This window comes from Felis catus, chromosome D4 (genome assembly GCF_018350175.1).
Source record: "Felis catus isolate Fca126 chromosome D4, F.catus_Fca126_mat1.0, whole genome shotgun sequence".
Taxonomy (NCBI): Eukaryota; Metazoa; Chordata; class Mammalia; order Carnivora; family Felidae; genus Felis; species Felis catus.
Window position 1 is genome coordinate 14,492,800 of NC_058380.1, and position 288,358 is coordinate 14,781,157.

Below are 288,358 nucleotides of genomic sequence, written 5' to 3' on the forward strand. Positions count from 1 at the left end.
CCAAAATTGGTCTGTAATGATATAGAAGTGACTAGGTTTAAGTGGCCATCCTTATGATCTATGAACACTTACACTAATGTTTTAGAATATCCCTAAAAAAACCCATTAAATATAAAAATTGTCTTTGAAAACTCAGACATCTGAGAAGACATATACCAACCTGAAAGACATCTGAGAAGACCTACACAATCCTGAAGGTCCCTAAGTCCTAATTTTAGGATCCATCACCCTGAATGAAACGTCCATCCTAGTCAGGCGGGAGTGCTCCCCGACGCCTGTTCATTCGCCATAACTGTTCCTGGCCTCGAGCTTTTGTTCATGCAGTTTACTGCCTAGAATGCTCTACTCCTTTCTTTTCAGAAACTGATCTAACTTGTACTAACCACATGGCTCATGGCCTCACACCTCTATTAAGGTTCCCCAGGCTTCCTGTTCTCCAGAATCTCTGATTTTTCAGTAATCTTATCTTAAATAGAACTAAAAATTTATTCATACCGTTATTTACTTTATGAATATATGACTTTTCTTATCAAATGGTTTCTCAGTCAGAATCTAGAGGAATTTTCACTCCACAAAGAAATGAGAAAGATAAAGATAGAATACTGTTTTTTTTTAAGGTTTAGTTAATTTAACTTCCAAAATTTTTCCCTAAGATCACATCTTTTCTATTTTTTTATATTAAAATGACTTTTGCTTTTATAAAATAATGGTTTGAGATGTACAGAACAACTCTTTCTCCCTCTCTCCCCACCCTTCTCTCTCTCCCCCTCTGTCTCTCTCTCTGTCCCAATGAAGAAACTGAACTCAAAGAGGCGAATTAACAATCTTAAAGTTTACATTGTAAATTCAAACCAAAGTATGTCAGTTAGGATATTGTGGGCAAAAAGACCCAGGAAACTCAAATGAAATGTCTTAACCAATAAAGACAACTATGAGGAAGTCATGAAGAAGGGCTCCCATGCAGGGTTGATATTTTTCAGTGACTCAGTGATGTCATCGAGGATTCAGATCCTTTCTGTATTTCCTGCTTAGCCATTCTCATCTGGGTAGCTTTGGTTTCAGGGTGGCAGCCATGGTCATAAGCAGACATGACAGTGTTTGACAATATGAGATGGTCTCTCTGTGTTTATCTTTTGTAAAAGCAAGGAAATCTTTCTCAGAGGTTACTAGCAGATTTCTCCTTCAGCTCATTGGCTGAAAGTGTATCATGTGCTGAGACCCAAGCCAGTCACCGCAGCAAAAGGAATGGAATAATCATGGTTGGTTAGGATGTACCATTGAGCGGGGTTAAGGGTTATCTTCACTTAGGAGTGGAAAACAGAACAAAATTGGGTTCTGCAAACACAAAAGAAGGGGGGCAGTGGTAGTTGTCAATAAACAATCATTAAGGTCCACTATGTCAGACTGCTCTTAGGGGTCTTTCTGCTGAACAAAATGCTGGTTCCATAAATAGAAGTAAAAATATACATGTAGGAGAAAGATATTAAGAATGTAAATTCAGGCATAGAGAGGGAAATTGGTTCCTAATTCCTTTCTTTAGAACCATCAAATACCTTTATAATTTATGATAATGTGCATTTATATGTGCAATATAAAAATTCCTCCTTCTGGGGCACCTGGGTGGCTCAGTTGGTTAAGCATCTGACTTTGGCTCAGGTCATGATCTCGCAGTTTGTGAGTTCCAGCCCTGCATCGGGCTCTGTGCTGACAGCTCAGAGCCTGGTGCTGCTTCGGATTCTGGGTCTCTCTCTCTCTCTCTCTGCCTCTCTTCCTCTCACATTCTGTCTCTCTCTCTCAAAAATAAATAAACATTAAAAAATGTTTAAAAATTCCTTCTGCATTCTTCCTTATGGTGTTATAAAGATAAATAAGCTCTATAAAGTCATATGCCATAAGTATAAGTTTTTATCACAATATTGATTTCAACTCTATTTCTAAAGAGCTGTAGAAATTTTATAAAAAGGAAAAATGAGACTTTAGGAGCAGCAAAGAAAAGCCATACAATTGCACAGATTTTTAAAGTAGGATTTTCCACAAAATAAGTCAGAGCAGTATAAATATATTAAAAAATATTCAGCTTCACTAGTAATCAAAGAAATGTAAATTAGCATGAGAAACGTTGTCATTCATCAAAATGACTTTTTTTTCCCTTAGGCTTAGTATTAAAAGTCTGTGTATATAAGGAAATAGGATTGTAACTTGCTGCATTTTTTCTAGTTGTCATTTTAGCAATATGTTACAAATGATGGTTTATTTTCTGTCTTCGCTAGACTTTAGGGTCATTGGGCATAGAAACTGTATTTGCTCTGCTGAGTATTCCTGTTGTCTACACTTCTACCTAATAATTCAGTAAATATGTATCTAATCTATTGATGGTCACTAAACATCTTTCGAAGTAATAAACAGGTGTTTTAAAAAGTAGGCGTAGCTTTTTTACCTGACTTTGAAGTCTCTAGGAATATATATGAAAGAAATAACAGTTATATACCAAGAATTATCTATAAAGATGTTTATTCTATTGTAGTTTATAGCATCAACAACAACAAAAAATGTCAGTGGAGAAATAATGTTTAGCGATAAGAGACTAGTATTCTAAATGTTAGCACATTCAGATGACAATCGCTAATAAAAAAAACACTGCTGAAGATTATTTAATAACATTGCATACATTCATAAATGTATATTATTAAACCAAGAAAATTTTCAAAATAGCATGATATCTTTTGTTAACCCCATGGATACATGCAAATGCTTAGAAAAATGCTGAAAATACATACAAGAAAATGTGAACAGTGATTACTTCATTATGATGGTTCTATAGCTGGTTCTTTTTAAATTTTTTTTATACTTGACATGTATTATTTTTGTAATAAGGAAGAGAAGAATAAATGTTCTTTTAAGTGAGTGATTCAAAAAAAAATCCATTTGATTACTCCCAATCACATGTCATTATTTTATTTTCATAATGGTGGCTTGATAAATATATACTCTTTATCAACCAAACTAAAGCATAAAGAACCCATTACCTGGTATTTTTGTGACAGACTGTAGGATATTTTCCCATTGTGATTCCTCCAGCAAAGATACATGTTTTTAAATGATATTTTAAAGATTACCAAAAAGAGTCACAAATTTCTGTGTAAATTGTAGAATCACATCCTCTAGTTCTGACCCTCAAAATTTACTCTATTATATTTGAAGTTAAGCTTCAACCTCATATGCTTCTTATGCAAGAACAGCAACTTAACGTTTTAAAAAGCTGCTTGCCTGCTTCTCTCTCTTTGCCAGTGCCATATAAAGAGCAGTGCAAGCATACTTATCAATAGGATGTGTGAGTCATGTCAATAATTATGAGCAACAGCAATACTTTTCTCAAAGATGTGTGGTGTTTTTTTTTAAAAAAAAAAACTAAGCAAAATGGCATCTTTATGCAACTGAATGAGATTAGAGGCTGTTTAGAAGCAGTGGTGTCTTGTCTTGTTTTCCATCAGTCCCTATCATTGTTGGTGAGAAAGCAAATGATTCAGAAAACACAAAGCGTGGCATTTTTAATGTGACACATTTGATACACATAGTCTCGGGCGTAAACGCATTGTCCCTAAGACGTGATTCAAATTCCGAAACAGGGTTTTATAAGGTCCACCATGTTTATCAGCAACCTCGAAGTAGCTCCCTGGGTTCTCCAGGGTGGATATTTAAAGTTTTTTTTCTCCTTTTATCAAACCTATGCTTCTAGCACCTGTCCCTTGATGGGATGATGACCTCAACACTTGCATTATTCAGAAAAATAGGAACCACAGACAGAAAATGACTCTACTTGGCACCACTTAGCCTGCAAACTTACCTACCCTACCACCTGCGAATCCACTCTCCTTTCTGTGGTCAGTCTGTGCTTTGGATTTCATCTTCCCTCGGCATTCCCATAAACGGTACTCCATACATTAGACCCCTTTCCTGTGTCTTCAGCTTCTGACTTCAGCCGTGGGCATTCAATATCCTCTTGGACGGTACGTGAAGAGCATCAATAAAATGGCGATTCCCATCTACTAAGCATTTAGTCTGTACGGGAGTGGAGGCAGAGGCTGTTAAATCTATGAACTTACTTCTTTCCACCTCTCTTCAAGTTCAGTGCTGTTTTCCATATTATGCAGATGAAGGGACTGAAGCTTAGGAAGGTTGAGCAGCAGCTAAGATCATACGACAAGGATGTGGCAGATAAGGGAGTCAAACTGAATTCTGTCTGATTACAGGATTGTATCTTGACCACTTTGTTACTCTGTGCTTGTTCATCTCTGAAAACCCTTCTTTGGGACCTAATTTCTATTTCATCATAGACAAACTTCCTGAAAGACTTGTATTCACTCTCCATCTCCACTTCTCACTCCTCAACCCACTGCAGCTCATCGTGTGCCTAACAACACTGACACCATTCCAGCCAACGTTGTCCATTAACTTCTTGTTTCTAGAGCCCAGGAATCTTCTGAGTCACCTCCAGAACTTGCAGCAGCTTTTGACTCCATTGGCAGCTGTCTCCTTGCAACATTCTCTTCTATGGACTTTCATAAAACATCCATTTGGTGAGTTTTTCTCCCATTTAATCCATCTTTGGGGTTGTGAGTTTCTTCTTTTTTCTCTGTCCCTTATGTGTTGAAATTCCTCCAGTCTGTCTTCTTTTTATTACAAATACAAATACTTTCATCACGAATACTATCTTGGGGATTTCGTCCACTCCCATGGCTTTATGTCTAAGTGCTGATAAAGCTCACATTTCTATCTGGAGCCCAGGTCTCTATCCTGACCTTCAGACCTGAATATCTGCTGTCTATTCACATCTGACTTAACATGTCCCACAGGTCCAGAAGGAGGGTAGTGATATATTGAGAGCATCCTATCTAGACTCAGATCCCTAGACTTGAATCCTGGTACCACCGCCTAGAACCATGTACCTCTGGGTTTTCATCTCTCTGGGCCTCCATTTCCTTACCTGTACTTACTGACCACACACAAAAACACACACATGCATAGTTTTTCTCTTTTTAAGTGAAATTACACAAATAAAGATATATAGAATTAAGGATACTATTATACTATTGCATGTTATTTTTCATAAGTATTATGCAAGCCACCTGTCACCTCATCAAATGAGAAAATGATGTTATGTTCTTTATTTTAATATTCCAATATTGTATTTGTTATGGAGCAAAAACTATAAAGGGGAGAGAGAGAGAAAGAGAGAGAGGGAGAGAGAGAGAGAGGGAGAGAAATAAAACAGAGGAAGGGAGAGAGGAAAAATGATTGAAACTTGAAAAACAGAAAAGAAAACTTGAATTTTCACAAAATTTTATACATACTACTATTTATTTTTTTATTTTTTTCCTTTTCTTTTCTTTTCTTTTCTTTCTTTCTTTCTTTCTTTCTTTCTTTCTTTCTTTCTTTCTTTCTTTCAATATATGAAGTTTATTGTCAAATTGGTTTCCATACAACACCCAGTGCTCATCCCAAAAGGTGCCCTCCTCAATACCCATCACCCACCCTCCCCTCCCTCCCACCCCCCATCAACCCTCAGTTTGTTCTCAGTTTTTCAGAGTCTCTTATGCTTTTACTATTTATTAATGGTATCACTCAGAGTAATTAGTATAAATTATTCACTAAGAAGGACTAGTTGCTTTAGGAAGATTAGTACTCAGTAAACAATAATTGAGTAGTGTTTCTCAAATCTGATGATCATCAGAATCACTGCAGAAAATTTAAAATGTATGTATGTGGATTTCTCCCCAGACTTACTGAAACAGAATCTCTGAGGATGGAAGCCAGGAATATGTATATGTTAAAGTGGTCAACTGATTCTGGTAATGAGCCTTTTTTGGAAACCACTGACGAGCAGGGTTTTAGTCATTTGATATACCAATGTACTAAAACCAATATAATAAAATAGTCATGACCTTTTTTAGAACAAATGAAAACTATTTTCAGTGCTATCTGATATTTTATGTTTCAATCCTGGATAATTTGAGACAGAGGACTCAAAGCACTCATCATTAATGATTACATCTATCAATCTCCTTTGCAGGGAGGTGTGACCATGTGACTAAGTTCTGCCACTTGGGTGAGAATGGAAATGAGGTGTGCAGATTAGGGACTTGCCTTTTGAGCAGTGTTGTTTTTTTTTTTTTTTTATGTTTGTTTATTTTTGAGAGAGAGAGAAAGACAGAGTGTGAGTAGGGGAGGGGCAGAGAGAGAGGGAGACACAGAATCTGAAGGAGGCTCCAGGATCTGAGCTGTCAGTATAGAGCCCTACTCGGGTGCTGGAACCCACCAGATCATGACCTGAGCCAAAGTTTGATGCTCAGTGGACTGAGCCACCCAGGCGCCCCTCAAGCAGTGGTTTCTAATGGTTTTTGTTCCGTACATTCTTGGTGGCCTACTAGAAGTCTAAGGACTCTTTCTTAAAATAATATTTTTATATGTATAGGATAACATATTTAGAGTTGCAAAGGAGACCAATTATATGGCATACTGTTATCAGAATAGTAAAAGAAAATCAGTGATACAGTGATATAGATGTTTATCAACACATTCAACAACATGATTCAGCAGCAGGTTATGGCAGAATTATGAACGTTAGAGTTGCTCAGGGTGAAGGTGGGAGAGATATTTCAAGGTAGGGTAATGTCTTGGATTCAGAGCACATAGGTTTATCTGGCTTCTAAGAATGAATGGACTCTATTCTCATGTTTCCTAGACCCTAGAAACTTCTAATTATGTCCCTGTCCTACTTCAACAGTTACATAAAGGAAAATTCTATATATAAGTTTATAATTTAATATAAATATTTAACTTATTTTTCAACCTTGGTACCTAGTTTGTTTATCCATTAATCAGTCCGTCCATCCATCCATCCATCTATCCATCCATCCATCCATCCATCCATCCATCCATCTATTCATCTATCCATCCTTCCATCCATCTGCCAAACAAACATTTTTGAGCATCTGCTATACTCTGGTCACTATGCTGGGGTGTCTAATAAATGTTGGTGACTCACAAACTTGCCAGATGTTGAGTAATGGTTATGCCCGTAGTGACAGGCAAATGTCATCTCACCTTCGAAGCTGACCACATCTGCTTGCCCAGTTAGAACAAGACAAGAATTGGGTGTACAAGGAACTGAAAAGAGATATTGCAGAACTGGTTAGTTTTTCTATCCCTATTTCAAGTTTATCCTAACTATCTGAGCTTTTCTGAGAGTATTTGTCTCTCTTTGAGCAAACTGTCAGTCTGCAATACTCAGATCCGTTCAAGGAGAGCATACAAAGTCAATCCTAGGAAATTGACAAGAAGAAAATTCCCTGTGACCCTAATGATTCAAACTGGCCATCTGCATGGTTCAAAATGAGGAAATCCGTAGCATTCCGAATGTCCATTCTTTATAGTTGACTTAGCCTGGTCTTTTTAAAACTGCATGACACTTGTTATAGTTAATGGCACTGCTTCACTTAGAGTGGAATATAATTATATCCTTAAACAAAAAACAGCATTTGAACCAAATTGAATCAAAACTAATTTTTAAGTTTAAATTAATTGATGGGAAAAGAAATCTCTTCTAAAATGAAAAACAGAAAACAGATATGAAAGAAAGTCTTTCCTGGGAGAACCTACCAGAGACCTGTAGATTGACTTATTCTTTTCTTCCAGGCTAGGGCTTGGAAATTTGGACATTCTCTCAGGTTATCTGCCTACATTTTCATTGTGGAGATCGAGTGAAATGACGTATGAGACTGTGCCTTGTACGCTGTACTGTTCTATGCCAAAATAAGAAACTCATCATGACCTACAAAGTCATTTCCTCCAAAAGAGGTTAGATGGTTTTCCCCATTCAATTGTTATGTACCTGTTTATCTTCTGCTTTTGGCTTGTTTGCTCTTTTTCTTATCTTTGTGTGACTATAAGCCATTTATTAGAGAGGACTTTGAATTCTAGCTCAATTCCATCAACTATTTTGTTTGGTGTTTCATTTGAGCCATATACTTCCAGATTTTCCTGTTTAGTGGTTTACTGGATTTTTTTAAAGTTTATTTATTTTTGAGAGAGAGAAAGAGAGAGAGTGCAACTGGGTGAGGGGCAGAGAGAGGGAAAAAGAGGGTTCAAAAGAGGCTCTGTGCTGACAGCAGTGAGCCTGATGTGAGGCTCGAACCCACAAACCGTGAGATCATGACCTGAGCTGAATTTGGCTGCTCAACCAACTGAGCCACCCAGGCACCCCATGGTTTACTGGATTTTTGTCATTAGTTATCCAGATCCCCACAGAAAAGGGACTTATGATAAATGGAAAATCAATTCATATCAGGAGATGAATGTAATTGGCATGGAAAGGGAAAGGTACAATAAACAAGGGTTTATGACTACTTCTCTACCTGCCTGTTACCACCGTATTATTTTTGAAGTATTTACAAAGCTATCTCTATAACTAAGTGAATGTCAAATGTCAAATATATTCATTCACCATTTTATGTTCTCTTAAATAAGGGCTTCAAACACTGGAGTGGTGGTGTGGTAGGGTGGAAGTGTGTTTAGATGACTTTCTTACCATTCTTCTGGAAAAATCTGCTTTCCATGGGCAATCTCTTTTCTGACTGTAGTCGTAATAGTGCAAATAATATAAAAACTATTACTGTCATTTTTGAGTACTTGCCATGTACTAGGCATTTTATATCCATTTTCTCATAACAGTGGAAGATTGATACACACACACACACACACACACACACACACACACGACGTTGATGTGATTACAGTGGATTGGTTATTTGCGTTAGCATTTTGACAACCTTCCGTAGGAGTTCTTTACCAGCTCAAAACCCTCATAGGATTCCTGTGAGACAGTCTGGCAGCCAGCATCTTTATTTAGGCAGGGCTTGAGCCTGATTCAGTTTTTTGCCTAGCACCTAACTTATTTTTAGAATGCAATACATGGTAAAAATAAATAAATAAATAAAATAGTGAACAACAATACAACCAAAGCAATACAGTTTCACTCCTCAGATTGGGTGAGATCTCATTGGAGTTTCTTTTAGGGTGTCTGATGTATGTCCTTGCCTGGCGGTGAGAGATGAAATAAAATTACACCAATTTAGCTTTGTTTTGATTAAGAAATTAGTCAAGCTTTTGAAAGAATAGGCCAGCAGCCTCTCTCCCTGAGAAAGCCAGAGAATAAGCCAGGCAGGGTCGGAGTCTCCACTGGCTGCTTCGTTCCTGGCATTTTGGCCACGGCGTACTGAGTGTATTTTCCTCACTTGACCTCCAGACCTTTGGGTATTCTCCAGCTGTGTCCACGGTCCTCAGACAGTGTTGACCAACACCCCCTTGTTTTTAGACCAAGTTAGGACTTAGTAGCACATAGGATGAGGTTAGGGAATCACTGAGGAAAATGTACTGGTGGAACACACTCAGGGCTCATGGCATCCACTGTAGTATATTTTTCACATCTCATATTCTGGACTTCAATCTTACAGCTCCAATCACTGCTAGAGTCCCAGAACTTTCCAGATACAGGGAGACAGATTAATGCTCACTTAGCTCACAACAGACTCCATGTAAAACCTAAAATGCTAGAGTTACACAGTGACAATGAGAAATGTTAACTGCTGAAAAGAATCCCTGCTCAGTGGAATCTATATGAGAGGCTAAGTGTTCATCAGAGGGTTACTTGGTTACATGAAGGCAGGGCAGGAGAGCTAGCAGAATGAGCTGACCATTAAAAAGTCCCCCCCCCCCCCCCGCCAAAAAAAAAGTCCCAGGTTATATCTGCCTGGGAGGACTTTTGCTACCAAGATGGGAAAAGGCAAATTCCTGAGCCAGAGCATTTCCTCCCTCTGGAAATTTCCTGCCTTGGAGATCACTTGTGCCTGGTGGAAAACATTGGATGACACTAGAAATATTTCCCCTGGTCTCTGACACCTTCCCCAGTGCACTTCACTGAACAGGCACTAAGAGAAAGATAGTTAAACACCAATCCCTACAGCACATACACGTAGAATACTCTACATTCACATTAGGAACCCATCATTTTTCTGAAATAAAATGTCAAGTAATTTTCTTTTATTCATCTAGTGAGAGAATAAAGGTGACATGTTAAAGTAAGCCAAAATAAATGGAGGAAGTGGGTGGGTTCAGTGCCATTTAATGGCTTTTTATATAGGTAAGAGCTGTTTTAAAAAACAGATACTCCCAGGAGGTTTAAATCTACCTAATATTCATAGCTTGGTGCACTTGAATGAGTAATTTTTTGGTGAGGTCTAACGCTTGATTTATAGAAAATGATGATTAAGAACTTTACATAGGAAGAAGCTGAGGCCTACAGCTCTGAACACAAGTAATTGGGTAGAGGCCAAGGGCAAAGTGCACACTTGCTTTCTCAACCCTTGTCCAAGGCTTTTTAAACAATTAAGTACAGCTTATTTTTCTCCCATTACCCAAATAAGGGTAAGCGAATTCTGGCTTGAGAGAGAGGCAGAATGGAAAGGAGTGCTTGTTTGAGAATGAGCCATGAGTGGACTTAAGAGGAATCCCAATGGAGGGTCGTAAGGTGCAGGGAGGACCATGATGAACATCTCCATTTCTGCAATTCTTCTATAATTGGTTGGCAGCTCTCATGCCAGGCTTTAAAAAAATTTTTTTTTAATATTTATTTATTTTTGAGAGAGAGAGAGAGCGCGCATGCACGAGTGGGGGAGGGGCAGAGAGAGAGAGACACACACACACACACAGAATCCAAAGCAGGCTCCAGCCTCTGAGCTGTCAGCACAGAGCCCAACAAGGGACTCAAACTCATGAACCATGATATCATGACCTGAGCTGAAGTAGGATGCTTAACCAACTGAGCCACCCAGGTGTTCCTCTCATGCCAGGCTTTTTTGTAGATTTTGCTCTACTACTTAAATGACATCAGCTTTTTGCTTATTTGCTATTTCTTAAATTAATTAATTAATTAAGTTGTTTTTTTTTTTTTTAAAGCACAATACCTCCACATCAAGTACATGAGGGGAAAAACAGAGCTAAGAGAAGATAATGATACTAAGACCTGGAGATTTTGGTTAATGGATAACTTATAAGAATGAGACAATCTCATTTTGTTTCGTTCTACATTTATTGAGCACCTGTGCTGAGATAAGCATGGGGCCCAACCCAGAGGACACAACATGAAAAGCACATGGTCTCTGCCTTCAAGAAGCCACAGTCCAATAGAGGAGACCTTCTCTGAAGCAATTATAGTGTTGTACATTCTACCCATTGATCCAAAGAAATAGAATATACTTCTGTTGAGAGTGGTCAAGGGAGGCTGAAAATGGCCTCCACACATTGAGTCTGAACTCCTTATTATGGCATTCTTGAGCTTCCATTTATTCCCTAATTCATCACCTTTATCGAGCATCTCTATTATGTGCTAGTTGCTAGAGATAAAAGACAAGTTAGAGGAGGTATTTGCTCTGGAGGAACTCACAGTATACAGTGCAGTTATTCTCAATCCTGGCTGCAGTTTAGAATCATGGGAGAGCTTTTAAAACTCTCTCCCACTGTCTCTGCCCCTCCCCCTGCTCACATGCATACACGCACTCTGTCTCTCAAAAATAAATAAACTTAAAAAAATATATATACACATATTTTTTTTGGGGGGGGGGAGTGTGTGTGTGTGTGTGTGTGTGTGTGTGTATCTCCAAGCTCTAATTCCAAATGTACAGCTGGCCTAGAAAGTCACTGGTGTAATGAGACAGACATATGTGAGCAGATGATTTCGTATGGTTTTATATGATGGAAGGTCCTAAAGGGTTATAGGAATAACAAAGCAGGCATTCAATTCAGCCTCAGGTCCTTGAAGGCTTTACTGTGGAAATGATTCTTGCTTGAGTTGAGTTGTGAAGGGTCAGTAGAATTTAATTAGTCAAAGGACGTGGGGCAATGTTCCAGGCAGTTTAAAAAGCACCTTAGTGTTAAAAAGAAACCATGGGCCCAAAATGGAACCACTTATGTTAAGCACTACCAAGACTTAATACCTAACCTAAGTGCAGTCAACCTCTTCCATGAGTGGACTTTTAAGCCATTCAGCTGGAGTTTTCCTGATCAGTTTTAGAGAGGTAACCTGCCTGATAAGACTCTCTAGGAAGTGACCTTGCCTGAAACAATCTTTTCCTTTACCAGTAACTTCCTTGTCCCACCTAGTTTCTGCCTTTAAAATTCTTCCCTTTGTACAACTCCTTTTTGTGCAAATCCTTTAACCCTTTTTTGTTAGAAGGTGTGCTGCCCGATTCATAAATTGTTGAGTAAAGTCAATTAGATGTTTAAATTTACTCGGTTGAATTTTTGTTCTTTAATATGGGTAAACACCCCGAGGTTCTCCAGTGTTTTCATCTGCCATCCTCGCCTCTCATCCCCACTCATAACCAGGGTCCTAATGTTGTAACCCCGTCCCACCACACCCCTGCCTCACGAGCTCTGTGCTGTGGTTTTGCTACCTACTTACCATTCCTAACCACGCACTGCAATTTCCCTTCGCTGCAGTGTGCTTTGTCTATTACTCTAAAACAACCTTACTCGCTCTTCAAGGCCTCGCTCTAGTGGTACCCGCTAAACCAGGGGTCAGAACGCTATGGTCTGTGAGCCAAATCCAGCCCCCCCCCACCCCGTTTTTGTGGATAAAGTTTTATTGGAACATAGCCACATCCATTTGTTCAAATATCACCTGTGGCTGCTTTTGTGTTACGATAGCAGAATCAAGTAGTTTTTCAAAGATAGTATGGCCTGCAAAACTTTGTCTTTGAGATAATAGCTATTTAACCTTTCTGTGCTTCAGTTTCCTTATGAGTAACATGGCAGTAATTATAAAAGCTGCGGCATGTTTTTATAGTGATTAGATCAGGCGCTGTGTATTTGGTGTATTCTGTGATGTGCCACCCTGATCCCTCTTCAGAATGAGGATTGATTCTCCCGGTGGTCAAAAGATAGCACTTAGCTGGTAGCCTCCTACTGTGTTGAAAGAAAACTGCGCCTCATGTCATGACTTTTCTGGGACAAACTTCATCTAATGACTTACTATTCCAGGAGGTATAAAGATCTGGTCCTTTAACCTCTGACTTGAACCTGAGGAGCCATCTCAACGCAAGAACTTCATGGGAAGTCAGCCTATTCCTATGCCTAAGCCTGCTTTCTTCCACAGGTGTTGATCCCAAGAGCATTCATCAAGCTCCTTCTCAGGATCTGCATCCAGGGATCCCAACCCGTGACAGTAGGTACAAAGACTGGTCCACAAGCACAGCACTGAGATGGGATTTTGGAGCTGACCACCATCTCCTGGCTGCCAGTGAGGATGCTGTCCCTGGTAGGTGGACATAAGAGGGAAACAGTAATCATAAGGACAGTGAATTACCTGGCTGTTAAGCTTTACAGACGCCCTGGCGAAGGGTAGCAAAAAGCTGAGATAAATCAGCAGTTAAATGCTGAGTGAGAAGGCCAGAGGGCCTCCCTAGAAACACACCATGAGGCTCTCATCTCTTAAAATGGGAAGGGCTCAAAAAGAGGACCAAGGACAGGATTTAATTGTAAGAGTAGTTGAGGCAGGTCTGCTATGCTAAGATTGGGCAGTTGGGCCCCTGACACAAGGGATAGGTACATCTGTGTCGACGTCCCTCTAAGGATTTTATATCTCCAGATTACCCTGAGTCCTCTGCACAAATGGTCCACTCCTCTGCTCTGTTAAGGGCTAGACACACACACACACACACACACACACACTGTGCGCATGCACACACACACACACACACACACACACACACACACACACTGAATTTAGTACAGAGACCTCTTCTCTGCAAGATGCTATGCACTTTATTCAGGACATCTCTTGTATACCCTCCTGACCACCAAATCAGTTACGGGGGTTAAGTCACAGAATAGCTCTGCCAAGGACCTGCTGGGACTACTGAGGGAGGAGATGAACTATCTTCCTTGAGTCCAATTTCAACACGAGCCACTGGGACAGTATGCCTGGGACTGGATTCTGAGGGTGCCTGACAAAGGTGAGTGGAAGATAAATTTGGATACAACAGAATTTACCAACATGAGAGCATTCTCCCATGATACAGGTTGTAATAATACCTTCCAAGGATCTGAGAGAGGGTGTGAGCATGTTGCAGGATGGCTCCTACAAGCAGGGAAGAAGCAATGACCCATATTAAGTGAGGTAGGAATGATGGAATTGCCATGACAGTGTTACACAATGAAGAAAGGAAAGAAGGCATTTGGCACCCCTTCTTCCTTGCGATTTGATAGTAAATGACATGTGCAGCAATCTCAGTCTATTTTTATTATTGCTACATCGCTCTGGAGGTCTCCAAATCAATCAAGACAATGCAAATTAGTGCCAGGAATAATACTCCAAGAATGTCCAACAGGGACCCAGCAGTGCAGACACACCAAGAGACTTTCGGGCCATTGATGGTTCTGCTGGACCCAAGTAGTTAGAGCTCCTGGAGTGCCCTCCCCTCCCACCACCTCATCCCCAACCAGAACAATATCCCTGTACTTGACCTCATGGTCCAGATTTGTGGCTCTGACTTATGAGAGCCCATTATGCAGGGCAGTCCCTGGATATTTGCATCTGTGAGATGGGACCTTTATAATTTCCAAGGACAAAGTGGAGCAAGAGGAACAAAAGGAGACAGCTCTCTGTACCTTGTGTGATAATTTCAGGAGAACTATTCTCTGATAACAAGAAGTAATTTTTGCTTAGGAAGCAATCTCTGAGCTTTCATTTTTCTGGCCTCAATCTATATTACCTATTGATTTGCAGGCTCCAGCATATCAGCTATTTTACGTGAATTCTGTTCTATTTTAAAAATCAGCAATATAGTTTGGATACTGGTTGGGCATCACTTGTGTATATGAGCATTGTATCTGGGAATGCAGAGCTGAGAATGCTTGCTTTTAGATTAGCCAAGTGACCTCAACCCACATAGAAATTATTCCCTGGTCATTTATTCTTAAACTCTATGGCCTTCTATCATTCTGATTTCCCATAGGTATGATAGACATTGATTTTGGTTACAATTTAAGGAGAATTAGGAAAGCTCCCTCATTTCTTCTTATACTTGCTGACTTCCTAGAAATATTCTTCCAAACAATGCTATAAATACCACTCCAATCAATCTATCAATCAATCACTGCCATAGTTGTTGAATGGAGCCCAAAATAGTCCCTCTATATTAATGCAGTGCCACCTTAGTGCAAGGTCCAAGATGTAAGGCTAGGGAGCCTGCTGTGAGGACTGAAACCAATCTCCAATACCATCGTACAGGAATCTGAACTATCACAGGAGTGTGTTACCAGGTTTTGTTGGCCATTTAACAATCTGGTCCTTCGGGTCACACACCGAACTCTTCTCTATGTTTCTCATTTATTACATAGGAACCTATCAGATTCTCTCTTTACTCCTTGTCAAGAGTGGATACCATTGCTATAACAGGGAGCAGGAAGACCATGAAAAAGAAAACAAGTGGAGAGGAAAGGGAATGGCCTCCACAAATAGGGATTCACACCAGTTGTGGGCTGAAACAGTTTGCTAAAATAAAAGACCAATAGGGTGATAGAAAGAGCCTTGAACTAATTGCCAAACTCTGAGGAACTTAGAGAACCAGTGTTGTGATTTTGGACATGGCATTTAATGTTTGTTTATCTCCATGCATCCAAAAACTGCAAAGTAGTGTGAAACTGAATTAAGGAAGCCTCATCTAAAATGGAGTTGGGAGGTGGGCAGAGAGAGCTCTCGCACCCTACCATGCCTGGAAGCCCTTTGCCAACCCCACCAGGAAAAGACACACCTTGTACGTTCTCAACAGGAAGAAGTCTACACTTGGCAACCCCAGCTGGAGGAACAAAGATTTCTCCTCCCCCTGCAGCAGCCCAGCCAACGAGAGACTGTCACAACTCAGCCAATAAAAAGTCACTATTATTCCAGGTCCCAGTTTACTCCAATGGACCTTTTGTTTGTAACAGCCCCATCCCACTTTCCTCCATAAAAAAGCTTTCCTCTCCTTTGTCCTCCAGACTCACCCATGGTTTTGTCGCACCCTGCATGCCTGAGTTGTTATTCTCTGTTATTCCAGAAAAAACTCATTAAAGTAACTGACAGTTTTATTTTTGAGGTTAACAGCACTATGCTTGCCCTGCCTACCTCCCTTACTGATTGTGAGACCCCCATTTATGTTCTTGAAGACTCTCAATGAGAAGATGATACTCCAGGAAGGCATTTGACCTTTGTCATGGATTTATAAGCGTGCATAAATTGTGCCTCCAAACCTATTGGGAAAGAAGTTGGGTACAAAAAAGTACATAGAACTGAATTAATATTTGTGAGACGTATCAAGTAGAGGAACTTCTGCTCGACAATTCTGCCCGATAGCAATCCTGACACTGCTCTAACAGAAATGAGGATATCCTAGTCGGCTTACTTACTGGCAAAAGAAGGTGGTCGGTCCAGATGACATCAGTCTATGATTTGCAACAGTTTGGGTTTCTTGCTGGTTACTTCCCTGTTGAGCAACACTTCTCTGGAAACACAAGATTCTACAATTCAGGCAAGACAAGGTCAGCTGAATTCAGAGCTCCTACTCGATGCCTTTTGTTTTCTTCCACATCAACATCCACAATTAACTGTTCATTAGCAAGATTGGCACATTTTTACATCGTCTTTTGAATAAATATATATTTACCCAAGAAAGAATTAAGGTATACTCCTGGACATTATGACTAACGCTTTTTACTATGTGTTTTCAATTTTAATCAACGCAAGTAATCGCATGATCAAATAATAAAAAAAAAATAGCGGTAATATTTGAGCACCTTCTTTATTCCAACTACTATGCTAAGAATTATATGTATACTATTTCACTAAATTTTAATAGTGAAACTGAGAATGTTTGCATCTCTACCTTAAGAAAGTGAAATTTAAGATGAAACCACGTGCACAAGATTGCATCACCATAGTGGCACATCCAGGATTCTGATCCATCTTTGATTCCAAATTCAGGAACTTGATACCTTTGCTCTCCTATCTGCACCTAAGGGCACCTACAGTGAGGAAGGTGTGCTGTGTACTGGGGATGGCAAGATGAATGGAGTAGTATCTGTCCTCATCAAGCCCCATATAATGTTTGGATGAATATTATAAAAGCTATTACTGAGAGGCCCACATGACTGAAATGAATGATTACCATAATAGTTTTTCATAGAAATAAAACGTTTTTATAAATTGAGGGGGAAATATTCCCTTTAGTTTTTTACATTGGGAAATCTAAATCATTCCTTTTTGATGTTTTTAATTTTAATTCCAGTAGAGCTAGCATGTAGTGTTATATTAATTTCAGGTGTACAATATGGTGATTCAGCAATTCGATCCATTACGCAGTGCCCATCGTGATAAGTGTGCTCTTAATTACCTTTACCTATTTTACCCATCCCCCACCCAAACCATCAGTTTGTTCTCTAGGGTTAAGAGTCTGTTTCTGGGTTTGTCTCTCTCTCCCCCCCCCCCCCCTTTGCTCATTTGATTTATTTCTTAAATTCCACATATGACTGAAATCACATGGCATTTGTCTTTTTCTCTGAGTGACTTATTCCACTTAGTATTACATCCATTTTTAAGCAATAAAAGTGATAACAGAATATGTGGTATATCTCAGCTTCAGTAAGGTATCAAGCAATGTTTCATAAAATCTTTGAAGGAGAGTTGTAGAAATATAATGTAAACGGCAGTATAGTATGGAGAATTCAGAATGGATTGTGCCCCCATATTAAAATGTATTGAACTAATGGTCAAGGTCAAGGTGGAGTGGGGTTGTAGGGATAAGCTGCCGGGCTCTGTCATTGCCCTGACCTATTCATCTCTCTTAACAATGCCTTGGATCATTGATTTGTTTAGCACATAACAAATCTGTGAATGGCATAAGATATTGACAAATTACTGATGCATTGTATTAAAACTAAACAAGGTGATCGTCATTAAAGATAATGTAAAGCCTTGGATTTAGGTTCAGGAAGTCAATTACAATTCATACTAATCACAGCCCAGAAAAGATTTTAAAAAATCTTTATTTATTTTTGAGAGAGATAGAGAGACAGAATGTGAGCAAGGGAGGGGCAGAGACAGGGAGACACAGAATCTGAAGCAAGCTCCAGGCTCTGAGCTGTCAGCACAGAGCCCGAAGCGGGGCTCGAACTCACAAACTGTGAGGTCATGACCTGAGCGGAAGTTGGACACTTAACTGACTGAGCCACCCAGGCGCCCCCAGCACAGAAAGGATTTAAATGTATGGTCTACCCCAATAAAAGAATATGGCTCCTAGTAGTGCAGATGTAACCTTAGATTGTATTAATAGAAGTGTTCTGTTCAGATCAAGGAAGATAAGTTTCAGGGTATTCAGCATCAGTTGTACTTTAAAAAAATATTACAACAGTTCCAGCGGTTTTCTTTTAAATGAGGTATTGACCAGGCTGTAAGAGGCAACAGAGACAACATTTGTTGAGGACCTAGTATGTACCAGATTGTCATAGACTCTAAGTCTAAAGTTCTCTTTTGGCCAGCAAAAAGAGCAGATGCAGGATTAAAGCCAGAGATGGCTGATGTCTGGGAAAAGACAAGAGCCCCAAATAAGGGTCCTTGCCCTGTATTTATTCAGATCAGAAGGCTTACAAACATGATGGGCATGTACAAGGAGACAAAGAAACTGCTAACAGTAACTTGGGGACGTGAGTGAAAAAGGGGGTTTTGAAGATATACAGTGTTTGGGGTTTGGGTCAATATAAAACAAAATCCTGGCGCCGGGCAGATGGGCAGATGGTGGTTAATGGCAGACGTGAGGCAGCACCTTTGTCTATCTTAGCTAGCCTAGGGGATGAGACAGGTAGGGGAGTAACCTCAGGGTTGACAAGTCACCTTTTCTTTTGTTAACCATCTCCCCTCTGGGCTGCTTTCCCTGCAGCCCAGTGGTCCATAGTCCAATTCACCAATTTACCTAACCTGGCCCTATCCTCCTGTGAAAGCAGCTTTTCTGCTAAACTGTACGAAATTGGGGGTGCTTCCACCCTGAATATCTAATCTTGTTTATTTCATACACCTGTGTATTGGGCACCTTTGCACCATTCCTACTTTAGGCCTTGGCCTCTCTCTATTCTGGGGGGCTCTGCACCCCCTCTCTGTTTTGGGGTGCCTTTGCACCTCCCTATTCCTGGCACCTTCTCACCTCCCTATTCTTGAGGTGCCTTTGGACACCCTATTCTTGGAGTGCCAATCTGGTTTACCCAAACTCGGGTGTGAGCATTTTATGACTTTGTGTTTCTTTATGCGTTGTTAACCCATTGGTGCAAGCCCAGGGGATTCCTAAGCTTATTCTCCCTGGCTCCCCTTTTTCGTTTTCTTGGTTCTTTTAGCTTCATGTTCGAGGACCGCCATGACGAGCTCCTGGTCCTTCTTTTGCTTTTGGATGGCTTGGAGGGTGATTCTACAAAGACATAAAAAGAGGCACAGTAGGAGGATTCTGCTCCCCAGAGTTATCCAGAATTTGAGATGGGTGCTAGCCGTAAGTGAGAAAGGATTTAGGTCGTGCCACATTTCCCAGGAATCAGCTCATTCGTTTTTAAGCTGATCCTCTGCATATTGTAGCTGTTGGCACGATGTCATATCAAAATCTTCTATATTGTCAGAGAGGTGGGAAGAAAAGACGCTGCGAAGGTGTGTCTGGACACCATCCCAAACTTGGGAGTGGTTATAAGGAATGCTAGTCATGCAGATATGCTGGTAGTTAGGGTCCCAGGGCAGTTTAGAGTGGAGGAACAAGGCCTCTTGTCTCTTTCCAGTAAATTCCACTGCAGCCTCAAGAGCTTCAAGGTGGGCCAAACCTTGTCTACCAATGGAAGTTTGGTTTACAAATTCTTTGGTTGTGTTGGCCATAAATTTATTAAGGACATGGGCTGTCTGGATAGTATGATGCAGGCTGATTCCAGCTACAGTGGCAGAGGCGATAACGCCTACTGCTGCTAGGATGCCCTTGATTAACAGGCCAACAAATCTTTTCCACCTTGCAGCAGAGTGCCAGTGTCAAACAAGCTTGGAAAGTGCACCTAGTCCTGATCGATGCATATAGGGTTCAGAGCTATTAACAGGAACCCAGGTTAAGACGCGCTAAGTACTAATAAAGAGGAGATGTTTAATTGGGTAATGTTATTATTACTTACACAGGACATAAACCAGCCCTGAGAGATAGAGATATGATGATTATTTCCTAGTTGTTGGATCTGTAAGGTGGAGGTAGCAAAGAGAACGTAGGGAGAATGGGTGCAAATAGTGGTCCGTGTAAATTGTCTATTGTGCAGGGAGGCCCCAATTAGGAGGTTAATATGTCGTTTTACGGAAATTTCACCGTGGCTAATAATACGAATGAAGAAGGGAAGACCCAGCTTCCAAATATTAACAAGCCAAGGTCCTTTTACTTTCCCTTTATGTGCAGAAATTATAGGGCCAGATAAGCCTACTAGGCTGGCCAAAGGGTATGGTCTTATTAGAGTATTTGTTTCACCATGTCCTCTAGGACCGCTGTCAATAATAGTCCAATTACCCCAGTGAAGATTATGCTCCGTCTCTCCATAACAGGTTGTCCAGGGAATGATGTTCCAGGGGTGGTCTGAATATTTGAGACTGGAGCAAGCCACAACATTACGAGTGTGAGATATACGTGTTTTTTGAGGTATATCAAAGCTTGTAGCTGAGAAAAAGGTAAGATTGTCTGGCCTTGGAGAGGTTTTGGGCTGTATATGTAAAAGCCAGTTGATTTTTATTTTAAGGCAAGCATATAAGTTGTTGAGTTTAGTAACACACACAGGAGGTGCTGGAGGAAGCCACCATTGAGGTCTTGGCACATAAAGCCAATGCTCTGGTTCCATTTGGAAGGGTGGGTTAAGATTGGCTCCTTCCATGAACTCTGTCATTATTGCTAATAGGAATATCCCAGGCTTGAGTGTGAAGCTATCAAATAGAGGTGGGTTAAGGAGATGAGCCCAATATGAATACTGAGCTTGGCCTGGACAAATGAGGGCAAGGAGTAGAATTAGGCTTACACATATTGAATTTTTGTTAATGGCAGAAACTATAGCCATCCGATGTGAATTAGGGGTATACGCAATATCATTGTGTTGTAAGAGGATGCTGACCTGGTTAGACGGGCATTTAAGGCTTCCCCATATTCTATCAGGGACAAAGACTTGTGTTTGTAGAGTGGCTTCAGGATGAGGAGTCCATGAAGAGGCTTCTTCCATGTTGAAGAGAGGGGCCAGTAGCCGCTCACTCAGAGTCATGGTTCATGGTCTGGCAGTCTTGGTTCACTGTAAGATATTCTGGGGGTCTCCATGTTGCCATGGTAAGGCTTTACCAAAAGTGAGGGAATCCACAGAAATCCGGAATCTGAAAGAACACAAGCATATCCTCGACCCCAGGTGAGAAGTTGAGTGGGTGCAGTCAGTGTGGGCCCCCCTTCACAGGTTTTGCATAGCACCATGGGGTGAGAGGGTTTATCTGACTTGGAAGAATGTAACTTAGCTGCAGTTAGTCCTTGAGTGTTGGGATTTAAAAAGTTAAGAGTAATCCTAGCACCATCAAGAAGGAGCTGAGGTTGCAATGCAGACAACCAGGGGTATCTCCCCCTTTTTGTTTTTTCACATGTTTTTAAGAGTAATATATGCTCATTATACAATTGTTTGGCCTTGTGGATTATAAAGAATGGGTAATTCCAACCAAGGCTTACGTAAAACAATTTAAAAGGGCATGTTGTCCTGTTGTTTTACCTGTTTTGTTAAAATTCCATTTATTTATTTATTTATTTATTACCATTAACAAAAATGTATTTTTTCTGTGGTTGTTGTAGGATGCATTCATTTTATTTTTGCTCATCAGTAACATACATATTGATCATTGGCCGTTGAGGGAGGGAGCTAAAGGGCCAAACTCAAGGTCTATCTATTCCCCCTTTTCAGTAATGTTCGTATAAATATGTTTTAGCCAGGTGGATATCCATTTGAGACATACAATGGGCTAAGTTTAGTAAAATGGCTTCCATGTACCTTAGTAAAAGCCCTTTATATATTATCCATCCCTCATATGGCAGAGGCATCCATTCTTTTGCCAAACAGAACAACACAAACGTGGAGGATTTGGAGGCTGGCACCAAGAGTATTGCCATCATTTTCCCAGCCTCTGGACCAAAGGAGGGAGAATTTTAATCTTAACCCTGTGTACTTTTAAAATCCATTTATTTTAAACTTGGTCCATTTTGACCACACATAAAATTCCTTTTTAAAGATTTTCCTTCACGAACCTTCTACAACTTTTCTTTGCATTTAGATTTTGTCCCAAGCCATTTTTCTCCAAATAAGCAGTCTCGTTTAGGACAAAATTACTTTCTTTTACCTTCAACAAAAATATCTTACCATTTCTTATATTTTTCTTTTATATCTCCTACTTTCCTACATACAGAGTTTCTTTTGTTATTTTATGTTTTAACTACATGTAGTGTTATGCCCAGAATTCGTGATCCCCAAAGACCACTAGGGAGCCGAGTCCAATGCAAAAGCAAAAGAGCTTTTATTCGAGCTAGCTCGAGCTCAATCCCCTACCTGCACCGACACAGCGGTGAGATACCGGGGAGAGAGAGCCAGTTTCAAAAAGGACAAAGGTTTTATTGGGGCCTAGGGGCAGTTGGTGAGGTAATGGCTATGGCCTCAGCCGATTGGCTGGGGAAGGGTCCTCCTGTTAGGCAGGTGGGGGGGGGGGGAGTTACCCAAGGGGAGGAGGTGTGGTCAAGGTGAAGGACACAGAACAAGATGGAGTCGGCTGGCATAGGCCCGCCCTTTCAGTAGCAGAACTTTAACTCTTAGAAATCTTAGTCTCCAGTGAAAAAAGTAGGTAGTAACCAATTGTGAATTGTCTGTTATATTAGAAAAAATTTTTAGGTGGTACACTTATGAATCTATTAAGCATAAAGTATGGATTTAACAGTTCCAAAAATCCTTAGTTGTTTTTGTTTTTGTTTTGAAGCAAGTCAAAAGCACAGACCCATATCTAGTAATTAGTGTTTTAGCTTTTCACCGTGTTAGATATCCAACGAATTTATTTCAATTTATCATGCAAGCAAAACTTTAACATCTTAGGTTACCAAAGACCCTGAAAGCTATCTTAACAATTACTCGAGAAAACTATGAGGCAAACAAAGTTAACCTTTACTTTAAGGCAACCTTTTGTTAACAGATTGGAACAGAGATAACATGAACTTATTTGACCGTTAGTAAACCTTAGTAGAATAAAGTTTTATATTTAATGCTGATAACTTTAAATTTTTTTTTCAACTTTTTTTTTTTTTTTTTTTTTGGGACAGAGAGAGACAGAGCATGAATGGGGGAGGGGCAGAGAGAGAGGGAGACACAGAGTCGGAAACAGGCTCCAGGCTCTGAGCCATCAGCCCAGAGCCTGACGCGGGGCTCGAACTCACGGACCGGGAGATCGTGACCTGGCTGAAGTCGGACGCTTAACCGACTGCGCCACCCAGGCGCCCCAATGCTGATAACTTTAAAGACAGACCCAACAAACTTAAATTAGTTAACGCCAAATATGTTTCATTTATCATTTAAATCCTGGGAAGTTTGTTAAAACCTTAGGAAGTTATTATAAAGCACATCCTAAATGGGATTACAAATCATTACAAATCTTAAAAATTTGTTTAACTAACATGGCAATAAAAGATCCTAAAGGCAAATGTATAGCGTTATATAGTTGTTAGTGAAACTTAGCACCTTTAACATTGAGAAGTTTTAACTAAGCAATTAAAGACCTGATAAAGATGAAACCTAAAACTTTGGCTTTTCGGCAGACAAGAGAGACAAAACCCTTTGTTTACATTGTCTGATCAAAAGCAGAACAGTCCAAGAAAACTTTGCTTTTTGAACAGAGAGAAATGCTTTTAAAAGCAGAATTTTAACCTTATACCAGTGTACATTTAGAATTTTATTCATCTCAACTTTAGTAGAATAAAGTTTTATAATTTAAAAGACATGCCTATCTTAGTAATGTTCTACCTGTGTCCCCTTAAAAATCTACCACTGTTAATTTTTCCCGTGGCACCAGTGAGGAAATTTAAAGTTTAAGGAGTTTCAGTTTGTTGTTGTTGTTTGTTTGTTTGTTTGTTTGTTTTTTGCCTTTTGACTGGGTGGGGAGGAGGAGTGCTGTCTGAGGCTTTGAAGAGTCAGATGTGCAGGCCGCACCCCAGGTGCAGAAGTGGGAGGAGGGGGAGAGAAGGCAGCAGAGGTGAGGTGTCTCCACACCCTAGAGGCCTGGAGGCAGACAGAGGCCCAGAGAGCAGAGAAAAGAGTTCACATTGCCCTAAAGTCTGTCAGCTCAGGTAGATGAGCAGATCCCGATTTTTGTTTTGTTTTGTATTATTTGTTTTGTTTTGTTTTGTTTTGTTTTGGTTTTCCACTAGTGAATTAGGTGGTCCATGTCGAGCCTGAGAAGACAGGGAAGTTCCCCCAAACAATAGGAGTTTCGGCAGCTGCTTGGGAATATTCCTTAAAATCTCTATCCCGAGGTAGACTCTAAGCATCATAGTACTTAATCCAGGGAATGAATGAGGGAGAAGCTCTCACGTATAGTTAGAGTAACCAGAGTGTATAGGAAGAAACAGTGAGAGAGAGAGAGAGTTAGAGTCCCCAATATTAGGGATGCCCTCTGCAAAATCCACCGCACTATTTTATGGTGTTGCTTTGCTGACAATGATTGGAACCTGGGCTCACTGCCTTGGTTGGGAATCCTGCCCTGTGTCAGACAGTTGTTTAAAAGACACCGGAATAGTAGAGGCAAAGTTCTGCATAGCACTAGTCACGCAAACATCATGAAACTCTTGGGCACAGACAGCATACTGGGCTGGGCTCCGAATGATGTTCATAAGAGAGCCCCAGTCCCAGGCACACATAGAATGAGTGCCATGAATATTTTCTAAAATACCGATTGTAAAAGGGCTATGAAGGCCTTATAGCTGAGCTGCTTTTTGTAATTCCTTTACCATTTGGAAGGGCAGGCCTTCATGGACATATTGTCCATTTTGCTTGACAACAGGAAACAGCTGTAATTTACTGGCCTTATGGGCTTTTTATTTTATTCCATTATTTTTTTTTAATATGAAATTTATTGTCAAATTGGTTTCCATACAACACCCAGTGCTCAAGCCAACAGGTGCCCTCCTCAATGCCCATCACCCACTTTCCCCTCCCTCCCACCCCCCATCAACCCTCAGTTTATTCTCTGTTTTTAAGTCTCTTATGGTTTGGCACCCTCCCTCTTTTTTTTTTTCCCCCTTCCCCTCCCCCATGGTCTTCTGTTAAGTTTCTCAGGATCCACATAAGAGTGAAAACATATGGTATCTGTCTTTCTCTGTGTGACTTATTTCACTTAGCATAACACTCTCTAGTTCCATCCACGTTGCTACTAAAGGCCATATTTCATTGTTTCTCATTGCTTATGGGCTTTTTATTTTTTATTTTTTTTTTCAACGTTTATTTTATTTTTTTTTTTATTTTTGGGACAGAGAGAGACAGAGCATGAACGGGTGAGGGGCAGAGAGAGAGGGAGACACACAATCGGAAACAGGCTCCAGGCTCCGAGCCATCAGCCCAGAGCCTGACGCGGGGCTCGAACTCCCGGACCGCGAGATCGTGACCTGGCTGAAGTCGGACGCTTAACCGACTGCGCCACCCAGGCGCCTCAAACCTGCGCGGGGATACCCGCTTATGGGCTTTTTAAACGCACTTTTGTATCGGGGTAAGGACCTTATCAGAGCCTGTTGAGGTTTTCAGAGGCTCGATATCAATATCGTCCCACCCTTTTGGGAGAGGGGGAGTATCTTCTCGTTGTAAAGGAGCCAGAGGCACAATCTGAGTATAGGGGAGTGAGGTTTTTCCTCCTTTTTAGATAACTCTGCATCTTTGTATGCACTGTCCAAGCTCGAGAGGGGAAGGGCAGTGCAGACAATGGACCAGGTGAGGATTACTTTAGGGGGGACATTAGCCCCTTTAGAATACCTGGCCTTCATTATTTTTTCTACTCGTTCTCACACTTCAAGATCATAAGTTCCTTGTTCTGGGAACCAAGGGCAATTTTGTTGGACAGCCAATAATCTAAGGAGAGCCTTATAATTTAGAATAGCCCCTGCTGTCTTTCCTAGGGACTGAAGAATTAGAATATAGCACTTGTGTAGGGAGTCAGGGGCTGGGGAGGGAGCCAGGGAGTTTCCCATGGGAGATCTCTCAAAAAGTTCCGCGGTAGCGAATCCTAATATAATTTCCCTTTATCCCTTACCTCGTCAGGTAGAGACTGTACCCAATGCGTTTTTCTTTCTTTTTTTTTTTCTTGGAGCTCCTTTACTGTTCCGCGGTGTCCTGCAGTCGAGTTGTCGCACCTCCTAGCAACATCGGCTCTCTGCCCACATTGGCCTATAGTCCCCTTCCCTTCAGTCACGTTGGGATCACCATCTGTTGTAGACCCTAAGTCTAAAGTTCTCTTTGGCCAGCAAAAGAGCAGACGCAGGATTAAAGCAAGAGATGACTGGTGTCCAGGAAAAGACAAGAGCCCCAAATAAGGTCCTTGCCCCATATTTATTCAGATCAGAAGGCTTACAAACATGATGGGCATGTACAAGGAGACAAAGAAACTGCTAACAGTAACTTGGGGACGTGAGTGAAAAAGGGGGTTTTGAAGATATACAGTGTTTGGGGTTTGGGTCAACATAAAACAAAATCCTGGCGCTGGGCAGATGGGCAGATGGTGGTTAATGGCAGACGTGAGGCAGCACCTCTGTCTATCTTAGCTAGCCTAGGGGATGAGACAGGTAGGGGAGTAATCTCAGGGTTGACAAGTCACCTTTTCTTTTGTTAACCATCTCCCCTCTGGGCTGCTTTCCCTGCAGCCCAGTGGTCCATAGTCCAATTCACCAATTTACCTAACCTGGCCCTATCCTCCTGTGAAAGCAGCTTTTCTGCTAAACTGTACGAAATTGGGGGTGCTTCCACCCTGAATATCTAATCTTGTTTATTTCATACACCTGTGTATTGGGCACCTTTGCGCCATTCCTATTTTAGGCCTTGGCCTCTCTCTATTCTGGGGAGCTCTGCACCCCCTCTCTGTTTTGGGGTGCCTTTGCACCTCCCTATTCCTGGCACCTTCTCACCTCCCTATTCTTGAGGTGCCTTTGGACACCCCTATTCTTGGAGTGCCAATCTGGTTTACCCAAACTCGGGTGTGAGCATTTTATGACTTTGTATTTTTTTATGCCTTGTTAACCCATTGGTGCAAGCCTGGGGGATTCCTAAGCTTATCCCCCACACCAGATAAGGTGCTAGGTGTCATCCAAACCCACAATATCTCAGTGAAGCCCTTTTAAAGAAAACGGCAGCAAATGAACGTCAGAGAGTTTCATAAGTTGTTTGCAGTAAAGCTGAGATTTGATCTCAGATTGATGTAATTCCAAAGCTCATATCCACACTACTACATCAGGCTCTTAGAGGGCACTACTTACAGAAGGGAACAATGTGTGGGTGGGAATGAGCTGATATGGGTAAGAGTAGAGAAATAAATTAACATTTATTAGGCATCTACTATTATCTAGACATTTTACATCCATTGCCTCAATTAATACAATAACTCAATGAACTAGGGATTATCACATCTCCATTTCAATGTGAGAAAACTGAGGTTCAGAGGGCTAAATATCTCACTCAAGAGCATCTAATGCAGAAGTAGTAGAGTCAAGATCAGGCTACTCATTTGTTTGATTCGAGGACTGTAGTTTGCCATAATTTCCCCAACTTTAGATACTACACATGGCGTCTATATTGATTTTGCCCAATTTGTGTATCTGTTTTGTAATTTACTTAAATTTTCAGGAAGTCTCACTTTTTAAAACTTTAACTAGAGAACTGTGTACAAAACCATAAGTGAGAAACCAGCCAAATCTATAAAAGAAAAACCAGCACCCCTTGCCATAAACAAGAAGAAACCATAAACATAAATACATTATAAACAAAATAATGTTGGATTCTACCTAGATACTGTTGCCTTTAGAAGGTTCTAACTCTGCAGTCTCTCTCTTTGTTAAAAAGGGGAAACCTGGGGGGTTACTAAGCCTTTTAGTACCATCCTGAGAAGGTCTTCTTGACTTAGGAAGGATTGAAAAATTCAAATAGAAGTAATTTTCTCACTATAATTATATATAATCCAATGCTGTTTTTGCAGTGTCTGTGAGATAGCTAAAATCATCTCATGACCCATCATCTAAACACATCTTATGTTCCACCCATTGCTAATATCCTGTATTTTTTAATATACTCTTTATTTACAATTCTTAATTGCCTTGAGGAATAGTGGAATGATGAACATGGTAGGGAAAAAAGGCTAGGACAATCACCACCATTTTCAAATCCTGGAGGGCTGACATGTGGGATAGAAGTGATTTCTTCTTTCTTAATCAAGAAAGTCAAACTACGACAAATTATGTGACATTTTGAAATGCAGCCTCCAGCTCGAAGTTTACTTTGAAATGTAACTTCCAGTAGCTTAAAGATCACTAGACATTTAAGATCCTATGGCTGAAGATTTTATTCTAGACAAAGATTTCCAACCTCAGACCTAGTGACACTTTGGATGGATAACTCTTTGTGGTGGGGGCTGTCCTGTGCATTGTAGGGTGTTTAGCAGCCTCCCAGGTCTCTACCCACTAGATGTTTGCAGAACCTCTCACTGTGACAGCCAAAAATGTCATGAGACACTGCCAAATGCCCCCTAGGGAGCAGACTACTCTTGGTTGAGGATCACTGCGCCAGACCCACTTCTCTCCACGTATGTCTACTCTTCTGAGACAGGAATCAATAAGAAGTTTTGAAAATATATCTCATGTGTATTTTTACCAGTGTACTGGATGCATCTAACAAACATCTATTGAGTATCTACAATATGCCAGATGCTGTGTTAAGCCCTGCGGCCACAGTGGTAAAGGAGACAGACCCAGTCCTCAGAGCTCTGTGGTGGGTGGATGGGTTGCAGGGGTTGAGGGGAGAAGAGGCAGCCCTATGTATGGTTTAGCAGTGCTAACACGTCTGCCCATTTACACCACTATCTTGTGAACTTCTTAAGAGTGAGAACCATGTCTTTTTACTCTTTTGATTCCCAGGGCTTAACTGAAGGCCTAGAATATAGTAGAGGCTCAACAAATGTTTGCTGACTAAATGAATGAGAGCATAGGGCATTGGCTAAGGGTGGGAAGTGACAACTTACCCAGCTCATTGAACAACAACAACAGCAAAATCAACCATATTTAATTACTGAGGAAGGAGGATAATTTATAGAGTTAAGTCTTTGTTAGGTCTTATGAAACACTGATATCACGGCACCTTTCCATGAGTTTCATCATATGTTGTTTTTATGAGCATAGCCCCCTATCCTAATACCCCGAGATATATGAAAAAAAAAAAAATGCAAACCACGCATAGCCTGCCATTCCTCTTCCTAGCACTCTATCTTAAGATTAATAAGTAAAGGATTGCCTGGGAGGCTCAATCGGATAAGCATCTGACTCATGATTTCAGCTCAGATTGTGATCTCACAGTTTGTGGGACTGAGCCCTGCATCAGAGCCTGCTTGGGATCCTCTCCCTCCCTCTCCCTCTGTTCCTCCCCAGCTAGCACATGTGTGCACGCCCTGTCTCTCAAAGTAAATAAGTAAATAAATAAAGCATTAAAAAATTTTTTTTAATTAGAAAAAGATTAAGAAGTAAAAATTTGACCCTCAGAAATGATCAAAGCAGGGCTTCTTGTGGTGGCTCATTTGAACCAAAATTTTGCAGGTTTACTAAATTTTATTACCAACTTCAGGTTGGCGTGAAGGATAGGTAAAGACAGTGAAGATTAATGATCAGATTGACATTGTCATGCTATGTATTTTAGGCCACTGAAATAACTATATCAATTTATTCCATATCTAGAAATGACTATAATTTCCATAATGTAAAGTACATGGCAAATGGAGAAATTCCTATTGGTATCACAAATCATAAATGGCTTTTTTTCTAAGTCATGGGAGCTGAACTGTGACTCAGATCTGTGTCTTCATGTCCTTCTAAGGTAAGGGCAGTCCGTAAATAAAAATGAAGAGTAGTTCTACTATGTACTTTAATTTAATTTAAAATTTTTTTTGAGATTTTATTTTTATGTAATCTCCACACCCAGCATGGGGCTTGAACTTACAACTCCAAGATCAAGAGTTGTGTGCTTTTCCAACGGAGTCAGCCAGGTGCCTGCCTATGCACTTTATTTTTAAAAGGTCCCTTACACTTGTCGTTCTTAGTGTGAGGACAGGGACCATACCATACTTATTTTTATATCCTGTACAACACATGGCACATTATCTTCCCTGTGGTAAGCACAAAGTTTGTTCAGGGAAGATAAAACATGTTATAATTATTTCAAGTGCATCATGTATTCCATTATACTTTTGCAATATTTATGCCTCTTATATTTCTTTTTTTCTTTTTTTAGTGTTTTTATTTATTTTTGAGAGAGAGAGAGAAGGGAGGGGGCAGAGAGAGGGAGACACAGAATCTGAAGCAGGCTCCAGGCTCTGAGCTGTCGGCACAGAGCCTGATGCAAGACTTGAAATCATGAACCCTGAGATCATGACTTGAGTTGAAGTCGGATGCTTAACCAACTGAGCCACCCAGATGCACCATATGCCTGTTATATTGCTAATTATGTCCACACTTATCATTTCACTGAGTTAAATTAATAACTTTGAGTAGAGAAACTAGTACTCATCACACCTTAATAAAATCTGCTGTTTTTGCCACCCAGAATGCATTCGCCTTCTTTAGGACACTTTATCTCAATTTGTCTAAATAACTACCCCCTTCCCCACATTCAGCTCCTGTGCTTGATGGAGCTTGTGACTCAGGTCATGACATCGCATTTTATGTTGGTCTGTTCCACTGATGGTTTGAGGAAAAGACATTGGCTTAATTGGGGTAAATAAGGAAAAAAATGAGTTTTTGTGTTGGGTTTTTCTGGAATTTGGGAAACATGTTGCTTGGTTTTGCCCTTACTTGAATTTGAGAGAGTATAAAGTCTACAGTGGTTGCTGCCATCTTGAAGCCACGAGGAGAAAGATGCCAGCGAATGGAAGGAGGGAGAACGAGCGAAAGAGAGATGGAGACACATACAGAGAGAGAGAGAGAGACAGGAGGGGTGACTGGGTGCTTTGGCATTGATTAACCTGCAACCAAGCTGTGCCACAAGGTAGTGTGACCATGGATTTTTTTGATTGTGTGAGGCTGTATATTCTCTCTTGGCTTAATCCATTTGACTTCATCTTCTACCACTTTCAGCCCATAGTCTCATACATTTTTTCATTTTCTTCATTTCATGGAATATTCTAGTATTATGTACACTACAGCAATTTTAATGCTCCAGAGGGAAAACTGAATGGGTCTGCATGGGGGGGGGCGGTTAATATATATAATGTAACATTAATTCCTTTAATATTTACTGAGTCATTATGTTCCATTGCACAAAGGATTCTGAAAACACAAACCAAACTTATAAAAGCAACAGCAAAAATTGCTTCTCCCCCTCCCATGAGGGCTAGATTTTTGTCACAAATATAATTAGTGGCTTTTGCATGTCATATGGAAGAATATTCCATAAATGACAAATTCTTTCATTTATGCGTGATATTAAAAATCATCCCTTTAGAAATAAGCATAGAGAAAGGAATTTTTGGCTGTTATAGTTTCTGAAATATGTTTAATTTTACGTATTTAAATAACACCATAAGAATTCCTCAGGGGTGCCTGGGTGGCTCAGTCAGTTGAGCGTCCAGCTTCGGCTAGGTCATGACCTCACGGTTCGTGAGTTTGAGCCCCGCGTCGGGCTCTGTGCTGACAGCTCGGAGCCTGGAGCCTGCTTCGGATTCTGTGTGTGTGTGTGTCTCTCTCTCTGCCCCTCCCCTGCTCTCTCTCTCTCTCTCTCTCTCTCTCTCTCTCTCTCTCAAAAATACATAAACATTAAAAATTTTTTAAATAAAATAAAAAAAAAGAATACCTCAGAACTTATTTTTTTCTTTAAAAACACCATTTCTTTGTCATTTAAGTTGGGTTTCAGTTAGTCTTTCATTTCCAGATGAGATTGAGGGCACTAATTGTGTAGCTTCTCTAAGGATGATAATATTTGGCTTTCTGCTAGAATAGAGCTCACATTTGGCATGGCTCCCATGGCCTCCCCATGCATTCAACAGTGCTCAGTACATCCACTATCATGTTACTAGTGGCAGCCAGTGTCTTCCCAACTCTGGAACCCATGCCAGCTTGGACCACTTGAGCTGCTCATCAATATCTTTGAGGAGAACCAACCCTCCTCTTTGGTCTCAAGAATTAACACCTAAATAGGATTCATTTCATCCTCTGGGTCTTAGCTGTTCGTGCGGCACATTAGATGTGTGTAAACTCCTCTAGTTTAAGGCAGAAAAATGGAAGACTAGTTCCCAAAATACATGTGAAATCATGTCAATGAGTCTCTGCCATACTTGGGTTTTTATCAACCTGCAGGACCAGGATACTCAGGTGGATTATTCTACAAATTCAAAACTGTGTTCCTTAAGCTATTGTTAACAATTCACAAAGCCTAACAGAATTCGTCCAACTTGAGATAGGTTGCATGGGCTAAATACCATGTTACATCTGCATTGGGTTTAAATTAATTAACAACGTGATGATACTAGACAGTTCATATTGATGACAAGTTCTGATTGGTAATCAATTTGGTCTTTAATTCATGAAAAATGGGGAAATAATTCATTCAATAGTTACTTGTATCAAGTGTCTATCTCGTCTTGATGAAAGTTTTAAAACTTAAGGTTTGAGTAGGAGAAATAAAAAAAAAAATGAGTCCTTGAGAATAAAGAAATATGGAACCAGTGGTATGATGTGACCTTCTATCTATATTGCACAAGAAGAAACCAAGGCCAGAAGAGGTGGAATGACTTTCCAAGACATCATTGGCTAGTGGCTGTGCTGGATAGGAACCTAGAGATAGTGATTCTATCTAGCACTTATCCCTTGATATTAAATGTTGGATAATATAATCCATGTTGGGGCAGAAATGTAGACAGAGTAACAGCAGGTCATTAGTATTTGCTTTGAGCTTGCTGTCATGGAGGGAAAGTGCATAAACTAAACTCTGCTAAGGTACTACCTGATTTTGAGGATCAATCAACAGTATGAGTAGGTGATGGAGATAACCACTTACATGATACTGAAAGCCTTCTATCCAGGAAAAAAAAATCTTCCTGCATGAGCCTGGCCTAAAACCTTATTCAAGAAAGAATTGTGTAAGTTGCATATAGGCAGGACAAATCTGTTTCACATATTGTCCTATCAACGGTGCTTAGCATAGCATCTGTCCTAATACAGATTTCCAAAAAATGCTGAATGGACAAACGGGACAAATATATGGGGACTACCGCAATATTCTCCTAAAAATCAGTGAAATGAGGACTGAACCACCTCTCTGTTGCCAGGAAATGCAGAAGTGAGACAGTCACAGACATAACTACTGCTACACAGATAAAATAGTTGGGGGGCCAAGGATGCTCCTTTGATGGGAATGCAAACCTGCCTTCTGACTTAAGAACTGGAAAATCGAGATCATTATGATTTGCTATCTTTCAAGTCTTCCTACTCAGAAGAACACAATTTTAAAAGGACTGCATTTATCCCATCTCGGATTTTTGGTGTGTTTTTTTTTTTTCTTCTCTGAAGCATAACAAGCTTGTCAGAGTTTCCATGGTGAACATGGGGCACCATGGAAACTGATAGATTTAGCTACAAAAGAAGAATAAATAAAATAGGCAGGCATCTATTTCACTGTGCAGTGACAACTTCTCTCCTGCCTGGAAGAGGAAAGTGACTTCTCATTTAACCCGCCTGTCCTTCACTGTGCCTCATGAAAACATGAGTTATTCGCACTGCATCGTTTTTACTGACCTGTGATGATTGGACTGTTCTTCTCAAGGTCCATTGGCTTCACTTCAGGGTAGATCTGTGTGCCACTGGCAACTGTTGGGAAATCATGTACAATGTGACAGTTGTAAATGACAACCCACAATGCAGTGACGTCGTCACGACAAAATTGAATGGAAAATTCTTTGCAGTTTACTGTATGGAGGCAATGTATGAGAACAACTGGTGTGGAGACCCACGTCCATCCCATACTAACTAGACAGGCACACCAACCTCGGTTTCTCCATACCTAAATGCTTAGACTTCCTACTCTATAGATTTGTTGTGAGGCTCAGAATAAGGAAGTAGAAGAGAAAGCCTTTTTCAGCGGTCAAGTTCTATCTAGCAGGAGAGATTGAGTAGCTGCGGGTATGATGGTACTAATAAAGTGACCAAAATGTAAAACTGATCGTGCTATGGTCCCATCCTTTGCCTCAGGCAGTTAGAGGTTTAGAATATACTGGTCCCTCTCAGTGATTGTGGAGTTTTGAGACCACTTGGCTCCATCTGAGATAGAAGAAGTGTGATCTTAAGAAAGGAAGCTGTTCAACTTTTCTGTGTGTTTGAAAATTTTCATATGAAATGTTGGAAAACTAAAGAAGTAAAATAAAGCTCTTTCTTAACCTTTACTCCCAATGAACTGATTGCCATTAGCACACGCCCTCTATAGATTTTTTAATCACAAAAATGTAAGCAATAGAGCCATCACTTGAAATTCAACATTTATATAAGGCTATTGAGTACTTCCTACTGGCCACACACTGTGTTAAGGGGATACAGAGAAAGAAAGGAAGAAGATACAGTCCTTAAGGAGAACACAATCTTCTACTGAAGATAGACTGATAAAAGAATAACGATAACACCCTGCGAACTCAGAGAAGGGGCACTTAGTACTTGAGACAGAGAGGTGTAAAGGCTTTCTAGAGGGAGTTGGGAAGGGACGATTAAGCTGAAGGATTTAGCCAGGGGAGAGTGGGCAGTGGAATAAGGCAAGTGTGGTGTAATGTGGCATTAAGGGCACTTCAGGCAGAGATAGTGAGCAAAGTAGACGCAGAGTATGTGGGATACGGAAGGAGAAGAGCCCAAAGAAGCAGCGAGGGCTTCAGGAAGCCTCCATACCAAGGAGCATCTCCTTTCTTTGGAAAGAAATGATATGTGAGGGTAGGACTCTGAAAGTGCACACCATTGTTGGATTTCTTTTTGAGGAACTGAATAGTGATACTAGAAAATAGCAGTGAAATGTACATGAATAATAACTTCCGTTCTAATACTGCATGAATATGAATGTGGGCTATCGAAAGAACTGAAGAAAAAACCTGCTATTTCCTTGAGACTTTGGAAGCACAATAAATACCATCAGTCACATGCTTTGCCTGGCCAGGCAATAGTCATATTAACCAGAAGCTGTCTTGTGATGGGCTTAGTCTACGTTTCAAAGGTGAATATGAAAGTTCTGTGTTCCTTTCTTCCTTCAAACTTCAGTGGCCTTGAGAACATTTTCATGGGGACGCCGAGATGAGAGTCAAAACTGCAGGGGGACCAGCAGCGTAAAAGATGAGGATGGAGAACAGATGAGATTAGTTGGGAAGCCAAAACTTCCCGAACCTGGCTGAGCTGAGGGTACTGGATCCCAAGCACAGGGCCTACAGCTTGGCTGGGAATTGGAGCAGAAGTCAGTACTGCTTGGAAGACCTAATCCCTGAGGAGTGCTGGTCCACTCCTTCTATTTAAAAAAATGTTCTTAAATGTGTATTTATTTTTTAGAGAGAGACAGAGAGACAGAGTGCGAGCAGGGGAGGGGCAGAGAGAGAGGGAGACAAAGAATTCGAAGCAGGATCCAGGCTCAGCTGTGAGCACAGAGCTCGACGCGGGGCTCGAACTCATAAACCATGAGATCATGACTTAGCCAAAGTCAGCAGTTTAACTCACTGAGCCACCCAGGTGCCCCCCACCCCATTCCTTCTATTTAAGATTAACTGTAATTTAAAGCTACACGATCATTACTCATTCCAGAAGCCACACATAACAATGTCAACAAACATCAAAACAAAATTCCCTAGCAATTCCATTACCTCCACAGAATGATATCCATTGTTTTGGTATACCTTTTAAATTCTAGCATATACGCCTATAGGCTTTTCATGACTGTAACCATAGCATGAATGACGTTTTTATTTTATTTTATTTTGAGAGAGAGGAGAGATCAAGTGGGGGAAGAGCTGAAGGAAAGGGAGAGAAAGAATCTTAAGTAGGCTTCATGCCCAGCACCGAGCTACTCTCGGGGCTCCATCTCATGACCCTGACAATCATGACTTGAGCTGAAGTCAAGAGTCAGACGCTCAAATGACAGAGCCACCCAGGCACCCCATAAATGATATTTTAAAAAAACTTACCATCTTCTATGTAATTGCCATGTGGCTGTTTTAAATATTTCCCTGCTTTTTAATAACTGCATAATATTCCACTAAACTTGTCTCTACTGTTGGTCACTCAGGTTGCTTTCATTACAAATAACATATTAGCCGTATCTGCTTTAGGGATCCAGTACCTCTTCTGGAAACATTGAATGGACTCCTTTTTTACACGAAAATCCAGACATTTTCTTCACTTTTCCTTCTGAGGTTCATATGTATCCAAGCCTGAGTCAAGAGGATGTTTTCACTGTGCTGGCTGTTGGACCTACGGGGAAGGTGTGCGAGTCTGCAGAATCAGGACAAAATGACAGGGACAAAGGGCTAACGTGGCAACCTTAAGAGGCAAGCGCGATGCTCTCAGCTTCAGGGCTTCCTAATTCTGAGTCCCTGGTAGGGTGACCAGCCACCTCAGTGTTCCCGTGACCGCAGTTTTCTCAGGGTGAAGGACCTGAGAGGGGAACGAATCATTTATGTAAACTGGCCCCGCATCATAATAGCAGCAACTCAGAGAAAGCCTGCTCGTACGCTGAAATGAGAAACCCTTATCCTTTAGGTAAGAGCCACAATAGATATTTATCTCAGGTTATTGCTCTGCTCCCCAAAAAACCATGCATATATTTATTCAGTAAACATGTAAGAAACCCCAGGCACCGTTCTAGGCATAAGAGTCTCTGGTTGGCCTGGGTGGCTCAGTCGGTTAGGTGTGGGACCCTTGATTTCAGCTCAGGTCATGATCTCACGGGTTGGTGGGAATGAGCTCTGTGATGAGCTGTGCACTGGCAGTGTGGAGCCTGCTTAGGATTCTCTCTCTCTCTGCTCCTCCCCACCCCCCAAATAAATAAATAAACATTTAAAAAAAGAGAGAGAGAGAGAGAGAGCCTTGGTCCTGTGGTGCTTCCATTACTCTGTGTGTGTTTTCCAGGGAGAGGAGCAGAAATCAGTGAAAAACAGGCAATAAATGAGGATGGATATGATCAATGCAATGGCAGAAATTAGGTGAATGGAATAGAAACTTTGGGGGTGGGGCGCTGCTGCTCGTTCGCCGGCTGGGAAGATTATTACGCTGGAGCTACATGTGAGGCAAACCAGTGATGAGAAGGGCCGGTCACGGTGAAGATCCGCAGGCGGCCTTAAGGGCAGAAGGAGCAGAGTGTGCGTGGCCCTGAGTGGAAACCAGTTGGTCTCCCTGGAGGAACTGAGGAAATGATTTTGTGAACGCATTGCAAGGAAGGAATGCTGACCCGGAGGCGGTCTTAGCGAGCACCCCTTCCGAGTGCAGTTTTCACAAATGAAGATAGAGAGGTCGAGGCTCACGGCCTTGACCATCGTCTCTTGATTCCTAGTCCAGTGCTCTTTCCGTCAAGCTGTGCCACGGTGCCATTCCTAGCCACTTGGCCTGAGAACTTAATCCCAAGCCCCGCCCCCCACCGGACAACTGGAATTAAATCAAAGAAATGGCGTTTGTTTTAGGTGTGAGAAAGACTGGAACTGGAATCGTTTGTGGATGGTCACAAGCGCCAGAACACTGGACTCAAGGAAAAAGAGAGGGATTTGGGGATACAGATCAACCTTTGTTGGCGGGGCCCCCAGCAATTCTGTTGAGGGATGCTTCCGGAGCACCAGGTTAGGACAAATACTGCATCCCCAGAAACCGAAAACAAAACTGAGCCGTAAGGCAGGCAGTTCTAGCGGATCTTTCCACCTGTTCCTGAACTTGGGACTGTTCAGACTTTGAAAGTGCTACAGGTTGAAGAGGTACAGGGTTGGATCACAAGCAGCCCGAAGTTTAAAGGGCAGAGAGAGCAGGCGGGCGCAACGCGAAGTGTGCCAAAAAAGACAGGTGGAGGAGGCTGGGGGACGCGGAGCAGTGGCGAATTTAGCGACCGACGGAGGTGCAAGGCTGGAAACGTCCGCTCCTTCTGCCCCTTCCTTTCTTTCCCTCCCCACCTGGGTTGGTGACTCAGCCACCCCAGGTTGAAAGAACTGCGTTGTAGGCTGTGAATTTTGAAACTCAAAGAGTTAACAGATCAAAAACTAACACAGGGGAGGAGAGAAAGACCACACCCCAAGGGAGCGCGGAGCCAAGTCACAGGAGGAAAATCCTATTGGCATCGAGGAGGCACGGAGCCCGCCCCTGGGCGCGGCCTGCAGGGGGCAGGCGATCGCCCAGGAAAGCGGGGGCAGGAGGAGGCCCAAGCAGGTGCACTCGGCAGCCACCCGCAGTTGCAGGGACCCCTCCTGGCACCTCCGCCCGGTGCGCCCTCCTCGGCTCGCGAACCCCGCGCTGCGCTCTGCCGCTGACATGTGCGCCGCCCCGATGCCGCCCCTGGCGCACATCTTCCGAGGGACATTCATCCACTCCACCTGGACTAACCCCATGGAGGTGCTACGGGACCACCTCCTCGGCGTGAGCGACAGCGGCAAAGTAAGCGGGCGCGGGGTCTGGCGAACCCCGACGGGCGCGCGCGCGGACAGGTGGAAAGAGTCTGGCGCCTTGCGCTGCGGAGCGAGAGCCTCGGCTCCAGAGTTGAACTTGACTGTTTGACTCTTGGGGAACGCCACAAGAGCCCTGGGGCTAGGTTCGTGGGCTGGCCTGGGAGTAACACGTTCCCAGAAGCTGGGAGCTGTGGAGTACTCACACCCACGATTGGTTAGACAGCCGTCCAGGCTGCGGTGGAAGGGGGAGCGAGGCTGTGCCCTCGCAAGTATTAAGAAATCACTAATAAACCTGAACCTTGCTTCATTCATCTTTGTGTCTTTGGCGCCTGGCATAGTGCCTCGCACAGGCTAGGCGCTCCGTACATTTCATTGAATTTATTGTGAAAGAAATAACAGACGAGGGAGTCACTTGGTTAGTGTTGTTTAGCCCTTTCAGTGCATAGAATAAGCAAACAACTGATTTCATTCACTTGATTGCTCAACAGACAATATACCAACGATGCCAGCGAGATGACTTATAATGCTAGAAAGGTAGTCAGAGCGAAATTAACCACGTCCTCCCTACCCTGCCCCCCACCCCATAGCCATTTGCATCAAAGCAAGCAGTTGCGTTTTAAGGCTCAAAATGTCCTCTATGAGTGTGTCTTCTGTACTTCTTTTCCCCAAATCGGGATTTCTACAAACGACCTAGGTAACTTGATGTCTGATATTTACTGTTCATACGCACCGGGCTGGAAGCACCGGGCTGGGGGTGGTGACTGCATCAGCAGTGGCTTAGCTAGTTTGGTAAGTGGAAGCCATTCCATTTTTGGCAGAAAAAAATAAATAAATAAAGACGAGGGTGGGCTTTTCCTCAACTACCAGTCTGGTTAGCAAAAGTACACCTATTTGTGACTTGTCAGCTTGAAGATACCATTCCTGGACTCGAGACGCTTCCGAGTCAGTGACAGTTTTGAATCGTGACTCTTACGTTTGGGGATAACTGAACCCTGTTTTCTTATGATGCTTAAAAAATATTCTCTCTGTGTGTATTCAGGGAGACTGCTGTTGTGTTTCCAAGGTGATGGAACTCGCAGAGCTCCCCCAAATGGGGAGGCTTTAATAATGTTCCCCCCCCCCCCCCACCATGAGAGTGATACATTATTGCCTGGTGCATTTGACCCTTAAGTTTCAGGGAACCCTTAGACTTGGGGCTAGTCCCAAGAAGTAAAGCAACAGTGACCACTACTCTGGGGAGAGATCAGAGGTGTTTCCCTAATCACCAGGAGCTGTTCATCTCTTGGGTTTCTATTTAAAAATCAACTTCCCATGTCTAGAATTTTACTTGGGAAGATAGCAGACAAGAGGGTGGGTTTGAAGACTGCCTTCACCGGGTAGCGCGTAGTAAGAAAAGGAAGTAATTCACCTAAAAAAAAAAATTACCTTTTCTGGGGGTTGTCGAGAAGAAGAAGGAAAGAGTGTCCTGAACATGCAATTAGCAGTTCAGTCAGGAAGTCGATTCCTCAGTGAGAGCATACTGAAGTTATAAATTTAGAAAAATGCCATTCCTCCACAAAATAAAATAGCTAGGAATTGAATACAAAGGTGAGTTAATCGAGTGCCTTATGAAATGTCCGAACTGGTAACTGTTGATTGCTCTTCTAGCTGTAAGGCAGTTGACTGCAGACTGCGTGTAAGGGAAGAATGTGCCATATATATTCCAAGATTTGACTTCCTCCATTTTGAAAATGGGGCTACTTTGCCTTTGTAGCTGCTGGGATAATGTTCATTTAAAAAATGTCAAGGTTCTTCCACAAGATTATCTCCCCATAAAATAAAGATGTGGTGTCATGGTGATGTTTGCATTTTTACTGAGCTCCTAAAGCTGTTCACAAACCTTGGGATGATCGGAAACATGTAGGGGTGTTTAAGTGCTGGTTCCTGGGGGTCATTCTCACTCCAGAGAGGGTGAATCTGGAGGGGCCCCCAGGAACTGGCATTCCAGCAAAGGTCCCAGGGCATTCGGATGCAGGTTGTGGGTGGATTTGGGGTAAACAAGGGTATAGGGTGTGTGATGGGACCAGTTGTATAGGGTCTTGGGACCTAGTTCTCCATTTCAAGCCCAGGTCTGGGATAGCTTGTCAGAGAGAGGGGACATGACTTCCTCTCCTTCTCTCTCTCCCTTCTAGACCTCATCTCTCATTTCCTGTAACTTCATTTAGGACTTAGAGCATGGTAATGACTAACTACTTTTAATTCATTAAGTAAAGCTCATTGAAAATTACATTAATTTAAAAAAATCTCTTGTCAACATCTTAGTATTGGGCATTTTGAATTCAGAGTTAACTCAAGTGACATGTAGCTTTTTAAAAGAAAGACTCCTGCATGTATAATTTATTTGCAGATATTCAGTTAATCTTGAGATGCTGTGTGCTCCAGTTGTACCAAATTATCTGATTCTTCCCACATAGAACAGGGGTGGGTTGACTTTAAACGTAGCGAAAAGATGCCCAGGGCCTTTTTAATGCACACTTACCTGGAAGCAAGAGCGAGGAAGAGAATCATTTTGGAGGTACTACCCTGGGAGCAAGTCCTATGGAGAAACCAGACTTGGGTTCAAGTTTGGTCTCCACCACCTGCTTGCTCTGAGACCATGAAGGAGACACTTAATCTGTCTGAGCCTCAATTTCCTCACTTATAGACTCAGGTATTCTTTTACTGAGTATTAAATGAGATAGTATATGAAAATGCCTGGTGCTTAGTGGATACTTAACACACGCCATGTTCATTCTGTTACCTTCTTTCCCTGTGCTCCTAGCAAACCCTTAACCTCTGGTTCACTGTAGCATTTTTGCATATTTCCACTTGATGGCATCGTGCAGACCAGCAGGTGGAGAAGAAAGCCATGGCCTGTGATGCACTATGTGGGACGTGGGGAGGTCACCACATTTCCACTGTGCAGCATCCCAGCTCATGTCCTTGGCCCACTGGGACACAAAGATGCACCTGGGAAGAAAGATCTACATGGCATTTGTCGCCAGGTGTGCTAGCACATTGTATTTAGTATCTCACTGTGTCATTATTCCCATTACAGATGGGGAAGTTGAGACTTGAGAAATCATGCTTTCAGAGATGGTGGCGTAGCTGGATTTTGAATTAGCAGGGCCAAAGCCATATTCTCTTCACTAGAGCAAGCTGCCTCTGTGAGGCATAGTCCTTAGCCTCAAAGGACTTGCACTTTTAAGCAAGAAAGCTTAGACATGTACCTGTAATAAAAGTGGACTGACTCCTAAACCAAAGACTGGACTCGTTGCTGACGACACGTTGATGAGAGAAACATGCAAACCTTGTCCTGCCCTTGTGAAATTGATAACATAGTGATACATTAACAGACTGCTATGACCTATCAGAACTTGAACTAATCAGGGAGTGGAGAGAAGGCTTTCCTTAGTGTCAAGTGACATTTAAATTGTGATCTAAAGGATGAGTAGAAATTAAATAGGTAGGGCAGGAGGCATTGGAGATAGGGAGGAAGCAGCCTGTGCAAAGACCCTGGGGTAGAAAAGAATGAATGCATCGATGTGGTTAGAGTCCAAAGTTCTAGGAGAAGGATAACTCAAGATAAGGCAGGAGAGATAGGCAGGGCAAGGTCTCAGAGTGCATAGGGAGTTGGAGGGCAGGGACACAGATTTACCATCATCAAATTGTACACTTTTTATTTTTTTTTCTTCTTAACATTTATTTTTTATTCAGAGACAGAGAGAGACAGAGCATGAGCATGGGAGGGGCAGAGAGAGGAGGCGACACAGAATCTGAAGCAGGCTCCAGGCTCTGAGCTGTCAGCACAGAGCCCGACATGGGGCTCAAACTCACAAACTGAGAGATCATGACCTGAGCCGAAGTCAGACGCTCAACTGACTGAGCCACCAGGCACCCCAAACTGTGCACTTTTTAAAGGTCATTTTAGCTTCAAGTTAAAGCATGCATTAGAGAGGGGCACCTGGGTGGCTCAGTCGGTTAAGTGTCTGACTCTTGATTTCAACGCAGGTCGTGATCTCACGGTTTGTGGGTTTGAGCCCCATGTCGGGCTCTGTGCTGACAGAGCAAAGCCTGCTTGGGGTTCTCTCTCTCTCTCTGACCCTCCCCAGCTCACTCTCTTTCACTTTTTTCAAAATAAATAAATATAAAAAAAAGAGAATGCATTGGAGAGGAGTCAAGTGCAGGCAAGGGGATCAGATAGGAGCCTGTTGAAGTAGTTTAGGTGAAATGGATGTGGTTCAGAAGAGAGAGGCAGTGCATTGTGTCAATTAAGATATGAACGCCTGGAGCCTGCTTCAGATTCTGTGTCTTCCTCTCTCTCTCTCTCTGCCCCTCCCATGCTCATGCTCTGCCAATCTCTCTCTCAAAAAAATAAACATTAAAAAAATTAAAAAAAAAAGATATGAGTATAGTTGATACACAATGTTACATTAGGTTCTGGTAAGAGATGAAATGTTAAGAGTACCTAACTATGTGCATCTGATGAAGTTGCTGAACATTTCTACTTTCCAGTTTCCTCATGTATAAAATAACTCGCGTAACCCCCCCTCATACGGTTGTTGGAGGGCTTACGTGAATTACTAATTGTCAAGTGCATAGAATACCGCCTTGGACGTAGCACATGCCCAGTAAACACCAGGGGTTATCAGCAGTGGAGGTGGAGAGAGGTGGACAGGATTGGTGTCAACTTAGGTCAGGTCAAATGGATTTGATGATACGGTTAGAGAGATATGTGTGACTCTATTAAAAGGTATGGTGTGATACTTACTTTTCCAGTTTCCTGGTGTTGAAGGGTGGCCAGTGTTGACATTCTGACATGCAAGAAATTGGCTAAGAGGCTTCTGGGAAGCCTTTTTCTCCCTCGTAAATGTGGGAAGAGTTCTTCCTTTTTTGGATGTTCTCATGTGAAGAGTGGACCTGCTGCCCTTGTTTGAGATGATGAGGAAGAGCTTTAGAGGATTTCAGAGACACTTACCTGGTCTGTCTTTGAACATCATCGAATACATACATGAATAACATCATTGGATAGTTAACTGTCCTGGGAACTGCCCTCTACCTACTGCCCTCAGACTTCTGCGGGATAATGAAATGGCTTGTTTTTGGTCTACACATCTGTTAATTGCAGCCCAGGGCACCTCTAACTACGGCACTGTTTTGTTTTTTTTTTTTCCAAAAAATCATATTATTTCAAAGGACTGCTCACTGCCTTTTCCTTTTCCCCATTTCTGTCTTCTCCTTGTTGGCCCAAAATGTCATTGTCTTTCCAGGCACCCAGATCGTTAGTCCAGACCACCTTGTTTTCCTCTGGGGAATCTTTGTATGCACCCCTGTCCAATATCATTGACCTTGTCCAGCCTTTCACTTTCTCTTGCGAAACTAATACAGGAGCCTCCTAGCTGTTTGCTCTTCTGCATTCCGATGTCTATTTAATGCCGACTCCTCCTTTAGATCACAATTTAAATGTCACTTGACGCTAAGGGAAGCCTTCTCTCCACCCCCTGATTAGTTCAAGTTCTGATGGGTCATGTCAGTGTACCCACCAGGTTATTAATTTCACAAGGGCAGGGCAAGGTTTGCCCGTTTCTCTCATCAATGCTCTCCACATCCCCGAAGGCTACTTCTTAGAGCATGGCTAGCATCACGTATCGCCTCTCATACCACTACCGTCGGCTCTGTGTTGTCTCTGAGATCCAAACGTTCCTGATCGACATTCTAGGGATGACATTGTTTGACCCCACCCTGCTTTTCTAACAAATACTTCCTCCTGCTCCGTGTTTCTCTCTGGCAAATGGGAGGGGGATTTGCATGACTCGTTTACACCACGAGGTATCCATGAGCTCAGGGATGTCTATCCCTGCCAACTTCTCACTGTTCCCCAGCACATCGTGTTCTTTTATGCCTCCTTTGTGGGTGCCAATCTCACAGCCCGGAATAGTCCTCCTTTTTATATCCCCCTTTTCACTCCACCTCTGTCAAAATAAAATCTTGCTCTTCCTTCAAGGCCCAGTTCTGATGTCGTCTTCTTCTTCTTCTTCTTCTTCTTCTTCTTCTTCTTCTTCTTCTCCAAAGTTGCCTTGGCCATCCTCCTTCAGTTGCAATAAATTACCCTTTGTTCTCCCACAAAAGTTGGCATATATACTGACACCAGTGTTTTTCTGGTGGTGAGGAGCATGGCTTCTGGAGTCAGACTGTGTGGATTCAGACCCCAACTCTGCCTCTTACCTGGATGAATTTTCTAACATATCTAAGCCTTGGCACCTCATGTATAAATTGTGGACAATAATAGCACCCTGAAGGAGTGGCGAGGCAGATAAGACAGAGTGTGTAAAGCACTTGGCACATAGCAATTGCACAATAAATATTGGCCACTGTTCTTATCTTTTCTTTCGGTAAAGTAATTAGTTCATTTTTGCCTTTCATTATGCTTAGCTTTATAGAGCGTCCTCACTCACTGGGCTAGTGTGAACTTCTTTTACAAATGGGAGGTGAACTGGAGAGAAGGTAACATTTACTAAGTCATACTCTTTGTCAGACTCTGGCAGATTCTTTTTACGTTAGCAATTCTGAGATGAGACCGCATCATCATCGTCCGTTTTTTGCTTCACCATCCCTGCTTCACAAATGAAGAAGGGAGGCTCAGAGAGTTGTCTGTCTCAGCTGTGGCCACAGCAAGTTAGTGGCAAAGCCAAGATTCACACCCATGACTGATTCCAAGGTCTGTGCTCTTTCAAGGAGTCCCTCCTGCCTCCTGTCATGAGAAGGGCTGAAACCCTGTTGTCCTTAGGGCCCCTCAACATTGACTTATCGTTTGAATGCAAATTAGGTCTGTTGAATGTGCTGTGTAGTGTGTGTGTAAAATGTGTTGAATGTGGTGTGTAATACAAAGACAGTCATGCGTGATGAGTGAAAAAGGCATTTATAGTTCCAGAGAGATTGTTTTTTCAAATTAAAGGATAGTTGATACTCAGTGTTACATTAATTTCAGATGTACAGCATAGTGATTCTGTGACCCTATACTTTGTGTTATGCTCACCAACACTCACCATACAATGCTATTATAATACCATTGACTCTGTTCCCTATACTGTACCTTCTATCTCCATGACTTACTCATTCCATAACTAGAAGCCTGCATCTCCCACCCCCCTTCACCCATTTTGTGCATTCCCCTACCTCCTGCCCTCTGGCGACCATCAATTTGTTCTCTGTATTTATGTGTCCATTTCTGCTTTTTTTTTTTTATTCATTCATTTTGGTTTTTTTAGGTTCCATGTACAAGTGAAATCATATGGCATTTGTCTTTTTCTGACTCATTTCACTTAACATAATACCCTCTAGGTCCATCCATGTTGTCACAAACAGCAAGATCTCATTCTCTTTTTATGGCTGAGTAATATTCTTTTGTGTGTGTGTTTATCCATTCATCTATCGATGGATACGCGGGTTGCTTCCCTATCTTGGCTATTGTGAATAATGCTGCAGTAAACATAGGGGTGCAGATATCTTTTTCAAATGAGTGTTTTTCTTTTCTTTAGGTAAATACCCAGTGGTAGAATTACTGGGTCATATGGTAGTTCTATTTTTTAATTTTTTGAAGAACCTCCATACTGTCTTTCACAGTGGCTGCATCAGTTTACATTCCTACCAGCAGTGCATGAGCTTCCTTTTTCTCCATATCCTTGCCAACACTTATTATTTCTTGTCTTTTTGCCTCCAGCCATTCTAACAACTGTAAGACTATATCCCAGAGAGATTTTTTTTTAATGTTTATTTATTTTTGAGAGAGAGAGAGACAGAGTGTGAGCAGGGGAGGGGCAGAGAGAGAGGGAGACACAGAATCCAAAGTAGGCTCCAGTCTCTGAGCTGTCAGCACAGAGCCCAACACGGAGCTCAAACTCACAAGCCGTGAGATCATGACCTGACCTGAGCCGAAGTCGGATGCTTGACCGATGTGGCCCTGGAGAGATTTTTTAAAAGCACAATTGGACTTCTTCTTTGAGGCTTTGAAGCAACGCTGCTGGGTGTGACTGGAGTTCGCCACTCTCTGGTTCTGTAGTGTTTTCTGTTCATGGAATTTCTCTGCAATCATTTTCCAAGGTTGATCATCTCTTACCTCATGCATGATTCTGACTGACATTGTTTCTACTGTCTAAAAAGCCATACTCTTTTCCTTTGTGAAGACTTTTTTTTTAGTTGACTTTATTATACTACTTTATTAATTCTAAAAGATAAGCTACATTAACTTCAAATTTAACTTCTAATTGAGATCCAGTTTTCAAAATCTTTTGACCGTTGTGTTCAGTGCTTCTGCTTGTGAAATGCAGAGTTTTTTCCTCCCAGGAATAAGTTATTCATGCACTGTTACCTGAGACCATTTCACAACAAATACCCTTTACATCTTTTCTTTCCCTATTGTCCCCGCTCAGGTTGGCACCCGCAGAACACCGGTTCCTACAGCCACAGACCTCTTGCTCTTCCCAGCCTATTACTGGGTTTTGAAGAATTGTTTTGACTGAATGAACCTTTCTCAGTTAAAACCCCACTTGAAAACTCAATTGCGCGGATCTCAGTTTATCGACAAGCTATTGGTTCACGAGTTAAAAAAAATCTTTGAAGGCTAAAGCAATGATACTGTAGTTCTAATTACAAGTAAGTTCTTCTAGGCTTTCTAGGAATTTTAAAGGCCTGCTGTTCCCCAAAGGCTTACGTGGGCAGAAAAAGTGTATCCCGTGATCGTACAACCTCTCCATGCACCTATACCCTTATAAACACACTTATAAAACACATTTCTGGAAGGCAATATTAAAATTAAGAACCAAAATGGGGCACCTGGGTGGCTCCATCTGTTAAGTGACCGACTCTTTTTTTTTTTTTTTAATGTTTATTTATTTTCAAATGAAAGAGAGAAAAAGAGAGAGGCAGACGCAGGATCTGAAGCAGGCCCCAGGCCTCGAGTTGTCAGCTCAGAGCCCGATGTGGGGCTCAAACTCACAAACTGTGAGATCAAGACCTGAGCCGAAGTTGGACGCTTAACTGACTGAGCCACCCAGGCGCCCCAAGTGAAAGACCCCCGAACTAGGTCTTCCTCGGCGATGAGACCCCGTGCCCACGGAACACCGAGACCACGAGTCAGATGCAAACAGCAAGAGGTTTATTCGTACACGGGTACCCGGGGCGGTCAAGTCTCAGCAAAGACTTGCGCCCCTCTTGTTGGGCTGGGGAGACTTTTATAGGGTTGGAGTGGCAGAAGCGCGGTTACAGAAGCGAGAAGCATAGTTACGGGGTCTTATTGGTCCAGTTAAAAGAGGCTGGTTTTTTTTTTTTTTTTCTTTTCTTTTCTGAGGGCGATTTCCCAGAATGAGGGGGAAAAACATGGGTGGCTGACTAGGCTCATCTCTAGGGTTTATCGGGTGGAGTCAGTACTTTCCATTCCCATCTTAGGGCCAGGTGGCTATCTTAGGGCCAGGTGGCTGACCACAGATATCCTGTTTGGCAGCTAAACGGTGGACTTAGGATAAGACCCCTGAACTTCTTGGTGCTGTCTTGCAAATGGCGTTACTATTGCTAAGCATATTATGACAGGGGGTCAAAACAAGGGGAAGGGGTCTTTCATTTCCCCCTTTTCTTAGGAGCCTAAATGGAATCATACATTTAGCTGGGGTGATACGGTTGGTCTGAGTCGCATTGCCCCAGGCGTTGGTGTTGCTGGGTTAGCACTAAAGTCTGCACGACGGATATTCTATCTTTGACAAACTGCACCAACCGGTTAAGGATGCAAGGTCCGAAGAGTAAAATTAGGAGGAGGATCATTAAGGGGCCCATGATGGAGGATATTAAGGTAGTGAACCAGGGGGACTTGTTGAACCACCCTTCAAACCATCCCTGCTGGGAGTCAAATAGTTGTTGTCGCTGTTTTAGTCTTTCTCTTAATTTAGCCATATTATCTCGGACTAATCCGGTGTGATCTGCATAAAAACAACATTCTTCTTTTAACGCTGCACATAGCCCTCCCTCCTGTAGGAACAGAATATCTAGGCCTCCCCTGTTTTGTAAGACTACTTCAGAAAGGGAAGTCAAGGATTTTTCTAAGGCACTAATTGACTCCTCTAAGGCTTGAATGTCCGTGTGCATGGCCATTTGCAGTTGTCTAAATTGGGCTGTCTCGAGAAGGGCCGCAGTCCCTGTTCCTATTCCGGCGGCCATGCCCCCTACAGTGATTCCTCCCAGCATGAGGGCAACTGTCAAGGAGATTGGATCTCTCTTGAACCGGGGCTTATTTTCGAAGTGGGAATAGATATACTCAGGCTCATGGTAAGTTACTCTGGGCCATAACTCAATCAGGACACAAAAATCAGAGGTCCAGTTGAGCACTGCCATGGAGATGCATGGGGTTAGCCCGGTGTTGCATGCCCAGTAGGTACCGTTAGGGGCTGCTAGATAGTGAGTCCCTTTATGTCCTTTTTGTGTCTTGTTGCACAAAGCTTGGTGGGTCTTAGGAACAGTCCCTATGCACAAACCTTGCCCGGACACTTCTGATATAGTTAGTTTATGTTGTGGGTCGGATAGGCAGGATGGGGGGGGGGGGTTGGTTTGGTTGCTGTAATTGCCCAATACCGCAATTCCTTCATAGTAGGGCGGTCGGGAGACTAGACAGAGTCAACAGTCTTTAGTTTTGTTGGGGTTAGTGACATTTAAAGCTAGATATGTCCCCTGCACTAAATTTATTAACCTATTTCCTGTCCCTATACGTTTGGGACTTGCGGGGGTGACAGGGGTACTTAGAGGGGCAATGGAGGCATTAACAAGAGTTATACCTGGGGTGCCTCCGTTGCCTTGGGAATGGTGAGGTGTTACTCGGGACTCTATTTGAGATTGCCTGGATGGGGGTTTTTGATCAGGCAGGACTAGATTTGGTCCCATGGCCTGAGGCGGCGTAATGGTCATTACTTGCCGGGATACCGAGAACAGGGCTATAGGGTCATATCCTGAACGGTATAGTCGTAGCCCCCATGACTTAGGTCCATCCCAAGATGTTTGTCTTCCCTTTTGGGTAAATTGCAAGATCAAGGGGTTGCACCGGCCCCCTTCACTAGCTCCCGTTATCGAGGAGTGAACAGCTTTATCGTAACAGGGCCCACACCAACCACCTCCACTACATTGATATATTCCCTGAGTAACCCCTTTTTTTACTGTGATGTAGTCCCATGAGGAGGTGGGTTTCCAATAGGTTTCCCCGGTGGTCTCGCAACCCCATACGGCGCAGAACCCATCCTGTGGCCCCCCACATTGCTTCCGGTTGGCATGTCCTGGACAGACATAAAAGGGTGTGTTTCTCTGCTGCCACCTCCTCATAGGCTGATCACATCCGTACCTTGGGAATGGTTCCTGATCTGAAGGGTTCCATGTATTTCCTATTATATCACATAAGTCAAAATATATGGTAGGGAAGGCGTCTGTCAGGGTTCCCAACATGGAGGTGGCATTAGCCTTTGCTCCAGTTACAAGGTTGGTTATTGTCCAAGTTACATTATACACTTGGTGCGGACTAGGATTGGCCATTCCCACGTCTAGTCTTAGTAAGACCCCCACCACCCCCACCAGAATTATTAGGTCCCACGAGAAAGTCTTATCTTTAGAGGGTTTTGGGTGCGTTGGACCTTCCATCTTGATAGATCGTCTGAGCTGGGGTCGTCTGAGGGGTCCTGATTGGTGGTTGGCCCTGCAGCCTTTACATGAGAGGCGTGGATCCAAGCAGCAACTCCGTCTACTTTTAAGGCTGTGGGGGTGGTCAGGAGGACGATATGTGGTCCCTTCCACCGTGGCTCGAGGTTCTTGGTTTGATGTCTCCGAACCCAGACGGAGTCTCCTGGTTTGAAGGGGTGAGGCACAACCGGGGTTTCGAGCTTTTCTCAGTAGGCTGCCGCTAGAGGTCTCTGGATTTCTTCTTGGACCAGCTGCAGGGCGCGTAAATGTGCCTGCATGGTGGGGGATGTAGCGAAACCAGAGATGTCAGAATCAAAGAAGTGAGCCATAGGTGGAGGTGCCCCGTACAGGATTTCAAAAGGAGTTAACCCGTGGGGACCTGGCGTGTTACGTACCCGGTATAAAACCAGGGGCAGGAGGAGCACCCAATCCTTAGAGCCAGTTTCTAGCGTTAATTTAGTTAAAGTCTCCTTAATTGATCTATTCATTCTTTCTACCTGACCTGAACTTTGGGGTCGGTATGCACAATGTAATTTCCAATTAATCCCCAGTAGGGTGGCCACAGACTGACTTACCTGGGAGATAAAGGCGGGTCCATTATCTGAACCCAATACCTGAGGGATCCCGTAACGAGGAAAAATCTCTTCTAAGAGTTTCTTGGCAACAACTTTTGCTGTTTCATGTTTGGCGGGGTAAGCTTCGGCCCAGCCAGAGAAGGTGTCTATGAACACCAAGAGGTATTTATATCCATACATTCCTGGCTTGATTTCAGTGAAGTCTACTTCCCAATGTATTTCGGGCCGGTGGCCTTGGGCCCTTACATCAGGTCCAAACTTTATTTTCCCTGCGTTGATTTGAGCACATGCCCGGCAGCTCTCTGTTACTTGCCGGAGGTGTAAGTCTCTGTTAGGGAGGTAAAACCCAGTTTCTTCTCTTTCTAGTAAAGTTTTCATTTTTCTAGCACTGAGGTGTGTTAACTTATGCAGATGGCTAATCAACTCTTTTGCGTATTTTTCAGGCATTATAGTTTTCCCTTGGTACTCCCAGGTACCTCTTTTCGGCTCATAATGAGCTTCAAGTTTCTGCACAAGGTCTAAATCACTGTCATCATATTCCCATGGAGGCCTTTTGGGACCCTCTATAAGTTCAGTGGGTAAGATGGTTAGTGATGATTGAGTCTCTGTGGCAGCTTTCTTTGCTGTATCATCGGCTAATCTGTTTCCTTTCGCCTGGGGACTATCACCTTTTTGGTGTCCCGGGCAATGGATGATACTCAGTCTTTTGGGTAAGAATAACGCCTCTAATAGGGCGAGGATTTCATTTTTATTTTTAATTTCTTTTCCTTCTGAAGTTAGCAGGCCCCGCCGCCTGTAGATTTCCCCGTGTACATGAGCTGTAGCAAAGGCATATCGGCTGTCCGTATAGACAGTTAGCTTCTTACCTTTTGCCATCTTCAGTGCCTGGGTCAGGGCAATCAGTTCGGCTCGCTGGGCTGACGTTCCGGGTGGGAGGGAAGCAGCCCAGATTACCTCAGATTCGGTTGTTACTGCGGCTCCGGCCTTTCTCTCTCCGTTACGGATGAAGCTGCTACCATCCGTGTACCAGGTCAGGTCTGCATCCGGCAACGGCTGGTCAGTTAAGTCGGGTCTGGTGCCATGGGTCTCGGCTAAAATCTGGAGGCAGTCGTGGTGGTTTCCCTCGTTGGGGAGGGGAAGCAAGGTGGCAGAGTTAAGGGAGACCGTTGGCCCGAAATGGACTCGCTCTGCATCGAGGAGCATAGCTTGGTAATGAGTCATTCTAGCATTAGAGAGCCATTTATTTGGAGGCTGTCGGACAAGTGCCTCAACTGGGTGGGAGGTCAGGACAGTTAGCGGCTGTCCTAGAGTTAGCTTCCCTGCATCCTTGACTAGGATGGCGATGGCTGCAACCATGCATAAACAAGGGGGCCATCCAGATGCCACTGTATCCAGTTTTTTTGATAGGTAGGCAACTGGTCTTTTCCAGGGTCCCAGTTTTTGGACTAACACCCCCTTCGCAAACCCTGAGCTCTCATCAATAAATAATTCAAAGGGCTTGGTGATATCTGGCAACCCCAGGGCAGGGGAGCTCAAGAGGGCTTTTTTAATGTTTTCGAAGGCCAATTGTTGTTCTGTTCCCCACTGAAACAGAGTTCCTGGTCGAGTGAGAGGATATAGCGGGGCAGCGAGCTCGGCAAAACCGGGAATCCACAGCCGGCAGTAGCCTGCAGTTCCAAGGAACTCTCTCACTTGCCGTGGGTTTTTAGGCACAGGGATGGAGAGAATGGCTTCTTTCCGAGCTTTGGTAAGCCATCTTTGACCATCCTCTAAAGAGTACCCTAGGTATGTGACTTTTTGCAGGCAAATTTGGGCCTTCTTTGCAGAGGCTCGGTAACCCTTATTGCCCAAAGTCTCAAGGAGTGCTTTAGTCCCTTCTAGGCATTCGGTCTTGGTTGCCGCAGCCAGTAAGAGGTCATCTACATATTGTAGGAGGACTAAAGCTGGATACCTCACCCTGAAATCTGCCAGGTCTGAGTGTAGGGCCTCGTCAAATAGGGTGGGGCTATTCTTGAACCCTTGTGGAAGGCGAGTCCAGGTCAGTTGCCCTGACAGCCCTATCTCTGGATCTTTCCATTCAAATGCAAAGAGTAATTGGCTCTCAGGGTGTAGTCGCAAGCAGAAAAAAGCATCTTTTAGATCTAGGACGGTGTACCAAGGGTGAGAAGGTGGGAGGGTGCTAAGGAGGTTGTATGGGTTTGGCACAGTGGGATGGATGTCTTCTACCCTTTTGTTTACTTCTCTTAAGTCCTGCACTGGTCTGTAATCCCCGGTTCCTGGCTTTTTGACAGGTAATAGGGGTGTATTCCATGGGGACCGGCAGGGCTTGAGGATGCCTTGGTCCAGCATTCTCCTTATATGGGGTTTAATTCCTTGGTAAGCTTCATGGGGCATGGGGTACTGCCGGATGGAGATTGGGGTGGCAGTAGCTTTAAGTTGAATGAGGATGGGGGCTTGGCAATGAGCCATTCCTATACCTCCTGTTTCTGCCCATGCCCGGGGAAAGTTTTTAAGCCAACTGTCCATACCTTGTTTTAGTTCACTTTCCGGCTCAAATAGCCGATACCCTTCTTCTAGTTGCAAGGTGAGGACTTGTAGGGGTGAGCCCATGGGTCCAACAACATTAGCTCCTTCTCCGGTGAAATGGATCTGGGCCTTGAGTTTGGTTAATAGGTCTCTCCCTAATAACGGGTAGGGACATTCAGGTACATATAAAAAAGAATGAGTCACCTTACCGGTTGCCAGTTGCACCCTCCTGTCGGTGGTCCATCGGTAGTTTTTGCTTCCTGTGGCTCCTTGCACCAGGGCTGAGCGGTCACTGAGAGGTCCGTCTGGTCGAGTCAGTACCGAGTGCTGGGCTCCCGTATCCACCAGAAAGGTCACTGGTTGCCCCCCTACTTTTAGGGTTATCCTGGGCTCAGGGGGGGGGGGGTCCTGGCCCTGACTCTCCTAATCTTCTAGGTTGAGGAGAGTGGAGTCTGCGGGTTTCTTCCGGGGTCGTTTCGGGCAATCGCGAACCCAATGTCCCTTTTCCTTGCAATAGGCACACTGGTCTTTCCCCAGAGGTATTTTCCTTTGATCTCCCAGTTTACTTTCCTCTCTATTCTTATCTCTATTCTGAGCAACTACTGTGGCCAGAACTTTAGTCATCTCCTTATGGCGCTTTTTATCTCTTTCTTCCTGCCGCTGCCATAATCTTTCTTCCCTTTCCTCTGGGGTTTCCCTTTTGTTGTATATCTTTTCTGCCTCTTTTAGCAAATCAGACAGTGTGAACCCTTGTAGGCCTTCTAGCCTTTGTAACTTATTTCTTATGTCCGGGCTAGACTGGTAGATAAAGGACAGGATAACACTAGCAGCCTGCCCTGGGTCCTCAGGGTCATAAGGAGTATACATTCTGTAAGCCTCTTTTAATCTTTCTAAGAATGAGGCTGGCGTTTCCTCTTTCCCTTGTACAACTTGCTTTACCTGTGCCAAATTAGTGGGGCGTCTTGCAGCCCCGCGGAGACCCGCTAACAGCAACTGGCGATAAAGGCGTAGGTGCTCCCTACCTGCCGGCGTAGCAAAATCCCAGTTGGGACGGGTCAAGGGGAAAGCCTCGTCAACGACATTGGGCAGCTGGGTTGGCCGTCCGTCCTCGCCTGGAACTTGCTTTCGGGCTTCAAGGAGGACCCTTTGTCTCTCCTCAGCCGTCAGGAGAGCCTGTAAGAGCTGTTGGCAGTCGTCCCAGGTTGGCTGATGTGTCACTAAAATGGACTCAATTAGGTTAGTTAGGGCCACTGGGTCCTGGGAGAAAGGGGGGTTATGCAGTTTCCAATTGTACAGGTCAGAGGCCGAGAATGGCCAGTACTGGGGTCTGTTGTTTGGGCCTTCCCTTAAGGGGAGGGCTTGAGATTCCTCAGCTGGATTTTCTCGTCGTTCTCGCAGCCGGCTGGCAATCGGGGAGGCAGTTGGGGTTCTAGGGCCTGATGGCGGTGTTGGCCCGTGACCCCCAGGATAGGGGGGTGGCTCTTCTGTTAAGAGATCAATTAAAGGGGAAGAAGGATCGGGTGGTAATACAGGCGCCTTGGGGGGGTCTGGTTTGGGGAGAACGGGGTAGAGGGAGGAGATGGGGGGGCTGAGGGTTGCGGCGAAAGAGGCTGCGGCGAAAGAGGGTGCGGCGAAAGAGGCGCGGGAGGATCTGTCCTGGGATGCTTAGGAGGGGGCAGGAACGGGCGAACCCATGGAGGGGGGTCTGTGGCTAGGGATCTCCACGTGGTAATATAAGGGATTTGATCTGGGTGTCCATATGGCCCCGGGGCGAAGATTCTCTCCTCGACCTGTGAAATATTGTCAATGGTGAAAGTTCCTTCTCGGGGCCAACCTACATTCATCATTACCCATTCAGCTTCACACAGTGTAATCCATTTCTTTTTCCGGACTTCGACACCCTGATTACGGGCCCGTACCTGAACCTCGGACCAGTGGTTGAGAGTGAGGCTCAAGGGGGTAGTTACAGTTTGGCCCATGACGGCTTCTGCAATTAAAAAGGTTAGACAGCGGACAAGGAAAGACGCAACAAGACAAAGAATGACAAGACGTGCCGCGCGGCTTCGATACCAAACCGAAAATGAAACCTCAGAAGGAGACCTTGAGGGTCCGGCTCCCTCGTCTCCGATCAACACCCTGTATTCACCTAATACGGATGAGATCCCAAACAATCTAGCCCCAGTGGCTGTCCCACTAGAGGCTCCAGACATCAGACACCCGTGGAACGTCTTCCAGGGTTGCGGGGGCGAAGTTCGAGCTCGTCAGCTCCTTCGGCTCCACCGCCAAAATCAGATCAAATGACAGAGACACTCATACAAGGACAACAGATATGGTTGCCGGCCAGCTTACCTCCTGATGGTGGGTCGGTGGTCCCGGGGGTTGGGGGTCTCTATCCCGGACGAGCCCCCAAATGAAAGACCCCCGAACTAGGTCTTCCTCGGCGATGAGACCCCGTGCCCACGGAACACCGAGACCACGAGTCAGATGCAAACAGCAAGAGGTTTATTCGTACACGGGTACCCGGGGCGGTCAAGTCTCAGCAAAGACTTGCGCCCCTCTTGTTGGGCTGGGGAGACTTTTATAGGGTTGGAGTGGCAGAAGCGCGGTTACAGAAGCGAGAAGCATAGTTACGGGGTCTTATTGGTCCAGTTAAATGAGGCTGGTTTTTTTTTTTTTCTTTTCTTTTCTGAGGGCGATTTCCCAGAATGAGGGGGAAAAACATGGGTGGCTGACTAGGCTCATCTCTAGGGTTTATCGGGTGGAGTCAGTACTTTCCATTCCCATCTTAGGGCCAGGTGGCTATCTTAGGGCCAGGTGGCTGACCACAGATATCCTGTTTGGCAGCTAAACGGTGGACTTAGGATAAGACCCCTGAACTTCTTGGTGCTGTCTTGCAAATGGCGTTACTATTGCTAAGCATATTATGACAGGGGGTCAAAACAAGGGGAAGGGGTCTTTCACAAGTATCCAACTCTTGATTTCAGCTCAGATCGCAATCTCACAGTTTGCAGGATTGAGCCCCGCATTGGGGACGCGGAGCCCGCTTGGAGTTTCCTGTCTCCTTTTCTCTCTTCCCCTCATCCACAAGCACACACGCACTCTCTCTCTCTTAAAAATAAATAAATAAACGTTAAAAATATATAAAATTGAGAACCAAAAATAATATTTACTTTTGTAGAGTAGGAGCGGAGAGTTAGGGACGTGGAGAATTTTTATGTTGCACATTCTAGCTTTTCACAGTGTTAGTTTTTCGTTTTCTTTTTACTTTTATAGTTTAATATAATATTTACCATTTTAACGTGTGCACTTCAGTGTCCTTTATTACAGTCACAGTACAACCATTACCATTACCTAGTTCCAGAATATGTTTGGAGCATGAACCGTGTAGCAGCCACCCCCTATTCTTCCCCTCCCCGCCTCAGCAACCACTAATTTGCTTTCTCTCTCTAGATTTGCATATCCCGGACGCTTCAAATAAATGCGCACATACAGTATGTGACCTTTTGTGCCTGACTTTTTTCACTTAGCTTAATGTTTCCAAAGTTTACCCATTTTCTTGGTTATCACTCTAGTCCTCCTGTTCTCAGGAATAGCTAAGCCCATTTTGTCCCCCTTTTTGTTTGGCACCTCCTTACATCTCTTACTTTTTTTCTTGAATCTCCCCTATAACCTCACCTTGAAGGCAGGGACTATGACTTTCTTTCTTTCTTCCTCCTTTCCTTCCCTTCCCTTCCCTTCCCTTCCCTTCCCTTCCCTTCCCTTCCCTTTCTTTTCCTTCCCTTCCCTTCCCTTCCCTTCCCTCCCCTTCCCTTCCCTTCCCATCCCTTCCCTTCCCTTCCCTTCCCTTCCCTTCCCTTCCCTTCCCATTTCTCTTTCTTCTTTCTTTCTTTCTTTCTTTCTTTCTTTCTTTCTTTCTTTCTTTCTTTCTTCTTTTTCACTTTTGTATCCACAGCTGTTAGCATATGGGAAGCACTCAGATGACTATTTGTTGGATAAATAAATGGTGTTTGGATTTTTTCACCACATGATAACCAGGATGGAAAAGTTCACTTGAGGAGTCAGCAAAATGTACAGCTAGCTAAAAATATCTTCCAAACAACCAATTGTTTGAACAAGAACTCTGGGATTTTCTAAGCTAGATGCTTGATACAACATATTTGGCCACTGGGGGTTGTAATTAGTTTCATGTCCTAGTGAATAATTAAGAACCTGGAAAAGTAGAGTTTAATTGGAACTCTGAGACCTCATAAAATTCTCAAATGCCTTTAGCTCGAACCGTGTGAAGGATTCGGAATAATGTAGATTATATAGGACTGCTTATTCCCTTTGGTTTTATATTACGGTTTGTTAAGTGTTCACGTCTTCATAAAATGGTAATTTACTGGAAATATTGCTTTTAAATTGCCACTTACAATTTACAGTCCTGGAACATGCTAGGCCCTCCATGAATAATAACTTATTATCCATCTCCTGCCCTCATAGTACTTACTGCTTTAGCACAAAATCGCCACTCAGTAAATGCTTCTGAGTGAAAGGACAGAATGGTCTGCTATGCTCTCTGTGCTATTTGGGGGGGATGCATAGATGGGGCAAAGTTTTTCATCCATACTATTTATTTATTTCTTTTAATGTTTTGTTTTGTTTTGTTTTGTTTTGTTTTGAGAGGGGGTGAGGGGCAGAGAGAGAGAGGGACACACAGAATCTGAAGCAGGCTTCAGGCTCCAAGCTTTTAGCACAGAGCCCATCACGGGGCTTGAACCCATAAACTGTGAGATCACGACCTGAGCCGAAGTAGGATACTTAACCAACTGAGGCACGCAGGCGCCCCTCCTCCATACTATTTAACCTAGAGGTTGTTTTTCCCCTGCCATGTGTAGAAGGGTCTCATGTATGCCTAACCTGTTGTTTTTGTTTGTTTGTTTTTGTTTTTGTTTTAAGTATAAAACACAGAGAGAAGCCACTCTAGGTCCTCGGGTCAGTGTGAGCACATGAATCTCCTCAAGATCCAGGCTGGTGTGGACTCACAGTCCTGTGTAGCCAGGATGCTTGGAGCTCATAAGAATTGGTAGCTGAAGAAGAAAGAACAAAGGCTTCAAGGGGTTAGGGACAAAACAATGAGCAAAACAGATGCAGGTTCTGCCTTATTTGCGTTCAGAGTCAATAACCACATGAGCATGGAAAAGTATATAATTTCTTAGAAAGAAAAATGCAGAGCACTAAGGAGGTGTGAAACCAGAGGACTTGGCTTATTGTGAAGAGAGGCTTCAAGAATGCAACTCTAAGGAAGCAACATTTGAGTTGAGTTTGAAGGTTGCATGGGAGGTAATTCGTCAGAGAAAGAGGAAAGGCCTATGCAAAGACCCAGTAGGGGGAAGCAACTAGAAACTGATGTCATGGAGGGTGGAGGTGGGGGGGAGGGGTTGGTGGAAATAGATGAAGGGAGATACGTGTCAGGCAATAATAGGCTTTTTTGTTTATCCCAAAGGCAGTACAATGGGAAACCAGTGAAGAATGTTACAGAGAGGAAGGCAGATCAGATTTGCATTTAAAAAAATATATAAACAATAATTGCAGAGTAATAATTATAGGAAAACAGACTGGACTGTGGAACAGGGCAAGAATAGTTAGTCGCTAGAGGAGATGAGTTGGAAGATAATGGCAGTGGACCTGGAAACAGACACGTCGGTGGTGATAGAGTTGGAGAGAAATGGGCAGATGTGTGAGACAATAGGGAGTCAGAAATCAATGAGATTTGGTGACCGTTTGGCTAAAGAGGGCTAGGGACAATCTTCCCCTGTATTTCAGGCTTCTACAACTGAATGGATGTGTTGGCCATCACTGGTTGAGGGAACAGAAGAAGAGATCCACCTGGGGAGGGCAGATTCAGAGGTCTTTTCTGGTCATGCTGAGTTGAGGCCCCCTTGTGACACCCATGTGGAGATGCCAAGTAGGGGGTGGCTGGCAGGTCTGAATATCAGAGGAGAGATCTGAGTGGGAGATATAAAATGTGGAATAAAGTTTGAGAAAAGAACAGGAACTATATTAACCCCGGTGGTTGAGTTTGGAGTAAAAGAGACTGAGTGAGATGAGAAGGGCAACCCAAAGGTCAGAGGATAACCCCGGGAATGTGGTGTAATAGGAAACAAAGGATGGGGGACAACTTCAAGAAGGAGGGGGGTGCCTGGCTGGCTCAGTTGGTTAAGCGTTGGACTTGGGCTCAGGTCACGATCTCATGGTTCATGGGTTCGAGTCCCATGTCAGGCTCTGTGCTGACAGCTCTGAGTCTGGAGCCTGCTTCGGATTCTGTGACTCCCTCTCTCTCTGCCCCTCCCCTGCCTATGGTCTGTCTGTCTGTCTGTCTCTCTCTCAAAAACAAATAAACATTAAAAAAAAAAGAAGGAGGGAATAGAACAGATGGTACATGTCGTTGAATGGTAGGAGGAAGAGGAATAATACTGGGAACATGTCCAATGGATTTAGCAACCTGAGGTTATTGGCGACCTTAAGAAGACTTATTTGGGGAGGGGGGCGCCTGGGTGACTCGGTCAGTCAAGCATCTGACTCTTGGTTTCAGCTCAGGTCATGATCTTGCGGTTTCATGAGTTCAAGCCCCGCATCTGGCTCTGTGCTGGCAGCTCAGAGCCTGCTTGGGATTCTCTCTCTCTCTGCTCCTCCCCGACTTGGGCGGTCTCTGTGTCTCTCAAAATAAATAAATAAACAAAAAAGAAAAAAGAAAGAAAGAAAACTTATTTGGCTATAGAGAAGATGACAATCAGCTTCATTTGGGTTTTGGAATGGGTGGAAGATAAGAAAATGAAGACAGTGGTCATAGACCACTCTTTTGAGATGATAAACGTGCAATACTTTTGTTTATCCTCTGAGAAAAATAAGGTAGTGCCTTTAATAGTAATAAAATACAAATAAATTATATATGTTTTATTCTCCCAATTCTTAGGTTACCTGAGGACTTTTTATACAAATGCGCCACTTGTAACATTATATAAGCATGTTGGTATCTCCCGCTTGCCAGTGTTTGAGTGGATATCAAGACATTTGCAAACATGTATGTGCCAGCGCTTAGACGTGGTTGCAGCCTTCTTAATGATCATTTTACACTCTTATCTCAGAAATGTAACTCAGCGTCTCGGCGTCACCAGAATTCCTAGTATTCGGTCAGTATTTTTTGTTTTATAGTTACAGGATGCCAGCAGCGAAACTGTTTTCATTTTATTAAGATCTAACAGGAAAGGCATAATTTTTCCTTGAGTTTGAGATTTTTTTTTTGAAATTAAAACAAAAATAAATAAATAAAACTAGAAGAGACCATAAAGCCAGATGTTTCCTTTATTTAAAAATGCAGTCACTTTGCAGGAAAGCATTTTTGGACTTTCTCTAAGGGAACCGAGAAAAACCTCTCCCCTTCCATCCCTCCTGGTGGATGACTTTGAAAAGGAGATTTAATCCAGCTGAGAAAAACAACTCCTGAATGACTCATATTAAGGAGAATTGCAATCCATACATGTTTGAACACAGGCTTGTATAATCATTCTGTTTTTTTTTTTTTCTTTCTCTGTCCAGATAATCAAGTAGGAAGCAGGAGAAAAACAAGAAGGCTTATGCTAGATTTATGTCAATTGAAATTAGAATAAGGAGAATTACACATGTAACCTAGAAAGGATTGGACGCTTCCAAAATGCCAAACCATTGGGCAGGTAGAGTAAGAAGACAGTAAGATGAAAGGATATGGAGCTAAAATGAAGTGACAAATAGTAATATAAACCCACATCAGTTTACATTTAGTCATGCCTTTGAGCTTCACCATCGTTTTGTCCACACCCCAAATACCCTTACCTCTCATTCTCCCATATGTATGTATACCTTATCCATCACCTCCTCCAAAAAGCAAACTCATTTCTCTAGTCCTCACTGATTTCTCCCTTCTCTTGAGTTTTCTCAGCTCAGTCTGTAATGCCAGTTTGGACTTTACAAATATGCCACCGTGCATGGTTTTCAGTTTCCTATATGCACTTAAATTTTATTTCCCCAGCTAGAATATAAACTTTTTTTTTTCGTTCTTTTGATGTTAACTTACTTTTTGAGAGAGAGAGAGCATGAGCAGGGGAGGGGCAGAGAGAGAGAGAGAGAGAGAGAGAGAGAGAGAGAGAGAGAGAGACAGAATCCAAAGCAGGCTTCAGGCTCTGAGCTGTCAGCACAGAGCTGGATGTGGGGCTCAAACTCACAAGCCGTGAGTTCATGACCTGACCTGAAACCAAGAGTGGGACACTTAACCAACTAGGTACCCCTAGAATATGAACTCTTGAAAGGTGAGGATTATTTCTTCTACGTATATCTGATATGTATATATCTGATGTATATATCCTTAGCAGTTTGATGGGCATATGAGGTACATTTCAACAGTATGTGCTGCCTTGAATTGTTATCAGTTGAAATGCATTACCGAACACGACAAAAGGTAGGCCAAGAAAAATATTTTAAGCAGCTTCCCCCAACCTCTGTGTTCCATGATTTGATTGGCATGTACCCCATCACAAGCTCTTGACGTGCACAGGTGTGACTTTCACAGATGGCTGCTTCTCATTTTGTTGGGGTTTAGGACCGAATCCCAGAAGCTGATGTCAGCATGTTGGTCAGTATCACTTGGTAAGCCCACAAGCCCAACCGGTTCGCCCGCACCGGTGCCTCAGCGCGATTTCTCATCCTTGTTATATATGCCGTAACTCTCAAGAAGTAGTTGAAAAACAACCCAAACTTGGCATTTTTAATAAAATGGTATAATGTTCTTGAGAATGTGGATGGGCAAATGAAGATGTGCTATCAAAGTAGTTCTCGGCAAATATTTGAGGAATGAATAAATAAGAAAGTGATTATTTCTAATACAGGCAAAAGATTGCGTAGCACTTTTTTTGTTTTTTAAGTAGACCAGCAGGGAGCCCAATGCAGGGCTTGAACTCAAGACCCTGAGATCAAGACCTGAGCTGAGATCAAGAGTCGGACACTTAACCGACTAAGCCACCCAGGAGCCCCTGTATAGCACATCTTATGTTTCAGCCACTGGTCTAAGTCTTTTATGTATACTAACTCAATCATTGCAACAACACTGTGAATTAAGTACCATTGTGTCTCCATTTTGCAGATGAGGAAACTTGAGTCATCAACAATTTAAGTGCTTTGTTCAAGGTCACATAGCTGGTAACTAACTAGTGGAGTCAGGATTTAAAGCCACATGGTCTAGTTCTAAAGTCTATACCTTTAGCAGCTCTGGCATGGGAGAAGTTAAACGCTTTATTGTTACTCAGATATTTGGGGGTATATGGAAAGCCTTAGGATATAGTCGTCAGTTACTGTTATAAAATTTTTGTTTGCTTTTGTCTTTTTGTCTTGCAACACAAAACTCCTAAGGCATTCTGACAATTTGTCAGTAAACCTGAAGCAATTATGTGTCCTTTCCAAGATCAACAATTTGCTAATTCTTAATCAGGTTTTCAATAACACTATTATGTTGTTACATGTTAGAGCTTTAGGACCTCCTAGGTTGGCTTTGGCAGTGGTGAAAAGTAACCTAGTAACAGTTCATGGCTGGCATACATCTTCACACAGGAGAGGAATTTGTAAAACCAATAGCTGGGCCTGTTCTGAGTTTCTTTTATCAGTTTCAGGAGTTAAGTTTGTGGAGTTAAGCAGGCAGTTCCCATGTTGGTTGTGTGAAATCTAATGTCAAGTGCATTTAGAGATACTATGAAGAGAACACAGACAAGCAGGGAGGGAGAGAATATTAAGTCACATGAAATGCTTCTTGTCAGACTCAGATTTTATCTTTTTAAATCTACTCTTTTGGAAATAGAGCCCTGATTTGACTTTAAGTTAGCAGCTGTGAATGCATGCTGCCTGGATGGCCACCATGATTTTGTTACACATTTATATAGACTTTGTAAGTGGGCTTTATAAATCAAACCTTGGAATAGCTGTAGGAAGTCTTGGCAGAAACAACCAACCAAAATTTTGCCTTTCTGTTCTCATCCAAGTTTCAATATGCAGTCAATCTGATTAACAAACCAACAGTAAACAACAACAACCAAAGAGGCTAGAAATTGAAAAACATTTGGTTTTCCAGGGGAAGTGGGAAAGGCTTTGTAATTAACGTGACAAATGGAAAACCGACAAAAATACGTTATCAATTTTGCCATTTTGGGTAGAAAAAAAGAGTCGTTTAAAAAAATGTATCCTCCCGCTCTGAGAGCAGGTAATGGTGCCCTACATCTGAGCCTCCAGGAGGGGGCGCTCTCTGGTATTTCTTACACCTGTGTCCCATCCAGTGACCAAACGGGATGAGAAGAGAATTGTAAATCAAGCATAAAGGCTTTGCGCCTTTAAACTTAGGGAATATGGCATCAAATACCATTCTATGGCTGCCATAAAAATACAACAGGAAACTTGGATTAGACCCACAGGTTTGACTAATGATGCGGTGTTCGTGAAAACACACAATTTTCCCTGAGCTCTTGGAGCGAACTGGTTGCAGGAGCTCAGGAGTGGGGGAGGGGATTTGCACATAATAATTGTAAAGACAGAATTCTAGTTGGCAAAAAGTGACTCTCCTAGAACTACATACCGTATGCAGCAAGCGGCGAGGAATATACATATATAAACTGAGAGAAAAATAAAGTTCATCATTGCCTTCATCCAGTGCAGATCTTTTCCAGACCTTAATAACTGTATCATTGTGGAGCTGTGTGTAAAAGGGATTTTATAAAGTAAATCTTCTGGGAAAATGTATTAGTCTGGAAGTTGGCATACCTGAACTAGAGAAGGGCTTCTGTTATTCAAAGGATCGTGTGATCATGGGCTAGTCAGCACTCATTGTGGGTCTTTCTTCCTTTTCTGTGAAATGGTTCCAGGATGTGGTCTTCCAGAAAGGATTTTTATTTTCTTCTTTTGCGAGCTAGGGACTACAGGGACTACCATGCATTTCGTCTGAGCTCAATGCTCACTGCTCACTGCTCCTCTTTCTGCCTAGAGCCTCCTTTTGAAAAGCGTCGATGCTTTCCCTGTGTCCTGAAAGTTCTACCTAAGAAGTCTTGTGCAGCATATCATTATTTTGTAACTGAAGTCTCTTTACAGTATCTTGCCCGCCATATTTATGGAAACAGGTATTGTAGATGTTACTGAATGCTAACTTTATGCCAGGCATTCTTTAAAAAAAATTTTTTTAATGTTTATTTTATTTTTGAGAGAGAGAGAGAGAGACAGAGCGTGAGCAAGGGAGGGGCAGAAAGAGAGGGAGACAGCATCCAAAGCAGGCTCCAGACTCGAGCTGTTCACACCGAGCTTGACATGGGGCTCGAACCTACGAACTGTGAGATCATGACCTGAGCTGAAGTCGGGCGCTGAACTGACTCAGCCACCCAGGCGCCCTCAGGCATTCTTTCGAGCATTTGCACATGTGCTATCTCAGCTAATGCCTACAGCCACTTTATGAGGAAGGTAGTCGTTTTATTCTCATTTTATGAGTGAGGAAACAGAGGTCTAGTGGGATTAAGTAATGAGTTGCCAATGTCGCACAACTGATGAATGTTGGAACTGGGATTAAAAAAATATCTACCTAAAATAAATCCATGCACATGATACGAAGTTCTCAGTGCACAAAAGGAGATGTAGTTGCTGGTAAGTTCCCTTCCTTGTTCCTGTAGCCTAGACATGGTATCACCCCTTCCAACAGGCAACCAATGTCTGTTACCAATGTCTTACATACTTTTCTGGAGATAGTGTAGAACACATACAAACGAATGTACATAGCTTACACTTGAAAATATTTACATGTAGTCGTTTTTCCCTGGCAAATGGTAGTAACTAAATGTACTGTTTAACGCTTTGCCTTGGACGTCCTTTCCTATTAGCACATAAACTAGCACATCTTAGTCGTCCATAATTTTGCATTGTAGAGATGGGCCAGGATGTTCTTAAGCATTCTATGTAGATGAGCATGTAAACGATTTTATCTGTTTTGCTGGGGTGTGAACTCAGGGCGTGTGACTCCCGATTGCCTACTTCTTGCCAACCTCTTTTGCTTTCTGCTGAGGTGTTTCTCTGTTCTGGAAACGAGGAAGGAAATGGAAACTTACTTACTTACTTATTTATTCACTTACTAGATAACTGGTTTATTATAAGAGGATACAACTCAGGAACAGCCAGAAGGAAGAGATATATAGGACAAGGCATGGGAAATGTCATGGAGCTTTCCCCACGTGTCCACCTGTTCCCCAGTCTTACAGTTTTCTCAACCTCATCCTTGTGAGGTTTTGTGGAGGCTCCATTATGTAGGCAGGGTTAATTAAATCATCAGCCACCGGTGTTTTTTTTGTTTTTTGTTTTTTTTTTTTCACCTCCAGCCCCTCTCCCCTCCTGGGGTCAGGGGATGTGGGCAACGTGATCTCCTACATCTTCCACCTGTCCAACCCTAGCCATCTGCTGCAGCCACCAGCATGGCCTCACCTCGAATCCTTGAGCTCTTCATTGAGCCTACCACAGTGCCGTCAGCAGACGCATGCAACCAGTGCCAAAGGAATGCCCTGTTTAACCTGAGGGCATAGGTCACCGAGTCAGTGGTTGGCCCTTCAGCTGAATTCTTCAAGAGTCATTACTCCCCAGTTCTGTCTCCCTGGCTTTACCTCTTACAATTGTTTTCCTGGCTCCTCTCACCCTTCTGGACTGATCAAATCAGCTGCAAACCCTAGGCTTCCTCCATCAGCCTTTTCATCCAGATATGGCTCTTTCCTAGATATGTCATCCTCTTGTGTGGAGTTCACACTCACCTCCGCACAGATGACTCTGGTCCCTGTCTCCAGACCTGGCCACCTCCAGAACTTCAGTCCTGTGTCCACACCTGCTGTTGGACAGCTCTGTCTACAAGTCCTGCCCCCCCACCTCATCTCTCCTTTCCACTCACAAACTCTTATCTCCTCATGGCCTTCCATAGTTCTATCCTTCTTTCCTCATTCTCTCATTCAGAGATGTGTGTGTATGTGTATACATATATGTATGTGTATACATACACACACACACATACACGCACACACACACACACACACACACACACACATATATGTATACATATCCTCAACCATTCCTTCCACATCCAGTATACTACCAAGTTGTGAGGGTCCTTCCTTAACATTCTGCCCACATTCTGCTACTCTCTGCACTGGCCATTGCCTTCACCAAAATGAACCATTCAAATGGGTGACGAAAGCTTCTTCCTGTTACTAAACTGTCCTCCCAACTTACCTTACAATCATTGTTCCATTAATTTTCACCTGACTCTTGTTAAAAAAAAAAAAACTTCCAGAGAATAAAGTCTAAACTCTTTAATATGACATTTTAAGGTTCTCCAGAGTCTAGGGCATGTATTTATTCATCCAGTGTCCATTAAACACCTTTGATGTACTAAGACTGTGGCCAGAAATGGAAGTATGACAGTGAGTAAAAATGAACATCTCCACCCTTGTGAGATTGCCATTTAATGATAAAGACAGATATACATAAAACATTAGTTATGAATACATGTGAGATTGTGAAATTGCAACTGTAATCAAATAGTAGCTCAGACTTATATAATGTCTGTGATGTGTCAGCCACCATACTGACCATTTATGTATATTGTCTTATTTAGTTGTCACAAAGTGTTTACAACTATTATCCCCACTTTATTTTTTTAATTTTTTTTTACATTTATTTATTTTTGATAGAGAGAGACAGAGCACAAGTAGGGGATGGGCAGAGAGAGAAGGAGACACAGAATCCGAAGCATGCTCCAGGCTCCAAGCTGTCAGCACAGAGCCTGATGCGGGGCTCGAACTCACAAACTGCGAGATCATGACCTGAACTGAAGGCGGACACTTAACTGACTGAGCCACCCAAGTGCCCCCCCCACTTTATTTTTTTAATGTTTATTTATTTATTTTATGAAAGAGAGAGAGAGAGCGTGCACACACCAGCATGGATAGAGGTAGAGAGAGAGGGGGAGAGAGAGAATCCCAAGCAGGCCCCACACCGTCAGTGCAGAGCCCAACACAAGGCTCCATCTCATAAACCTCGAAATCCCGACCTGAGCTAAAATTGAGAGTTGGACACCCAACTGACTGAGCCACCCAGGTGCCCCTATTATCCTCACTTTATAGATGAGAAAAGAGGCACAGAGAGTTTAACTAAATTGTTGAAATTACACGACAGCAAAGGATCTAGGTCAGGCAGCCTGGTTCTAGATTTTGTACATTTAACCACAATATTTTTCCACAAAGAGAAGGTGCCTGGTGCTTTGAGAATCATTCATTGGGGATGGGGATGAGGAATTTGAGGTAGTCTGGAAAGGCATCCTAAGGAAAGACAGCTAAACTTAAATAGGAAATATGAGTAGGGTTAATTGGGCAAAAATAGAGTAAGGTGTTTATGCAGAAGGAAGATCATGTGTAAAGGCCCCATGGTGGCGAGAGTAGGGTGCCTACAGGATCTAAATGGGATCAATATGGTGGAGCAGAGAGGGCAAGGGAAGTGAGGAGCAAGACATGGGATTAAGCTGAAATTGGATTAGGCTAGGAAGGCACATAGGTGCAAACCACTCAGGGCCCTGTAGATCACGTTATAAATTTTTCTCAATCTTAAATGCAGTGGGAAGCCATTGAGGTTTTAAGCAAAGGATAAGAGAGAGATGTGGCAAAACTTTCTACAATGTACCGTGAATTGATGAGGTCTTGTTCTCCAGAACAGGAATCCTGGAAAGGGACTAACGAAGTTTGGGAATAAGATTATGGATTCCAGTTTGAACATGTTGACTTTGAAGTGCTTTGTGAGAAATACTCATGAGATATCAAGGGAAATGTCAAATACATGGGTCTGGAGTTTGTAGAAGTCTGGGTTGGACCTTTAAGTTTGGTTGAGCAGATGGTGCCATATTAAAACAGATGGTCCCTTTATATATGAAAAGTTGAAAGGCTCAGGACTTGTTTCACTGACCATTTGCAACCGAGAGATGAACTTGTTGAAGGACTTCATGCCTATTAAAGAGAACTTTAAGGCCTATTGGTGAGGTCTGCATTAGTCTTTTGCAGCAGATTTGAATGTAGGGTAATAATCAGGGAGAGTGGGAGGAATTCATTTTAGAATCTTTCTCTGCTGTGTACTTTTACAACAGATTACCATTGTATAATCACTTATCTTTCAATGATAGGAGCTAATTTTTGGAAATTGTGGTTTGGATCTATTAAAAGAAAAGTGGCATTAAAAAAAAAAGGCTGTGTGAGTAGGCTTCTCAAGACTGCATTGTACCCTTAGTGTTCAGATCAAAATGGATTGTATTGGGTGACTATTGCTGTGTAACAAATTACCTCAAATGTAGAGGCTTAAAACAACTTACTATCCTCGCAGTTCCTTTGCCTCAGGGGTTCAGGAGAAGTTTAGCTGAGAGGCTCAGGCTAAGCATCTCTCATGGAGCTTCAGTGAAGATGTTGGCCATGACCGCAGGCTTGACTGGGGCTGAAGGATCCACTTCCAAGTTTCAAGTTTATTTGCATTACTATAAGCTGGTGCTTACAGTGGTTGGCAGCAACCTGTGGTATTTCCCCACAAGTGCTTTTCCCAGGACTGCTTGAGTATCCTCAAGGCATGATGGGAGGCTTCCCCAGAGTAATAATGCAAGAGTGAGAGAGCCAGGTGGAAGCTATTCTTTTCTGAGCTAGCGTTAGAAGTCACATAGCATCATGAGTGCTTCATTCCAAGCACATCACTAAGTTTGGTCCACTACAAGATTGGGGAAGGGAACTAGACTCCACCTTTTGACAGAGAGGAGCACTGAAGAATCTGTGGACATGTTTTAGAGCCACCACATGGATGTTCGGAATCTGAGTTGTGGAGGGAGCTCCCCCTCTCACCCTGTGTAGAAATTAATTTCTGTTACAACAAACCTAACAGATGGTCAGTCAGCCTCTGCTTAGCACTTCCAGCTATGAGAAGTTCACTACGTTATGAGTCAGTGAATTCCATTTATACCCACTTTCAATCGTTAGAAGTTTATTCTATTCATGAAATTGACAACTCTTCTGCTGAACATTCCAATATTGAAACTACTTCTGCTGCTCTAGAGTGGCACATTTATGTGATGGTGTGTCCATTATCTGCAACCAGGGTAATCTTGATTTCTTTCTTCTTCAGAGAAAATACTGTCAGCTCCACTCAGAATTTCCCCTCACGCTTTGATTTCAGGGTTTTTTCACCTTCTGGTCACCTTCCTGAAAACATCTCAATTCAGTTCATCCCTCCACAACTGCAAACCAACAACTAGTTCTGTACCCTAAGCTAAATTTAGAAGGACAGGACAAGGCAGTCCTCACTTGGCACAATAGGGAAAGACTGAAAAAAACCACTGTGAAAACTGAAATCATGCAAAGTAATCTTAAGAATCAATGAGAGGGGTGCCTGGGTAGCTCAGTTGGTTTAAGCATCCAACTCTTGATGGGCCTAAGTCATAATCTCCTGGTTCAAGATTTCAAGCCCCGAGTTGGGCTCTACACTGACAGTGCAGAGCCTGTTTGGGATTCCCTCTCTCCCTCTCTCTCTTCCCCTCCCCCACCCAGAATAAATAAATAAACCTAAGAAAAAATAATCAATGAGAAAATTATGATTATTGAGATCATTAAACACTTTTGTTAAAATATTAAAAATTTTCCTTCTGATCTGAATGCATGGGAAGATGAAAAGAAACCGTAAAAATAGTGTTCATTTAGGATACCTTAAAACATTAGAAACAGAGAATCACAGTGTTTTGTTTCTTTATTAAAAAACACAGCAAGAGTAGTTTGGACAGTGCTTGCCTTTCTCTTCTCATTATATAATAATTATACAGAGCAGACATCTTTTGTTCGCCTTGGCAAATTGCCTTCTGGATCAACTTCTAAGATTTTACGTCTTGAACTCTCGATGTAGTGAAATCTCTCTTGAGATACTTCTCTGAGAGTTCCTTCAATGGGAAGCTACTGCTGGTGCCATGCCTTCTGAGACATCTTTAATCACTATCCTCATTTATGTTGATAAGTCTACCTCCGCTAAGTTCCTCTGGCTGTAGATCTAGAATTTCTCCAATGGTGGCAATGTCAACGTTCCCATGGTCAGCTATTTCTTGTATAACTCCCTTTATGTTAGATTCTTGTTCTATGCTAAGCACTTCTTGTGCTATGGCTTTTCACTTCTCTGCTGTACTTTCATCGTTGTTAAGCAATTCATTCTATGATCTATTTTTGTAATATGCCACGTGAGTTTATTTCTGGGAGACAAGGAGGTAACACAACTACATGCTTTGCTGTCGGTGTGTGAACTCAGTAACAGATAGTACACCATGGTAACTGGTAGACATGGTAACCTTGAACCATGCCATTGGGGCGCTGTTGTTGTTCAACTAAACCGTGGTATCTGAAATTGATAAGTATCAGAACCATGCAAAACAGGTGTTGCCTGTGTTTCTACACATTTGACCTTAGTTAGATCTGTTTTTATGGGCAATTATTCCACACGGCTTGTTTGAGCTCATGGTCCTTGTGGTTATTAAGTCTCACACATCTTTACCTTGTGCATTTGATTTTTCTTAAATAGAAAATGTCAGGTTTTACTTACATTCTGGTTAAGCTTTCTCTGGTAGTCTTAGCCCATGGATGTCTTTTTAAAACTTGATGTTGCTATCTAGGGAATAAACTATCCCTTCCAAATTGTTACCTTTTTCATATCTAAAAGCTGTTAATAAGAAGAGGCTGGGGTGGAGCTTACTGATCTTTCTCTCCATCTCCAGACATGTGTCCCTCATTGTATTCATCAACCCTTTGAGTAGGAATATATAAACTAATATGAATTCTCCAACTCTTTTGTCACCCAGCTTGCCTTTCTCGAGCTTATCCAGCAAAGTTAACTCTCTGGGGCCACCCGATGCCATTCCGAAATCAAAGCACACTGCAACGGCAGTCGTCTCCTACCATATCAAATATTAACACTACTGATAATACCTATGTTTACAGAGAGCTTTTACACTTCATGGACTGTTTTTACATATCTCCATTTGAAAATAGTTTGCCTTTATAAGATTGAAAAGTGTGGCACATATTATCAGCACGTTTTTAAGAACCGTAAGTCAGAAAAAGTACAGGATTAGCCTGTGTTCACAGAACTGCTAAATAGCAGAATTTTGTTCTTCAGTGAGTTTAGTGTTTTGGTTTTCTGTAACCACTTCAAGCTTCTCAGACGAGGTGCCTACAGAAAACAAAGGAAGAGAGTTTCTGCAGTGTTTTTCCTTTGCTTATTTGCTAGAATAGTCTTCCAATCTTTCCTCCTACAGAGACTTCTATTAGTTTTCTAGGAGTACTAGAACGAAGTACCACAAGCCAGGTGGTTTGAACAACAGAAATTTATTGTCTCTCAGTTCTGGAGGCCACAAGTCTGAGATCAAAGTATCAGCAGAGTTGGTTCTTTCTGAGGGCTGTGAGGGAAGCATCTGTTCTAGGCCTTTTCCTATGGCTTGTGGATGGCATCTTCTCCCTGTGTTTTGTCAAATCAACTTCCCACATTTCCCCTTTTCATGAGAACAGCAGTCCTATTGGATTAGGGCCCATCCTATTGACCTCACTTTAATCTGATCATGTCTGTAAAGACCATATTTTCAAATACAGTTGCATTCTGAGGTGCTGGGGGTTTAGGACTTCAGTGTATGGATTTGAGGGATCCTCACTTCAACCTATAACAGGTCTCTAAGGCAGAGTTCATGTTTAAAAAAACCCAAAGGAATAGACTTGTGTAGCCAGTACTTTTGTGTATACCTGCATTTTCTTATCAGTAGCTATGTATCTGCCACAGTCTGTTGAGATAAACTTTGGGGAGAGTTGACATCACCTTTCGGTTCTCAAAAGAAGAATGAGTGTTTTTCCTAAATTCATACTCAGTTGTCCACTTGCTGAGTTTAGTTTCTGAAGATGTCTTTTGTGAGACAGCAGCTGAAAGTGTTAGCTTGTTTAATGATTTCATGATTCAAATGTGTCATTTAACCTTGGTTTTGAGATTTGGAGTGAAGTTGATTCAATGTTTTGTGATAATTGTAACCATTTTAGCAGTTTCCCTATTTCACAAATGGGTTAAGGCATCAGGGGATTTTGAATTTAAGAAATAAAAAACATTAGGGCATAATAATTTGTATCCCAAAGCCTTTTGCAAACTCTGGTGCATGTAGAGGTCGTTGGGCACATTACCAAAAGAAGGAACATATATGACCTCACTTTAGATTGCTGGTGTTGGGTGCTGTCAACGTTAGATCCGTGTCATTCTGTTTTCCCGCTGCTTACGCCCCACTCTTAGTTTTTCTTGTTGGTCATTTGGGTGTTCCACAGATTATCAGTGTAAGCATTTTATATAATATGATTTTGAAGTTGAAAACTAACATTTATTATGAGCATATAATTTGTTTTTGTTCATATATTTGCTCACATAAAAAAGAACAGCTATAATGCCTGTGTGGTTGTAATAGATGAAGACATGATGAACCGTTGTTTTTAATCAAAGCCTCCCAGATGCCCCTTCCATCCCCTTTCCTTCCCTTCCTCCTCTGAGGGAGCCATTATCCTGAATTTTATGTTTATCATGCCCTTACTTGTCCTTATACTTTCATTTGAATATTTGTATTTCTTATTTTATTTTATTTTATTTTATTTTATTTTATTTTATTTTATTTGGTTTAATTTAGTTTAGAGAGAGAGCATGAGAGCTGGGGAGAAGGGCAGAGGGAAAGACTCCCAAGCAGGCTCCATGTTCAGTGCAGGGCCCAATGTGGGGCTTGACTCCATGACCCTGGCATCATGACCTGACCTGAAATCAAGAGTTGGAAGCTCAACTGACTAAGCCACCTAGGCGCCCTTAAATATATGTAATTCTAAGAAATACACTGTTTGTTTGGTAGTTAAGATTTTTTAAATATTTAAGTTACTGCAAATTGTTTTAAAAAGTTACAAGAACACTATGAACAACTCTCATATAGCCTTCACCCAGGTCCCCCACTGTTAACATTATAATGTTAACCATATTTGCTTCATGGTTCTTTCCCACTTTCTCTAGATATATGTAGGTATACATATGCAAACACACACACACACACACACACACACACACACACATTTTTAACTAATTGAGAGTAAGTTACAGACATGCTGTTCTAGTCTAAATACTTCATCATGTATTTCCTAAAAAGAAAAAAACAAGGATGTTATCTTACATAATCATGTACAATCATCTAGATCAGAAAATTAACATAGATCTAATTCTGCCATGTTATCCACAGATCCATTCAAACCTTGTCCATTGACCCAGCAATGTCCTTGATAGCTTTCTCTCTCTTCTGGGTCAGGATCCCCACTAGAATCACAGGTTGCACGTTCTTGTCATGATTTTTTAGTTGTCTTCCACTTGAAACAGGTCTTCAAGTCTTTCTGGTCCTGGATAAGTTTCAAGAATACAGGACAATTTGTTTGTTTTATTTTAGAATGTCTTCCTGTTTAGGTTTACCTGATGTTTCCTTATAATTAGAGTAAGATTATGCACTTTTTGGCAGGAATACCACAGAAATGGAGCTGTGTTCTTCTTGGTGCATCATAGCAGGAGGCACACAATGTTGATTTATCCCATTGATAACATTGATAACATCCCTTGATGTTAACTTTGTTCACTTAGTTAAAGTAGTATTTACCAAGCTTTTCTACCATATAGTTACTATTTTTCTCTGTAAAATAAGTTTTGTGGGGAGATATTTTGGATTTATATAAATATCTTGTTCTGCAACAAAATTTTCACCCACTAGTTTTAACATTCATTGATGATTTTTGCATGAGTCATTTATTACAATGATGGCTGCCAAATGCTCGTTTTCTAATTCTATTATTCTTTCCACATGGGTTTTTTCTGTAAGAAAAAACTCCCCTTCCTCCCTCCCTCCTTCCCTCCCTCCCTCCCTTCCTTCCTTCATTTGTGTGGACTCAGGGATTCCTGTTTTATTCATTGGGATTTAATTTATTATTACTATTATTATTACTATTATTAGATGCTAAAACGGGCCCATATTTGGCTAGCTGGAGCTTCTTCAAAGTGGCTCCTGTGGACTTTTTAACACTCTTCAACTATATTTTTAGTGCTTCCTTTTTGGTACAAAATTACATTCCAGATTTGTCATGTACTTTCTCTGCTGCAGCCATTGCCGCAGTCAATCTGATTCTTTCTAATGGAGAATGGTATATAGAAACCAAGATCTGAGCATTATGGGTGCTGATTGCTACAGAGTAGCATTGTTCCTAAGCCCTCTCAGCACACAGACTTAGGAAGGACTTATGTCTGTATGTGTATGTATGTATGTATGTATGTATGTATGTATGTATCCATTTATTTATTATTGATCTATCTAAATGAAAAACCATGGTTGACACCAGTACCTCCAATTCAAATCCAGTACCACCATATGCTAGCCTTCCCTTTCTATATTTGTAACTCCCTTCTGAGAATACTATCATTAACCACAGTATGTTTACCTACTTGCTGGTTACCTGTGTGTAATCAATCTCTTGATCCGGGTAGCTGTCTCCTCAGCCATCCCTGCCCTATTAACCTGCCTTATTGTCTCTATACTTCTTCATCCCCAGCTCTTCTGGCCCTGTTAGCCTTCTTAGCCTTGATGACACCTTTAGCCCTGACTGCCTTTGTGTTCCTGGTCCCACCAGACCCACAGTCTGGGATGTATTAAGGGAAGGGAAGGAAATGGAAAACCACAAAGAAATATTTTGTAAAAAACAAAACAAAACAACAAAACAAAAAGAGAGAGAGAGAAATTAAAGGGGAGGGCTTTTAACAAAATTTTGTGTGAAAGACAATTTTAAAAATGTATAGCATGGTGCTTAATAGCCCTCAGCCTGGACAGGGACTATAGTTCAAATTTTAGATACCTACCAGCTGTGTAATCTTGGGTAAAATAGTTAACATATCTATGCCTGACTTTTCTTGTCTCATAGGGTTCTTGTGAACTTAAAATGAGTTAACACAGGTAAAGTGTGTAGGACAGTGTCGTACACGGTAAGCACATTTAATAAGAATATTTTTATTATCAGATGTCCCATAATTTTAGAATGTTTTATTTTTGTACTAAAAAGTTACTAAGTGCCAACAAATCATTTACAATGCCATTAGATCACAAGAATTACTGAAGTTACTTTTTTAATCTATTGAAAAATATCTGTATTTCTATAGCAAAATCAGGTTTTATAAGGTAAGCAGAATGTATACTTTTCCAAGACTATTTTATCAAACGCTGAAGTTAAAGGAATAATTGGTAAAAGTTATTGCCAATTGAAAAACCAATCATAGGGGCGCCTGGGTGGCGCAGTCGGTTAAGCGTCCGACTTCAGCCAGGTCACGATCTCGCCGTCCGTGAGTTCGAGCCCCGCGTCAGGCTCTGGGCTGATGGCTCGGAGCCTGGAGCCTGTTTCCAATTCTGTGTCTCCCTCTCTCTCTGCCCCTCCCCCATTCATGCTCTGTCTCTCTCTGTCCCCAAAAAAATAAATAAACGTTGAAAAAAAATTAAAAAAAAAAAAAGAAAAACCAATCATAAATTGAGATAAAGTTTTTTTTGAAAATGTTAGTGTAAGCCACTGAGATGGTTTTCAAATTATGTGATTATAACATCCATGAGTCTTTTTAGGAGTCTGCAGCAAAGCTTGGCAAACTGCGACCCACAGATCAAATACAGCCCACTGACTGATTTTATATGGCCAGTGAGCTAATATAATTTTTACATTTTAAATGATTGGAAAAGAAGAAATTTTCATGCCAAGTAAAAATTATATAAACTGCAATTTTTTTTCTATCCATAAGGTTTCATTGCAAAATAGCCAGGCCTATCTATTATCCAGGACTGCTTTAGTGCTACATGACAGAGCTGCGTACTTACCACAAAGACAATGTGGTCCATATTTACTATATGGCCCTTCATAGAACGTTTGCTGACCCTTAGTTAATACTATTGCAGAAGCAATCATAAAAGGTCTGGGAGAATCCATAAGACGGGTCGAGTCAAGCAGATACTCCTGGCTTGCGTCGTGACCTTCAACAAGTTATATAGCCTGGTCCGTTTCCTCACCTGTGACGTAAGAATATCAGATCTGAATGTGTAAGTTCCCCACGCCGCCGTTTAGTGCCTTTGTAACATGAGTTTGTTCAGTTCTACCTCTATAAGCTGACAAGTTTTTGTTTGTTTTGCCTTTTTAAGGCAATCACACTTTGTCTTTCTTTTCCATTAATCTGTTTGTGGTGAATTGAGCTAATATGGTGATTTTCATCTCCGTCCAAAAGATTCAGAAATCTTTGAAACCTCATGTTTTTGATCTGATCTTATTTCCCATTACAGGGCCTAAGGGTGGATTTTATGTAATGGGTTGCAATATATGTTACCTTATTTAGTTGGATGGGCAAGCTATTTCACAATGGCCTGAAGAGCAGTTTACTCTGTTCATAGCAACAAACATCTTGCCCAAATTTACCATCTGGTGTTTGAAGCCTCTATCTTGCAAAGATTTTTTTCACTAGCTAACAGCCATTACTCATCTACTTTTGGCTTTAGCTTGTTATTGCCCATCCTAAATAGTCACATTCAAATAAGAGAGTATTTGGAATTGTTTGCTTAACAGAAGGGACTCGATTTCCTCATCTGGAAAACAAGGAGGTCAGAGGAGAAGGTTCCAGTGAGCTGGCACCATCTATGATTTTATGAAACTTGGTTTTTATTGATTTCTGTATGTGCCAGACAGCCCACCTAATCCGTGGCTTGTGGAGGAAGTGCGTGGGTTATAACAGGCGCTCATTAAATGCTGAAAGATTGAAGACGTGGTTGAATGGCCACATAAGCCCAGAAAAACTCAGGATGAAAGAGCATTGTCCCATAAAGAGAATCTCAGTGATATTTTATAACTTTGCCACATTCATTTTCCAGAATACTTTTAGATGCTTCTTAAAAATAAATCTCAAGGCTGTACCATGATCTACAAAGCCCCGGCTACCATCTCTACTCTTCTGGTCCTTGTGGTGTATCCCCACTGGTATCCCTGATGTTTCAAAACTTGCCAAGCATCCAATTTAAATTAAATTTGAATAACATATCAGAGCCTTTGTGCTGATTTGTTCCCTCTGCCTGGAATGCTCCTCCCAGAATATCAAGTGTTTTACTCCCTCCCTTCATGTAAATCTGTGCCCAAACATCATTTCTCAGAGACATCCATCACACCCCACTTTTTATCTCACCCATTTACCTTGATTTATTTTTTCATCACAGCACTCACTAATCTATGCAATATATCTGATATTCACCTATCAATTTATTTACATGCAGGCAATAATTGTTGAGTGAATACATGAATAAGAACAAGAAAGCAATCTATTAATTAAGTACTTGATTTGTGAATTAAAGCTGTCTCCAACCCAGGTTTCCAATGGTATTTAAATGTCCTATTTTTAATTTATTTTTTTATTTAGAGAGTACAAGCAGGGAGAGGCAGAGAGAGAGAGAGAGGGACAGAGGATCTGAAGAGGGCTCTGCATTGAGAGCAGTGAGCCTGATTCAGGCTTGAAACTCACAAACCATAAGATCATGACCTGAGCTGAAGTAGGACACTCAACCAACTGAGTCACCCAGGCACCCCTCCAATGGTATTTAAAGAACAGGGGCATCTGAGTGGCTCAGTCGTTTGAGCCTCTGACTCTTGATTTTGGCTCAGGTCGTGACCCCAGGGTCGTGGGCTCCAGCCCTGTGTTGGTCTCCACGCTCGGTGTGGAGCCTACTTAAGATTCTCTCTCTCTCTCCTTCTGCCCCTCCCCCACTCCTGCACATGTGTGCATGTGCTTGCTCCCTTTCTCTCAAAAATAACTTAAATACATAAAAAGCCCATAATTTTTTGCAGATTGTAAACATATATGTGTTAAAATTGAACTGTGACATTACTTTTAAAATGTATCTAACAGAATAAAAATACAGTGATTTGATATCTATCTTAATCTACTTTTTAAAAAAAATCATGAGCTCTCTTCTTCTTAATGATCTGAAATGCTGTATAGTTCCCTTTTCTTCTTGAATTACTAACTCTATTCTACTTTCCTTACAGAGTCTATGCTAATGCAATATAATTTTACATTTGAAAGTCTTTTATTGATCAACCACTGCAGTTAGGTTTTTGTGCATAAAAGTATTTAAAATTCCCTGGGGCTATAAGATAATTTGTTAGATGTAAAATAAAAAAGCTTTTTTTTCCCCTCCAACTAGATAATATATCTCTGGATGAGTGTTAACTTGTCGGTCGAATGAAATAGGAGTAGCATCAATTTTTTTAATTTTCCTTTTTAAAAAATATTTATTTATTTTGAGAGAGAGAAAGTGAGAGAGAGAGAGAGAGAGAGAGAGAGCGCACACGGGCTGAAGAGGGGCAGAGAGAGGGGGAGAAAGCGAGAATCCCAAGCAGGGTCGAGCCATCAGTGGAGAACCTGATCCTGCAAATCATGAGATCATGACCTGAGCTGAAATCAAGAGTCAGATGCTTAATCAACTGAGCCACCCAGGCGGCCCCTTATTTTCCATTTTTATGTATATAAGTGCTGAGAAATATTTTCACATGAATCAAATGTGGGTGGGATTGGGAGGAAATATTTTCACATGAATCAAATGTGGGTGGGATTGGGAGGGGCTTTGTTATAGCAGTATCTCTCAATTTTTTCAATTCCTTCTGAGTTATTTGATAAAAATTACTATTAATATATCACTGAAAAAGCACTTTTAATGATCTGTTGGTGGATATGCAATTACGTTTTCTGTAAGTTTTACTAAAAGTAAAGACCACGGTGCTAGAGAAATGTCTTAGGGTGCCAGGAGTTGATAGGAGTTGGTAGGAACACTTTGGACCTTGAAGATTATGGATATTCCATCAACCATGTCATGTGCTGCGGCCCAGAGAAGGGGAGAGTTGGATTCAGCTAAGGCTAAACTTCTACCTGGTATGTATTGACTAAGACGTAAGAAATATGAAATAATAGGTGGTAGAATCTAAGCTAGACAAGGACAGTGTGGAAGAAGAGCACTGATGGACTGGGGAAAAGTAGAGAGGAGAAGATAAAGGGAAATTCAGGTGGAAGACTGGTTGGAGGAGTCGAAATGGCAAACAGGAAAGAGAGGTAATTTTTGTCAGATGTATGACTCAGGAGTTTTGGAGGTGGAACAGTTATGGGTCATGAACATGTCCAAGGTGTGACCACGATGTGAAGTTCATGAGCTTCATTTGTTCACTCGTTTATGAACAAATCACTGAAGATGGGTTCGTGGAAATAGGTGGTCATGGTGTCGAAAGGATCCATGATGATTTTTTAAGGAATGAAGGCAGGGCTTGGAGTGGAGAGAAAGAATGTGAGGCAGGCATTGACAAATGTAGACAATGAGAGAAAGGTTGGTAAAGGAGAACAACAAAGAGAGGAAAGGTGCTCTTGAAAGCTGGAAGGGGTGAGTCTTAAAGGAATTTAGTTTACAAGGAGCTGAAGGAAAAATGGTTTAGAGATGGCCATGGTTGGTATGGAAGAAACCAAACTCATTGCCTGACCGGGATGCATGAGAAACACAGAGACAATCGTGTCCTCAGGGTAGAGCCCCAGTTATTAGGAGGGAGAAACTTGTGTTCGTGACAGGTATCATGGTTCTGAACCGCGAGCTTCCCTAATGGGTTAGAAAAACTTCCTCAGTTTCTTCTAGAGTTACTAGTTCCTTCAGTTTCCCAGAATAAATTTTGATTGTTCATATTTTCAAAAACGATTTCTTTCAGGGGTGCCTGGGTGAGTCAGTCGGTTAAGCTTTCAACTCTTCATTTCAGCTCAGGTCATGATCTCACGGGTTCGGGAGATTGAGCCCTGCGTCTGGTTCTCCACTGAAAGCACGGAGCCTTCTTGGGATTCCTTCTCTCCCTCTCTCTCTGCCCCTTCCCCATGCGCTCTCTCTCCCTCTCAAAATAAATAAATGTTAAAAAAACACACGTTTATTTGAAATATATATTCAAATGTGTGAATATAGTGCTTTGTATAGTTTTTGTATGTATGTGTATGTATCTATGTCTTTAATGGTGAGTCAGCTCTGAGTTTTATAGATAAATACTGTTTTTGTGTTTTTTTAAGTTAATTATGGATCTGTTTTGATCTACTTATGAATTCAAATGTGTTTTTTAGACTCATCAAATTACTTTTTCTTATTTGTAGGAATTACATTTTTATTTTCCTCTTCTGATAAAAATCCCAATTTTTAAAAAAGCATATCATCAATGAATAGAGAAGTCAACATATATTTTACTTTACTTTCAGTTCCACAAACTATTTTTCCCACACTATATTGCCTTGCTTCTAATTAATTAGATACATTTTATCTACCAGTGTTTTTTCAGTATTTTATGTTCCACGAAACATGTATTCTCACAATATCACATTTATAAATGAAATGCAGGATACTTCCTGTATATATATATTCCATTGTTCCTTGTTTTTTCTTGCTTTGCAATCCATTTTTATAGAGAAGACAATAACACTGTATTAAAAAAAATCAGCAATAGATATAATGTGTCTAGCATTTAATATGTTCTAGAGATGTGCTAATTTCTTTTTCAGAATTATGATATTTACTTTCTACAGTAGCCCTGTGAAGTATGCTCTGATGTTACCCCCAGTTTGCGATGGGGAAACCAGACAAAGAGAGAGGAAGAGGCGCATCCTAGCTTCCCCAGCAGTTGCCTAGGGCTCCCAAGCCTGCGTGAGAGATCACTCTATTAGCATCTCATCCACAGTACTAGAAAAATATAGCAGACCTCCCTTTTTATGGTCGATGTCCAGCACCAGAGCATCAACATAAGTCATGCTAAGATTTGATTACTGGGCAATTATTATGTGCAATCATATTGTGTCAATAACCTTCCGCATGATACACTACTACCCTACTCTAGATGCGGGTTTCCTATAAAAGCCTAACAAAAACTTTTTATTCACCTGCAGCGAGGTACACTTTCTATAAACAATTGTTTCCTTCAATCATTCTGGGGAGGGGGAGAAATAGATATCAATGAACAATTTTTAATACCCTATATCTTCAAATTAGAATTTTGAAGTCTTACTTATGCTTACAGAAAGGCAGAAAAGGAAAAACTTCCTTACTTCCTTGGACAAGCGGAGGCAAAACCCTGTCTTTTTGTCTCTGAATGCTATCCCATTTGGTATGGAACACCTTTAAAAATCAATTCAGCTACAGTTTAGTCTCTTTTTAAAAGATTTAGACATTTAACAACAACAAATGCCAATGGCTTATTAATTTGTGATTCTTTTCTTTCTTTCTTTTAAAGATAGTGTTTTTAGAAGAAGCATCTCAACAGGAAAAGCTGGCCAAAGAGTGGTGCTTCCGGCCGTGCGAAGTAAGAGAACTGAGCAACCAGTAAGTCATAGCCAACTTCTTCCCTTTGCTGTCAACTAGTGATGTCAACTAGTCTCAGACGATTAGACACCTGCCTGGAGACAGAGAGGCTTTGTTTTTTTTTCCCCCCTCTGGGGTGAGTTGAGAGGGGACTAGAGAACAGGGAGCTGTAGGGTGGAAACTTTGAGAACAGGAGTCTGCCATCATTCATTCATTCCTTTAGCAACCCTTTGTTGAGCTAACTGTGTGCAAGAACTAGGATCTGGAGCAGAAAATGGTCTATGAAGTCTTTGCCCTTGAGGGGTTTACAGCCCACGGGGATCTCAGAGATGAAGTGGGTGCGCAGACACAGAAGCACACCAGCGATAGGTTGTGATACCTTTTGTGAAGGAAATAAAGAGGAAGCGAGATAAACCACCAGGAGGAAGGGGATGGAGGTTTGGGGATCAGTAACTGACAGCACAGTTAGGGAAGACCTAATTCCAGCCACTTCTGTGTTATTGCCTGTTTCCTCTTTCTAGATTTTCTTGAGAATGTATGTTGAGGAATGTTGAGGACATTAAGATTCCTGCCTGTGTGCCTTTGGGATATGGGGTCAGAAACTGTGGGAGTGCACAAGAGGGAGAGAGGGAAGTCGGGAGGCCATAAGCAAGTGGTTCAGCAGTGGGAGGGTGGGGGGAAGGGCAAATACTTCTGTGGCCTTTTATATTCTTTTGTTCCTCTTTATGAGGCTGCTTTTGGAGGTAAGTCCATCAAACAAATGTAGATTCTGGTGGACCTGTAAGCACCACACACAGAGAAGTGGTAAGGTAAGACAAAATGTAAACTTTGGTGGAAGACTGAAGTCTTTGAAGAAAAAGAATATTTATTTATTTATTTATTTATTTATTTATTTATTTATTTTTAAATGTTTATTTTTGAGAGAGAGCATGAGGAAGGGCATGAGAAGGGGAAGGGCAGAGAGAGAGAGAGGGGAGCAGAGGATCCAAAGCAGGCTATTTGCTGACAGCAGTGAGCCTGATGTGGGCTTGATCTCACAAACTGTGCCATCATGACCTGAGCCAAAGTCTGGCACTCAACTGACTGAGCCACCCAGGCACCCCAGAAAAATAATATTTAAAATGCAAGGTAATCCTATTTTTAAAGTGTTTATTTATTTTGAGAGAGAGAGAGAGAGAGAGAGAGAGAGAGAGAGAGAGAGAGAAAGAGAGCGAGCTAGCAGGGGAGGGGCAGAGGGAGAGGGAGGGCGAGAATCCTAAGCAGGCTCCTTGCTCTCAGCGCAGAGCCCAAGGCAGGGCTTAATTCCACCAACTGTGAAATCACCACCTGAGCTGAAACCAAGAGTCAGATGCTTAACTGACTGAGCCACCCAGGTGCTCCAAAATACAAAGTAATTCTTATATCAAACACACGAGATACGTGCAGTTGAATTTCTTTAAGTAGCAATTTAAATGCCACAGAAGATGATGTCTCTGACAGTGTGTTTATCAGACTTCCTGTGCCTACAGGTCTACCTCAGCACGATGTGGATTTTTTAAATGCAAATACTCTTTGGGCAAGGAATTTAAGGGTGGTGGGGAGGGCAAAAAAAAAAGTCAGTAATCAGGATAAGTAATAGTTTGGTGCAGTATTTTGAAAAATCAAAATTAATGCAAAGAATCCATGATGAACAAAATACCAAAATTTTAAATGAAGACAGGATGTTGTTGATAGTTTTGTTGTAAATGAAGATAGGATGTTGTTGATAGTTGATATGCCTGTGTTGTTGTGCAAGAAACAGTCATTTTCAAATGGCCTGGGCTCCCCAGGCCCATGGGACCATCACACCCCCTGCAGGGCAGGTTAATGAAGGTTGACAATGATGTACAAACAGACTGGGCAACTCAGACCCTTCTAGACAGTCATGTGTTTTGACTGTGGAGCTTTTATTAACGTTTTCCACTTGGTTAGAACATGGGTGGATGTTCTGGCAAGTGTATATTGGGGCAAACTTTGTTTTTTGTCCTCAGAGTCTAATACAGGCTGGCCAGCACCACAGGTTTGGAAGATGAAGTCGATTGGTTTTTATCTGGGGAGGGGGGAGACACCGAGCTTTTCTAAGGGAATTAAGATAGTAAGTAAAATTGGAAAGAGGAAAGCTGAAAAGCAGAAGGAAGGAGAGCTGTTTCACCTTTTTCTGTTTCCACCTGCAGGCCTCATCTCTGCTGTGTCTGCAGCTTGACTTTCATTAGTTATGATTTAGCTGCAAGTGAGGTCTTCCGTGGAGAACCGAGTTCTAATCCCGACCAGGCCACCACTAACAAGATGCATGTCTGAAAACAAGCGTGTTGTGCCCAAGTTTCCTTTTCCTCTCTCTGTAAAATGATTAGTTGGGCTCAGTGACCTCTGATCTGATGAGCAGCTCTCACAGTCCATACTCACACATGCACCAATACCTGTGATACAAGCACGATACATATATAAGCAATATGTGAATATTGCTCATGTCAATATTTCTACTAATAAGCATTAGTAGAAAGTGCCTCCTGTTTCCCCAAAAGAATCGTTAGCTCTTCTGGATGAAAGTCACATGTAGGATGCAGTAAATCCCTGCTCTTCTGTCGCCTCTGAATTTGTTGTACCCTAAATTATCTCTTTTGCTTCTTTTGTCTCTGCTTTCTTAAAAACATGCTCAACAAAACGTGACTTTCCCTCTCCTCCTACACTACCGTTCTTTCACTACCAAATATTTTTAAAGAGAGCTCTCCCTCCGCCCAGTACTTTCTCTAACATTCGTCTTCCATGTTCCTGTGTGTCTTTTCAGCACCTAGGACAGTAACTAAACCATTCTAGATATAACGAGGGACTGAAGCCATGTGAAGTTGGGTGTCTCCCCCAACCACTGCATCGAAATGAGAGCACTCTGTCTTTCCTGAAACCACTCGCCCTTGCAGTTTTAACACCATTCCCTGTCCTGAACTCCTTTCCTTTCATTGGTGCCCTTCATACCTCTTTCTTGGGTCTCCCTTTGTCCTCCTGACAAATCTGCCCAGAGGGAGCATGGCCTTCTCTTCCTCATTCTTACTCCTTAAGTGGATGCTGCTGCTCAAGATTCAGTTTTGTTCTTTTTCCACAGAAGTCTCTGGCACCACCAGCTTCTAGGGTTAGCAGCTCAGGGCAGACTCTCCAATCTGAATCCCATCTGTACATCTTCTGTGACCTCTTAACCCACGTTTCTGATGCTTTGGAGGTTACACTTGGACCCTAGGCTTTGTAACATCGCCCCTCCCTCAATGTGGAGTTTCCTCCTACATTCTCTGCCCTTTGTATCATATGTTCAGCATCGCATGCTCAAAAACTCTCTCTTGAACTCATTCCTCTCCTTCGCTTCCCAGACCTGATAAAATGTCAAGGTTTTTCTTTTGTATTCATCTTTTCCTTTTGTTCCTATCACCATAATCTTTATTTAGAAATGTGATGGCTGGGAGATGGAAGGAATCTCCCAACACATGCCTGGCACCACCCAATTTCTGTCCTAAACCTGTGGTTCAATATGTCACAGTTCTGCAAAAGAGAAGGAAAAAAATGTAACAAATACCATCTCAATCCCCTCTCTCTTGGGTACAGAATAACCAATACAAAATGTTTTTAAGTTTATTTATTCTCAGAGAGAGAGAGTACGTGGGGTAGAGTCAGAGAGAGAGGGGAGAGAGAGAATCCCAAGAAGGCTCTGCACTGTTAGTGCAGAGCCTGATGTGGGGCTCTAACTCACGAACTGTGAGATCATGACCTGAGCTGACATCAAGAGTCAGATGCTTAACCAACTGAGCCACCCAGGCACCCCAGAATAACCAATACCAATTAATTCACTTAATTGACTCTTCAAGACTCTTTTTAAAGACACTTTTTTTTTGACTGTTGTTGTTTTTGAAACATTTTTTATGCAGTAAAGTGCATAGATCTTAGGGATGTGAATTGATAAATTTTGATAAGCATATCTACATATGTAACCAACACACCAAGAAAGATATAAAACATTCCTATCAGCCTTGAAAGTTCCTTTGTGTCCTTTCCAGTCACTCTCCACCCCCTCATCCACTGTTTAATTTTTTTTCTATCACATAGATCACTTCTGCTTGTTTTTGAATGTCGTATGGATGGAATAAACCAAGAAGTCTTGTGTCTGGATTCTTCCATCCATCATAATGTATTGAGATGCATCCATATTATTGTTTATATCAGTAGTTCTTTCTTTTTCATTGCCAAATAGTATTTCATTGTGTCAATATACAGCAGTTTGTTTATTTGTTTTCCTGTGATATTTGGATTGTTTCCAATTTGAGGCTAGTACACATAATGCTGCTATAAATATTTTTGTACCCTGTTTTTGTTTTTGTAAGCATATGTTTTATTTCACTTGGGTAAATCACTAGGAGTGAAATTGCTTACTAAGATCTTTTATATTATGACCAGATTTACTTCTCTTTTTCTCTCTAGCTCTCTCACAACACCCCCCCCCCAACACACCACACATACAGATATCCTCACTCACCCCTAATCTGCTCAACCAGGTTATAATCTTTTTGGAGACAAGATGTCTTATTTCTTTTTGGACTTTCCAGAAGGCTTAGGAGAGTTTTTTTTTAAACGTATCACATACTTGGGAAATATTATTTGATTGAACGATTCAACTACATAAAGAAATCATACCACCATTTCACTGTGTGGTAGTGGAGACAGTAAAGGTCCCAAGGACTGGGCTATCCTGAGAGGTCAGTGACTCAGGCCTGAGAGGAATCCCTAGTTCATCCTCCCTCTCTTCATGCCCCACATTGTAGACATGCTGCCTTCTTGCCATGCTAGCTGGTCACTGCTCTCCATTGCCAGAGTGCATTAAGAGTTCAGTCATACGGAGGGTAGTGACCAAGAGTAGTGAGTCTGCAGACCAAACTTCCTGGACTAGTTGAATGATTGCTTTTTTTCCAAGCTACTCATGTTTCCCGAGCTGCAGTTTTCTCTTGTGTAAATGAAGATAACAACACTACTTCGTAAGTTTGTTGTGAGCATTACATCATCATAACAACTACTGCTTTTTTTCTTTTTGAATGCTTTTTATTATCTAGGTGCCGTTTTAGCACATGCTAACAATCCTCACGTCAACCCTATGGTGCTACTGCTGTCTCCCTTTTACATAAGGGGAAACTGAGTCACAAAACACATCGATTATCCCACTGCTGATTTATGGCGGGGTCTGCATTCAAAATCAAGCAGGTTGAGTCAAGAATGTATATATCATGGGGCGCCTGGGTGGCGCAGTCGGTTAAGCGTCCAACTTCAGCCAGGTCACGATCTCGCGGTCCGTGAGTTCGAGCCCCGCATCAGGCTCTGGGCTGATGGCTCAAAGCCTGGAGCCTGTTTCCGATTCTGTGTCTCCCTCTCTCTCTGCCCCTCCCCCGTTCATGCTCTGTCTCTCTCTGTCTCAAAAATAAATAAAAACGTTGGAAAAAAAAATGTATATATCGAATCCCTATAATCAGCCGCCTCCCACAAGTAGGATGATGCATGTAGGTGCGGTGCCCAGTGCCCAGTACATGCACCTTGTCAAGAAAATTCCCTGCTGCTACCACTGTCAGCAGTAGCACTACCCATTCCTAGTTCCCACTGCTCTAAAAATGAGGCGTTTAAAAATGTTCATTTATTTTTGAAAGAGACAGAGACACAGAGCGCGAGCAGGGAAGGGGCAGAGAGAGAGGGAGACCCAGAATCGGAAGCACGCTCGAGGCTCTGAGCTGTCAGCACAGAACCTGATGTGGGGCTTGAACCCACGAACTGCAAGATCATGACCTGAGCTGAAGTCACATGCTTAACCCACTGAGCCACCCAGGCACCCCTGAAACTAAAGCATTTTATAGACGGCCCTGGTTTTGTCTTCCACCTAGGTGGTATACATTTGAATTGGTAGAATAAGGAATTCTTTGTTATGTCAAGTTTTGAGCTCGAGTTCCTTATGTACATTAAAATGTAATTAGTATTTTCTCAGGGTGGTGGCGCATACTGTCTTCTAACAAATATCTGTTGGGATATGTTTAGACACTTAATAGACACCAGTGAACTGGATTCGTTCTTTAGAAAAGCCGTTAGTTTTGGTTTGTCTCGATTTTGTGGGGAATGCCTCTGAAAACTCTTTAAAAAAACATCTTTCCAGAAGTTTCTAAGAATCAGTAGACATTTGGAAGTCAGTTGGAGGGCCAAGGTAACAGCAGGAGAGATCAGCAGCACCTGGAGAAGGGTTGATAGTCTCGTCTCCTAAGATTGCCTGCCCCTAACCAGCCTCAGTGTGCATTGCTGCTTCTATTTCAGAACTCAGCCCCTACATCACATGGGAAAAGACTAGATTTCTTTCAGTCAGCCAAGGTCAGGTGACCACTGGGTCTAAAATTGTGGCCACTGTGTGTGTGTCATCATCAGTCATCCTTAGTGACTTGGGAGTAATTCCTCAGCAGGGCTCTAGATGTTTTCAAGACCTTCTTTCTCATCTTTGCTCGCCGTCGATACCCTTCCAGTCGTGAGAACAAAGTCGTGCGGTGTCTTGGTCCACGACTGCTTTGCTTCTACTCCGTGCTGTGCTTTTTCCCCTTTGTCATCTTTGGTTAACCTCACACCAGCCGTTTTAACAGAGGAGCCGTGTCTCTCCCAGCAGAGCCTTACTGTTGTTTCTTGATCTCTAGATAACAGGGGAATTTACAGCCCTCTGGTTGCATCAGCTCTAAACCTGTGTGGGGTGAACAATTAAATCATTGTTGACAGAAGATGTGATTTAAAGATATGGAAAATGACTGAAGATGGTGTTAAAGTTCTTTTTCCTCTCGTATTAATTTCCAGTGAGTTTTTCATGCCTGGGCTGGTTGATACGCACATCCATGCCGCTCAGTATTCTTTTGCTGGGAGTAATGTAGACCTGCCACTTTTGGACTGGCTGACCAAGTACACGTTTCCTGTAGAACACAAATTCCAGAACCTCGATTTTGCGGAAGAAATATATACCAGAGTTGTCGTAAGTATCTTGCTTGTGAGTAGTGGTGTGTTATGACTGAATCACCTGTAGAAGGGTCCATTTTGGGGGGCAAATTTTTTTTAATTTGTATTCATTTTTGAGAGACAGAGAGAGAGAGAGAGAGAGAGAGAGAGAGAGAGAGAATGCAAGTGGCGGAGGGGCAGAGAGGGAGACACAGATTTCAAAGTGGGCTCCAGGCTCCGAGCTGTCAGCACAGAGTCCAACGCAGGGCTTGAATTCACAAACCGTGAGATCATGACCTGAGCCAAAGTCGGATGCTCAACTGGCTGAGCCATCCAGGTGCCCCATCTTGGGGGCAAATTTTAATTATAAAATTAGCAGTTAAGGCTAGCATGGACTGTTGAGACTTTTTAAGGTTTTTTACAGCCCAAGGAGTTTGTGACCACCTCATCTACACAAGCTAACCCCTAGCAGAGAGACAACTTGAACTCCAAATTCCCAAATCCCTGATTGGGTGGCCTCTCTTTACTCTGTTACTTCTTGTGTTTTTGCATTACTAAATTTGAGTTTAATGCATATGTGTGTTCCCTTACTCCTGCCAATCCACAGTGTGTTCTGGGGACCATATGGAATAGCTGTGTAACCTTTGGAAAGTTCCGTGACTCATTTTCCCCATCTGTAAAATAGAGATAGTGATAGTAACTATTTCATAGGATTGTTATGGTAAGTTAGTATTCGTGAGGTTCTTAGGATAGTGCCTGACACATGGTAAACACTCTATATGTTTGCTTTAAATACCCAAGGAAGTTTAAAATTAAAATTTCAAGTTACAGTTAGAAGAATATCACATTATTTTAGTAGCTTCCAAATTGGGAGAAGTCGGGTGCCCCCCCTATAGCAGGGCATGTGGGAACGTGATGAGCATTAACACCACTAGAGGGAACTATGGAGCTAGTTCAGTCATTGAGCAGCGCCTATGGTGTATACCCGCCATATATTGGAGGCTCTGAAAATGTCCTTCCTTCCACTCTTTCAAAGAAGTCAGTTCCTTTCTTCTTATTCCAGCCCTATGCCAAATTCACTCAGCAGCCAGAAACAGCTTCTGCAGTTGAGAATACCTTCTCCAGATCCCATCTTATCTGACCACTACCTCTTATCATTCAACACACTTAGCCTGAACATTCCTGCATTTTTGTTGGACCCGTCGATGGTTTTTCCTCTAAAGTGACGACTATGTGATGGCGACAATATTATAAGCGTTATGCGGTTACCCAGCCATTTTGCCATTTTCCTTGGTCTTGCGTCATTCAAGCCTTGAGGAGTAAAAGCAAGTGCTATCCTTTATACACTTGACTTGCTTAATTATAAATTCAGTGTAATTGTGGGTCTTATGTATTCAGCTAGCATCCACATGACACCAGAAAAACTGAGAAGGACTAACACTGTGCATGAAGTTGCCATTGCATTGTGTTAATGAATCATGTTAACCACACCAAACCTTTTTATCCTCAAATTTTATTTATACTTCCCATTGTTCTAGAAAGGGTTTGAGATATCTTAAAATAACATAATGTACAATGGAAGCAAATGAGTCACAAGAGCATGGCAAAGGAAAAAGAGGGAGAAAGAAAAAGCAAAATAAAGCCGAGAGTTAAATGTATGCCATGGCCAGGGGGTAGGGGAGGGGGATCCACGCGTTCTTTAGAATTTATCACAATGAATTTAACTTAAAGCTGAATGAGTTAACTCAGTTCAATGACTTCACTTGAAGCTGAATGCTCTAAGTTTCTAACAGCTGATCCAGAGAGGGAAATCAGTTAGGTAATTTACACAGTGTATAGGATAAAAAATAAAACATTTCTTAAGGTAAAGCATGTCTATTCCTTATACTGATTTCCTTAAAAATTAGTTCCAATAATCTTTAATATAAATACATGCTATGTTGTCAAAATATATATTATTAAGGTGCTATAGTATAAAAAACCAGACACATCTGTGTTTTATGTTTTAGACAGAATATCTAGAACCATATATCCTTCAGACAGTATTCTATAAATATTATTTCTTATATCAGAGAGTTAAGTATTTGATGTCAGTGACTTCAAAATAGATTTTGTTCTTGACAAATATTTGCATTGCATATGTCCTATGTTTCTGATTAGGAGCAAGCAGGCCCACACACTTTAACAGTTGGATGAGCTGATGGTATGATTGAAATCTGTTTAAGTTGAGATGTGTTAAGTAGAACCTGTCCCTAGGCTGAAGACTGCCCATGGCAGTGCAAAGGGATGCTAAGGCAGTACTTACGAATAGAGGGAAGCCATTTTTGTTTGTCTGTGTTATTTTCTCCCTCAGAAAACCTAGATCTATACATCAGCGAATGGGCAATCCACACCCCAGAATTTTGCACCATAGGTGACAGTGGTGCAAATTTCATTTCATTTCATCTGCAAATAATTTAAAAAAAAATTTTTAACGTTTATTTTATTTTTGAGAAAGAGAGAGACAGAGCCCAAGCGGTGGAGGGGCAGAAAGAGGGAGACACAGAATCTGAAGCAGGCTCAACAGAGAGCCCAACGCAGAGCTCGCTCAAACTCACAAACCATGAGATCGTGACCTGAGCTGAAATTGGATGCTCAACTGACTGAGCCACCCAGGCGCTCCAATTTGCAAATGATTTAAAGTATATATTAGCAAGCCTCTCCTGAGATTATACGGAAAAAAAATCTCAGTAAAGCAAGCCTAGATTTTCTACCTTTAACCACTGCAACCTGGGCGAAAGATTACAGTTTTAAATTGGACTGGAATGAACTAAAAAGACTAGAAAGAGTTCAGTAATCTATATATTATACAGCCTGTAGTCAAGGGATTGGAGGTGAGATCCTTGGTAAATGGATGACGATAAACTAGTTGCAAATATTGTGGATAATAGAAAGAATATGCTTACTCTTTGGGTTTGTCCAAGATTCAGCTAATGAATCCAAACAATTCCAAAGTGGTATCAAATCATTAAAGTACAAGGTGAAAAGAAAGGGAACCGGTCATTCTTCCCCCCTATTTCAGCACACTGGAAATGCAAATCATCTAATCTGTTAAGAGGCCATTGCTGCAAGCCTTGAAGTTGGTAGTCATCCTAAGTTTGGAGTCTGTTTTGAGCTCAAAAATCTTAGCCTCAAGAACTGAAGGCTGAGGAAAGACTGAAAACACAGGCCACAGTCTGATGTTATTCTTGATAGAGTCTTGTAAATGGGAAAAATACAAACTCGTCACTAATGGAAGAGCCCCCTTGAAAGCTTATGAGGAACCAGGGCGGAATGGAGTCTGGGATGCCCAAATATAGAACAAATGAAGAAGGAAAGCAGCTGTATTGTAGAGGGCCTCTTCAGTAAGTTTTAAAGCCGAATTCTTATTTCTTTCAATTACATAAGCCACGCCCATGTGGCTCCTTTGTTCAATGGGCTGGACTCCGTGGGAACCGGCAGGAGTAGTAGCGTGGGCGGTCTTTGCATCGTCCTCTTCCCTCCTGCCTTTTCTTATTTTGCTTTCCGGACTCTCCCTGTCCTGTTCCTTAACTATAATTCGGGCAGATTCTTGAACATTCCGGTTTGATCCAGTCCAATTTGAAACTGCAGTTTCTCACCCAGTGAAAGCTTCCCCTCCATCCCCCCCACCCCCACCCCCGAGTCAGAGGAAGGACTTGTCGGCGCCTGTGCGGTGCTTCTTCCATCGTCCTTCTTGCTAATGAGCCAACAATTTTGATTTCATCTTCAAGCCAAATTTTTAGAAAAGGGTGAGAAATTTTGAGAATTTAGAAAATGTTAGATTACACTTCTGTTTTCGTTTTGAGTTTCATTTTATTCTGGTTAGGGTGTGCAACTCATGTGATTATTTTTCTCAGGAATTAGTTCACTTTATTTTATGACCCAACAAAAGGTCAATTTTTTTTTATGATTATTCTGCCCATTTTTTATTTTATTTTATTTTTTAAAGTTTATTTATTCTGAGAGAGAGAGAGAGAGAGGGAGGGAGAGAAAGAGAGAGAGAGTGAAGGAGGGGCAGAGACAGAGAGAAAGAGAATCCCAAGCAGGCTCCATACTGTCAGCAAGGAGCCTGACACAGGGCCTGAACTCACAAACTGTGAGGTCATGACCCAAGTCAAAGACAATTAACTGACTGAGCCATCCAGGCGCCCCCTGCCCATTTTTTAAAAGAGTGTGGGTTCTCTGTCAATATGACATTTTAACGTCTCTGTAAGATTGAGTTGTTAAGAGTGTTAGACAAGTCTTCTATCATTTTTCAATATATTCTTCCATATAAGAAGTCAAGAATATTGTATGTACTGTCCCTTCTTCGTCTCCCCCCTCCCCCCACATCTTATGTTCTTTCATCTGAGGTTTTGATTTCAGTTTTTTTCCACTATCTACACTTAATTTAAAATAAGCTTTAGCTTACAGGGTGGCTGGGTGGCTCAGTCGGCTAAGCATCTGACTTCAGCTCAGGTCATGCTCTCACAGTTCGGGGGTTCGAGCCCTGTGTTGCGCTCTGTGCTGACAGCTCGGAGCCTGAAGCCTGGTTCAGATTCTGTATCTCCCTCTCTCTGCTCCTCTACCGCTCATGATCTGTCTCTCTCTCAAAAATAAATGAACATTAAAGAAATTTTTTAAATAAGCTTCAGCTTTTAAATTTAATATTTTAAAATTTAATTCCACTTTATTTTTCAACATCTGTACTTAATTTAACAGTGTGCTTGCTTTTTCTTGTGCTTCTTGGATCCCTGTATTCCTTTTGTATTCATGTTTCATTTTCTTGAAGAATTAGCTTCTGATAACCATTTCCAGTAAGGTGGGTGATAAGCCTTCCAAATCCTTGAATTACTAAAAATGGTTTTACTTTGTTATGACTCTTGAATGATGCACTTTAGCTGTGGAGAGCTATTTAAAATGATTTTCCCACCAGCATCTAATGGGCTGGTGTCAATCTGACATGTATTCCTTTCTGGCTAATTTGCTGGCCTTCAAGATTTTCTTTTCATTCTTGATGTTCTGAGATCTCACTTATATATCTCTTTTTCAGTTCATTCTCTTTAATATGTAGTTCTTTCAATATGAGAACTCCTGTCTCTCTTCCATTCTGGGAAATTTCTCCCCCCCACCCCCACCTCTCCCCTCTCTTCCCCGCATATATACTTCCCTCCAGTCTACACTTAGCTTGTGATGAGCCCTGTTAGAAAAATAATGAAATATCTTCATATACTTTCATGTCTCTTTTGTGCTATGTTCATAGAGAATGCTGTGGCCCAAGTTTGCAAATGATTAATTCACTCTGACCATTCTAATGGTCCATTTCTCTTTCAAGGGTAAAATATCCTCTCCTATCCATCTAAGGATGCTGATTTTAGTTCACTTTATGTCTCTTGTTGCTTAGTAATTCTGCTACCTCAGGTATTCATTCAACAAACATTTAATGAGCACACACTCAAATTCAGGCGCTTTTCTGGTTGCTAGAGATTGAATTCAATGTCTCTGTCAAGATACTACCCTTTCTCCTGGATTTGTGAATGTGATACAGAGTTTATCCTTATCTGTAGCTGACAGGCTCTAAACATCTCTGGCAGTCAAACACATTTTATTTCAAATGCAAAGTGTCTCAATTTGAAAAGATTGACATAAAAATCCAGATTTCCCAATTCTCTCAACTTTTGGGACTAACTGATGTCACTGGGCTCTCACTTGTTTTTTTTCAACATTTGGCTGAAGCTGAGTAGAGGCTGTTAAAATATGGCATATTCTTCCCTATTATCTTAAGTGCAAAATATTTTTCCCCGTGAGAGATTCTTTTTTAATTTATCCTACAATCCTTTTATTGACTTTCAAATTTCATTTATAAAATCTTTAGTGTTGGAGAGCCCTTGTTCTCTCATTTTCATAGCATTCTGTTCTTGTTTTGTGGATGTAATATATTCTTTTATTTCATTGAGAATGTTAATCATAGATATTTATTTATTTACTTATTTAATTTTAATTTTTTTTTTTTTTGAGAGAGAGAGTGCACGAGTAGGGGAGGGCCAGAGAGAGCGGAAGACAGACTCTGAAGCAGGCTCCTCGATATGAGCTGTCCTCAGAGGGCTTGAACTCATGACCTGAGCCAAGTTGGACGCTTAACTGACTGAGCCACCCAGACGCTCCTTATTTATTTTTTTAAAGTTTATTTATTTATTTTGAGAGAGAGAGGGAGTGCGTAAGTGTAGGGGGTGGGTCAGAGAGAGGGGGAGAGAGAGAATCCCAAGCAGGGTTTATGCTGTCAGCACAGAGCCCAACATGGGGCTCCATATCACCAACCGTGAGATCATGACTTGAGCCAAAATCAAGAGTCAGATGCTCAATGGACTGAGCCATCCAGGCACCCCAGATTTTTTTTTTTAAATCAAACTTTATTCTGACCTTATAAATTGCCTCTTTTCTCTGAGATTTTTTCCCAGATTCTTTGCTCTTTCTTCTCTTTTTTTAGAGTAGCTTTCCTCAAGTATCTATTGAACCCCAAACATACATTCCATATTTAAGTGTGACACTCAAAGATGCTGATTGGGAGTCTGGATGGGAAGTAGCACTTGTTGACTGGTGAACTTTATTCTAGGATGGACAGTGAAGGCAATGAATGGCCCTTCCAACTGTGGGCCCCAAATGCCATTGTGAGGATAACTTCTTTCTAGAACCATTCATCTTCTCTAGGAAAGAGTCATCAGTCCTGCCAGGAGTGATGGGAGTTGCATATGTGACGTTTTGGGGGGTGATGACCAAGGATCCCATGATCCTTGGGTCAGCCAGATTATCCACTTAAAAGTCTTCAGTCGGCCATACTTTGCAGTATTGGATGTCTAGTCTTCAAATACTACACAGTTTCTGCAAGAGTAAATATCTCTTGCAGGATCAGGTTGGGTGGGTGGCTAATTTCAACAAGTGGGGAGAAGGGTCCTGCCAGGGTTTAATCTTTTGTATACAGACTATCGGCCAATTCTCTCTTAGCAGCTCCATGCTTCTTTCTCTCCTTCCAAAGTCACCTCCACGTTCTCATCCTTGTTTTTTTTTTCTTTTTTGTCTAAGAAGATATAGAAATGTTTCCTCTGCTCATGTCTCTTTCTTGTGTGTCAATAAATTTTACTGTTAGTTTAGTGGAAATTTGCTAAGGAAGGGAGATAAATACATGTGACCAATCTGCCAGGTTGAACTAGAAATCTGGCTGCATAATTTTGCCCTCTTATAGATAGAAAAATCTCATTTACACCCCTTGGTGCAATAAAGTTTGGGTATCCTTAAATAATCCTAAAAAACAAGGAATTAATTAGTATTGCATTTTGTGAATTCTGCAACACCAAACTGTGTGAATCTAGGAAATCAAAAGTACCAGCTTCTCCTCCAGTTCACACTTTTGAAATATAAATACTTTTGCCATTTACCTTAACTGTACTTCACATCAAGATGGCATACCTTTAAATAAAAACATTTTAAAATTAAAAACTAGAATTCTATTTCCGTCTTCATCTGCCATGTGACTTTTCTGGGCACACGCGATTCATGGTTTTGTGATTTATTTTTAGAGGAGAACACTAAAGAATGGAACAACCACGGCTTGTTACTTTGGAACAATTCACACTGACTCATCCCTGCTCCTTGCAGAAATTACAGGTGAGGAAATGAAAGCATGATGTATGGGCACATCCATCCAGGACAGTCAGACCGTGTCCGGCAATGAGTTCTACTTGTGAGCAGTCCTGCCTTTTAATTGCTGGAGTTTGAGCACCGCCTTTCTTGCGAGTAATTAGGTATTTGTGTATGGCCCTTGGATGTTTTTTGTTGTTTAAGTAATGTGATTATTTACCTATGGTTTTGGTTTCAGAATGGTGTATACGGGTCTGAGGTTTTTGTATTAATTTAGAGCATTTTGGAACAGGTTTACTAATTGTCACTGTGGCAACGGTTTATTATGATCCGCAGATGTTGTGTTGGCTGCTGGCTACACTTAGGAGACTCTGCGAGGTGCTGGGAATACAATGAAATAGAAAATCGTCTCTGCCCTTGAGGAGCCAGACAGGATTAACTGACTAATAGCTACACACATTAATTAATAACTGTAGTAACAGCTGCTGTGCTCTTGCTAGACGCCCAGCTTTACATGGAGCACTCGGTGTGGATTATTGCCGCTCAGTTGCAAACAGCCTTTGGAAGTAGTCATCAATGTCCTCATGTTACAGATGCATAAACTGATGTTCAGAGGACGGAACATGCCCAAGTCATACAGCTAGTAAGCAGAAAGGAGACTGGATTTAGATGAGCGATTCCAAAATTTGTACCTTGCACAGTGCCCAGAACATGGCAGATGCTCAGTAAATACCTCCGGCTCCTCTGGCTGATGCACTGATGCTTCTGCTTGCTGGCTAAGGTAGTTTATGCCAGAGGCCTGAAGGGTAGCACTGAAAATATATATTGCTATTTTGGGAGGAGACGGAGAAAACTCAGAATTGGATCATCTGCAAAGAATTCACGGAAGGGACTTTTAAACGGGGTTCAAAGGGACGTAAAATGGGGAGAAAGGAAAATGTCTTCCCAACAGGGGAAGTGACATGGACAGAGGCGTGGGAGCAGGAACATCCATAGTAGATCCAGGAAGCGGGGAACAGAGTAGCTAAACTGGAGGACAGGATTCATGCTGGGTGGGGTGGGGGAGGAAGTGGGGGAGATGGGACAGTTCAGACTATGGACAGGTTTGTATGTGCATCAGACACTCAAGATTTTAAGCCAGATGAGGTATCTGATGAAGGTGGGGTTTTAGGGAAGAATAATATAATGGCCAGGTATTAAAACGAATTACAGGGGAAAGAGGCAAAAAGGCTTTTGCAAGACTCTTATGACAGAGGCACAGACATTGTAAAAAAAAAAATTAATATTACCCCACATAGCTTCAACTTTCTAGCTAAAATAAAATTTCTCCAGCACCTCTAATGAGGACTAGGTTCCTTAGGGCTGAGAGCTGCTGGTAGAACTAAGTCAAATTCCCCGCTTATGATACATTCTCACTTACGTTTTCATAATGATTTTAATTGAAAGATTAGGAAAGACACCATTTGGGAGAAAAAGAATGACTTCAGATTCTGTTTGTGTGTGCCTCACAGATAAATTCGGGCAGCGGGCATTTGTGGGCAAAGTCTGCATGGATTTGAATGTTACTGTTCCCGAATACAAGGAGACCACTGAGGTGTCAATCGAGGAGACAGAGAGGTATATTCATCTTGATTTGTCTTGTGGGCGGTCCCTTTGCAGCACTGATGGAGGCAACCTCTGTGAACCAGGTGGATATACACATATGTCACCGTGTGGGTTTGCCTCACTTTATGCGGTTGGTCTGGTCCTAAAGAAAATATTGCATGTCAATACTGTTTGGGAGCCTCTGTGAACTCGTTATAGGAGTCCTAGGGTGAACCCCTTTGTGAAATGAAAGATTCTTTTTAAAAGTTAATGATTTACCACTCCCCTCTCCTTTAGTATAGATGGAGGCTTTTGTAAATTGAACTTGCTTTAAATATATGTGGTGTGCTCATTAGATTACTTTTGGTTGTGGGTCATCCTCTTGCCTGAGATCACGGGTTTTTGTTCTGTTCTTTTAAGATGACCTTGGGATACTCTATGGATCTCCAAAATACTTCTTTAATGGCTTTTCCATAGTCCCTTTAGGATCTGATTTGACAAGGAATTGTGTTGTATGACTCTCAACATGCAAGAGATCCAGAAGAACATTCTTTAGATTCAAATCTCCCCCAAGACCTAACCTATCCTGATGCAAGTTTTAGAAGCACAACTTTTCTCCAGTTCCAAACTTCCTTCACCTTAAATGTGTCCTCTGAAAAGGGTGGCTTAGGAACCGTCACCTGCTCCCAGAAAGAATGAAACACGCCTTTTATCATCGGCCATTTGCTGAATTTTTCTATGGATCTGTGTTTGTGATCGTAGTAAACCTTAATCTGCGTTTTGTTCCAAAACAAAGGTCTACCAGTAGGCAGGAAGCTAGCTAGTAAATATATTTGGCCAGGGCACCAATAGGTATTTCATAGGCCCTACGGATACTACCGTCCCTGCAGATACAATGGGTAAGATTGTCACCCGGTCCCATCTGGTGCCCCCTGCCCCCAATTCACAGCCACCTCTGGCCTATTCCTTCTACCTTACTCCATCGTCTGTGCCCAGGAGCACCTGGCCTTTGGAAATGAATGATGATGTTGTGTGAGAAAGTAGCTTTCGCTCTATAAAGGAAAATTAGGAGGAGAGAGTCCTATGGCTTCTAAACACCTCCAGGTGCATAGGATCCCATGATTCTAATATCCAAGGAGTGTAACACCCTACAATATTCCCCCAAATACAGCTTAAGCCAGCAGAATGGCTTCCGTGCTGTGGGGATACTTACGAACAGCCCAGCTGATGTTAGATGATAAAACTTCAGTTCCCTGTGATTTCACACTTTATCTCCCTGGCCGCACGTGAGAAAGCAGAATAATTACTACTTGTTAATCTTTAACTGCTGGTGGTGAAACATGCACAGCGTTGGAAATGTTTGTCTGGAAGTTAGGACCTGTGAGGATCATGTTTTCACCCTTTTTAAAAACGTATTTTTAAATGCCAAATTTTTCTATTTTCCCATTTGTTGCTGTATTTCAGATTTGTGTCGAGAATGCTCCAAAAGAACGTAAGTAAGCTTGTTCCCAGCTTGTTTTTGGATTGCCTTTGTGCTGTTTGCAGGATGCGTTATTAAGTTGTTTGGTAAAGATTAGTCTGCGTGTGTATGGCTTACTCCATGCATGCAGAAATATTTTCCCAGAGCCTTAAATTGTTCCTACAGTGGACCCATCAACCCAGCTCTGTGAGGTCAGGCTTTTTTTGTCTTCTCTGTGGTTTTCCCTTCCTTTTCTCTAGAACCTTTTCATCTCACAGGACTGGTCCCTGGGGAGGTAGGAGGGGGCTTCACGGATGTGGACAGATTGGTAAAAATTGGAAGTTGGCTACCTCAGCGTTGGCTCTGGCCTCTTGTGCTCCCTGATCTGGTCTGAAGCACAGGTTGTGTCCACCCTGATGCCCCAGCTGTTGGCTGCCTTGGTGCCTAATGTGTGGTATATCACATGGCCTGCAGGCATTCAGACACTCCTCTTTGCAATGCCCTAGTGTCGGTGAGCCTTGGAGGCAGTGCTGTTTCCTTTCCCGACCCCAGCATGCTGGTTCTTAGCTCCACTGTGCAAGCCAGCCCCTTCCTTTACCACCTTTTGAGGTCTGATTGAAAATCTAAGAAATCCATTACTTGCAATCTAATCTCGGGAGACCTACCTGCAGCCTCCTGGGTCCTCATCTTCACTACTGCTCTCCGAGCCCTTCTCTCCTGTTCAGCCTTTACCCTGGGTCACATCAGAGCCAATGCTGCCACTAAACGTCCCGAGGGAGGCCACGGCCAGCACACCTCCCCAAGATGTAGGTGGTGAATAGGCCTCCGGCTCACGTGTAGTCTCCCCAGTGGCCTCCTTCGGATGTTCTTCTGTTTCCCGTTTCTCTTCATGAAGGCCACCCAGTCAAGGCCTTGTCTGAGCCTTCATGTGAATGTGTGACTCGGGGTGTCTGTCATTTAGGCCAGAATCTTCTTCCATTGAACTTGGTGCTGTAGAATCTTGTCTCCATTGTCCTCAGTCATGAGCCATTTCCATGAAACCCAAAACTTCCACCCGCTGTTAGAATGGGAGACTGTCCCCCAAAATGAAAACATAGTTATATGTGTATGATACGCATGTTAGGGTCTGCTACACATTCATGATATCCATGGTTTCCTGACTAATTGCTCTTTATATTATTTCCAGTATTCTAGAGTGAAGCCCATAGTGACACCACGTTTTTCCCTTTCCTGCTCTGAGACTTTGTTGGGTAAACTGGGAAACCTCGCGAAGACCCATAATTTGCACATTCAGGTGGGTGTTTTCCCCCTAGTTCTGCCTCTGTCCAAACCGGCAAGACTTCTCAGTACCCTAAATTCTTGCAGTAAATCTCCAATTCTTCTCCTGAGATCTAGAGAAATAGCATCACAGCACAGGAAGGGCTCTTACAGACGTCACCTAAATCCACTCCTTTCATTTCTCAGGTAAGAAACCTGAAGCTCCTTTTACCCTTGGTCTTCTCTGATCAGGCTTTGGAGAGACGAGGACAAGTAACCAAGCCAGACCGACGACACACCGGTTACCTGTTCTCTGTAGGATAAATTTCAGGCATTTCTTTCCTACTTCTCTCTTTTATTTGATACTTTTTGTCAGTGTTCTAGTCCTTGATTTTTGGAGGAACCACCCATTATTTGAAAAGCAAAAAGAACCTAATTTCTACTTGCAAAAATGCATTTAAAAGCCCTTTTGTTCTGAGTTTCTTAATTTGAAATCAGGAACAAAAAAAGCATATCTTACTTTGTCATTAAATGGTCGCAATTTAGGAATAAAACCCTTCTAAAGCTTCCAGCTAGGTTAAAATTGGGGGTTGCAAGCTCCCCTTCACACATCCTCCGGGCTTCATCACGTACTGCACTCCAATTTTCCCTCTTAAGAGTTGACTATCTTATCACAATGGGCAAGGGAAGAGAGAGACAACACATTGATTCTATATCAGAGTGGAAGGTGTTCTGTTTTGTTTTAATAAGATTTATTTTGTTAGGGCTTCTCAACTCTTCTCATCACCCCCCGTTTTTTGTGGACTGTGACATTTGTATTTTTTATTCAATCCCACATAATTGTAGGGGAGGAAAAAGTTTTCCTTAACCTTCTTAGAGTCAGTCCCTGGCCACATCTGAAAACTAAATTGACAAAGACAGATTAAAAAGGGAAAAGCATACAAAGGTATTTAATCTCAGCTTTACATGATACAGGAGACTTCATAAGGAAATGAAAACCCAAAGAAAGAGCCCAGAGCATTTCTAGGCTAGGTTGGGTGACGAGTGCACAGTCATGGAGGAATATGATCTTTGGTTTGGATTCTTCTAGGCATCCTTTTGTCTTCAGAGATAAGGATGCTTCTTCCCTCCAAGTATAGGGTGGGCACCCCTCACACAAGAGTTTTATTTTATTTCCCTGTTTCAGGGAAGAAGGGTGGAGGAAGGTCAGAGTGACCTTCCCACTTTAGCTATTTTCCTTCGGCTTAAAATAATACAGTATGCCACAGTGCCATAGTTGGGGGTAGTCTGTCCTGAGCTCCATGAAGACACAACCAAATCAAGCGTGTCCTTGCTGGGGATGTATGTTGTGTGCATGTGCATTTAACATCTCCTCAAATTTATTACAATGACATGAATCATCTGGTTGTCCTTTTTTCCCTTCAGATGCCCAGGCATTTCTTCAGTGGTCTAAGTTTCCTCAAGGACAGGATAAAGCTCACCCTCTAGGTGGAATACTCTATTTTTAGAACATGGATCTTTTTTTTCTTCTATTTATTTGACTGACACTCTACTTCATGGAGAAGGGAAATGGTATTGTCATTCTTGAAAATGGCAACTTGCTCATAAGGTTTTTTTTTCCCCCATGATATGTACTCATCACCAGTTGGTCTGGAGTGATTTTTGTTTTAGGCTAGGGAGTGAGGTGGTTACACCCAAGTGTTGTGTCTCAAAAATACTTTCTGCCCTCTTGGGGTTTGTGATGTTCTGCAGGTGTGGGGGCCAGGACTCATTTGTTTTGATTGCGTGTGGATTCTTATGGGCTCTTTTTTGGTGACTTCAAGATTGTCTAGCTCAGTTATTGTCAAACTGTTTTCTGCACAGGAGCTCATTCTGGAAGGTGACAAAGGGGACAGAATGATGACAGGGTTCCAAAATCCCAACCCTGCTTCTTCCTGAAAGGCAACTTGTTGATGCCTTTTACATATTGGATGTCTATGAATTTTTATATGAATTTTTGGAAAATCACTCACTTAGCACAACCCTCATATTTGAGAGCTGAGAATGTGGAGGCCAAAGGAAGTAGCTGACTCACCCTAAGACACACAATTAGGCTCAGAACTTGAGCTAACATTTAGCCCTCCTTGTTCAAATTCTAGTTTTCTTATGAGGGAACCATGCTGTCTGTCCCTTTGTGACCCTTCAACTCTTATCTTAAACGGCTAACCCCAGAAGCAAATTGCCACCGATAGCTAGGCTCTTGACCCTTTTCAACTACTTTTTACTTTCATTTGTTCCTAACATAGTATGGGATTTGAAAAGACTTCATTGGAAGAACATAACATTGGCTTAGGGTTAGAGTTAGAACATTACATGCTCATGTAATGACATAGTCATACTTAATTTTTCATGCAGCTGTTATATATGATATGTATCATTGCTTTCAATAGAACACTTGTACATTCTTTGTGGTCTTACATAGGCAAGTAGAATCCATCCTTATCCTTTTGGGGAAGAAGTATCATTTCTGATGGTATTTGACATTAGAAAATTGAAACTATTATTTCTTTTCTTGTAGAGCCACATAAGTGAGAACTCCAGTGAAGTAGCAGCTGTGAAGAACCTATTTCCCGATTATAAAAACTACACAGATGTGTATGATAGGAACAATCTTCTGACAAATAAGGTACATTGCATATCGTGACATAACCTGTATACAGCAGGGCATATTTATCTACATTTTAAGATCTCAGGGGCACCTACGTGGTTCAGTCAGTTGAGCCTCTGACTCTTGATTTTGGCTCAGGTCATGATCCTGGGGTTGTGGGATCGAGCCCCATGTTGGGCTTTGTGTTGAGCATGGAGCCTGCTTAAGAGTCTCTCTCTCTCTCTCTCTCTCTCTCTCTCTCTCTCTCTCAAATAAAAATAATAATAATAAAATAAAATCTCAATATAATCTCCAACCTACGTGCATTTCCCAAACTAGAGCATGCACAGATGTGGGTAGATAGTTAAAAATGACCTGAAGTTTCATCCCAGTAAAGAAATCGAAAGGCTTCTTAGAAGGAGGGTAGGTCATTTGGCCTAAGGACATTTTGTCAGTATCCATTAGAATATAAATACGCATTTCCTTGAGTTAGCAGATACGTTTTTAAGGATCCATTCTATACGGGATATGAATAGGAATGTTAATTAATGTGAAAGTTAGAAAATATCTATCAGTGGGGGATTGTTTAGATTATAGAACATTCATAATTAAAATTTTATCCAACATTCACAAGAATGATGTATCCAGGCTTACAAGGAAGAATGTTTGTACAGTATTGCTTGATGTTGTGTGGGTTGCATGCTCAGTTAGAAAGAAATTATCTGGAATACAAACATTGAATGTTAAAAGTGATCCTCCTGAGGGAGAAGGCAGAAGGACTTTTTACTCTTTGTTTTCAAACACTCTGCTATTGCTTTAAAAAAATGAGTGGTATTACTTTCATAATTAAATAATTTTACATTAATTTAGATTAATATAGTGAGGAGAGACTTCATTCCACAGTATACCCTTTAGCCTTGGCCTTCAATGAATTGTACAAAGTGCATGGAGAGTTTAACTACTGCAGCAAATCAGTTCTTCTGGACTTATGTGAACAGAGGGCTGAATGTGACTAATCTGAAAGATTAATCCCTTACATAGGTCTTTAAATGCTACACTGTAATTTTCATCCTTCTCTACATCTATTTCCATGTGACTAATAAATTAACCTTCTAGCTGCATGTTAATTTTATTTGCATAGAGCTTGGGAAAATTTTATTTTATTAATTCTGTGGTCACGGAACCGTGCCTCCCAAAAGAGAAAGCTGTTTGAAAACGGGTTTTGTACTGGGGGGAAAAGAATTTTGAATGAGTAAAGCCGTTTTTTTTTTTAATTTTAATTTTTAAAAATTTGAGTATAGTCGACACTCAATGTTACATTAATTTCAGGTATACAATGTAGTGATTCAACTTTGCTCTATGTTGTGTTGTGCTCACCACAAGTGTCGCTACCCCGTCACCACACGATGCTGTTATAGTACCTATATATATTGACTATATGCCCTGTGCTGTGCCTTTTATTTCCATGACTTCTTCCAGAACTGGAAGCCTGTGTCTCCCACTCCCCTTCACCCATTCTCTCCCTCCCCGCCTACCTTCCTCTCCGGCAACCCTCCATTTGTTTCCTGTGTTTGCAGGTCTGCTTCTGCTTCTGTTTGTTTGCTTATTCATTTTTCTTTGTTTTAGATTCCACACATGAGTGAAATCCTCTGGTATTTGTCTTTCTCTGTCTGGCATATTTCACTTTGCATAATACTCTCTAGGTCCATCCATGTTGTCACAGATGGCATGATCTCATCCTTTGTTATAGCTGAGTAATATTCCATTCTATGTGTCTGTATGGATATATGCCATAAGAAAGAGGCAAGTCTCATTCAGGAAAACCCACAAATTATTACCAGGACTGAACAGAAAATTCTCCTGTGTGTGCACACCGCCCACCTTCTTTGATCCATTTTACCTTCCACGTTAACGCTTATAAGACATCACGTTTCCTAATTTTTGTGAAAATGTGAATATGGGTGATAAAACAAAGCTTATTTGGTCGTGTAAACTGTACTTCAATTAAAAAAAAAAAAGACAGAAGGGGCGCCTGGGTGGCGCAGTCGTTAAGCGTCCGACTTCAGCCAGGTCGCGATCTCGCGGTCCCTGAGTTCGAGCCCCGCGTCGGCCTCTGGGCTGATGGCTCAGAGCCTGGAGCCTGTTTCCGATTCTGTGTCTCCCTCTCTCTCTGCCCCTCCCCCGTTCATGCTCTGTCTCTCTCTGTCCCCCAAAAAATAAATAAACGTTGAAAAAAAAATTAAAAAAAAAAAAAGACAAATAGATGAACAAAGATTATATGGTTTTATGTGTCAAGAGCGTCGTGCGTATGTTTTACTAGGAGCAGAAATAAAGAACGACGGTTTGCAGGATTACCCCCACAGCTTCCATGTGCTGGCAAGGGAAAGCTCACTTCTAGAAAGTTCTGATCAGGATGGGAACAAGCACGGCCCCACCAGTTGCTCCCCACGTAGAGTTAGGAAATAAAATAACGTGGCTGTTTTCTTAGGGTGGCGATGAAGCCATCGTAGCATCTTTGGGCGGGGTGGGTATCCTATACTGCCGGTAACCTGGACCCTCGTTATTTTCCAGATGAAAAAGAGAAAACGGTAAGAGCCACAAAACTTGCTGAGCCTCGTGTGATCCCATGTTCATACGGGCCTCTTTTGAGGGGGTACCCGGTACACAGGGATTTTATCCATACGAGTGATCATAAATGTTCTTGTGGGGACGAGGCCAGCCGCAGCAGCTGCGTGTACCTGTAACGTCTCGCTGTGAGTGAAGACTCACCAAACATTGTTAAGTGGTAAACTCCACGTGGGGTACTCTTCTCTCCAGACAGTGATGGCGCACGGCTGCTACCTTTCCGCCGAGGAACTCAAGGTGTTCAGGGAGCGGGGAGCGGCGCTCTCACACTGCCCCAATTCTAACCTATCGTAAGTAGGCGGTAATCGGTCGGTAGCTGGTGAGCATTTGGGGTGTGAGTTAGCAGCCCAAAGACCTCCGTTTCCTCAGTCATGTCTCTAGTGTCCCTCTTCTAGAGGCCTATCTGATTGGGACAGGGACCAGGGAGGCACACAGACATTCCCCCGAGCCTTAGGGGACAGAAAGGGCACTCGAAAGAGGACACTTTGTGCGGAGTATGCACGCGAAGAACACAGCGTCTTTTAAAATTTCTGAGTCTGCGCAATGCATCACGTCTGGAATTCATCCTAGACCCTTCTCTCCTAGTTTCTGCGGTTCTCAGCGGCAGCCTGTGAACTGCCAGGCCCCGACGCATCAGCCTGCACCCCCTTTTCTGGTGGTATCCCCTTTCTCTGGCCTTGCAAGTCCCGACTCATTCAGGGCAACAAATTATTCCAGACGGAGAAGAGAGGCGATGCTTTATAATTTGTGCGTCTTCACATAGAAGGATGAGTTGGTTAAAAACAAACCAAAACAAACAAACAAAAACCACTGAAGACCAATAAGACTTTTGCACTAACTGCAAGGTCGAATTGCTTCATTTATTTCTTCTTACAAATGATTCCCCTGCTTTCCCTTCTGCTTCTTGCTGCTTTGTACCCTCCTGAGATTAACCTCAACCCAAGGATTAAAGGTCCTTTATGATTGTGTGTTCCTCCGGGACTCAGGTGATCTGATGTGGCTAATGAGCTTGTGCCAACATGAGAGCCGATGTGACAGGAACCAAGTGTAGAGAAATCACCATCAGTACTGTTGGCGTCCTTTCTTTGTTGGAAGCATGTGGGTCTCCTTGTCCTGACTCTCTCCTCTCTCTACAGGCTCAGCAGCGGCTTTCTCAATGTCCTTGAAGTCATGAAACACAAAGTGAAAATAGGGCTCGGTACAGGTCAGTAGTTCGCTATTTGGACCTAAGCAAAGTGGTTGAGTAAGTGCGTAACTTTCTGATGTGACTAATTTTCAGGTAACAGTTCTATGTTAAAAAAAAAAAAAAAGTTTTATGGGATGCCTGGGTGGCTCAGTCAATTAAGCGTCTGATTTCTGCTCGGGTCATGATCTCGCAGTTCGTGAGTTTGAGCCCGACGTGGGGTTCTGTGCTGACAGCTCAGAGCCTGGAGCCTGCTTCGGATTCTGTGTCTCCCTCTCTCCCTGCCCCTCCCCTGCTCACGCTCCGTCTTGCTCTCTGTCTCAAAAGTAAATAAAATAAACATTAAAAAAATGTATTAAAAATAGTTTTATTATCTGCTAGTACTGTCTCGAGCTGATAAAATGGTAAGGTTGGAAGCAGTAAGAAGGGGTTTTGATGATACTAACCTCCTGAAGGCCATTATCCTTGCTTCCTGTTCAGAGATTGGGTGATAAAGAGTAAGTCCTTCTAAGGTGTTTTAAAGGTTTTTTGTTGTTGTTTTTTTAAAGCTCCTTGATTTTTCTTCCCCTTTTGTTTTGTCCTTCTGGCTAGGTTTTGATGGTTTGGGTTTGTACGGTTTCAGTTTTTAATAACTATGTCATCGCAAATACTGTCTCAACAGAAAATTATTTGACCTTGCCACATAGTAAGCTCAGATTCTATCGAGGCCAGCATTGCGAACTCGGTGGTATGTTGAGAACTTGTTTTGCTTTTAAGCAGTGTTTCACAAAATGAGATTCCACTTCCCGCAGGTAGTCTGTCGTTGGCTGTGTTGAAGGACAGTCTAGGTGTCAGAGGAATTAGAGATGTGTTCGCAGCACATTTTAATTGTTTTTCCTGAGTATGTGCAGTGCTTCTCACTTTGGAAATATGAGACAGGCCGAATGTCTAGGCATATCTGCCGTGAACCTTTTATTACTGTGTGTGAATAAACTAAAAAAATTTTTAAATGGGTGTGGGGCACAAGGACTTATTTTCCATTCCTTTTTTTTTTTAATGCTTATTTATTTATTTTTGAGAGAGCATGTGAATGAGCGTGAGTGGGGGAGGGGTAGAGAGAGGAGAAACAGAGGGAGAATCCCAAGCAGGCCCTGCACTGTCAGCACAGAGCCTGAGGCAGGGCTCGATCCCACCAACCTTGAGATCATGACCTGAGCTGAAAAAAGAGTCGGACACTTAACCGACTGAGCCAACCAGGCACCGCTGTTTCAGTCAATTTCATACCAGCAATGTTGGTAAGATATACAATAATACAAAATGAATTATTAATATTTTTAAAGATGTGTGCTATGTTAGATTTTCTCCCCCAATTTTACATGAATCAAAAGAATTAAGATTTTTTTTTTATTCTAATTTAAGGCTTCAATCACTGAGACTGTGGCAATACTTGGGTAGAGTCACAGGTGTTAAGGTGGTGATTTTACCTTCACAGAAGAGCTTTAATGAATAAGAAAAACATGGCCAAGAATTTTTGTTACACACTAGTCAATTAATGACAAATTTTGTAGACAGCCAAAAATCAGGTAAGTGTTGCTTTCCAATTTTCTAGGATTTTGGTCTCCATGATTTAAATTCGTCATATGACTTTCAGGGGTGCCTGGGGTGTTCAGTTGGTTAATTGTCCGACTCTTGATCTCCGCTCAGGTCATGATTTCACGGTTCAAGTGTTTGAGCTCCCCCTCGGACTCTGCACTGACAGTGTGGAGCTTGCTTGGGATTCTGTCTCCCTCTCTCTGCCCGTACCCTACTTGTGCGCGCGCGCTCTCTCTCTCGTTCTCAAAATAAATAAATAAAAACTTTAAAAAATTCATCACATGACTTCTAGTTCTTGACTTTGGGTTGTATAGCAATGCATAAAGCCTTTAGGTAAAACTGTCACTTATTAGCTGTAAGACTTTGAGCAAATTACCTTAATTTTCTAAGGCTTCATTTCATAATTACGATAACAGTTATAGCTATGTGTACCTTATAAGCTTGTTTTGAAGCTTAAATTAAAAAAAAAATGCATGTGAAGTGCTTAGCACATTCTTGGCACATTGCACCAGTCAACAAAGACTGGTTTAAAGGAAAAATCAATGTTGGTGTATTGACCAAAGATTTGATTAAATATGATATATTCATTTATGCATTTGGAGAATGCTATTGCATTTTACATAGTTTCTGTTGAAATATCCCCTCTACATTCCACCCTTTTCTGAATATGCCCTTTATATAACAACCTGCCTGTCCCCTGGAGGCTCCAGAACGTCATTTAACCTCATACTGTAGAGAGACAGCAGGTCCAAAAGTACTTTGTTCACCCTGTCTATCATCAGTGGAGACAGATCTGGGCTTGTTCACCTATGAGATAGGAGAAACTCACATGAAGCTTAACAAAAACATTGCAAACCAAGAGAAAGTAGTATTCCAAAGGATGAGAAGATGAGCTTATCTCAGAAAATGACCTACTTCAGGATCCAGAAGAAAGTTTCAGAAAATTGCCGTCATCCTTGGAGTACAAGAAGACATGGTGCTTTGAAAAGACCACAAGTTGTGATGGAAAGGGAACGTGTTTAAATGAAAGAAGAAAACCGGAGGTGGGGGGAGGGCGGGAAGAATGAGACACACTCGACAATCGCCTGCGGCTGGAGGGACAGTAAGTTTTACAACCACTTTGGAAAACTGGCAAACTGGCAGTTGCTTATAAAGTTAAATATGCATCTGCATATGACCTGGTAATTCCATTTTGGGGTATTTACCCTAGAGAAATGAACATGTGTGTTTATGGAAAGAGGAGTACACGGACGTGTATACCAGCTGTGTTTATAACAGCCCCACACTGGAAACAATCCAGACACCTGCCGACAGGAGAATGGATAAGCCAACTGAAGCATATTCCTACAATGGAGTGCTACTCAGCATTCAGGAAAGAACGACCCACCGAGGTATGCAAAACAAGGGTCAATCTAAAAAATATTTTGTTAAATGAAAAAAGCCAGATACAGAAGAGCACACACTGCATGTCCCCATATGCATGAAACCTAGGGACCAATAGAGCTTACCTGGTGTTGATAGAAATCAGAAAGCAGTTGCCAAGGGTTGGGGCCGGAGGCAGAAATTGACTGGAAAGGGCGGCGAGAGAGCTTGCCGGAGCAATGGAAATGTTTAATATCTTGTTTTTCTGAAAGGTACTTCAATGGCCACGTACAGTCGTCAGCATTCATCGAACTGGACACCTGCCTTCTGTGCATTTTATGATATCTTAATTATACTTCAGTTTAAAAATAGCAAATAAACTAACCATGTAGGGAAGCTATGCGAAGTAGAACTATTGTTGCAGAAAATTAAATCAGTGATGTCAAGAACAAAGTTGGCTAAAGATCAAAGGGGGTGTTTGAGGATGATCCACGAGGAACGCAGGACAGCATTGCACCAGCACAGGGGAGTCTCCTGGCCCAGGATCCAGAACAAATATAATAGAAGTTTTGAAGGCTAAATCTTTTCCTTAAGCTTAAGAAAGAACTGTGTATCATATTCAAAGAACTTACCCTGTTCCAGGCCAAATCATAACTGAACACATTGTGGCAAAATATTGGAGTTGCAAAGAAAAAGGAAACAAAAAAGTCTTAAAACAGTGAGGCAGGGAAAAAAAGTAGTTATCACTAAAACAATTAAAAACCAGTTTGGCATGAAAAATACCAAGAGAAAGAAAGAGTTTGGAGCCAAATAGTTGTTACTCAAGAATATTATATTGGACGAGATTCTCCTGTGAAGGCAACAGAATTCTCAGATGTACAAAGTTTTGGAAAATATTCTCCCCATGAACGCTTTGGAAAAACTACTTGAAAATCTACAGCATTAAATGAGTTATGAGGCGAAATAAAGGGCCAAGATCAAGGAAGTGATATTATAATAGGATATCAGCGAAGGCTAAGTCAGTTAAAACAGAAATAAGATTTAAAAAATTGTAAAAGAGTTTAAAAAATGAAAGCAAAAATCAAAAGTGTATCTTAATAGAATGTGCACAGTGTGAAAAGTAATATCTTATAAAAAAGTTATCAGGCTGTGAACCTTAAACTGCTCCAAAAAATAAAGTCAGTAAACAACGGCAACAAATATAAACATTAAAAAAATTAAAATGGCAAATCAGTAAATCAAGAAGGGTCTCCGTCTGGTTGGGAAGAGGTTCCTGGGACCTGAATATTTTACTTTTGATACTGAGTGCCAGGTCCTTGAGGTTTGGTATTATATATCCCTTACGTCATTTGAACATCTTTACTCTTTCATCACAAACTTTGAAAGTGGTACATGCTCTGCAAGAAAAAACTTTCCAAATACTAAAATTTCTTCTATTTTCTGATTTTGTTAACAGAAACCAAGAAATTGCGGTTTCTGTGTAAGGTTAACAGAACGATGTATTTGGCAAGTGGGAACAAAATTCTAAGTATGTAAAATTTCTCATCTCCGAATAAAGGGACATAGTAAAAAAAAAAAAAAAACAGTAATCTGAAGGGAAAAAATATGGAACAAAGTTTACGTCAACAAGACCTACGACTTCATTAAAACAAACAACATACATGGAACCAGGGTCCTACTTACTTTCTTTTTTTTTAAAATGTTTATTTTTGAGAGAGAGAGAGAGTGTGTGGGGGGCGGCAGAGAGAGAGAGAGAGACCCAGAATGTGAAGCAGGCTCCAGGCTCTGAGCTGTCAGCACAGAGCCCGACATGATGCTTGAATTCGTGAACTGCCAGGTCATGACCTGAGCTGAAGTCAGAGACTTAACCGACTGAGCCACCTGGGCGCCCCCAGGGTCCTACCTCCTAATGACAATCTCCTGACTTTCTATCTTACTTGTTCCATTACTCCCGAAGCAATAGTTCTTTGACCAACTTGTAAATGCCAAGCCACTGATTCCGTGCTTTCTCAAATCCATTTTCCACTCCTAATTTACCCAGCTTAGATGCCAGAATACATTGCTACAATCATTTCCTTGGAAACTCTCGTGTCCTTTCCATTTTCTTTGTACTCACTTAGCAAAACGTGAACCTCCTTGGTTCTCCCAACGATTCCCCTTCTCAGCGTCTGCAGCTGAGCATCTGGAAGTTGCTGGGAAAAGAATTCTCCGGTGGGGTTTCATTTTAAATTTTGCTCTCAAATTCCAAATGGCCCTCAGCACTACCCAAACAGACAATCACGTTGCTCTAAATACGCATGCATCCCCGTATTCCAAGACGGCCTTTTCTTATTTGTTTGCCCTAAACTTTCTACTCCAACTCTTACCCTCCTGACTTCTTTACCCTCCTCTCATGTCATTGAGAAAATAGAAACAATCGGAAATCCTTCCCTCCTCTTCCTCACACCAAATGTCCCCACGTACACACTTTCTTGCGTCTGAGTTTTCTCTTCTTCCTCTCGCTGCAGCCAAACAAACACACCCTGAGTGAGGTGTGTTCTGTAATCTACACTGTACTCATCCAACCCACGACTCTAATATCTGCCGAGTCCACCCCCTTTCCCCAAATCAGCCACGGCCACCTGAGGTTGCCATGGTTTCTTGCCTAAACTCCTGCACTAGCCTCCTAATTGGTCTCCCATTCATCCCGGGCCCTTCTAATTCAGTCTTCTCTTTTCAAAAGAATTACAGTGAAAATCAGACCATTTTACCTCCTCCTGCTTACACCCTTCAGCGGGGTTTTGAATAGGGAAACCTCGTGCCAAGGCACACAAAGCTCTGTCTGCAGGGTTTGACACCCGTCCAGCTCCCAGCCTTGTCTCTCACTTCTCCCCGTTCCCTACACTGGCTACGTTTTAAACCACTCTACGAAGTCACACTCCCTTCTACCAAAAGAACCTGTGCATTCTGTTCCTCTGCCTGGAGTGCCCTTTATGTCACTCTTTATATGGCTGAGTTCTCACTCCTGTCCTAGTCTAAATATCATTGCCTTAAAGGGGTCTTTTCTTGACTGTCCTGGCTAAATGGGTTTTCCCTGTCCATTTTCTTGATTACTAGCTGAATGTTATCTATACTTAATATTTGTTTGTTCATGTGTCTCTTTTCCTTCTCCTTCGCCAGGTAGTTGGCTCATGTGGAGCCCATAACTTTTACTTCTGAGTGCTTAAATAGATCAAGCACGTAGAAGGTGCTCAGTAAATGACGGTCAATAAATGAATGAATGAAACAAAATGCACACGCACATATCTAATCATGTGCTTTTACCTTCCCATTGCCCTTTGGCTCAAGTTTTTACTCTTGTATGGTTTCTTCAGTGTCTTCTTGTAAATAATGTCCTTCGTGTTGACTGGCAAATGATATCGTTCTTCCTCATTGTGATGGTAGAGGGACTTGGGGGTTTGGGAATCCATTTTCTGCAAAAATGCATTCTTTTTGCCCCCTCCAGTTCCCCCATGCAGTTTCCATCCTTTAGTCCTTATTTCTTTGCACTTATGCTATTTAATTGGATTTTCTCAGCAACTGTTAAGGTAGGTCATGCTATTTTAATTTTCTGAGAAAACTGAGGTTCAGAAGGTACCGACCAAAGGTCTATAAAACAAGAAAGCCCCAGATCCACAGTTTAAAACCAGGTCAGTAAAATGTAAAGCTCATTCTTTCTCTCTCCACCCCATCACGCTGCCTCTTGTGATATGATAAAATAGGGATTTTACCTTCATTAAATGTGTTGCGGGGAGGTGTTGGGGGGCAGGGGGAAACCATTGAGCTCACTGGGTATCTTAGGGATCAGGAAGTTAGATGCTCTGGACAGAAATTCCCAGAAGAAAAGCTTGACTCTTACACCAATAGTCCAGACTAAATACCAGGGTCCATTCATTCTTTCTTTGGCACGGTATGGTTCCTATTGGTCCTTTACTAACATAACAACTGAAGAACATAGGATCCTCAGCAACATAATAAGACAGCTCTCAAAATTTTCTCCGTGAATTGCATAGCATTGTTTTCTAATCTGCCCTTATTCTTTCTATATTGTGAGTTTTTATTAGATATTGAAGAAAATACTACTTTCTGTCATATTTCATAAAACCTGTTTTTTTTTTAACTGCATTAGTCAAATCTTCCCTGTTAATACCATCCTAATGACGTTGCTTTTGTTTTTGTTCCTTTCAGTCTTTGTCCACATACAGTTGACCCTTAAACAATGTGGGGGTTGGGGATGCTGACCCCATGCATAGTCGAAAATCCGTGTATAGCTTGACTCTCCCAAAACTTAACTGTTAATAGCCTACTGTTGACTGGAAGGCTTACCCAAAACATAAACAGTCAGTTGGCACATATTTTGTATGTTATATGCATTGTATACTGTAGTCTTATACTAAAGTAAGCTAGAGAATAGAAAATGTTACTAAGAAAATCATAAGGAAGAGAAAATGTATTTACGATACTGTACTCTATTTAAAAAATCTACATATCACGTGTTCAAAGGTCAGCTGCATTTTGAAATATATATTCAGTCTTTGCATGTTTCCATACCTTACGGTGATAGCATTTTTATTCTGCATTTACATTTAACGTTTGCTTGGTTCTAGCAATAAAAAGTAAGCAGACAATGTTTTTCAAAGTTAAAAGTATGTTATTTCTGAATCTTATCTGAAATTTTTCTAGTTTGAAGCTATGGTAAAATGAAGATTTAATGGATTGTTACTAAAATGGACAAATAACTTTTCTTAAATTTAAGTTTTTATTTTAATTCCAGTTAGTTAACAGTGTTATATTCGTTTCAGGTGTGCAATAGAATAATTCAACACTCCCATACATCACCCCGTGCTCATCATGACAAGTATACTCCTTAGTCCCCATCACCTATTTAACCCATGCCTTCACCCCTCTCCCCTCTAACAGCCATCTGTTTGTTCTGTATAATTAAGAGTCTGTTTCTTGGTTTGTCTCTCTCTCTTTTTCTTATTTTTTTCACTTTGCTTGTTTTGTTTCTTTAATTCTACATATGAGTGAAATCATATGGTGTTTGTCGTTCTCTGACTGACTTATTTCGCTTAGCATAATACTGTCTAGCTCCATCCATGTTGTTGCAAATGGCAAGATTTCATTATTTTTTATGGCTGAATAATATTCCTGTGTAATATGCCTGTGTCATATATATATATGTGTGTGTGTGTGTGTATATATGCATATATACACACACACATATATATATATGCACACATATATATCATATCTTCTTTATTCATTAAAATGAACTAATAACTTAGGTAGATGTAATAAAACTTGCCAAAGAAGTGGATGATCTTCTGGTAGTATTCATCTGCTAAAAGAAAAAAATTTCTAAAAACAATTCTATACATGTTATCTAAGGACATAGAAGACAGTTGCACATAGAAGTGAACTGCAGACTAGAGATTATTACTTAATAGGCTATTACTTTCCACTTTTGAAGTATATGTAGACACTGAGAATTAAGTTTGTCTACCTGGAAATGCAGAAGGAACCCTTAAAATATAAAAGGTATTTTATTAGTTATAGATGTACTTTTCCTTTAATAAAACATGCTAATTTATTTACTTGGCATTTATTTACACAAATGCATTTAATAACTTCTACATTTGTTCTTGTCAAATGTAGCATTTCAACTTAATTATGGTTAGAGACTTTATTTAAATCACTAAAAATCACATTCCTCATCTGATGATGATGCCAACCAACATATAAAGCTGTTTACATCAGCACTGTTCATTTATTACACTAATTTTCCAGAATGTCTAAGTTCATTTTAAAAGCTATCCCTGAAAAATTATTATAAAGAGGTAGCTTTTTAATGCCCAAAGTTCTCATCTGGATTAGAATAGACTTAGGATGAGATTTTAGGGCATAAGAGCATGAGTTTGTTTTAAATCTCATGTTACCCAAATTACCTTCGTAACTATGCAGACACACTTCTGTGAGGCTTCAGGGAATATTCAGAGATAAGAGTTTCTTCCCTTACCTTTATTAACCATTTGGGCATTGTACTGGGTTGAATTGTGCATTTCTGCCCCCCCTAAAAAAGATGTCTACTGGAACATGTAAGTGTGACCTTGTTTGGAAAAAGGTCTTTGCAGATGTAATTAAGGTAAGGATCCCAAGATGAAGTCATTCTGAGTTAAGGTGGGCTCCAAATTCAATGATGAATGTTCTTATAAGAGAAAATGAGCAACATGTAAAGACAGAGGGAAGTAAGCCATTTGAAGGCAGAGGCACATATTGTAGCTATATTGCCACAAGCCATGGAACGGCAGGAGACACCAGAAACTGAAGCAGCAAAGAGAGATTCTCCCCTAGAACCTTTGTAGGGATCGTGGCCCCGCCGACAGTTTGATTGAAGACTTCTGCCCTCCAAAACTCTGAGAGAATACACGTCTGCTACTTTAAGCCACCACATTTGTGGTAATTTGTTGTGGCAACCCTAAGAAAGGAATACAGGTATCCGTTTGATGCTAATTGCAGGTTTTCAATTATTTTAAATGTTACTGTGTATCTATTCTGTGTTTAGATAAGATCTTTTCTTTGAAGTATATTGCAGACTGAATATCAGTCACTAAAACCAAAAAACCAACCTCACATACCTCGTCCTCCATATGCCTCATATCCCACTTATCTCATGAAGTGACTGCTTTGGCTTTATTTTGTCTACCGTAGATGTGGCCGGTGGTTATTCATCTTCCATGCTTGATGCAATCAGAAGAGCAGTGATGGTTTCCAATATACTTTTAATTAATAAGATAAATGAGAAAAGCCTCAGCCTCAAAGAGGCCTTCAGACTAGCTACTCTTGGAGGCAGTCAAGGTAATGACCATTTTCTTTCTTTCTTGAACAGTATACAACCATGCCGATCTGTGTCCTTGCAAGCAACGTGAAGGCACAGGAGGGTCGCATCAGCAGGCATCCCATACTCATGACTGTCGTATCTCATCTTACATATCCCAAATTTAGCGACGTAAGGTTCAGATATGTGGCGGAGATGTCATTTCTTCAGCAAGCCCCCTGTCTTTGACAGAAGACATGCTCGGCACACAATTATATTAATTTTGCTTTGCTGGATATTTGCAATGGTCACATGTGAGTTCTTTAAAATAATCAGTTTTTTTTCCCAGAGTCAAGTAACATGCTCTCTGTTGGCCTGAGTGATGATAACAATAATAGTAAAAATAATAGCCAAGAGCTACTGAACTCTCACCAGATGACAGGCAGTATGCAGCATGCTTTACGTATGTTGTTCCTCAATCCTTATAACCACTGCGACGAATTCCACCTTACCAGTGAGATACCTGAATGGGGCACACACAACCATCAAGGTACAGAGCGCCATGGTTTGAATCCAGATCGTCTGATGCCAGAGCGCAGGTTCTTACCCTTGCGCTGTGATACCTTCCTCTATAAGTCTTAGAAATGCAGGATGATAGTAGCTGAGAGTATCCTGGGAAGAGAACTTCCTGGCTCTTCTTTGAATGTTTCGGGGCTATGATGAACGCCATAAAGAACATTGAAAAAAACAAAAAACAAGTAGAGGTCATGCTCTTGGCATTTTCCTAATGATTTCGTTTTCTAAAGTTCCAAGTTTTAAATCGCCCATTTTTAAAAACAAGTGTGACACTCCCCACCCCCACCCCCAGTCCGTTTGTGCATCTGAGTTTGAGTAGCTGGCCTACCATCTTATTTTCGGGGTGCGAATGGATTGTACTTAAATGGTGCTTTTTTTATTCTAGACTCTCTGTGAGGTGCTTCATCAGGATCCTGTATGTGATCAAGCTGGTATGGGGTGCTTACCAAATCCTTTTCTGTCTTGGCTGTATAGCGTTTAAATCTATTTTCTGGGCCACTGATCTTCCTGTGATGAAATTTCTTCTCCTTAGCTTGTGCCTCTATGACACTATGAGGGAAATGAGATGAACAGTTCCCTGTTTAAACTGTGGCATCTTCCCAGCTTGCCACAGCCTTTACATTCACTCTCAAGATCAGGATGTGCATAAATCACTCTCACAGAGACGTTTGCTCCAAGGCTGCAGAACTGCATTTCCTGAAACGTATCTGAGTTGCTTACCAGCCCTGCTGGGCCTCTCTGCAATAATCTGAATTCAGACCAATTTACAAATTTACGAAAGCAATTGTGTCTTTTTTTGGTTAGTTCATGCCTGACTTTCCAGCTTCTAATGATTAGCTCAGTTAGCTTATATATACCATTACACTGGCAAATGAAGCCGGTTCTCTGGCCTATTAAACACACAACCATTTTATGTTGAATACGGTCATTAAAAACTCATATTTGTTATACTTCTTTGTCAAAGGCAAAAAGAAGTAGACTGTAATTGGTAAAGGAGGAGAGAATTTCCGCTGATTTTCTATTACATTTGGTCCTTCCCCACATAATTAGAAGTCACCTAACTGCCTTTAACCTTTTCTAATTCTTTTTACACCCCTGTCTTCCTAAAAGAATTCTTTAGCTACACACTCTTTTTCTTTTCTGAGAATAAAGGAATTGCCCTTTAAATAATCTTTTAAGAACAAGTAGGATTTCTAAATCGGTACTTAGACAATTGCCAAAAGGCTACTGGATATCCATATGTAGAAATATAATGTACCAGATATTGTCTGACAGAGATACGTAATCCAGTATTTTCACATTGGACTCTATCCTGCCTGAGACAGAATACAACCAACACATGTAAAAATTCAAATAAATAATGCTCCCTCCAGTTGGCCTTCCTTTTTTGCATGCTTCCATTTGGCACCTCAGTGCACACTTAAATTACAGCCTTTAAGGAGCTTTCGACTTAATACCTTTATTGACTAGGAAAGCCAACCACTCCCATCTTCTGAAACTAAATCATAAGTGACAGATGTTCTTCCTTGACATCCAATATTCATGGAACATGAATTCTAGCTTTGAGATGGATCAAGTCAATAGATGTTATTGACCCATGCCCATTTTAGAAAACCATTCTTCCCTGGCAACCAGAAAGCCCTTGAGGGTACGGAGAAATCAGTCTGCTTTGAAAAGTGTTGGGACTCTTGAGTTATGGGGATCTATTTACTTTCAGAAGCGAATTTTCTCCAGTCACAGGATGTAAACCGAGGAACTTACGATGGATATGCCTGCATTCGCAAATATGTAAAAGGATGCTTATTTTTTTATTGACTCAAGGTTCATGTCACTGCCATGAAAATAGATCCAGTCAGCTGTTTCATGGAACAAAAAGGGCAAGGAAAAGAGCTGGAATGTGAGGGGAGAAGGAGAGGGAAGAAGAAGAAAGATATTATGTCAATTGTCATGTTTGTTTGAGGGATGAATGGAAATCATAGACCAGCTGGACTGTGAAATGCACTGACAGAGCTGAGATAGACCGACGCCATCCGAATCATAGATCGTGGTGATGAGGGGAACTGTCTTGATTCTTAGATTTTGCTTTCTCTGTCCTTATTCTGCTTTCTGTATGTCAAAGTTTTAGGACCGCTTGGAATGAGAGAGCTTTTCTGCTTCACACTAAGATACTAACTTTTTCTAGTGATATGTTGGCAGATTCTGTCCTTGCAAACTGGGACATTTTCACCACCTGATGGCTCCAAAGACTGACTGTTTATTAATTTATTCCAACCTGTAGCCCTGGGGCTGGAAAAAGAGATTGGAAACTTTGAAGTGGGCAAGGAATTTGATGCCCTCCTGATCAACCCCAAAGCGTCTGACTCTCCCATTGACTTGTTTTCTGGGGATTTTTTTGGTGATCTGTCGGAAGTAAGTAAAATAAATTTCATCAGAAGGCATAGATTTCATGAAGTAGTCACAATATCTTCCCTATAGAAAAAAAGATAGAAACTGAAACTTTTCATGGAATGCAGGAGGATCTTAAAAGGGACGCTAGATCCTTTTCAACTGTTTATCATTTGCCAATGCAATGTGAATAATGGTACTGACAGAAATCGGTATCTTGAAGATATTTGTATATTTGAATGTATTTGACTACAAGAAGGCACAATATACCTATTCCTTATTGATCACTTGCTATGTGCTAGGTAGTATGGGATTAAGTACTTCCATGCATCCTTTTTGATTAACCATTAGAATGACTCTTAATGACACGCAAATGCTATTAATATCTCTCGTTGCTCACATGGGCAGTGAGGCCTAATGGAAGTTAAGTGATTTACCTAAGGACTCCTGGCTAGTAATTAGTAGTTAGTAGATACAGTTTGGATTCCAGCCCAGGACTTTCTGACTTCCAGAGTCTGGCCTCTTGACCACAATGCTACCTTGATTTTCTTAACTTTATAAGAAAATGAGTTTTATTACCTTGTTCCTCTTACTTTAAAATATTTTTTCTATGTCTAAACTGGTTCTTCCTAACAACTCTTTATAAAACTGAGTTTTTCTAGAAAGTAATTAACTATTACTGATGTGATGAGGGCTGGGAGCGAATGATCAGGAAAGAATTCTGGTGCAAAAAGATGTTTTTATTTAAGCATGGAGACAGGACCCTTGGGCAGGAAGAGCTGCTCTGGAATTGTGAGGAACAATTGATTATATACTTTTAAGTGGTGGTGGTGGGCAAGGGTGGTAAAGACAAAGGAAGTTTCTAGAAGGTATTTTCGTATGTTAAAGAAGACTCATAGGATCCTGGAAGTCGTGGCTATTGTCAAGGAAGGTTGCATTTTACCTCTAGCAAAGTGTTAACATCAAAGCAGTTTTGAGTTCCTTGAGGAATGTCCTACTCTGCCTGTCTCAAGTATTTGTCAATGGGCTGCAAGTTCTAGGGAAATTTAACTTTGTCTACATTTCTTTTGCATTTGTTCTCCTCATCACTACTACTTATAAATTGATACACTGGTGAGAGTAAACAGGACATTATATATAACTTGTCAAGGTTTTTAGAAGAAAGATGCCAGATTGCTTGAAGGTGGTACCATTTGTTATTTTTATATTACTTATTTATTCTTTTACTCCTTCATTAAAGTAAATTTGTGGGAATAGGGCTGAGTCCCATTCACCCACTTTTCTTATACACCTCTTAAAATATTTGATTTTATTAAATTAATTTCTTTAATTTATGTAACACTTTTCTCTGAAGATTTCAATATCACATGCCAAGAACTTTTACATAATGGATAAACATTTGTTAATAGCCAGGATTATTTTTTAAGCAAAAGACCATTTCTTTTTCACTAATAGAGTAGATTTTGCCATTGAGAAATACATTTCTATGTCTGTGCTTTGCCAACCGCTATTGGCTATGAATTTACTTTCCTAAATGCACAGAATTATTTTTCTTATTATCATTCTATTTTGTATTTTAGGCTGTTATCCAGAAGTTCCTCTATGTAGGTAGGTGGATATATGTCTCTGTGGGAAATAAAATCTTTGCTTGTCTCTTTCTTGGGTATGGCTCCCTATATTTGTGGCACCACAGGCTAAACCCTATGCGTGACCATTTTATTTGGTTTATTATTTTATTTTAACATTTCTCAGCATCAAGCCCATTTAGGGCACACTATTTAAAGGCACTATTTGAAATGCACATGCCTCTCTGTGAGATAAACCCAAAGCTGAGGAATGGCAGGCAGGCCCAGGGGAGGGGCCATCCTGTCTCTTCCTCCTACATTCGCTCTGTCCGCCACCCGCCCCCCCCCCCCCACAGGCTACCCTACCATGTCGTATTTGTGATGTTTGTGGTGGAGTCTCACTGTGTGTGGTTTTTTGTGTTTTGTTTGGTTTTGTTTTGTTTTAATGTACTCACATTCCATTCCGTTCACTGAGAGAGAGAAATAAAGAGTACCGAAGGCTCTACCCTGCCTCCACTTGGTCCACTGAGCTCTGAGTCCTGCATAAACCTGAGATGGGAGAGACGCAGGTGCTATTTCTTGAGCTCACTTCCTGCAGGCCTTCCACCTCACCACCCAGAATATGATTCTGAGGTGTAAAGATAGTATTTCCTTTACAGTTGGTGCTGAAAATGCAAACCACTCCAGCTGAAAGGGAGTGGACCCAACTTTCTGTGATTTCTGCCTTAGGTGCAGAATTCCAACCCTAATCCTCAAATTCGAGGCAACATCTTCCCTTGGCCATGTCCCCTTGTCCAGATAAGAAACAATCTGAGAGAAAAAAGGCACCTTTGTGCGTTTTCTCTCATAGAAGTGGTATTTTTTTCTAAAACCCGCCCGGTGGCAATTAGAATACTCCAGACATAAAAGCCCTTGATGAATGATTCTCTCATTTTTCTTTCAGGAGATGACCGAAATATTGAAGAAGTTTACGTGGGCGGAAAGCAGGTGGTACCCTTTTCAAGCTCAGTGTAAGACCCTTGGCCTCTACCAGCTCTGGGATTACGTGGTTCTGCGTCTCCCTTGTGCCCGGGCGGAGTTAGAAAGTCAAAAAATAGTATCTTGTTCTTGGGATGACTATTTCTTTCTGTGTCTAGTTACAGTATTCACTTGACAAATCATTTGAAGGAAGTTGCGTTAATTCTCAACTCTGTTTGGGAGGATTCAAAATTTCTCCCTTTTGAGCTGTTCGGATTTACTTTAAGCTCAAACATAAGGGAATGTTCTTCCTGATGGTGTTCTTACTATGAGATTTAAATGAAATCACTCCATATTTGGAAATGTGGAGAGAAAAGATACTCCTATAAGGTTAGATACTTTGAGCTAATAAATGTGAAAATCAGAAATGGAGAATGAAACAGTGGATATATTTTTATGAGGGAGAAAAAGTTAGACTATGAGCAAACATTGGAAAATCAATTCAGATTATGTTTGAAAATTAAATGCTGAGCATATTAATTTCAGAAGAGAACTTGTTGAATTTTAAAATGTGTTTCTAGATTGACCTTGTGTTCTAGAAATTTGCACTTAATGGAATTTGCATTTCAGAGATGTTATTGTTGTGCTTTGCCTTCTTTGGGCATGAAATGTCAGAAACTGGATGCCACATGCTTTCTTAATACAGTTCTGTGCTTCAAAGTGTTCGACACAGGTTGGGTATTAAAGATTTAAAGTCTCTTAGGAATATTATTCATATAACTACATGGCATAAATAGTGATATTTTTGTGTACTTCAGAATCACCTTAAAGTATAACTATGTGATGCTATTATTGCTTCCGTGTTATTAGAAGAGAAACACATTCCATACTCCACACTGTTGTGTAGACTGGTCATCCTAAACTGGGGTAAGTGCTGGATGTCAAGGATCCGTCAGTACTAAAAGGAAGGGTTCCATTGCAATGACGTATTCTCTCCAAGAGTAATGCCACAGTTGCTGAAAATTTCATACTCGGATATCAATCTGTTAGAATTTTGAAATGAAGGACAAATTCAACTAAAAATATTGTTACAAATCTTTAAATCCTGCTTATCGAAAGTACTCTGTGTTTCAATTTTATCCTATTGACTTTTTACTTCAAGTAATTTTCAGGACATCAGAATTTTAGGATAATGAAAACTATGTAGATGTCCCACCTAATAGTTATATTAATAGGACTTAATCTGTACTAGACATCTAGGAACATGAAACAAAGCAAAAGGTATTGTTATGCCTCCCAACTCTTACAGTGTGCTTTCCCATACCCTATAATTAAAAACAAATTGACTTTATGATAAACCCTTAAGAAGTATTGATGTGAATGTCACTTAAATACTACATTTTTCTCGTTTAATTCCAAATACTATAAACCAATATGGAAAAGGAATAGCTTTTCTTAATATATCATAACACTCATGCCTAGAGCTTAAGTGTGACTCTTTATTATTTACTTTAGAGAGAGAACTTTATGTAATATCATATAGCTAACTCCATATTTACCGAACTAAGACCAAATTCCTCTTGTACTATACTTTGTTCTCACATAGTTATGCTAAATCAGCAGTAATTTGATTTGCCTACTTTCTGTTTTTTGTTTTTGTTTTCCCGGTGGAAACACTTTTATAATTGATTTTGTATACACAACACCTACTGATCTTATTTTTATTCTTTTTAAGAACTTTTCTTATTTGAGTACCGTTGACTCACAATTTGATCTTATTTTAAAACAACAACAACAACGACAGAGTTTGTGTTGTGGGATATAAAGTAACTCAGTAAATTCAGTTTCCGGTGTCAATCTCTGTATTTCCAGAATTCCTAATTCCCGAGCTATGTCAACAAGGCTCCGCCAGTTTTCTCCCCATTTCTCTGTAGTGTTGACTGAGTGTTTCCTGCTCTGCCTCCTAGTCCCTGCCAAAGGAACATGATTACCTGGTGTCTAACCCACAGGAGCGGGCTTAAGAATTTGGATGAGACACGCAAAATCCACTAATAGGCAGCGGCTATCCCCAGCTTTTGCAAGATCCTACACTTGTACCTTCCTTAAAGATGTACATTTTGACGTTGAACATCAGTTTTCATTTAGACTAAGGATTCATACATGGTGTATATAAGTGAGCACAGCATCAGTGACAAGTAGAATGGATCTATACCACCGATATGTCGAACATTAAATGTAGCCCAGTAGGATGTTAAGACCCTACTATCTTTTCTAGTAAAAATAGACTGTGTTGACATGTTTACATGTAGTTTGATCTCCCTGCATCACTTACAACTTACGTGTTTGGTTTCTCCAAGTGCCGTGTTCCGAACGCCGCATATGCTTTTCGCGGCGCCGCAGGCATTGGCCATACATGTGGCCAAATGCTCTACACTTTGAAACTTTGGCTTTGCCTCATGCGGCTTAACTTTCTGAATTGTGGACGGGCGGTATTTCAATCCAACACGGTCTGTCACTTTATGTTTGAATATTTTGCTCTCTGACAGGAAAGAAAGAATTAATTGAGACTTCTTATCAGCCCCCTCACCTCACCCGGCACCGTTTGCCTCGGATTTTATGGTAGTTTTAGTGGCATACACATTAGCAGGTAAAAACTGATTCAATAGTGGTGACTAGCACACATTTCAAAGGTACTTTTTACAACAGAACACAAAAGCGGGCCGAGCAGCTAAGGTGCACTGAATTTCCAAAAGGGAATGAAACATGGGACTAGGGCCCGAGAGGTTGTCCTCATAATCATAACCTGAGACTGAGACCCTGCTCCCTTCATAAACTCCTTCTCTGATTTAATTGTCAAGGGCTCTAGAATCCAAGAGAGTATCTTGAACTAGCTCCCTTCATGGCAGGAGGAGATCTTTCTGAGTTATTATTGTGAAACTTGAACCCCACTGAATCTCTTTTTCACTTCCGTGAGAATTCTGCATGGTGAAGGGAGGAAAGTAGTTGGAAACACTCCTGTTACGCTCAGCTGATTTTGAACTGTGCCCTTGAAATCCCTGTTGGCAACTAAAGCTGAGATGTCAGAGAGGAAACATAATGGATGTGAGATCCAGCAATGTATTTTGAATCTTCACTCCCTTCCAGACTCTTCCTATTTTTAATCTTTTCACCTCAGAACTAGACATATGGAAGGCTTTCAAGGCAAGCTGGAAGGCACGTTGGATCACATCTACCTTGTGCTATACCTAAAAGATCTCCAGAAGTGGAGGCTTGTGTAGTAAGTAGCCTCCGGGACATCTTTTCATTTTTGTCCATTTTTTTAAAGTTGATGATGCTTCTGGACACATTCACATGTCTGAAAGGAGTGTTCGGGATTTTATAAGTTAGACGAAGAATTGTGTCATGGCAACGTCTTGAAATAATTTTCAGATTACCTGGATTGTTATGAATTTTAGAAGAGATATTTGCAACTTCAGGTCTACCTAGCCCCTTTAGGTATGATTTTGGACCCCAACCCTTTTCAGTGTCTCTAAAGGAAAAGTGTGGAAACAAGTGCAAAGGTGAAGGAAGGGACACTGTTGGCAAGCCCTAGCAGTGGTCCCCATGCATGTTTTCACACCCGTCCTTTCCCTCCCACAGCCCCAAAGGCGAGAGATTGAGAGCTGAGGAGTTAGTTTGTAAATCTGATCCGAATTCACTGAAACGCAAAAGTTGAACAGGCCAGTGATGGACGTCAGTATAAATTCCAAGATGGCTTTCAGAGTCCACGGGGTTCGAGTGACTTGAGTCACAGATATTACATGGCATTGACTTACCTGTCCACTTCCTACTCAAGAGCCTGTCAGAAAGCATTCTCTATCGAAAACCACCTTCCATGGTTGTTAAGCTCCTGATTGCTGCTTTTAAGAATATATATGTGTGTATTCATGGGGACATTTTTACTCAATATTTGTGTGATTTGCTTACTGTTCATGTGCTGAGTGAACTCCTTTGTGCTTCAGACAAAAATAAATGAGATTTTGTGTTTACATTTTTTTGTTGTTGTGAGTTCTATCATTCTGACAGAAGGGAGATTAATCTTACAATGCTTTCCTCCTTTTAACGTGAAGTTTTAAAAACAGAATATTTAGCTGTGGACCAACATGTATCATGACATTTTATGACAGATAATATACATAACTTTAAAAAATTAAGCTATAATGTCAGCCCTTCAGAATCAGATTGCGATCGCTTTTGATTTCTGCACAGTTAAATTTCCTATTTTCCAAAGTCACAACCCAGAGTCAGAAATGCACTTGAGCATCAAGAATTAGTTCATACCTAACATAGGTGCATGTGGGTTTAAAACAAAACTCTCACAAAATAATACTCTCCGTAACTGTGATGCCCCGGGCTATTTTCTGCACTACTACTCTGTTCCATCCTTTTGTGTTCTGTTCTATGATATTTTCTTCTAAGTTTTTTTTATGCTGATAGTGATTTCGCAGGTTGGTTTCTTGGTCCTGGTGGGCTGGCAGCTGCAGTGTGGAAGCGGAATTTCTAGTGTCTTTTGAGCTGTTTAAGTCTCCGTGACCCCATTCTGTGATTGGGGCCTGACCTAAGTACCTGCCTTAGAGTAGTGAGGATTAAATAGAATAATACATGGCCAGCTCCCAGGAGAGCATCTGAGACCAAGTGAGGGCTCACCTTGTGGTAGTTATTATTTTTAAAATGAATAAAGACTGAATAGAAATAAAAATAATTTGAACTGTATTTTTATCAGTTTATTTTTTAGAATCTAAATCAAGTGATGTTAAGGATCTCTCTGCGCATAAAAATATTCTGTAAGGATTAAATCTGATTTCTCCCCCCCTGGCGCTATGATGTTCATTTTTTCTTTATAACACGAAGCATAAGAAAGTGGTAGAAGATTTGTCTTTAAATTCACCCTTGGCGCCTGGGTGGCGCAGTCGGTTAAGCGTCCGACTTCAGCCAGGTCACGATCTCGCGGTCCGTGAGTTCGAGCCCCGCGTCGGGCTCTGGGCTGATGGCTCGGAGCCTGGAGCCACTTTCCGATTCTGTGTCTCCCTCTCTCTCTGCCCCTCCCCTGTTCATGCTCTGTCTCTCTCTGTCCCAAAAATAAAAAAAAGAAAAAAACGTTGAAAAAAAAGAAAAAAAAATAAATTCACCCTCAATTTTCTGAGCAAGCCACGAAGCATCTTTTCTTCCTCCTGAAGAACAACTTAGTGAAAATACCCAGAAGAGAATTCTCAGGCGCATAAGCTAGCGATAACGTGTGCCTAATTTGCAACCGTGGGCACAGAGTTCTGTAATAGTTAATTAACAGACATGTGCAAATTATTGCATGGTACTAAATTAGGGATTTCAATAAAATAAGGTTTAGGTATAAAAATACTTGCTAGTAGCAAAATCGAACCTGTGGTAGGGTGTTTGAAAACTCCACGGGGAGGTCACTCAGTTAAAGGAACAGGACCCGTAAGTATTAACCAACGGGAACAGGTTTTGAGTTTTGGGGTTTTTTAATCTTGTTTTAGAATGGGATAAGAGGAAAAAATTAAAATGAAATGGAAAAAGGGAGTTAGTCTCTGTTCTTTAAAGTGACACAACATTATTTTAAAGTGTAATTATTTTTTTTAAGAATTCAGACTCATCTGCTTTTACCATCCAGCCCGCCTACACCATCATTGTAAAATGACATTAAATTTGCTATACTTCTTGGGGTTTTCGTGCTTCTGTATGAGTTGAGTCTATATTTTGAGGTGGGAAGAGAGAAAGATTGCTAAAAAAAGTATTCTCCATGGGAAAGACTTTAGTGGGAAATCTTTCAGTGGTAACTCAGAAAAAAATAAAACGTTTTTTAAAAAAGATTTTATTTTTGGGGCGCCTGGGTGGCGCAGTCGGTTAAGCGTCCAACTTCAGCCAGGTCACGATCTCACGGTCCGTGAGTTCGAGCCCCGCGTCAGACTCTGGGCTGATGGCTCAGAGCCTGGAGCCTGTTTCCGATTCTGTGTCTCCCTCTCTCTCTGCCCCTCCCCCGTTCATGCTCTGTCTCTCTCTGTCCCAAAAATAAATAAACGTTGAAAAAAAAAATTAAAAATAAATAAATAAATAAATAAATAAAAAAGATTTTATTTTTAAGTGACCTCTACACCCAATGTGGAGCTCGAACTTACAACCCCGAGATCAAGAATCACATGCTCTACTGAGCTGGCCGGGTGCCCCCCAAATAAAACACTCTTTTGCCTATACATAAAAAGTGATCAAAGAAAATATGAACGGATGAAATGGAGTTTCACAGGCCACTTGAGCCCTCCTCAGTCGCCTGGACTGTGCCCACCCCTATAGGGAATTAAGCAAACTTCATTCCTCATCTGTAGAAAGAGAGCTCAAAGTCATAGCCGTAAAATGCAACCTACAAGAAATAAAGCCCCTAGAAATATTATCATTCAGTCTGATAACAGAAGGTTCTCATACTTGCTTGAAAACTTGAAGCTTCAGGAACCTTGAAGCTTCACTGGGAAATTAATTTTTTTACATGTTTGTTGATTTGAGAGAGAGAGAGAGTGCACGTGCAAGCCAGCAGTGGAGGGGCAGAGAGAAAGGGAGAGAGAGAATCCTAAGCAGGCTCCATGCTGTCAGTGAAAAGCCCTATGTGGAGCTCAATCTCACAAACTGTGAGATCATGACTTGAGCTGAAATCGAGAGTCAGTCACTTAACCGACTGAACCACTCAGGTGCCCCACTGTGAAGTTAATTTCTGTCCCAATCTTGGACGGTCTCCAAATCAGACTTTTGTTTTTACTTCTCTCAAACAAAGCCACAAATCTGAATTGAATAATCTTAGGAAGAGTTTTACTCTTGTTTTTCAATTTCTAAATTTGCTTCCTGGAGCACTGGAGAGACTTTAAGCAGCTTTGGTGGGTTTTTTTGTTTGTTTGTTTTTCTTTTGTTTTTTGTCTTCCTGCAAAAGTTGAGTCCACCGTCACCTGAACTTGGCAACCAGTGCAAGGATGGCTTTGCGCTTGGCAAGCACTTTGAAAATCTCCACTGAAGCCTCTAAACCGATGAGGAAATGAGAGGCTTTTGTTATTTCAAAGGAGAAGTTAAGAGCCTCAGGAGAAAGCAGTGTGTACGCTTCTTTTAATCCATGAACATCTTTCTCCTGGCAGAACTATGAAAGATGCATCAGACTTAGCCAATTACATCTTCTGGATTAATTTATGCAAGTGCCACGGACCCCTTCGGCATCATAAACACGTCCTGGCACGATGCAGGGGCAGGCAACGCGTCCAGTAAAACCCCATGGCAATGGCTCCGTCGTGCAGGTGTAAAAGAGAAATTGTGGACTTTAGGGTGTTTGTGGTTGTTGTCGTGTGAAGCTCGGTGACAGATTTTTTTGATGTCAGGACAACTGTGCTATCTCTTGCAAGTGGGCTATTTATTGTAACACATGGGCAGAGAAAACCCAGTCTGTAGAGACTTGTACAAATTCCTCATGTTCCTTATAAAATTACTGCCCAGATAAAATAAGAAAGAAGTCAACATCAATGCATACAAAGTCTTCATTACACATGGTTTGTGACACTGTAGACCATTTAACATGGCGCAATTGCTTCCAAAGGAAATCGCAGTTAATCGATCAAATTGCGCTGAAATGCACATGGCTGTTCTCATGCTTCTCATTGGTAGCAGTGAGTACTTAAGATTAATGAATTGCTTCTCTTAAAAAAGGTAGATAGAAACCCATCCCTGCAGGAAGCATAAGTTACAGCCTAGTAAGTAATGTTTTATTTACTCATTGTGAAAGTTGGTAAGTTTTAAACCATATTCATTCAAGTGATATTTTATTAAATGCACACGAGATACCAGGCATGGCCCAGTTTCAAGGGTTAAAAATAACGTTCAAGGTGCCTGGGTGGCTCAGTTGGTTGAGCGTCCGATTCTTGATTTTGGCTCAGGTCATGATCCAAGGGCTATGGGATTGAGCCCCACCTCAAGCTCCATGCTGAGCATGGAACCTGCGTAGGATTCTCTCTCTCTCTCTCTCTCTCTCTCCCCCCCCCACCTTTATCTTTCCCTCTTCCCCTCTTTTGCTTGTGCACTCTCTCTCTTTCAAGTAACAAAAAATAAAAATAAAAGCGATGTTCATCTCTTTGAGGAACTCGATCTAGGATGGTTGGTGAGAGAACTAGGCAGAGAAGTCAATATATGAAGTTCACGACACATGTATAGAGTGTTTACAGGGGAAGGCTGGGGTGTGTTGGGTACATGGTGGGCAGGGAAAACAGAGGCAAGGGCTAGTGGTGACAGTGTCACAGAAGAAAAGAAGGTGACACAGAAGTGTCACAATTCTTGAGCTGTAAAGAAGAATAGGAATTTCTTTTCCATGTGAGGGTTCTCAAAAGAATCTTCCAAAAGGAGCATTCAGCATGAGCAACAGCGGTCCTCATAAAGAACATGACCTCTGAAAAAAGTAAGCTAAGATTGAGATGGACTAAGCCAGTGACCATAATGGTCACCAGGGGTGTTGATTCAAAATGAGGGTTTCCAGGCCCTTCTTCCTAGAGACTCTGGTTCAGCAGGTCTGGACTGGGGCTTATGAACTGTATTGTGACCTCGGTGAGGTCAGGTCGATGTGTTTCAAAGAGGACCACCCTGGTGAAGACAAGGACCGGGTGTGGTAGGAGGCATGAATAGTGAAGAGAGAAGGTGTGTCATTCACTGAGTGCAGGACTGTGAGCCTCGTGTGCGACCAGGGTCCTTTACCTGTTCATGGGGCAAATGTGTTGTTAGCACACCGTGTGCACGGCTACTGGGGAAAGACAAGCTGCCAGCCACGTATGCCCTGGCCACCACGAGAAACCGGAGAGATGAATCCTGCTCGTAAACACCCAGAGGTCGAATTTTCCTGAGTCTGGAACTGGAGACGCAGGGGCTCCGGCACAGGTGAGGCCCTGATCCAACTGGAGACCCGGGGCCGCTGTGGCTCCCTACTGCCCTGCCACTTCGTGAGCTACCTCAATATCCTCTGGTGGCTTAAGCCCCTGCCAGCTTTGTTTCTGGCAAATCAAAGATCCCCACCTAAAATCCCTCTAATCTCTCCCCTGCCCCACTAGGGCTAAATTCTTCAGTAACAGGTTATAAATTGTGAAACAGCCATTTTCTTCGTAAATAAATGAATGAACGATAAAGAAACCACAGGCATCTGGCTGCCTCCCCCACCCAAGCACGCCCAGAGGCTCTATTCTCCACATCCACAGGGGCACCTGCAGCTGAACCTGGCGTTCTCCACGACCCCAGGCCAGCCTCCACTCACGGGTCCCTAGTTTCTATCCAATAAAGGTACTAGTGACACATCATCATGGCAGAATTCCAGGTGGGATACGAGGAGAGTCCGACGCTATTTAAGGAAGTAAATGGTGGCAAGTTTAGCTAAAAGAAGCACCTGTTCCCTCTGCAGAGGCAGCCACACTTCTGAGACTTCATGGAGTGGAGAAAACTTGCAAAATTGCAGGACAAGCTTGGGAGCCGTGAGCTGAAGATGGTCACATGATGCAATCAGCCCGGGTCACCAAGTCACCATCAGAGTCTCCCTGATCCAGAAATACATGGATTAAAAGGGGGCCAGCTGGCCCTACTGCAAATTCACGACCGGCTAAAACACTGCCATTCTGAGATTGAAATCCAGGACTGTTCGTTAAGCCCTTTGCTGAGGCCTTTCGGGGCTCTGTCCCCGCCCACCTGGATAGACCAAAACAAAAGCCAGGCGGGGAGACCCCTGTGACCTCTGCAGGCAGCATCAGGCTTCCCTGCTGCCAAAGGAAACTTGAACTCAGGAGAATGTTCCTCTCCCAGGGGTGTGGGTACAGGGCCAGGTCAGGTCCAGAGCGGCCAGGGCTCACGGCTGCTCTCCTCTGGCTGCAGTCAGCATTTTCCACTCGTGCAAATGGACTGGACAAATAATATCACTTCCAAATTAGAGAACGCTGTTTAATGGAACCTGACCCCCTGTCAGCTCACTGACGGCCCCTCCTGTTTGCCAGGCACCTGTTTGGGTTAGCAGGGGGTTCCTCGTGATCAGTTGTGGCCCACAGGATCCTGGCAGCCTGGGGCACCTGGGTGTCTCAGTTGGTTAAGAGTCCGACTTTGCCTCGGGTCGTGATCTCACGGTTGGTGAGTTCAAGCCCCGTCCCTGCTGTCTCTGCACAGAGCCTGCTTCAGATCCTGTTTCCATCTCACTCTGCCCCTCTCCCACTCAATTTCTCTCTCCCTCCCTCTCTCTCTCTAATAATAAATAAACCTTTATAAAAAAAAAAACAGGTGCTGGCAGCCAGAGACAAAGCAGCAGTTGCTTTGGAGTCTGAAAGTTGGTATGACATCTCCCCAGCCAGTCCTGGGGCGCTGCTCAGTGCTCTGGTGGTGGCCTAGGAATGCTTGAGCCAGGCCTAAGTCTCCCTGGGTCTCTCTGAGAGATTCTGGTATAAGCAGCCCTGATCATTGTTCTAGAAAAGAGCCAACACTCTTTAAGCAGCAGTTAGTAAATAACCAAACAGGCTCACATCTTCACGTGAGGACAGGGTAGACCTTGTCCCAAAAGGACAGAACAGCAAGCCCCTAAACTTTCATTTCATGGAAAGCTGATCTCTGGACTTCAAGGGCAGACAAAACCACTAGGAAATGCATCAAAATCCCATCACTCCTGGTGACCGATGCCAAAAACGTCTTACAAGCATCTCAGAAGAATGTAGAACAACTTCCAAGGGAAATGATGGATACTCCGGCTGAAACACTCATTTCCAGGAAAGCCGGAAACTGCTTTCCCAAGAAGCTACTAGGAAAGTTCCGAGAAGGGACTGTGCAGGAATTGAAGGAACAGAAACATATGTTTGAGAATGAAACAAGGGGTAAATTTCTGAAACTGCGCTAAAGATGGTAAGTTTGCCTGGGATTTCCAGAAAACATTACATGATGGCAACTTGAGATTAGACAAAAAGAATACAACATGGACACCTGGGTGGCTTAGTCAGTTGAGCATCGGACTTCCACTCAGGTCTTGATCTCACGGTTGGCCTGTGCTGAGAAGCAGAGAAGAGACCACGTGGTCCCAGGGAAGGCGAGAAGCTATGTGGAACATTTGGTAACTTTGTTTTTTGTTTTTGCCTCCTTTAGTCAAGACTCCTAAAAGGTCTGTGTTCTTCCTTGTTGCAAGTCCCGCAAGATTTATTGTATTAAATCTTCTATAGCCTCTTTTTGTTGTTGCTGTTGTTGTTGTAATCCTACAACTCTTAAATAAAGACCTACCTACTTGCCATTGAAATGGAGCACTGTCATCCCTTCCGGGGCAGCTATTACCCCGGCAAGCAAGCAGTTGATTTCTTGAGGCAGAGGTGGGGAGGGAGGAGTGTGTGTGTGAGTGGGGGGAGGGGAGGTATCTTCTGCCATTTTGACAACACAGGTTAGAGTTTTGATTCATCGTTGGTGAGGTGAAATAAGCCCCCGTTTCCGCAGTCAGTTGGTCTGACACCCTATTGAAATTCTTTCAGCTTCCACTTAATGCCCATGAAACAATCCTCTGCAGTTAAATAGCTTCCACTTAGGGGCATCTGGGTGGCTCAGCCGGTTAAGCATTCATCTCAGGTCATGATCTTACTGTCCTCCGGTGGAGCCCTGTTAGCTTGAGCTGACAGCTCAGAGCCTGGAGCCTCCTCCAGATTCTGTGTCTCCCTCTCTCTCTCTGACCCTCCCCTGCTCGCATTCTTTCTCTCTCTCTCTCTCTATCAAAAATAAATAAACATTAAAAAAAATAGCTGCCACCGCTTGGGGGCTTCTCAGATGCACCTGGAGAGAAGCTGAACGGCACTTAGTTTATAAGAGGAGGAGATGCGTGAGTTACGCAGGACTCTGAAGTCCTCAGTAGGGTGGCACCTGTTCCCCAGAGGGATGATACCCCAACCTGGTGTACCCTCCCCCCATTCTGGAGAATAGCAGAACTTCCTGACTTCCTCTCTTACTTTTCTTTAAAAGATGAAAACTAGGGGGTGCCTGGGTGGCTCAGTCGGTTAAACATCCAACTTCAGCTCAGGTCATGATCTCACAGTCTGTGAGTTCAAGCCCTGTGTCAGGCTCTGTGCTGACAGCTCAGAGCCTGGAGCCTGCTTTGGACTCTGTGTCTCCCTCTCTCTCTGCACCTCCCCTGCTCATGCCCTGTCTCTCTCTCTCTCTCTGTCTCAAAAATAAATAAAAACATTAAGAAAAGATTAAAAAAAATAAAAGATGAAAACTGAACTGAGATTGATGTAATAACAAACAGTAGTTGATACTTAGTATGTACTTACTTTATGCCAAACATTGTTCCAAGACATTTACTGAATCCACTCAGTCTTCACAGAAACTAAGAGGAAGGGGCCACCATCATCTTAATTTCACAAAGAGGGAGACTGAGGCATGTGGAAATTAAGGAACAGGGTTAGATTCAAAGCCCAGTAAAGGACACTGGTGTGATCATTGGCAAGATTTGAATAACATTCGCAGATTCCATCAGGGGTCTGCAAAGTGTCTATGTAAAGAGTATATATTTGGGGCTCTGTGGATCAGCAGTGAGCATACCTCAGAAGTCTCTGTCATGACTACTCAACTCTGTCTTTGTAGCACAAGAGCAGCCACAGACAGTGGCCACACCTGAAAGTATTTAGAGATAAAAAGTATCAACCTGTTTCCAACTTCTCTCCACCAAACGGCTCTCCAGCCTCTGCTTGCATACCTCCACTGACGAGAAACTCATTTTAACCAGCTCATTTTATTCTATGACAACATAGATGAATTAGAAAATTATGTTGGGGCATCTGGGTGGTGCAGTTGGTTAATACCCCACTGTTGATTTTGACTCAGGTCATGATGTCATGGTTCATGAGATTGAGTCCCACGCACTGTTAGCACAGAGGCTGCTTGAGATTCTCTCTCCCCCTTCCTCTCTCTGCTCCTCCCCATCTCACACTCACTCTCTCTTTCAAAACAAATAAACATAAAAAAAGAAAATGATGTATCAGATTGAAGGAAAATATAATTCAAAGTGGGCTAAATCCGAAGATAAATATAATTATTTCAAAGTAAATGAAACTGGCTCTTTAGTACAAGATCTAAAATGGGCATTTTGGGAGTACAAAGCAAGATTGCTTGCATCCAGGGAGGTGGAGATAATGTTTCATGAGTGCACCACCTAGTGGCCAAAGCTTGAACAGACTGCTCTGTGCAACAACCAACGTTGAACAACTAAAACGGCCAAGTTGCAGAGGGAGAAAAGAGCCAAATTAATTTTATATTGACACCCAGCAGAGCGGAAGCTTACAATTTTCATAAAAGACTAAAACAATACAAGAAAATTTGGAAGAGTATTTTTCTAGCAGGAAGCTGGACATATTCTTTTCCTATACAAAGAAACTATCAAATAATTTCTTAGGTTAAACCCAGACTCTATAACAGACAAAACATAAAAACAAAACAAAACAACTATATTCTCAATGCAAACAAATAGCATTTACTCACTGTCCTTAGTGAAGACAATTTCACAAGGAAAAAAAATGAAACAAAATTGTGAAATCTCAAATGGCTTGCTCAAGTTGTCTCAGTTCCTTGAAGATAAAAGGCAAAGATGTGTCCACTGGAAAGGAATCTTGCATGTGGACATACCGCAAAATGATGAATTTCCATGGGTATGTTAAATTTGTCTTAAGAAGTAAGAATGTGGGGTGCCTGGGTGGCTCAGTTGGTTAAATGCAACTCTTGATTTCAGCTCAGGTCATGATCTCGTGGTTCATGGATTTGAGCCCTGTATCAGGCTTTGCACTGACAGTGCAGAGCCTGCTTGGGATTCTCTCTCTGTCCCCCTCTCTCTGCCCCTCCCCTCCTCTCAGTGCTCTCTCTCTCTCTCAAAATAAATAAATAGTTTTTTTAAAAAAGTAAGAATGTAAGACAAATTGTTTTACGTATTCACCAAATATGAAATTCAACCACACTGCTTGTAGGTTGGTCAATTATTTTCAATTACTACACATACATGCATGATCCAAATGATAAGCCTTGCTCTAGCTTATGCCAAACCAATTACCAATTAACAGGCATTATCCCCTTGCCAGTATTAGACAGCCAAATGAAATCAAGAGCAGGGGAATTTGGAAGATGGTGTGTCATAGTCCCATGAAGGATCTTACGAATCAAATCTTAGAAATCTTGAATCTCAGATTTGGAAGAACATTTTAAAGATCATCTAGTCTGGCCAGCTGGCTGACGTTTGAATCTCTTCTTTAATATCTCCAGCAAGGAATATTTAAGCTTGTTAAAGCCCTGGGAGTGATAGGGAGGTCAAGGCTGTGTCCCAAAGCTCTTTCCATTCTTGGACCACAATTTAAGAAGTCTAGCTAAAAAGACCTACTAAAGAGACCATGTGGAATGACCACGTAGAGAAGGGACATAAAGATGAAGAAGTCCTAAGATTGCATGGAGAGAGAGACTCAGGTTTTCCAGCACCTCAGCTGAGCCTAACCTTCCAGTCATTTCTGCATGATGCAATATATGTAAGCAAACAACTCAGCTATTCTAGCCCAGTTGAGCCTCCTGATGACCACATCCCCAAATGTCATCACACGGAATAAGAGGACTGCCCAGCTGGCCCCATTAACCACAGACTCATGAGAGAAAATAATGCAGTGGTTATTTTAAGCAACTCTATTTTAGTTTTTTTTTTTTTTTTCAAGTCCAAGAGTTAGACTTAAATCCTCAGAGCAGTATGCACAGTGTTATGGCAGTTATCAATTTATTGCCTCTTAACTTCAAATTCATGCTTTGTTGCCTTACTTATGAAAATGTAACCAGACCCTTCAAATCTTCTACCTTTGTGTGGCACAATGCTAAGCTTCATCAGTAGAGGGCCCTAGAAAGACCTTCCAATAAGAAGGGTTCCTGGGGGCTCTTGACTAGGTTGGGGAAAACAACTTCTTTCCACTGCTTGGATGATTGCTAGAGGCCTGTGGGACACAGCTTTCTCCACATTTGGGTACCGTGCATCTTCTCCAGTTCTCATCTCAGGCAATGCCAGTGTGGCTAGGAGTCCCAGGTGGTTATAAACATATAAACCTTTTCTTACTTCGAGGAAGGAGGGTTGCAGGGAAGATGGGTTGGTCACTGAATCGTACTTTATATGCTTCTGTATCGTTTGAACTCCTGGTGGGTAGCAGTGAATACCCTATGATTTGGGCTTTAAATTGACCCTAAATTTCAAGGCCTCTCTTTGCTTTTGCCACTGAGACACATTTCTGTAGATTTTTGTTTTTATGATCATATATAAACTGTTCACCGGGAGAACAAAGCATCCATATGCTATTACCAAATCAGATACGTATATAATCCTGGATATGTACTAATTGAACAGTAGACAGAGTGTGGAGCCACACTTCACAGCACTTCTGATATTGTGTTCCCTGGAAAGGAGGAGCCGTTAGGGTAGCTGTGACCAACCTTCCTTTGGCTAAGCTAAGTAGATCACAGAAGAGTTTGGTATTCGACTGTCTAAGTTGAGTGTGATTTATTATTGCCCTTTGAAGCGAATCATTCAGCTGATAATGAATGCGATTAATGTCCCGTCTAACAAATGACTGGCACAATCACAATACTAAATAATATTGTGAATGAGGCAGAATTGGAAAGTATGTTGTGGGCAAAAATGCAAATTAGAGCTCATCTGATGTTTTGTTCAAATGGGATATGACCCAATGCCCACCCCAGAAAGTGAATAAAGCATATTAAATTGATTCGCCTCCGCAAATTTTGAAGTGTATGACTAGATTTGTACATATCCAGAGTCGTTAACAGTGCCACTCAATCCAATTACATGAATTTTACAGGCATCTTGCTGTGACAATAATTGAAAACAATGTCGACTCTTCTGCTTTTCTCAAATTACTGTATCTTCAGGTCAATAAAAATGTTTTCACATTTGCTAATTCATGATTTTGTTTCTATCCGTTCAGAGATGAGTCTGATACGGGTAGTACTTACAGACTGTAATGGAAATTGTTCATTGCGTTTAGAGGACTGATAAGCTTGGGAAGAATTTGTCTTTCAGTGGGGGGGGGGGGGAAGCATACTTGATCTGTTTTAAGACTCTGAGGACAGAGGTGGACATAGAAATTTACAACTTTTGGACCAAAAAGGGGCCGTGGCGTTTGTACTGGTCAGGTTTCTTTGTGGTACACAATGGAAATGGCCCCAGTTAATCTAAGGAGAGCTGTTTACAAAGTCACCATGGAGGCTGGAGAATCAGCCTTAGAAGTCAGGCACGATCCAGCATGAGGCTGACTGGCTGGAACCACCCTGAAAATCAGGCTACAGGAACAGGGTGCTCTAGGCCCTGCTGACTCCACTTTTGGTGGACACTGCCGGTGCTATGGGAGAACACCACCGTGGCGAACGGCTCTAGCTGCACTTCCGCTCTTGGTGCCTGGCCACCTGATGGGCCAGCCTGCGTCCTGTGCCCCTATATTTGTCAGGGACATGAAGTAGGGAGACTCCGCCCCGAGTGACCTCAGTGAAGGAGGGGGTACCACTTCCCATGGACGCACGGAGTGGGGGGTTTCTGCAAATTAAAAAAAGGGCTGGATGGCGGGACAATCTGGATAAAGATCAAAATGGTTTATAAGATTCATCCCTACAGTATAGGCAGATGTGACTTCTAGGTCCCATTAGTTACTCTCATGTCCCAGAACAACATTTGTGTTCCTCACATCCTGTCCGCACCTGTCCTATTATTTTGGCTCAGTACCCCCAATCCACCAGTAACTCTACCTCGCGCCCCCCCCCCGCCCCCCGCCGCTACCCTCTCCTTCCCTTTCCTGTTGGACCTTTCTCTCCAGGACGCGACAGCCACTCATCACTGGTGTTTGAAGTAGGAAGTGTAAGAGTGGGAAGAGGGGGAAGCAGAAGGCCATCTGCAGGGGAACTTTTTGTTCTCATGGTCAAGGCTGCACCAGGAGTGACATGTGTTCTGATCCCCGTGGTTAGAAGTCTGCATGCAAAGATGAGCTCTGTATATCGGACCGTTAGCCCAAAGCCCGCCAACAACAACCTTGACTCCTTACACATCCAATTGCTTTAAATGTAGCCCCAATAAGCCTATTTCTAGCAATCCACAGCCTGACGGCTCTGCATACCTTGTGGAAGTTCACCCAGCAACAGCTAGCCGTGCATAAGATAGACTCCACGTCAAAAAAGACCCCAACGTGCTGCTGTGAATCAGAGACTCCCCTCCTTGTTGCTGAGCGACATTGCCTAGACACACAGCCCCCTCTTCAAGTCCCCCCCCTCCCAGAGTTCCCTGGCCCTCTTCCCCTTGTAGGTGGTGGGTCCTCACCTCTGTATCTGGAAGATCCCCCGCAGGGAGGGATGTCCCCTCTCAAGCAACCCCGTCCCAGCACTGCCCAGGGAGCATGTTGTACAATACTGCCATCTTCTGGCCCTGTCTTCTCCTATATAAGCCCTGAGATTCTCCAACACACCACAGGACCTTGCCTTCTCTTGTCCATCATTCAGAACCTATTCATGATAGGGACTCCATTTCAGCCAAACCAAGGGTTAAACAGGTTTCTATGAACTAATCTGGAAACATAACCATCTGAGATAAGTGGAGTGACCTGGTGTCCCGGTTTGCCAGAACTGTTGGTTTACCAGTCCCGAGGGTGTTCTTGGGATGTTGGACTATCAGTTCTAAAACTGGAAAAGTCCCTACTAACCACGGTGAGTTGGTTACCTTAGGAATGACTGTCTTTGTGGGAAAATATATTCTTCACTCCAAACAATTGATTTCTAGTCAGCTTAGTGAATACAATCTTTGGAGACAGCATGCTGGAAAGTATTTGACTCACCTAGTCAATGTGATCGGCTTCTAAGTAGGGCCGACATAAGTATGCTAATATGATTTTCTGACAGCTTCCACCAGAAGTCTTAATGTTCAGGAGTATTCTGTAGAGACTAAACCTGGGATACCAAGGATATCAAGAGAATATTCGTGTCTTGGCTGAGTCAAAGAAATATTTTATACTGGCCCAAGAAAAGAGCCAAGACATGGCTAGAGTCTTTCTTTAGAAAATTTTCATTAAAGATTTGATTATTTTTGGTTACAGGTACAAATGCACTCCACACAGGTCGGTGAGACCATACTGGCCAAGAGTCTGGTTGTATGGGTAACTGCCCTTGAAATCCTGGGGGACGTTTTGTCACCAATGAAATTTCAAGGGCAGCTCTGCAGGTGGGAAAGACTCTTGGTTGAAAATTGCTAACACTAATGAAACCAAACTCAAAGCCCTTTTTGAGTCCTGCACATCAATTTGGGTGAAATTCCTAAATCTATTTTTTTGGGGGAAGGAACCAGAAAGGCAAACAAACAAGCAAAGAACTTTTGGGGTGTGGGATGAAACTGTTCTTTAAATTTAAACTCCTTTCTTTGTATGTTTTTAATAGAACATCATTTGAATCTAAGCCCAATCATCATGATGTTTGTGTTAGTTTGGGTTCTCGCTAAAAATATAGCCTGAGAAAAGAACTTGGGTGCAGGTAGTTTATTGGAAGTGATCCCTGGAGGCAGGAGTGAGGGAACCAGGAGTGGGAGTGGGAGACAGGGAAAGAAGAAAAGCCAATATAAGGGTGTACTATCAAGGTTATGACCAAGGGCTCATTCCTGCTGAGAATACTGAAAAGTACACAGTTTCTGTGGCTCAGGAATTTGGGAAGAGCTTGGCCTGGCAGTTCTGGCTTGGGGTCTTTCGTAAGGTTGCCAGCAGATGTCACGTAGAAGTGTAGTCATCCAAAGGCTTGTCTAGGGCTGGAGGATCCTTCTCTAAGGTGACTTAGTCCCAGGTGGCAAGTTAGTGCTGGGTCTTGGCATTAGGCCTCGGCTCCCTTCATGTACCCCTCCACAGGGCAGCTTGAATGTCCTCACAGCATGGCAGCTGGCTTCCCCGAAGCAAGTGATCCATAAGGCCAACATTAAATGTGTACTATGCTTCGTAATGTAGCCTTGAATGTCCCACACAGTTTCTTTCTTTTTATGCTGTTGGTACACAGACCAGTCCAGGTTCAAAGTGGGAAGGTCTACATGAGGAGGTGAGTTCCAGGAAGAGAGGGTTTTTGGGGATCATGTGGGGGCTGACTTCCACTTAGTCTTATTTTCTTTATCAATGGGAATAATTATAGGACTATCTCATAGGGTCGTTAAGAATATTAAACCAGATAATGCATATGAAGTTCTTAATATTTTGCCTAATATAGTAAATGCTCAATAAATGCTAGTTATTACCACTATTATGAATTTCTTTCTTCCTTTTTCTTCCTTCTACTCAGTGGTAGGCCATCTTCATAGCAGCTGTACATGAATTTATAATTATTACTGGCCATACAGAGCTCAAGCAAAAGAGCTTGCGGCTGCTGTCTGAATTGAATAACCGATTGCAAAACGCAAGTTTTTGAAAAGGAGCAGGTTACCTGTCAGCTTGAGAGCCGTAAAGTATGATTATCACTGCATTCATAGTTCTGCATGTAGTTGAAACCCTCCCTGCCCCGGAAGGCTTAGCTATAGCTTCTTCTCCTGGCATCGCCCTGGTCATGCTAAGTAACGATCACCTGCTGGAGCTTGTGAAAACTTGCCTGTGTCCATCACAGTGGGGAATGCATTTCCTTATGGGCCTAAACCCCCTTCCCCACGCCCACACCCCCAGGTGTAACCTGGCTTTTTTGGAATTGGAATAGCATCCTGTTGATTCGGTTTGGTTTGCTTTGATTTGGCTGGATTCCTTTTTCTGGGGACAGCTCTGTGGATAGATTTGATTACCTTATGTCCCTAAAACCTGCTCTAGTCCTCACCTGGGGCATCGGTTGAGGGTCCAACTCTTGGTTTCAGCTCAGGTCATGATCTTGCAGTTTTGTGAGCTGGAGCCCTGGGTTGGGCTCTGTGCTGGGAGCCTGGAACCTACTTGGGATTCTCTCTCTCTCCCCCTCTCTCTCTCTGCCTCTCCCCCTCTCATGCTGTCTCTGTCTCTCTCAAAATAAAGATATTAATGAAAAAAATATTAACCCTCACCTGGGTCATGTTTTACTCTATTCTCCTTTGTCCCATCCAGTGACATGGTGATGTATGAATAAACCCAACATCCTCTTCGGCCAAAGAAAAACTCTTCGACTGGTAGAGGCTTACAATATCTCCCTTCTCCTGTTGCACTTTTGGGGGAAAAACTCAGTAGTTCTACTGTTTGCTGCTTTTCTCCCCCAACTTGCATTTGAGGATTGTATTTGCTTTCCTGTTACCCGGCCACGGCTGTGCTTGTTTTGACTTCCAATAAAAGCCTTCAGCCTAGAGCAGCGGTTCTCAACCTTGGCTGTTCATTAGAATTGCCTGAGAGCTTTTAAAATCCCAATATCTTGGCTACACACCAGACTAATTGCATAAAGATCTCCAGGCACAGAACCCAGGCATCAATATTTGTTTCAAGCTTCCTAGGTTGATTCCAGTGGGCGGCCAAGGTTGAGAGCAATGGTTCTCAAGTGTTTTAACCTTAGAATCTTATCATTCTTTGAAAATTGTTGAGGACCCCAAAGGGTTTCTGTTTACATGGATTATATCTATAGATATTTAGTATATTAGATATTAAAACAAAACAATTATTAATTCACTTAAAAATAGTGGTAATAAGCTCACTGTATATTAACATACGTAATTTTATGAAAAATAGCTATATTTAAAAAAAAAAAAAACTTAGAAATGTGGAATTGGAGGCGCCTGGGTGGTTCAGTCGTTAAGCATCCGACTTTGGCTCAGGTCATGATCTCGAGGCTCATGAGTTCAAGCCCCGCATCGGGCTCTGTGCTGACAGCTCGGAGCCTGGAGCCTGGAGCCTGCTTCGGATTCTGTGTCTCCCTCTCTCTCTGCTCCTCCCCCACTTGCACTCTATCTCTCAAAAATAAATAAACCATTAAAAAAAATTTTTTTTAAAAAGAAAGAAAAGTGGAGTCGCTTTACATATATTTACCAATACTTTTAACGTCTGGCTTAATAAAGACAGTAGGATTCTTATATCTGCATCTACGTGCAATCTGTTGTGATTCCAGCATGTCATGTGGCCTCTGAAAACCTCTGTACGCTCACGCAAGAATGAGAACAAAAGAAGCACATTTTTGTACTATTATGAAAAGAGTTTTGACTTTGTAGACCCACTTGGGGTCCCTGGACCCCACTGCTGTGCCAGGGGGCTACAGAGTAGGTGAGTGCCAGCTGGGTTAGTTATGAAGCCCTCCAGCATTTCACCCTCTTTCCTCCTCACCTTCAATGACCTCTGTTCTCCCTGCCCTTATTATAGTCGGCCTCTAGAGGGAGCCCACGGCCTTTTAGGCCAACACCAACAGGTGCGCTGGTACTGGGTCAAGTTTAAGCAGTAAGTTGAGGGCAAGGAGATCTTGGGCTCTAAGAAGAAAAGGAATTAAAATTTTGACTTCTGTCACAGACTCTCCCAGTCTCTCTCTCTCTCTCTTAGAAGTCCTGCCGTGTTTGACCTTTCTCTTGGTAGAGCTGCCCTTTTTTCCTTCTAGTCAGTGGGTGCAACAAAGGGCAATCAAGATAGGACCTAGAACAATGGTTTTCAAACTTCATGCTCCTCAGAATCACCTGGACAGTTTGTTTAAAATGCAGCTTCCAGGGCGCCTGGCTGGCTCAGTTGGTAGGGCATGTGACTCTTGATTGTGAGTTCGAGCCCCATGTTGGGTTTAGAGTTTACTTAAATAAATAAACTTAAAATAAAATAAAATAAAATAAAATAAAATAAAATAAAATGCAGCTTCCTGCCACAAAAACATTGATTTCATTTTTGATAAGGCTCATGAATCAGCATTTAAAGAGGTACCTTAGGTCGCTCTAATCCAGGTGTTATAAGAACACTGCTCTGTCACTGACAGAAGAGGCAACCTGGGCCTGAGTATTCCAAGCAATAAGATCTCAGGCTAAACTTCTTTCATGAGAGTTTAGGGTGCAGACCCCAGCTGACTGCCGTGCTCATTTTATTCTGTGCGTGATCGTGTTTCTGCTAACGGCTTTCACACAGTGTCACCACAGCCCTCTGCAACTCAGTATCCGGAGTTCAACAGCATATCACTCATCATGGCTAGAAAATTGTCTTCAACTCTTGCTTTTCTTCCCTCTTCCAGAATCTCTTCTTTCATTATTTTAACTGGACTCTGTCATTGTTTCCAGTGGAAACACACTGGAGCGTGTTCAGGGGAACATCCAAGAATCAGTTAAAACCAAGCAGCATGGCCCAAAAGCACTAAGTGAAAAAACTGAATGTGTTTAATGTGGAGAAGTGAAAATTTGACACAGGTCAGGGAGATGTCTCTGAATGTACGCAGATTTGTTTTAAATGACTTTGTAAGTAAGATTAGCGACTGGTTGGAAACTTGGAGACAAAATATTTTGGTTCCTTCTAAAGAATTTTCTAAAATTAGAGCTGCCTAAAGGTGAAGTAGACTGCCTTGGGAGTGGTGAGTTTGCTATCACTGGAAGTATCTAAACATAGCTCAGACCATAATTTGGTAGGGATGAAACGGAGGGGATTCAACAACAGGCTGAGTGATTGGAGAAGACTTTCCGTCCTAGAAGTCTTGACTGACGAACTGAACAAATAGAACCCTTTGGCTCCTGTCACCACAGGAGAAATTCACAAAACCAGACCAACTTGCACATTTCATAAGGTACCAGAGTTGTACATGTGGTTTGATTTGCAGGCGGTGGGTGCCCCCCTGAGAGTTCACGCATTTGTTGGGCATTCTGCACCTTCTTCCGTCTCTACACCTGAAGAATCTTTTAGAGCCTTGGACTCCGAGTGTGGTTCCTGGACCAGCAGCAATGACATTACCTGGGAGCTTCCCGGAAATGCAGAGTCTGGGGCCCCATCTCAGACCTGATGAATCAGACCACAATTTAACATCTGCCATTGAAGTTAGAGGCAGTCAAATATGTTTCTAACACAAGAGAGTCTATACAGGGAAGTATCTATTAGGAAAGGGCTGGGAAAGGGCTGGCAGATTGTTCATTTTTGAGGGCTTTGCACAGAGCCAGCTCTTGGTATATGTTGATTTGAAGTGGTTTATAAATCTGGATAAAGAAAGAGGGGGAAGCAGCAGTGCAGCAGGAGGGTAGGCTGAGATGTCAGGAGGCAGGTCTTACAGGAATTATAAAGCAGTAGGAAGACTCTCAACATAGTTTTGGAAACAAACTCGACGTACTTCTCTATTTTGCTTTGAGCTCATCAGGGTCCCCACTCAACATTACTGCTTACAGCTCATTGCCCAGGGGCGCCCCCAGGTAAGGTCGCTTTATAAGTCATTCTGGATGTGGGCTGGATCAACAGCCACCATGTGGCAGGGAGAGAACTTGGTCCCTCTGCTGTCTGGTATCTCTCCTGTACCCAGAACTGCTGTCCTTTCTTACCCTTGTTAGCTACTTCTGCATAACAAATTAGCTCAAAATTTAGTGCCCTAAAATAATAAGAAACGTTTGTTATCTCACATACTTTCTGTGAATCGGAAATCCAAGAGCAGCCTAGCTGAGTGATTTGAGTTCAAGGTATCTTCAGAATGTCTGCCGGGGCTGTCATTGTCCTGACTGGGGCTGGGGGATCCACTTTCAAGATGCTCACACTCATGACTGTTGGCAGGAGACCTCAGTTCCTCACCACATGGACATCTCCATAAGGCTGCTTGAGTGTCTTCATGACATGGTCGCTGGTTTTCCTCAGAGCCAGGGATCCAAGAGGAGGCAAGGCAGGAGCCACAATATATTTCATGACTTAGTTTCAGAAATCATACTCTGTCATTTCTACAATATCCTACTGGTTACCCAAGCCAGTCCTATTTGATGTGGGAGGGGACGACACAAGAGCATGAATACAAAGAGGTGGGACCATTGGGGACCATCTTGGAGGCTGGTAAGCATACACCCTTAAACTCTGCTGTTTCCCTTTGGTCATTAAGACAGACTTCTTCAATACAGGTCTACATGTGCAAACATGCTGAACAAGCCTAGCTCATGACACAATCAAAACACAACATCAGTTTAGTCTCCTACATCCCTGTAAAATTATTCCTCAGACCTTGGCAGGCTCATGACTTCACAGCTCACTTTAAGGCCTACGGTTCCTTTAGAAACCAAACCTACTCTTAATTCAGAAATTAGAATATCCAGCCGAAAGTAGAAATTCAAGCATTGAACTTGATTTAGCTTCGAGTTTTCTCCCCAGATGTGGTCTGGACCTGCTTCAGGCTGGAACTTAGACAAGAGAGTGTATCAGTTAGCGTCTGGTCAGAGAATTGGGCACTGCTGGAGACATGTCAAGCAGAGAGGGATTTAGCTTGTTCTCAAAGGGGAAGAGCTTGAGGAGCAGAAGAGGGAAAGGAGTGAAGAAGGTGTCTCTTGGAGCCCAGAGCCAAACACACAGCTCAGCCACTAGAGACGTGTGAAGTGTTCTTGCTGTTGGCACTTCACCGGATCTGTTAGGTAGAAATCCGGGCAGCTGTGCTCCTGGGAGCTGCTGAAGTCACCACCAATGTGCTCGAGTTCACACTTAATGCTGTAGGCTGCAGTTACTCACTGCCAGAAGGAGCTGCCAGCAGAAGAAAAAATTAGCTCCCTCCCTCCTTCCAGTCCCCGTGCCTGTGCCTCTCTCAGCAGAACCCAAATCAGGGCCTCCTAGCAAGGAGATCTGTGGGTCTCAGTGAGGGGAAAAAGGGCAGGAGTGATGCTAATGGTAAATGGCAAAACAAGTTTCTCTCCCTTCTCCCGTTCCACCACAGCAACTTGCTAGCCAGTTTCAGTTGCTTTCAGGGTTGGAAAGATAAGAACATCAGAAAAGGAAAGGAAATGGAAAGTTCTAGCACTGTAGATACCTGGCTCACTGTTTTCTAGACCTGGCAATGCTACAGATAACTTTTTCTTTGAGGGGGTAGTTTGTAGGCTGTTTCCAGGTCTTTGCTGGGTCCCTCTCCTGAGTTCCCTGAGCCTGGGCAGATGCAGCTTTATTCCATAAATGACTCATGACTTCTTCTGCCCCCAGCATTTGCTCCAGCTTCCTGATGCTGTGGACCCTCTGTCCTCCCTGGTCATCCAATCAGAGAAGCCCAAGATGACGCTTTGCTAGCTCTGAGTGCTGGGTGGTCCACCTCTGGTCTGCAGGAGGCACCCATTTATCCACTGGTCCAAGAAACTGAAAATTTTTGCCATTCCCAACCAGTGCTTCAGACTTCTCCCAGCATGGCCATCAAAGCAGTTAAGCAACTTTTCTCTCACCCATTGAATGACCCAGGCAGGCGTCAGACCCAATTCCAGGGCTCCCCTCAACTCCCGGGAGAAGCATCTCAGACCTTCTGAGATTTCCCTCTAAAGAATCCATTGCCAATCTAGATTTGTAAGGAGATGGGGCTCATGGTCCAGCATCCTCCAAAGATAGCCTCTTCACCTAATCCCTTCCCCACTATCCTGGAGGCTTTTGTATACCCTTTGTATTCTCAAAATGGCATGAGATTGTAAGGATCATGGAAGAAGTTCTCATTCATTGCATTTAAAATTCTGTGCTTGGTGATTTGGCACCTCACATTGGATGTTCACTGCTATTACATCTCGAAGTCTATCAGAATTTGAATTTTAACCTCCCGCTACCTATGCATGTCTGAACTTCAGTTGTGAGAAAATCCACTTTCTTCCCATGGGACAGTTGGACCTCAGCCAATAGGGATATTTAAGTAGGCTCCTCGAGGGCTGGATGGGCAAGGAGGAGTAGAAGAGTAATGAACAGGACAAGTCTTACTTGAAGTAGGGCTGTATTTAAAAAAAAAATTTTTTTTTAATGTTTATTTATTTTTAGAGAGAGACACAGAGCACCAGCGGGGAAGGGGCAGAAAGAGAGGGAGACACAGAATCTGAAGCAGGCTTCAGGCTCTGAGCTGTCAGCACAGAGCCTGACGCGGGGCTCCAACACACGACCTGCGAGATCATAACCTGAGCCGAAGTCAGACGCCCGACCAACTGAGCCACCCAGGTGCCCCAAAGCAGGACTGTATTTTAAGGAGTGCCCCCAAACTCCCTGAGAGTTAAAGAAGGCTTTATCAACCCAAGGTACACATAACATCTTGGGAGAGATGGGGGAATGGGGTAGCTCTGTCTTTTCTGAGATTCAGCTTTGCTCTAGGTAAGTCACATTCAATGAGTATCTTAGCATTCAACTCCCCAAATACTGAACGAGTACTCACTAAGTACCAGGCATTGTGTCCGAGTCTGGAGGCTGCCAAAGCATAGACCCTACCTCAAAGAGCTCACAATCCATTAGCACAGCCCTCAAACTAGTTGTAAGTTTAAACCATTTACTGGAGGAGCCCGAAAAAAGTTCTTTCAACCCCTGCCTGACTTCCACACTAATTTTCAAACTAACTGCACCATTTTACATTTCCACCAGCAATGTACAAGAGCCTTTATTTCTTCATATCTTCACCAACCCTTGATATTGTCTTTTATTATTAGTATAGACACCCTAGGGGTGTGAGGTGGTATCTCATTGTGGTTTTGATATGAATTTCCTTAATAACTAATGATGTTGAATATCTTTTTATGTTCTTATTGGTCATTTGCATACCTTTTTGGGAGAAATCCCTATTCAAACCTCTTGCCCATTTAAGTCTGGTTATTTATGTTCTTATTGTTTAATTGTAAGTATTTATATAGTCTAAATCCAAATCCTTTATGATATATTTTAGATACAAGTCCCTTATGATTTGCAAATATTCTCTCCTATTCTATGGATTGTTTTTGACGGTGTCCTTTGAAACACACACAAATTTTTATTTATATCAAGTCCAGTTTACTTATTTTTCTTTTATTGTGATTTTGGTGTTGTACCTAAGAAACCATTGCCTAATCCAAGGTCACAGAGATTTACTTCTGTATTTTCTTCCCTAAGTTTTATAGCTTTACCATCTTCGTGTCAGTCTTGGATCCATTTTGAGTTAATTTTTGTATACAGTGTAAAGTTAGTGGTCCAAATTTATTCTTTTGCATGTGGTTATCCAATAGTCCTAGTACTGTTTGTTGAAGAGATTATTCTCTCTCCAATGAATTGTCTTGGCCCCCTTGTCAAAAATCAGTTGACAGTAAATGTGATCGTTTATTTCTGGATTCTCAATCCTACTCCATTTATCCTTTTGTCAACCCTTATGCGAGGTCCATACTGCCTTCGTAACTGTAGTTTCATGGTAGGTTTTGAAACCACAAAGTCCGAGTTCTTCAACTTTGTCCTTCTATTGCAAGATTGTTTTGACTACTGGCTCCCCTGAATATCCATATGAATTTTGAGATCGGTTTATCAATGTTGACAAGAAGAGGATCATGTTATTTTCTGCCCTTTATTCTATCGATATGGTATGTTACAAGATGGACTTTCAGATATCAAATCAATCTTGCATTCCTAGGAAAAATCACACTTAGCCATGATGTATAATCCTTTTTACATGCTGCTGGTTTCAGTTTGCCTGTGTTTTGTTGAGGATTCCACAGTGTCTTTGATAAATATTTGTTGAATGAATGCATGAATTATGCATGCATGAATGTTTACAGAGTGAGGGCTTCTTTTATATAGGCAGACATTAAAATACATGCATACACATTTTGCATATAATTTGAGGAGGTTCAAGGACGTGAAATTAGGTACCCCTGAAGAGTTTGGCAGGACATGCTCTTGTGGGATCATTAGAAAGGAAGTGGTTATGTTGAAGCAGTAAGAACACTGATTGGAATCAAAAGACACGGATAATAACCTTATTTTCCTAATTCTTGGGCATGAGAACTTGCGTGGTTATCCTATTTCGATAGACTGTGTTTCTTCATCTATATAATGGAGGTGGGAGGGAAATCTTGGGGAGGGTATATATTTGAATTAATCAACTCTCAGATACTTTCTAGTTCTAATAATACTTAATTTTCTAAAATACGGTGTGAAATTCAGTTTTAAGAAGAACGTTTATATATTTTTATAGCTTTTGTTTAATGTCTCTGGAGTTGCTTTGTGGGGAAAGATACAGGAAGATGATATTTTTCAATATCTCAACTAGTATGCTTTGTTCTAAATTTATATTTAAAAATTTTCAAGAAGTAAATTTTCTATTTTCTTCTGAAGTGTCCTCATAAATAATTTGTGAAAGAAAATCCCTTGGTCTAAGATGGAATTTTATATCTTCAGAGAACTCAATAGTGTGCTATCTTATTCTTGAACTCTGAATTTTCTGGACTGAGTATGTGATTGAAGTTAATCTGAACAGGCAGCAAGGCTTATAATTTTAGGGGTCCTTACATGATAATAAAGGCTTATAGGTGTCAGATTTGACCTTCAACATGATTGCACCGTCCTTTCTAATTTTTTTCACTTCCAGACGTCATATCACCACTTCCCCAGCAGGGGGGGTCATGCTTTTTAAATTAAGTTCCTTCACCGCTAAGAGTCCACATGCTTTTTGCTTTTGGTCCATGGATTTTATTTTTTGTACATTTATCTCTTCCGTAGTTTGCTTAGGGTGCAGGAAATAGGAAAGATTTAAAATAAACTTAATTTTAGATCATAAACAACAAGAAGTCAGAGAACATTCTCCTCAACAGAATGAAAGTAAATGGTAAAGAGCACTGTACTTTAAGGAAGTTAGACAACCAACTGGGTTCAAGCTTACAAGGTAAAGTGAAGATGAGGAACCACCCAGAAAGCCGAGACAAAAATAACGCAGTTTGAAAGCATCTTGGGGATATTTACGTTCAATTGAAGGTGATTTAACTTACTCCAAACAGCTATTTAAATTGGCTTTTTTTTTTTTTTGCATTTAAGCATCTTTCCATTGATAAAAAAAATTAGCAATCTCTCTTTTTTTTTTAATGTTTATTTATTTTTGAGACTGAGAGAGACAGAGCATGAATGGGGGAGGGTCAGAGAGAGAGGGAGACACAGAATCTGAAATAGTCTCCAGGCTCTGAGCTGTCAGCACAGAGCCGGACCCGGGGCTTGAACCCACCGACCGCGAGATCATGACCTGAGCCGAAGTCAGACGCTTAACCGACTGAGCCACCCAGGCGCCCCCAAAATTAGCAATCTCCTAATTATGACCACATGCCTACATTATGCCTACTTCCCCATGTGGTTGAGCTAATCAAGTGAGATATCATATATAAAAGAACCTTTATAAAATAATTAAGTTGCATACACGTAAGTTATTTTTAGCATGGGAAACACTCGGTCTTGCACCTCTCCTCCAGCTGGTAGGAGACCATGTGCTCAACGGGCAAAGTCTCTGTGAGTTACACAGCCTTACCTTCCATGGAGGGAGGCCAGATTCACTCAAAATTTAAATGTAAGAAACCTTTTCCATTAATGCACAGAGTCTTATACTAACAAAGGACTTCTTGGAACAGAAACGCTGGGCCTCATTTGTGATTCTCCTAAATGTAAATGATTGTGGAAACTAGCCCCCCAAATTACAGTGGTAATCTAGATAGACATATCAATTCCTTTTGCTCAACAAATACATATGCTCTGTCAACCAGACACTGGGTTTACACACAGGGGATATTTCGGTGAATAAAATAGACAAAATTCTCTGTCCTGTTGGACCTTCCATTTTTGTGTGAGGCGATAGTTACTAGGCTTTTTTGTTTGCTCATTTAATAGGATATAGAAATACTTCAGGGAAGTGTGCATTTTCTAGGCTAACGTATTTACCGAGACATGATGAGCAAATCTCTGGGTCCTGAAATAAAAATATTGACTTAAAATTCCATCTGACTCTTAGGGGAGGTTTCATTAAGAATTCAGTTTTGTCCATTGTCAATAATATTTATTCAGCACCCACTGTGGACAGAGAGTCTAATGGGTGATATTAAATATGTGGTTTCTGGTTTAGTGTGTATCCTTATCATTTTTCCCATTTATTTTTCGCCATTTTCCTGAAAATTCTTCTCTGTCCTCTTCTTACAGACACTTGAGAGCAAATGGCCTTGTAATGAGCATTTAATAATAACATAATTATAGCGCTTTTTAGTTCACAAAACATTTTATAATACATAATGTCTTTTGAGACCATCGGCAATCCAATCCATAGATGTTATTTCGGTTTTATTGAGGAAGCTAAGATTCAGAGACTGTAAGGAACCTATGCAAAGTTGCACAGCTGGTGAAAGGCCCTGCTGGGATTCAAAGTCACATTTTCTGTATTCAGATCTCAAGACCTTTCCTAAAGGCCACCTCTTTCACTTGGCTTGAGAAAAGAAAAATATCACCTACCTTTCGTGTTTTAGTTCCTTCTAAAGCATGACCAAAGTCAGCCTGTCAAGAAATTTATTATAGTTATTAAGCAGAAGTAGGCTTATTTTCTTCTTTAGAATATTTTCTAAATAGAAATTAGAATATTAGAAAGTAGAATATTTTCTTCTTTAAGTTTGTGTAAATTCCTGAATCCTTTTTAGCGGTTGGTGAAACCACTAACTGACCTCACTGGTACAAATTGCACCCAAAGTCTACTTCCTGAGTCACCTTCCTTTCTAGCCTAAGCTACAAAATGCATCAGCATAAGAAGGGTAGGAATGGGAATTGCTTCCAGACACTCTACCAAGAAAGCTATGTTTAGGTGTAAGAACTTTTAACACTGATTCTGGCTTCATATCTATTTAAAGTAAGAAATATTGGAGCATCTGGGTGGCTCAGTTGGTTGAGCATCCAACTCTTGAATTCGGCTCAGGTCATGATCTCATGGTTCGTGGGTTCGAGCCCTGTGTTGGGCTGTGCACTGGCAGTGCAGAGCCTTGTTGGGATTCTCTCTCGCCCTCTCTCTCTGTCCCTCCCCTGCTTGTGCTCTCCCTCTCTCTCTCAAAGTAAAAAAATTAATAAAGTCAGAGATGTTAATACTAACTGAGGTAGCAGATATGTTCTGAATACAAGGAAGAGCACGGGTCATCCATTAAAGTAAAGAAATTGAGTCAACTCTACTCCAAAAGGCTAAAAATGGCCAGCTTTAGGAATAGCGAACCAGGAGAACACCTGAGTTGGTTTAGAATGTGAGGTGGGGCTTGGCACTTGTGACCTTGAGGGGCTGTGCTGTTGGGTAGGTAGTTTATGTTTTTGTAATTCTGAACAACTTTGTTTTACCTTCAGGTACCTGTGGGTGACCGCCTAAGCAATGCCCAAGGTGGACATTGGCTGGCCCTTCCAATATTTGCAAGGGAGAAATAAGGCCGTGAGGAAGGAAGCAAAAGAAGAGAAAGAAGAAAGAGAACAGAAAGACATGGGGTTGGTGGTGGACACAACACTTGCAGACTCCTGTTTGTGCCACAGATTCCCTAGTCCAGGGTTCAGAAAAGAGGAGACTCAGGATTTCTATGTCCTTGTCCTTTTTTGCATTCTTTCAGACTCTTTGTGTTCTGGTCCCACCACAAACATTTGTGGGACCCAGGGCAACAATGTCAAGGGGATCCACCTACCTTATGTCTAACTATTTAAAGGTTATAAACCAAGTGGACAATCTGATAAGTGGTACACCCCGACTTATGCACCATGATAACGACCTAGAGGTTTTTGAAATTAGAATCTCCAAAGTACCACGTTGGAACACAGTGGCATAGGGAGACCTGGGTGCTGCCATTTGCTCAGCCCTCCCCACCCCAGCTCTGTCCTCAATCATGAGGAGCTTTGATGCAAGGGGTATGGACACCCCAGACTGCCCCCATTGAACTCTGTCCACACCTCATGGGCAGCAGGTCCTTGGTCACTTTCTGGCTGGAGGTTATCACGGCAGTGGTACAGTCTACTCTTCAAAGGACAGACCTGAGGGCAAGGTCTACAGATGCCCTCAGAAATGGAGACATTGGGTCAAGGTGGGGAAGGGACTGCTGGGTTCCGCATCCCTTTGACCCCATGTATTCCTTGCTCCATAAAGAGGGATGTTGTTTGTGGAAGGCCAGAGCAGAAACCCCCAAAATTATGTATCCGGGGACAGGACCCCTCCTGCCTGGATCTAAAAGTAAGACCGCTGTGTCCTGATGCCCACTCCAACTTTCTTATCACGCACAATGCATGGAATGTTCTCTTTCAAATAGCCTGGCAGGCAGGAGCTGATGTGCTGCCACCCAAAATGTGCGACCATGCGTGTGCTGTCCTGCTGTTTCAGGTAGACTGTGCTAATAAAGCATTTCATAAGGAAAACTCAGTCCCCATGTCTGTGTGGCCAGACATCACCTCACGACGCTGCTCTTCGTTTACATTTTTATTGCTTGACTTTTGCTGGTCAAAGGTTTAAACTCAAGAACCACTAAGTCTTAATCTGTTTTCATTCATCATGCATCTCATTTTTGAGCCTTCAGACTAGCTTCATCACTGGGTTTATGCAAAATTAATTGCACGGTTTCTGTTTGCTTTGGTAACATGTAGCTTATCACTTTTAGACACTTTGGTGTTATAATTACATAAAGCCACACTGAGAAACACTGGTACGCCTCTATGCTCCCCAAGTATTTTTTTTTTAATTTTTTTTTCAACGTTTATTTATTTTTGGGACAGAGAGAGACAGAGCATGAATGGGGGAGGGGCAGAGAGAGAGGGAGACACAGAATCGGAAACAGGCTCCAGGCTCTGAGCCATCAGCCCAGAACCCCCCTGACGCGGGGCTCGAACTCACAGACCGCGAGATCGTGACCTGGCTGAAGTCGGACGCTTAACCGACTGCGCCACCCAGGCGCCCCGTCCCCAAGTATTTTTTAAAGCTGTTTAGAACAGTTCTTGGAACTAAGATTCTCATTTCTTTCAGTCCTTGGGCAGCTGGTGAGCCCGGGTCGCCTCTGCTCTGTGGCTACTGGCTGCTACTTTCTAGAAGCTTCATTCCTTTATGCCGACGTGCCCTGGAGTTAAAGAGGTTGGGGAGCGTGGCAAAAGTGATTTTGCTTTGAATGCATCTGGAGATACATGCATTTAGGACCACCCTAAGTTACTAATCTAAACAATATTGGTATTTCTTCTAATGTAGCAATGTATTTGGTCACCTCAATCTTCTGAAATGCCTTTCCCTCCTCCTCCTAATTTCTCCCAGTTCTGCTTATCCTCCAGTGCCTGCCGAATTTATTCAATCATCAAACAGGTTCAAAGCTCCTTTGTTCCAGGCATCATGCCCACCTTCTCCCTGAAGCCCTCCTTGACCACACTGGTTGGCCGTGGGCTCCCTGTCCCTTTTTAGAACTCATAGTGTATTTTATTCCCACTTCTATGTGCACACAGCACCTTGTTGTTTCAGTTCTGTTTTTACACACATAGGTCAGTGAGGTTATAGATCCCAATGAGGTTATACATTCTTGAAAGAAAACCCTGCTTCTTATAAGGCCCTGTGTTTCTCACTCCACTGACTCAGGTGCACTTCACATCCATATAAAATCTCTTGACTAATTGATCGTGACTATAATAATCATAAATATCCTTTGCTGGGCACAGTGCTTAGAGCACAGTCTGTGCAGAGTCCCGCTGAACTGGACTGAATCCTGACAGTATGGCCTGTTAACAGTGCCCTCTCGGGCCGCTGACTTAACCGTTTCCTCGTCTGTAAAATCAAGATCAGGATGGCACTTCCCTCATGGGATTCTTCGAGAATTAAAGGAGCTAATCCCTGAAACAAACACCCGGAAGAGGTCCCGTTTGGAGCAGGTTGGGTGGTAATGACAAAAACCACGATGTCCTTGGCAAGGGGATAAGTTCTTTATATGTATTACCACTAACTCTTATTCTCTTATTATAATTCCACAAAGTGTGAACTATTCTTACACCTACTTTGCAGATAGGTAAACTGAAGCTTAAGGAAGAGAAAGATCGGGCCCAAGGTCACAGAACAGGATTGGAGCTCAGGCAAGCCGGCTGCACAGCCTACCCTTTGAACCACTGCAAGACGTCAAGTGTCGAAGAGAGCTGTATCCGAAGCTAATGGCACTGTCCCCTTCAAGGCACCTGTTGAAGAAGCATGCTGGGTAGGTGCAAGGGTTTATGTGTAAAGGAGTCTTGGCCCGAATGGAAGGGGATTCTGATGTGTCTGAGCCTGGGCACGACCTGGTAGCAAGGTCACCGGAAGTCAATGTCAGTGAGTTTGGCTGAATCTTGGGTGGGAGGGGTGGCATGCCCTGGTGCCTGATGTAGAGAAGGGAGGGTAGGAAACAGCGTGCCGTTTGGTTCTATACTGTCTGAGGCCTCTGGGGCCAGGGGCTGCAGACAGATGACGAGGCGGCTGTTTTCATGTGGGATGCTGAGACACAGAGGTCTAGGCCGCCTGCCGGGGGCCCAGTGACAGGCTGTGACACAGAGCGGGGCGAGCGGTGTTCTCCCCACTGGCCGGGCCTGCCTGTGTTGCAGTGCAGGCTGAAGAGGGCCGCAGTGCCACGGCACCCTCAGCGGTGGGCAGAGCACCCTGGGGGCAGACGTCCGTGTTCTCACTGAGGGCCCACGCAGGAGCGGTGGCACGGGAGGACCCCGAGGCGGCTCCCTGGGCAGAGCGAGAGGAGAAGCACCTGAAAGCCCCCGGCACCCACAAGACAGCTTCTGGGATTCCTACAGAGCTGTGCACCATGCAAATGAATGTAAGACAGTGCACCCCACATGACTGGTGGCCTCACCAGAAGAGGAAGAGACACCAGGCGCCCACACGCACACGGGGCAGCCATCTGCAAGGCGAGGAGAGAGGCCTCTGCCAGCGCCTTGACCTTGGACTCCCAGCCCTCAGAACCGTAAGAAAATAAATGTTTATTGTTTAAGGCACCCAACCTGCGGTATTTTGTTACGGCATTCCTAGCAAAGCAGAACACTGTTCCTAGAGAAGATCCATTTCACGTCTCTGGGCTGGTGCGGCCTGGGGCAGCGTGGGGCAGGCTCCCCTTTAACTCTTACCGGACGTGTTCAAGGCAGGTCGTAGCGCTCCTTCCACAGCATAGGAAACCACGGTCAGGCGAGGTAAATAGCTTGCCCAAGATCACAGAGCAACTGAGTAGTGGAGCCCAGACGTAAGCGCAGGTCTTTGTGATGCCCCGGTTCGTATTCCACGTTTCACCGCTCATTTTCTCCCACACCAGCACTAAGCGATTAATAGGACGGGCACATATCATATTGCGACGCGGATCCAAAGAAAGCGGGTTCTTTATTTATGAATTGACTACAGTCGCCTGTGAGGTAACATAAAATCCAGAAATAGGTGCCGGCAGAGGAAAATTCGATTTCGTAAAAATATTTAAAAAATACTGCCAAGCCATTACTACTCGAGGCCTTAAAATGATCTTATTAAGATGATGTACAGCGGGGCCTTAGGCAGTAAATAGATAGATAGATGGGTCTATTCCTGAGTAAACGTGTATTGGACAAGCAGGGGAAGAAAGGGTGAGGGGACAGGAGGGGAGAGGAGACAGGGACTTCTCTACAGTTCCCAAAGTCAGAAGATATGTCCTCAGCATTGTTACGTCCCCTGGGGGGCTTACCGGGTTGGGATCTGTGGGCTGGCGACGTATACTTGGTTATCGGCCAACTGAACAAATGAATGAATTCAATCTTCTAATGAGAAGAGAAAAAGTCCTTAGGCCTTTTCATTGACCTAAATTTGTCAAAGTATTTTGGGCTTTGCCTAATTTACTTTCTGTTTCATTTAAACAAATGAGATGGAACTCCAGGGGAAGTAAAGACTGAACTGAAGAATTGAGCCGCAGAGCAAGCAGGGGTTCTTGCCTGAATATTTGAAAAGGATTAATGAAAATGTATCATCCTGTCACCTTTTACCGTCATCATGGAAATCAAGTCCGTCCACTGCCTCCGGTGAGCCGGGAATGTGTTTGTTTCAGGAGGATACCCTTGGTCTACATACGGTGAGCTACGGTCAGAGACGCCAATAGCTCAGGAGACGAAATACAACAACAATGGTAAATACAGGCGGAAATCCAAATCTTGTGAGCCAAATAGACTTCTTTTTGGCTGCTGGTTTTTAAGAACTGTCTTCCGTGCTTGTCTGTTTTTTTAATTATGCTAAAAATAATTATCTAAAGGCAGAGCACAGAGGATTTCTAGGGCAGCGAGACTGTTCTGTGTGATACTACGAGGGTGGGTACGTGTCATTACACATTTGTCTGAACCCGCAGAATGGACAACACCAAGGGCGAACCTTCACGTAGATGACAAACTTTAGGTGATAATGATGCATCAGTGGAGGTTCATCAACTGTTACAAACGCACTAGTCTGGTGGGAGATGGTGGTAATGGGGGAGGCTATGTATGTGTGGGGGCTGAGGCTATATGGGAAATCTCTGTACTTTCTGCTCAATGTTGCTGTGAACCTAAAAATGCTTTAAGAAACGAAGCCTACAAAAAAATTATCTACTGAAAAAGTAAATAATAAGGCCTCCCTCCCCATTAAGAAAAGTGGCTACCCCAGTTATGAACAAGACAAAACAAAGCGAGATGCCCTTAAAGTTTTCAAGCACTATTCTCAAACCGACACTTAACTGTAGTTCCTGTTACCACAACAAAATGCAAAAATTCCTGAGCACGCTGTCCACATTTGGATGAAGCACTGCAGGGAAAAAGCGAGTGTTTTCTCACTCTACCTTGGCTTATTACAGTTAGGAGTGTGGCAGCTATAATACCTTCTTTTCTCAGGTGCTACGTAGCAGTTACTTTGAAGAATATAATAAATTAGGGCGAGTCACTTTGCATCAGTATCCCAGTGTTTCCTTGGGGACGTTCTAACAGCTGGATAATTTTAACAAATATTTTTCCATTTTTTTCAATAACCTCATCAAGTTATTAATTTCTAACTTCTATCTGTAGCAATTTTAACGGGCTTTCAATGACAACGTTCCCATTTTACTTGCAAATGAAAGATACCTGCAGCCCACTATCTGCCATTGTTGTAAACAGGACTCTTGAGTCTGGACAATCCAGGGCTGATTAGCGGTCTTCAGCCTTAAGCGCTGGGCTCATTTCTAAAGTTAAACCAATAACACAATACATAATTCTCTGGCACGTCCAGTCCTTTTATGTCACGCAGTTAACACTCCCTCTACTCACGTGACAAGCCAACAGAATGCATCCTATAATCAACTGAGCAGGCTATGATTAACTTCGCACGGAGCCATCCCCAAACTCTGTACAAACTCCATAGTGGTTCTCAGATGAAAACATGTCAAGACAGATTTCTCTAATGAAGAGAAAATTTCCAATTAAGAGCATCTTATGTGTCTTACTTTTTAGGAGATTATGAATCAAATTAGCACAGGGCCTGGCCAGACTGTCTCTAGTCTTGTTTTCACCTGCTTCTGCTACACAAAGCCAATCATCTGCAAGGTGCTGAGCTTTACAATCTGGTCGGGACCATTATGTTAATTAATTAATCGAACAATAATGCCTTGAACTCATTCCCGTTACCCTGAAGTGGGGCAAGTTCCAGCCACGTCCATGAGGTAAGTAGATGCAGTGTTATTCCCATGTCGCTTGAGTGTGTGCACATAGTCCTATCGGGAAAATGAAAGAAAGATTTTGGATTTCTTTTCCTTCCATATTATAGGACAGTGCTCAGTACAGCAGAAATTTACCTTTGGGATTCTCTTGGAACATTCTTGGTTGGACGGGATCCTCAATTTCTTGGAAGATAATTTTATTATTTCTTTTTTGTTGAGAGCAAAGAAGGACCTCATTTGATTGTCCTGTGTCCCTCCCCGAGCCCTAGTAAAGTGCTTAACAATAATGTGAAGTCGCAGTGGGTAGCTAATAGCTCTGAACTCAAGGCATCTCCGCCAGCATGGCTACTTGCTCTCTTTATTGATGGCAGAGGTTTAAGTTACAAATAGTAGGAATTGAACAGCATCTCAGCTGCCTTCCCGTGACAGACACGGTCAACCATCTGTGCTCCCCATACACACGAAGGTCTAAGTGAATCTGTTTACAAAGCACCTAGGCCACTCCAGTGAAAGAACTAGCATTCTGTCTGACTCCGGAACCGATTTGGAACCACTTCGTTCCAATATCAATAATTTCATTACTATCCCAAGTAAAGTGATGGTAGTTATCTTCTGACTAACACGTTTCCCAGTCCAGGAAACCTGTCTTGTCAGATGGGCTCATAAGGTGGCTAAGTGTAACGAAGTTCCCTGCTTAAGGAGAATCTGTCCAGAAAAGTCACTCCGAACTCCCCAAAGACCGGGGATGGGGAGGTTTAATATGTCCACAGCATCACTAGATTAAATTCCAAAGCCTTAAATAATTTCCGGGGGTGTGGCTGCTGTTTGCCATTGCGAAGGTCCCTCTTTCGGGACCGGAGGCTCTATTCGTCCAGCTGTTTCTGGGCAGGACTTCAGCTGACAGTCCACAGAGCTATTCTACTCAATGTCACAGCACTTCCTGGGGCAGCCAGCTTCCAATTATTGGTCCAGGCTTCCCTTTCACAACTGAGAGCAACGCAGAAGGCCCACCCCAGCTTTAGCGCTCCTCGTGGGGTCACCTCAGGCCTTGGTTTACACCCCTTCTTCTCCCCTCTCCCCATCCTGCTTTCTTGCTCTCCTTCCCTTCCCATCATAGGTTTTGATCCCAAGGGCACTCCCTGTAAACTATGTGCGTGCCGAGCTCCATCTCAGGGTCAGTTTCCCGGAGAACCCAAATGTACAATCTCTGGCTTCCCCTTTTTCTTCTCTTTTAAATACTATTGTGTTCTGGGGCACCCGGGTGGTTCAGCCTGTTAAACGTCTGACTCTTGGTTTCAGCTCAGGTCACGGTCTTGCGCTTGGTGGGTTTGTCAGGCTCTGCGCTGCGAGTGTGGAGCCTGCTTGGGATCCTCTCTCCCTCTCTCTCTGCCCCTCCTGTGCTTGCGCTGTCTCTCTCTCAAAATAAATAAATTTTCAAAATAAATACTATTGTGTTCTTGCAAATGGAACTAGCCTTTGGAGAATATAGTGAATATACATTCGTTTCCACATGAAATTTCTGATAGTATAGACTGTGCCTGCTTTCTAGTCTATACCCACAGAACATCTAGTACAGTTAGGATATAATAAATACTGAACAGAAGAAGCTGCACTGCGGGGCTGGGTGGTGCGTATTATTACTCACAAATGCTAAATATTTTATCTGGGACTAATTAGTAACTTCAGAAGACAGCAAGTGAGTTAAGTTCACTTGGGCTACCGTTATGCACAGGCAGCTACGTTGAACAGTGGAAAGTGCCTGCATTTTGTTTTCCTCTGGATATATTTGAGGATGGGGAAACTGACTTTTTGCAAAGCGGTCAAGTGAAATAGTTGGCTAATTGTCAGCTTCCTTATTTGAAGACATTTTTGGAAAATGTCTTGCCATTACTGGTTTGTTTGTTTTTTAATTCTGCTTGTGGATTTTTATTTGTTGACCTTTTTGTTTCTTTAACAGATCCAAATTTTGAATTGGTTGAGAAAACTCACTAGCAAGTAATGTCAAACAAGTACATTTATATTATTATTATTATTATTATTATTCTTTTGGCTTATTTATTTATTTATTTATTTTGAGAGATGGGGGTGGGGGAGGGGCGCTGGGCTCTATCTCATGCACCTGATCATGACCTGAGCTGAAATCGGGAGTCAGATGTTCAACCGACTGAGTCACCTATGCGCCCCTAAACAAATAAACTTAGAAATAATGTGAGGGGTGCCTGGGTGGCTCAGTCGGTTGAGTGTCCAAATTCAGCTCAGGTCACGAACTTGCAGTTTGGGAGTTTGAGCCCTGCATCAGACTCTGAGCTGCTTCGGATTCTGTGTCTCCCTCTCTCTCTTTTCCTCCCTTGCTCGCACTGTCTCTCTCTCAAAAATAAATCAAGATTTAAAAAAATTAAAAAAATAATGTGAGTCATAGTTGAGGTCACTGTACCCCCTTAAGACCTACAGGAGATAGCCTCAATCCTCCTGCCCCTGATTGGTGGAAAGTCTAAGGCATTCCTCAATGATTCTATGAATTTCTGGAGGGCTTACATTCTCCTGGTCAGCTTTGATCTCAAGTTCCTATTCTGCTAAAGTTGTTGAGTTTAGGTATGGTCTTTTCATAAACTATTGTTTTCTTTATTCTGTACCATGTGAATACAATGTAGAACCCAGTCTTTCACCCACCCTCCTTCTCTCTTGGTACACAGACACATGGACACACACACACCATTCACACAAGGCATTCTTTTTTTTTTTTTTTTTTAATGTTTATTTTTGAGAGAGAGAGAGAGAGAGAGAGTTGGGGAGGGGCAGAGAGAGAGGGAGACACAGAATTGAAGCAGGCTCCGGGCTCCCAGCTGTCCACACAGAGCCCGAGGTGGGGCTCGAACTCACCAACCATGAGATCGTGACCTGAGCCGAAGTCAGACACTTAACTAGTCCCCCACAAGGCATTCTTACAGGTAGCCAAATTTACTAGAGTTTTGGGAAGGTGAAAGTTATGTAACACAGAATGAAAAAGCTTGATTACAACATTTATCATCTTTGTCCTCAAAAAAACAAGTCTTTCTTCCTTATCTGCAACAATCTGATGGCCTCTCCCTCTTTCTTCCTTCCTCCCTTAGGTGCCCATTTTTGTTTTTTAAGAGAAGAAAAAATTCCCCTCATTCTCTTTAAGACAATACTTTAGCCCTTTCAGATGCTTATGAGTCAAGTCATCTTGACTGCATGCAAAAGAAAACCTAACTCAGACTGGTTTATGCAAGAGATTCTACCGGGTCTTGTAACTTAAAAATTGAGGGTAGGTCTTTGTTTCAGGCATGGGTGGCTAAGGGACTCTGCTGTGTCAGCAGATCAGCTTTCCTTCTCTCAGTCTGTTGGCTCTCTGCTACTGGCTCCCTCTCAGATGCCTTGTGCTCAGTGTCGTAAAACGATACTTCACACCTCTTCCAGTTCTTCACACCAGCTGAAAGAGGGGGCCGGCCTCTCCCAGGCTCCGCAGTCAGACTGCACTGCATTGGCTGCCAGTGAGTCACATGCCTGTCCCTCAGCCTATCGTTGTGGGCAAAGGAATGCAGCGTGCTCATTGGCTTAGGCCCAATTCCCATCATCCAACCCTGGAGCTGCTGGGGGCGGGATTAGTCTGACTCAAACTGGGCGTGGGGGTGGGAAGGCGTGAGCGGCTCCTCAGAGGGAAACTAGTTAGGAATGTTGAACAGGGGTGAGGGGTCACAGAGCAGTAGCCCAAACCAGCAGTATCTGGAACAGGCTTAACCCAGCCTCATACTTAACCTTAGGACCTCCCTCTGAGTATTTAAGGACCGCCTGAAGTCTTTGTTGTTGTTTTATTTTGAGGAGAGACAGAAAGTGAGCAGGGGAGGGGCAAAGAGAGAGAGGGAGACAGAAGATTCCAAGCAGACTCCGTGATGTCAGCGCAGAGTCCTGTGTGGGGCTCAATCTCCCTAACCATGAGATCCTGACCTGAGCCGAAATCAGGAATCCAACGCTTAATTTACAGAGCCACCCAGGTGGCCGAGACTCCCTAAAGTCTTAAAAGGATTGCTTGAGGAAGGCCAGTGTGGCTCAGTTGGTTAAGCATCCGACTCTCGATTTTGACTCTGGTCCTGACCTCACGGTTAAGGAGATGGAGCCCTGATGGCGCCAGCACGGAGCCTGCTTGGAATGCTCTGTCTCCCTCTCGCTCTCTGCCCCTCCCCCACTCATCCTCTCTCTCTCTCTCTCTCTCTCTCTCTCTCAAAATAAATAAATAAACATTAAAAAACAACAACCCACAATTGCCTAAATGTGCCTGCCCAATTACGTCTGTAGACAAAGGCCATCTTCCTATCATTGACAGTTTAGAGTGGGGAGGTTCATTTTTGTAGATACTCCGAAGTGGTCTTCAGGGGCCAAGAATGTTCCATATCTCGATGGCAGTGGTTATATGGTTGTACACATATGCAAAAATTCATCAAGCTGTACACGTCAGGTGTGTGTATTTTCGCATAAGTGTTATTACGCTTCAGTTAATTTTTATCTTTTTAATATCCTGCAAGATGACCAATACACGTCTGTGTGTTCCTTAGTGTGATAGTCAACACTGTGAGCTTCAATTTGCCTTTCTACTAAGTGGTATTTACTCAGAGGTGAAGACGTAGCCTGACTGAGGCCCTTACGGTAGGAAACCCAATAAGAATTAGGGGGTCGAGTCCTAATTGGTATTAATATGGGTGTATTTGCCTGAAGTCTCTTCTGGGACGTAATATATCCCTCGGATCGTATGTCAACATAAGAGACATTTAGAGACTGAGGATAACCTGAAAGACGATGACTACGATAAGGCTTCTAAACCTTTCCCCAAACGATTCAGGTAGACATATTCAGAAAGATAACTTGTCTTCTATCATAAATAAAGCCAATCAGAGTCATTAGTTTTCAGGGAAACCACCACATTTGCTGTTCCTTTCGAGAAGGGTTATAATGAGCCTAGGATTGGAGATCTGTGTTCGAGTTCTGCCCCCATCCTTTACTAGCTGTGTGACTGTGGGCAGGTCACTTAACTGTGACTGAGCTTCGGTTCTCCATCTATAAAAGAATGATAATAAGCGAGATTCCCCTCCTTCCGGGCTGCTCTGAGAAATAGATGACACACAAGCAGCGTTTGGAAAACGGGGAAGTCTCGTTATTTTGGCCCCCACTCCTATTTCCTTTAATGGCATTAATCACTTTTTTTTTTTTAATTTTCAGTGCCTCTTTTGAACTTATCTTCATAGGCACCCTCCTGAAGGGATCTTTTTGTTCATAATTACTTCTAAGGTTAAGTGACTACCAGGATTTGATTCAGCAGCCCCTTCCATCCGGCCAATACATCAGGACACCTTGCCTGAGTTTCATCTTGCTTTTTTCTGTTTCCGCATCTGTATATAGCTTCTTCCTGTCTTTCTGGATCTTTCGCAGTTCCATCTTCTAATTCCCTCTGCTTACAATATTATCCCTCTTTGAAATCTCATCAACTGCGGCCAACGGGGGGAAGGACAGAGTTTCTTGATTTCTTTTAGTAAATTTCAATTACTGTAAACTTCTTCGGTTACATAAGTGAGATGAGTAAGAAATGATGGCTGATGGTACAGAGAAAGTGGAGTTTTCTTTTTGAGAGGTGGGATTACTCCCACATAAGGAAAAGCTTGCTGTTTTTCAGAAACGACTGGAGAGAGTGATGAGAGAGGGAGTCAGAGTTGTCAGAATATTTGAGAGATTAGCTTAGATCCGCATCTGGAGTACCTGCTATTTAGAAGGCATTGTTTTAGGTTCTTACATTTCTTATCCAATTTGATCCTTGTCACCTTTCTACAGGTTCGCTGTTGTTTTCTCACTTTTACAAATGTTGAGACTGAGGTTAGCTCCTACAAAGTCACACAGCAGGTTAGTTGGAAAAGATCTATTTGGATGCAGTCGTATCAAAATACAAAGCTAATACTTCTTCCAAAAACTATTCTTCAGTGGTCCTTGTGTTGTAGAGTTTGGTGGGTCTACAACCGGGTAAATATAAGAGATAAGCTTTGGTAATAGAATACTGACTTGCTAGCCACATGGCTTATGTCTGGGATATATTTCCTTTTTATAAGACTGTAAAATCAGGGGGCGGCGGGGTGGCTCAGTCGGTTAAATGTCTGACTTTGGCTCAGGTCGTGATCTCACAGTTTGTGGGTTCGAGCCCCACGTCAGGTTCGGGGCTGACAGCTTGGAGCCTGGAGCCTGCTTCAGATTCTATGTCCCCCTCTCTCTGCCCCTCCCCTGCTCATTCTCTTTCTCTCTCAAAAATAAATAAATATTTTTCTAAAAAAGAGTGCAAATGAGGAAGTAAGAAGAGAAGGACGAAAGGGAGGGAGGAAGGAAGACAAATGGTCCCTTTTTCTGCTTCTACTGAGGACAGCTCAAAAATAATAATAATTTTTAAAATACTGGTCTTACATTGCTTTGGTAGAAAGTTCTGTTACTTTTAAAGAAGGTATCTCAGAAAATGGGTTATTAGATGTAGGAATGGGCCACCCAGCAATTAATAGAATTAACCTTAATGAAAATTATCATGTCTAAGGTGTACCTAAGATCAATGATGGCCAGATTCAAGGACAACAGGGATTTGACTCAAAAGCCTGTGGGGCAACTATAATTTTATAATGTAATTACTTCCTTTAATATTAATTTAAATGTAGTCAAATTGAAAGCTTTGAGAAGACCATCTGAATATGTCCTCATGGGGACACATCTGTTTGCAGACCCAAACGGCTAGAACGACACAGTTATCAACATTTAAACACACTAACGTGAACATGAATAACATTACTGAGACACTGAGATATACACAGATACTTGTTTGTGAAGTTAGCATATTGCTAGGAAACATGTATGATGAAAAGGAAATAAGAGGGCCTTACAAGTTTGTTCATTCTTTCAGAAAAATAGACATTGTTTTTCACTACAAAGTCAACGGTGATCCTTTTCCATGACTCAGAGGCCCTGCTGGAGCATTACTAGGTCAGAGAGTGACTCAGATTTATGGTCCAAACAAGTTCCGGATTTGAGCAGCGCTATACATCAGCTCTCATGGCCCTGCTGGTGAATCATAGCAGCTACCCCTACATTCCTGGGACCTTTTTCAGCTCCCCTCAGCTGTGATTTCCCCAGATCCATCGCTCAAGATCAACAGAATATAACACACGAAGATCAGAGGTCAGCTTTGAAATACAAAAGCATCATGCCCAAATGTCAAAAACAAGGTCAGCAATAAATCATGTTGGAAAGAAGCAGAAGGTCATAAATAGAAGACAAGAGATTATAAATCATAATTCACAACACGGAGCACCACCATCCTAAGAGAATGGACTAAAAAGTAACAACAACAGCTAAGACAATGACCGCAAATAATGCAGGTCAGCGATCTGAAGTTTAGAAGGAAAAGACCAGAAATGTTCCAAGGGTCCAGAGGAAAGGGCAAAGGGCATAGGTCACAGGATTAGACAGACTAACTAGGTATCAAAACAATGTCTGTTGGCTTGCTCATTGTTTTTCATTCTGGAAAATGCCAAGTCTCTAGTTATTAGACTTTTTGTTGGTTCTTGGAAGTCACTCTAGAAGTGCAGAGTCACTTAGAGGACCCTAAGAATAAAATCTCATGTGCTTAATTAAAGACATCCCTAATATCTTGGAGGCAAAATGCTGAAAATCTTAGAGTAAGAAGGGTAAACTTACATCACATTCTTCTGGTACCACTCAGCAATGCTAAAATATCATCCAGACTTTTTTCAATGTGTAAGAGCATATCCTTGACATGAAGAGAAGAATGATTTTACTCTAAATCAGAGATAAGCCACAACCACAAATCTCACTGTCAGCTTTCTTGGTCAATTGCAAAGCTAACGATGGTTTAAAACTACTAATGACCATACATTATGTTTTTCTTGCGACGAAACATAATTACAATGTGTTAATACTTACGAATCACATTGAGGTTCTCAGACGAGGTGAAGTGAAAAGAAGTAAGTAAATATTACATAAATAAGTAATTATACAAGCAATTAATGCCTCTCAAATTGTGGATTGTAAGTTTGAAAACACTAATTGCCTTGCAGGACTGAGGCCTGCACACAACATGGGAAGGGTTGCTGTTTAGAGTGAAATCAACCCCTCTCTGATTTGACTTTCAGATCAAGTGAAACAGAAAGAAGAAAATGAGGTTCTAACCTATTTGATTTTTTCATACTGCTGGAGACATTATGTATTAGTTGAATATAGTTGACTTAAGGATACGGGCAAGGGAATGTGTATGATCTTTTTCTTTTTTGTGGTCATATACAGTTGGTGCGTGCAAAAAGCTTTTAAATAGATTTAAAATATCTGATGGCCAGAACAGTCAGAAAGAAATATATGTGCGAGTAACTCAGTCTTTGAATCACATTCAGATGAGATGTAAACATTAGATATTTTAAATGCCCACATGTAATTATTGAAAACTCAATTTTTGTATTTTCTTTTTTTAGGTGTAATATTTTAATCTTTCATGAATAGGAAGAAAAATGGAGAAAAATGGGGAGTGGCAAATCACATTTCTAGTTACTAAGTCTTTTCAAACCAAAGCTTTGGAAACTCAGTATTCCAGATCATTTTGGGAGTTTTAAATATTAAGACAAGAATCCAGTTTGCCATACAATACGAAGCATTTGGGAATATCAGAAGCTTACTGTTCCCCCATTCAACAATTCTCTAGAGATTCATCTGTAACAACTAGAAGTAGGAAATTTTCTCTTTATTCTCATTTGACTGCTTGAAAATGACTTAAGGTAAAATACCTTGAAATTGCCCTAGAATCAAAGGGGTTTTCTTTGTAGCTTTTCACAAAAATAACTGCACAGGTTATTATTCAAACCCAAACGAGCTTTGAACCTGGGCCCAGATCAAACAATAAGAAATTTGGCCCTATTTTATTGGCTTCTTTATACTCTACTATATTTTCTGAATTTCCTACGATGGACATATATCACTTTTATAATCAAAAGAAAACATCCCATAAAGAAGTTTAGTTCAGATGAAACACGCTCAGGGCCCATAGAAATGAGAAAGTAGGCTGGAGCCCATGGCGTGAGTTCTCACAAGCATCACCGTGGGAGTCTGTGCACAGTTTTAAGCACTATTCCTTATGTTTAGTAACAAACACTTGGATGATGTAGATGATGGAACTATTACTCCCACCCCAGCCCCCTTACCGATGAGCAATGAACGATGTGTACACTGACATAATTTTCTTCGGCACGGAGGTTAAAAAGTAAATTGTCTAGCAGCATTATAAACAACACGAAGGCTGCTTTAAATAAACCTGAAGCTGAGTTTGCTCTGGACAGCGTTAAGCCATCTGAGATTTCTGCTAGGGAGAGGCTGTCAGGCCCATCAAAGGCAGCAAGGATCAGCTTCTCAACTGAAAATTATTGTTTTCAGGAGTGTGAAGAGAGGCAACACGGTCTCATAAAAATGTGGAGTGATCAAAGCAGCACAATACAGGAGCCTCTAGATTTAACACCCGCTCTGATATTTACAAGCTCTGTGATCCCGGGCCATTTGCCTAACCTCTCTGAGCCTCTGTTTTCATTTACAAAACGGCTATGTTAATAATAGAACCTGTTTGGAGGGTTATTGGAAGGATTAAACTAGGTAAATTGTTTGTAGGATATCCACCAGCACATGGTAGATAACTTTTATGGAAACCTATATGGTCTACTCCCCTTATATGACAGTGGTGTTAAATGGAGAGCAGCATCTGAATGTTTTAAAATGTATTTATCGCACAGTAGACTATGCTGGACGCACCGGGTTCCCTTACCTTCATGCTAAGAGAATTATCTGTGTAGAACCTTCAATCGGGCCCTAAAATGATGCCACCTAAGTAGCTACTCACCCTAGACACGGCATGTAGAATTTCCTTGTACAAAATTAGAGAGAGCTTATGTTTGTAGTTAAGGTGTTGGAAGGAGTCCTAGAGGGGAAATCATGTGCCACTGGCAGATAAGAATCTGCTTATAATATGTATGATAAACCATTCCCAAATGTTCACTTGGAGTGAGAGAGTTGCTAACAAGTTGCCCCTGATGCATTTCTCACCACCACCCTATGCAGCAGGCACTGCTTTAATCTCTGGAGAAGATTGAAGCTCAGAGAGGTTAATAACTTTCTCACTGTCATCCAGTGAGTAAACAAGAGACGGGGCACTTCAGCGTCTAACCATAAATGGGAACATCCATTTATTTGAGAAAAAACCCTGTTAGTCTCACCCTTTTTAGAAACGGTGGTGGAGAGGAAATAAACCCGCAGAGGAAGGGAGGAATAAGGAGGAAAAATTCAGCCAGCCGTTTCTTTTGTTGGAGGACAGAACCAACCACAATTGCCCAAGAAGCCAAATCGGACACTGGGGTGCAAAGACAATCTTCTAGGGAATCCAAAGAGAGGTTATGCCTTCAAAAGGGGTGAGCGGTGGCTTGGTTCCCACCCCCCACCCCCCCGCCTTCTCCCCTCGAACCTGTTTGTCTCTGGGAAATGAAACAGTTTTGGTTTGCAAGCTGTCGCCAGGGAGTGGGGCAAGACTTTGTGTAACAAACAAGAGCGACTGCCAGAGCCCCCAGCCAGCCTCTCCGGGGCCAGACTGCCAAGGAAACCTGGCATTGTGACAACAAGGTCCATTCAGCACGACCAGTGGTCACTGAGGAGCGACTTTGGAAAGGACAGCCATGTGAGGCTCAGCAGGGGAAGAGTGCCGCCTCCCAGTAGTGAATTGTGTAAGCTCTTAAAATCCCTCCAGCCTGGAACACCTGGAAATAAGTACAATTGTGTGTGTGTGTGTGTGTGTGTGTACACACATGCACAGAATTTTCTAGGAAAAAGGTTTAGAGCTTTCAGCAAATTCCTAAGAGCCCGCGACCCTCACGGGAGAAACCACAGTCAGGAGGAGCATATGTTCTGATCTTCCAGAAAAGAACACCAAGCTCACCAACTTTTATTTCTGGAGCAACTGAGCCCAGGCTGTCAGCCCACTTTCCTCTTGCAAAACCCTAAGGCACTTAAAAGAGACCACAGGGGTAAAAAAAATCACTCAACCCTTTTTTTAATCTAAACCTAATCCTCCTTAAACCTCGCCTGACCCAGGCTACCAGGAATCCTGCCATTGCCAAATGATACGATGTTTATTCGGCTCAGGTCTCAGCCTGCTGCTCCCGAACCACAAAATCAAAGAGGGACGTGTCAGCCGCCACCTGCTGATGAATGAGTAAACAAAGGGCCAGTCAAGAAAGAGGAGGACCAGTGTTTGAGGACAATGCCCTTGTGTAGTTCTGGCTCAAATAAGGGCACAGCTCCTAAGGAACAGGCCTGAGACATGCATAAATGCTGTGCCCGGAAGCCTGGGGACAGCTGTTCCTAATACGCCCTTTGCCCCTGCTGCCCCCTAAAACTACAGTAGGGCGCCAGTGACACGGTGTCCCCTTTCCCAGAAGTGGGCAAAATTACACTTTGTGAACCCGTTAGGTTTGTGTCACAAGAGTGCTCTCCAAGGTATTCGCCCAGAAGCCTCAGGTCAGTAAGAGTGATGGAGAGCTCAGAAGGCGTGGCCTGACCCCCATCTTACTGGAGCAGCTGTTTTGATCCGCTTTATATCTGGGGGATCTGAAAGAGGTTTGGGGGGAGGGAGTTCTGTTGTTAAAAATAGAATGTTTGTAATACACTCCTGAAATATCAGATTTGGCACATCCATACCCAAGATGGGCTGAAATGAAATAGGTCTTCTAGATCCTGAGACCCAGCAAGCTGGTTTTATTCTCGATGTTCTCTGCTTCCCTTCTCCGAACCGATGCCTCCTTATAACTCTTTCCATGTGTGTTCAAATCAGCATCGTCCTCCCAGTAATGGCTGTGAGAGGGAGAGCTAACGTTTTTCTATTGTGTGACAGGTGATGTGCTGGGTGTTTACTGGTCCCTCGGCAGCCCTTTGAGCAGACAGTCACTGTCCTCAGTTCAGCCGAAAACAGTGAAACAGAAACACAAGAGTTATAACCAAAACATCAGCAACCACCGCTTGCCCAGTGCTCATAAGTGGCGGACCAGACCATAGCCCAGATGGTAACTCAGAGCCTGAGCTCTTACTCAATGCATAGTGTCACCTGTCATGTTTGAGCAAGGTGTGTGTGTGTGTGTGTGTGTGTGTGTGTGTGTGTGTGTGTAAATCAGATGTGTGTTATTTTTACATCTTAAACATAAATAAAGTCTGAAGGTAAAAATAGGAAGAAAAAAAAATCGCCCATCATTCTACCGTTCCAAGACTATCAACTGTTCGCATTTGGCCATATTTCTTTTCAGTCTATTTTTACGCATGATTTCTAGCTGTGCACATTTAAGAAAACAGCTCTGATTATCTATGCATATTTTATTTTGTTTTTGTCACTTAATGTGACAACATGTTGATGTTTTTAATAACACTGCAAATTCTCTCTCATTTTTACTGGCTTAATAATAGTCTCCTAGGTGGAGCTATTCACTTTAACAAACACTTATTGAGGATGTAATGTGTCCTAGACCCTATGCTAGGCCCTAGGAATACTGGTTTGTTTTTTTTTTTCTTCAAGGAACTAGTCTAATGTCGGCCAAATAAGGCACATAGATAACTATATAGTTGTAATAATAGCGAACACTACTGAACATATACCATGTTTGAGACACCATTCACATGAACTCACTGAATTCTCACAGCAACCTATGAGCTGCGATGATCTCTGCTCTTTTTTTCCCCCTTTTTTATGAGGTTTAATAGTACCTACCTCATAGGCACAGAGTGAGTTTTTATTTTTTTTTTAATGTTTATTTATTTATTTTGAGAGAGAGAGAGCAAGAGAGCAGGGGAGGGGTAGAGAGAGAGGGGGAGAAAGAGAATCCCAAACAGGCTCCACACTGTCAGCTCAGAGCCCTACCTGGGGCTCGATCTCATGAACCATGAGATCATGACCTGAGCTGAAATCAAGAGTCCGACCCTCAACCAACTGAGCCCCACGGGTGCCACTCTGCTCTTTTGATAGGTGTCGAGACTGAGGCATATCTTGATAGCAAGATAGCGTTTCCAGATATAGTAGGTAGAAGGTGCTTGAAGATGTCCACCACCTTATCCCCAGAATTTGTGAATATTACTCTATATAGAAATTACCTGTAAGGTAAAATAGTAAAACGTAACATTACCTTAATTGGAAAAGGAACTTTGTAGGTGTGATTAAGTTAAGGGTTTTGAGAGGGGAAGATTGCCCTGGATTTTCTGGGTAGGCCTGTTCTCATCACAGGGAGATTTATAAGAGGGAGACAGCAATATCAGGGTCAGAGGAGATGTGACAATGAAACCACAGGTTTCTGTATGTATGGGGGGGAGAGAGAGAGAGAGAGAGAGAGCGGGAGGGAGGGACTAGAAGATGCTACAGAGTGGACCCTGAAGATGGGGGAAGGGGCCATGATCCAAGGAAGGTAGGAGGCCTTCAGAAGCTGGAAAAGACAATGAGACAGATTCTCCCCCTGGAACTTCCAGAAGGAACACAGCCATACCATCACCTTGATTTTAGGACTTGTATCTTCCGCAACTGTATGATAATAAGTTTATGTTGTTTTAAGCCACCGAGTCTGTGATAATTTGTTAAAGCAGCCATAGGAAACCAATACACTAGGGTTCAAACCCAGGCAGCTTGACTCTAGAGCCGTATTCTTAACTACGGTCATACGTGCTGGGCAAGGCGTGCCCCGTGTGCTGTAAAAGCCCAGAGAAAGGACACCCAGCAGAGCGTTAGGCAGAGACAAGAGGATGACAGCCTGAATCTTCCAAACTGAGCACGAATTGTGAAGAGAGGGAAGGATGAGAAATTGAATTAACGTAGGAAGATATCCGTGATATCAGAAGTGGAAAAACATTCTAATACTATGGATAATAATCTTCCCATTTCTGTTTAAAAATACACACGAGTGTCTATTCATCAGCATATGTGCAGATGATACAAGTCCCATAGTTATCTCCGAGGAGTGCCTTTGTGGGTAACTGTAAGGGGAGATTTTCACTGTTTACTTATAAATCTTCATGTTATTTGAAAATATCACCCCAAATGTATGTGGGGTTAATTTTTTGTGTGTGAAATAAAGTATATATAACATACCTTTTTTTTTTTTTTTAAGTTGGAGGAAATGCTATGCCTCGCTGGGATATAAATATTTGTGGATAGAGCTTTGTGCTTCTGTGGGATGATTTCCTTAGTGTGGAAAATTCCTGGAGGTAGAATTGCTGAATCAATGGGTAGAAACATTTGGAAAACATATGTATTAAAAAATAACGGAAATAGTACTCAGTCAGTAAGCTAAAATGAAACGTAGGAGGAGGAAATGGATGTATAACCCGGTGAGCAGACGACATGGTAGTTTTCTCCTCCTGTGTGGAGGCTGATACATTGGATACTAGTTCCCTGGGGCTGCCCTGGCAAAGTACCACAGATTAGGTAGCTGAAACAACAGAAATTCCTTTTCTCGTAATTCTAGGGGCCAGATGTCCAAGATCAAGGTGTCTAGAGGGTTGGTTCTTCCTGAGGGCTCTCTCCTTGACTTGTAGATGCTGTTCTTCCTGTGTCTTCTTCATATGGCATTTTTTTCTGGGCATGTCTGTGTCCTAATTTCCTCTTCTTCTAAGGACATCAGATGGCTTGGATTAGGGCCCATCCTAATGACTTCATTTTAACTTAATTACCTCTTTAAAGGTGCTACCTTCAAGAAAGATACTGCATTCTGAGGTACAGGATATTAGGACATCAGCATATGAATTTGGCAGGGGGACATAATTAAGCCCATACCACATGAAAAGAAAGCTCTAGAGGAATGAATTAATACCCATGAAGAGAATTTCTGTTCACTCCGAGAAGGAAGCTTTGTAATATCTTAACATTTTCCATAATGGAATAGAGCTAAAGAATGAACACCATGGTTATGCTGGTTATAGGCTCCCTGTTTCTTCCCAGCCCTGCCCCAGTGCCTGTCCTGATCAGCTGGGCTGAGCGGAATGCAAACTGCATAGACTCTTTCCTGACTTTTCTCTTTGGGAACCTAAACCCGAATCTGCTCTAAACAATGACATGACTCTTTCCTAATACCCACTGTGGTTCCACTTTGCCTGTGTAATCTATCTGCAAAGACAGCACGAGAAGGGGGAGAATAAATCATCAACAGGAAGAGGGTTTGGCCCCTTCCCCCTCCCAACAAAATGTCACTGCGACTTCTTTGTGCCCTTTGTCTGTCCTTGATCCAGATCAGAAATCTCTTGGAGTGGGAAAAGAGGGTAAGGGTGGAGTCCTGAGTTTTGTTTTTGTTTTTTTTTTTTTGTTTTGTTTTTTTAGGATTAGAATACATCACCAGTAAGAGGTTTATAGAGTTTAACTCAGGAGTCATAAAACACTTCAGTAAAAAACTAGATAGGAAATATTTTAGCATTGCAGGCCACAGGATTATTGCTGAGTATTCAATTCTGTCATGTGGCACCAAACCAGCCACAGAAAAACATTAAAATAAAAAAAAATCACTGTTGTGTTCCAATAAAACTTTATTTACCAAACAAGCAGTGGGCCATTACTCAAGGAAATGGAAAATATTTACTAGGTTGAACAAAAGTATGTAGTGGGCCCAGAATGATCAACTGTGAATTGTATAAATTTCCTTCTTGATTGATTAAATAAATTACGTAGTATTGAGTGTAACTTAGGTATTTCTGGCTTTTTTTTCCTCAACACATTTTGTTCATTTCTTATGATAAAGAAGGAGGCTTCAAAAGTTAGTTTAGTAATAACATGTTTCTGAACCTGAACTTTAGTTTTTTAAAAACGTTTTGCTACATAATGCTTAGGTTAAATCTGACACAGAGGTGACACAATCAGATGCTATAGTTACAAAATAAGGGCCAGAGATAAAGGACAGAATAAGTCCCATTGACTTGGTGTTTCATCCTGTCATTCATTTAACCAATATTTGCGTATGTGCTGTGTGTAAGTCACTAGAGCAAGTGCTTTAGAGAATTCTTCAAAGTCACCGGTAGTTCTCTCCAAATCAAGTGAGAAAAGAAGACTCCTGGCCATGGGTGATTAGCCTGGGGGAGAGCACCTGACCACATTAGAACAAGCAGACTGTTCCTGTGGAATTTGAATCTGAAATGGAATGCCATGGCGGGAAGAGCCTGGAGCTGCTTCACCAAGGAGATAGTTCGTTTGTTCCTGCCGCTGAGCTACGTGGAGTTGCCCCCTTTTCAAGGTTGTTTGGTTGGTGAAGGATACCGAAAAGAAGTAATATTGAAAAAGGAGGTGGGGGTCAGCTGTGGTGAACCTTCACAACCAGAGGGAGGAGCCTGAATTACACCTTATAGGTAACAAATATCCTATGATACCACGACTGATTCGAGTGGGTTAACCAACCCGGCAAGCTCAGTTTCCTCATCCACAAAATGCCAACCACCAACCTGGGTTATGCTAGATGGAAGGAACACCGAAGATCTGGAGCGTTTGGCACTCTTCAGGTCTGCCAGTTCCAGTGCTATAGAGCAGAAATTCTCCACCTCAGCACTAGTGACATTTGGGCTGGATAGTTCTTTGTTGGGGCTGCCTGGTGCATTGTAGGACACTCAGCAGCATCTTTGGCCTCTCCTCACTAGCTACCACGCAGCTGAGTTACGACAGATACAAAAGTCACGTGTCCAGACGTTGCCACACGTCCCCTGGAGGACTGTATGTGTTCCCTCTTGCCGCTGTGAAGAATTACAAGAAAATTAGTGCCTTAAAACGATCCAAACGTCTTCTCTTACAATTCTGGAAATTAGAAGTACAAAATAAGTCCTATGGATCTACAATCAAGTTGTTGGCACGGCTGGTTCCTTCCGGGGACTCTGAGGGAAGAATCTGTTTCCTTGCCTTTTTTGGCTCCTGGTGGCCACCTGTACGCCTTGCGTAGTGGCCCCTTCCTCCAACTTCAAAGCACACCACTCCAATCTTGGCTTCTGGCTTCACATGACCTTCTCCCCCACTCTCACTCTCCTGCCTCCTTCTTGTAAAGATCTTATAAGGCTCCATTGGGTGATCTGGGCTACACAAATTAATCTCCCCATCTCAAGATCCTTAACTCAATCTCATCTGCAAAGTCTCTTGCCACGTAAGGTAATGTTCCTAAGTTCGGGGGCTTAGGACCTAGACATATTTGGGGGTCGGCCTGCCACAGGAGCAAAATCATCCCAGGTTGAGAGCTCCTTATCTAGAAGAATAGGGTCAGCTGACCTAGATTTGAGTCCCAGATCATCCCTGCCTACCAGCTGTGTGGCGTCGTTCCCTCGTCGGTAAATGGGGCTGGTGGTAGTATTTATCCCATGGGATTAATAATATATGAACTGAAACACAGAAAGCCATTGTCAAAGTTTTGGGCATATGGTGTTCAATACACATTAGTTATTAAAAACAAAAGTAAAGGGTCTTCTGGGTGGCTCAGTCAGTTAAGCCTCCCAACTCTTGATCTCAGTTCAGGTCTTGATCTCAGGGTTGGGAGTTCAAATCTCACATTGGCCTCCACACTGGGCATGAAATACTACTTAAAAATGTTTTTTTTAAAAAAGTAAGGTTCGACTCGAGATTTATAAACATGAGGATCATTTTCATGATCATACAGAAAATGAGAGTAGTATGTAAGGAACAAGTCCCTGGCTAATTTGGAGTCGGTTAGTAGAATTATAACTCATTTAAATAAGATATTTCCTGATGCCTCCTGATGACCATTTTTACAAGGTACGTGAGGGCACACAGAATTTCTCCAAGGGCTTACATTTACTGAAATGTGGTACGGGCCAGTCTCTATTCTGTGCTTTTTACCTGCAATAGTTTATTTAACACTCAAAGCTACAGCAAGGCATCGGAATTTTAGTATTCCCATTTTACAGATGAGGAAACTAGGCTGCAAAGAGATTCAGAATCTCATCCGAGTTTACAGTGTTGCCGACAGAGGTGAGATTTCAGTCAAGCAACCTCTGTCCAGAGTTCCCTTTTGAACGTCCACTTATACTGCCTTCATTTTTGTTTTCAAATTGTTGTAAACATGCGCGCGCGCGCGCACACACACACACACACACACACACACGAGATCTACCCTTTTAACAAACGTTTAAGTGAACAGTGCATTACGGTTAACTATAAGCACGTCTCTACAGCACATCTTTAGAGCTTTTTCATCTTCCATGACTGAAACTTTACACATTGAACAGCAATTCCCCGTCTCTCCCTCTGGCTTCCTGTAACAACCATTCTACTTTTGGATTTCTCTGGGTCTGATGACTTTAGATGTCACAGAAGTGGAATCATGGAGAATTTGCCACTTAGCGTCATGTTTTTAAGGTTTGTCCCTGCTGTCACAGAGGGCAGAATCTCCCTCTTTTTTTAAGGCTGTATAATACTTCAATGTATGTATGACTGCCTTCAAAGACCCAGCCCTTCTCCCAAATCAAGTTATTTCCTACTCAGATTAGGGACCAATTCATATCTACTCCCTGGGGATAAAGTTAGTTAAATAGAATGGGAGAAGGACAATTTTTCAAAATGATGTCCCTGCCTACTTCATTCTCGTTGTAAGAATATCTATGTAACCATAAGAGCTGAGGGATTCTTGGAGCAGCTAAAGAGCAAAAGATAAGGATTCGTTTGTGGGACGCAGTTTGGACCTTTCATGTGCCCCTTCTAACTCTTGCCTGCAGGGTCCTGAGCTCCTCTGCAGACCCAGATTCCCTGGGGGAGAGAGAGCAGAGAAACAGCATTTGTAACAGGCTCCCCTGGCAATTCTTCCCCATGCCAAGGTTTGAGAACACTGTTCCTAATATTTCTGATCTCAGCCCCAGCTCATCAGAGAGCTGTTTTCTCTTCCATGGAAAAATCACCAGCTTAATGATTGCTACCAGGGCTGGCTTATTAACTAAAGGGGGCACGGAGACTCAACTCTCAATGGTTGGCAATTATCGCAAGGTAGTTCCTGCCATTTTTCCTTCCCCCAAGGGGCAGCTTAGCAGCAAATGGCTCACTATTAAACTTCACCAGTTGAAAAAGAAAATAACAAAACTAACAGTCAACTAAATTTGTTTTTCGTTGGTAGAAGCATTGGCTGCCTATATGATGCATCATGCAGGTTGAAGAAAGGCTCGTCTCTGCAAATACCTCTGTCCCACCAATCTGCTGGGGGGTGGGGGGAGGGGGCAATTTTGTGGTTTGGAGTCTCCTAAATTCCAAATACGTTAACCAGAAGGTGTAATAAGTAATACATTAAGCTGCTATGATTCAACCACAGCTTAAGGAGGATTGCAAAATCAGCTATGAAGCAATTGAGCAAATAACCAAATAAAGCCTTGAGAGAGTGAGATTTAGAATAGTATATTTAGATGAGCAGAAAAAGATTAGGCGAACTCAAGAAGAGGGGCTATTACAAGAGGCTGAGTGGGTAGAACAAAAACGAGTTCGTCATCTTCTCCCACTATTTGCCTTTCTGCCCCTTATGCTTTCTCTAAAGCAGGAGTCAGCAAACTGATGCTGTGAGGAGTCACATAGTTTATATTTTAGGTTCTTTAGCAACCACTCGGTTCTGTCACTGTAGTACAAAAGCCGCCGAAGACAGTATGTAAATGAGTGAAGGTGGCCGTATTGCAATAAACCTTTGGTTCTGGACCCCGAAGCTTGAATTTTATATAATTTTTGCGTGTTCCAATTTTTCATCCTCCTCTGGGTTTTTTCCAACCATTAAGACATATGAAAACCTTTGTTAGTTTGGGAGCCAGGCAAAAACAGAGAGCGGGATAGTTTGTAGACCCGTGTTCTTAAGCAATGACCATTTGCTTTTAGGGGGCGCCCGGGTGGGTCGGTCGGTTACGTGTCCGACTTCTGCTCAGGTCATGATCTCAGGTCATAATCTTATGATTTGTGAGTTCAAGCCCCATATCGGGCTCTCTGCTGTTAGCGTGGAGTCCTCTTAGGATCCTCTGTCTCCCTCTCTCTTCACCCCTCCCCCGTTTGTACTCTCTCTCTCAAAAATAAATAAACATTTTTTTAAAAACGCTATTTTCAGTGCATACCCCAGGCTAGTTCAGTTCTCTGCATTTGCTTCTGCTATTTCTTCTACATGGACTGTTATTTTCCCATCCCTTTATTTGCATCTTGTGCTTACCACCTGGTTCAATTCCTGTCCCCCTTCCAAAATGGCCTGTCATCCTCCAGTGTCTCCATCTGTATCTCTCTAATAGCCTCGATCATTTCTGATTTGCATTATTTTGTGGCCCAAGCTGTTTTATTTTTATATCCTCCATGGCACTGAGCCTAACACGGAGTTAGCGACTGCTAGTGTTTTTTGGGTCAAGGCAGGACCATCAGCATTTGGGAAACCGTATAATATTGGGATAAGAAGAGAGCTGAAAGAGAAGTGATAGGACATGCCGAACACCTGTAGTGGATTGATTCGTGGCCCTTTAAAAGATACACCCACCTTCTAATACCCTGACCCTGTGAATGGGAACTTACTTGGAAAAAGGGTCTTTGAAGCTGTAATTAGGTTAAAGATCTTGAGATGAGATGATCCTGGATTACCCAAGTGGGCCTTAAATCCAATGACAAACATCTTTATAAGACACAGAGAAGAAGGCATGTGGAGGAGCGGGCCATTGAAGGTGACACAGAGACTGGAGTGACACAGACATGAAGACTGTCCAGAGCCACCAGAAGCTGGAAGAGGCAAGGAAAGCATCTGCATTGGAGCCCCCCGAGGAAATGCCGCCCTGCCAACACCTTGATTTGGGGTCTCTGACTCCAGAACTGTGAGAAACTACCTTTCTATTGTTCTGGAAAGCTTGGTTTGTGCTAATTGCTATGTCAAAGCTAATAAACCCTCCCTGCAAGTTAAATATTGATAGAGTAACAGCTGAGGTTTATTTAGCACTTATTTTGTGCAGTTTTACATGGATTATTGTATTAAATGTTCACAACTATGCAAAGAATTTGGAACTATTCTTATCCCTTGTATAAATGAGGAAACGGATATTCTGAGTAACCTGCACAAAGATCCACTCGGTTAGTAGGTGATGGAACCAGAATTGAATCCAAGTGGTCTGACTTCAGAGTCTCCTCCTTTTGATCACTATGTTATCTGTTCAGGTCTTCTTAGTTATTCATCTGGCATTTCACATACCCTAAAAAAGATGGGGGAAATGTTGGGCAATGCCTTTCATCTCTGGGGGTTGAAATTCCTTGAATTGGATTTGTACCATTCCAAGCTGCCCATTCTTTCTTTTCTTTCTTTTTTGCCTGCATTAAATAAAGTCCGTTTCCCTGAGCAGCCCTAGTGTGACTACAAGTAACAATCTTAGCTTCTAGTTTCCATTAAGGAAAATAAATAAGAAGAAACACAACTCCAGGCAGCAGTGGGAAGATGTCAGCAATGGAAACACAGCCTGTTGAGGGGTGAGTCATGAAGAACAAAGTGTCCAGCTGTCATTGGGACCTTCCCATAGGAAAAGGCTCTGTGGACAGGACGCTGTTTGTACAAAGCAACCCACAGTTAGGGCTCACAGGGAAGCCAGACAGCGTAGTATTTAGGAGCGTGAATACACTTGGGTCTAGGTTTGAATATACTGGTTTTGCAGCATACTAGCTGTGTGACCTGGGCAAGTTAACTTCCTTGAATGTTAGTTTTTCCATCTGTGGACTGGGGATGATAATCATACCTACTTCATAGGTGATATTTATGTCAAATGCAGGCACATAGGCAGTATGATCAAAGTCTAGTTGTTAAACTGTTTATAGCCAAGGCTTAAAGAACGGAAGCCTGTTTCTACACACTGCTTTTCCTTGCCCCGCCCCCTTCTCTTAACAATTTCTTTGTTGCTAGGTATAACTTTGCCACTTCATTAACTTCTGAGTAGCTATCTGAAGGCCAAAAATAAGTTGGAAAGAATAAAAATAAGAATTCCCAAAGCTCACGCAAACTCTCCTTTAAAAAGTAATGGCAAAATAAAAGATGTTTTCAGAGAAGAGAGATTTCACACCACAAGAATTGGGATCTTTACCCAGTATTCTAACCTGGCCAATTCAGATTTCATAACTCCATTACAGGAAAACCTAATTGGGGCCATTTTCATCACTTAATTCCTCTCCTCCCCCCTCCCCCATGCCTGCTGCCTCCTAGAAGCATTTATTATCTCAAGATAATTTCACTGATTATTGAGACATTATTCTGCTGCTTCTCCTGTGACCTCTTCATTCCTGAAATCATTCCTTTGCTTCAAACATGACATACTGTTTTTCCCTATGCCTGCATTAACTGGGTCCCATAGCCCCAACATTTGCAATATGAGGACCAGAATGGAAAATGTCATCCGTAGAAAGTGGCACGCAGGAGTAGATGTAATACTCATTTTGCCAATAACACTCAGCATTTCCTGACCACTGTCTTCATATCACTTACTTTCGAAGCATTTTCTGTCTCCTTGATGTAGATTGTGTATGTACGAATCCCTACACATGTGTATTTCTTGTGGTAATTGTTATGGAATATAGTATTATACCCTCTTTATAGTTGGTATGATTTGTTGATGGAGTGAGACCCAGGGTGAGTTCATTAACTGCTAGGCTGGCCCTGTGGATTCATTGCAGAACTATAAATTCAGAGGTTAGATTTTGATTGCTCACAAGTCCAAGTGTATGCATTCTTGAGATAATGGTAGGACTGCATGCCTTAGTCCTTCCGACCAACGTTCAATACCACAGTAACGGTGTTTCCTTAGTCTGCTGAATTCTGCCCCGTCCTAAAGAACGTTACCTCCATCTGCCTTGTCGTTTTCCCCTTCCTGCGAAATTTCCCTTCGCGCCTTCTTCATTCTTAGCCCACTGGAACCTGATTCCAACCTCACCTACCCTACTGACTGTGGTGTCTTCAAGGTCATTGATTTAGTTAATGTAGCTTTGGGGAAATGAGAATGTGTCACGTGCCACTCCTGAGTTAGTCTGCATTGCTGTTTGTGTCACTTTTGTCACCAGGACCTAGAGGTTGTTAAATCTGAGAACAGATAGTTACCACTTTGGTGGGTTCCAACATGTGTGAATTAGTTATTTGGAGGGTTTTTGTTTGTTTGTTTGTTTACTTTGGGTGCAGAAATTGCGGGACATGGTAGCCAGGTCCCTGTGATAGCACTCAAAAGATAATTTCACCCATAACAAAATAGATCCGTGATATTATATATATTTTTAATGTTTTATTTATTTTTGAGAGAAAGAGAAAGAGTCAGAGCATGAGTAGGGGAGGAGCAGAAAGAGAGGGAGACACAGAATCCGAAGCAGGCTCCAGGCTCCGAGCTGTCAGCACAGAGCCTGATGCGGGGCTTGAACCCACAAACGGTGAGATCATGACCTGAGCCGAAGTTGGATGCTTTAACCGACTGAGCCACTCAGGCGCCCCATATATCCATGATATTATAAAGCCCAAGCACTATTTTAAGTTTCTCTGTGAAAATTCATTTACAAAAATTTGAAAGATTTGTGGATGAGTATAGAGAATTCATTTGTCATGTTGTCCCTTATTGCATTTCTGCCTAGAGGTAGAAACAATCTTCTTGAGTTTCAAGGACAAGGTCCTTTCTTAACGGGAAGCTATGTAATGAAAACTTAGGTGGGAGGTCGGTCGGGTGTCCCCAGTCTAGGGTCATGACCCGGAAAAAGAAAGCATTCAAGAAAACCTTCAGGGATGTGATGCTCAGTCTGGTGAAGAAAATCTCATGCTATAGTTTTAGGGCTCCTCCATTTCCCCCACAAGTCCTTTTTTGTTATTCGTGGCTGCCTCAATTGCCTGTCCTCTTTCGCAATGATTGCAGGGGCACCTGGGTGGCTCAGTCAGTTGAGTGGCCAACTCGTGATTTTAGCTCAGGTCATGATCTCCTGGTGGGGAGATCAAGCCCTGAGGGGGGCTCTGCGCTGAGTGTGGAGCATGCTTAACATTCTCTCTTTCCCTCTGCCCCTCTCCCCGGCTCGTGAGTGCGTGCTCTCTCTCTCTTTCTCTCTCAAATAAAAAGCCAAAACCCCAAATCCAAACAAACAAAAACCCACAATGATTGCAATATCCCCCAGGCCTGGAAAAGAGCCTCTTCCTTTGGAGCAGAAGAAGCAAGTCCTTCGTCAGATAAGTGATGGCTGAGGTTTCAACATGGGTCTCCTCTCCTTCCAGCTTCTCCACACGCCTTTCCTTACAAAAGGCTTATTGTTGTTCCTCAAGGTCTCTAGGGTCACACATTCAACGTAGACGAGCAATTCACGCGAGAGATGGTTAACATATGCAGCCAAGGCCTGCCCTTTCCCAGGATTCTAGCGAATCCAGGTTCTCTGATACTGCTGTGTATATATACGTTCTCCGGCATTATTGTGACTCAAAGCCACGTGACGGAGTGATGGGCATCACTATTACTCAAAGCCACATTAAGGATCGTTCTCCTTTATGTGGTCTTGTGCCCTTTTAGGACTTTCCCCCAAACCCAAGCGAGAGCACTTATACCTGAGAGTGTTGTGGTTTAGTCCAGACACCAGCCCAGGTACAGGTTTTTCTTCCTTCAACATTCCCTTCGCTCTGAGCGATACATCTGCCTCCTGTCATACTTGAAACCCTCTTATTTTCTTTTTTTTTTAATGTTTAGTTATTTTGAGAGAGAAAGAGAGAGAGCTTGGGCACATGCGCTAGAGAGAGCAAGGGCGAGGCAGAAAGAGAGAGTGAGAATCCCAGGCAGGCTCTGAGCTGACAGTGCAGGGATCGGGGCTTGATCTCATGAACTGGGAGATCATGACCTGAGCAGAAATCAAGATTTGGACACTTAACCAACTGAGCCACCCAGGTGCCTCTTAACTCTCACGTTCTTAAATGATCATAAAACTCCCAGGCCTTATTGATAACTTGTCTTTTGCCTCTCTTATCATTTATTGATTAGGGTTGGAAGCTATCGGTCTCAATGATACTGTCTTTGCTTCGCTCCAACGGTACAAACGCTCTTCACTCATTAAATCAAAACCTCCCTCTGGCTGAATTGTTCACAGGATAAAACGAATGCATCTGGGTATAAACCTGTGCTTCCCTAGCTGGTGTAAGATTTAAAAGACATGTTTTGGGGCGCCTGGGTGGCGCAGTCGGTTAAGCGTCCGACTTCAGCCAGGTCACGATCTCGCGGTCCGTGAGTTCGAGCCCCGCGTCAGGCTCTGGGCTGATGGCTCGGAGCCTGGAGCCTGTTTCCGATTCTGTGTCTCCTTCTCTCTCTGCCCCTCCCCCGTTCATGCTCTGTCTCTCTCTGTCCCAAAAATAAATAAACGTTGAAAAAAAAATTAAAAAAAAATAAATAAAAGACATGTTTTTAGTCACATATAGTCCCTGTTTATCAACTTAACAAAAATTAATCTCGGTAATGTATTTCTTTTAGTCTTCTGTCCTCTGTGAAAATATCAACAAATAACACTGGAAGACAGCTCCTCTTGAGTTTGTTTATTGGAATATCTTTAACAGCCCTGTTTTCTTATTTATCACTAGGGCTCAAGCACAGTCAAATCAGCATTGCTCAAAGCAGGCAAGGCACTCACAAAAGCATAAATAAAGCGAAATGGAGACAGGATCTTAGCATTTTGCAAGGTGGGTTAGTTGAAAAGGAAAGACACGTTCTCTCTCTCTCTCTCTCTCTCTCTCTCTCTCAAGCATCAGAGAGGAGCTGCTTTTTCCTGGTTAAAAGCAAGGAAATATGAAACCATCGATTTTCCAAGCGAAAGGTCTTTTTCCAGTCCCTCTGAGGGTTAACTTTATGACAAAATGAAAGATTATCCCCCTGCCATCTGTCACTGAAACCCAGTCTCCACTCTATATCCAGGCCTCAGTGCAGAGTGGAAGCAAAGGAAATCAAGAGACTTAAATGCACCAGGAGCCATCGCACGACAAGCTTCTTTCTCATTTGTCTTCATGAGAAGAATTTCAAGATCGAAACATCGAATCGACGCTCGCTGATCACTGATAGGAAGATTAGTGATCAAGGGTTGGAGCGATGGATTCCGTCTTCTGTGGAGGCCGCATCCCGCGTCCATGCAGACGTGTGCACGCGGCCCTCTTCAGAGGAATGAGGACCAGCCAAGTGGTGTGCTTGAGAAAGCCAATCGCAGGAGGCCTCTCACGTTTGAGGGGTCAGCTCTGCGTGAGGAGAGAGGACATGCGTCCGCGAAACAAACCGTATGAGGGAGTCACGGCCTTCGAGAAGAGACAGTATTCAAAACGTGGTTCCCGGCATCATCACTTACCGGAAGTCTGTTTCATGGGCATATCGCTCTAGCCTCCGTGAATCCAGGGTCTCCTCCACAGCACTGCAATCGAGAAATGAAGATTGTAGGGATTTTTGGCTTTTCAGCTCATAGACGGCTCACGAGGCCGATGAAACTGTTAATTCCACTCACACGGATTTATCACTCCTTCACCTCCTCCCCCTCCTCCCTGACAGTCTACTGATTGGTTCCAGAAACAAAAGTAGAGACATCGTCAGATTACATACTTGAATCTGAACTGGCCCACGGTTAGGCTTGAGGGAAAATGAAAGACTCTCGGTGGAGAGGCTATAGAAGTCCCCTCGTGGTGACACTTTGGGAGACCAGCAAATATTCAGACGAAATGAGGAGACTTCACTGAAGAGATGTGGTGGCTGAGCCTCTGGCTTCGAATTCTGGCTCTGTCCTCCTATCTAAGATGAAATGAGGCTCTGAATAAGAGTCCTCCTCCCCTTCTGGAATCCCAAAATGTGAAGGCTGGAAAGGACCCGAATGCCGTCTCAAGCAGGCCCCTCCTTTTACAAGTGAGGAAAATGGAAGGTGCCAGACGTACCGTGACTTGTCTGCGGTCACAGAACAACTTCACGACAGATGCCCAGTTCACTTCCGTCTGGTGACGAAGATTCTCTCCTTGACCAAACCTTACTCAGGCTCCTCCCACCTCTCTTCTCAAATAGGCCTTGACTTTTGGGCTTCCAAAAGTGTTTGTCTCTCCATCTCCAATTTTAGCGGGAAATCCTGCCAAGTTGGTCTAGACAGAATCCCCCGCTCTCAACGTCTGATCCCCCTTGATACCTGGTCACTTCCCCCGCAGGTGTCGTTTGGTCACCCAGACCTGCCTTCCTCAAGACTCTTGTCAGGTCGGTTTAGCCAGAATCCTCCCTGACCACTCTTAGTGACCTTTCCTCTGAGTAATCGTCCACCCGCTGACCCCTGCCCTGTTTCTTGGCTATAAATTCCCTCTTTTCCTTGCATTGTGGGTTGAGCCCATTACAGTGGTCCTTACACTTAGGATGGCTCTGAATAAAGTCTGCCTCTCTATTCTTTAACAAGTGTTGTGAATACTTTCTTTAACACTGGTCTGGGGCGGGGGGCATTTATCTTCTAATCATCATGAAGAGGGGAAAGTAAGAATTCTCCATCCTTCGTTCATACGATTACAAGTGGTGGAGAAAGAGGGTTGAAATTCTCAACTAAAAATGAAGTAAGATTTTAGATTCTTTCTCATTTTAGAGAGAGAGCACGCACATGAGAGAAGGAGAGGGGCAGAGGGAGAGAGAGAGAGAGGGAGAGAGAGAGAGAGAGAATCTCCAGCCCTGATGTAGGGCTCGATCCCACGAACCTGGGATCATGACACGAGCCGAAATCAAGAGTCCGTCACTCAACCGACTGAGCCACCCACATTCCCCAAATTTTAGATTTCTAACTAAAATATATCTTGATTACTGACTGAAAGCTTTCCTTCCTTTTAAGGAAACCCTCCTCTCTTATTTCTAGAAGGTAGACCAACACGGTACATAAACCTTTAGATGCCACCCCCACTCTAGTGGTCCACATTATTCTCATCTCTACCCCCAGTTACCCTCTGAAATTTCCCAATGCTGGTAATAGTGTTTTTGAACGCTAGGGACAGGTACTTTTGTTGTTTTTCAGTTTACACATTTAGTGAAATATTATTAACACTGAAATTATTAAAACCTCATCGACTTGTTTAAACAGAAAAAAAGGCCAGCCTAAATTACAGAATATTTTGAAAGAAGTGGACTTAATAGCAACACATGAGTTTACTAGATTGAAAAGCATAAGATGTTGTGGGGGGAGCTGGGTAAGAATGAGTCTTAATCAGCGTTGGAATCCCTTTGTATCTTTCCAAAGGAATTTGCAAAATTTGTTTGCAGCAGTGTTTAAAACCTTTGCCACACTATTGTGCTAAGCAAAGAAACCATGCTCACCTGCACCAACTCTGGACTTATCACTTGGAGGGATTTACCAAACTCTAAAGAAGCGTCCCCCCCTTCATGAATTTGAACATGAAGTGTTATTTATTTGTTTTTAATGTTTGTTTATTTACTTAGAGAGAGAGAGAGGGAAGGAGTGCACACATGAGCTGGGGAGGGGCAGGGAGAGAGAGAGAGAGGGAGAGAGAAAATCCCAAGCAGGCTCCACACTCAGTGTGGAGACCAATGTGGGGCTCAAACCCACGAACCATGAGATCGTGACCTGAGCGGAAACCAAGAGTCAGAGGCCCAACCAACTGAGCCCCCCAACTTTTATTTTTATCGTCAATTTACTGAAGCATTTGAAAGTTAAAATGCGCATAAAACAATCATTTGCTAAATGCATCAGCCCCTCAGGGGCCCCCATCAACAGTTGTGTTCATCTAGAGGCTTAAAGCTTTCCGTTCGTTGTCACTTCCAAAATTCTTGTCAAAGTTGTCATCAGGCTGAAGGTCTGACTCATTTTGAGCTTATCTGAGCAGGCTGTTCGGATCTGTCAGTTATGATTGTTCTTTTTACTTCTCTAGTCATGTTGGTTAAAATCCCCCGTCTGCACAGCCCGCCTAACCTCCTCCCCCAGCTGCTCCAACCATCACCACTGGATTTGGTGTTTTTGAAGATGGTAACTTGTAAACCCGTCTGCTTCATTCTCGGGCTGGCTGCTCAGACAACAGCTGCTGCTGTCAGTCAGGTCAGAGCGGCGCAAATGAAAGCCTTTCCCTTCCTTAAAGAATAGTTTCTGAATTGATGAGGTTTCTAGTAGATGGGTTTTTTTGAGAGAGAAAAAGAGAGGGCGCAAGTGAGGGAGGGGCAGAGAGAGAGAGAGAAGAGAGAAGCAGGGCTCACTTGATTCAGGCCTCGAACTTACGAACTATGAGGTCATGATCTGAGCCAAAGTCAGATGCTTAACCCACTGAGACACCCAGGCGCCCGTAGATGATTTTGTTCGGTATATTGATGAACTTTTCGTGAATAAAAAAAGTAATAACTGATTTGTGGCTTGCTGACTTTATTTGCTCTTTGCCCAAATCGGGACTATACAGTCATTACCTTCTCTGAAGTCATTGCGTTCTACCTGTTCTACCTGTTTATAGACAGAGTGACACATGGCAGGTACCCACTGTATTCGTTTTGTTGTTGCTTATTTTCCTCTTTCTTTTATTTAGTTAAAAAAACTAAGATGTGAAATCATGAGTTTTCATCACAAGTAGTATGAAGGCTGAAACAAAAAATACGGATACTGTTTTTTGAAGGAGATCAGTTCTTGATGGAAAAAAAAACCATCATGGGGAGCCCGGGTGGCTTAGTCGGTTAAACATCCGACTCTTGGTTTTGGTTTAGGTCATGATCTCCTGGTTGGTGAGTTCAGGCCCTGTGTTGGGCTCCAAGCTGACAGCTCGGAGCCTGCTTGAGATTCTCTCTCTCTCTCTCTCTCTCTCTCTCTCTCTCCTCCTCCTCCTGAACGCGCGCATGTGCTCTCTCTCTTTCAAAATAAATAAATAAACTTTAAAAAAAAATAAAGAAAACCATCACAATGAATCAGGTGCTGGGAAACATAGTGCAGATACAAAAAGCAATACTTCACAGTCAGTGTTTGTATTCCAGGGGCTTTCAACGCACACAACGCTGCTTACTCGTAGTTGGATGATGCTATGGACTTGCATGATGCAGAGCCTGCATCAGGGAGCTGGGCCGTGAGGCAGTACGCAGCTCAACTTCATCCTTTACCCATGGCACACTGCAGTATGGCCAGGTACCCTTCCCCATCTGGTCGTGTGCCACCGGAAAATGTGGTCCCCAAGTCACCCTAGCGGGAACAGCGGTGGAAGGAGACTCAAGCAGAGTGTTTCCACGGGCCAAACTTAGACGTGGTTTACATCGGTTCCACCCATGGTTCATTGGTCAGACTCTGGCAGGTGGCTCACTGCAAGGAAACTTGGGAATAGTTTGCCTTCCCATGTGCCGGGCAGGGGGATCTGGGTGGGGTGGTGGTGGGGTGATGCATGAGTACTCAGCATTGTTTCTGCCACACGACCAAAGCTCATTTTCCTCTGAATTTTTCGAAACACATAACAACGTTGAACATAAATGTCAACATTTCTCACAATCATAAGAAAGTACATGTTTTTAGAATCATTGCGGTATACCTCTCAGAGAGAGCTATTTGTTTCTTTACTGAATCCATTATATCGAGGAAACAGCACACACTGACCTAATTTTTATCTGTGGAAAGGCTGTTAATAAAATCTTGGTAACTATTCATGTAAAAACATATCTGGATCATAATCAACATAATTGGGGTTTTTTTTCTACTTCAAATTATAATAGTTAAAGCAAGACTCCTTGGACACATATTCTAGTCTTTATTATATCCTTTATGTAGTGAGTTGAATTATGTTCCAAAAAGATGCATTCAAGTCCTAATCCCTCGTGCCTATGAATGTGATCTTATTTAGAAATAGTCTTTGCAGATGTAATCAATTAAAATGAGGTCATTTTGGAGGTGCCTGGGTGGCTCAGTCTGCTAAGTGCCTTACTCTGAATTTTGGCTCAGGTCATGATCTCACAGTTCATGGAATCGAACCCCAAGTCGGGCTTGGTGCTGATGGCATGGAGCCTACTTGGGATTCTCTCTCTCTCTCTCTCTCTCTCTTAAAATAAATAAATAAACTTTAAAAAAAGATAAAAGAATAAAATGAGGTCATACTGGATTAGGATGGGCTCTAAATCCAATGACTGTCATCTTTAGAAGGGAAAGGAGAGGGAAATTTGGATATAGAGCCACATGTACACATAGAGGGAAAAAAGTCACATGAAGTCTGAGGCAGAGTCTGGAGCGATGCAGCTACAAGCCAAGGAATGTCAAGGATTTTTGGCAACTACCAGAAGCTAGAGAAGAGAGGCATGGAGTGGATTCCCCTTCAGAGCCTCCAGAAGGAATCAATTCTGCTGACACCTTGATTTCAGATCGCTCAAGAACTATGGGAGAATAAATTTCTATTGTTTTAAGGCACCGAATTTGTGGTAATCCGTTACAGTAGTCCTAGGAAACTTGGACCCTTGACTTACAAAGAATCTAGACTTTAAGAAACAGATACCGTCTTTAGGCTCCTACTGTGTGCAAGGCACAGCTAGACATGAATGATGCAAAGATGGGCACAAAATGCTTGCAAACTATTAGAAGTGAAAGACATGTAAATTGATAGATTTGAATTTGAATGGGGGGCATTCTTGTCCGCTTTGACTCCCCACCTCCAAAAGAGAACAAACATAATGTCAAAAATTATGTTTTGTGTTATCACTTCTTTTTCTTCCTTCAATAATCAGAATATCCAGTTCATTTCAACCAATACTTGGGCTGAACAGTGATCTTTCGAGACATTAAGATACTACCGATGTTACATAATGTTATGGCACAGGAAACATCCCATTTGTCTTTCCCAACGTCTTAAGGAAAAGATCACTGATGTTTTAGTATTTGATAAGACAACTGTGTTTTAGAACATTGCTACAGGCTAAAAAGTGTACAAGACCCCATAATTCTTGGAAATCATTTCATATCAGAAAACAAGGGCAGATCAAACCCAGCTCTGCATGATGGTAGTTGGGTTCTGATGTGAAATAAAAGGGTTATTTTGTGTTGGAGCTGGGATGTCCAACTTGAAATGCCAATAACTAGAAACCATTTCCTGAGGAATAGCGAGTGTCAGCAAAGACCTGTGTATATGCTGGAAAATACCGCCAGATACATAATACTGATAATTGTCTGTTTTTCGAATTGTCCTTTTGGTTACATCTGCTAAATGGGAGACCAGATCACTGTCAGGTCATTATAGAAGAACCACACTGATATGATAATGGGGCCCTGACTCCATGACTGTGTAACTCATGGCATTTTAAGGTTTCATTGTTGATTCAGCTTTGTTAAGTAGATGACTAACTGTTGATTTCAAATCATAGGAGTCTCATAATGGATGAACCCAGTGAATCTCATTCACTCAAGTTTTGTAGTACCGGTGGAAAATGCCACATTAAATTTATCATGTTCAAATATTTATGTAGTGTGATGCATTTCCCTGAGAGAGGAAAAGAAGAGGAATTTTTTCACAAGTTGGCCCTGGTTTGGCACATAAAGTCAAATCCAGTTCAATTGCATTCCCGGGAGTGTGGGGAGTCGCCCACAGATAATTTACAACAAGTTACACTGAAGTTCAAGTGTAGGTCACGATGAAGGTGCTATGGCCAAATTACAGGATGGCCCAGCACATAGCAAATACTTGGGTCAAAAGGCACCAAGAAGAGAAAATTGTGGCTAAGTCAATAGGCTACTATCTGAAGGCGGCCATGTTAGCTCCTCCCTGCCTCCCTCAGAAGGTCCCCCAAATCATTACATTTCTCATCTCGAGGAGAACTTGACTGCTTTGTGTGTGGTCATTCAGCCTAACCCTGCACTTGCCACTATGCGAATCGCTTCCTGAGGTCTGTTGTTCTCCACAGCAGGGACCTCGTGGATCCTTCTAAACACCTACCGGAGATCAGCATCTCCCCTAGACCCCTTATTCCACCCTTCGGGGGCTATAGCTGATGACCTGTTCTTGCAACCCAGCAAATCTGGCTCAGATAAATATTAATCTGAGGGTCTTCACTACTAGAGTTCATCTAATGGTTATAGCCCTTTCCCTCCCACGGGAGGGTGGATGAACATCCATCCTGTTTATGCAATGATTAGTGACAGCTCAGCATCGATGTCTCCTCCACTTCTTTCCAGCTCAGATCTTCCTTAACTTGGCCAGTATGTGTGTAGCAGTGTGTGTGTGTGTTGGGGGGGGGGGGGCGGGCAGTGGGGTGGAGGAGCGAGGTGAGATGATGAAGAGAGTGTGCAAATATTTGTAAACATCAGTACCAACACGGTGTTAAATGCTGTGCTCAGCTCTTTGGAGGTTTCATTTAATTGGGACAACAATCCTGTAAAGTTGTCTTGTTAGGCCCACTTAAGGAAACAGAGGGGCTAACTTGCCTCAAACCACATTGCTAGTAAGAACTGAAGCAAAGACTTGAGCCCAGGTCCACCCAGTTTCAACATCCTCCATTTTTTCTGCTACTTTCTCTTTGAGACACAGTTACTTAAAGATGCCCAAACTTTTCAGCGAAGGTCACCTGTCTCACTTGGGCCCTGGTGCCTTTCCTCTGTTCCTGGAAAGACCATGGGGCACACTTCTCTGAATGACGCTGCCCAATCTGTTCGGGAACAAAAAGCCATTCCAACAAGTCTGCATTCTGCAGCATACATTCACGTGACCCCGGGTTGCATTTGCAGAGATGAAACCAAGACTCGAGGGTAACTACATATTCATATCTTTGATTATATGCTTACTTTTACTTTAAAAAAATTTTTTTTAAATCTTTATTTATTTTTGAGAGAGAGAGACAGCGTGTGAGCAGGGGAGGAGCAGAGACAGAGGGAGACACAGAATCTGAAGCAGGCTCCAGGCTCTGAGCTGTCATCACAGAGCCTGACGTGGGGCTCGAACTCACAAATTGTGAGATCATGACCTGAGCTGAAGTCAGACACTCAACCGACTGAGCCACCCAGGCCCCCCTATGCTTACTTTTAAATAAATGGGTGCCTATTGTTTTGAAAAATGCTTTTTTTTAAAGTTTATTTTGAGAGAGAGAGAGAAAGAGAGAGAGAGAGCAAGTGAGCCAGCATGAGTGGGGAAGGGGCAGAGAGAGAGGGAGAGAGAGAGAAGCCCAAGCAGGCTGTCAGCTCACGGAACCCAGTTCGGGGCTCGATCCCACCTACCACGAGATCATGACCTGAGCTAAAACCAAGAGTCAAACGCTAACCAACTGGGCCACCCAGGCACCCCTGAAAATGCTTTTGAACAAGATTCTGAAGTTGTGCCAGAAAGGGTGTGCTAGGAGCTGTCTGATTCCTGGTCCTGGATTCTTGCTCACCTTTTCTAGATGACTCACACACTGAAGAGGAACAAAAGATCCTTTCTTCCCATTGCCTTTCCTTACCCCTTCTCCAGAGCTGGGGAAGTGTGGCTGCAGCTTTAACTAGCTTTTCTTCAAGGCTGGTAAAGAAAAGGGTATCAATGCACAAGGAAGAAAAATGGGTAGAGCACCCAGTCAGAGACGTTGCAGAAAAGCGAGCAAGTGCCATGAACGAATTTGAACATGAGATCCGTAATAGGGTCTAAAGCTTAAGGGAAGAGTCTCTATTGTTTTGGGTTTTTTTGGTGGAGTTTTACTGAGTTCCGAAGAACAATGTAAGTGGTTAGTTTTGGGAAGGATCTTCCAGGTGAAATGTCTGAGCTGTATATTGGGAAACCATTAGAGTACAACCAAAATATATTGTTTATTTATTTATATATTTATTTACTTTATTTATTTATTTACTTATTTATTTATCTTATTTTTTTGAGAGAGCACAAGTAGGGGAGGGGCAGAGAGAGAAGGACACAGGATCTGAAGTGGGTCCTGCTCTGACAGCAGCGAGCCCAATGTGGGGCTTGAACTCAGGACCAGCGGGATCGCGACCTGAGCCAAAGTTGGATGCTTAACCGACTGAGCCACCCAGATGCCCAAAATGGGTTTGCTCTTGTGTTAGCATTCTGTAAATACTCTGACGTGGTGTTAGAAACCATGGATAGAAAACAATAAATGCAAGAGTTCTAACAAGAGGCAATGCATCCCAGCACTTTGCAATAGGAATAATACATAGACACAGAAAGTTACATTCACCATAATTCAAGTGAGGCAATGGACTGTCCAAGCTCACCTGTATACTGTATGGGGCTAATTTGTGGGAGGGGACATGTATACTCTGAACAGTGTTTTCCAAACCTGGTTAATAAAACCACCTAGGGAGAGCTGTCAAAAATACACATTCTCCCAGACATTCTGATTTAGGGGAAATGAAAACAGATGTGTGTGTGTGTGTGTGTGTGTGTGTGTGTGTGTAACTCTCCAGATGATTTTGGTGATCCACAGTTTTGGGAATGATTCTGCTAAAAGACTGAGGCTACCTTGCCACTCTAAGGCATGAATTAAGCAAATATTATCCATTTTCAGTATCTGGATCAACGGACTGGTAAGGACCGTAATGTAAGCATTGGGAGAGGTTCAAAGATGGATTCCAAGACATCCCGCAGCAACAGCAGACTGAGATACAGGTTCAGAGAGAAAGTGTGCACCAGTAATAAAGTGCTGTTGCACTGATTTGACTCAGAGGAAAAGTGGCAACTTCTCTACTATTTTAGCCTTGGAAATAGCAGCATAGAGATGGTTTTCTTTCTCTCCACCCTCACAATTTTGGTTCCGCTCCACCAAATTAATTTTCGTTGATTGCAAAATGGCCGTGACACTGTACAGACCAGAATCTGGCCTTTTAAACATGCGTGAACATAGTCTTTGGCAGAGGTTATTTGCTGTTAGGAATGTTAAAACGTCTAGCCTATATTAAGTACTCACAATGTGCTTGACACTGGGGGTGTTACATGTCACATCATTTTAATCCTTAAAAGTTTGTGCAGGTAAAGGCACTCGGGTACCCTAGATTAAGTAACCTTTTCAAAGTCACACAGTATTTGAGTCATAAACTCAAACCGACTTCAAAGCTAACATCTAAGATCTACTCCATTGCCGTGCCACCCTGAAATGAAAAATGCGCTCCTCCCCTGCCACGGTGACAAATTTTGTAAGGTGTATTGTTCTGGAGAGAAGAGACTTCCAGTAATGATCTATGCATGGCCATGTCCAACACTAATCCTGACCACCCATCCTTCCAAAGAGCAAAAGAAATTTACTTTCTCAGTTTTAAAATCCACGCGGCCACTTAAGCAATTCAGATCATTGTACCAGTTCATGATCTCCTGAAAACCCGAAGTGTATCTGCCTCACTTTGGGGCCCACGCGCAGCACGCCCAGGCCACGGGGGCAGCTGGGGAACTTCATAGACGCAAACCATCAAAACCCTCTTGTATCAACTTTAACAGGCCTGTTTAAATTGGTTTCTACTGCACACTATACAGCCAGCTCATTTTAAAAATCAGCCCTTAGTCCTTAGCTCCACAAATGCATACCGCTGACCAAGTAAATTTACTATACAGTTTGAAATGCCGTTCAGCACTGTGTTCAATTCAATTTGGCTTTCTGTGGGAGGGCTGTACATCCTTGGGAAGATTTGATCAATGGTCAGCTGGGACAGCTGACTACGGCCCTTCTAGTTTAGAAAATTCCTGGTCACAATTAACCAAGTAAAAACTATTTTTTATTTAACTATTTTTATTTATATTTTATTTAACTATTTTTTATTTAATCTATTTTAAAAATCTTTCTTTTCATCAGACCCAAATAAACATGCCCATCACTTGAATACTAAAGGGCCGTGCCTGAATATAAATGCCTATTTTGATGCCTACCATTTGCACTTTTTCTAAGAGGTATTATTATTTATCAAATCTCTGAAGTCTCACATTATTTTTGTCATCCGATATAATCCAGCCTCTGACAAAAGCTGGTACGCCACTCCAGATATTCAAACCAGTCTAATTTTCATGCCAACCAAATAAATAAGCCGCAGAACAGCTAAAGATGAAACTTGTTTACGCATATGTAATTTTAGCAGAGCTTTAAATATAACACAGATGGTAAAGGCTAATGGGCGGAATGGCAGATTAACTATCTGTATTTAAGTATTATAATTTTTACAGTAGAATTGTTTTTACAATGGCGATCATTAGTGAAAGACAACATTAGAGGCCAGATATTTTTAGTACGTGGGTGGTATTTTTAAGCACATGGGGTATGTCTAGGGGAAGGGTACCTTTAGAAATGTCACCCTAGAAAGGAAGTACTTTTCTCCTAGGAGTGGATGTGGAACCAGAATACCAGGGTTAGTTAAGTTTTCTTCAAAGAAATGCCTTTTTTTTTAAAGTACTATCACTCCTAGTGGTTCTATGAAAAAGCAGATGTAGTGCCACACAATAGAAAATCTAAATCATGGTTATTTGCATGGTATTCTAATTTGCACGTTTGAACACATTTTTAGTGACAGGGAGGGGAGAGAGCAGGCACATATTATGTAAGCAAGGATCAACTACCATTTTTTATTGTATTTTTTATAAATATGTATATTCTTAAAGTGTATTTATTTGAGGGGGCGGAGGGGGGGGGGAAGAGGCAGAGAGAGGAGAGCGAATCCCAAGCAGGCTCCACACTGTGGCGCAGACCCGATGTGGGGCTGGAACCCATGAACGGTGAGGTCACAACCTGAGCCCAAACCGAGAGTCAGATGCTTAACCGACTGAGCACCCAGGTGCCCCTCAATTACCAGTTTTTAATTTGCTGTGAATTATACACACAGGATCTCTCTCAGAAATTTACTCCAACACTGGTGCTTAAGTTGAGCTCATCTAGGTTATATATATTTTTGTTATTGTTTTTTTTGTTTTTGTTTTTAGCTGATTCTTAAGCTCTAAAGTACTTAAGTAAATGCTAGTGAATAACCAAAATTTAAGAATGTGTTAGAAAGGCTGCCTGTTGGGTGCCTGGGTGGCTCAACTGGTTAAGCGACCGACTCTTGATTTTGGCTCAGGTCACATCATGATCTTGCGGTGGTGAGACCGAGTCCTGGGTTGGGCTGCTTAAGATTCTCTCCGTCCCTCTCTCTCTGCCCCTCCCCATCTTGTGTGCTCTCTTTCTCTCTCAAAAAAAAAAAACAAAAACAAAACAAAACAAAAAAAGTCCTGTTAACTACTGAGTCAACTCATCAATGAGCCCAATTTCTGAACAGCCATGGTTACATTACCAATCATTTCAGATATATACGATCTGAGTTCTGTGGTGATCGTTTCAATCAAAACCATCAGGAAAAAACAGATCCAAGACCTATTAACCAACTAGAAAATAACCTATAACTTCTGTCATCGTGCCATTAATTGAGGTATAACATGAAGTAGGACTTTGTAACATCAGTACCTATGCTAATAAAGTAGTACTTTGTTGCAGACAAAATGGAGTCTTACATTTATGTCACAAAATGGTATAACTTTTACTTCTAGGACAAGCACACAAATGCACTCTGGAGGGAAACACACAAACAGCGCTCTTTGGTCTTATGTGAATTAAACAGCTTTTGTGTATGGAAACATATCAAATAGCATTTTTGTGTCCTGTTGTTCATGTAGTTTGCTTTAAAGATTCTACAAACACAAGAAACTGCTTTGTCAAATTTCAAGTTACTTTCCATACCTGCTGCCTCACCCACAGAAACCCTTTTCTGCAGTTTAAGGCTACACTATCTTATGGCTAATCAACTAGCAACCACACCCACCATTCTCTCCAAAATTATAAGTGAAGATTACTGGACAGAAATCACTGTAAGAACTTCGCAAACAATTAAGCAAACAAGAGTCAAATTAAGTCTCTGTACACAATGTTTATGGAAGAGATTAAAATAGCCTTTCCAAGTTTTGACAGTTACCTAAAATGTACATGTGTCTTCAGAATGGAGGGTATGAGACAGAATGTTTAAGGCCTTGCTATATTGATCAATTCGTTTTTGAATTCTGTGAATGTATTATTGACTGCAAAAAATACAATTATAACATTGTATTTTTACAATACTTAACATGTTGCCATTACACTACTTAGTAGACATTTACCCATTTGTAGTGACTTGCTAAGAGTTTCAATTCAACAGTCTTTCCAAGTTCTGGAAATCATTACTCTAAGACATTAAAATTAATAATAACTCAAGAAAATAAGACAATTTACAGACTGAAAGTATATGCAAATGACACATCTGAAAAAGGACTGTTGTCTAAAATATAGAAAGAACTCTTAAAACTCAACAGTTAAGAGGGGCACGTGGGTGGCTTAGTTGGTTGAGTGTCTTGACTCTTGATTTCAGCTTGGGTCATGATCCCTGGATCATGGGATTGAGCTTTGTGTCGGGCTCTGTGCCGAGCGTGGAGCTTGCCTGAGAATATATATGCCTGGGAATACACACACACACACATCCGTATATATAACATATATACGGATATATAAATGTTTATAAAACAGTAAGAAAACCTGATTAAAAAATGGGCCAAAGACCTTACCAAAGAAGATACACAGATGGCAAATAAGCACACAGAAAGATGCTCCAGTCATGTCATCAGAGAAACACAAATTAAAATGAGATACTAGTGTACACCTGTTAGAATGGCCAAAATCAGAACACTGACCAACACCAAGTGTTGGTGAAGATGTGGGGCAAAAATCATTCACACGTTGCTGCTAGGAATGCAAAATGGCACAGCCACTTTGGAATTTTGGTGGTTTCTTACAAAACTAAACATTCTTACCATACAATCCAGCAATCGCACTTGGTATTTACCCAGAGTTGAAAATTCACGTCCACACGAAATTCACACACTGGTTTAAAGTGGCTTTATTCGGAATTGCCAAAACTTGGAAGCAACCAAGATTTCCTTCAATAGCTGAATGGATAAACCATGGCACTTCCAGCCAATGGAATATTATTCAGCACTAGAAAGAAATGAGCTACCTATCAAGCCATGAAAGATGTGGAGGGAACTCGCGGTGTATCACTAAGTCAAAGAAGCCCATCTGGAAGGTTACATACTGCAGAATTCCTACTACATGACATTCTGGAAAAGGCAAATTACAGAGACAGTAAAAAGTAGTTGCCAGGGGTTAGTTAGGGAGGGTGAGGAATAGGTAGATTTTTAGGGCAGCGAAAATGGTCCATATACTACAGTGATGGATACATGTCATCACACACTTGTCTAAACCTACACAATGTATACCACCCAGAGTGAACCGTAAACTACGGACTGGGAGGCGATCACGGCTCAACGTAGGTTTAACAGTTTTAACAAATATACCGTCCGGGTGGCAGAGGTGACTAGAGGCGGCTATGCCCATGTTGGGGGCTGGGGAGAAGGTATATGGGAAATCTCTGTACTTTCAATTTTGCTGTGAATCTAAAGCTGCTCTAAAAAGAGAGTCTTTAAAAATTTTTAGCAGGGCATACTATGCGTCAGCCACTATCACCGTCCTCGTTTACTTACAGAGGAAGCCTGATTCCAGGGTCCATTACCTTCACCACCACGCCATACCACTCAAAAAAGGTCTCTGCTTGCAAATTCACGCCGTGAAAAGTCCACCTCAGAGCAAACCTGAGGCTCTAGTCTTACAGAAAAGGCCCTTCGAATAAATCTTATAAAAGGACCAGCCCACGGCCATACATTTAACTATCATGGTCTGTCCTCACAAGACATTTTTGGAGTGGGGGTGTACAGAGCCTATGTAAAGAGAAACATGGTATGTTCTTCAGATGCTTAGGATGTCAGTGTACATTCCAAAGTCAAAGCCACTTAGTCTTGCCTGAAGAATATTCCGGTTTAAACGCAAGTCTAGCTAGAATTGAATCTTCTAGTTGTCTCACACTTACTCTTCTTCTCAATCAACTGATGCTCCTGACAAGTCCTCAATCCAAATCTTTCCTAAATACTTCTCACAAAAAATTGCGGAAACATTACCACCATCTTGTGCTGCACAAAGTTACAGAACAACGAAGGGCCCATCACCTTGTCATCTAAGTCTTTATCCCCCAGATACCACTTTGATTTCAAAACCTTAAGATTTAAAATTCATCAAGCAAACATTGACAAAGGTAGCACTGAGAGGGGAAGTCTTAAACTTTCAATAAAAATTGTTGGCCCCAGTACTGTACTTTTCACCTCAATTGTGACTCTTCAGTATCTTCATAGTTCAGGAGATGATCTCATGATTTCCGCCACGTGAAGCACAGGCAGCAGCACCCAAAGAACCGTGACAGACCAGCGAACGAGGGGATTTCCGTGGCAGACTCCATCACTGAGAAGTCACGGTTCTGCTTTTAGCTTCAGCTACCCCGTGGGCCCAGCCATACGTTAGAACCGAATCCGAAACAGAAACAAAACCATGCCTGTTCCTGTACACAAATGGTCGTGTCACCTTATATAAAGCAAGAAAACGGGCAAGGGAGATAGGTCACAGTTGTGAAAAGTCCATTCCTTTCTCAAGTCCTAAGACTGTTACGATCCTAAAAGGTGCCTATTCATTTCTTCAAAAATAAGCTGCCCACTGTGTACCACACTTGACGTCTCAAAGTTCATCTCAAGGCTCTCACTTAAACATACCATGTTCGGGGGGGGGGGGGCAATTAAAAAAATTACAAGATAGCCATGCAAAGTCTCCATATGCAACTACCAAGTTGGATATGAAACATTTTCTAACTATTCCTCTTTATGGTTTCTACCTGTGGCTTAAGAACCCAATGAACAAGTGGAAGTTTCCCTCTGTACATGGCTTTTATTATTTACATAATACAATATAGCATCGATGCTGAATAGCATGATTATGTGCAATACATAAATATGAACTATCTGTACACATCTGCAGATCTAACTCCGAACTAAGGTACATAAAAATCGAAAGCAAAACCGAATGCTTTAATTAAAGTAAAAACTAGGACTGAACACTGCAATAAATCAGAAGTAGTGCCTCGTGTACATACTTAACTATTTACAGATGAAAACAGGCATTACCACAATACTAATCTAACTATGCTCGTTTATATATAAAAAACACAAGTTTCATACATCACAAAAACCTTCCATTATGACACAGAAGTGATATTACCAGACAAGCATCAGTGAAGTATACTGCCTCTTCTAGTTGTTATTGTACAATGCTGTAGATAATGCAGCCCATGCAATACACCCAAGAACACTAGAGTCCTACACCCAAGTACAATTAATAGGATAACGCAGCCCTCTGCGAGTGGTGCTGGATACCACTAAGAAGTCTACTGCAGCCATGTTGGTTATGATTTTCCATGCAGAAGGTACAGTTACATTAAGAACTGAAGTCTTTAAAAAAGCTTTAAACATTCTTTCTTGAACCAAAACATTCAACAAAAGATGCACACGAAAAATGAACTTTTCAGATACCTTTGCAACTTAAAATTCAGATGCATGTTATTCAATAGAGCTGCGGCATGTAAAAACCAAATGTAGTTTTAATTTCTTCTTGTAGACAAATTAATCCTAGTGCAGTTCTGTGCTACACAACATTTTGAGCAATGAGAGTAATGCAGGCATCTTCTGGTGCAGGCCAGCACAGTAAGCTTCAAAGAGAGCTCAAGCCCCCGTTGGCTTGATGGCTTCACTCATGATAACCAGTTGCGATGTTTACCTTTCACAGAATGTCTTACTTGACAGCTTTTAGGAGACCAATGAGCCAGGCTTACATATGGCACCAAATACTGGTTTCACGGAAAGGTCTGATCCTCTTTATAGCTTTCCTCCTGCTTCCAAAGGACATGTTGTGGAAATTAACAGGGTGAAGTTGGACTATGGAAGAAGTAGACTGCCAGTCCTTTTCTGGTGTACCATTTTTTTTAAAAAATACAGGCACATAACACTAGCCAAAGATTATACCTTGATTACATTCCCAAAAGGCAGATATGCTGCAAACATGCAGAGATTTCACGGATTATGTTTGGCACGTGGGAACTAAATTTTGTCCCTATCGTCTGTGTATTTCAATTTGCTGTGCAGATTTTCATCCAATTTTATTCAGGGGAGGGCATATACATTTTGTAGGGCTGTATCTATCCATTTCTGCCTGTAACAAACACCCAAACATCCTAAAATTTCAATTATAAGACAGACAAGTGTAAAGTAAAACTCTGGAGAACATCAAAGGAAAATGGCCATGCATCTGCTCTTTAATGTTTTCCTACGATATATTAAAATAAAAACAAGGTTTCAGTCTCTTCACAAGTAGTAATTTATATTCTCTGGATTTTTTCAGCCACAACAACTGGATTCTCTTTTCTGATTTTTGCTGCAGCTTCTGCTTTGTAATCATATGGACAGTTGTGCTTGTCAGAGTAACGGTGAAGTCCACAAAACAAATTTCCACATCGGCAGTCAAACCCTGTACACATAAGAGGAAGTAGAGTCACTTGGGAATTTGCAGTAATTAAAAGGGGGAAAAAAAGCCTCAGTCAGTGGAGAAAAAGAACCAGATTTTCATGGTTCTCTGTAACATGAAATTGAGTCTGCCACTTTAAATTGTGGAACAGCTTTCCATCTCTTTTGACATAGTGAGAAATTCGAATAGCTCTCCCTCCATAAACGCCTGTGGATAGCACAGGGTAGAAATTACACAGGCTCTAAAGCCAGACTGACCTGGATGCAAATCCTCCTCCTCCTACATATAACAGGGTAACGTTTTCTCAAGTGAAAACTAGGGGAAAGAGAACCAGAGGGTTCTGAAATTTACAGGGAACAGTTAAGAAGTATTCTAATACTCAGTGCCTGGCTCAAAGATGGTGTTCACTGTTTGGGTCAACTACTTTCTCCTCAGGAGAACAAAGAAAAGACTCGAAAGCGATGAATTTTTATCAGTTCAGTAAAGCAGAGTAACTCACAAGGCCTGAAGGTAATAAAAGGTTCCAGAGGATTAGAGACACAAGTGCAAATCAAACCCCACTTCTCCCCACTATCCTGCCCTCTTTCTAGTCCACTCTGGAAACTTTCTGTTCCTGAAAGTTGGGCATTTTGTTGTAGGTGTTAGGACCGACCAGTCCCTTAAGGGAGCTCCCTGTTAAAGCCTACCAACAAAATATACGTTGTCTTCTATGTTCTCTAATACCTGTAAGGCCAACTTTCTTTCTGCACATAAAACATCTGTTCTTCTTTGGTTTGGGCAACTCAGGAGCTTTTTCTTCACTTTGAGAAGTACTAGGCTGAGAAACGGATGGACTGGGCTGAGTGACAACTGAAAAACAAGGGTGAAAATGAGATAACTGTTAAGAGTTCACTGGCTGACAATTACTTAAGTCACAAAAAGAAAACATTTAAGAGAAGCAGGAAGATTCTTAGTGGAAATATTCATGAAGCCTTTCTTAAAAGCATGTGCTTTAAATAGAATCTTCTACTTCAGTATCAGAACTTTCAAATCTGACAGTCTCTTGCCAACCAACATATACTTGGCTTCTCTAAATTTTGTAAAATGATTACTCCACTCAAATTCCTTTAAACTGACTCTTAACAGCTAGTACTAGGGAATAAACTCCTAAGTTTTAAAGACCTGGGAGATACTGGTCACATGCCCAGTTTTTCCAAATTGCAATTGCCTAAATGCAAACTTCTTAATTAGGGCAGTTTACATTCATTATTACTCAGTACATAAAGTTGTCAACCGCCAAAAAATTCATTTTGGTTTTACACTGATAGACAAAAGACTGAATACATAAATTTAGCGATTTCAGTAAGTAAAACCCAAATCGTTAAGCCCTAATTAACTTCAGATCCTAAAATTTCACAATTATTTTGCCATTTTAACACGGGCTTTATATGGTCACATGCAGAAAATCTGAATAGTTCTTAAACTTTTTGAAAGATCAGCAAACAGTCTTTAGGACAATATAAGTACTTGTGAAGTTTTGACTATTAAGAATTCCACAGGCAAATCAAGAATTTTTAAAGCACAGCTTTTATTTGCTTTGCAGTACTTCTCTAAAATGGGTACAGAATTTAGACAATGAGAGATAATGATCTACTTTTAAGAAGTCCATGTTTCTCCTTAAAGTTTTAGTTCACATGACATCAATAAAATTTGTCAACAAGAAAATTGAAGTTCAGCACATTAGAGCTCACCATTACCACTAGTTACTTAAAACAAAAATACCAAATTAGTTCTGCTTTTATAGAATTCAATTAGACCAGAAGCACAGAGTTTTAATATTAATCCAAACCCCAAGAATAGCAAATTATTGTATGCAATGCTAAGATTACTGCTTAAATAGGCCAGCACCAATGCTAGAAGCATAAATCCAAACTCTAGAGCAAGCTGATAGGTTTCATGACAGCTTACTCTAAAATTCTCTGTAAATACATAACTCATTTGCAGTAGTAATATATTTAGTCAGACTACTAGCCTATTATACACTAACAGAATAATACTCTACCTACTACTCATTCCTAATAATCTACTATGACAACCTAATAGTTTTTCCTGATGCTATGATGGTAAAGAAAAATGTACGGGAACAGTTTGGGGGAGGGGTATGTGTGACAGCCATTTCCTTGGCTACATCAGAAGACTGAATAGTGGTTCCTGGGACATACAGGGACAAATGGGAGTTAAGAAGGGGGAAACGACTCAGTAAAGGCAAAGAGGAACAAACTACAGAACCTATTAAGAAATAATAAATGCAGAGACTAGGTACAGATCTAAACCAAAAGAGTACCGTTCCCAGGTCAGAGTAATTTTGTTTATAAAACCCCACCAACACCTAATTTGGCCGGCTTTTTCAGAAAGATTGAACTCCTTTGAAAATACCAAATATGGATTCACCTGCTGAACTGCAGAGTTTTTACTTAACTTTATAAATTAAGATTGCTATAGTTCACATAAGCTTTGCTATGTGATGTTAGCAAAAGCAAGCCTCCAAAGCAGATCACATACCCACAGATGTTATTTCCTCACAATCAAGTTTTATACTGTGTTCAGTCAACACTGTACCAGGAGACAATGAACTGAGTAAATGAATGATGTGCCCTATAGAGTACAGAACTATCTGTTTTAGGGCCCAGCACAGGTAATTCAAACAAGTCCATCTCTCAATGTGACAGCACTTCTGACTATGCTCTACAGAAGCAGAGACTCAAAGGCACTCAGTGAAAAAAAATGCCTTTGCATATTGAGTTTTGAACTCTTGTTTTTTCCACTCCTAGACTTTTCAACTTGAAAGCTTCTTTCAGTGTTCAATATGTTGTCTTAAATACTTTCTACAACACTGAGGATACCAAGACTGAATATTGCTTTTGATTATAAAACTTTCTTCATGGCTTTGAAATTTAATCTAATTTCTTCTGTTTATGAGTAACACTTTCTTTAGTGATTTAGAGATCTTTGAAATATAATGGCAAACGACCTTTTAAGTTCATTACATTCTTAGTATTTCCAGTTCCCAGATTATAAATTTATGGTGTGAGTTTAAGGAGAAGAAAGAAGAGTAAAGAATGACTATTTTACACCCAAGGGACTTGAGAGAGAGTGGTTCTTCCTTGGCCTAGATTTTACAGCTCTCTCTCCAATTTAACCTTCAATGGGAAGGAACTCCTCTCCCACCAACTCTTTCTTGTACTACCAAATCCAGAACGGAACTAGTATTAAACAAAAAGCATACCTGGCTCTGACACCTCTGTTTTCGGGGTAGTTATTTTGTCCTCTCTTGAAATGCTCATTTCTGTCATTTGCTGAGTTACAGGCAAGGCAGCCACAGGCACATTTCTATTTGAGTTCAAGCAAACATTTTTAAAGATGTTAAGGGTACTTCTTTGTGAGACAGTAAGTTGTCAGTTCAACTTTAAAGTACGTACTATTTCCAACATGATCAAATGGAACTAAATAATCTAAAAACTTAAAAGACTATTGGATGCCCAGCACACACGGTTGAGAATAAAGAAAGCAATCTGATAAATGGCTCATCAATTCAAGGCTGCATATGTGTATGGGTTACGATGTCCTATTATAGCCAACTGGGAACTTTTAGCTGTGCCTGTAACTTAAGGGCAAAAGGGGCAGCTTTGCCAAAATGTCTTGTGTAGCATTACAACACAGTCTGCAGAGCCATACTCTACAGTCACTTAACCTCAATTATAAATACAAGCACAGCATTCTCAATACAGCATCTTTGAGAGTACCACAGAGTGTTATGATATACGTCTTTATTCAGTGACCTGTAAGACCATGTAGTAAAAGATCCCAGAATCCCAGACTGTGCAACACAAGCAAAGCCAAGGGCATCGGATCCATTAACATCCTTAGTATATATAGACATTCATAATTAGAATGGTATGGGGAGCACCCATGTATTTCCTTGTTGTATTATGATAAAAAGCCTGAAGTGGTCAATCTTACCTTGATTTTTCAGATGTGCTGCCAGCAGCACCTTCACAGTTGTTTAAACTAGTGTCTGCTCTCTGTACAGATGCAGAATCTGAGGTAGGACTGTTGGAACCACTAGCTGTTCCTATTTAAAGAAAGGATTTGTAAGAAACAGCAAGACTACCAACATTCAGTAGCAAGACTCTTAATAAGTAACAAATACTTGCATTTAATTAGGTTAGTGATTTAAGCACTTTCACTGTACTGCTGAATCCTACAATTGAGTATCCAAACAAAAACATGTATGGAAAAGTCACATCCAGTGAACATAAGTATGAAACAAAACCTCAAAAAGGAAAATAAAAAAGCTAGAAGATGCTTGTAGATGGCCATTCATTCCTGATGTTGTCATGCCAAGGACGTGGGCTGGGCTGCTGCTTTAATTTCAAGCTTTTCTCAGGAATTCTCTTCTTGGGCTCTCAGCATTGATTCTCATAGTCTTAGGCCCCAATTCTTGGTTCTATATTTTCTGTCCACCAGTTCTTCAAATGGGTTTTTCCTTGGAAACTTACCCATTGGGCTCATTCTGCCACTATTTTGCTGCCTCTGAAGATGTTCTTTGTAGCAAACGGAACACATTCCATTTGTCCTAGGATTCCCATAAAAGCCACATCCTGTACTACACAGCATGGGCCCTGGGGTCTGGTTAGTCTCCTGAGCCATATTTTTCTGCTATAAACAAAACAAAAACAAAATTTTAGAAATTAGCATGTCACCAAATAAAATCACTAAATTAGTATGACAGCCACCAGCATACCTTTGTTATTTCTAAACACCAAATCTATTTCTAACAAAGGCCCTAATTATGTTAATCATTAAAAAGAGTAGGACAAGAAAACTATGAATATTTTGTTGCCTTTATAAAAACAAAGGGCATTAAAGAAACTGTCTTTTTAACTTGATAAACAATGAACTATAGGAACTTCACATTCTTTAGGACAAAAAAAAATGCTATCATTAAACATTAAAATGCATTACTCCACCTATCACTATGATCTTTGTTTCAATTTCTGAAAAGGTCACTCTGCCAGATGTCAGAATTACATTTAAATCAGTTTGGACAATTGTCATCTTGAAGTCACTTTCTGATTTCTGCACTACAGGCAGACCATATCAAATGAGATTTTTACTTCTCTGGCTAAAAATATATAAAATGGAACTTGCCAATGAAGAAAAAATCTACAATAATCACAATTAAGTACCAACTCTTGATATGTACTAGTGGTTCTTTAAGCTGGCTGTACACTGGATGTAGCTATAAAGCTTTCTTAAAGTATCTTATAAGATGATGGGCCTCACTAGTAATTCAACAATTCTGCTATGGGACAGAATTTTAAAAACGCAACACCTTTACAGAACACTGAAGAGAGCTGATAGATCATCTGGCCTTTCCTGCTGCCTTGGCACTAACAAGTGAAGTTCTTTAAGAATTCAGGGGTCAGCTGCTCATGCAATCCCTTTTAAGTTCTGCATTTGAGGTGTGAAATCTGGGTTTGAATACTTTAAAGGCAGTGCCTAGTAACTTGCAAAAGCACAAATTATCAGCTATAGATTTCTCCAGCCAAAGGCTCTATTAAAGCTTTTCACGAGTGCTTGCCTTCCTCACGTCAGAAAATGAAACCTTTGAAAGCTCAATTTCAATATGGCAAAGCCAAGCAATATGAACACACAACCTTCAGTAGTCATTAATATTTAATGCTAGGTTACCAGAAAGAACTTCGCACAGCTAGCCTACCTTGCTTTTCCAGAAGCCGTGTTAAAATTAGAACAGATATAGTAACGTTACGCTAAATTTAGTAAATTTTTCTGAGTTTTAAGTGAAAACACACATTAAGAAAAATTTAAACTGTAGAAAGTTTCCATGTCACCTTAAAATATGTATGTACGTACAAAAACATATTTGAGAGCATTTTATTAAAGGGAGATTGTGTGCTATAACTTGTGGTCATGGTCATTTAAATGTGTCTTAACATTGGTAACGGAAGTTAAGTTACTTATTTGTTAAGTTATAAACATTTCAGATTAAGTGCAGGAAAGTCCTTCATTCAAGCTAGAGCTGGTCTAGAATTTCATATGGCTTTTTTCCAACTAACACACACTAGAATACACTCTTTAGTGAGTTACTAAAAACAGTGTTTTAGCAAGTTATTTAATACTTTTTACCAAAATTACAAGAAGGGGAGAAAAGGGCTAACCAAATTTGACCTGGCCAGAATCTTGCCACTATTTCCTCCACAGTTAAATGATAGTACTCTTTCCTTTCGTTAGCAAAAAGAAATATCTGAAGTTTGAAAATACTTCAAGCCAATCAAGCTTATGTGGAGGGTGTTGGAGAACCACAGCTTACTTCAAACAATACTACTAATTTAGTTGACATGGTCTCTTTAAATAGTAAGTGGAATTTAGCTGACTCATTTTGGAGGATGGTAGTGTAAACATTTCAACATCACTTAGGTTTATTAATAAACATTTTCAGCTGGGCTTAAAAAATTTTTAATATGTGCAAAAATGCTTCAAATAATAAATTATGTCTTTACTTGCATGCCCCCCGCCCCAGGTAGTATGTGGGAATCTGCTCTATGCAAAAAGTTCATTCCCTGAAGCCAGCTTAAGAATTATGCTAGCTCACAGTTGCTATACTAACTTCCAGTGGCTCATCTGACAGTGGCTTTATAATGGCGAACAGGCCTAAATTTAAGCATCAACCTTAGTTAATCCAATTCTTTAAAATCTTTTACATAAAAAAAGGAGGGGGAAAGGAATCTCAATGATTTTACCCACTTCGACTTGCAACTTGCAAAGTATTCCACCTTCCCTTCTTCAGAAAACACAACTACTTTCAATTCACTATAAATAGCCTGCAACTGAGACACAAGAGACACCAGGACATTAGTCTTCCACGTAGCTTCCCATCTTGTAGATTTTCCCCCCCTAGAAAGCGAGCTTTTAAACGCCATCACATGTGCAAAGCTTGCCTTAATATTTCTCAGAAGCTTAGATCACATGGGCGGGAGCTTCAGCCTGTCACAAGGCTGCAATGTGACAGGCTGAGCTGGATGGAGGCTCTCACATAAAGCCTAGTCAACAGGGGCCTCTGAAATCAGCTTCTATTTATATCTTAGAGCCTGCCAACTCCTACACAACCCCAAGAACTAAGGATGCTGCGTTTATATATCTAATATAATAAGGAAACAAAACAAAAAGATGCCATTAAGGCTGCTGCTTTTTTTTTTTTTTTTTTTTGGTAATGTAGACAGGGCTAGTGAACAATCTCAAATTCAACAAAAAGATGCATCATTAATCACTCGTGAAGCCAAAATGGTCAGGGTTGTTTATAAAAACCAAGCACAGTACAGAGAGCACCGAGGCAGAAAGAATCCTCATGTTTAAATCCTCCTGCTTAGCAGCAATTTGGGGCGGGAGAGGGCAGTTTGCCATTAAGTGCCGTTTCCCTTCTGCTTGGCAACATTTCAGAAAAATACAATACCATTACTATTTAGTACCTTTAAAGTTTTGTTGTTAGAAACTTGTGCAAGCCTGTGCCAGCTCTATCAAGCACAGGGAAAATGTTTATTTTTATAGTTTGAATAGCTGAAATGTATATTTTTAGTTTGTGGCTTCCCCTAACTTCTAGTTTAAAGAAAACCAAAACCTGGGCATGTAGCAGAAAAACTCTCCAGCCTCAAATATGAATAATAATTTAAAAAACGACATTTTACACCTATGGAATTTAGTTTTCAGGTGCACATGTTAGAAGATGTTAATGCCTACTCACCCTGAGTTGAGACCTGAGTTCTAGTATCTAATCTACTTCTAACTAAGCCAGTGACCTTGGGCAAGTCCTTACTCTCCTGATCTCCGTTCTCTCTTTGCCAAAATGAGATTACTGTGATTTTTAAAGGCTCCTTTCCAGGCTTAATATCTGGCCCGAGACAGAAAATAGGGGAGAAGTACAGTAAATTCTTTGTTGGCAAAACATTAAAAAAAAAAAAAAACAACTTGTAAGATAAAATTGCAATATTCTCACCCATGAAGTTCTGAAATTCTACTTAAAAAAAAAAAAAAAAGGAATGAAATTTTATTTTATTTTTAAGTCTGTAAATGACCTGAACTCCAGGTTTAAAACTAGGGGCTCTGTGACCTATATACGCTACTTTACCCTCATGTCCTTAGACTAGATTCTTAGGAGGCATGCAACAAATAAACACGGGCCTTTCCTGAAAACACGGCTCCACGGGAGTGCGTGGAAAGCGAGCAAGAAATGCATGTTCACCAGCCTAAATGCACGAAACAAAGGGGAAGGTGCTCCATTTCCTTCATGAAAGGGATCTTGGGCGACAAACGCAGCGACGCTGGCAAAACTAAAACACGACGACGGAGGAGTCCCCCTCACCCACGTTCCAGCGGATTTCCGAACAAGTCCGGGTCCCACCGGGCCCCCATCCCTCCCCCCAGGCCCCTCTCTAAGCCGAGGCCTTGCTCAGGAAAGCCCAGCAGGGCCTTCTCCAAAAATCACTGAGTCATGCAGAACAGCAGCTCCGCAGGCCAGGCCGGCCCCGCGCCGACCCCCGACCTCGACCGGCTCCTCCGAGGCGGCCGCGGCGAACCGGGGCGGCCGGGAGGAGGGGGAGGGTGTGCGGCGAGCAGGGGGCCGGGGGCGCGGCCGCCGCCACGGCCCCTTTGTCTCTCCGGGTCCGGCTGCCCACGCCGGGCGCCGCGCCGAAGGCGGCCGGGACGGACGCGAGGGAGGCCCGGAACCCACACGCCGGGCATTGTTCTCCGGGCCGTGCGGGTGCAGGCGGGCCGGGGGCGCGGGGTGCCGGACCCCGGGCCACGACGACCGGATGACGCCTCCGTCTTTGTGCTTCCTGAGCTGGAGGGCGGGCTCCCCTCCCCCGGAGGCCGCCAGCCGCGGCCCGCTCGAGCTCCGCCGGAGCCCCCCACTGCCCTCCCCCGGCCCGGCCCGAGCAGCCGGGCGCCCTCCCCCAGCTCCGCACCACTCACCCTGCGGGGGGCAGGAGGGCAGGAGCCGGGCTCGCGCGCGACGCCGGCGCGGTGAGGCCGGGCCCAGGCCTCCGGGAGGGGCGAGCCGGGCGCCCCGGAGCGGCCGCCTCGGGCCGGGAGCGGGTCGGAAGCGGAGGTGGCGCTGCCGCCGCCGCGGGGTCCTCCTTTGTTCCTGCAGCGGCACTGAGCGTGGCCGGGACACGCCGGAGCCCGGGAAGTGGGAGGAGGGAAGCGAGGGGGGGGGCAGAGAAGGAGGCGGAGGGAGGACCGGAGGCCGCGGCGGCTAACGCTGCTCGCGGCACTCGCCCGTCGTCACCTCACGCCTCCACCGGCGGCGGGCTGGGCCGACTCCGAGGGCGACCGGGACGCGAGCAGGGAGGCCTGGGCGCCGCGAGGGCCCGCCGGCGGTGCTCTCCGTCGCCTCAGCTACGGCCGGGAAGTTGCGCGGCTGCCGGGAAGCGAGCGAGCCCCAAGTCCAGACGCACACAGGTCCGCGCTCCGGCCGACTGACGCTCTCTCTCCGCCCGGCGCTCGGGCAGCGAGGGAAAGAGGGAGGAGGGGCGGGGTCTGTGCGTCAGCGAAAACCCCGACGGCGGCGGCGGCGGGGAGCGCGGTGACGTCGTGAGCCCGACGCCCCGCCCCCTCGGGCCCTGTTCCCGAGCCCGGGAGGCGGGGTCAAGTCCGGCCCTGCTGCCGTCGCGCGGAGCCGAGTCACTGGCGCGGCTGTCGGCCCCAGGGTGGAGCTGGAAGGAGCGAGTCCTGTGGAGAATACGTTTCTATTTTTAACCCGATTGTCCGCCCTCAGCCTTCCTCCTTCCGATTTTCTCGCTCAAGCCCGCTTCTCGCCATCAGAGTTCTCACGCTTTGTCTCAAACCCTGGGCAGACATTTCCCTTTCCTCCTTACTCCCCTAACGGTCGCTCCCCACGTCGCCCAGGAGTTAGTGAGAAGGATTCGCTTCGAGAAAAGGAAATTAACTTCTCGCCTGTTTAAGAAGCCTACCCTGACCCGTTCCCCCGTACCCCCTTTCGGTTCTAAAGTCCAGCTAGAACGTGGCCCGGGCGCCGCCAGGAAGCAGCGGCGCTCGCTCGCCCCAAGGTCACGGGTGGTTGTGCAGAGTCGGGAAACGCTCGGCCGACTGGCTGCCAGTCCGGCCCCCGCGGCCCTGGCGTCGCTGTTCGGAACAAACTGTTTTGGCCAGCCTGTAAAATCCCTGGAAATCGACTATTCCAGTAAGGCGTCGTGAACTAGGAAAGCACCAAATGTTCTGCTCAAGATGTGGAGTTAAGGGACAAAAACACGCCAGACCTGAGGCGGGAGAGACCAGAAAGAGGAGACGTTGCAGGGGGGAAGTTCGACAGGAGGGGGGGTATTAGGCAGGCAGTTCAGAAGTGAGGCACAGGGCCTGACCATTTAGCAGAGGCGAGTGAACTCAAAACACAGAACCTTTCCAAAGACCCAACAAAAATATCCCGCTTGCAGCTGACCTCTCCAAGTGACTTCGGTTGAATTCAAAAGAACAAAATTACTAAGACAGCAAGTACTTCTGAAATTTTGTAGTAAACAGTGGCCTTTACTGAATAAACAGAAACGAGGTTTAGGGTTTAGGTGAGCCACCGTTAGAATGGAGTGAAAGGTCCCTTCAGTGTTTCCAAACTTGCTCTTCGGAGAAACCACCTGGGGTGATTATTTAAAAGATTCCTAGGCCTTTCTCCCCTGGAGCGGAAGCTCAGTAGTTCTCCAGATGATTCTTTGTGATTTTGTGTAGTTTGGGGGAACCCTGTCCTGGTGCCCTGCGCCAAAATTTCCAAGTCAAACATTTCTGTGCCCCAGTAAGCAGAATACACAAAACATAACTGAACATTCCCTTCACGATTTTAGGGTTATTGCTGTGGTCAATTCGTATGTTAAGAGATGTAAGTAGTTTCAGTCACTGGAACAGTGACCATTGGACTTTATTTCCTTGAATGAGTAAATAAATTAGTAAAAACCCAGCAGCTACCATTTACAGACTTTTTGGTGTTGAGTTTTTTCCATTTAGGGTCTCATTCAATCTTCAGGGCAAGTCACTGAGATAAGGTACTATTATATCCATGTTTCCAGGAAAGGTTACAATGACCAAAAGGAGTAAGTGACCTGCTTGAAGAGCTGAAGGACAAGGGAAGCCAAAGAGGTAATTTTTTTACTGAGGACAAAAATAACTTAGAGATTCCCCCTACCCCACCCCACCCCACCCCGAATTTTACTTACTAAAAAGTGAAAGAAGAGAATTCCTGAAGAAGCATATTTGAAACACACACACACACACACACACACACACACACACACACACACACACACACACACTTAAACCAAAGAGTAATAAGGTGAGCTGGTTATTTAATAATGTATTGCATCATATATGTTATGTAGCCCCTTCTGATCATTCATCCTCTCAACCAACCATTTACAATTTTCTCTGTGAGACTGTTTCAACCAAGAATGTGGCTGGTATTGAACCTAATTTTAGCAAGATTCCCTTCCAGCAACTACCTTAGTTGTTCTCAAAGTTGTGATCCCTAGACCACAGCAACACCTGGGCACCCGAGAGAAGTACAAATTCTCAGGCCCTCTCACTAGAGCCATGGAACCCCAAACTCTGTGGGTTTGTCTAGCTATCTGTGTGGTAAGTCCTACATGTGATTCTGATGCTCACTCAAGTTTAAGAACCACTGGCTTACCCCAACCACGCTATCAGGTGCTTTTAGATCCTCCTACCGTGTGAACAGAAAGGTTTGAAAAAAAATTTTTTTTTTCTCCTGTTACTGGTATAACACATTAGGGGATGTGGTTCGAAGGAGCTTTGTTGTTATTCTAAATTTTCAGTTGGACTCTAAAGACAGACTGTAAAACTCAAAATATTCAATAGAATGCTCTTAGTATAAGTATGCAAAAAGGCTGTCACTCTGTGATCATCTGAGAAGACTGAAACCAGCATCTGGAAACAAGATATCGGGGAGAGTGGGGTGTGCTCTAAATGTGGTGTAATCAATTAATCGTTCAAAAATATCTTTTGTAGAATTTCATTACATGGGACATACCAAATGACTGATACTGCTCCACTCCTAAGGACTCTGAAAATTATATCTATTGACTTCCTAGTATGGAAAAATCATGATTTTTGTCTGTCTACCCTCCCCAAAACAGAATTATTATGTATTGATTAATTTTCATAAAAATGTTTTGCACACTTACTACATTCTAGGCACTCACTGAATGTGGAAATACACACCGGTGGGAAAAATCTTACCCTGATTCTCGTGGATATGACTGTAATGTTGGGGAGAAAGACATTAACAATACTATCACACAAGTACATAATTAGGAACTGGTAAATATTTTGAAAGAAAGATACAGAATGCTATGGGAGTATGTAACCAAGGACAATGGATACTGAAAATTCACCCAGGTCTGAATTCCATCACCTCTTATCCCCATCACCCGTCATTTCCTTAAAGGAGTCAACTATAGTAAACTGGCATGTCCTATGAGAAAGTTGGAACATTTTGTATTATGCTTAGAATTCAGGTCAAGTTATTGCAGGTTCACTTACGTTTTTCTTTATAATCTAGGCATGGGCCAAAAAAGGGATTGATGATTGGGGAAGAGCAAATGTAATTAAATTTCTTAAAAAGTAGAAAATGGCATCCCTTAAAAATAGCAATAAAAGTTATTAGTTCTAAAATATAAAAGAGCTGGAGTTATTTTAGCTTGACATGTAACTTCCCATTATGGAGACAGGAATTGCTTCTATGGCATTATTGTAATACCCTGTCATGGGTAACTTCATTTTTTCTCTGTGCTTGAGTAGAGCTTGGTGAAGCACAAAGTCTTTGCTAGGGTTTTAAAAACTGGCGAGTGTTGTTTGATGTTCACAGTGGCCTTTCTCCCTTTCCTTCCAGCCCCTTCCAAAATCTCAAAGATCAAGGTAGGAGACTCACAACTGTATTTGTATTATTTTCAAAATGATGGGCTGAGAGGATTACAATATTGTATTTAGAGCAAATCAACTAATTAAAAAAATTGGAGTGTAACATAGATTATTTAATTATGGTTTTTTCCTCTTTAATCATTGATAATGAAATCATAATTAAAATATCAGTGAATCCAATAATAGATTGGTTTTAAACCCAGCTCAGCAAATGGTTGGCTAATGTTTTCCCTTAAGGAATTGATAAAGCAAGTAGCAATTTAATTATCATGAAGAACTTTTGGTAATTTTAAAGCCCTCCTTATTTTCAATGAAAACAACTTGATCAAAGAAATCGTCAAATAAATGGCAATGATATGTTACCTGATTAAAGGAGACTTTCAGACACAATCCAGATACTGTCACATAGTCATAAACAATTTTTAAGACTGTTCAAATAAACAAAAGTCTTTATTATTTATGTAAATCAAGAATGGAAGGTGAAGGAAATTGATGAGGTAATATGTAGAAAGGGGCGCCTGGGTGGCTCCATCAGTTGGGCATCTGACTACACTTTGGCCCAGGTCATGATCTCACAGTTCATGAGTTCGAGCCCTGTGTCCGGCTCTGCGCTGACAGTGCAGAGCCTGCTTGGGATACTGTCTCCCTCTTTCTCTCCCCTGTCCCCGCTTTCTCTCTTTCAAAATAAATAAAAAAAAAAATAAAACTTAAAAAATGTATACGTATTTTGCTGTAGATGTCATCTTTTAAGACACACACGAGGTACTTTAGTCTCAAGAACTTTAAGAAACCTTTATCACTGAACAAACTAGGAATGAATGTTAAGTAGGAGTCTCAGTAGTTAGCTCTGAAACAACACTTTGAAGCATATCACAACTTGGGCACCGGGGTGGTAGGTAGGTGGACCAGAAAGTCAGGAACTGGGTGGGTAATTCTGCAAGAGCCCAGCAACTGGGATGTATAAACTCTGGCAATGGCAGTTGGCACTAAGTTCCTAAATATCAAACAAAAGAAAAAGGTCTCACAGAAAGCAGGTAGATACCATCAGAGAGCTCAGGATTCAGGTAGAAGACAATGAAAAAAGTGGGTAGGGTAGGCCCTCATCCCGGAGGAATGCACGTCCTAGGCAGGAAGCCAAGGCAAGTGTCTTAGTTTGTGTAACGTTTTTCCTTTTACAGTGTATGTTCGAATGCATTAATTCGATGAATTATCACAACAGGCCATTGATCTATGCATTCTCATGTCTCCTTTTGCAGAGGAGTTGACTGAGGCTCAGGACAAAGTCATGTGCCCTGTCCAATGTCATGTACCTAGTAACAGTCAGAGCTGGGAATTCAGTTCTACCCTTCTGTCTTCTGGTTCAGTGTTCTCCTGGCTCTCCAGGAGCATTTCCCCTTTTACTTTAGGTTACAATTATATTTCCCATCATAATGTGAACCACCCTTATATATCTTGTACATCACTCATCTCACTCAGAATTGTGACCTTCATAGAAACTCTGATTCGATAGTGTCTTCTGGTCTATGGCCATACCACCCTGCACGTGCCCGATCTCGTCAGATAGTGTCTTCCTGCCTAACAGGCAACTCCTTCCAGATCTGTTTGGCTTCATCTTCTCTCTCCAAGTCCTAAATGTAACATTCCATAAGTCCGCTTCTTGAGCACTCTTTGTTTCTCTATTGAACATACTCTCAGAGTGATTTCGCTCACTTTCATAGATTTAAATGATATTTGTACTCATTCCTTGGCTTACAAATGCTTGATTTATGAAATTTTTATTTATAAAGACTTTTATATCTATTTTAAAATTTTGTATGTAAACGCTTCTCAGTTTAACCCAAGATATTTTTGTTTTCAAGCTAAAGGTACACTGTGTCATTGGAAGAGAAATTCATAGCTAGCCACTACTATTGCTGGGTTGTGAATAAATGGGATGACCTAGACATAGAGATGGGTTTATATTTATTCCTTGTGAATCTTGTCTCCAAAGGGGCCAAGATACAGTTAGAACCTTGGAGTCCCCGACAGGTGCTTCGGTTATTGGTATATGTCTGATTTAAGTTCTTTCTGTACAGTAATTTACAAAATAGTGACCAGCTCTAAATGTGAAACATACAAATACGTAGAGAAAAATCTTACCTTTTATTGTAAAACTAGAAGTGATCAAATAAGTTGAAGCAGGATAGAGAAAAAAAAAACAACACATGAGGTGGGGCACCTGGGTGACTCAGTGGGTTGAGAGTCTGACTTTAGCTCAGGTCATGATCTCATAGTTCATGGTTTTGAGCCCCGCATCAGGCTCTGTGCTGATAGCTCAGAGCCTAGAGCCTGCTTCAGATTCTGTGTCTCCCTCTCCTTTGCCCCTCCCCTGCTTGCACTCTGTCTCTCTTTCTCTCAAAAATGAATAAACATTAAAAATTTTTTTTTACAAAAACCATGAGGCTTGGCCATTAACTGATTGAATAATATAAAATTGGAAAAAAATCAGAAATTGTTAGGTCTCAATAACACAGTATCGCTCAAATGTGTCTAAGGCTATGTCTAAATCTTTGGAGTATTTCCTGAAGCTTTTGATGCTGGATAGAATGCTGCTTTGAGCCTCCTAACTATATATGTCTTTGAAGACCTCTAGATGGCTATTGAAGAGGGAACCCAGAGGACAAAAGAATAGGAATAGAGTTCAGGGGACATCACAGAAGGTTTCAGAGATTGGAGAAGAATTTAGTCTCAGAGTAGGATCTAGACTGTAACTGTAGACTACAAGTGGCTTAGCAATGGCACAGAGGACCTTCAGAAGAAATTCGGCCTCCATCATTATTATCGTCTTTGAAGGAGGTTGATCTCTTGAGGAAACAACTTCCCTAAAATCCAATGGTCTCTTGTACATTTCATCGAATGTAGAAGGATGGCCCAGATCAATCTCCCCAGCTTTCCAAAAATCAGAGAATAGATTGCTTTGTTAGCCGCTGCCCGTGGACAACTGAAGATCACCCAGTGCAATGGTTGTGGTTGGAAGACGTGCTGATACTCCAGGGGCACTAGTGGCTTCTCTTCTAGTCCAGTTTCTTCCTTTCAAAAAGACTTCTCTTCTCTCATCCTTTTCAAGCTAAGAGGTTAAGAAGCATGTTCCTTTTAGAGCAGCCTTCAGAAGGAGAAGATGAAGTAAAGAATTTCTGCGGTAGGAGTTATATTCAACCAGATGACTTCTACAACCCCTGGCAATTATAAGACCCCATGATTTCTTTGAGTGCATATTTGAATGAATAGATTTCTGTTCATTAAATGTTTTAAAAAGTTTTATTCTTTTGCAGTCACTTGACCTTATAGTTAAAGTAGAATTTTTAAGGAGGGTAAAAAGCCAGGAATTCATAATAAATTCATTAAAAAAAAGAAAGAAAACTGGGGGGCCTGGGTGGCTCAGTTGTCGGAGCATCACTGTCTTCGGCTCAGGTCCTGATCTTGCAGTTTGTGAGTTCGAGCCCCACATTGGGCTGTCTGCTGTCAACATCCCCCTCTTTCTCTGCCCTTCCCCTATCATTCCACTTCAGATCCTCTATCCCCCTCTTTCTCTGCCCTTCCCCCGCTCATGCTCTCTTTCTGTCTCTCAAAAATAAATAAACATTTAAAAAAAATAAAAAAATGCAAACCAATACAGCAATGTAACTGCATATTAATTAAAGGAGCTATACAAGTTGCAGGCAAATAATATTTAGTATTTGTTCTGTGCTTACTTTCTGTTTTTATATACCTTATGTTTAATCCTTGTGATAATCCTTTGAAGTAGTGATGATTATGCTCTTGGACAGAGAGCTGTGGAACAAGGAGGTAAGTAATAGGTCTAAAATCATGTTTTGTTGAAGTGACATCAAACCCAACTCAGTCTGATTCCAAAACTTGAGTTCTTTCTAATGCAGCAAATGCCTTTCTTAAACCAGTCATTGTTACTTGGAATGAAACCTGGACGCTCCTCTTCAGCTCTGCACCCAGCATAGAATCCTCTAGACAGTATATTCGGCGTTCAGGTTCTGTGCTAATACCACGAATAGAAAAGTATATAATATATATACATATATATGTATATATATATACATACATATATATACATATATATGTATATATATTCACAAGGTGATGCATTCCAACTTCCTTAGAATCATGATACAAGATTTAATCCAGATTATTACCATCATCTAGTTTGCAAAGACTTCAGAAAAATGTAACTTTAGTGTTCTATTTAAACATATTCCATGACTATTGAGATGACATGGTTAAAGATCAAATGGTTCAAAACAGCTAACAACTTTTATTTTTGAAGAACTTATTGACAAATCACGCTCAATAGAATGGCTATTTCTTCGATTTGTAGTCAGGTGCAATTCTGTGGACTCTTTACTATGGTCAACTCTCATTATCAGTTAGTGAATTATGTGCCAAACACCTCACCCACAGTAACCTGGATATTTTGCCACTTACAGCAAATTTGTTTTTCTGTTTTGGAGGGATGTTGGGGATAAAGGAGAAGGAGGAGGGACAAAACAATGACCAAAGAATTTTGGGATGGAGTTCTTTCCTACACCTGTTTCATTATGCTATTTCTAAAAATTGTTAAGTATTGGGGTGCCTGGGTGGCTCAGTTGGTTAAGCGTCTGACTTCGGCCCAGGTCATGATCTCATGGCTTGTGAGTTCGAGCCCTGTGTTGGGCTCTGGGCTGACAGTTCAGAACTTGGAGCCTACTTCAGATTCTGTGTGTGTCTCTTTCTCTGCCCCTCCCTTACTCATGCTCTCTCTGAAAAATAAATAAACATTAAAAAATTTATATAAAACTTGCTAAGTATTAATAATATATGGATATGTTCTCTTTGTATACATTTCAAGCAACATAGGATTTTAATATAAAAGCGAGTGTACTATTCAAGCCACCCCCAAACTATTCTCCTCTTCTCAGAGATACTCCTTAGCAACGTATGTGTCTACCCCTTAAAACCTTGTTTTATGCATTCATGTATTTATACATGAATATAGAGAGACATATTTGTGATTTGTTTATATACACGGAATTATGCTATATATATAGTTCTGCAACAGTATGCCTTGGGGATTTTTTCATGTCAGTGCATAAAAACCTATCTTATTCATTTTAACAAGTCGCTGAGTATGAGTGTAGCACAAGTATGTTAATCATTATCCTACTGGTGGATATTCAGGTTGTTTGTATTTCTTAACTATGATAAATAATGTTGATAAGAACGGTAACTTATTTGCATTTTGAAAATATTTTTTTGGTATGAACTTTGACTATGCTCAAATGTCAGTTTTTGTGGATAGAATTAATTTTTATGAAAGTCAATAAATCTCATTGAGTTAACTGACGATCAGGTGACCTTTCTTTCTCTTTCTCTCTTCCTCCCTCCCTCCTCCCTCCCTCCTTCCTCCCTCCTTTCTTCCTCTTTCTTTCTTCCTTCCTTCCTTCCTTCCTTCCTTCCTTCCTTCCTTCCTAACTTCGGGAAAGATAATATGTGCCAGATGTTCAAGGTTCACTTAGGAGAGCAACCATGATGTGAAGTTCTGCATCATTTTCTCTCATCATAAGCTAATGATCATCATGACAATAGGGAACATTTGTTAGGCACTCGTTAAGTACTAGGCTTTGTTGTAGGCAACTTACACACTTTAAGATTAACTTCACTGATTCTCATAGAAGAAAGAAGAAGTAGGCACAATTGTTATGCCCATTTGGCTAATGTGGAAATTGTCAGAGGTTATCCTGGTACGAGACCAATGAAAGGACGTCCATATGGTGTACCCCAAAGGCCTGGCCACGGAGGTCTTACACCTAGTGGTTAAAGGGAGCAGTGCAGCTTCATCAAGGCTCCCAAAGCAGAGCTGCTCCATACTTCTTGGGGATCTGAGTTAGGGTGATCCCCTCCACTGCTTTGCCTGAGACTTTCCCAGCTTTAGCACAAAAAGATCTGTGCCCCAGGCAAACCCCTTAGTCCTGGGCAAGCCTAGATGGTTTAGTCACCCTAGTCTGAGGAGCATTTGTTTTAAGGAAAAGTTGGGGAGAATACACCTGGAGCAGGTGGGCAATGGCCCTGTCTCATGGTCATCAGGGAGTTTGGCAGGACCTTCACTGTAAAATACTGGCAGTGCATATCTTCTCATGAACCCTGCTGTATAAAGGGTAAAGTCAGGTTGCTAACTCCCTCTCTCTCTCCAGAGGGGATCCCCCCCACCCCCGTGACAAAAGAAAGGATGACAAAAAGAAAAGGTCTACCACCTGGGTTGCATTCTAACGTATCAGAGCACAGAGGATGCTGAAGAGGGACCAAACCACACAAACTCCCCAACAGCAAAAGTTCCTATTCTTTTTGACTTTTAATATTGGGCAATTTAAATGCAATATCCTGTCTCTACCCATAACAGGCCTGCAAAATATCTTATTCTTCCTGGTTTCAACTGCAGTCAACAGTGCTAGCTACTGTGTTATCTATGTCGTAAAGATTTAAGGCTTTGCGTGTGTGTGTGTGTGTGTGTGTGTGTGTGTGTGTGTGATCTGGAATTAACCTCGTGATAACAAAGATGAAATGTGCCTTTAGGAAAAAATGTTAAAAGCAAAGATTGCATTTTTTTTTCTTGAACAGTCTGACGATCTTGATATATTTAGAGTTGCAAACAGAATGACTTTTTTTGTTGTTGTTAACTCAGTCACAAATTGCAAAGGGGATTAGAAAACCAAGAGTCAGTCATGTTTCTTGGTAGATGGTGGGTGCCAAGAGAGCGAATGATAAGACTATGCCCATCCTCACAGGTCATTATCTCACGGTTCATGAGTTCAAGCCCCGCGTCAAGCTCTGTGTTGACAGTTCAGAGCCTGGAGCCTGCTTCAGAGTCTGTGTCTCCCTCTCTCTCTGCCCCTCCTCTGCTCACACTATGTCTGTCTGTCTCTCTCTTTCTCAGTCTCAAAAATAAGTAAACCTTAAATGTTTTCAAAATATTAAAAAAAAGAAAAGAAAATTGTTTCATCTAAGAAATTACGCCCCAAATGGCCCGCTCCCAGAAATACAAATGAAAGAGTCCACCAATTCTCACCTTGTAACACCAGTTTAGCTCTGGAATTGTACTTAACATAGCACTAATTGGCTGAGTGAGTGGCATTGTTGACCAAGACAGACGTGCCATGAAGCTTGGGGATACAGTGTGAGGCCATTGATTTTGTAACAATTTGCTCCTTTTCTGATTTAAAACAAAAAGTGATTTTTTAATGCATCCAGGAATCTAATCTATTAACAACATTTATCCTTCACCAGTCACCGTTTGCCTTGGAACATGCCAAACTGTGTAATCTGAGTAATGAGAACATCAGAAGCAGACTTTGGGGACGCGGTGAGCGATGTGGCCCTGAAAACACCGGGGACACTTTGTCCCCGAGGCAGGGGTCACTAGGGAGGGAAACGATGCTCGGCGTAAAGACAGGATGTTCTGAACTCTTATCAAACAAAAACATTACAAAATTTGCCACCTCAGACTTACTGATGGAAGAACTAAGAAATTAAATATACCCTTTAATATGTTCCTTTTCCTAAAGCAATGGACTTTCTGATTCTCTCCAACATATATTTATTGGACATTTGTCTCATCCCCAACTGACCCCTGGCCCCCGCAGAGCAAAGTGAAGGGTGAGCTGGCCTCGTCCCCGGAGGAATGGATGTCTCCGGACCTCGTCTTCTCCTGCTCTCCCTTTCGTTACTGTTCCTGCCACGCTGGCGTCCTTGCTCTTCCTCACGCGTGCTGAGCACTTGCTTCAGCACCTTTCCAGTACCTTTCCATTTGCTGCTTCTTCCATTTGAACAGCTCTTGTCCCAGAAATACCCCTTTACTCCTCACAAGGGAGGGCTTCTGCCACCCAGCAGGTAAGGGATCGTCCATGCATACACACATATGCCCTTTTACTATTTGCCTTGTCCTCATTTACTTTTCTTCGTATCCATTTTCTTAGCATATCAAAATCATACATATTTTCACCTGTGTATGTCTTTATTAAGTATCTTCTCCTGCTCTCCAAGCTCCGCGAAGGCAGAAAATTAGTCTCTTTTGTTTACTGCTACACCCCTGGCACCTCAAACAGCATCTGGCATCTCATAGATACTCAGTGAATAATTGGGGACTGATGATTGAGTGAAGCAGTCATATAGGCTGCTGTATTATTCACACCCGGGAGCTCGGTCTAACTCAGTGTTCTTATGCTTTGATATCCCGAACGCCGTGAATCAAATTCTAAGTTACTTCGGAAAGCCTCAAGGTCAGTAGTTTTATTCTGTGTCCAGCAAAAGACTGAGAGCCCGAGGGAGGGTAAATGATTCGGCCTCTGTTTCTCCCCCCACCTCTTTTCCTGTCTCCTTTTTCGATTATAACGACTTTGCTTTTAGCAGTTTTAGATAGTGGGCTTCCACAAAAGATTTCTTGTAAAAGGCAAGATTTCCTAAGCTAAAAAAACAGCAAACAAACAAAAAGAAAGAAAACCACTGTTTGAGGCAATTAGAGTGAGGGATGTTCATTCTCTCCCTCTTCACTTCTGTCTGTATTCCTTAGGAACTTGGAAGAAGGGTATTTGATCTTGGTGAGTCAGCCGGAGTCTTACAGAGGCTCAACTTACCCCAAGATAGAACCTGAAGGGGGCCATAAAAGAAAGGTGGAGTTTAAGGGGCACCTGGGTGGTTCAGTCAGTTAAGCTTCTGACTTTGGCTCAGGTCGTGATCTCATGGTTCTTAAGCTCGAGCCCCATATCAGGCTGTCTGCTGGCAGCATGGAGCCCACTTTGGACCCTCTATCTCCCTCTCTCCCTGCCCCTCCCTGTCTCATGTGTGCTTTCTCTTTCTCTTTCTGTCTCTCTCAAAACTAAGTTAACATCAAAAAAAAAAAAAAAAAAGAGGGGCACTTGGGTGGCTCAGTCTATTAACCATGTGACTCTTGGTTTCAGCTCAGCTTATGACTTGTGGTTTGTGAGTTCCAGCCCTATGTTGGAATTCTCTCTCTCTGTCCTTTCCTTGCTCATGTGTGTGCACTCTCTCTCTCTCTCAAAATTAATAAATAAATTTTCTTTTAAAGGTGGAGTTTAATGTTTTAACTATTTTAGAAGATAACTTTTAAAGGTAATGCCATGCTAGGAAATTTTTTCTGTCAATCACTTTATATTCCAGTGTTAGGGACATTAAATCAATTGCAAGTCTTTGTTAACATGTGTGAGATCTCTCCTGAAAAATCCTGATTTTGAGAGATCAGATTTGCATCATTCACAGGGAAGCTGTTAGAAACACAACAGCACCTAAGACTTAAACAATTAAAAATTGTTTCGATTCTTACCAGTTGTCCACTGTTGACTGTTGAAATGAACAGCTGTGAGCTCTGTGTTCAGAGTTTTCACATGGCTTACATGTCCTGGGGTGGAGTCCTGCAGTTGTCATTTAAACAAACATATCTTTGTCATGTTCAGAGAGGCATCTAATTTCATTCAGTTGGAGTGATGTGATGGTGGGTTTGCACTAGGCAATTGGGAGTATTTAGTACAGTTCAGAACACTGTGGGGAGGAAGGTTCTCCCTGTCTTTGGTAAATAGCGTCACTGCCTGGCTGAAGGGCAATGAATGCACCAGCCACCCCAGGGGCGACACTGGGTGCCTAGCACTGTGGGCTCCGTACTCTGGGGGGAGGGATTTTAAAGAGGTATGAGCTCATCCCCACCGTCCTGTCCATGCTGCCTTCATGGCAGAGTCAAACTTGCTGGAAGAGAAGGCGGTTCATTCGTTTTTAATTACTTTGCTAAACACTGGCTCCTGACCTCCAACTCCGGCTCGGAAGAGCTTATTTGCTCCAGGGGCTGCTCTGCTTCCTCAAAAATCTCTCTTTCATGTACTTGGTGCACCCCTTTACCATACCAATTTTCCTACAATAGAAGCAGATTTCGAGCACGTTGGGCTGTAGGTCTGGTTTCGAGCTTATTCTAACAAGTTGAACTAACACCTCTGCCGTAGAATTGTGGTGGGGATCCAATTTTATTATGTTAACCTATTTTATTATGTACTCCTCTCAATAATGAAAACCTTCAAAGACTACCTATTACCTACAGAATGAAGGCCACGGGCATCAGTCTGTGGTGAGAGGCCCTCTCCACTGTCTAAATAAAGGCCTTTCCCCCATGTCTTCCATGTAGAACCTATTCTCCAGGCTGCCCAACCTCTTCCCAATTCCTAGAACAAAGCCTTACTTTTCACGTCCGTAACCTTTGTGAACACAGTTGCCTTTTCTAGGAATGCCCTTCCACTTACCTCAGGCAGTTGAAACCCTGCTCATTTTAAAGACTCAACTCAAGTACTGTTTGCTTTAGTTTGCATCAGGCTATGTCACTGGTTATGGCCAATATCGTATTGTGGATATGTGGGTACCTGTCTGATCTCCCAACAGGAGCTTTCTGAGTGAAAGGACCAGGTCTAATTGATGTTTTTTAATTCTTTAAAGTGCTTTGGGGGTGCCTGGGTGGCTCAGTCGGTTGACTTCTGACTCTTGATTTTGGCTCAGGTTATGATCTTATGGTTCGTGGAATTGAGCCCTGTTGGGCTCTGTGTTGGGCATGGGGCCTGCTTAAGATTCTCTCTCTCCTTCTTTCTCTGCCTCTCCCCAGCTTGTTCTCTTTCTCTCTCTAAAAAATAAAAAAAATAAAGTGCTTTGACTACCATTGGCATTGAATGTATATTTGCCGAAGGCGAGGATAAATGAATAAACTCAGAATTAGGAACATGTTTTATATTCCCTTTTTGAGATTCTATGATTATGTTTATCTTTCTGGTGGAAGCCTTGGGAAATTCGGGTGATTGTGTGTGATTTTTTTTTTCCTCATCTGGAGAAAGATGGTCACAGAGATATAAACTTTTTTTTTTTTTTCCTTCCTCTGATGGATTCACAAAACCTCTCCTGGAGAATGTAATCATTTGGAAGTTGTATTTTATTTTCTATTTACTTTGCAATCTAGAAAGTTCTCTCATGACTATTATTTCTTTTCAGTCTCCTGACAGTGGGAGACACGTGTTTTCTCTCTGCTTATAGAAGAGAAACTTATGACTCAGAAAAGTTTAGTGACTCAGAAAATTTAGTAACTCAATCAAAGTTATGGGAACAGCAAAAGCAGAGCCAGGCATCAAACCCGGGTCTTATGACGCCAAAGCCAATGTTCTTTCTTCTATACCATCACTGCCATCTGGAACCTGGCAAGAGTTATACTTTATTTCTATTGTTTCTCTTCAGAAAAGAACAGCTTTGAAAATAATATTTTAAGAATGAAGTCACTTAAGTAATGTTTTTCTTTTCAGTATGTCATAACTTGGTACCTTGCATATGTGATATCAAAGGAAGGAGTGTCATAGAAGGCTCTCTGTCTATAATTCTGCTAAGATGCTCTTGTCCTGAATTATGTAATCGAGGCTCAGGAAATGCATTTACTGCTAGGTCTCATGCTACTGATGTAGTGACGGGAAACATACTGTGACAATAAGAGCCACCTGCCTTTAAAATACCTTTCAGATTTGGGGCACATGGGTGGCTCAGTTGGTTAAGTGTCTAGCTCTTGACTTTGGCTCAGTTCATGATCCTGGAGTTGTGGGATTGAGCCCCCCATTGGGTTCCACACTAGCAGCACAGAGCCTGCTTGGGATTCTCTCTCTCTTCTCTCTCTGTAACCCCCCACTTATGTACACACACTCTCTCAAAATAAATACATGAACAATAAAAAAAATACCTTTCAGATTCATAAGTGTAGCTTCAAGTTCAAAATGTCAAGGCGAGCACATTTTTTTCTTTCTTTAAAAATTTTTTTAATGTTTATTTATATTTGAGAGAGAGAGAGAGAGAGAGAGAGAGAGAGAGAGAGAGAGAGAGAGAAGGTGTGAGCGTGGAAAGAAGGACAGAGAGAGAGGGAGACACAGAATCTGGAGCAGGCTCCAGGCTCTGAGCTGTCGGCACAGAGTCTGACACGGGGCTTGAACTCATGAACTGTGAGATATCATGACCTGAGCCAAAGTTGGATGCTTAACCACTGAACCATCCAGGCACCCCAAGCACATTTATTTCTTTCTCCTTCACAAGACTAACATAAAAGTACATTAGAAGAATAAAAAATATGTACAGCTCACAAATGGAGAGAATTCTATGTGGCTGAGCAGATGACAAGAGAGAAAACGGATGCTTTAAAAGAGGTTTATAAGTGGAGCAAAGAGCAGGAAACCACAGTCTACACTATTGGAGAAGGGAACAATAAGGATAGATGTCACCAAGTTGCCTTGAAAAACTTTGGACTCAGAACTGGAACATCAGTCCAATATGTTATGGGTAGCAGGTGTCCTAAAAAGACAAAGCAGTCATGGCAGAGGGAAAGACATTATTAAGGAAATAACATCTCCAGAGCTAAAGGGAGATTTTCAAATTCAAAGGGTGTAAGAACCAGGTCAGGTAAATAATAAAAGACCCATATTTATGCGTATCATGAAATGTCAGAACACCAAGATTTAGAGTGGGAATTTACACCCATGCACTTTTTACTTGAGGATGTACTCCAGTAAAAAGAGGGTGAAAACCAAGAAAAAGAAAGGTGTGGGACTGTGTAGTAAAGAATTTAACCTTGCCCTGAAAGAAGTCTGGCCTTGACCTTCACGTTCTGGGTGGGAAGCTGTGAGCTCCTGGAGTATCATACCTGTTTGAGGTGTCTTTGCCTGAGGAGTTTGGGCCAGCCAAATAGGAACAGTGTGATTCAACATGGGGGCTTTGGGTCACTGGAGATTGGAGACTAAAATTAGCCATGGGGACAATCAACCATGCCTATGTAATGGGACCTCAATAAAAACTCTGAATACCAGCACTCTGCTGGGCTTCCCTGACTGGCAAAAGTCTGTGCTTATCACACATCAGTGTTGGAAGGGGCTTCTGGGTGGCCCAGTCAGTTGAGTGCCCAACTCTTGATTTCAGCTCAGGGCATGATCCCAGGGTCATGGGATTGAACCACATGTTGGGCTCCACACTGAGTGTGGACCTCTGCCCCTCGGCTCATGCATTCTCTCTATATATAAAATTTAAAAGGAAAAGAAAAGAAAAACAAATCAATGTTGGAAAAGTAACATGTCCTGACTCTATGGGGAGCAGGGCAGTGGAGGCTCTGTGCTGGTACTACCCCAGACTCTGCTCTGGATACTTCTTCCCTTGGCTGAATAATCTGTATTCTTTCTCTGAGATAATTTTTTTTTAAGTTTATTTATTTTGAGAGAGAAAGAGTAGGGGAGGGGCAGAGAGAGAGAGAATCCCAAGCAGGCTCTGTGCTGTCAGCTAGGAGCCCAATGGGCGGGGGGGGGGGGGGGGGGGGGGGGGCTTGAACTCACAAACCATGAGATCATGACCTGAGCCAAAGCCAGATGCTTAACTGACTGAGCCACCCAGGTGCCCCACTGTGAAATAACTCTTAACCATGAGTATAAAACCTTTCAGTGAGTTCTGTGGGTTCTTCTAATGGATTACTAAACCTGAATATGGCTTGTAGAACCCCTCAATCTTGCAACTGAGGTCACAAGTGAGGGTGGTCTTATGTGGGCTGTCTTCCTTCTAACCTTGCATATATTCACTCTTTTCTCAGGGAAACACAAACAGAACTAGTTTAGGGGGCAATGAAACAGCATGCGAGGATGACAATTATGTAGGCCAAGGGAGGAAATTGATCTAATTTAGGACAGAGATAGGCAGGCCTTTAGCAAAATATTTTCAAGGAAAAGAACGAAATTTATTTCAGATAATAGCTGCTGTTAATAAGAAGTTGCAAGGTATTAGAATATGGTGGGGAAAACCTGTGAGTCTTATCTTAACAAGGTAAAAAAGAATAACCAGAAATTCTGGGTAGATCAGAACACCTTACCAGGATGTCATGTTCCAAATACAAAACAATTTAACACCTAATTATTTTTCAGCGATTGGTAAAATGTAAGAGAGAAGACTGTATTTAACCTCAGGGTTAGTACATTTTCCTTTGAGTGGCCCAGGGATTGTGACATCAGAAATGTAAGCAAGCATTGTAATTATTAGCACTTTCTGGCTCTGTGTGTGATGAATTATGTGATGAACAGTCTTACTAATGTAAAATTTGCTGATTGGTTGTCAGCTTTTAAAATAAACCTGTGCACAAAGCATGGAAGAGTTAATCACAATGAAGAACAGATACGAACACTCTCGCTTTGATGCTATTCAAGTAGAGCTCTAGGTGACAGATGTTGGGAGATGAGAGGTAGGCAGCAGAGGAGGAAGTAGGGGCAAGGGTACAAACACCCTCGTTTTATAAAGCGAGAAGTCCAGAGAAATTGAAAAGTGATGAAAAATTAAATAGTGATGATAAAAGTGACACAGCTGATGACAAAGGGACACAGTGAGGATAAAAGGGACACAGCTGATGACAAAGGGACACAGCAGAACACCGGGATAGAGAACACTCTACCTGGACAAATCCAATGACTCAACCCACTCACACTGTCAACAGAAGTATCAATTCTAGGTAAATTGTAGATGCTTCAACTATGAAAGGCAAAACAATAAGGCTTTAGAAGATAATATAAGAGAATAAATTCATGATCTCAATATGAAGGAATGATTTGTAAACATATTGAACCTAAGGAAGCACAAATCTAAAGGTAAGGATTGATGAATTTGATCACAGTAAAATTATGTTTTAAATAATGTTAAATGTTAACATTTAACAGAATGTTAAAAATAATGGAAATAGTGAAAAGGCAAGTCATAGATATGGAGCTCTTTGGAGTGCACAAAATCAACAAAGTGTCTATATCCAGGATATATGAAGAACTCCTATAACCCACTAAGAAAATTCAATTCAATAGAAAAATGGGCATATAGGCCCCACAGACACTTCGGAACAGGATATATATAATTGGTCAAGAAACTAAGATAAGGTGCTCAATCTCACTGGTCCTCAGGGAAACGCAAATTAAAACCGCAAGGAGATGTTGCTGTCCATCCATCAGAATGGCTGCAATTAGCCATTCTGGAATTAAAAAGACAAAATAGCAAGCATTTCCAGGGATCATGAGCATCTGTCACTTTCATCTGACTGCTGGTGGTAATGGACACCAGTTTGACCAATCTGGAAAGCAGTTTGCCTTTATTTACTCAAATCAAAGATTCCGTACCTCGTGACCTAGCAATTTCTCTTAGGTACATATCCAACAGACATGTGTACTAATGTGTACCTGGAGACATGTATAAGACAGTTTATAACCTAAACTTTATTTATAAGCTGAAACATAGCAAACACCCAAATGTCCATAGGAGGATGGATTGATAAATTGGGGTAGAGGGACGCCTGGGTGGCTTAGTGGGTTAAGCCTCCGACCTCGGCTCAGGTTATGATCTCGTGGTTTGTGAGTTCGAGCCCCGTGTTGCTGAAATGGCTGAGCTTGGAGCCTGCTTCAGACTTTGTGTCTGCTTCTCTCTCTCTCTCTCAAAAATAAATAATAAACATCAAAAATTTTTAATAAATTAGAGTATAGTTATGCAATGGAATATTACATAGCTACGGATATGAGCTACAACCGAATGCGATAATATGAATGAATCTTATAAATATAATATTGAGCTAGAAAAGGCTGATAGAGAAGAATATATACTGCATGAGTCCATTTACATAAAATTCAAAAACAGGCAAAACTGTAATGTTGAGTGATGTGTTCTTGGATGGCAAAAAGTATAAAGAAAAGCAAGGAAAATGAATACCACACAAGTCAGGAGTTACATTTAAGGAAACGCAGTGAGTTATGACTCAGAAAGGCATGTAGGGAGCTTCTGGGGGCTGGTGTTGCTCTGCTTGATCTGAGTAGTTAGTACAGGGATTTTTGCTCCAGATACATCTATGTTTTATGACCTTTTTGACATGTGACATATTTTACATGCCAACTCCTTCCCACCACCCCCCACAAAGATTTAAATAAAAAGGAATTTGTTGGTAAAAGGAAATTATTTCAATGATAAAGATAACAAGTAGAGAGACTAAAAATAGTGCTTGTAGGAGCTAAAAACCGAGAGCTGTAGGGGAATCATGTAATGAGCTAAATTCTCTTCTACAGTCACAGGAAATTAATAAGAAAATCTCCAAATGGTAAACATAGAAATAAGAACCAAATAAACTGTAAAAGTATTGTTTTCTGTTTTATATTTTCCATTTTTAAAGGATGTATTCTTATTAATTTCATAATCAAGAAAAGCCATCATGTTGCATTTACAGTTTTGTATTTGAAAACATCTATATGACCAGGCACCCAGATTATAAACAAATAAATTGGTTGACTGAGTTAACTAAGTTTGAGGAATTTTAATTTTAGGGGCGCCTGGGTGGCGCAGTCGGTTAAGCGTCTGACTTCAGCCAGGTCACGATCTCGCGGTCCGTGAGTTCGAGCCCCACGTCGGGCTCTGGGCTGATGGCTCAGAGCCTGGAACCTGTTTTCGATTCTGTGTCTCCCTCTCTCTCTGCCCCTCCCCCGTTCATGCTCTGTCTCTCTCTGTCCCAAAAATAAATAAACGTTGAAAAAAAAATTAAAAAAAAAAAGGTTGACTGAGTTAACTAAGTTTGAGGAATTTTAATTTTAAAATGAAGCTCTATTGCATTGCCTTATATATTTATGAAAATTATTTGATGCATTTGATAAAATGTTGTCAAAATCCTTTCTTTTTTCTGTGTAACTTTTCACATAACTTTTGAGAATTTTGAAAATGATAGAAATAACAGGCGAAGGATTTTTTGTTTTACTAACAACTTCTTGCTTTTTGTATACTTGTTGAGGACCGTGACCACGAAGAGAATCTAGTTGCAAGTTGGCCTTTTACCTTTCCTTATTTCATTGCACTTTATTTAAAAAAAATTTTTTTTAATGTTTATTTATTTTTGAGACAGAGAGAGACAGAGCATGAATGGGGGAAGGTCAGGGAGAGAGGGAGACACAGAATCTGAAACAGGCTCCAGGCTCTGAGCTGTCAGCACAGAGCCCGACGTGGGGCTCGAACTCACGGACCAAGAGATCATGACCTGAGCCGAAGTCAGACGCCCAACCAACTGAGCCACCCAGGCGCCCCTTCATTGCACTTTAAAGGCATTATATTAGTAAATAGCAATGCTCATATCCAACCACCACTGCCATCACCAGCCAAAAAACCAACCAAACAAAAGAAAATCTCTACCCCTCTAAAAAACCCAGCATTATGGAAGCTTCTAAGAACTAACCTAAGGAAACAATGTTCTCATCACCCACCATTTCAGGGATGTAGCACAGCTTTTAATATCAGACATTCTCATTAGTATTTTATCCCAAGACTTTTTATCAGCGAGGCAAGACACTTATAGATCATTGTAATTGCCAATTTAAGTGCATTCCGAGTTCACTGATAAACCACACGAGAGAAAAGTTGCTTTTCAAATACTGAAGGTATCTATTTTTTTTTTTTTTTGAAATCTTTGCTTGCATTTACTTCTTTTGGATTAGGTTACCTTGAAAAGAAGTACAGTTATTGTGGTGAGCATTTCATAATGTATATAATCTTGAATCACTATGTTGTGTGCCTGAAACTAATATAATACTATACGTCAGTTATACTTCAATTAAAAATTTAAAAGAAAAGAGAAAAGAAGTATAGTTAGCCTGAACAAGGTGTATAAAAAGGGTTTTCTTAAAAAAAAACTTTTAAAAATTCATATAAAATACACAAGTATTCTTCCAATATTAAAACAAAGGAGATTTGAAAATTGAGGTTCTATTCTATTAAATTAACCTCTAAAAATATGATGGATTAAACTCCCAGACCCTTGGACAGGGTTACCAGAACATCTATGATGAAATCAGAAATTTTTATAAAGGGAAAAATAGTTCTCGTTCCAACCAGCAGCTCTCTTTGACTTTCTAGCTAACATAGAGAAGTAAATATGACTGATTGCTCTGAGGAATCTGTTGTCTCAAGGCAGCTAAGAAACACATCAATCAATTACTCTTGTACATTAAAAAAAATATACTGTATGTTTTAAACTTGCTTTTTGAGGAGGCATGTTGAGACATCTGGACTCTTGTGCCTTTAGATTTTGGAACTATTTTGGTTTCGTTTCAGTTGTAAACTATCCATCTGATCATATGTCTGAGTACTTTTGAATGTTTACAGTAAAAATAATTGCCACCCATCACACTCATTTATGACATGGATGGGAGCTACCCAACTGCCCACTCCCCGTTCTGGCGGGTCACCTTGTCTCTGCTTTTGTGCTGTGTTTCAGCTGGGTGAGCTCACGACCGTCCTTTTTCAAACTTTCAACGCACGTTTCCAAAGAATGGTCATCCCAGTCCATCTAGGCTAAAAGAATTGATTTAATTTCCTTTCTCTGAGAAGGCTGGATTTCAGGTATGGGAGTTAGAAGATAAGTAGTCATAGGCATAAAGGTCGACAAGTCTGTTTTTAAAACAGGGCTGACAACCAGCTGCAGGCACTAAGTTCAACCTACACGTGTGTACTCTAAAATCAGTTCTGACTCATCTGCTCTGTCTGCTTGGCGCCCCTGTTTACAGGACACCTTCAGCCCTCTCCCGTAGCAATGTTACTGGTAAATAACTTACCCTTTCTGACAGGGTGGGTGAAAAAGAGAACAACCTGATCTTGGTTGACAAAATGTGTGCCGTGGTGAAGGCATATTTTGTAAAGACTTGAGCAATTATTTAAAGTGTGTGTGTGTGTGTGTGTGTGTGTGTGTGCGCACGCGCGTGAGCTCACTTTATGTGCTAGGTAATGATTCATGTTCTGAGGGTGTGTTTCTCTCCCTTAAAGAGCTGGCAGCCAGCCCGCCCTCTCAGAAATGGGAAATTTCTTGAGCTAATTTGGACATGCAGGCTACATTTTTACACCACAAAGCGGTAACTCTTTGTCCAGACAGCACTTCCAATTATCTATGAATATCCCTATTCAGCAGGGACTTAAAAAAACAAAACAACACAAAAACCACACACACACACACAAAAGCCAGATCTTTTTGCCTGTTTTGCATATAAACATTCAGGATAATTGTATATTATATCACTTCTGAGGCACAAAGGAGTTATTTAAAGAGGTGACCTGATTATCTTGGTAAAGAAAAGATAGCTACCATCCAGTTTCTGAAATTTTGCCCTTGCATTCGCGTGGAGGCCAAAAGGTGAGAACTTTTGGATTAAATTCCAAACTCTAGGACAATAAGGTTTGGGCCAAATAATTTACTCTTTCTAAAGCTAAGTTTTTCCGAACTGTCAAACGGGAATCAAAGCATTTACTTATCTCCTTATAGGAAAATAAACTATTCACAATGGATTTGAAGGTACAAATCGGTGCAAATGCATCCGTTCTGTTTGAAGGGCTAATCTCTGCACCAGTTCTCAGTGGGCTCCTTCCTTCCGCACCCGGATCTTTGCTCCCTTGTGGTCACCACATTTCTCACTGGCAAGAAAAAGATCTGTCGCTGTTGTTAAGAATCCAGGGAGAAATTTCATGGCGCATACGGCTTAGTTGACCAGGAAACAGACAAACGTTAAGGCAGATTTTGCGAAAATTTCGTTTTGTGTTTTCTGCGATAGGAGAAGGCAAAATTTTCTGAGAGGGCAGAAATATCCAGGAATGGGTCTAGAATGACCTGTTAGAAGAATCAGGAATAGAGGAGATAGAGAGGGGTTGGTATGCACTCTTCTGAGCGTCTTTAAAACAGACAAGCAAATAAAAACAAGCAAACAATGTGGCTCCCACGTAGAGGCTGGAGGATTGGTTTCGCCACTTTTTTGGAGTCCTTTTAATTTACAGCATGCTGGCACGAGCTATTAGGTCTGCCACCAAGTAACTTTGAGTGTCAACCTACGTGCCAAGTTCTGTAGTATGTGTTGGGAACTTAAAAGTGAATAGGAAACAATTTTTGCTCTCAAGGTCTTCTTAACCTCCCCGGGAGAGAAATACATACAAATAATTACAATATTATGTGATAAGTGCTAGACTAGCAGCAAAAACAAAAAACATGTGCTATGATTACAGATTTTGCCTGAGGTGGTTGGGACTGAAGACGTGATCTCTGTACTTGACCTTGAAGACTGAATGGGAGCGAGGCAGGGGAGGCCATTCGAGGCAACCGGTGGAGCATGGACAAGGGCCCGAAAAGGTGGAGTGTGGGGGTATTTTAGAGAGGAGAGAGGAAGCGTGTGAGGGTCAGACAGCCCCAGGTTGCTAACCCTGCTGGGTGGCTGTTAACTGGATGCATGCTTTGGGCCACATTACTTAACCAGTCTGGGTCTCAGTTGGTGCATCCGTAACGTGGGGACATTATTGTCTACCCTGCAGGGTTGTTGGGAAAATGAAAACAATAAAGGTTAAGGACCTGGAACAGTGTGAGGACAGCATAAATGTGCAGCAAATGGTCGCTGTTATTCTGTCTGCTTGGATAGGCTGTCTCCGCCGCTGCTTGGGAAGTGCAAATCGTTCAGAATAGCACGGGTCTTACCCTGGGGGGAGCTTCTCAACACCGGTCACCTGTAAAATGGGAAAAAGCACCGACTTTCAGGGTTGTTTTGAAGATCAGAGCTAATAATGCTAAACACAGGGCCACTGAGGGCCCTCGATAAACAGTAGATATTATCATTACAATTATAACCCTTCTCCCTCAAAGGCCAAAACGTATGTATATTTTCTTTATACTCACGTTGAAGAAGTTCTGAATTCGTATGTTGGTGCAGAACTGCACCTTCTGCTATGGCGGAGACTAAATCAGAAAACCACACTTGAAGGTCTATTTCTGCCCAAAGGTGAGGTGTCAGATTCATGAATGTGTCGTATGTGAGGAGTGGGAGTAGGTATCCAACCATGTTTTTTTCCCTTTTCTGTGCCCACGTGCCAGGCCCCGTACCAGGCATCCAGTAGATGTTTAAAGACGTGCCTGCTGGGTGAATTAATGGGTAACTCTCTAGCTAGTTCTGTCAAACACACTTTTTTTTTTTAATGGAGGGAAACAATTTTAGATTCCGAAATTGCCTTTTAAAAAACCAAGTTCCCGGGGCGCTTGGGTGACTCTGTTGGTTACGTGTCTGATTTCTTGGTTTTGGCTCAGGTCATGACCTCGGGGTCCATGGGATCGAGCCCCGCTTTGGGCTCTGCGCTGACAACATGGAACCTGCTTGGGATTCTCTCTCTCTCTCTCTCTCTGCCCCTCCCCTGCTTGTGTGCATGCTCTCTCTCTCTCTTTCTCAAAATAAATAAACATGAAAAAGAAATAAAAACATAAAGCAAGTTCCCAAACTATTTGAACAATTGAACATGTACAAATTCATGTGGGACCAGCTTGTGGGAAGGATCATGCTGTCCTGAAAGTTGTTTGCCTGGAGGGTACACTGGTCCAACTGGTAATTATAATTGCAAACAGTTATTATGTCTATGCTTATTATTATGACATTTCTAATAAGTATTATTGTAAAGGTCAACCTCATGTTATATCAATAAACCGGGACCAGAATATCTTGTGTGCATTTCATACTTTTTCTTCCTGGAACTATATTTAGATATTAGAAATGGTAGAAACCCGTGCATGTTTGAGTTTCCCAAAAAAACCTCCTTACTTTTTACTCTGCCCGATCACGTAATGCCTCTGGGAGGTCACTTTGCTGCTGTTCCTTCCAGTTTTAATTACAAGTAATAATAATAATGAAAATGTTTACCTGTAGGCTGGTTCGAATTCGTGAAAATGACACTCACTCTCTGACTAAAAACGCTGGATCTCAGAGGGAACAATTAGCATGGATGCACTTGAACTTCCTAATCACACGAGGCAGCCACAGAGTCCCAATGACGTCTTCCACCGGCTTCCAAGCTGAACTGGACCCAAGTCATGCCCCGCAAAATCACTGCTGTCTTACTTTGGGAGGGCTGCAAGAAAGAGAATTCACAACTTGCCTTGAAAATGTATCTGTTCTCTAAGAACTTTCTTTTTAGTTCACATTTTAAATAAAAATTTCTAATGTGACAAATTTAGCCTAGATCCTCTTATCTGTTCCTCAAGAGAAAAGGAGAGAAAATATACCTAACACTCTTTTTGTTGTTATTTGGCCTAGATTTAAAATCCTTCAGCTAGTAGAGACTTTGAAACCTATTTCTTCATAGGTTTGAAAACTAGGGAGTTTAGTTGGAAACTGACCCCTGGAGTTGGAAAAGGCTCCTGGTTTGTCCTCAAAATTGTATCTTCTTTTAGTTGAGACCTTTGATATTCTAGGTGCTGCCTTTTGGGTACATAGTTATCACTACCCTGGGCTGTCATATTCACTCGTTCAAATGACCATTGTCATTGATTCAATGAGCAGCCACAATTAGGTTGAACATATAAAATTACTATTTTGGGGGCACCTGGGTGGCTCAGTCATCTAAGCGTCTGACTTCGGCTCAGGTCATGATCTCGCGGTTTTGTGAGTTCGAGCCCGCGTCGGGCTCTGTGCTGACAGCTCGGAGCCTGGAACCTGCTTCAGATTCTGTGTCTCCCTCTCTCTCTGCCCCTCCCCCACTCACAATCTGTCCCTCTCTCCTTCAAAAATAAATAAACATTAAAAAAATTTTAAATTATTAATTTTGGATATATAAAAAAAGACAACTCAATGTTCAATCTCATAAATATTTATTGAGGACCTATCGTGTGAAAAACAATTAAGGTTCAATTGTGTAGGGAAACTAATGCAATAGACTCTGGTAGAATACCAAACAGCAGCTTTCCAAAGATTCACTGTACCAATTTGGTACAATTTTCTATTTGCCAACAGTGTTTTACACGGCACTTACTTTTTTTGAAATGTTGCCTGTTTGCCAATCATGTGGTTAATTTGCCTGATCAACAGAATTGAATAAAAAATATCCTTGGGGTGCCTGGGTGGCTCAGTGGGTTAAGCGTCGGCTCAGATCATCATCTCACAGTTCCTGAATTGGAGCTCCGTGTTGAGCTCTGTGCTGTCAGCGTAGAGCCAGCGCGGGATTCTCTCTCTCTCCCTCTCTCTCTGCCTCTCCTCCCCAATAAAAAAAAATATTCTTAAAGTTTGCTGGTTGTAAAGTTAAAAAGTTGTACATACAGGGGCGCCTGGGGGGCCCAGTCGGTTAAGCGTCTGACTTTGGCTCAGGTCATGATCTCAGGGTTTGTGGGTTTGAGCCCTGTGTCTGGCTCTGTGCTGTGCTGACAGCTCAGAGCCTGGAGCCTGCTTCAGATTCTGTGTCTCCCTCTCTTTCTCTGCCCCTCCCCTGCTAGTGCTCTGTTTCTCTCTCTCTCTCAAAAATAAACATTAAAAAAAAAATGAAAACAAAAAGTTGTACATATTTATTGAAAAAAGTTGTTAAATAATATGGAAGTCTATAAAATAAAAACTGAAAGGTCTTCCCTTACCACCTGGAGTAAACTGTGCTAACAACTTTTATTTTATTCTAGACCTCTTTTTTTTTTTCCTCTTTATTTTACATAGGAAATAAAATTTACAGCTTTTTTTTTTTTTCCACCCAGAATTATAGCCTGGACAGCTCTCCTACATGCAGAACATTTTACTTCTGAACCCAAGACAACTCATCATGTCCGCTCTTCAACAGTCTTTTTAACAGTCACTTCCCACACTCAATTGCTTTTTAATCGAGTATTTTCAACACTAGTTTTGATTGTGGCAATTGCCCAAAGACATTAAAAGAAGGCTTCTGATCTCAAAACACTTTCATTTAAAACCATCTTTTAAGGAACATAAGGTACGCGCAGCAACCACATGATTTCAACACAGTGGGTTGAAAACAATACAAAAATAGTCATTCAAATGTCTTGTCTCTGCTACGCCAAGTAAGAACCAACTTAGAATCCTAAAAAAAAGAAAAAGAAAAGAAAAGAAAAGAAAGGAAAGGGAAGGAAAGGAAAGGAAAGGAAAGGAAAGGAAAGGAAAGGAAAAGAAAAGAAAAGAAAAGAAAAGAAAAGAAAAGAAAAGAAAAGAAAAGAAAAGACCCGAATCAACAACCAAAACCCCGGGGCACCTGAGTGGCTCAGTTGGTTGAGCATCGGACTTTAGCTCAGGTCGTGATCTCACAGTATGTGGGTTTCAGCCCTGCGTCAGGCTCTGAGCTGGCAACGTGGAGCCTGTTTGGGATTCTGTCTCTCTCTGTCCCTCCTCTGCTCTCTCTTTCAAAATTGAATAAACATTTAAAAAAAAATTAAAAACAACAACAAAACCAAAACCAAACTAGGCTCCCAGGGGGCACAGATACTGTCATCATTTTTTAAATTGAGATATAACTGACATACAACATTATATTAGTTGCTGGTATGCAACATAATGATTTGACATTTGTATGGTCTCCTTTTAATTTTAGAAAAGAAGGTAATGAACTTTGAACTTCTGCATTTAAGTTCACCATCTCCAGGGATGCCTGGGTGGCTCAGTTGGTTAAGCCCCTGACTCTTGATTTCAGATCAGATCATGATCTCAAGGTTCATGAGTTCGAGTCCTGTGTTGGGCTCTGTGTTCTCAGCCAGCTTGGGATTGTTTCTTCCTTCCTCTCTCTCTCTCTGCCCTTCCACCGTCTTCAAATATTCCTTAAATCTCTGGCATCTTATACCACTTACCCGCTGATGAGTGCGGGAGACCAAATGAGTACATAGCAGACAAGGGTTAATAGAATAATTCGGCAATAATGCATTATGTTTAATGTCACCAACATTTTCCCCCTTGGACACAGTTGAAGTTGCATATAATATACGTATATTGAACAGAATCATTCTTTTCTGCTACCAAAGGTTCTGGTGCCTAGGGCAGACATAAATATGGCAATAGTTTGATGGGTTTCCTACAAAAAAAACATTGACTCCGGGGGTTCTACCAGCTATAACCAACTGGAGAACACTGTCATGGGGGCAAGAATTCTGTGCCATGATCAAAAGGCTCGCTGTTTCTTCTGAAGTGAAGAAAGATGGGATGGATGATCCTCCAGGGTTCTTTTCAAGAACATTTAGTTCTGAAGTTCATTTGCAAAGCTTTCAGTACCCCACGCCCCAGAGACAGAGAGAGCAAAATCTACATCTACAAATACCAGCTTACTGCACAACCCAAGTATCGATCCCATGGTGAATAAGACTTTATTTATTTTTTATTTATTTATTTATTTATTGTCTCTTTTTGGAATCTTCCAAACTACACACATACTCCTCCTTAAGGAAAAATAGCCTGCTGTACCTGGTCTTTTCAACCTGAACTACAGAAATATTTACTCTGTTATTCCTTTATATTGCAAACTTCTAGTGAACCTAAAATGTCACAGCATTTGATTGAAGCGAAACAATAACAGGGCGCCTGGGTGGCTCAGTGTGGTTAAGCGTCTGACGTCGGCTCAGGTCGTGATCTCACGATCCGTGATTTTGAGCCTGACATTGCTCTGACAGTGCAGACAGATCCTGCTTGGGGTTCTCTCTCTCCCTCTCTCTCTGCCCCTCTCTTGCTCTCTCTCTTTCAAAATAAATAAACAAACTTAAAAAAAAAATAAATGAGACAATAATATAGCTAAATAGCCATGTACTTTGTACCAAATTTGCACCGAATAGTGCATTCGTACCAAAAAAATGACAAATTATGGATACTATCTGCCTATAGAAAGGCAGGCTTCATTTTCTTGTGGCATGGGATGTGAACACTGAGAGTCTTAGGAAAATACAAGGTTTTGTTCTCTCTCTGCCTCCACGTTATATGTTAAAAGCTGAAGTATAAATCATTCAGGACAGATTGAGTTGTGTGGAAATTTTACTTTTTTTATCTGTTGAAAATGATCAATGTAAAAGCTTTAAAGTTACCTGAGACAAAATGATTTTTTTTAAGTGCATAATTCCTTCGACGGTAGAATATTAGGAGCCGACTGTTGCCTATCATATGTTCCTCTTATTTTTTCTGGTGGTTGCGAGAAGGAGAGGTTAACAAATCGTTCCCCTTAGCATTGCTGAAGTGATCAAGTGTTGTCATGTTCTGCGATAGAAATCTGAGTAGAAGCCTCCAGGTGCTCAGCTTGAATTACTCTCAAGTCATTTTATACTGATGAGTGATTTTTTTAAGATACAATAGGGCCTTAGACTGCATTATGTCTGCATTTCTACCTCTGGAAGATATTTAGATGATTACCCGAAACGGTTAAAAAAAAAAAGTCTTCTATTTGTAGATCTGGGAAAATTAAACCAAGACTGGGTGATCAGACTGTTTCTTTAGAAAAGGTACTAGGCACACTCTTCTATTATTAACAGGTATTATTGGTTTGCAAAAGTGATACACATAATCACTGTAGAAAAATGCTAAATGACAAAATAAACTGCAACCAGGTGCTAGTGAGCGGGGGAGGGGGGGAGATTACCATCATAAATAACATTTTTGCATCTAACCTTCCAGTCTTCTGGGTGTAAATGAATGGATGTGGCACAGAATGCTTAGTCAGGCTGCCAGTTAATCACCTCTTCTCCTACAGGGAAGGTTTATTACCTTCTTTGTTAAGAACTGAAAAGAGGAGTTGCAGATCTCAGAAGTTGTCTGAGCTACCGGCGGGCAATCCCTAAATCCGTGTATTGTGCTTAGAGGATTAGTTTAGTTTGGGCCTCTGAATTTCATGTCCCAGAAGGTAAGATCAACTTTTTCTTTTTCTTTTTCTTTCTTTCTTTCTTTCTTTCTTTCTTTCTTTCTTTCTTTCTTTCTTTCTTCTTTCTTTCTTTCTTTTTCTCTATTTATTTTTTCTCTATTTTTTATTTTTTTTTAATGTTTATTTTTGAGAGAGATAGACAGAACACAAGCGGGGGAGGGGCAGAGAGAGAAGGAGACACAGAATCAGAAGCAGGCTCCAGGCTCTGAGCTGTCAGCACAGAGCCTGAGGCGGGGCTCAAACTCACAAACCGGGAGATCATGACCTGAGATGAAGTCAGACGCTTAACTGACCGAGCCACCCAGGCACCCCCTCCCCTTAAAAAAAATTTTTTTTTAAATGTTTATTTATTTTAAGATGAACTCTTTTGTCTTGGAGAATGTCAGAGGAAGGGTGACTGAGCCCTGAGGCAGAAATAGGACGAATGGAAATGGATGTGCTCAAGGAGATCAGAAGAGCTCTGGTCTGGTCATCCGTGAGACTGGATTTACATCCTAAACGCTGTGTGACCCTCTGGGTACCAGTTTTCCCGTTGGTGAAATGAAGGCAGTACAGATAAGGGAGAGTGGAAGGTGGGAGAGAGACTACAGAGATACCTAAGACGTAGTTCCTGGTTAATTGGAAAGATTGGCCTGAGACAGAACTGTATTTCTAAAGTGATGTGGTGGTGGTGAGGTGAGGAAGGAGAGGATCTTAATGAGAAGCTCGGCTAAAATTCACATCTCACTTAATTTCTTCATTCAGGATCTAGATCTATGCTGTCTCTAGCCACATGCGGCTGCCATACACACATGTGACTGGTCTGAATTGAGATGGGCTCTAAGTATAAAATACACACTAGATTTTGAAAATTTAGTACGAAAAATGTTAAAGACACCCTTGCAAATTTTTAAATACTGATTCAATGTTGAAATGGTAGTATATTAGAGATACTGTGTTAAATAACATATACTATGAAAATTTATTTTACCTGTTTCTTCTTAAATTATTATTGTTTTTTAACGTGGCAACTAGAAAATTCTAAATTACGTATGTGGCTTGTCTTCTATTTCTATTGGACAGTGCTGATCTAGGATATTAAGTTAGTGGAGTGCATTTCTGGGAAAATGTGTCATCACTGGGTGCCTCAGTCATGGTTTCGGCTCTGGTCATGATCTCACAGTTTGTGAGTTTGAGACCCCCGTCAGACTCCCCACTTAGGAAGCCCTGCTTGGAATTCTCTCTCTCTCCCTCTCTCTCTGCCCCTCCCCTGCTCGTCTCTGTCTCTATCTCAAAATATGTAAATGAACTTAAAAAAAACAGAATGGACTAGTAGAATAATGAGTGTTAACAGAAACCCAGATATTTCACAGATAAGAGAAAAGCAGGAAAACGGGGATGAGTAAAAACACTTGAAGGGAAATAATGGTAACAGGTGTCATAACTACATATGCATATGAATTTCTGCATGACAAAACCACTCAGAGGTAATCTACAGGGCAACATGCTGGAGCCACACCCCTTTTGCAAATGATTATTTTATCTGCGCCTTTCTGCAGACTGTCTGAAATAGCTTTAGGCAAGAGGATGGGGTGTGACAGGGGGAAGAAATGGGCAATGGTTTACAAAGCAGGTTTATAGACTTCATAGACTGGGCTCACTCGGCAGAAAGGAGTTGATACGTGTCAATAAACCATTACAACTACTCTGATAAGCTGAAGGCACTTGTTAAATAGCAAGTCCTCTTCCTGGAAAATGTTCTTTGCCTCATACGGATGAATCATTTACTTCCAGAAAACAGTACACTTACTGTACAGACACTCAGTTCAGCCCTAGTAATTAATTCAGTTAGCCAAGTAGGGTCAGATTGCATGGAAACACGACACTCTAAAAGGACACCGAAAATGTCCTAAACACCATATCCGATGGCTTGTCACGTCTTTGTCTTTGTAAACTGCAGAGCCCCACTTGACAGGAATAACCTTCCCTTTGACATTTCCTTCTCCATCTCCTCCTGCCGTGTGACGCGTCCCTCACAGCTGTGACCTGTGCTGTCGGGGAGCTGTTTAGCATCAGCTGAAGAGCCAAGGTTAGCGGGTTGAATGTAAGTTTGGGTTAATAATTTATGTAAAGTACATAGCAGGTTCTCAGTAAGTGGTAGCTATTATGTCTTTTTATTACTTTTTACTGAATATTTTCCTTCACCCAAACCGCTCCCTCCTCCCCATACACTATGGAATTCTATCTACTCCTTTAGTGACGGAAAGCCACAGATGCCGCCTCTGAACTCCCGTTTGGAGGGACAGTGCAAGCATCGTCGATGGGCTCCTGGCCTGGGATTCTGGATAACACACAGATTTGTCCCAAATCCTCCTCCTGGCAAAGCCCTCACTTTTGCCAAGTCAGCATCACAGGTGTGTGCCTGGCTCTCCCCCCGACCTGTCCTTACAGCCTTGACCACGGCAGAGCTCTGGGAACACACAGAGGCCACAGTGCTCACACATCCCAACTCGAGCTTGGTTTGAGTTCTGGGACACCACGAAAGTTTGATGATCAGATCAAGTTAACTTTCCTTTTTTTTCAAGACCACTTTAGTGAGGCGTGACTGACATACAAAGCCGTCCATTTATCGAATACAACTTTCTGTAATTAACGAGAAAGGGAGAGAGGTTATGTTGACATCCTTTAGTTGTGGGGCATCATCCCTGTCACGTCACCTCTCTGTCTCAGTTCCTTCATTTGCAGAATGAGTGACCTGGGTTTTATCTTAACTTCCCAGAACCAGGTTGCTGTGCTTCTAGAAAGCAAGGCTGGTCATTTTCTTCAAAGTCTTCAAATGAGGGTGTTACTTAGAGCAGGATAGTGGAAATGGATTGGTGTTCTCAAAAACTTCACGTTGAGGGTAAATATCAATAACTGTGACAAATCCACACCGAGGGAGCAGAAGCTTGCAGTCCCTGACACTTCCATGCACTTGTTGCTAGTTTTGTCACTGAATTGATCATTTATTTATCAATGATCATACGATCGTATTAATCATAAAAATCTTGCTGATTTTTACTCTTACCAATTACCAGAAAGCTTTATTTACTTATTAAGGATTAAACAAATACACAATACAGTCCCATTGCAAAAAAATTCAAACAAGAGAGAAAATAAAAATAATCTAGTAAAAATGAAATGACCCAAATCATGGTCATCCAGAAATAATCTTTTTAAGAATTTTGTTTAGGATCCTGATGTATTTGACCCTCTCAATGAGATCAAACTATAAATGCTCTTTTGTAAACTGTTTTTTTACACCTCTTTAATAAATAGATTTTTTTCAATAATGACAGTTGATCTAGAATACTCTTTTGTAATGGCCATATCCCATTGTGTTGCTGTATCAAAATACATTATTTATTCCTTTCCTGATGGACACTTAAGCTATTTTTAATTTCTGACTATTATAGATAGGACTGTAATGAATGCCAAGCCACACTTAATCTTACGAACATATTCAAACACACTCAGATACAAAGAACAGATTCATTTTCTTAAACAGGTAATTAAGAGGCAGCCGGTAAATACAACTTGATAATCAGATTGCACTGCACTGCCACAACGCCTGATTTGCAAAAGATTAATGTATTGTGACCATTATTTTCCTGAAGGGTGGAAACTTAGCCTTAATCGTCACTGTAACTAAAGATTAATTTCAGGGGTGCCTGGGTGGCTCAGTCGGTTAAGCATCAGACCGTCGATTTCCGCTCAGGACGTGATCTCACGGTTTGTGAGTTGGAACCCTCATTTGGGCTCTGCGCTGACACTGTGGAGCCTGCTTGGGATTCTCTCTCTCCCGATCTCTCTCTCCCTCCCCCACTCGCATGCTTGCTCTCTCTCCCATAATAAATAAAGAAATTAAAAAATAAAAACTTTAGCATATAACGCAACAATGATTTCAGGAGTAGATTCCTTAGTGCCCCTTACCCATTTAGCCCATCCCCCCTCCCACAACCCCCCCCCACCCCGTAACCCTCAGTTTGTTCTCCACATTTATGAGTCTCTTCTGTTTTATCCCCCTCCCTTTTTTTTTATATTATTTTTTCTTCCCTTCCCTTATGTTCATCTGTTTGGTCTCTTAAAGTCCTCATATGAGTGAAGTCATATGATATTTGTCTTTCTCTGATTGATTAATTTCGCTTAGCATAATACCCTCTAGTTCCATCCACATAGTTGCAGATGGCAAGATTTCACTCTTTTTGATTGCTGAGTAATACTCCATTGTATATGTATATACCACATTTTCTTTATCCATTCATCCATCGATGGACATTTGGGCTCTTTCCATACTTTGGCTATTGTTGATAGTGCTGCTATAAACATGGGGGTGCATGTGTCCCTTTGAAACAACACACTTGTATCCCGTGGATAAATGCCTAGTAGTGCAACCGCTGGGTCGTAGGGTAGTTCTATTTTTAACTTTTTGAGGCACCTCCATGCTGTTTTCCAGAGTGGCTGCACCAGCTTGCATTCCCAGCAGCTGAAACTATTATAATTACTTCTAATTAAACCATCCCTAATGCATATGATAAAACATATACTAGCTTCTCATCTCATTTAATTTGAAGGTTCACTCTCATTCATGTTAAAAGCTCTTCTTTGTTTTACGCCAACAATACCTTTGACTTGGGCTGACACCGTCTCTTCTTTAAAGGGCGTGGGGTTGCTACAAAAGGCCATATTTCATTCTTTCTCATTGCCAAGTAGTATTCCATTGTGTATATAAACCACAATTTCTTTATCCATTCATCAGTTGATGGAACTGGAGAGTGTTATGCTAAGTGAAATAAGTCAGGCCGAGAAAGACAGATACCATATGTTTTCACTTTTATGTGGATCCTAAGAAACTTAACAGAAGACCATGGGGAGGGTAGGGGGAAAAAAGTTACAGAGAGGGAAGGATGCAAACCATAAGAGACTCTTAAAAACTGAGAATAGGGGCGCCTGGGTGGCGCAGTCGGTTAAGCGTCCGACTTCAGCCAGGTCACGATCTCGCGGTCCGGGAGTTCGAGCCCCGCGTCGGGCTCTGGGCTGATGGCTCGGAGCCTGGAGCCTGTTTCCCATTCTGTGTCTCCCTCTCTCTCTGCCCCTCCCCCGTTCATGCTCTGTCTCTCTCTGTCCCAGAAATAAATAAACGTTGAAAAAAAAAATTAAAAAAAAAACTGAGAATAAACTGAGGGGTGATGGGGGTGGGAAGAAAGGAAAAGTGGGTGATGGGCATTGAGGAGGGCACCTGTGGGGATGAGCACTGGGTGTTGTATGGAAACCAATTTGACAATAAATTTCATATTAAAAAAAAGGGGCACGGGTTGGATGAATAAAAACAAAAGGCCAACATCTTTATATATTAAAAAATTTTAACTCAAAAAATTCAAAATCTCAACCAGATTAAAGCAGTGTTATGAAGTTATTTTATTTTACTTTTTTAACATTTACTTATTTATTTTGAGAGAGAGGGAGAAAGCATGAGCAGGAGAGGGGCAGAGTGAGAGGGGGGCGAGAGACTCTTGGAGGCTCTGTGCTCAGTGCGGAGCTGTACGAAGGGCCCGATCTTGCAACCATGAGAGCATGGACACTTAAATGACTGAGCGACCCAGGTGCCCCTGTTGTGAAGTAATTTTAAAAAAAGTTTTTGAGAATGTTTTCTCTTTAATGCTGGTACCTCACACAGTGTCTGGGCCATATATACCTCGTATAGTACGAGGATTGAGACCTAATGTACGTTCAATAGTTGCTGAGGAAATGAATGAAGAATGAATGAATGAATGAATGAATGAAAAAATAAGTAAGCTACTTTCAGTTTGTAACTTAAACATTGGCAAATATCTGAACTGGTAGAGCCAGTCATTTCTGCAATTAAAATAATCCATACGCAGTACCATACAATTGTGTTTTCAATGCTTAGGAAAAGGGTGAATGTTTTCCACTAAACATAACTCACTGGTTTTATCGTTCTCAGGATCTGTGGTTTATGGAAAGTGTCAGCAAACTGTGTTCTCTGGGCCAAACCTGGCCTCCTGCCTGTTGTAGTACAGGCCATGAGATGAGAATGAGTTTAAAAACATTTTTAAATGGTTTAAGAAAATCAAAAGAAGAATAATGTTTTATGAGAGGTGAAAATTATATCAGATGTAAATTTCATTGTTTCTAAATAAAATTTCACTGGAACGCTGCCACACTCATTTTTTTTTTTTCCATGTGTCACTTATGGTTGCTTTTGTGCTACTTGCAGGGTGAGTAGTGGTCCACAAAACGGAAAACATTTACTATCTGGCCCTTTACCAAAATGCCTGCCAATTCCTGGTTTAGGTCTATCTTAGTTTGGGCGTCTCTAAGATCATAGCATAAACTGGGTTGCTTGTGACAACAAAAATTTATTTCTCACAGTTCTGGATGTTGGGAAGTTCAAGAGAACACGGCAATGGGCAGTTTCCGCGTCTGATGAGGACGTGCTTTCTGCTTCATAGGTTGCTGTCTTGTCTTGTGTCCTCACGAGGCAGAAAGGTCAGGAGAACTCTCTGGAAGCCCTTTTAGAAGGACACTAACCCCATTCATGAGGGCTGGACTCTCAGGACCTGATCACCTCCCCAAAGCCCCACCTTCTCATACTTTCACATGGGAGGTTAGGATTTCAGCATATGAAGTTTGGGACACACAAACATTCCGTCTAAAGCAAGGTCCTAAACTATTTCTTGGGTGTGGAGGGTGTGTATCATTCACTAAGTGGCAAGAGTGTTTTTGGGTCACCAGCCTTACTGAATGTGAATGCAGTCTACTAAAATGACAAGGCAAAGACAAGTCACTAGGTGGTATGCCTGTTTTGTCAGTAACTTGAAGATAATAATAATAGTGTGTCTTCTTTTCTCTTTCACTGTCTCTAATAAGAAGACCAATCTTATGCAATGCAAAATGTTATTCGAAAACACCTCAACACAACAGAGTCTCTAATGGCAGGATTGCTTAGAACCTCCTTATAGCGCCTCATGGTTCACTCGTGACCCTTCTGGCCTCCCTGGGCTTCCCTCCAGGGCAATGCCTGCCCGTGGTCTTACAGGCTGGGGACTCTAATGGTTCTCCAAATAGCACAATGCAAGATTTTAACAATTCGACTGTCTGGAACTTCTGTGGAGTATTGAAGGCGTGTACTCCGTACTCTAATGTATGGAATTATTGAAGTTTAGGTTTTTTCAGGTTTGATATTTCATTTTTATTACTTTCTTTTTATTTTATAGCTAAGACATTCATTGGTACCAGGTTCCAGAGTGAAACCAAGGATTATGCTAGGGAGTGAACAGTTCGTTTATTGTTACTCTTAAACAAGATCTCTGTAACTCTGATTATAAAAGAAAGAGACATGTGTGCTCCTAGGCACATATCCTCTGTTCTTGACTTTCCATCACTCATGTTTAATATGATAATATCAGGTTCCCCTCAACTTTAGCATGGATCATTCTCCAGAGAAACAGAACTAATAAATCTATTTTCCATCTATCTCTCCATTTATCCATCCATCTATCTGTCTGTCTGTCTATCTATCATCTATCTGTCATCCATCTATTCGTTTTAAGGAATTGACTTATGAGACTATGGGGGTGGAGAGTGTGGGATTTGCAGGACCTGCCGGTGGTCAAGAAATTCCTGTACGAGTTGGTGTTGTAGTCTTGAGGCTGAAGGCAGTCTGGAGGCAGAAATTTCTCTTCCTTGGGGGACCCGAGTCTTTGCTTGTAAGGACTGCAACTGTTTGGATGAGACTTACCCACATCAGGGAGGTAATTTGCTCTACTCACAGTCTATTGATTTAAATGTTAATGGCATCTAAAAAATACCTTCACAGCAACATCTGGACTGGTGTTTGACCAAAGAACTAGCTACCATGACTTAGCCAAACTGACATGCAAAATTAACCATGACAACTATATACATGTATAAACATGAATATGCTATACAAATACATATAAATAAATACAAATGCACGTATGGTACATGTATCACCTTTTTCTTTGATTAATTGTGCCAACTTCAATAATTTTTTTTTCATTTTTAAATAAAAGCAGCATGACTTTAAAATAATAAGAATTTAAGGCACTTTTGGGATACTGAATTTGACTCCTTGCGGCTCTCTTCCAATTTGAGTTTATGCAGCTTGTCCAGATTCTATGAACTTATGGTTGATATGATAGTGTGATAGGCAGAATAATGTCCCTGAAAGATGTTCACGTTCTAATCCCGAAACCTGTGAATATGTAACCTTACACGACAAGGGAAAATTAAGGTTGCAGACAGAATTAAGGTTGTTAATCAGCTGCCCATAAAATAATCACAAGCATCCTTCAATGTGGGAGAGAGAGGCAGAAGAGGATGTCAGAGTGATAGGATGTACTGTGGACTGAAGTGGGCCCCCCTGAATTCAGATGTTGGAGCCCTAACCCCCAATGTGCTGACATTTGGAGATGGGGCCTTTGGGTTGTAAGTAGGCTTAGATGAGATCAGGAGGGTAGGAGCCTCTTGATGGAATGAGTGTCCTTAAAAGAAGAGACACCAAGGAGCTTGGTCTCTCTCTCTCCACCATGTGAGGACGCAGTGAGAAGGTGGTTGTCTGCAAGCCAAGGAAAGAGCTCTTGGCCGTCCGTGCTGGTACTCTGATCTGGAATTTCCAACCTCCAGAACTGCAAGCAAATGAACATATATCGTGAAGCCACTTGGTTGTAGTATTCACTGCAGCACCTGAACTGACCAAGAACAGGATGTGAGACGAACTTGGGCCATTGTTGCTGCCTTTGAAGACAAAGGAAGAGGACCGTGAGCTAAAAATAGCAGGCAGTCTCCCGAAGCTGGAAAAGGCAAGGAAGCAGACTCTCCCCAGATCCTCCAGAAAGGAATTCAACCCCGCTAACACCTTCATTTTTGCCCTCTCAGACCCATTTCAGACTTCTGACCTAGAGATCTGCAAGATACTAGATTTGTGTCGTTTTAAGCCACTAAATTTGTAGTAATTCGATACAGCAGCCATAGAAAACAAATACAGCTACTAAAGATCAGATGGGCAGGGTTGAGCACTTAGTATTTCTACAAATTCAAGTATGTCAGAATTGAGGCTGTTGTTATTAGAACTAGAGGTAAAATGCTTTAGAAATTCTTCAAGTAAATGTCTTGTACAGAGCATCAAAGTCTCCAATGACTTTGTTCGGTTGTTCAGGGCATGCATTTCAAATATTATTAAGAGAATCTCATTGGTACTTTTATTTTATATTATTGAATAACTTACAAAGAGGAGATCAAGAGTTCATTTGTAGCTAATTTCCACATGTAGCTTTCAGAGCAATAAATTGACTGCTGTGATCTTGATATAATTAATTTTTGAAAAATCCTATCTTAGCTTCCAAAAAGAGAAAGAAAATAATCGTGTAAAATTCAGTATTTGGTAACATTGTAATAGCCATGTTTACTTTATGCTAAGGACGTATTATTTCATTTAATTCTTCCAATCACCCTGGGAAATAGGAGTTCTGTTTATTTTGCAGGTAAAGGAAATGAAGCACAGTGTCTAAAGTGGTAAAGATAGCAATCTGAACCTTGGCAGCCCGAGTCCTGAGGCTGTGATTTAAACCATTTTACACACTGACACACGTACTATGACTAAACTGTGATCTTAATTGTAGGCTTAGCATCTAGTAAAGTAAAAAGTAAACAGGATTTTAAAAGAAGTAAGATGCGGTTCTCAGCAGGATTCTAAAATCTATCTATCTATCTCTATCTATCTATGTATCTATGTATCTATCTATCTATCTATCTTTTTTGGGGGGTCTGAGGTGGAGAAGAAGATTTCCCAATCAAATAGGCTGGGATTAGAATTCATAAAGGAAGTAGACAAAGGCCTTACTTTCCTCCTATAATATATCTTGCTTTTTCCCAGAGGAACCTTGTAAAAAGGGGATTGACTCAGGGGTTTAAAGTATGCTTTAATTACCTACCTCCCCTCCTCCTGCCATCCAAGATGGAGAACGCAGTTTCTGGAGTTTGGCTAGGGACCACAGGCCCTTTGCCTCATCCTGAAAGGAGCATGCAGTGTGATGACAAATTCACTAAAACAGGGTCCAGAAGACTTCTGTTCAAATCCTGGCATGGACGTACCATTTAATCTCTTCACTGTCAGTTTTCTCATCTAGATAGTGAGCATACTTATATTCCCTTTTCTGGATTGGTTTGAGGATTACATAGCATATTTAAAGCAGTTAGCGCAGAATAGGTTCTCAATATAGTTAGGAAAATGGTTTTCTTGCCCTTCTTCTCCCCCTCCTCTAGAGTCTTTCAACTTTTTCCCTGTGTTCTAGACCTAAAGCTGTCACTTCCTAGTTTTGTGGCCTGGGGAGACTTCTTTAATCTCTGTGACCTGTTAATTTTTTTGTTATCTATAGAATGAGGAACAAAAATATTGGTTCTGGCTGCTTAGAGCAGATTTCCCCCTCTTCATCTCCCTCTCTTTCTTTCTTTCTTTCTTTCTTGCTTGCTTTCTTGCTTTCTTGCTTCCTTTCACTTTTCTTTTTTCAGACCAGAAGAAACTGCATCAGTGGACACCATGACTAAGTCACTTTTCAGCTATAAATGAGAATGCTAATAAACACTTAGAAATTGTTATAAAATTAATAGCAAAACACTGTCGTACATGGTTATGGAGCATATGAAACTTCTGGATTTAAATTTATTCTTGCCTCATTCTTGATTAAAACTCACCAGTGGCTTCCCATTGACCTTAGAATGAACACTAAATTCCTTAGTAGAGCCTTCGCATACGTCCTGCCTATGTCTTTAGTGTGTTCTGAAACCCCCTTTTCTCCACCATGTTGGTGTTCTTTCGGTATTTCGTATTTCCATACTACGTTCCTTTCTGTGAAAAGTCTTTGCTTGTGCTGTCAACTTCTCTTTTACTTCCCTTCTCTCCAATTTCTCCAGTCTTCACATTTCATCTTAAAAGTCATTTCCTTTGGGAAGATTTCTCTGTCCTCCCCGCCATCCTCCATATGACTAGTAGATCCATTGCGACAATGTCTGCATTGGACACTTGCTCATTACTCTGTCCTTCGTAGCATTTGTTACAATTTCAGTTAAATCCTCACTTGTATAATTATTTGTTTGATGTCTATTTCCTTGAAAGGTTATAAGTCTTGTCCACCACTGTATCCCTGGCCCTAGGTGCAGGCTTGGGACATATGATCTGCTCAGTACATATGCATTAAATGAATACCAAAGGATGTTTTTATGGATGATAAAGCTAAGGCCTGGAGAGTTAAATAATATATCTAAGCTCAAACAGATGACCAAGGGCAAAGACAGCCAGAGGCCAAGGCTCCTGCTTCAATATCTTCCTTTTTATTTATGAGAATAATGGATTTGTAAGAAAAGTCTAGTGAAATTATAATTGAGACAAGTAATATCTTCAAGCATTATAACAGAGTGAATCCTCTCTACATCCTCATCTAAAACTGTCCCAACAATGAGAATATAAAAAAACTTTTGGGGGGGCTCCTGGGTGGCTCAACCTGTTAAACATCTGACTTTGGCTCAGGTCATGATCTCATGGCTCATGAATTCAAGCCCCACCTCGGGATCTGTGCTGACAGCTCAGAGCCTGGAGCCTGCTTCGGATTCTGTGTCACCCTCTCTCTGCCCCTCCCTTGCTCATGCTCTGTCTCTCTCTCTCTCTCTCTTTCTCTCTGTCAAAAGTAAATAAACAAAAGAAAATTTAAAAAAAAAACGTTTTGGAAGTTTAACAATATAATGAAAGTTCATAAACTTATCAGAGCATATGGACAAAGGAAGACAAAAAAATCCTGTCTAGTAAAATTGGAATTAAGGAGATCCATAATTGTTATTTCTATCGTGGAAGGTACATAAATGGGAATGTCAAAGAATTCTTAGATTATACGATCAATATTGTAGTCAACTATGGTTTCAAAGGCCTGTTCTTCCTAAAAATTCTGTATTAAGCTTGCATTGGAAATGCATAATAAATCATCCTGGGAAATCAGTGGTGGCCTCTCTGCCTTGGATCCAGCTTCCACGTTTCAGTTCTTACCTTGTCAATTGTGATTGTGACCAAGGGTGATTATGTTTATTTGCTGTTAGAGCTGCCATAGCAAAGTGCCACAGGCTGGGTGACTTAAGTCAAAGAAACTTATTTTCTCATGGTCCTGGAGAAGGTGTAAGCAGGATTGCTCTTTTCTGAGATCTCTGCCCTTGACTTGTACATAACCATCTTCTCCCTGTGTCTTCACGTGGTCTTTCGTGTGTGTGTGTGTGTGTGTGTGTGTGTAACTTCAACTTTTCTTATAATGATGCCAGTCATATTGGAATAGGGCCCACTTACATGACCTCATTTTACTTTAATTACTTTTCAAATTATAATTTAATAATAATTAAATAACTTAATATCTCCCCAAACAGTCACATTCTGAGGTACTGGGAGTTACAACTTCAACATATGAATTTTGGGGAGATAATCTAGCCCAGAATAGTGATATCCAAAATATTTAGTGTGTTGGGCACAAGTTCAGACCAGTTGACATGGATGCTGGACGTAGTTTGGGCAAGGTACTGAGACACTCTCCCATACTTCAGTTGTGGGAATGTAGGGACACGAGGGGACAAGGTCCACTGGAGTGGTGGAAAGACCCCTGGGGGACCAGACATAGTGGCTATTTAACAACTGGTGAAGATACATTTCAACGTTTTAACAAGTATGGCATTCTGGGACAAACCAGCTGAATGTTGGACACGTATGAGGCATTTAACCATCCATTTTGAGCGCGTTAAGTACGGTCTTACTTTCTTGGAATCATTGCTAAGGTTGAGCTTACCCATTAAGCAGGATGGGTAAGAGATCCCAGATGTGTGTTACGCTCCAGTTATGAACAGGAAAGTGTGGGGCTTCTCTTTCCTTGATTTACTAGGGTCTTAATGATTCTCTTTTGAACGGCGGCAGGTGGAAGGGGGGCTGGGGCTGGAAGAAGTGGCCATTGAGAGGCTGTATGGACAGGTGTGTTGACAAGGTGAAAGAGGCAGGAGACTGGGACACCAGTTAAGATGCTCTTACAAGGACACAGGCATAAGTGGATAAAGGCCTTAATTAGAGAGGGCGCCGTTAGAATGGAAAATAAGAGGTGGGCTGGAGAGAGGGAGGGTGTGGACTGTCTTTGAGAGGCTGAGTGATTCAGATGCCCACTGCCAGCCATCCTGGCAGAGGGAAGAGCTTCCCACTGCTGGCTCTCAGGTAGTCCCGGCAGCCAGCACCACGAATACTTTTCCTTATCTCACACACATCAAAATGAATTAAGTCAAAGGAAAAGGTAAACTTTACAGGCAAATAAATAAATACATATTGTACAGACTATAGACATGGCAAAACTCAAAGGTGGCCCGCAAATCACTGAAGTTTGGGAAATACTGATGTGGAGGACTGATTATCAAATACATTTGGCTAGTACTTGGCGTCAGGAAACCTGGGTTCAGATCATAACCATGGCATTCACGAGTGTTAATGCATCTAATTCCTTGGTGGTGAAATGGGAAAAATATCACCAAACCAGCTTCTCTCCTATTCTTGCCAAGTCTTCATCGACTCTTACCTGTTTACTCATTCAACAAACTTGATCAGATTTGTACTACATGTTGGTACAGAAAACACTGTATAGTGAAAATCAATTATTACTGGAGGGAGATACAGGCTTTTGAAATTTTTACATGACGCTCTGGTGTTTAAATTTAAACTCTCCAGGGCAGCCCTCTCTCATTTCAGAAGATTACTAGAGTAGATTTAAATTAAAATGAGGTGTTTCCTTTCTCCAAAAATATGAAAATAAAATGAGTGCTGGCTGGTGGGAGCATTAAAATCAGAAACAGAAGTTGCCATCTCTCATTTAGCAACTGGAACACATACAAAAATCCACCTTTAACCCCTTCTTATTGCTTATACAGTGCTGGGAATACACGTGACACCTTGCAAAGTGAAAGTAGAAATGACAAGGTCCTTTCCCCGAGGAGCCCAGACCTAAACATTGTTGAACAAGTCGACACAGCCCAGCGGTGGAGTGCGTAATTGATAAGGTGGGAGAGATCAGGCTGGGGCTGTAGGAAATGAACCATTCACAACCAAGGGGTTTGGGCCTGGGAAAGCAGGAGGGAGAGTGTGCTCCTGATCTCTCCATGGGATGAAATAGTAAATGTGGGGCAAGAGGGTGCACAGAGAGGGGTCAAGCCTGCTCACCACCAAGAAGTGCCTCAGAAAGAATTCACTGAATATAATTTCCTTTATTCCTTGTCATTTGCCTGGAGGCCTTAGAAGTTTCTCTTCCTGGGGGCGCCTGGGTGGCGCAGTCGGTTAAGCGTCCGACTTCAGCCAGGTCACGATCTCACGGTCCGGGATTTCGAGCCCCGCATCAGGCTCTGGGCTGATGGCTCAGAGCCTGGAGCCTGTTTCCGATTCTGTGTCTCCCTCTCTCTCTGCCCCTCCCCCGTTCATGCTCTGTCTCTCTCTGTCCCAAAAATAAATAAACGTTGAAAAAAAAAATTAAAAAAAAAAAAAAAAAAGAAGTTTCTCTTCCTGATCTGCTACAGGGAATACACTGTTTTCTCCATGTCTGATGTACAGAGGAAGGATGAGATAGACAGCTGGATACACTTGCAGGGATGTTTGGCCAATTTGACAGTAGAGGCCATAATAAGGGGGGAAAGTCCAAGTACCTTCCAGTGTTGACAATGAATCACCGAGTGCTGCGAAAAAGGGAAAGGTCCAAATCCTGCAACTGTTCATGACATTGACCATGCAACCCTGCATGCTAACGGGGCTGCCAGAGTGGACCCTTCACCCTTCGTCTGTCTACACCACCTTCACCTCCGTGTTTGCCCTGCTGTGCCCAGAGATGGTAGTCAAATCATCATGGCGTCCTTTCTGCTATGGCTCTGGCTTCTCTAATTTTCTCCTACTTTGAGTCATAATAATCATCATAAAAGTTAATATTTGATGAGCACTTAGTCTTTGCCAGGCACTGTTGGAAGAACTTCACGTGTAATAACCTCCTTGCTCTCTCATAACAAACGGCAGCAGAAAGCTTCACTTCCCAGGTGAGAACGTGGAGACTCAAAAAGGTTAAATGGTTCACTCGGGGTCACTTAGCTAGTAAGTGGTAGAGATGGGATTTGAACCCAGGTTCTCTTGCCCTGGCCCCTTTTCTTAACCAGCTCCCCACTACTGCTTCCCAAGAGGCCTCACTGAAGCTGCAAGGAGGTGAGAGGGTGGGAATCAGGATCACAGACCCCAAAGGAGCTCGGAGCACCATCCCCTGTCCCCGCCCCCCATCTCCAGAAAGAATCCCCTGAATGTTCTCCCTGACAAATCGTTACTTTGCTTCTCTTCAGATGCTACTGGTGACCTGGAACTTGGAGCCACATGAGGCAGCCTAGTCCATTTTTAGATAGTTCTAATTGTTACCCAGTCATTCCATATTTTGAGCACCCGTAATTTCTCTTCCTACCTTCACCTACTTGTCCTAGTTCTGTTTTCTGGAACCCCACCAAGTAAGACTTTCCTTTCTTCTGATGGACAAACCTTTAAATATTTGAAGATCTGAGGGATTTGGGAACTGTCTCCTACTACACCCCAGCCTCCTTTTCCTACTTGCCGCAGAAAGGCAGGATTTTATTCTCTAAATGTGACAGTCCTGTGTCTTCATTTATGTGAGCAGCTCATCATTTGTCCCATGAATCCGGAAGGATTTGGTTACACACAGGAAAGTTGGGCTTTGTGTTAGGGTTTATTTGGTTGGAAAAGTTGCCACACCTCTGGTCAGTCGTCATAGTTTATTATTCAACTTCAGTCGCTTAGCACACCGGCTTTGTGCATGGCCCTGGCAAGGCCCCAGTGTTAAACTGTTAAGAGACATCATTTGTCTCTTCACAACTTACAAGTGATAGGAGAGGAACGTGAGATAGTGAAAGTATCCTTCTGTGAAGATGGAAGGCTACAATGAAGAGAAACGAGAGAGCATGAGTTGATTTGGGGTGTCATGAGGAAGGACATTGCAAGAAGTGGTTAGGCTCTCTGCGTGGGTCCCCCCAGGGGGAAGAGTAGAGTGCTAGAGGCTTTTAAGAACAAATTCGTTGATGGTGGGATAACCAACTAGAAGAACTTTGGCAATGACTTGTCATATTTCTGGTTCCATTTGAGGAAGGGTAAAGATTATAGGGTATATACAGGATGACTCGATTCTTTTTTTTTTTTTTTTTAATTAGGCGTGATAGCTAGCTGTAGAAAATGTGAGTTTGGCAGTTGTTTATGTAATATTGCATTCTTTTTTTTTTAATTGTTAAAAAATGTTTATTTTTGAAAGAGAGAGAGACAGAGAAAGAGAGGCAGAGCATGAGTGGGGGAGGGGCAGAGAGAGAGGGAGACACAGAAGGTAAAGCAGGCTCCAGGCTCTGAGCCGTCAGCACAGATCCCCACGTGGAGCTTCAAACCACGGACTGTGAGATCATGACCTGAGCTGAAGTCAGCTGCTTAACCGACTGAGCCCCCAGGCGCCCTGTAATATTGCATTCTTGATAGAAATTTCTAGGAGGCCCAAGGACTTCTGTGTTTCAGCGAAACACTTGAATTTTATAAAGAATATGCCATCTTCAGGAAAGCTTTGTTACTGAAACTGACATCCTTTGGTTGAGGAGACGGCTCCTCCCTTTCCGCTGGTGGGTTCTGCTGTTGTGCAATAGAACGTGAGTCGATCCGACCTACGTAGGCCACTAACCCGTTACATGACTGTGGGGAAGGCTTCCTCTTTTGAGATCTCCATTTCCTCATCTGTGAAGTGAGGGACTTAGACTAAGGTTCTTTCCAGCTCTGGGGATCAGAAGTTCTTCCTCATTATTTTCGTGTGGTTTCCTGATGTAGAAAGGCCTAGCATGGACATAAATGACCCATTTCTCCTTGTGACATCCTCGGTGTTACAGATTAAATTATTGGTTGCAATTTTTCATTCCTTTTGCCAGAGGAATTATACATTCCATACCCTTGCTGGGGCCTCAGGGTGGGCAAGGTGTATTGCCCTGCCTCTTGGCTTTAGGTTTGGTTGTGTGACTTGTTTTGACAAGTGGCTCGTTAGCAGATATGACATTAGCAAAGGCTTGAAACATGCCCGTGCGTGTTTTGGGTACTGGTCCAAGAAGGATGCGAGAAACCGATCCTCGAAAGACCAGCCCTAGACAAATCCAAAGCTTAGGGCCCAGCTTTCATCAGTTGAAACCCAATATTTGCCTGAGTGAAAAATGCTTTATGGTGTTGTTTTTTGCTGCTGAGATTTTGTAGTTGCTTGTTTTCCAGGGTTAATTAATCATGAAAGTAAAACACACTCAATGTGTGACCTGACCTAAATCTTTGTTCTCTATGGACATTAGGCACTCACTCATTTCAAATCTTGTTGAATATCTATATTCTGTCTTTTATTTATGTTTGTAGTCTATGTTTTATTTGTATTTATTTTAACTGAGGCTTTAATGCCCTTTAGTGGCCCACTTATTAGTTTGGTTTGGATTTTTGTTTCACAGAGAGGTCAGTCATTAAAGATGGTTTTGTCATTCCACCCATTTGTCATACTTATGAGTGGAATCCTAAGTCTCAGAGCTGAACTGACTCTTATTATCCTTGTCAGCTACCTGAATGCAGAATTATGGTTCAAATGCACCCCAGGAGTCAGAGCCATTGAACTGTGGACTCCTTGCTCTCAATACTGACTCCTCGTTCGCATCCACAGACTTGATCCACAATGCTTAAATAGCTGGCATTTATTTACTGCCGCCCGACAGGGGGGAAGGATTGTCGCACAGAAAAGGTGGTGTCAGCAGTCTTTGGGGGCTTAAGAGTCTTGAGAATTAATGGATTCTTTTCTACCATGCTGTGTTCCAAAATTAATCTGGTTTCTCCCTGCCATGAACTGACATAGATTGTTGTTATATGGTTATTTAAGGCACAGCATTTAGCCTCCACAATTAGGCTTTCCCCTGCTCTTCCATTATGAGATCAAACAAAGTGATCCCCTGTTTTATATCTTCGAAAGCTGTGGGCTGTGATGCCCATTAGATCCATCATCCTCACTTTTCTGCCCAACTGCTACTAGGTCTTTCGGAATTTGACGGATTCACACTGTGTATCCAACGCATCATTGCGCTTGCTTAGGAAAAAGTGAATTAAATTTGAAACGATATCATATAACTTGAAGAAAGAAAACTCATGCTGTGGTCACATAGAGTTCTTTCAGAAGAACTCGGTTTCGTTGCATCCGTCATGTTATGCGACAACTTTCCCTTGGTAATATTCCGCAAGCTTTCCAAGCTCAAACTCAGAGCATTTAGTCTATAAATTCTTTGTGGTCGAGGTGACCAAAAAAACCAAAAAACAGAAACAGGTATGGAAGGGACTTTATGGTAAAACGAATCAAGGAAAAAGTATTTCCATCAAACATAGGTTTTGAGCTTGTGTTTTCTTTGAAAGTAAGGAAGAGATTTTTACTCTGTAGGTTGTGGTGGTGTATATTTCTCAGGTGGGCCACTACATTCTTGCATATCTAGGTAATGGTTCCAGATGGAAGGTGGGAGAGGAGAGAGACGCTTAGTCCTCCTCAGGGAGCACAAGAATCCTTGCCCAGATCACCTTGGGGTTCATGTGTATTGAGTGCGACTCCTCCAACACTACCCATTATTGGAATGGCACAGAAAATGTTTCAAACAATGCAACAAAAATAGAAAACCCGCCTAGTGGAAATGGGGCTGTAGCATGAAATCTTCAGAACTTGTTTCACAATTTATTAGGCACTCTCACGTGCATTATTATATTTATGTCTCAAAATAATCCTATAAGGATAGCTGTTCTTAGACCAGCATATCAAGCATCATCTTCTTGTTTAGTTGTATCTTAAAATTAATCTTCCCTTCACATCTGTAAGTCTTTTCTACCTTCAGATCAGAAACTACTTAGAGGGCAAAGCTGTAGGTTTAAAGTTTTTAGCCTATGCAGGGCCCGTCACAATATGATGATGATGACGTTCTAGCTCAAAGGTTAAGGAATTTGCCAAAGATCCCACAACCGGTGAATTGTAGACTCAGAGGTTCAAACACTTGCTAATTGCCTAGGCTGATACTCTTTCCATTATACGATACCTGTTTTCCTATAATACCTAAAAACTCCTGTAAACTTTTTTCAATCTGCCTAGTATTTTATATTTTTTGTGTGGTCTATTATACTATGTGATTTATATCATATTTGTGTATGTACCATGTACCTATCATAGTAATTTGACCTGAAGATATTAGTAGTTCTCCATTTGCCCCCCATGTAGGCACTACCTGGGTATATAAGGAAACCAAGCAAGGCTTAGAACCCTTAGGATCTTCCTATCAGGATAGGAAAATGGGGCACACAGGCAAAGACTAGAGAAGATTTCCTATTGATTCCTATGTGTGTGATCTTCTAGCTTGTTACGAGGGTACTCAATTTTTTTAAAATTTATTTATTTATTCTGAGAGAGAGAGAGAGAGAGAGAGAGAGTACAAGCAGGGGAAGGGCAGAGAGAGAGGGAGAGAGAGAGAATCCCAAGCAGGCTCCATGCTGTCAGCGTGGAGCCGGATGTGGGGCTCAAACTCATGAACCATGAGTGAAATCGTGACCTGAGCCCAAACCAAGAGTCAGACGCTTCACTGACTGAGTCACCCAGGCTCCCCGAGGATACTCAATATGATTATGCAACCATGACCAAAACAAGATTCCCTTGTCTTCTCCTTCCAAGTTCCCCCAAACCAGGATTTTCTGGGCATCACTACGTACATCATTCCATGCTCGCAGCCATTGTGTTGTGGCAGGCTGAGTGAAAGAACCCGTCCAATGTGAATAGTTTTGCCAATGAAGTTCTTTTCCTAAATTTTGCAGAGAAAAACAATGGGGAAGATTTCCTAATCTTCTGGCTGTCATTCCTCTCCTAAATGGGGAACTGCATCATTCTAAGTATGTGTACAAAATTAATTACAATTGGCAGAGTGTTGCCAAGCTTGTGGAGTCTCAGGGATGGGGGGATGGGATGGTTTTTCCCTCCATAGTCATAATTCTCCACAAATATGTTTAAAAAGTACCCATGAAAAAAAAGCTACAGAGAGGGAAGGAGACAAACAATAAGAGACTCTTAAATACTGAGAACAAACTGAGGGTTGGTGGGGGGTTGGGGGGGGAAGGGAAAGTGGGTGATGGGCATCGAGGAGGACACCTGTTGGGATGAGCACTGGGTGTTGTATGGAAAGCAATTTGACAATAAATTTCATAAAAACAAACAAACAAACAAACAAACAAACAAATAAATAAATAAATAAAAAGTACCCATGAACTATTTTTGTTTTCACTTCTCAGCACAGCCTTCGTGTAGGACCCAGGAAATTAACTTTACTGGGACTGATTTTCCCTATAAATAGTGCAGCTGTAAATACTGATAGATCTTAGCTAATGCTGCACATGAGATCCTGATATCAGAGAAAAATATTTAATTTAAAGTCCATTTAGCCTTATTTCAAAAACATTCTTCTAGTGGTTCTTTTAAATGGTAGTCTTACTTAGTGTATTTAAGCCTTTGCTGAAGGGGGGGGAGGGAGAAAGATGTTATGGAGGAATTATCCATAGTTATGTCACTTATTTATCTGTCAATTATCTGTCAACAACTGAAGTTAAGAATTAGGGACTATACTCTGAGCACTTAGGTGGCTCAGTTGGTTAAGCTTTTGAGTCTTGATTTCTGCTCAGGTCATGATCTCATGGTTTGTGAATATGAGCCCTGTGTTGGGCTCCATGCTGATAGATCAGAGCCCACTTGGGATTCTATCCCTTTCTCTGCCCATCCCCCCTACTTGCTCTCTCTCTCTCTCTCTCTCTCTCTCCCTCAAAATTACAAAATAAACTTAAACAAATAATTAGGAACCATCATCAACAAAAGGTCATGTAAAAATGAAGCGACATCTTCTATGAAAATGTGTTTGTCCAGCACAGCATGTGACCTAATTTATCAGCATTTTATTTATACCTAACATCTCAAGAATGCTTACTTATATACAAACTCGCTGATAAAGGGTTAGACTTTTGGGGTTGGAAGATACTATGCAAAATCACAGTATGTAAAGAATATTTAACATTACAGGAATAAGAATGGAAAACTTTCAATATGTGCTTCCCAGTATGCCAATGACTTATCCATAGAGGCTGAAATATGGTACAGTGCTTATGAGCCTGGGCTCTGAGACAGTCCGCTTGGTTTGTGTTCTACTTTTTTCCTCTTACTAGCTGTGTGACTTTGGGCAACTCACTTAACTCCCCCCCCCCGCCTCAGCAAAATAGGGATCTCATTTATACCTACCCTATAGGATCTAAAAAAGTAATGCATGTAGAACAGTGCCTGACATAGACTAATAGCCCAATGATTTCACTATTTTATATATTTATGGGTAATTAAACTAAAAAGGAAATATTTGGTCTCCAAAAGACCAGAGGTATTTGCTGGTCTGTTTACTGAAATGTACTTAGAGCTTACAACTGTGACTGGCACACAATAGGCACTAATAAATATTCAGAAAGTTATGTCTGAAAGACATTAGAAGAGCAGGACTGTAAGTAATATGACCTACGTCCTCGGTGTTATGGGTTCAATTGTGTCCCCAGAAATATATTTTGAAATCCGAACCCCCAGTACCTTTAGAATGTGACTTTATTTGAAAACAGGGTTATTGCAGGAGTAATTCATCAGGATGACATCATACTGGGTCAGGGTGTCCTTACAAGATGGGGAAGATGTGAACACAGAGACACACAGGAGAGAATGTCATGTGGAGACATGGGCAGAGATCACAGTGATGGACCACAGATTGACAGCCATTATCCAAAGCTAGGAAGGTGTCTACCTAGGTCTTGGAGGGAACATGGCCCTGCTGACACCTTGATTTTGGACTTGGAGCCTTTAGAACTGTGAAACAACAAATTTATGTTCTTTTAAGCTATCCAGTTCATGGTACTTTGCAAGGAAAGCCCCAGGAAACGAATACACCTGTTCCTTGGTTACACAGAAATGACAGGGAAATTGTGTTTGGCTGGCTTTTTGCCTTGACGCATAAATATAAATAGCTAATTTATACTGAGATCTTCTTAGGTGCCAGGCATTTTGCTAAGAAGTTAAAATAGACAGTCTCATTAAACCCTGGCATCATCTCCATGAGGTACACATTATACGGCTGAGGAAGCAGAAAGTGTTCAAGTTACTTGCCCCACACACAGCGAGTCGGTAGCAAAGTTGACATTTGAAGCCGTGTTGATTGAACTATTAACCACTGCACGATCCAGCTTCTCGTAATTAAAATGACGACCACATCATTGTGTAAATATGGTCCCCACAGGGACAGGGATCTTGGTCTTTTGTGAGTGTAGTGTCAGCATGAAGGATTTTGGCGTATGTGCATGACAGTGTTATTCTGATCCAGTGGCATTAGTTAGACACAGACTTTGGATGCCACTTAGATTTGCATTCTTATCCCACAACTTGCCAGCCGTACCATCCTTTCGGCAAGACACTCATATTCTCACGTTCGGTTCCCAATCTAGAAAATGGGGGTGTTCTCATCGATTTCTCAAGATGTTACGGTGATCTGTTGAAAACTGTCCATGGGAGGGGCGCCTGGGTGGCGCAGTCGGTTAAGCGTCCGACTTCAGCCAGGTCACGATCTCGCGGTCCGTGAGTTCGAGCCCCGCGTCAGGCTCTGGGCTGATGGCTCAGAGCCTGGAGCCTGTTTCTGATTCTGTGTCTCCCTCTCTCTGCCCCTCCCCCATTCATGCTCTGTCTCTCTCTGTCCCAAAAATAAATAAACGTTGAAAAAAAAAATTAAAAAAAAAAAAGAAAAAAAAAAAAAAAAGAAAACTGTCCATGGGAAATGACCTGGTGCAGTTCTTGGCCAATGATAGAGGTGATCAACATTTTTTTCTCCTTCTTCTCTTACTAGCCTTGACTGAATAACTGAATCATTTTATATTTTTTAATTTTTTTAATGAGCATTTATTTTTGAGAGAGAGAGCCCGCGTATGAGTTGGGGAGGGGCAGAGAGAGGGAGACAGAGGATCCAAGCTCCGGGCTGACAGCAGAGAGCCTGATGCCGGGCTCGAACTCATGAACCGCAAGATCATGACCTGAGCCGAAGCTGGATGCTTAATTGACTGAGCCACCCAGGTGCCCCAATAACTGAGTCATTTTATTTTATTTTAATTTTTTTAATGTTTACTTATTTTGAAAGAGCGAGAGAGAGAGAGCATGAGCGAGGAGGGGCAGAGAGAGGGAGACACAGAATGCAAAGCAGGCTCCAGGCTCTGAACTATCAGCACAGAGCCTGATGTGGGACTTGAATTCACAAACTGTGAGATCATGACCTGAGCCGAAGTTGGATGCTTAACTTACTGAGCCACTCAGGTGCCCTAATAACTGAGTCATTTTAAAGCATTGGTTTTCAATAGGGCGTGATTTTCCTCCCAGGGGAAATTTGTCGATGTCTGAAGAAAGAAATGTGATTGTCCCAGCGGACTCACCAAAACAACAACAGCAACAACAAAATCAAAAACAAAAACAAATTTTGGTTGTTGCAACTTGGGATGGATGGGAGGGTGATACCGACGTCTACTGAATAGAGACCAGGGATGATGAAGCATCCGTAGTGACAAGGTTGAAAAACCATTCTTTTAAGTAATCACAAGTTTTGCTTTATTATGGAGACACAATGTGAGTAGATCATAATTCTCACCGGCTCAACAGGATAGATAGACCGTTTGGTTTTCTCTTTCCTAGATGACATGAGCTAAATTGTTTCTCCCCACTCCCCACCCTCCCTCCGTTCATATGTTGAAGCTCTAACCTCGAGTGCCTCAGAATGGGACTGTACTTGGAGACAGGGCCCTTAAAGACATAATTAAACCAAAATGAAGTCCCTGGGGTGGGCCCTAATTCAGTCTGACTGGTGTCCTTAAGAGAAGCGATTAAAACACACCTGGAGGGATCAGAGATGTGCAAATACAGATGTAAGACCAGGTGAGGCCATACCAAGAAAGTGGCCACATATAAGCTAAGGACAGAGGCCCGGAAAAAAACAAAACCTGATGACATCTTAATCTTGAACTTCTAGACTCCAGAACTGTGGAAAAATAAATTCGTTGTTTAAGCCACCCAGTTTGTGATATATTTTGTTAAGATTGCCCTAGCAGACTAACATAGTCTAGGTCCATTTGGACTGTGTGTGTGTGTGTGTGTGTGTGTGTGTGTGTGTGTGTGTATTTACTGATAAGGCAGATTTATTCAGGTTAAGATTTGGCCTGCTTGCCAGCCTCCCCCTTTCTAGTGTATTATTACTCACCTTAAGTGGGATTCACTTCCCTGAGAAATGTCGAACATAACAAGTAAGAAAACTTGGAAAGTTTTATTTTTTTAGCATACTTCTCATCATATTTTCTGTCTGTACTTAGTTTGACCTGAAATACTTAAACCAACAGGTTTTAAAATTCAGCTTGATGTTTGCAGACCTCTAAAACGAACAGTAAGTCACACATTTTCATCTTAAATGGAACATAGATAACAAAATTTGAAGAGATGAGCGCTTTTTGTAAAATGTCAGGTAATTCAGTGAGTTTATTCGATACGTAAATGAAGAAACTCTTTGGAATGAGAGCACCCCATTGCTGGTTATTCATCACATTCTATCTTTAAGGGTAACAATTAAATCCAGATTACTTGATGATGTTTGCTTGAGTGGCCTCTAGGAGAGGCTCTTCATTTTTTTTTAAGTTTATTTATTTATTTTGAGAGACAAAGCACGCCGGCTCGCGAGCAGGGGAGGGGCAGAGAGACAGAGCATCCCAAGCAGGCTCCATGCTGTCAGCGCAGAGCCAGATGCAGGGCTCAAGATCATGAGTTCATGACCTGAGCCGAAACCAAGAGTCAGATACTTAACCAACTGAGCCACCTGGGCACCCCGAGGAGAAGCTCTTTATTTGTTTTTTTTTTTTTTAATTTTTTTTTCAACGTTTTTATTTATTTTTGGGACAGAGAGAAACAGAGCATGAACGGGGGAGGGGCAGAGAGAGAGGGAGACACAGAATCGGAAACAGGCTCCAGGCTCTGAGCCGTCAGCCCAGAGCCCGACGCAGGGCTCGAACTCACGGACCGCGAGATCGTGACCTGGCTGAAGCCGGACGCTTAACCGACTGCGCCACCCAGGCGCCCCGAGGAGAAGCTCTTTAAATGGAAAAGTCCACGTGAGGTGGCCTCACAATAGATTTTCACTTCGTGATGTGAAATATCTACCTTCCTTGTTTTCTAATCTTACTCCCAGTAGCACCTCCTCTCTTTTCTCAGCAAAACTGTGATAGAGAAGCATGTTAAGACCTCCACTGTGGACCTAAGCATGGCCTATCATTTATTTACTTGTGGAGCAATTTAGGTAGCTATGAGCAACTCTCTTTAGGGCACCATGTTGATAAGTAAAAAATTCCATTACATGACTGGACATTTTTTTTTTCCCATCCTAAAGTTGCTACTTTCTGTAAAGTTTAGACATTTTTTTTTTTAAAGTAATGTATGCTTATTGGAAAAACAACAACAACAACAGAGGGGCGCCTGGGTGGCTCAGTTGGTTAAGTGTCTGGACTTTGGCTCAGGTCATGATCTCTGTGTTCATGGGGTCAAGCCCCGCGTCTGGCTCTGTGCTGACAGCTCACAGCCTGGAGCTCAGATTCTGGGTCTCTTCTCTCTCTGCCCCTCCCCCCGCTTTCTCTCTCTCTCTCTCTCTCTCTCTCTCTCAAAAATAAATAAACATTAAAAAAAATTTAAAAACCAGAAAATCCAGGATACTATTAGCCAGTAGAAGGATAAAAACCACCAATAATTTAACTATTCATCGTAAATTTTTACCCCTTCTAGTTTTCCTTTATCTCAAACAAGGTTTTTTGGAGGTAGTTTACTATTGAATCCCTTGGCCTTTCTACAAAGTCCCATCATGATGCAAACACTTACTTCTATTTGTAATCCTTGGCTTTGATTCAGGTGTGTTGCTGTTTGTGTCCCCCAAGCCCCTGTCCCCACTCTGAGAAGAATTCTGATAAAGGCAGCATACATTAGGTTCTGCAATGGATGACAGTCTTTACGGATACCAGGCATTGGTTCTAAGTGAGAAGTTCTTCTTCTAATCACCTATTTGCTTTCCTAGCTCTCTTGAGCAGGGCAGCGTCTTCCTAGACTTTTCTGACTACCAGCAATGACTTTCAGATAGCTTCCTTCTCTGTGACATTCTGCCTGTAACGACGATGCACAGATCACTTCACGTGGCAGTAGCGTATAACATTTTAATTTTTAATCTCGGCGATGGAACTATCAAGTGGTTAATGAACTGAAACTTGGTGTCGTTTGGGTCTGCCGTTAAGCCCTAGGTTATCACACTTACCAGTTGAGTAATCTTCAAGAAGTCACTTTACCTTTCTAAGCATCATCTGTTTTGTTTTTGTTTTTGTTTTTGTTTTTTTAATGAGGATTATAATGGCATTACAACAATCATGGGCATGTGGTAAGGATTACATGAGACAATTTTCCCCCAGAGTGAGCCCTTGGTAGGTTGTTTGCTCCTAGGATTCTTCTCTGCACTTGTCAGTGTTCTTTCTCCCCAGTTTTTCTCTGCTTAACTTACTGAGATGGGTGAACAGGAACGTGCCTCCTGTGAAGGTCAGTAACCTTTGAAATTCGCATGCAGAGAAGAGCCCGTCAGGGACAGCACTCCCTGGATCACGTGGATTTTCTCTTATTGCCACCTACTCCCCATCAGTGAGAAAATGAAGTGCGCCCCTCCCATGTGCGCACAGCAACAGAGAGCCCTTATTCTGGAGAGGCTTTTCAGAAACGGCTCTTTTCGTTTGTTTATGCCCAGTTGGCAAAAGAGGGCTACCACCCTGGCAATGCTGCAGAAGGATGACACAGCTTTCACAACAGAGAAGAGGACATGTATTTGGCTTTACTTCTCAGTAAGGTGAGGCACACCCATGCCCCACAGCAGGATGAGGGCCAGAACGTTTCTTAGCCTCATTATTTCTATGGACATATCAGACCGTATTCACCCTTCAGCGCTAGCTTTTGTTCTTCTGAGAGAGTTTAGAATCTCTAGAAATTCCAAATTGAGAAATTTTTGTGTGTGAAGAAAATATTTTCTGCTTGAGTGTCTATCATGTGGATGAAACTTACTAGAAAGAAAGAAAGAAAGAAAGAAAGAAAGAGAAAAAAGAAAGGAAGAAATAAAGAAATAAAGAAAAGAAAGAAAGAAAGAAAGAAAGAAAGAAAGAAAAAAAAAGAAAAAAGAAAGGAAGAAATAAAGAAATAAAGAAAAGAAAGAAAGAAAGAAAGAAAAAGAAAGAAAGAAAAAAGAAAGGAAAAAATAAAGAAAGAAAGAAAAGAAAGAAAGAAAGAAAGAAAGAAAGAAAGAAAAGAAAGGAAGAAATAAAGAAATAAAGAGAAAGAAAGAAAGAAAGAGAAAAAAGAAAGGAAGAAATAAATAAAGAGAAAGAAAGAAAGAAAGAAAGAAAGAAAGAAAGAAAGAAAGAAAGAAAGAGAAAGAAAGAAAGAAACTTGCTAGAAAACTATATCGAGTGCTGGAGGGCATACCTTACACTCAGGTCCCTGCCCACTCAGGAAGGGACTGAGGGCATATGATGATAACAGAAGTTGCCATGTGGGGGCAAATAATTCTGTTGAGTTTTTTTTTTTCCCCTCTGGAGATTTGATAAGATGCTGGTATTTAACCAAAGGAATAAAGAATATGGTAGGTCATCATTGTTAATGCCATTGATTTGTATCTAGACTGCTATCGGGTACTGACACAAAAGAGTCACAGGTTGCCAAAATGTATCAGAGCCCTGTTCGTGGACAGATTTGTTTTTGTTTCTGTTTTGTTTTGCCTCTGAAGTCATGTCAAAAACAATTTCGTTGTATTTACTTTGAGAAATAGAATCTGTGATGGATTGGACAGATGCTGGGCTGAAGTTTTTGTGTTTCTTTTAAAATGATTTCTGTTCACTTTCTCCCGTGGGCCAGCTGCTTTTACTCGTGCCCTTTGGTTGTGTGATCTACGAAAGAGTGAGGCATGCAAATAATATAAAAATAAATGTAGGGAAAATACTGAAGTCTCTACCAGAAGGCATATTACTCTCAAGTTATGTAAAATAAACCCATGTTTCCTTAAATATAATTGAAGTTCAGAATGCTGCATTTCACACTAGTCTTCTCTGAGTCTGGTGTACTATTAGGATTGGACTTGAACAGATAATGACGGAGGGTAGCTGTTTTATAGTAATACATGTGCTAGATTCCAGTGTGTTCCAAGTATGAGTTCAGGCCTCCGTTCTCTCACTTACTAACAATTCCTCATTTTCCCGTCTATAAGACCCGAATAACATCTGCTGTCAAGATCACGGTACAAATGCATACAAGGTATTTTGTCCGCAAGACAATGCATACAAAAACCAATATGTAAGGTGATGTGCAAGTGTTAGGTATTATTAACAACTGAAGATTTAAATTACCACTACCTTGAGTCTGCTGTTAAAATCAAATACTTCTTATCCACCTCTCACTTTACTTACAAACTGAATATGTAGCAGGTACCAGTGTGTTTCGCTGAGCATGGGGGTCCCATCAAGAGTAAGTGTCTCCCTCTGGGCGGAACCTGTTGGTAAGAGGAAAAGTACAGTGCATGTAGATATTTAGACTAACATAGGAGAGTACCTTGGGTAATAATAAACGGTAAGAGAAAAACAGAAAGAGGAAGATATTGTGAGGACTTGTTCTAAATCTATCCTGGCTCAGCACCCCAAGGGCTTTAAAATGTCATTCTCCTTCACTGTCTTCTTTGCAGTTGGGAGATGGGGTCCAGCCATCCCTCCACCAGGGACGGCAGGGCTGAGGGGAACAGGAAGGGCTCCGGAATGACAGCTAAATTCAGCTGTTTGGTGAGACGCTTGCTACGAGAGGCTGTAGAGAAGAATGGGTAAGCTTATGGGCTCTGGGTCTCGACTGGCTGGAATCAGATTGTGTCTTACTAACCTTGGACAAATTACCCTGCCTGAAACTCAGTTTCTTCACCTGTAAAATGGGAACGATGTGTCACCTTCTTCCTGGGATGAAGGTAAGGATGAAATAACAGAGCTACACTTTTCAAACTTGAATGTGCACGTAAGTCACCTGAGGATCCTGTTAGAACTTGGATTCTGATTCGGTAGATCTGGGTGGGGTCCGAGAATCTACACCTCTAACGAGCTCCCAGCCCATGCCCGTGGTACATCACGTTTTCAGTAGCACGGATGTAAAGCACACAGACTGGTGCTGGCAGATTCTAAACACTCCGTATATGTTAGCTATTATTATCCACCTGTTAGGATGCTATATGTTTTCACAGACGTTGTTATGGTTAATCTTTGCAACAGCCTTACATTAGGTATTATTTTATCTTCATTTCCCAAATGAGGAAACAGGTCTGAAAAGACTGGCAGTGATTGCCAGCATTGTATTTGAACCCAGTTTTCTTGATTCTAAGAACTATCCTCTTTTCTACGCTTGAAATTTCTTTCTGATTGTAGGTTAGGAAAAAAACAACAACAACAAAGCAGAAAAACAAAAACAAAAGCAAAAACAAGCCTTGCCGACTTGGTCTCTGTTGTTGGAGTAGGAAGGCTTTTCTCTGTGCGGGCTGCAGGAGAAATCCACGGAGAGTCAAGTGGCTTCCAGGTATATTACGTGGCTTCTATGTTGTCCATATAGTCAAATATTTTTCTCTGATTATATTTGGGAAGAAAAGCAAGCAATACAGATTAGTATTTAAAAAAAAAAGACTATCACTCCTCAAAAATCTCATTGCCCAGATGCAACAATGACATATAACATGCATATTACAAGGGCTTATTTTTCAGGGTCTCATTCTGCTGTGATACATGGGTGTGAGAGTTGATATATATATGTATATGTATGCATATATATATATATATATGTACTCTTATCTGGGGGTTTCAGGGAAAAATCCACTTCCAAGTTCTTCTGGATTGTTGGCATAATTTATTTCCCTGTAGTTGTAAGACTATAAGTCTGAGGTCCTTGTTTTCTTGTTGGCCTTTGGCTGGGGGTCACTCTCAGCTCTTAGAAGCTACATCAGATCTTGCCATGTGGTCCCTTCGGTCTTTAAGCCAGGAAGGACACTCTGAGTCCCTCTTGTGCTTTGAATTTTTGAGTTCTCCATCGGCCTTCAGCCCTGCTTGAAAGGGCTCGTATGATTAGATCAGGCCCAACTGGATAATCTCCTTTTTGACTGATTCAAAGGCAGCTGATTAGTAATCTTAATTACATCTGTGAAATCCCTTTTTGCGTGTAATGTAACATGATCACAGGTATAGGAGCTGGGGCAGAGGTCCTGGGGCACATCTTAGAATTCTGCCTACCGTATTAGACAGAAAAACACTCTGTTTTGGTATAAAATTACAACATTTATGCCTCTGCAAACTTTTCTTGTCTTCCATAAAAGCTTTGAAGATGTTTCTCAGTAAATACAGATAGAAATTGGCCTTTTAAATTGCTGAATAGTATTCTTTTTGAAGATTTATCGGAATATAACAATTTCTCTGTTGATGGATGATGAGATTGTTTCCGTTTTCTAATTGCAAACATTGTAGTCATGCAAACATTAATGCTGTGCCTCGCCTAATTAATTACCTCTTTAAGATAAATTGCTACTTGTAGGGGTGCCTGGATGGCTCTGTCGGTTAAGCTCTGTCTGATGACTTCGGCTCAGGTCAATGATTCCATGGTTCACAAGTTCGAGCCCCATGTCAGGCTCTGTGCTAACAGCTCAGAGCCTGGAGCCAGCTTCGGATTCTGTGTCTCCCTCTCTCTCTTTGCCCCTTCCCTACTCACGCTCTCTCCCTCTCTCTCTCAAAAGCAAACAAACAAGCAAACATTGAAAAAAATTAAAAAGAAAAGATAAATTGCTACTTGTGAAATTGTTGGTCAGAGTGTACACATTTAAATATTGGTACACATTTCCAGTCTGCCTTCTGGAAAAGTTGCATCCATGTATATGCTCATTAACCATGGTTTATTAAGTTCCTTGTTTCCCTACACCCTTGCCAACATCGGATTCTACCAATTCTTTTAATCATTGCTGATCCAGTAAAAAGGCATATTTCATTCTCTTTATTTATTCTTCCTTGATCATTAGTGAAGCTGAACATCTTTCTCTATGTGAATTTCCCACATAAGTTGCTTCATTTGGGAACTGTCAATTCATTTCCTTTACCAATCAGGGGTCTTAGCTGCAAGCAGCAAAAGTTAATTGTGGTCTGGGGTGCCTGGCTGGCTCAGTTGGAGGGTCATGAGAATCTTGATCTAGGAGTTGTGAGTTCGAGCCCCACGCTGGGTATAGAGATTACTTAAATAAATGAGACTTTTTAAAAAAGTTAAGCTACGTAGGAATGGATTTTGCTGGCTGGCTATGGGAGAGCTTATAGAGTCAGTGAGATGGCTGGAGGACCAGGCTTGGTAAAGGAGGGCCAGGCAGCGGAATGCAATAAACTAATGCCATAGGACAGGATAGTTAATATGCTGCCACTGACACCTGTACAGCCCAATGCCACTATCGTGGAACCCCCGATACCACTGGGAATCAATCCTCATTTTGCCTCTTTGTCTTTGCACCTTTCTCAAGATTCAGAGTCCCTGGTACAAACACTGGACCGCCTGAGCCTAGCTCACATGCCTGACCTGTAGTGATCAGTGGGGGTAAAGACAGTATTCTTAGTAAAAAGGGGGAGCTTACAATCCGTCAATACGTCTTTGCATTAGATGCTGGGTAGAACTCCCTGAAAAGACAAATGTCTTCTTTTTTTCCCGTTGTCATTTCTAGTTTCCGTTTTTTATTTTTTTTCTTATTTATTAGAGCACTTTTTACATTAGGGGCATCAATACCTTGATACTTGTGTTGCATATATCTTTACTTTTTCTATTTTTTTTTTCTTTTTTAATTCTTGTGGCCAAGTAACCTTTTAAGAAAGATGACTCCAGTCATTTCTTTCCTGTAGCATACAATACAACCGCTACAGCATTGTTTCTTAATCAGACAAGCCCTGCTGTCCCAGGCCATAGCGAAGGTAACTGGGGAATCTATACACGGAGGAAGGTGGTTTGTTCCACCCAGACATCTTGGCCGTTTCTCTACCTCACAAGGTCACTGCATATCGAGTGATAGAAAATTCACCCACATTCCTTCTGGGAAAAGCAAAAATGTTTTGTTAGTTGAACAAAAGAAGTTGGGCCATTTAAACTTGGGTTGTAGACTGGTGCATTGAGGTGCTTTTCCTAAGCTCCTGGAAGCCAGTCACCTACCCCAAATCGGAAGAGCTAGGACCTAGTGTGGCTGTGGGGCTAATGGGTGATTTCTTGTTGGAGCCTACATTCTTGTGTACCTTTGCAATCGACCTCTCCAATAGAGGTGCTTTCAATGTGGCTGTTTTTCCCTAGTGTAGTTGAGGACTTTTACCATCATAAACTTCTTACTACTTAAATAATTTTTGCAAATGATGACATAACAGATGATTTTTTTAAAAACATCTCCTGTAGTAAGGTACTCTTTGGCAGTCAGAGTCAGAATTTGTTAGGCATTGTATCGGTCAAAAAAGTTCCTTCTCAATGCATACCTTAACATGTCTTTGCTTAACTAGTTCCCTTTTGCTTCGAGGAAAACCTCTATTTCTTGCTAAACGGACCCACAGTTCTTCTCACTAATCTGTCTCCCCCACATGGAGTTAAAGTTTTTCCTTCTCCAGACAGCCTCAGTAGGAATATTTATAAAACTCGGGAGAGATCTAGCTGAACCTTGTATATGCCTCAGATGAGGAAATGAGTATAATGCTAAAAGAAATTAGCTTCCATATAAAGCCAGGAAGGCAGGCTGGGATCGTGAAAAGAACCAGAACATGTTTTCCAGAAGACTCTATGGGCAAATAAATCCATATTTCCAAATCAATGCTTTCCAAAGCTTGTGAAGAAAAATGAATAATGGTTTCAGGGTAACATGGCTTTCCAAATTCACTACCTACAATTAAATCTGTAAGTACTCCCCAGTGGAGCCTCAAAAAATTCCTGTGTGTGTTCTCATCAACTTTATTCTAAACTCCTGGGGCACAGTATTATTTTCCTCTCTATTTTTGTCAGGAGATACACGTGGCTAGAACATTCCCCCTCTGACACTGTTCGTGAATTGGAAAGATAAACTTCTGAATGCTGGGCGAACAATCTGAACAGACCTTTCCTGACCAGTGGGCTCATCTCTATAATACTAAGCTACAATTCCTTGTTGAGCTCTCTCTTGATGAAATATGCACAGAAGAGCCACCAATGTGTACCCAACAGACATTTTGAAGATATGTGTCCCCATCTGGGCTAAAATCGGATTTGTCTTCTTAGTGGATTGATAGTGAACTGCCGTTTGCCAGATCAAGGCTCCCAGAGTAGTGTGTGTGTGTGTGTGTGTGTGTATGAGTGCATGTGTGTGTGTAGAATTTTTCACGCCATGAATTAATTCTGGAGTGACGTCTCCTCTCAGCGTTACTGTAGTCCCTTGCTTTCATACACGGATAACGATTGGACTCTGTTCAATTGACTGTTTCCCCTGAGAAAATGCGGCAGGGTAGGGTGGAGGAGTAATTTCAGGATTCGGAAGGGATTCACAAAATGGACTAAAGGAAGCTTAATTTTATCTGCGAAAAAGAGTGAAATCGCACTGTCCTCCATGTAAGTTAGGGAACTTGTGTCTTGGTGCAGTTACAAATTTGTCTTTCCTGGAGCACCTACGCCGAGTAGGCTGACACCGCAGGTTCGCTGAGAAAAGTGTGCGGAGAAGACCGCAGAAAATGACACATTTGATTGGCCTCCGGCTGGTTGGTTGGTTGGTTGGTTGGTTTTACAACCAGCCAAAGACAAGATGATTCTCTACGGACTAAGTGTGGTATCACCCACACTTCGCTATCTTGTCTTCCTGTCTCCTTTACCCCTATTTTCTTTCATTGTGTTTTTTTTGTTACTTATTTATTTTTTTAGAGAGAGAGAGCAGGAGCAAAGGAGAGGGGAAGAGGGAGAGAGAGTCTTAAGCAGACTCCACGCTCAGCGCAGAGCCTGATGCAGGGATTGATAGCACAGCTGTGAGATCATGACCTGAGCCAAAATCCAGAGTTGGGTGCTCAACCGACTGAGCCAAGAGGCACCCTTCAGTACCTATTTTAATGTATATTTCCCATAAAATTGTCCTGCTTTATATGGTCCTGGTTGTGTCATGTTATTTCTCTGCCCATTTGCCCAGACCACTGCCCTCCCTTTGTGAACTCTTCTTTCTCCCTCTTTCTCTTCCCATCTCTCTTTTCTCTTCTCTCTCTTTACTGGCAGGTCTAATCCCGGGAAAAGTTATGACATTTCAATCTTTCAGACTTTCGGATCTGAATGGTTTCCTCTCTTCAATGGAGTCCACTTTTCTGTTGTTCTGCATTACTATGTTCTTTTTCCATCAAAAGAAAAACATTTGGAACTGATGTACTCCAAATATTATTTTTCTGGGATGAGTCTCAGCTTAACCCAAGTATTTAGACAAAGAGATGAAATATTCAAGTGGAATTTCAGGAGGAGACTGGCTGGAGTTCTGGGGGACTTCCATGTGTCCTACAGTCTGCTCCCTTCATCTTTCCTCTAATTTCTTGCAACGGTGGGAATGCAGCTTCGAGAAGCACTTTGCTTCCTCTTTCAGGACCTTGGAGTGCTGAGGAAGGAAGCGTCTGAATGACAACAAGTATTGGAAATGAGCCTCCAGAAGCAGGAAACTGAACCAGAAGTCTAAGGGGCCCAAAGAACTAGGAGAGGGCTAGATGCTGGAATAGGATTGCTTATTTAACTCTAGGGAGACCTGGGCATGAAGATAACTCTCAAACTGGGAAACTGGTTTATAACATCCAAAATCTGTTATGACATCCCCAAATCTGGGATGCAAGTGCCATTGTCTAAAAACCAGCATTTAAGATGTTGATCTAGAAACTTGACAGGTGTTGTTCAGATAGTGTGAATATCCATCAGCTGTTTTGGGTCCCGATCCCAGGAAGGTTGTTCCAACCACATTCAATACCCCTGGATGCTCTTGATGCCCTCCTTAGACCCTCTAATCCAGATTTGGCCTTTAAAGCTCAGTTCAGGTTCCCCACTCTGGAAAGCAGTCCCCCACTTCTCAGTTGGCCAGGCAGCGCCCTTCCAAATGTTTCCACAGACCCTGTCTTTGTGAGTGCTGTCACCACACTGCCTGGTGCATTTCCATCTGACTTCCCTCTAAGCCATTAGCAAGATATGGGCACGGACTGTACATTAAACTGTGTCCATCATGCTGAGAGCATGCCTGTCACAGAGTGGATGCTTAGCAAATATTTGTTGAATGAATGAATGCGCAGATGATGTCCTTAAGGACAGTAGACAAAGGGATTCTTAAGTTTTTGCAGCACCAGACTCCAGAACAAGCTTCTGTTACAGAGATGGAAAAATATGCCTGTGGATTCAAATGTTTGAGGTTCTTCTTAGCCTTAAAGGGAGTCCATGAGGTTGTAGAGAGCTGCAGTAGAAGTGGATGGGAAATAAAGAAGAAGGGAGATGCTGACTCATTCCACTGAGCTGGCAAAATATACAGTATACACCAGACAATGGGGAGAAGCCATCCAACTGCCCATGGAAATCAGTGAAACAAAAGGGAGCTGGATTGATCCTCTCTCTTCCCTCTTGTGCCTACTTTGGACCTCAGTCTATTTGTTTTCTTCATCAAAGCTCCATATCTTGGGACCTTGACGTTTGGCTCCTCCCACACTTTCCGAGATAATAAAACTGGGGAAGAAATCTTGGGACAGGTTTCAGCACGTCCTGCTCCATGAGAGCCATGGGAGGCCATGAGGTATTTGGAAATTTACAGAAGTCGAGTGTGAAGTGTGGAGAATTGGATTGGAAAGGGGTGGGGTGGACCAGGGGACTGCTGCTTTTTCTGATAACCCCTTCTGTATTATCTAAGTTTCTAAAATTATCTGCATGAATTACTTTAATAAGCTAACAAAAATACTTATTTTTCAAAACAAAGAAGAGGAGGACGGAGAAAGCAGTCTTGGGGCAGGCAGGGCAGTGGGAGGGAATGTATGAGTAATAATCACACTTAGGAGAAAGGCTGGTTTCATGCCTGGTTTGGCTCCTTTACGCTGCTGCTGCTACTCTGGCAGGATGAGCTGGGCACCACATGAAAGGAATGCTCGGTCAGTGTTCCTGGATTTGGCTCTACACGGTCCAATCTCTCCGCTCCACACCTTAGTCATCGCTTGCCTCTCAGCTCTATTAGCTGCCAACATTACTGCCCATTTCCCTTCTTCATGATGTGTGCCCTTACCTTCTGACCTCAATTTCCCTTCCAGTAACATTTCATTTCTTGTCCTAGGCCCTAAAGTATTGATCAGCCTCTCAAGGGCTAGCTTTCCTGCCTTGCCTTGGTTTCCAGGTTGTCCATTCATTCCAGATGCTTCCCTGTGAGGGAGCCCCCTCCCTGGTTTGTCCCAGTCTTGCGGCAGTACCTACACAGATAGAATGACCAGAACAAGGACTGAGTAGGGTTGGTGACAGGCAGTAGAACAAAAGGACTCAATCTTTGTAGTCATACCAACCTTCCTTCGAAGGCCTGTCTCCTCCCATGTCCTGGCTGTGTGACACTATGTAAGTTACATAAACTCTCTGAGCCTTCATTTCTCCATCTGCATATGGAGGACACTGATAGTACTTACTGCTTAATAAAAGCTCAGTATCACCATGGCAGCAAGGGCATAAATTCATATAGTAAAACCTTGGTTGGCGAGCATAGTTCGTTCTGGAAGCATGCTTGTAATCCAAAGTACTCGTCTATCAAAGCGAATTTCAAGAACCATTGGCTCACTGGTGATCCTGTGATGTTCGGCGGCACCAACCGCTCATATTGCAAGACATCGCTCATTTATCAAGTTAAAATGTATTAGAAATATTTGCTCGTCTTGCGGAACACTCGCGGAATAAGGCACTCGCAATGCGAGATTTTACCGTACGTTGTTCTTAAATGTGCAAAACCAACAAAGTATGGCTCCTTTCCTCTATAATTGCTCTGTTCTCACCAAAGAGCACCTTCCCTCAATCACCTCTTCCCAAGTTGGCTAAGCCTAGGTGACAAGGGCAGTTTCAATCCCACCAGATGACTTCCATTCAATTCTATAAAGAAAATCATTTCTTTAGGTAAATTCTTTGCCTCTTTTGGATGAAGAGCGCAGTTTCATAGATTTCTGCTTCCTCCCTCTGTTTCTTTCCGTGATGGCATCTGGATGTGAAACTTAAGCGATCTCATGGTGGCAGAGGGTGGTTGGGGGTCCTTGGTGTTCCCTTGGATGCCTACTGGTCTCTGCCGTGCCATGGCTGGTTTGGGCTGCTCCCTGCATGGGTGATCACTGAGGGCACTGGTGCCGTCCCATGGTGTTCTGCTGCTGTGTGACGCTGAAACCTACGGCCGGTGTAACTCACGGACCGTCCTCTTTCTTCTGGACTTGGTCCTGCCTTATCGTCACTGCAAAGGCCCAGTGTGACTGCTCTAGGCTTCTTATGCAGGCAGTCTACCTGCTGTGTGGACCGTAGGCACTGGTGTGTTGCAAAATGATTAGCAGTCAGTGCTGGGTAAGAGATTTGTAGTATTTGCACACTTCTATAGTTTAAAGGCTCCCACCTTGGCATCTCAAGCTACCAAGATGGGGTCACTGAATGCAGAGTTGGGAAGAGATGTGTTGGGATGCGATAGATGTAAATACTCTCAAGAGCCAGATACAAGTAAGATGCAGTAAAATGACCATGGAGTCATAATGTTGAATATTTAATTATCTTTATTTTTAATAGACCCTATGTAACTATAAGTCTGAATAGTTTAATTTTTAATAAGTTCCGTGTCCAGCAATTGGCTTGTACGCTTCTGACAACGGAGCAGTCAGCTCCCTGTTCAGTGAGCCAGCTCTGGTCCACCACTGGCCGGTTACCTCATCTGCTTCGTCAAGATAGCTTCCAGCAAGCTCCCAGTCAAGCCTTCAGCAAAGTTCCACATTCCCTTTCCGGGGCTGCTTGGGAGAGCTAAATTTAGGCCCACCCTCTGCTATCCACGAGCCGATGCAGAAGCAACCAGTGACGCAGTATCTCCCCAAACACTAAAAAGGAAGCAGGATAGAAGCTCCTCCGCCCATGGCATTAAACTTGACCCACATAACTCACTTCCCCCACGGCAGAACTGGTCAAACACGCAGAAGGTCAAATTCCCCTAGACTCTTGAAGCAGAGGCACACGGTGGCCAATTCACAGAGACTCACTTCACCAAATGAGAATCACAACAAATTTATTTGAGTTTTGCTTCAATGGACTAGTTTCCCGAACAGCATTTTAAGCAAGAATGCTAAATCTGGTCTCCTGCAATGGCTGGAAGAAAGAGGCCAAGAGCGAGGCAGTTGTGTTGTGTTACCTCTGAGCCCACACTGACATCTCCTCCCTGCTGCTCATCTCCTAGGACTTCTGTCTTTGCTCCAGGTGGCCCTTCCTTTCTCCCCAGGCTCAGTCACTCCCTTCTCCACTTCGCAGATTCCACAGCCCAGGCTCCCCCCATCCCAGAGGAGCCCCCAGGGGTCGTGGAGGAGAACGCTGCTGCTCCAGCTTTCCCCCTGGACGGCTGTTCAAACAAAACAAATTAAAACCGAGATTGGCAAAACCAACAAGCCCACGGAGAGCTCTGGAGACGGAAGTCAGCACAAGGCATTCCTCACAGCGCTGGGCTGTTTCTACAGTGATCTCACAGTCTCTTCTGAACCACTCAGGTGGTTTTAAACGTCAGGCTGGAGTGCTGGGGCTTGCAGGTCCACAGAAACCATGGCAGGCTTCAGTAGGGTGCCGACGAGATTTGATCTGCTTTATGAAACACAACTAGAGTAGCAGGACGTGAGAAGGCCCAAAAGGTGGGATTTGTCAGCAGGGAACGTGTTTAAGAGTCTCTTGGAACTGAGGCGCCTGGGTGACTCAGTCGGTCAAGCCTCTGACTGTTGATTTCCGCTCAGGTCACGATCTCCCGGTTTTGTGGGTTTGAGCCCTGCTTCGGGCTCTGTGAAGACAGTGCAGAGCCTGCTTGGGATTCTGTCTCTCTCCCCCTGTCGCTCTACCCCTCACCAGCCCACGCTGTCTCCGTCTGTCTCAAAATAAATAAATAAACTTAAAAAAAAAATTAAAAAGAGTTTCTTAGAACCCAAGTGACATACGACAGCCTAAACTCCAGTGATGGAAGGGATGGAATTCGAAGAACCCTCTCCTGGGCACCTTGACTTGGCGGACCCCCCTTTATCTCTCTCATGGTGTCTTATTTGTTTCCTTCCTAGGGTCTGTGGAAATTTTTAATTTTATAGTTACTGTTTATTTATCATCTTCTCTTTCACTAGACTGTTAACTCCATGAAGGCAATCCTGCTTCATCCACCAAAATGTTCTCTTCATCCAGTGCTGTGTTGGGTTCATAACAGGTGCCCCACAATGTCTGCGGAAGAAGGACTGGGACCGGGAAGAGATAGAGGGTAGCGGGAGAAGCTTGGTTATGTTTTCAGGTCAGGGAAGAGGGCTCTTGGAGGAGGAGTGGGAAACACAGAGAGGAGATGACAGAGCTGGTGCACATTCCAGAAATATAGGAAAGAAAGTGAAAGTGGAGGCATTCGCTTTGCCTGGTCAGAAGGCCCGTGCTGCTCACATAGGAGGAGAGGAAGACTGGATGAGTGTAGAGGTTGACCAGATTTGTAAGACCAGTGGTCTATGTTTCCTGGAGAAATGGTAGGCTGAGCTGAGAGAGAGAGAGAGGGAGAAAAGAGAAGGAGGAGGAGGAGGAGGAAGGGGAGGAGGGGAGGAGGAAAAGAGGAAGGGGAATTGAGAGTTTAAGGAGGTGGTGAGAAATTTTAACAGGAGGACTCTAAGGAAAGGAATAATGCGAGGACCAAAAAACGCCTAAAAAGATTTCTGAGGGAGGGCCCAGCTGAGAAAGAATGTGGCCAAATTAGCTTAGCCCTGGATCTCATAGGTGAGAGGCAGGGAAGTGGAACAGGACAACAGGAAGGATCGGCAGGATGTCACCTCTCTTCCTAGTTAATCTTGTGTCTGGCTCCAACAAAGAGAAAGGTTTCATGACTCCTGGGATGGGTTCAGATGAATCATTCATCCCTCCAGCTATTAAAAGTTTTCAGTGTGTTAGATAGAACACGAACATCAGAAACAAGGCTTTCAATAGTCTGGTTCTCTGGAGAAGGCCTCACCAAGGGGCTGGAGCCTGCCTTGCCCTGCGGTAACCCTGATCTGTAGGCTAACTCGCCTGCCCTTGGCTGTAACTTTGCTGGTGGGAAGACAGCTTTTATCTTAGAAATCTTGCTGATACCCAAATATCCTCTGCCCTGAGGTAACGGACTGCTTGAAGAGAAAGTACAAGTATTTAGACTTTGATAGGCCTAGGTTTCATTCCTGGCTCTGGCACACAGAAGCTTTGCGGTCTTGAATAAATTGCCTACCTTTTCCAGCCTGCATTGTGCAGAGGAAAAGAGAGGAAGTCACTAGAAAGTCAGAGGGTTGAAATGAGATAGTGTATGTGAATCGTCCAGGAGAATGGACAGCACAAGGTAGACATTCAGCAAATATTTTGTCACCTCCCTCAGTCCTTTCCTCTCTTTCATCTTCCTTCTTTGCCTCCTTTCTTCCCTCTCTCCCTTACATTTTAGTTACCAGTTTTCTGTACTGGACTCCTCAGGGCAAGGATGACATCTTAGTCGTTTAAAAAAGTAGCTCTTACCTCATCTTTATTGAAGTAATGCATGCACTTGCCAGCTAAAAATCTCAAATAATACCAAAGAGCAACTGCCTTATCCCTCCCCATCCCTAATCTCATCCTCCAGAGAAAATCGTATCTAATTCTTAACAGTCTTGGATTTTAATTCCTCTGGTGTCATTTCAATTGGCCTAGAAGTATGTTTATACTGTTAATTTCCTGATTTGTCAGTTTTAAAGGTTACTTGTGCTCCTATTTAACACAGAAAAAGATTTAGTGTACTTACGCCATTCTATCTCTGCTTCCCAAATAATTGTGCCTCTTTGTAATTCCTCTATTGGTTAACTTTATAATTTTAATTAGTAAACAAATATTTTACTGTTCTTCTATCCATTGTATGCACCAGCTCTTCAGTTCTTGCACTGAAAGACTGGGACATTATCACAAACATTATTTTCAGTTTTCCTCACTCCTTTTACTTTCTAACTTCTGTCATCTCTACCTATTCTCTTACATGGTTATGGTTGATAATGTTGGCTTTCTTTTCTGGAATTGTAATGAAATGTCTGTGGTTTGTTGACAGATAGATTCTAAAGGATAAATGCCAGTAAATAGTGCTTGCATTGTTATGATTATGTTACTATTGTTCATTGTTTAAATAAACGTATTTCTTTCTTGTTTAGACTTTGGTTTTTCCTAGGGTTTTGAATTGCCTTTCTTTTACTTTCATTGTCTGCTTTTTATCATATCTTTAATTCTTCTAAAGTCTCAGGAATCAAATACATGGATTTCTCTCTTTCTAGGAATCCTCCTATTTAAATAAGGGCCGGTTGCTATCTAAAATGGCTGCAAACCTGTTGTCCTAAGACTTTTCATTCATTACTTCCTGAGTTGAATCTACCCTGTCCAAGATCCACTGTCTTCCTCCTTTTTGGTTGATTAATTCATTTGACAGAAAAAAGCCCCAAAGTTAATATTTAAGAAGGGGTACAGGGGTGGTTAACTTTCTAAGATGCCCTTATGTTGATTACTAGTTTGGTTTGGTTAAAAATTTTAGGGTTAACCAAATTTTACTTGGGGATTTGTCTTCTAGTGTTGAGTGAAGCTACTAGCAATCAAATTGTCTTTTCATTATAAGTGACCTAGTTTATTTATCTGTCTCTTCACAGAAGCTTTTAGAATTACCTTTTGACTTTAATGTTCTGATATTTTAAAATTATGTGACTGAGTGTAAGTTTTATTTCCCTCCATATAGCATGTTCCATACTTAATGGGCCTTTTAAATCTGAAGTCTTATTGGTACTGGAAAATTCTCTTCTATTTTTAGTTTGATAATTATCACCCTTATTTTCTCTTCCTTCTTTCTGGAACACCTTTTGGTGAACACCGGACATTATGTCTAGATCTTCTGTGGCTCTTGGTACTATTTTTCTCTCATATTTTTTATCTTTGTATTTTTTCTAATTTTTCAAACATTTTAGTATCTTAATTGAAAACTACGATTCTTGAAATCATTATTACACTATATGTTAACTAACTTGTATTTAAATAAGTAAGTAAATAAATAAACATTAAAAAATAAATATAAGAAAAACAGGTGACAATTTAAAAATACTTCAATAGACTTAATTGTAAAACAATTTCAGATTAATAGAAAAATTACAAATATTGTATAAAGAGGACATAAGCTCTACACGTCATCTCCCCTATTGACATCTTATGTTAGTATGGTAAATTTATTGCAATTAATGAACCAATATTGATACATTCCTATTGACTGAAGCCCCTATTTTTTTCAGATCTTCTTAGTCTTTATATAATGCCATTTTTTGTTTTAGCATCCCATCTGAATACCACATTATGTTTCCTAGTCTTGTATCCTTAGGGTCCACTTGGCTGTGAAAGCTTCTCAAACTTTTCTTGTTTTTGATGACCTTGACAGTTCTGAAGAGTACTAATCAGGTATTTTGTAGGATGTCCCTCAGGTGGGATTTGTCTGATGTTTCTCTCATGAGTAGACTGGGGTTATGGGTTTTCGGGAGGAGGACCACAGAAGTAAAGTGCCATTTTCATTCCTCATATCAAGGGTGCATACTGTTGACATGACATCACTTTCAATGTTAACGTGATCACCTGACTGGGATAGGATTTCTCATATTTCTGTACTATAAAGTTACTACTTTATTCCCTTTCCATACTGTATTCTTTGAAAAGATGTCAGTATGCACAGCTCACGCTTAGGTGGGGAGCCGTGGTCCACCTCACTGAGAGCAGAGCGTTTACATAAGTTATTTGGCATTTTTCTGCACGGGGGATTTTTCTCTTCTCTCTCATTTATTTATTCAGTTATTTATTTATAACAGTATGGACTCATGAATATTTATTTTATACTCTGGGTTATAATAAAATTGTTCTTTATTTTGTTGTTTAGATTATTCTGGCTTTGGCTATCGGGAGGTTCCCATTGACTCCTTTGTCCCTTTGACATATTTCCGACATTGTATTTATTTCTTTATTTTTGAGCTTTTCCTTACTTTCTAGCACTGTAAGATGCTCCTGGCTTACTTTGTATATTTCTCACCCCAAACCTAGAATTAGACATTTCTCCAAGGATGCTTGGTTTCTTTTACTGGAGAATGGTATTAGGAACATTTGAGCGTTTGTTGCTACTGGAGTATTGTTGCTTTTGGCTCTCTCTGATGACATAGCAAGAAAATGTGTATATATACGTGCATTTACAGATATACTCCTATATATATATGTGTATCTGTAAATATTTCTTTCTTTTTTTGAGAGAGAAAGAGAGTGGGCACAAGTGAGTGAGGGGCAAAGAGAGAGAGAGAGAGAGAGGGAGAGAGAAGCTGGGCTCATCCGAAGCGGGGCTCGAGCTCACCCCAAGTGGGACTCAAACTCACAAACTGTGAGATCGTGACCCGAGCTGACGTCAGATGCTTAACAACTGAGCCATCCAGGCACTCCTCTGTAAATATTTCTGTATGTCACATCTATATCTATATTAAGCCAAATATGAGTCCAGACTGATATCTCCAACTTCAATCCATTACCATGTGGATTATTCCAGTCTCTTTCCCTCATTTTTCTGTAAATTCTCACTCCAACACACAGAAACCTGGTGCCTCCAATCCACTACCCACCTACTGGATTGTTCAATTCCAGTATATATGTATCATGGTTTAATCATTGGCACCCTAATGGGAAATAATTTTTCAACTAGTGTTCAGTGTTTTTGTATAGTTCCTTTTGCCTTTAGTTTTTACTGACTCCACTTGTTTGCCGTGCTACTAAGGTCTGATTTTTCTCCTCATTTCCCTCTGGTGAGGTTGTCCCCATACATTTAGAATATAGTTAGATTGTTCTGTCACATTCTGCATTCATTCTGGGATCGCTTGGCTTCATAATGTTATTAAAGACTTCCTTAACATTCCTTTTCAAAACTTTACTGACTTTCTTCCCCACTGCTATCAAATTTTATTTTCTAAAAGTTCTTTTTGCTCTCAGAATTTTTTTTAAAGATTCTCTTTTTCTTTTTCAAGTTTATTTATT

At 42.0% G+C, this 288,358-nt stretch overlaps 2 protein-coding genes and 1 non-coding gene across 9 annotated transcripts; 2 read left to right on the forward strand and 1 right to left on the reverse strand.

The window, feature by feature from the left end:
- The first annotated feature begins 4,455 nt into the window (after positions 1 to 4,455).
- GDA (guanine deaminase) lies at positions 4,456 to 127,065 on the forward strand. 6 transcript variants are annotated; one of them, XM_045042685.1, is made up of 16 exons: positions 4,471 to 4,577; positions 7,696 to 7,857; positions 13,211 to 13,372; positions 82,335 to 82,423; positions 89,264 to 89,435; positions 96,991 to 97,078; positions 98,563 to 98,668; positions 100,100 to 100,127; positions 101,281 to 101,388; positions 103,909 to 104,016; positions 106,795 to 106,892; positions 107,739 to 107,806; positions 117,449 to 117,595; positions 120,409 to 120,539; positions 122,096 to 122,123; positions 123,024 to 127,065. In XM_045042685.1, the coding sequence occupies exons 3-16, from the start codon at positions 13,361 to 13,363 to the stop codon at positions 123,092 to 123,094; spliced, it is 1,254 nt and encodes a 417-aa protein (XP_044898620.1). In that variant the 5' UTR covers positions 4,471 to 4,577; positions 7,696 to 7,857; positions 13,211 to 13,360; the 3' UTR covers positions 123,095 to 127,065. The 6 variants fall into 6 exon arrangements, with proteins under 6 accessions (XP_044898619.1, XP_044898620.1, XP_044898624.1 ...); XM_045042684.1 differs by lacking the exon at positions 7,696 to 7,857 and having other exon boundaries at positions 4,456 to 4,577; XM_003995405.6 differs by lacking the exons at positions 4,471 to 4,577; positions 7,696 to 7,857; positions 13,211 to 13,372 and adding an exon at positions 37,641 to 39,020.
- TRNAP-UGG lies at positions 60,036 to 60,120 on the forward strand. Its single transcript is given in 2 exon segments — positions 60,036 to 60,072; positions 60,084 to 60,120. It is a non-coding gene; the product is annotated as a tRNA-Pro (tRNA).
- A 75,300-nt stretch (positions 127,066 to 202,365) lies between the features above and the next one.
- ZFAND5 (zinc finger AN1-type containing 5) lies at positions 202,366 to 213,176 on the reverse strand. Of its 2 annotated transcripts, none has more exons than XM_023243345.2 (6): positions 213,045 to 213,176; positions 208,553 to 208,712; positions 208,014 to 208,125; positions 207,280 to 207,383; positions 204,738 to 204,863; positions 202,366 to 204,017 (listed from the first exon to the last, which is right to left on the reverse strand). In XM_023243345.2, exons 2-6 carry the CDS (start codon positions 208,701 to 208,703, stop codon positions 203,869 to 203,871), a joined length of 642 nt encoding a protein of 213 aa, XP_023099113.1. In that variant the 5' UTR covers positions 208,704 to 208,712; positions 213,045 to 213,176; the 3' UTR covers positions 202,366 to 203,868. The 2 variants fall into 2 exon arrangements, with proteins under 2 accessions (XP_023099113.1, XP_003995455.1); XM_003995406.6 differs by lacking the exon at positions 213,045 to 213,176 and adding an exon at positions 210,822 to 212,973.
- Between the last annotated feature and the right edge of the window lie 75,182 nt (positions 213,177 to 288,358).

What these genes read in the sequence shown, in the direction of transcription:
- GDA (XM_003995405.6), top strand. Translation starts at nt 38,898, where the DNA reads ATGTGCGCCGCCCCGATGCCGCCCCTGGCGCACATCTTCCGAGGGACA. An exon ending in CCCATAATTTGCACATTCAG is followed by an intron (nt 101,389 to 103,908) that starts GTGGGTGTTTTC and finishes CTTTTCTTGTAG; the next exon opens with AGCCACATAAGTGAGAACTC. An exon ending in TGCCCCAATTCTAACCTATC is followed by an intron (nt 106,893 to 107,738) that starts GTAAGTAGGCGG and finishes CTCTCTCTACAG; the next exon opens with GCTCAGCAGCGGCTTTCTCA.
- ZFAND5 (XM_023243345.2), bottom strand. Translation starts at nt 208,703, where the DNA reads ATGGCTCAGGAGACTAACCAGACCCCAGGGCCCATGCTGTGTAGTACA. An exon ending in TGGCAGAATGAGCCCAATGG is followed by an intron (nt 208,126 to 208,552) that starts GTAAGTTTCCAA and finishes TTCTTTAAATAG; the next exon opens with GAACAGCTAGTGGTTCCAAC. An exon ending in AGCACATCTGAAAAATCAAG is followed by an intron (nt 207,384 to 208,013) that starts GTAAGATTGACC and finishes GAACTCAAATAG; the next exon opens with AAATGTGCCTGTGGCTGCCT.